The sequence below is a fragment of the Ammospiza nelsoni genome, chromosome 5 (assembly GCF_027579445.1).
Source record: "Ammospiza nelsoni isolate bAmmNel1 chromosome 5, bAmmNel1.pri, whole genome shotgun sequence".
Taxonomy (NCBI): domain Eukaryota; kingdom Metazoa; phylum Chordata; class Aves; order Passeriformes; family Passerellidae; genus Ammospiza; species Ammospiza nelsoni.
Genome location: NC_080637.1, coordinates 61357092 through 61600884, shown reverse-complemented (window position 1 = coordinate 61600884; position 243793 = coordinate 61357092). Strand labels below are relative to the sequence as shown.

General features: G+C 42.1%; 2 protein-coding genes across 2 annotated transcripts; one reads left to right on the top strand and one right to left on the bottom strand.

Annotated features, from left to right (window-relative positions):
* Positions 1-2788: 2788 nt before the first annotated feature.
* TMEM178B (transmembrane protein 178B) lies at positions 2789-209509 on the bottom strand. Its single transcript, XM_059473054.1, has 4 exons — positions 209128-209509; positions 154557-154670; positions 21772-21909; positions 2789-3051 (listed from the first exon to the last, which is right to left on the bottom strand). Exons 1-4 carry the CDS (start codon positions 209507-209509, stop codon positions 2801-2803), a joined length of 885 nt encoding a protein of 294 aa, XP_059329037.1. The 3' UTR covers positions 2789-2800.
* A 17302-nt stretch (positions 209510-226811) lies between these two features.
* Positions 226812-232142, top strand: MRPS33 (mitochondrial ribosomal protein S33). Its single transcript, XM_059472462.1, has 3 exons — positions 226812-226860; positions 229527-229780; positions 231801-232142. The coding sequence occupies exons 2-3, from the start codon at positions 229566-229568 to the stop codon at positions 231904-231906; spliced, it is 321 nt and encodes a 106-aa protein (XP_059328445.1). The 5' UTR covers positions 226812-226860; positions 229527-229565; the 3' UTR covers positions 231907-232142.
* Positions 232143-243793: the final 11651 nt, after the last annotated feature.

Here is a 243793-nt window from a genome sequence, read left to right as displayed (position 1 = left end):
TGACTCTGGCTTACCTGTGTCACTCCAGATATCTGTATTTACACGAAACACCTTTCCTATCACAGTCAGCACTGCAGAGGAGGAAGAAAGTTTGCATTCAAAGCTGTTTTAATTAATCAGCTGTATAATTTCTTACCAATAAGTTGGGTTTTTTTCCAAAATTTTTCATGCTTTGAAGAAATGAACAAATTTTTAATAGTTTTTTTTGGGTTTCCAGTTATTGGTTTTCTGCATTCAGCCTTCATTTAGCTCTTCAAGGCTATTTTTGTTTTAAATTTCCTTCTTCTGTTCAATGGTAATTCATCAACCTCCTTAACAAGTAGGCACTTGCACAGTCTAATGATTTCAAAACTTTTCAAAACCACTCTATTTGAAAACCTTCCCAGAAAAAAAAATAAAGCAATCTGCTTAAAAAGGAAGTTTTTTCAAAAGGCTTGTATTTTCAACTTGAATAAATAAGTAATTTCTCTGGTCACATCTAATGTAAAATGAAATTGTGAAACTTCAGTTGACAGGGATGGCACTTCAGTGGAAACACACTGACTTAGTAGCTGGTATTGGCATGTTTGGGGAATCTGTAGACAACAGAAAACAAAAGCTAGGTAGTTGAGCAAGAATGGAAGAAACCCAAATCTACTCTATTCCAACATGTCCTCCAGAAACTTCGTTTCTTTGAGCACTGTAATACAACTATATGTGCAAGAATTATTTGTTAGCTGGATATTTTTAAACCAAGCAATACTGTTTCTTGCCAGCTGTGTAAATGGCATGACCTGGAAATTAAAGCCTGCATTTCTGTGCAGCAGGCACAGGCTCCTTCTCCTGGTGAGATATTTTAGATGGAGAGGATTACTTTTTATTGACTAATGAGGACTCATATCATGCAGCTATCAGGTAAGAAAGGATTGCTGGTACTATCCCTGAATTAAGAGCATGTTGGGTTGGATTGGTTTTGGGGAGACTTTTTCTTTGCCCTGTCTCCCTTTGCCTGCACATTTGTCAGTGGTGCCCTCACTTTTGCACATGGCAATTCAGTCATCGTTCTTCAGAGTCCCTTTGGCTACACCCTTGGCCCTTCTTCCCTACCTTGCCCTCAGCCACTGGTACCCTGCAATGACCCACTGTCCTCACAGCCAAAATGCTTTTCTTTCTCTAATGGCCTTCACCCACCTCTCCAGACTTAGCTGTTGTTTAGCTCTTCTGGGACCTATGACCTGAACAACGGGAAGAGCAGAGGGAAGGAAAAAGGAGACAATAGGAAGAGTAGTAGCAGGAAAAAGAGAAAGACCAAAAAAAGAGAGTTCCATTTGCAGATTCACAGTTATATCATACAATGCTTAAGCTCATGGGAAATGGATCTCTGTTCTCTGCATCTGACCCTTTCACATCCATCTGTACACAGTCCTCCCAGATGGAGAGAGGAGATGTCCATTGAATTGGGGCAGTTTCCAAAGACAAGATTTGGGAAGGTCTTATTTGGCATACATGAACACAATGAGAGGCATCTCTTACTTCTCTTCTACAGAAATTAGCTCCCTTTTCCTCCTCCACAATGGCTTTTGCTCAGTTGTCTCAAACATCCAAACCGGAAACTTGATGAAATCCCATTCCATCAAATCCCTGGGAAGAACAGCTACCAGGCCTTCCCCCACCTCCCTTCTCCTTGGTCAGTCTTCCCCTGGATCCACCATCCTGAACTCTCAGAAGCTCCATGAAAAAAAATCTGCTGAAATCCACCAGAGAAGACACGCTGTCTCAGACCTGAGCTTTCCTCACACTTCTGCCGCTGGGTGCCTCAGTCTCGGGCCACAAACACAGCATGGATGGTTTGGTGAACAATCACATTGCAATGTTTTAAATTTTTCTTTTTGTTAAAAAAAAATAAATAAAGTAAGAGGGAAGAAAAAGTTATACACACATGTATCACAGCATTTTCAAAAGGCCTTCTGCTGCATTTACATTAGCAGTTCAGCCTCAGTTGTAAGCCTGGATGTAAGGCAGCTGGAAGATTAAAACCGCATTGTTGGAAAGTCCGCTGAAATGTCCTCTTGGAGATTTTTATTGTTTTCTGGTTTTATTTTCTTGGATGTTTATTATTATTAATTATTATCAGTAGTATTTTCACTTGTTCGCTTCTCTCTAAAGTTTGGCAGGCAAAGAGAAAATGCTTTTCTACTTTTCCTCACACATTCTGTCCATTTTGTTTTCTGCGTTTTAAGGAAAAAAAAACCCAACAAACCCCCAAAACCAATGACACAATTTCTGTCATTTTGTTTTAAAAATGAAAAAGAACGTAGGTGGGTTTCTGATAATGGCCTTGAGGAGGTATGTTGTTGAAGTGGCTCAAATGCTTCATTTGCTTGCTGTTTACATTTTCCCTTCTGGCTGCAATGGACCCACTTTTTGTGTCACCCCCCCACGCCTCTGCCCCCACCATGTCCTGTACAGATTCTGCTTCCAGATTGCCCACATGGATCCCCTGTTCCCCCTCCCAAATGGCAGTAGGTAGGTGCAACGGTAGGTTCATTTGACCTCTAAGGTATGATGCTGAAGTTAAGAGTTGGATGGAAGAGCCATGTGAGAGAAAAGCTTTCCCATCACTGTGAGAAAGAATGAAGCAACACAGAGTCCAGTGGAGATGTGAGTGCCATGTTGGACTCAGCTCTACCTTGGCACTGGCATTAATTTGAGATTTTATATATATATAATTATATATACATATATATGCATGTATAGGCATACCTAGGCATATATATATATATATGTCTTTGTGTGTGTGTGTATTTGTTTGCTATTTGTTTTAGCACACTGTCCCGTTCTCAGGTCTAGATTTGGGGCAGTTGGTCCTGGGGACAGGTTGGACAGAAGGGGCCAGAGTGCAGAAGAAGCCAGAGATGAGAGTGAGGCCCAGGCCCCCCCACGCACAGAACATGGACCAGCCGTAGCCGTGGCTGATGTCGTCGGGCAGTCCGTACAGGTAGCGCGGGTAGCGGGACAGCTCAAAGTTGATTCCAGCCACGCACGTGCACAGTGAAATGATGCAGAAGGTTCCTGGAGGAGAGCGGGAAGGGGAGAAGGAGAGAGGAGAAAAACAAAGAGAAGTTAGAAGAGTGATAGACATACCCCTTTCCGAGCTGCATGAGAAGAGCTGGAGCGAGCAGTAAGGAAGTGCCTTAGGGAAGATGTTTGTATAGAGAGTGGCTTAGTCTGGAGGCTCCATGGAGAAAGAATTGAGTGCCACCAGAGCCCTGAATATTGATCTGCTGCTGAACAGAGCTGTATGGAGAAACTTCAACAGGAACATTTTTTCATTATGAGCACTCCCTTGGGAACAAGAATGCTCCATGGAACCATTGATTTTTCTGAAACTTTGCTTTACAGAGTAAATACAGAATGAATAATCTTGTTTTGACATTTTTGGGAGGAAAAATAACCTTGAATTTTTTGTTTCATTCCAATTTCTCAGCGATAGGCTTTATAGGATATTACAATATACTTGTCATATTCTGGCTCCGTTGAAAGGTACATTTGAACTTACGTGGGAGATTTTCTTCATGCTTTTCTTATATCAAAATACAGAATTTTTCATTATACAGTCTCCTTTCAAATATCACTAAAAAAATCTTTAAATCCTTCACAAAACTCAGATTCTGCCCTCTGCATGACTCCAGTTTCAATTCAGATGCCCTCTGCCACATTGCTGAAATCTTCAAAATGTCCTGTTCTTGTTTTCCATCTCTGCAGAAATATTTAATTTCTTATTTCTTCCTGAGAACACAGCGAGGACAAACTTCCTAGCTCGGTCAGTTGGTGTTATGGAAAGACACACATATCAGATGAGGCTGAACTTTATCCCACCCAGATGGGTTTAATTTTGATCTTTGGCCTCCAGCTTCATCGAAGCTAAACTCTGAGCTCCTGAAATGTCACAATTGCCACCCACACACCAAATAATGGATAGATACAGATGCTACACACCTGCCACAAGAGATAACGACTCACATCAGCATGAAGTTGGTACTTTATTTTTCTTCTCTAATTCCTCCCTTTGTGGGCCTCTCTGGATTGCCTGGAGAGCCCTGGGCACAGAAGGGAGCCTCCAGACACACACAGTCAGTCCTGTGTGTCCTCCCTCTGTTCACGCATGCATCCATAGCGTGTGACATGTGCTACCTGTGCAGCTCATCCTGCATCTCTTTACTTACAGCTGCTGGTGAGGAATGTCCTCTTCTTCCTGGTTCCATCCCTAACCCAGCATAGTCTTCCAAAGCAGTCACAATCTGCCTGGTCTCAATGACCAGCTCCTGTCTTCTGCTTAGTAGATGTCCTTGTTTCCTTCTACTCTTTCCTGCGCCTGGCTCTGTTTCTCTTCAGCAACAGTTTTGTTGTGGTTTCTCTGCTGCTTTGCTCTTTTTAGTTGCAGTTGCATTGAATAAATGAATTTGACCCTCTCCACTCTGAGCACAGAGGTAAGATTATTTGGTGAATTCCCATGGAATTCAGTTCAGAAACCGGGAGCATTTGCAGGAACATACCCACATCACCAAAATGTGTGGACTTTCTATTATACCCACTTCCTTTATTTAGCAGGAACATCACATAGGCATTGAATCTACAGGCAAATCTCTATTACAGACCTGCAGTGAGATCACTGTTACAGCTCCCTCTTCTGATCACTGCTATCCCTGTTGGGATGGCCTTTTCTCTAGTGTATTTTGGAATGTCACTTGTAGGTAGTGTCTGCTGTAGAGGTCAAGTGTTTCTGCTAATGCCATGTGCAGCTGCCAGATGGCCCAGGATATTCACAAATACTATGGGAGTGCCATTGGGCACTGGTGAGAACCAGTGAGCTGCTGCAGTAGGTACTCTGCCTATTTCATTCTAAACAGTCTTCTTGCCTCCCACTAGCACCCCAGCAGTCTGCAACCAGTGATCTGTATTCTTGCAAAAGCCTCATGAGATCCCAGGCTCTGAAGTTTTCCTATACTACTTCAAAGCACAGAGTAGGATAAATGGGGAGATCACCATCCCACAATCCATTAGTCAAAAATCAGGTTGTTTGATTAAAAACCACATGTCCTTTCCTATGTTACTTAAGTTATTCAGTAATATGAAGATGTTTGACAAGAATGCAGTTGTTCCCTGTGTTCTATGTCAGAATGACTAGAACATTGTGGGATTGGGGAAAAATGATGCTTCAGAGGCACTGTGCTCTGAACTGAGCTCTGTGGCTCATTTCAAAGGGATGTGGTTAGAAAATGACAGGGAAGGCCTTTCTTTGCTAGTAAGAACATGGTAATTTCTGCTCTCTCAAAAGATAAGATTGTTAAGAGAGGTGGGTGGGAAAATCTGTGTGGCCAGACTAAAGCTGCATTTGCTAAGTACAAAAGGGAAGGAAATAACTTTGGATTTCAAATACTCCCCGTGCTTTCACGCTTTGTCTTGGCTGTTTTGTTCACAAGCTCTTCAGTGCAATGAGTGTTGCTTACTCTTTGCATTTAAGCAGTGCCCAGTGTATTGGCACTCCACCTTGCTGAGGGTATTCTGCCCCTTAACAAAGGAACAGCAAAGAGGAGCAAGTAACGACACTAGAGAACTAAGCAAATCACAAGCATGAGACTTCTCTAGGAAAAGCCTGGCCCCTTTCTGGAGAATGTGCTAGCACATGGTGACAAATAATGACTGCCATGCACAATGTCACAGAGTGCAGAGCACAGTCCTCAGCCTGTCACCCCCCAGTGCTTCTGCAGGATGTCTTGTACAACACAGACTTATCTGTCTCTCTAGCACTGTTCATTGCAGACACAAAAAATGCCATTTAGAAAAATCTTTACGGCCATTTTATGAGTCCTATGTGTTGCTTGTGTTCAGCCAAGAAAGGAAGTTCCTGCTTATAGTTAATCTGTCTCTCACCAGGAAGGCTACTGATGAAAGCCAAGTAAAGGTTCCTATCTCATGACTGTTCAGTAGCTTTTCCTCATGAACTGGCAGTCAGAACACAAAAGATCATCCTTGCAAATTGCACAGTTGTTGGCCATTGTAGTGAAGGAGTCATGGGTAAAAGGGATGCAGAACATGAGCTTACCCATGGAAATGAAGCCTCTGCTAGTCCAGCTAAGACATGGAGCTGAGGTGGCAGGAGGAGGGGGGCTGCTGCTGCTGCCCATGACACTCTGCACTATAGACACAGTGCTTCAGAGGCAGCAGCACTGCAGGAAGTCATGAGCATTCCCAACCCTATGATCCTTTTTCTCCCCAGAAGTCAAACTGAAGCCTTCTGCAGTTTCCTCCCAAGTTTTTGCTGTCAGTGAAGTATCCTCCTACATGTGCATTAATGCCTCAGATCCCCTGGAAATGCATTCATACAAACTTTAATTTCTTTGTGAAAAACACTCCCCATAGCTGTGGTCCAAGCACATGACCAGACCTGAATGTTGGTGGTCCAGCCATGGCCCTGGCACAAAATGTGAATGGCAGGTGTCAATAAGAGCTCATTGGTACATGAGCTGCACAGGGAAATAAAGGTCATGTCCTTCAGCACTGGGGGGAGCAGAACTCACAGAGTTCTTTGTGCTGGGATTTACACTTTATCCTCCAAAGTGAAACCTAATGAATGAGACACGGCAACAGTGGGATTTTTGACAGGTAATTCACGTGTCACTGCAAAATGCTTCAATCAAGTGAGAGATGAAATTTCATGTAAAGCTGTGTCTGTGCCACAGAAACTGCTGTTTGACATGTAGTCAAACCTCCATCCTGACTCCTTGTCAGGTAGCCTCCCTTCATCTTGGCCTGGTTCTGACAGTCCCTGTCCTGCTAATGGGTGGATGATCATCATTGAGAACCTGAGCTATTAAATACCTCTTTGGTTATTTGGTTATCTTGTGCCTGTCTTTCTTATATATTAAATAATGATATTAAAAATTACACTGGATGTCCCTTTAATTTGGAATGGAAGGTTTTTTAGGACAGAGATGAACTTATTTCCCATATATGTACGTAAGACTAGGGTCCTGCCATCCTTGCTGAAGGGGCAGACATGGTCTGAAGAGGGATGGCAGGGAAAGGTAATTGTCAGTGCTGGTCAAAGCCTAATTCCATGTGGATTATGAGTCAGAGCCCTTTGCTGTAGCTGTTTTCAAGCATGATTAAATCAAGCAGTGCCATGGGCCTCTGCTGCAAGGAATTATTGTTTTCTTTTTTGTAAATGTCCCTTTCTTTCCAATCAGCCCAGCTGTGTGAGGGTCTGCAAAGCCTCCACAGTTTTTAAACCTCACCTCCAGGGTAGAGCAAAACTGCTTGTGAGTGAACTGATTTAAACACAAACAGGCTCAAATTGTCCATAGCAAATCTGTTTGAATTTTCCCTGATGCTAGTATCCCCTTGAACCATGTCAGCAGCCACGTCCTTCACCCACAGACCTGGCTCAACTTCCAGAGCCATAGAGCTTGGGGGATTTCCCAAGGTCTGTCATGTCTTGAGACAAGAAGTGGTGCCTTTCTTAGATGCACTGCAGATCAAAGGGAACCTTTGTGGTGCTAGGGCATAAACAGACCCTGCTGGCAGGAGCTACATCTTAACACCCTCATCCTTATTATTAGAGAGGAGGTGTCTGACTGGAACCTGAAGGAGACATCACCAATTTGAAGGTATGGGAAATCCAAAAAGCTGGTAATTAAAATGATCTGGGCACTAAGCCCATCTCTGAGACCCTCCTCCTACAGATCATTTGTCTCATGATTTGGAAATCATTTCCTTCGCATCTGACAGAATGATGTTCATTCCCTCCCTACCCCTCACAACAGATAGAAATGACTCACAAACTGTGCTGTCAGATGTACAAAGTAAACAACCCCAAAAACTGATTCTTCTCACCTTCTGTTATTTTTTAAAGCATATGGAAATGTCAAGTATTACTTATAAATTGGTAGATAAAAAGAGAACTGCAAAGGTATGGATTTTAATGTGTCCTTTGAAACCATGCAGTTTTCAAAAAAATGTAAATCTCTGCCCTTAAAAGTATTTCTAGTAGCTTCTTGTGGCCACTAATGTCTTTGAAAGGAGTGCTGTTTACTTAATTATCATCACTTTCCTTCATTATAGAGCTACGTGAGAAGAAAAATCTCACAAGTGAAACATTATCTTCACTTTCTCTCTGCCCAACTAGCTTTTACTATTTTCAAGGTACATCAAACAAGCAAATAAAATTAGGTCTGATCCTAAAGTGGAGTGTGTAGCATTAACTATTTAAATTATATCCAAATCAAATGAAATAATTGAAGAATACACCGAATTCCCTCCCAATACAGTGATGACAAAAGCCTTTTGGAGGGAGGGAGCAGCTTTGCAGTAAACTCCTTCTGTGCACGGATTAAACGCCTCAGCAGCACGCAGCTCTTGAGAACACTTTATTGCTCTGTGCATACACGCATAGAATATAAATTATTGCTTAATTATGTACTGTTCCAGCAGAAGCAGCTTGCAGCATCACCAATAGGCTGCAGAATAGCAACGGGTTTACTGGAAAATTGCCCTTCTGAAAAAGGCGGAGATGGAAGGATAAATCTGACTGGGTGATGGAGATTTAGTGCGGTGTCCTTGTGAGATTACATCCCCACCTGGGCTGGGACTTAATGCATTTTTATCTTATACCATGAACCAGATAAACTGCAGGGTCTGTCATGATATTGCATTATAGCCACTCTCAGAATGAGGTTTGCATTTGGCCTTTGGCCTTCTGCCTCACGAGGTGCCAGAGGTGCCCAGCAAACGCCAGAACTGTGCTCCTGCTGTGTGTCACCTCCCCTGTGTGCCTGTCTAGGGACTGCTGCTGCACAAGCTGTAATTTCTTATGGCACCAGAGAATTATGTGTCCTCAGCTACAACCCCAAACACTTCATGGGGACCATGCTTAGGCTTGTGTAAATCAGCATCTCATGTATAGGAACAATGCTACAGCAGCTGAGGGCTGAACTCCAGTTTGCTCTGCTGATACAAGTGCCAGTTCCATATTTCACACTGCAGATTTGCACATGGTGACATTTCCATGACTGTATCCCTCGGGGCATGGGACTGCACAGGGAGTGAACACCCATGCTGTGCACAGCCCAAGCCAGTGAGCTGCAGCGATGAGCAAGCACTCTCTGGAGCTGTGAGTTGGCACGTAAGGCAAAAGCAACATTACTTAGCTAAAGGCACAAAGGTTTGCTAGACTAGGCAGAGAAGAAAGCTTTCAGATCAAAGCCTGAGTGAATAAACTTCTGAGTACTTTAGCAATGGTGATTCCTATGACCCAACCAAAATAACCTAGCAATAATAAAGTGGGTTTACTACAGCCGTTAAGCAAGCATAACGAGTCATGGACTTGCAGCCACAAGACAGGACACAGCAAAAATTGTGCCAGTTGTAGCACTGTGATATTATTCTGATTTTACTGGAGCAGAAAGCAAAGAAAGGACTTCAGTGTCAAAATGAAGAAAAATTCTAATCCAAAGTTAGAAGAATTATCCCATCCGTGTGCTGGCAAGCACCATGCTTGGCAACATAGAGAGGCTTCTGGCAGGGTCTTTCATCCTCTGCAGTGTGGAGCTCACAGCATGACCCAGGCAGAGGCCAAAAGATTAAACAGAAAGAGGCACTGGAGGTCTGAACAAACTCAAGTGACTCCATCACACCTCAGATTTGCCTCCAATGACGACACATAAATTTAGTATCAAGCTGTACCTTAGGCAGGTTCTTCCCACCCTAGGCATTTGTCAGAGCTAAAGGGAACTTGTGGAGTCATGGTGGGTTTGCCTTGTCACAGGACATGTTCTGTAGTAGGAGGAATCTGTGCACCATGTTGCATCTGGTCTTTTAGTAATGAGCTCATTACATCTATAAGTATGTAAGACCATTTTCTTCCAGTCAAAAAATTGGACATCTCTCAGAAGGACCCTCAGAGGATTCACGTAATCTTTCTTGTGCAGGAAATCCTAAATTGCTGAAAAGTCTACTGATAGATGTTCTTCAAGACAAGTAAGACTGTAGAACAGGTACAGCACAAGTAAATTCAATGCAGCCTTCTTCCATATTGCCTACTGTGTGCCACTATAAATATTTCTAGGGGGAATACTTTCAGGTCTAAAAGGATAGTTAGATATCTAAAAGATAGATGCCTTTTTAATCCTTCTATTAGCTGAAGGCAGTACTAAAGAAGCCATTGGGAGTGATGGTGGTGGCTACCTGATTTGGATATTTTCCCCTTTAGGTGCTGGAGAAAAGCCTATCCATTCATTTTTGTCAAGTGACCAAAGGGCTCTTTGCTTGTACAACTTTCAGGATCTTTACTACAAAAATCAGTGGGCTCTATTACTGTTTCCCTGAGTTGACCTGTTAGGAAGAGAAAATCCTTTCTATATGTGCTGATACAGTTACTGAGAGAGAATAGTCAGAAATCAAAATGAGATGCAGTTTTGTCCGGTCAGCAAGAACCATTCAGTGCAGGGCACCCCTATGAAGCTTACATCATCCACATAAATGCCTGCAAGCAACAAACTAGACTGACACTGATTTCAGTGCCAATGCTGAAATCTCCTTTCCTGTGGCAGAGGAAATACCTGCTCATCTTCTATAGCCCATACAAGTACATTGGCATGATTTATCTCTGTATGCCCTGGAAGAGCCAGGTTGGGCAGAAATGAGGAAGGCCCTGCTCATTTATAGCTTTTCCCAGTTGTTTTTTAAATGCAGTTTCCAGTGTCCAGTTGGACTCTGTCCAGACAGATTAGACCAAGTGTGTGTGGCAGCGATTTGCCCAAGGGGGAATGTTGCTTTCTGAGCTGACAACCTGAGGAGAAAAGAAAGTGAATTTAAATCTTGCTTCAGCCTCTGCATTTAACAAAAAGATCTGCCACACACAGAAATTTTCCCCCTATTCTCTCTGTAAGGTTTTCTTTCTGTCTAGCAAATCATGCCAGTATTAATCTTCCTTCTGTTGCATGTGCAGTCTTTCCACTTTTATGTCAGGCATGCAAACAGCTCAGCAAAATTTCCTTTTAAAAAGACCAACCCAATAATAAATTCCAGTTTTGTTTTCATTGTCTTCCTTTGGCTTTGGTGCATCTTGCCATTGGAATTCAGAAGCCAGCAACAGATCAAAGACCTCATGACATTATTAAAGGATATGGGACAACCACTGAATTTTAAACCACACAGAACTTGTTTTCCAGGGCTGTGGGTGGGGAAGTCTTTTGTATTTCTACAGAATCTGTCTCCTCTGCTTTATTCCTACTTTATTTAACTTTCTGTCAGCCCCCCAAAGACCTACTGACATCCCTGAGAAGGAACCTGATTGCATGCCCTTCATGGACTGCGCCAAGTTGTCTGCTGCCGTAACTTTGGAAGGTACTGATGCTTCTGCCAGTACCTCCCATCCTGGTGAGGGAGAAATTACAAATCAGTATAGCTGACTTAAAATGAACACACAGAGGAATATGAACAGCTCTTCCTGCTGAAAAGCCAGACAGAGCTGACTCCTTAATTTACTGCACACAAAGTTCAGGGAGACAGATTTGAGCTAGGACAGAAAAACAATGAATTTAGAGGTGTGCATAAACTACTTGTCCTGTCTTTTGCTCCAGACTATAAGATCTCTGCACCTCATTAAAGAAGATTTTTCTCTCCTTCTCCTAAGTGCCAGTGCCCTCTCATGATCAGGTACAAGGCTAATGAAATTGTGTTGGTTTTTCTTTCCCCACAGCCTGCAAGTGCACATCTAGGAGCATCAGAAATGAGCCACAGGAAAAAAAACAACCCACAACACATTTGAAGGTTGACTTTGAAGTCAGCTGATAATGTTTCCATGGAGATCAAACGCTATGGAATTGACAATGAATTCTCTTGTTGAGCCTTTCCTTCCAGGGGAAAAAAAGCCCCACAGAATAATACTTCTAAATGACTACACTCTGCAGTACAGTTGGTTATTGACTTGCAAAAAACACATCTATATCCCAGCCCTGTTTCCTTATGTTACCTCAGGTTTCAACATTTCAATGCTAGGTATTCACCTAGAGAATCAGAGATATTCCTGAGGTACTGGAAAAAAAATAACATCTAGTGAAAATAATATTCTCTGAGACAAAAGATATAACTCTGCATTTGAACTTATGCTGTAAATGAGAGTTATGATTCCCCTTGAGGAGTATTATAACATGAAATTATAAAAGAGTATTTCAGTTGCTGATAGGCAGTGACACACAGATGTCTGTATTGCAAAAGTGAGCGATCTTTCCTATTTCCAGAGTCTCCCATTTCCTTTTCAAAATGAGTGCCAGCATAAATAAATAAATGCAAAATGTGTTATTGGTGCACCAGAGAGGAGAGAGAAGTACTAGCAGTTAAGATGTAACATGGACCCCCAACTCTTTTAAGCCCTGCCATCTGCTGAGCAACTTTTTTTCTAGCTGGGAAATGCTCAACAGGCCATCCTGGCAATATATTAACCTCAAAAGATGGCAAAGGGGATGTATGTCTGCCTGAGTGATTTCCTAAATATTTATTTTTTGAGTGAAAATAGGAAATTAGATAGCATTCAGAAGGCAAGAGGTAACAGTTGCTAAAGGCTCATCACTAATGGTTCACTGGTCTGGATGAAGAAGCAGTTCCAGTTCTACCCCATATCAGGACATGTGTACGTAACAGTGAGCCCATATCCACAAATACATGCCTGGACATATATCTGCCAGTGTCCTGGTTTTGAAAGACATAAGAAAAGAAAAGCCACACCTCAGACTCAAGAAACCTGGCCTAAAATGGGACCAAGGAACATGGCCTTGAACCAGGTCTGTGAGAGACACCACAAACTGTGCAGGGAGAGATGTTTTAAAGGAATCATAGGATTGCTTTGGTTGGAAAAGATCTCTAAGATCATCAAGTCTGACCATTAACCCAGCACTGCCAAATCCACCACTAGACCATGTTCCTAAGTGCCACATCTACACAACTCTTGAATGCCTCCAGGGATGGTGACCCTTCTCTGGGCAGCCTGTTTGAACGCACTTTTGGTGCAGAGGTTTTTGCTATTACCCAATCTAAAGCTTCCCTGATACAATTTGAGGCCATTTCCTCTTGTTCTATGATTTGTTACTTGGAGAAGAGATCAACCCCTTCATAGCTACAATTTCCTGTCAGGTAGCTGTAAAGAGGAATAGTCTCCCCTGAGCATGTCTTCTCCACAGTTAAGAACCCCAATTTCTTCAGCTACTCCCCATAAAGGGGGACAAATCCTTAAAAGCAAAAAAGGACATTTTTAGAAACAGGTTAACTCTTATTTCCTGAATATGAATGCTCTTGGCCTTGTTACATTACTTCCTGATGGGCATAAAGCCTGCGTGAGTGCTCTGAGCTCTTCTTCTCCTCGCAGGTCCAAAAAGACCCTCATCAGCTCCTTCTCTGCTTTCCACAACACCCTTGTCATGTGTTTGAGGGTTTTAAACAATCAAGAGCCTTTGAGTGGTTTAAACATTTAAAACCTATTAATGCTGTACATTAACTCAAGCTTGTTCCAACTCAAAGCCTTAAATCACTTAGAGCATAATGCGAAATTTAGCCAAAAGCACAGGTAGGAGCCAGAGTGTTCACGTGTGTGGTGGGGGAGGCTTGGCAGAGGGGGGAATCATCTTGTTGTGCTGAGCCTGGTCTCAAACACTTTCATAACCCATTTATGGCATCTCTTGATACAAACCAGCCTGTGTCTCCATCTGGAGGTCAATACACATGAATAAGTTCTCACAGTGGTCTGTAGGGAGTTTTGCCAAATTTTTAAGCTCCTCTGCAGTCATCATTAATTTAGAACCTCCCACAGGAATAAAACATGATTGGTATCTCATTTTTTTCCAGTCTTCCAACTTGTTTTGAATTATAAATACTCTTCAAAGTGGCCAAAGGTATTATGCCTTTGTGAAAACTGTATTTATCCCAAGCTTCACAATTCACATTCCAGTAAATTACTGCAGATCTTGGTTTTTCTAAAGATCACAGGCTGCTGTTTAAGATCTGTCTGCATACACTTGTGCACACACATGTGCATTTATATTTGCCTTTACATAGGGAAAAAATAATTGATGTAAACTTTCTAAAACTATTCCTTTTTTTGTGAAGAAGCACAAGAAACTGAACTTTCAAAGAATAATGTTGTATAAATGAAAAAAAATATGTGATCATAGGAAATACCTTCCATATTCAGTGTTGTGGTTGATCATGTCACCACAAGTAAACATTCTGAAGAATGGGTAGAGACCTTGATTATTAATGAAAAATAGAAATCCTAGATGCCCTGTGGGACATATCATATTTCCCAATGAATTCCAGAGAACGGCTCTTACTTTCTCCCTTTGTTTATCTTTCTCTTTGGCAGCTACTATGAAGGTACTTCATAACTGCCTAGGAGACGTCAGTCACAGAGTTTTGCCTTACACCTGCTACATTAAATTGTTCCATTTTTGTTAAATTATTCAGCAGTGGAAGGATTATTTTGAGACGGCAGGACCACAGTTGCATAGAATAAATGCTCTTATTTTCTACCGTTCCGTGCTATTTTCAAAGTACAGTGAGTTAAATTTGAGACTCAAATGACTCAACAGCTGGTAACAGCCCATGGCTGCAAATCCACAGATGCCTCTGTTGTCATCTCCTCACACATGCCCAGCACGGGCGGAGGAAGCCCAGCCAGGGGGTTTGGAAGACAAGGCTCCCTGTGGAGGTGGGAGTGACAGAGGATACGGACGTGTGCGGCACAGCTACACCGACAGCAGCTCCCAAGCCCTGGTTTGAAGCCCCCCTTTCTGATGGGGTTGGCATTCCAGCCTGGCAATCAGCTCCCGTGACAGCTGATGGCACTGGCACAGAGCCCTGGGTGTGTCCCCATCCCCGCTGGCACCTCATGACAGCCCCGCGTGAAGCGTGGCACAGCTGGGGCACGAGAAGGTGACCCAGTCTAAATGGCCTGTCCATCCTCTGGCTCTGAGGATAATCAAGCATTTTGTTGCCTTTCCCCTGGACTGAGGAAAGGAATATTTTGCAAGTATTTCTGAGAAGGCTGGAAATTACTTATTAAAAGCTATTTCTCCTATTTGAGAGTTTTTTGCAGATTGAGTTCTTGCTAGACAATGGCCATATTCTGCCGATGCACAATCCAGCCTGTTTGTACTAATGGACAATAGACATATTCAGAAATGGGGTCGGTATATCCTTGGAAAAGATACAAGAAGAAGAGTCATCAGGACTCAGCAAGTTTGTCAGCAAGTTTGGGAAAGTAAGAAAAAAGTGAGTCATGGGTGGGCCAGACTACCACAGCAAGACATGAGAAAAATTAGATAATCCAATCAGCATTCCATTTTAGATGCGTGAACAGCTAGGATTAACCAATCATGTATTAGCTAGAGACATGTGGACAGCAGAGATTTATTACAAATATAGAATTTTCAGGGATAATAAATTTGGCTTCACTGGATCACATTAATTATGGTGCGATGTCCCTGAACCTCCGCACCCCACATCTCCCTAGTTTAAAATTAAAAAAAAGAACACACTCATAACATACACAAGTGTTTTTTTCTTCATTTCTTTAAAAAATTCTTTCTTGCATATCTGAAATAAAACATTATGCCAACACATCTGCATAACTTAATTTTTTATTCCCTCTCACACATCTTTCCTGCCTGCTTATCTTTACTGCAGCAGCCAGCATTGGAATGAATAGGTGATCACCTCTGCTGTGGGAAAGATTTGAAGCTTTTCTAACACTGACCTAGGTCCTCTGAGTATAGACAGGCTACAGAGATAAATGTCTCAGCAGCACTCTTAGAGGGGGTCAGAAGAAGCCCAAATCAGTGGCAAAAGTGAACTGGCAAATGGTACTTTAAACCCTCAGACTGGCAGATCACCACCGGTAACAAGGGAGGAGAGGATGAAAGAAATTCCTGATTTTTTGAAAGCAAATGCTAGAACAAAAAATCAGGCCAGAAGAACTCCATAGTACTACTATATGTGTACAGTATGACTTCCAGGCCTTTCAGTGCCAGTAGAAAAGGAAGTTTCAGACTCCCAAGCAAAGCTCCAAGCCCAGCACCTCAGGCAAAAATATCACTAGGCAAAGACAAGAAATGAGCTGCTATATGAGACTCCAGATCATTTTATTACAGAACTGCATGGCGAAGCCAAATCACATATGAGGGCATTTAACAGCTGGAATAATTTCCAAATAGACTAATTAGAGACTGAATTATTAATGGTAAAATCTCTAATTGGCTCAAAGCAAGGTTACAGCAAGAAACCCACTTGACTTTGCAAAGAATAATGAATATTTGCAAGGCTAGTAAAATTACATGCTTCTTTAAGGAAATTGTTAGCAAATGAGGAAAAAAACCATAAAGTCATCCTAAAGTGTATGTCACAAGACAAAACTGGCAGAGACCTGATAAGACTGAAGAAAACAGGTAAAAGAGTGAACAAGTGCAGAGATGATTTATTACATTCATTTGCTGTAAATTTGGAATGAAATAAGACAAGGCAGAAGTCTCTCCCTGAAGGGCTGCCTTGTTAGGCATGCAGTAAAACCCCTAACTATTTCACTGAAATGTGTTCTCAGTACAAATTACAGACTTAGAAAAGGAAAATACATGGATGTGCAGCTGATGGACAGAGCTCTGATAAGGATTATAAAACGTCATTCTTTGTCAGTCTTTTAATACATTTACAAAGGCAAGTGAGGTGGCTTTGGCCAGGGATAATTGTGTGCTGAGGCAAGTACCAGAACATGATATTGGAAGTGCCATTTTGTATTTCCAGCTGGGACAACAGACAGCAGTTCAGCAGGGAGGTGCACAAGCTAGAGAGGGGGAGGATGAAATTACTGCCAAAACACTGGATCATGCCACCAGGAGGCAGCCACCCCACTTTCCCCACAGCAGGCACTGATGAGGAGGAAAAGAGCTTTGAAGTATTTAGGTAAGAAGCTTGTCCTGCCCTCAAATTAGAAATAATGCAAGCCATATGATATTTCAAAACAGCTGAGTGAAATCAGCTGGACATCAGGCTATCGGAGATTGTCTTTAAAAGATGATTTTATAAAGCAATACAGTAACAGAGGATGTGATGAGGTTGGGTTTTCATGATTGCAAACCTGAGATGCTGAAACAAGAAAATCCTGTGGATGAATGTGCTGGAGAGCAGGTAGAAAAACCTAGGGTTAGATGGATCAGCTTGCTCACTGATCATGATACACGAAATAGTCACAAATTACTTGATGGAGAGCTGAACGAAGGGATTCCTGGAGACCATGGAATTTGCCTTGGTAGAGTTACCAGTGTGCCAATTCATAGCACCTCAGCTCTTTGGAGCTGGAACTAAAGCTGACATTTGACCTTGACAATATTGGCTAAATTAGATGTCGAGGGAGTGAAGACACCAACCAAAAGAACTGGCAGGTTTGCCATGATAATAAACCCAAACTAGTCAAAGATTTGAATACTTTCAAAAGAACTGCTCAAAGCCAGAAAATGTGATCACCACTTCCAGGGAACTGATGAAGAAGCCATAATCTATACTTGAAAATGCAAAGGCATAGTTTTGGTGCAAATAAATTTGCTTTGGTCAAAACACAATGTATAAAATACCCCACATGCATTTCCTCAGGTAGATGTTTAACTGAATCCCTGTTAGACTAGGTACTTTATGAGCATGAAAGCATCACGTTTGGCACAGGACTCTGACATATGGAAGTAGTGTTACAGATGCTCCTGAAGTTCCAGAAATTATTATAAAATGACAAAATTACTGGTTAGAGCTTTTACTGGTGCACAGATTTGCAGTAATTTGCATGAAGAGAAAACACAAGAACCTGCAAGAGGATGTGCTTGGAGTCGTATAATTTGAGTGTGACCCACTTCTGTAATAGAATTAAACAGTCTCAAGTAAGATGAGTAAAATGAACTAATCACAGTGAAATTTAAGAGCACAATTCCAAATGAAGAAACTATCAAAAAGGGAAACTCTCCAACTCTCCCACCTTGCAGATAAAATGATGCTGACAATACTGGAATGTAACAATAGTGAAATAGGAGGCTGTGCAACAGTACCAGCATGCAAAGTGAGATAAAAAGTGCTAAACATAATTTACAGTATCATCTGGCTCTGTAGAAGATGAGGGACTGAAAAAAAAATCCTACTGTGGTCAGGCAAACACTGTTGTTCAAGAGAAGGAATCCAAGTATAAATTGTACAATAAATACCAAAAATTATGGAAAAGAGCTGTGGAAGCCATAAGGGATCTGTGATTGCTGTTGATACAGATACATTTGGACTAAAAAGAAAAGATGAATTATTAATAATTTTTAGCTTGTTATAAAACATGCAGAATAGCAGTGTAAAACAGACTCTAAATCATAGTTTACTTGTCCTGGATTCCAGATGAGCTAAAAACCGAATAATGGCCTGCATTTCGTAAATGGCTTGTTTTAGCAATTTGCTTGAGAAATCAGATCAAGCAAAGTAAAGCAAGTCCTTATGAGGCACTGCCACATGGGTTAGCAAGAGGACTGTTTGGTAAATATAATAAAGAACCAGAGGTCCAAGCAAACCATATCTGCTCTTATTAGATTATTATAGCACGCTTCTCAGTGCTCTGTTGAGATTTCCTGTTCAAAGAGTTATGGGCAATAAGGGACAAACCCCATAGATATGTTTAGTTGGCAATGTTTAAGCATTGAAAAAGAGCTATTTGCCTAGAAATAAAACCAGAACAAATGCTACAAACGCAGCCAAGACAAGTGGTGTTGAAAAATGGAAGGGAAGGTTAGATTTCAGTCTGATTCTATGGCTACCAATTGAACACAGTCTCCTCTCAGCTGCAGTGAGGTCAGATGGCAGAAACCTTCCAAAGCAGTTTTCCCATTATTGGATCTGAGAAAAAGACAAAACTAAGAGGCACTCTGTCTCCATGCATTTTAAGAAACAGCACAGTAATATGTTGACAGCACTTTAGGCATGGCAGAAGCAAAGGCTATGTATTCAAACCCTGTCCAGCAACAAAAAAATTTAAATTAAAAGACTCATTGGCTGTAAAAGGAATGACCATGTAACACATGACACAGTCTGAAAACATTGATAGCTACTGACTTTTAGATTAGATGGCTCTAGTTGTGTATTTTATTAACTGACTGCTTCAGTTTGTAGATGTTACTTTATGCCCACTTGCTGTTAGAAGAAATCAGTTTAGCAGTTGCTATTGACTTGTGCAAAACAAGAAAGAGGGTAACCTTTGGGTAATACTGATCCACGTGTCTGCACTGAAGCAGAAAATAAGTTTGATCTCCTCCCAGCACATCTTTATTTATAATATTACACATCTTGACAGAAATTGGCAGATAAAATAATCTGGTGCCTCTCATTTAAATTAGTGTTGTGTTCCAACTGCTGGATCTGGTTATTATTTTGTCTATGCAAAGAGCATGCTACTATCAGATGGCTTCCCACTGCATAGGTACTTCCACTCTCTGTTCAAGTCAATTATAAACCTTCCGGTAAACAGTTTCAAGCAATTGGCTTTTTGTGGCATGCTGTCTTTTTCTTGTTTTTCAAACCACATTTTTGTAGCTCTTCTGCAAACTTCTCCCACTCTTTCCACATCCTCCCTTAGCACTGACACCTGATTAGGATGTCCAGAAATAGTTTTGCTTAGCCCAGAGATAACTCCACGTCACGGTCTCATTGCATAGTCCATATAAAATAACACATTTAGCAGCTGCATTGCACTGAAAGCTCCTGTGCAGCTGGATGGTCCCAGCACCCACGATTCCAGAGAGCTTTGCAGAGCCACTGCCCTCTGAGAAGGAGCAGCTTGTTCCATGGGGATGACTGAGGCTGTTCCCAATTCTGTGGCCTTGGCTCCATCTCCACTGAAATGTGTGCTGTTTGAGCACCCCAAATATGGCTTTGTAAGCTGTGAGTGACCCATTCCACTACACACAGTTAAAATTGAACCTCTTTTCACCTGGAAACTTTATCAGTTATCTTTCAAATCACTCACAAATAACCTGGAGCTAACAGGTAAGCTCTGCAGCTGCACTGGAAACCAACCCATATATAATGATAATTTCTGAATAGTAAACAAGACATAGCTAGTTTCTAATAAATCTAAGTTTTCTGTACTTATTTAGTATACTTTTAATGTTTTAATCTGAATGTTGGGCTGTAGTAAGTTAAATACCACACAGATATCTGAGCAGATTAGAACAAAATGGCCCCCGTGCAAACTAGGCTTTTAAATAAATAAGAAACACCAAGCTCATCTGGCAAGCATTGCTTATAATGCTTTGACACCCACAACAAACCATTTACAGACATCCCCATGAAGACCAGTGTGTGCTTGCACAAGGTCCTAGCAGATTTCAAATGTGTCTGTGGGCACAGAGAGAACTGATGTCTAATGTCACCAGCACACCACTAGAACATAAATACTTGTTACTCCAGCACTTAACTTCTCTTCTGGGACTACAGAATCTCTCCTCTATGTCACACACTGATCTGTGTCACACCACAGTACAGATTAACAGATGATAAAATGCACAGAAGTGATGATCTGCCTGGAGGGCAGAAACCCAGCTAAACAAAAATCAGCAGCAGAGAAAAGAGAGAACAGAAGTGGTGGTGTTCACTTAGAGGCATTCAACCAGAGCTGGGTTTGGGACTTGACTTTCACACCCTTCATTTCAAGTAACTGTGCCTTGAAATTTGCTGCTAACAGAAATTTTGATGGCATCTGTAGTAAGGAAGGCTGGTAGGTTACATGGGGAATGCTGGATGACCTTCAGGTCTGTTGTAGTAGGAATGGGAAGAAGTTCAAAAGCACAGAGTGTCAGGGCATGGACCTGGGGATTAATAAACCAAACCTCTGCTGTAAATTGGGAGAGCATCAGTAGGAAAGTACAAAAGTGGAAAAAGGTCTGCATGTCTCACCCAACTGCAGGATGACTGTGGGTCTCCAGTGTAATGCAGCATTAAAAAAAGGAAATACAACCACAAAATACTAGAGGCAAGGAATCACCAGCAGGGGAAGGAAACCATCACAACACTTATACAAGGCATTGATTAGACCTTGTTAGGGAATGGTCCTTCTCATCCATGTTTGAGAAAGGCAAGTACAAACAGGAAAAAGTAGAAGAAAAGGCTGCTAGATTGATAATTGTTCTTACAGAGAGAAGTCTACAAGAAAGTGTATGTAGAGTGGGAAAAGGAACACAGAAAATGCTCTTCATAGGTACAGCAAAGAAAGAGAAATATAAACTAAAGGTTACATTTGACTCATGAGCAACTGATGAGTAATAAATATAGATTATAACTCTCAGCACAGTTTCTAGGTATCAAAGTGTCCCACTGTGGAATTGGATGGTAGTGGGAATAAAATCTGCATAATCCTTGGATTTTTATTACTGAGCTTGCTAAGTGACAGCGTTACATCCAACAGGGGAGTACTGCACTAAAACACTCAGATTACCCTTTGTACTACCATGACTTACAGACACTCCAGACAAGTTTAGTGATGGAAGTTAAATGTAATATGACTGCATGATCCTTGATATGCACCAGAAGGAGCTCAGAATGAAACCAAGTCCAGATCAGGCAAAACAACTCTGAAAACATATTTTCAGTGACTTAGAAAAGGAGGAACATGTGGAAAGAGGGAACATGGAAACAACAAGAAAAATGCATTTCTTCAAGCAGCACCATCCTTACCTCCCATGAGGAAGAGAAGCCCTGCCACATACTGCATAAGGCCTCGGTCCCAACAGCACCCCAGGACGCCGATAATCCACCCAAAGAGGATGATGGCCACGGCCATGCCCATGAAACCAGCGGTCATCCTGCGCAGATCTGCAGTGGGGAAGAAACAAAAACAACATCAGTGGGAACAGTGATAAATCAGAATCATCAGGGTTCATAACAGTCTTAATCCAAAGTGCTACTGATCAGCAAGGACTTCAGTGTGTATTGGTATGGGATGATTTAAGTAAGGGTGATTCAGAGCGAGGACAAACCATAAATTAAGTCACTAGCTTGGGCTAGGAGGAGAGAGGGAGAGAGAGCAGCTGACTGTTTTACCACACAGTGAAGCTCAGTGCAGATGCACTCAAGTAACTTATGACAGCTTGCTCAGGAGCTAGAAGTTGTAAAATGGCCTCAGTGCAATGCATTGTCTAATAACTCCAGTCTCTGGCACTAGCACAACATCTGTTTACATCTTGCCTTCTCATCTCTGTCCATTCTCTCCAGCATCCAAAGGATGTCCCTGCTCCAGCTGATCAGCAAAGCAGTTGCTATGCTTTGTGCTAGCACAGACATGACAGAGTATGCACCTCAGTTGTCACCCCACGTGTCACTGAGTCCCTCTGGGCCACAGCTTCCCACGTGTAAGCTGGGCCATGGCACCCAGGGGTGGTAGGAGTGGAACATGATTCCTCCAGAGCAGCAAGGCACACAGATACTCTGGTGTCAGACGTCACTAAATGCACTCCAGATACACAACTGGGACAGAGGACACATCATTGTCCTCTCCTGTCCCCAGATGGTGACCTTGCCAGATGATTTTTGGTGAGGATGTTTTTGACTGCTCCAGGGAGAACTAAGAGTGAGGGTAGGGCACTGGAGAAAAACATTTTTTGCTCTTCAAGGGGGGACTGAGTACATCTGACCTGCATTTATTTCATAAATAAAGGAAAGGGGCCCCCAAGTCTTAATGAAAGGAATACTTATAGACTTGGCTATGTTGCATATTTGTTTTCTGCAAAAAGGATGGGACTATGGGACTGCTGGGAACCCTCTTCCTGCATGTGCTGGGAAAAAAAATTCTTCACAGTTGGTTTGGATGTGAAATCTGGGCAGTGAGACCACGTGGCAACTGAAAGAGCAAGGACTATGTGAGCTAAAGAGCATCTTCACACCCTCAGATAATGAAACAGATGGGGGCATCTTCACTAACATTTGATTATTCCCTGTCCCCCCTTCATGCACACATAAAAAGTTTAAACACTGATATATCAAGAGTATATGAGCAAAGAAAATTCCAGCCAAGTCAACTCTCTAAACATTTGTTTCCTTCTTGAGACTTTTTTTTTGCACAGCAATGATTTTACTTTTTTTTTTTCCCCTCAAGAAACAGAATGCTTATGACAGAGAAGGAAGATTTGAAAACTGTGAATCATCCACCAGTCTCTATGGCAGCTTTTCTCTTTGGCTGGCCTTTGACTATGTCTCAGTTTCTGTTATTTTTTTATGCTTTTCCCACAGTAGATAAAAAGACCAGCAATACCCACAACACAGATTCAATGAATTCTGTGAAGAGGTAAATTAACGTCACCAGAGATTTATAAAACTTCATATCCAAAATGCTACGTGTCCACAAAGTCTATCAGTGTGCTTGGACAGAGGGACTTGAAGGCAGTTTACTCAGGTCCATGTTCATTATAGCACTTTTATGCAAGATCAAGTTGCAGAACACAACCTCTTCCTTGAAGCTGTAACTCTTTCCTGTAGATTATCACTGATTTTCCAAGGAGTCTCTCTGACAACATAGAAATAACCAGGTCTTCATCTCACCAGTAACCAGGCTCTTTTAACAAGATACACATCTTAAAATTAGTGTATCTTGAAACCTTTTGTGGTTTCAAGGTTTTGTGACTGTCCCACCACATTTGAGTATGTTCAAGGAGCTCTAGTACAAGAAAAAAAAGCATTTCCTGCAGAAATTTGTACTTCCCCCAGGCAGTGTCTCTGTTCCTTGGGAATTTCTCAGAATGCTTTCTAAAACAAGCAGTAAGCGTTAGAAAGCATTTTTGATGGCCAAATGTCTTCCTACTTTTTCAGTCCATGAGGCCCTGGGCTCAATTTGAAAATGAAAACACAAAATCTTTACTGTTTCCTGTATCATCTTCCATAACAGCACAGCACATCTCTCCAAGGTGCTGCACAGCTCTTAGTGTCAGCCCTACAAACCCCTTGCAATTTATCCTGTGAGTGCTGACTCCAAGTAACACCATTTTCCTGTCCAAACGGGAACAACCTGCCTCTAATGAGCTTAAATAGCTTTATTCGGGTGCAAGATGTCCAGAACCCCTCAAATCTACCCCAATGGATAAAACTGGCTGATGGATCCAGTTTTCATGGACCCAGAGTGGATCACAAGTGGATCACATCAACATGTATGCCAGACTCAGAAATGGTGTTTATCTCTATGAATTTTGCCATTAAACAGAAAACTTAAAGGAGCAGGACCGAGATTTGTAGGCCAAATTTGACATTTGTTTCCCTCAACATCTTTTGCTGATCAAGCCTGAAATTCCCTTCCTAACACAACAAAATCCAAATAGAACTTCTTTGTGAACTCTTAGTTCTTACAAGTTCAGTGAGCTTAGTTTAAGATTGCCACTGCTTGGGCCAGTTGCAAATCTGCTCTTCACAAGTCTATCCACTAGAGATTATCTGAAACAAATAAAATATAAACTTTCTTTTCTATTTAAAACTATTTGGCTTTTGTCCTGCCATAACATCTCTTGAGGGGAGCCCTTGGAAATGGCAGTGTTGGGAAAGGGGGTTGTAAATTTGATTTCAATAACAGCCTGCACTTGTCCAACAGGATCCACCTGGCACTCCTCACCTGTCAGTGCCCACATGAAGCTGAGGTCAGTGCTGGGATCAACTCTACTCAAAGTGATTCTTTTGTGGAAAAGTACTTAATGGAAGCAAATGAATCATCACCCTCAGGCTATTCAGAGGAATAGGAGCCTATATTGCCCAGACTCAATCCCTGTTAATGGGGCTGTTTATGATTACTGTTTGTTGGTGTGGTGCTTGACATGGAAAGGACAGAAGAAAAGCAAAGATTTGCATTGTGTACTCAAGGCAATATCTAAATTCGTTCTGCTAATTTAGGATGGAGGGATGACATATAAATAAACAATAGCTCATCAGTACAAATTGATGGGGTTTTGTCTGAGTTTGATTGGCACTGATAAAACCCTTCCTGAATGCATCCTGCAAAGGTAAAAAGGGTCATGCTGACATGTAACACCACTTTATGACGTTTGAGCACATTCTGGGTTTGGTTTATTTTTCTGAAATTGCTTTTATTTATTTTTAGACTATGAAATTAACAGTTCTCTGCATTCTTCCTCTTTTTGAAAACCTCTCTGAGTAATAGGATCTCAGGCTCATGGCATGACAACACCAATCAACTGAAGGAGTGACTATGCCAGCAAAATGCATTGTTGAATCTTATACAGCCAAATGGGAGCTGCAACAGCAAACAAACTTATCTCAGAGCATTCATGAGCACTGCTTAGCTGGTCCTGCAGCTAATCCTCTCCTGGGTTCCCATCCCAAGTCCTCACACTGTAGCAAAGTGCACAGATTGCAGGGACACTGAATTCCCCTTCACCATCTAGCAAACCAAACCTTTAGAAATGTAGCTACACAGTGAAAGTAAGGAATGTATTGCATTGCTTATTCCAAAAGCTAAAATACAGAAGGTAATTTTTAATGCTTGGCCTAAATGACTGCTAGTTTCAATGATTTACTAAAGGGACATAGATACCAACATCACTTGGGGGTGAAAACACCATATTATCTTTCCACACATTTTTTAGAAACACCTTCTTCATCCCTTTTTCTTTTTAATGTTGACTAAAAGCTATGAGTGAATTATCTTCTCTTTGGGAGACTTTTCATATCTAGCACTGCTAGAGGTGCTGCTGCATGTAAAAGGCAGGGAACTCAACCCTGACTCAAAAGCAACATGGATCATCAAGCAAGGAATACAGGTATAATTTTCATGTAGGTTGGGAACAACAAACTCCTTGACTGATAACGTTGGAGAAGGGACAAAGAATGGAGTAATCCAAGTCCCATGATGGAAGCTGAAATGATAAATTTGAAAGTCACAAGGTTTGTGAATCATGATGAAAAGAGACACATTAGCATTTTAGACAATGTCCTTAAAATATAGACAGATTCTCATAAACCAACATGCATTTCTTTAAAGCATTTTTGTTTTCTGCTGGGAATATTATCTCTATAGGTTTCCTGAAGATAAAGAAAGGCAGAAAAGCTGATTAAGAGTCATTTATTTCCAAGCAACATGTGATGGAAGGTTCTCTGTCAGTTTGCAAATGCCCCTGCCCTTCCTTTCACCCTGATATCTGTCCATCTGTATTTGTTATAAGCAATGAGGTAATTCATGCTGGTTATCACATCGTGGAAGAAGTTTCACACCCCAGCAGCTGCAAACATAACACGTTCTGATTCAGCTTTGCTTTTTAAAAATTTCAATATGCCTTTTTGACTTCTGAGGTTCCATTCTCTTCCTTGAAACTGCAAGTCATCTTTCTAAAGCAAGGGCTCAGCCTTCCTGTTGATATCTATCTCCCTTTCCACAGAATTTAATAATATCTCCTAAAAGCTAGAGACTGCTTTCCTCACAACACATACAAGAAGGGCTGGATGAGACTCTTCTGAAAGATGGGGAAACCAAGTCAAGAATACTCAGCATACTCCCAGCTACATGAAAAGTTTGTGGAGAGTGTATAAATAAATCTGTATTAGCAATTTCTGGACAGACCTTGAACCACACAGCACAGCTTTTGCTTTCAGAACTACTTGTTCTCAAGTGTTTGTTAGCAAATCAAACTACAGTGTTTGTTATCAGACCCTCAGAAAGTGCAATATTGCTGCAAATAGTATTTCAGATAGTCCATCCTCCATGTCCTCCTTCCTTCTCCAATTAGAGAAAGCTCTGCAGGGACTAAGCACCCTGAAGTCTATATCAAGAATATCTAGAATTGCTTAGAAGACATTCTGGGTATATCACAGTTCTTTCCTGAGGTCTTCCAAAAAATGGGAAAATCGAAAAGGAACTCAGAAATGCATTTCTGTGCCCATCTAGGAAGAGATGTCAGAATATAGTAACATCACAAGTAGAAATAGACTGGGATAGTGTAATTCTTTAGCATAATCCTTCACTGCAGGCCACTGTGATCTATACCCTCCTGTACTACATTCCCTCTGATTTGTCTTTACCAGGGATCGAGAACATTTGTACTTGAAAAGAGTCAAAATCAATCCTTTTTCTTCCTTTTCCAAACATATGTATTGGAAATTGTTCAAGAACTGCACACAGCCCTAGAGCACAATTTTCCAGATTTTACTGAGCTTTGTTTAAATTACTTCTCTTATAAAGAATCAGCAGCACAAAGGTATCTCTCTCCAACATAATCCCTTCTCTTATCTCACCCTGAAACTTCAGCAGGGGCAAGATAGAATTGGACAGACATGTCTTTTATTGAATGTCAGCCCAGCAGCTCCCAGGTACAATGAACCAGGGAGTGTTAATGCAGGTGATTTTGAGTGGCATTTTCTGGCCCTCACTATTCTCTCTGCAGAACTTAAAACTGTATTTTGGATGAGGTTGGCAAATAGAGGGTGAAGGTTTTAATCTTTTCTTTGCACTTCAGGTATGAAGAGATAAGAAAAGAAATCTGTATTAGCCTACCTGAGACTGTTAAAATCTCTGAGTGCCTTTCACTGAATCGTGGTAACCCAGTCCTCAGTTTAAAGATTACTCTAATACAATCTCAATGAGTACAACCCACTTCAACCAAAGTAACAGCAGATTACATTTACATGTAAGTATCTGCACCAGAGAGACTCAGAAATATGCACATCTCAAACATACACTAAAACACAACTCTCTCAAAGCTGAAAGAACAGCAGAAGACCCTCACAAAAAGGGAAAGCAGCTCTGTCAAGGATGAAGTGAGCCTTCATATCTCAAGAAGTTATAAATGGCCTTTATAACACACATGTATAAATTCTCCTAAACAACAAAATCCCAACACCCTTTGTTTGACTAGAGATTTTTATTTGTGTGATAAGTTGTTTGATTGCCAGCAATGTCTGGACCCACCTACATGGAAAAGCTGATGGGAAGCTTTGCAAGCTGGCTGAGGTCTCTGCTAGTTAACATGTCCCTGAGGATGAGGTGTATGCAGAATGGACATCATGAAATTGATTTATTCTTGTCAGAATGGGCCATCTATATGGATTTCCTGCATCAAAGTTCTTAAGTGTTCTTACAGTTATTTAAAACAGAAACAACCACAAAAGGAAGGTTCCAGCTCTGCACTGCTGGCACTTCAGTCTGTCTTCCTTCATCAGAAATTCCACAGTTTCAGAGCCAGGTGAATAGCTTATCAGGGGAGGGGTGAAGTCATGTCTTCTATAAAGGCTGACACCTTCAGAGGTTTATGCTGGCAAATAGCAAACCCCACATGACTCTGCAATTTCTGATCTCTGGTGAACTGTCATAAAACACCAGAGGAAAGGGGAACTCCCAGACCAGGTCACATACTGGTGTTACTGTCTGAAAGCAATTCCTCCACTATTTGGGGAAAATTACAGGGACCTAAGAAATTCTCCAGTGGCCTAAGGCACTATCTGGAGCTCAAATAACAAGTTCTGGTTTTATTCTTGCCTTTCCCTCATGTGGAGCAGAGAAGAGGCAAAAGAAAACCCCCAGATGGTAAGGGAGGGATTTAAGAGGGAGGGATTTAAGACAGAGGCTTGTTTAAGTACAGCACAGAAAAGGGTGAGAAGAAGTGTCTCATGAGGGTGAATAGATTGATTTGTCTTCAAAAGACTTTATGATATGGATATCAGAGTTCAATGCACAAAGGGGACATTTGTACAGCAGGAATTTAACACATCTGAAGCAGTTCCACTGTAGAAGGTGCAAGACTGATGTTCTAGGAGAAGGATGGCTGTGAATACCATCCCATAGAATGGTTCAGCCTTTTGCTCCAATCCTACTTTCCCTTAGCCTCAAAAAGAAACTTTGACCAGAGAAGAAAAAGGGTATTTTTGGTGTCTGTTGTGTTGCTACTCAGCTCTGAGTGACAGCAGGGTAGGAAGAAAAGCTTTGCCCATACAAGCTGGGATTTCTGGCCCAATCTAGTGGGCCAGAGTAACTGAGCCTATGCCAAAGCATCATTCAACTCAACTTTAGTCTGTCATGGCCCTTCTACCTTTCCTACTCCACACCATTCCCCCTCCTCTGGTTCTGGTGAGATTTTATCAGAATACCTGAAGCCGATCATTTACATTTCATCAGCAATGTTCAAGAGCTGATCTTAGAGAGTCTTTCTCTCTCTCCAGATTTACTATCCTTGATTTCAGCTCTCCAATATGTGATCATCTAGGAATATTTCCAAGCTTTGGTCCCAGCAGAGTACACTTGCAATTTGCCCAGTCAACCCTTTCATCCCACTTTTCCCTCTCTCCACAGAAACAGGGAAGTCTGAGGCACCTCCAATTTTGGCCACTCTTCTTCATATTCATAACTTTAATCCTTCCTGCTGTTGCTAGGTGAGGCCACACAAAGCAAACATTTCTCAGTTGTGACCAAGCTAAGAGGCTTTTCATTACACAGCTTCCATGGATCATGCAGGTGTTGAAAAGTCTGAGGCATTTGAAGTAGGGTTCTGCTCAATTTCAGTGAGGACTTGGTGACTTTACGACATCAAAGCTGTGCCTTTTTCATTTTTCTTCTATCCTGTACTTTTGAAGAACTCAGGTAATACACACTTCTTTATGCTGGGCATCTCTTACTGGAAGTGACTTCTACCTGGAGCCAGCACAGCACAATATGATCTTGATGGGGAGGAAGGACAGCACAGTCCCTCAGCATCAGATTTGCCTGACCAGAGAGATCCTTCCTGGAGAATGTGGGGTGCCATCTCCCTGCTCCCAGCACCTTCACCCCCCTGGGGGTGGTGGGAGAGGCCAGGTAGAAAGCCCATTTCCAAATGGAAGTTTCCCTGTGTTCTTCAATGGTCTGGAAGAAATCTGTGATGGGCTCTGGGTTCAGAGCAAAGGTGACTCCCTGCCCCATAAAGTGCTCTCAGTGCTGGTGAGAAGTGCTGCTCTGACACTGAATTCTCCATGTATGCCTCCACAAGGCACAGTGCACTGGAGGCAGTGCAGAGCAGGGCACCAGGCCAGCTTCACCCCACAGCTCTGCTGCCAGGCTCTCACAGGAAACTAGAGACACCTTGGGGGCAAGGAACTGAGATCAGTGAAGAGCCCTGTGAGCTCTGCTTTCCCTGAAATCAGGGGGAGGGTTGAGTGCTCCAAAACTTTCCTCTGAAAATCAGATTTTCTCCTGTCTCCCAGGAGGGCCCTGGATGACAGTTGATCACTTTTTCTACATAGGCATTCAGATAATAATGACATACAGCAACATTTGTATGAAAATAATCTGGACAAAGAAAGCCCTATTCTATATGTTAGTTACTTTATTATTTAGTTTACAGAACTGCCCTTATCTGTGAGCAGACTCTGCCCTGTTACAGTCTGCTTTTTATATGCTGGTCACCATCAGAGTATTAACATATCCACTAATCACATGGAATTTTATTAAGATTTAATCTTTAGTTATTATCTCTTGAACTACTTCTTGCAAAGGTGGATGAAGCTCATCAGGGCCAGAAAGAAGCAGAATAAAAACCAGAACAACTTCTTTTCTTTCAGTGAGGAAAGAAGAGTGAACAAAAATAGATGGATATTTGAAGAGTGATGAGAAAAATAAAAGGAAACCTTAAAAATGAGAAATGGAGTGTGACAAGAAGCAAAAACCATATTTGTATGTAGAACTCCTGTATCTAAAACACATTAGACAGTGTTAAGTGCTTTTTGTAAAAAGCAGATTTACCCTAAGCTTCTCCCAAAGATAAATGAAGTTGGAGACGTGCAGCGAGGGAGCAGAGGAGGAGCAGGAGGGGTAATACAGAAAGAGAGAGATTTGGCAACAGCACCTTTGTTTTATTTATTTCTCTCTGCATTTCACTTCCCTCCTCTGCTGCCTGTCCCAGCACCAAAGCTTTGCTCACAATCAGGAGCAACTAAAATATTACGCTAAAAGGTTTTCCTTTCTTTTCATCCCCTGCCCCAACCACTGCACAAGCCTGAGCATAATCCCAGCACAAAGCATTCAGAGCAGCACACCTAATAAATGGCCAGCATGAAAGAGGCTGGAGGTGGAGGGATGGTATCTCTGTTTTATCAGTTCTCCAGCCCTCTGCTCAAACACGCTCATTCCACAGATCCCAGCATAAAACATTTTCATTCAGGAGCTCTGAAAGATGTATTCTTGTTTTTAAAAAGACTATTTAATGCAAGTGAGGCTGGGCTGAGGTGTAGGAAGAAAGGAAGGAGGATGGAAGAGAAAGAGGGAAGAAGTAGAGAAAGACAGAGCTGTGAAAAAACACTGTCCCTTATGGAGAAATTTTGAAGTTTACTCTTCTATTAACATTTAAATTGAAAGGCGTTTCTTCCGAGCTCCACATATGAAACCAGAAAATCTGCATTTAAATAGATACCATTTAAATGTGGAGAAAAATATATATCAGCATTGAATGCTTTCTCATTTGTCTGAAAAGAACTTCTCTTATAGATGATTATTAATTTTTTCTTTTTTCTTTGTGTGTGCTAAAAAGAGAAATTGGAAGTACATTAAAATTCTGCTTGGCACAAGGAAGATGTGGGGGATGGTTGCTTGATTGACCAAACCCCTGATTCTGAGCTCAGATTTTCTCCAGGAGAGATGCTGGGGCCTGCAGGAGCAGTCCAGCCTGCTACCAGGGTCAGGGCAAGAGGGGTCTGTCCTGCTTGCTCCTGGAGACATGGCACCCATGAACACAGGGCTCCAACTCCCACCACAATGCCCATCCCACTGGGGTTCCCATTCCCAGCTGCAGAATCAAACTTTCTGCAGGTTTGTTAGAACCTCTCTGGCTTCAGGACACCATCTAGAAACCAGGGACAAACACCTCCTCAAAAACCACACAAAGTCAGGCTTTCTGTGTCTCAGTTCTCAAACCAGAAAAATCTCACCTCAGCAGGTAATTTTGAAGATTAATACATTAAAGATTGCCAGCTAGGTTCTCTGCAGTGGTAGCCCCAGAAGCCTTGAAAAGGCCTTGGACAGATGAAAAGTGCAGTATGGGAATATTTTCAATGGTGACTTGGAACTCGTTCTGATTAAATCCTAAAAAAGCACAAAGATGTAAGCAAACAAAACAGTAGCTCTCACCTAAATACAGACATCTATAAACCTGGGGAGGGCAACTGGAAATGGTGACTCTTATGGGACCAAGCTGGTATCATGGAACAAAGAATCCACAATTACCCACTTTGACACTGGGTTTTCATCAGACCCAATTTTTGCAGTATGATCTTGTCTCTAGTCACTAGATTGGTGAAAATAAACACCTGTTGACTCTCAACACTCAAATGAATTTGTCCAACTTTCCCCCTTTGCCTCTCCATCTCCCTCTCCCAGCTTGCTGGAATCTCACAAAAACCAGCCTTATTCTTCATGGGTCTCCAGCTGATTTTTCTCCTATGCAGATGGCAACCACTTTCTGAAAATATATATGTGACAAGAGGAAATGTTTAGTAGAAAAAGCAGGTGCCTGGAAAACGGGTTCCCATTTGTCCTTCCCTGCCCCTCTCCAAAACCCAATCATTTCTGTGTTAATAAGCTCACTGACTACAATGTGGCACTAACCTTTCACAACTGATGCCAGTGACATTTTGACAGTTCCACATATGGGCCTGCCAAAAGCAGAAGGAAAATAAATTTGCAATTTGGTAAAAAGCTGGGTAAGCAGCCAAAGCAGCTTGGGGGAAGGAGAAGAAAACCACCAAAGAGCCAAACAAAAGCCCACTGCACAGATGTTACACACAGCAAAAAGGAAAAGCACATCCACAGCTGGAGTACCCCAGCAAATATGTGCTTGAAAAAAAAGCCTTAGGCACCTATTAAGCCCAGTCTAGCTTGAGATGCCTCCCAATAAATTCTTCTCATGTGGCAAATTTAGAAGTCTTTTCTAGCAGAAGGGAAATGGGACAAAGCCTTCAATCTGTACAAACTATCTGGTTAACATCAGATATCACAGGACTCAGCAGCTGCTCTAACAAGGAATCTTCAATATTTCCACTGATGTGATCAGCTGTAGGGAAACAACTATTTTCTAACACTGTTTTGTGGGGTGTCTTTGAATTTACTTTTCAAAGTATCACTGCACAAATCACTGACAATTCACAGATTGAGTCAGATACTTGGTGCCTGTACCACAACCCATCTTCTTCAAATGACATATATCAAATCTCATAATATTTGGCTAAAAAAATAAGTTCCAGAAAGAAGTCCAATCATCATGTGAAAGAAAGAAGAATGTTGCACTTAGCAGTTTGTTCAGGTGGTTAATTAACCCCCAGTTAGGAGAGCCAATCTTTCAGCTGAACAGGTCCAGTTTCTGCTGCCAGGCAGTTACTGATAGGAGGTGAGATAAGTGGTGCTGTAATCAGTTCACTTCCATCTGATTCCCATTTCAGCAACACTGAAATAACTTTTCTTCTGAAATTAGAGCTCTATGGCTTTTATGATGGTGCACTGATACCCTTGGTGGAAAATGTGAAGGTGTGTTTGCTGTATTTATGTATGTAAATCATCATGTGTTGTAATGGTATAGCTGACGTACATGGCTAACCAGAGATGCAAAATTACCACTAAAAGATAATAGTTCATTGAATTTTCTTTAGGACAATGTGGGTCTTCTTGGAACACCAGTCAGAGAGGCATCACAAGGGTCTAGACAAGCATACTGCAGCTTGCAACTGAGAGGAAATGGAGCATGTTCTTTCCATATTCAGAAACACAGAGCCAAATGTGGAGCCCAAAGGAGCTCTAGAAAACCTTAAAATACTCCTGAAGCAAGAGCAGTGGGATCCACTGGCCAGCTGGTGGAGGTGGGCTGACACTGAAAGCACAACTTCAGAAAGCTGAGTCTTTGCAGAGGCTGAGGTCAGTAAACCTGATGAAAATGTCAGACAGACTCTTTTCAAAACATTTTCCCTAAAGCATTTTTGTGTTGAAGAAGTAACTGCAGGGGCAGCTGCTGAACCACTGTATTAACCATGCTCATGGGGAATGTGAACTCTAAGACCTTTTCCAAGTAATGTCACTTGATAGGCAGGGGACTGTGGCCAAGGCTGGAGCACACATGGGAGTTTGATGTGGCTGCAGGACACAGGTGACTGCTCCCAGTGTGACATTTGTGTGGGGTTACACCTGATGGAATTGGGAGGATGATGGAGGTCAGAAGTGCAGAGTGGCCAGCAGTTGTGACAGAGAGCATGCTGGATTTCACTATAGTGAGCTTGATTTGAAGCCATTTACCTGTCAGACTTTGGGAAACAGCATGGAGCTGCTTCCAAAGCCAGTATGCACAGCTCTGACTGATTCTGGCAACACGTTCCTTCACCTAAAATAGATGATAGGATCCAGCTTGGCATGTGAGACCATCTGGCCTCTTAAAATAAAAAAAAAAAAAAAAAAAAAAGTGGGAACTTATTTGTCATTATTTGGCCACAGCACTGCAAGCAGGTAGGGTTTCCACACATGGCATGGGACAGAGTGACCCCTTAGCTTGTTCTAGCAAGCTGTAGCTGCTTAGCCAAAGCTTTTTCCTAAAGTCAGCTTGTTTTCTATTTTGCAGAGGGCCTCTCTGTCCCAGCACCCAGTTCTCACTCCCCAGAGAGCCCTCTGGGGGCTCATTTCCTTCCCTAACTTTCCATGCTGCTATTCATGCTTTCTCAGGAAGACCTGTCCTTGCACAGGCTCCCCTGATGGCAGCAGCACTGGAGGCACTGGTGAGCGGCAGATTTTTCTTTGGCTCATATCAGCAGTCCTGCTGCTGATATAATTTCACAAGCCCACACCAAACTGGGGCAAGTGTGGGAGATTTTCTGAGAAATGACCTCATGCTAATGGAAATTGTCCAGCCTAAACAGCCTCCATGCACTGACTGACAGGGTAGGAGACTGAACAATCTTGGAGCAGTGTGTGGTCTCCCAGGACCTGTTACCTTTTCATGGAAAGCACCCCTTGATCTTTGCTAAGGAGAACAGTGAGTGCTGCTAATGCTGCAGAGTCCTGCAGGCAGCACTCTGACTCAGTCTGACAGAGTGGTGTGAGACCATGGGATGTGGATTGAGGTCTCTGAAGGGACTGATATTTGCATGGCAAACAGAATGGAAGGGCCCAGATTCCTGAGGATACCAGTATATATTCTAGCAAATTATCTAAGATCACTTAAGCCCAGCAAACAATTCCCTCACAACACCACCAACAGACCCTGGTGGTGTTCCTTCACACACCATGTATTTTTCAACTATCATCCTGAATGGTGGATTATTGTTGCTGTCATATGCTCAACACTGTCACAGACACATTCTATGAAAAATCCTTTCCTTAGGATTTTTTCTCCTGAGAAGCTGAGAGGCCTCAGGAACAAAATGTAAGCAATAATTATCTGCTGCTGTGGAATGCAACAGGTGCATCTGTGATTGGTCTCATGTGGTTGTTTCTAATTAATGGCCAATCACACTCAGCTGGCTCAGACTCTCTGAGAGTCACGAGCTTTTGTCATCATTCCCTTCCACTTTATTTTCCTTTCAAGCCTTCTGATGAAATCCTTTCTTCTATTCTTTTAGTATAGTTTTAATATAATATATAGTATAAAAAAATAAATCAGCCTTCTAACACATGGAGTCAACATTCTCATCTCTTCCCTCATCCCGGGACCCCTGTGAACCTCCTGTCAACACTCTCAAAACCAGAAGTCCCTGTGCACCTGTGTCTCTGAAGTCTGCAGAATGCACAGCAACGTGAGGACAAACGTGACATCCCCCATCTATCTCATCAATCAGCCAGGAGCAGGGCTGATTATGTGTTTGGAGACAGGCAAGAGGAGAGACAGGGAGAGCGGTGACAGTTATAAATGTTTTGCCACCTGAATGTGACATTAATGTATGTATGCAGTGTGCTCACAACATCGGGTATTTGTGCACAACCCTAATAAATACCATGTTTGACAGCACTTTCACAAAACCACTCAATGAGCTAGAAGAACATGCCATGAGACAGTTCTAGTTTTACTGTGAAAAAAAGAAATATCCCTGTATTAGTCAGATCCTTGACTTAGTGGAAATCTAGAGTGATTCCAATGAGCTTCACATAAAGTTTAATTACTCAAAACCATATTGAAATGACCAGATAGATAAGTGATAAAAACCTGCTCCATAAAACACATTTAGTTTCTATTCTCCAGAGGACAGTCTTAGTAAGCTTCTGAGTTAGAAGGACCAATGTAGGATGCATGGCATTGCAATGTCTCCATCTCAGGGATTCTTTTTTTGGGAGAAGCCACAGTTGTCCTTCTCTTTCACTGGATTATTATCTGGTGTCTGCACTCCAAAGTCAGAAATTCATCATACTATATGACTTGCCTCATAAGTTCACCCTAAAGGCCAAGTCTGTGATTCTGATGTAGATCAGGGAGGTTTTTAACACAAGTTGGAAGCTGACTGGAAAACTACCCTGGCAATTTCCTCACGCTGCCCAGGGGCTGTGGTGGTGCATGTGGACACATGTGGGCCTGACTGGGTGCTTTCCTCTCTGAGGGACAGCCTCACATCTCCTTGTCAGCAGAGAACCCCAAAAGCAGTGACACATGGCTGTGCAGTGACCTGCTTGATTCTGCCTTTCTAATGTTTTTGAGATGTCACAAAAGAGGACAAGTTAAGTATCACTTAAAAATGTTGATATACTCCATATAAAAAATCCAAAAGGTCTGATATGGATATTTTCTTATAATAAAGCTTCTGACTTTTCATTTCAAACAGCCTTTTATAAAATTGCACTTACATTTAAAAGAAAAAAGATTCAAAAGTGTTAAGACAATCAAAGCAGCTCAATTCAGCCAAAATTCTATTGGCTGCTCCAAAATAAACTGTTGTTCATTTTGCTGAAAAACTTTTAAAAGCCACCTGCAGCCTTGCCACCATGCTGTTTTATTCACTTTGCCTTTCCAGCCAGAAAGCTGTTTTATTTCAATAGCCCTGTCCATCAGTGCAGCACCTGAGCAGTGGCAGAGGGCTAATAATATCCCTGGCAGGAACGAGAGAGCTAAACTGGGAAGCCAAGCTCTGACAGTGGTGCTAAAACCAGAATTGACTCTCAAATATTTTGTTTGTGAGATGGCATATGGTTCCATTTTTGTGCCTCCACATGAGCGACTCAACTGATTTGGGATCTGAAATCCTTGTAGCACATTTTCTTACTCTTAAGAAGCATCTTGGTTCATCTGTGTTGGCTGATTTGCTCACCTCTTAATGGGTCTCCCTAGATCCGATACAACATTTGAAGTTTTGGTGGGTACATATGTGAAGGAGGGGGAACAAATGGAGGGAAGGGCCCACTGTGCATTGCCAGCAGTCACACATTTCCAAAAAGCTGTGGTTAGGAGATCCCTAATTCACTTAACGTCTTTGATCTCATCATGCAGTATGCGATGCTGAAAGGGAAAGAAAAGATTGCAGGCAGCTCTGCTGTGTTTGCACATCAAAACACACGCCTCAACCCGGTACAGAGCAGCAGACAGATATCGTAAACACACTTGTGAGAGATGGAAAAAGCAGCTTTTGAATGGGAAAGAAGAGATTTCTTCCTGGTTGTGTAGTGCTCATGTATGTACAATAAAAAAAAAAAAAAAAAATAGTCCAGAAAACTCAAACTGTTTTAGGAAGCTGTGCACACTGGGGCCAGAATTCACTTCAGCTGCACTCCACTGGGCTGCAGGCAGGATTTATCTCCCTTTTTCCCTTGGCAATTAGCAATATAGCACAAGGCAGACAGTTGTGCCTCAGACTACAATGACCTGCACCTTAAAATAACCTATTCTGCCAAATTCTCAGGCACCAAAAGATGAGATGCATTTTATAGTGTCCAAAACCCCATTTCCCTTTTCCTTTAACTGAGACCTGTCTGTCTAGAAAGTCAAGACACAAGTCCAATGCAAGCCAATATCTGTGTTTTAAGAAAATATAACACCCTTTCCTCTATAGCTGGCTACCTGCCCCTCCAGCCATCTCCCCACCTTCCCTTTTATCTGTCCCTCATCCCCATCTCTGGTGCAAATCCCTTTTTTTCTCAACCTGCCCTTCTCTGCTTGTCTTCATTTTGCATTGTCTTTCACTTCTCCTTTCTTAACACACACACACACACACACACACACACACACCTCCCTTTCCTTCCTAACATTCCTCTAAAATTTCCTCCCATCTCCTTTCTCTCTATCACAAGGCTGACACATATTAACACCCTCCCTGTGACTTTCAAGACATGTGAAAAGCTGTAGTGAGGTATTAGATTCCTTATCAGGTCAAAAGAAAATATTAGGGAAGTCGGTGGACAGATGCAATGATTATGGTTCAGTGTGGACAAGAATGACATCAGTCTCTATAGTCCCAGATGGGATTTAAATTGTTGGTAAAATGCATTATCATTGATTTTTCACTTCCTCCCTTTGTGGTATCTCTCCAGGGCTAAGGTAAGACAGTTTGGGTACCTTATCTCTGCATTTCTTATCTCAATGCAGTTGCTTTCTCTTATATATGAAGTCAGCTATGAATATCCGGAATTTGTGCAGTTGGATATTGTCCTCTGCTATTTTTTATTGCTAAGTTACTGATACTCTTAACTGTAACAGCACTTGATGCTTTGCTTAGCAATTTTTTTACTGTGCTTTCTTTTATTTTTTAAAAATCACACCTAGTGAGGCATAAGAAAGCCCAAGAGAATCCTACCTTATTATATTTCTAAGGGCTTGATGTCCTGAAGTACTAAGTTTATATTGCTCCTCCTAATTTAACTTTTTTAGGGCATGTTCACTGTGTTCCTTTAACATCACACACCCAAACCACACTTGTGACTTTGTCTTTTCACCTTTGAGCAGTGTTTTTATCTAGGGCCCTACACATGAGCCTCTCACTCAACAAGGGGGCAGAGGATGCTCAGATGAGTCTCAGTGTCTCAGACAGGCTCCATCCTCCCACAGGCAGTGCTCCAGCCACAGGGAGCCATCCATATCCCTGCCAATGGGATCTCCTCCTTCAGGGAAGGGACATCCCCAGTGCCACAAGTGCCTGCAGACCATTGTCCTGCCGTGCTCAATGAGCCACAAAGGAAACACAGCAACAGCTGGGGCTCCTTTGTCTGCAAATCCAAGTGACCCAAGTCTGGCACAGACCCTGATCACCACAGCATCTAGACATCATTAACAACTTAGCTTAATTACATCCTAATTTCTTTACAAGGAGCCTATGAGCAAGATTTCAATTAATTTTAACTATATATAAACTATAAGTTTAATGTGTCTCTATCGTTCCATTAAGATGATCTGGGACAAGACAAAGATAAACACAGATATTAACATTCTATAAAGTATGAGATTTTTAATTAATTTTAACAAAAATTTAATTATCAAGTTATTTATAAAGCTCATAAAATTCATTTTCTACTCACAGAATGTACTATCTGTACATTTGGGATAGGTTTGTTCTGTCTCAAACAAAACAGAGATTCTCAACCCCTTTTGATCTAATCTGGTTTTACCATGGAGCATAATCAGCAATTCTTATTAAAAAGAGCTTTGGAACCCTCAAATAAAAAAAAAAAAAACATCTAAGTGCAAAGTCCTATTAATGTTTTCAGTGAATGTTTTTATTATCATGTGAAGAGCAAAATAAGGTTTAGCTCAGGAAGAAGCCTTTTTGACTGAACCAGAAACTCATTTTGCTGGGAGTAACAGCGGGAAATGCGCCATGCCTTTAAAATGAGGCTTCTTTAAAGTCAAGCTCTGCTCTGGCCCAAAGAAAGTCACTCCATTCCCAGGACAGGGTTTGAAGCTCTGCAGGCACATCATTAAGCAGGCATTTTCAAGCAAAGAATTCCACATGATAAATCAGAAGATGCATCAGTCTGTGGAAGAGGATGTGTCCTGAGTCTAGACTCTGGATTCATTTATTAAGAGGGCGGCTCAGATTCAGAATTGCCAGGTCAGGGTTTGCTGGCCATTAAAGCTGCCCTGCTTGCTGGCTGTTACTTTTAAACATGACTGCATAAGCAGCCAACAGCCTCCCATGTGCCCCCGTTGAGCCAGCAGCCAGGTTTCCTGGCCACAGAGCTGTCACTTGTAGAGATGCTCAGAGCCTGGGGGTGGCATCTTGAGGTCCCCACCCAGGGACAGCCATTCCCCACATTTAGGGCAGAGTCTGACTGCACCCACCTGCAAATATATTTATGGGGACATTTCTCAAGCTGTGAGCATGTTTTTTAATCCATTTCCTGCCCCTATAGATGATTTTGAAAAAGCCTAAGGGATTTGCTCCAGAGGAGCCAGACTTCTCTCTCTGGCACATGGCAAACACAGTTGTACCACTGGATTTGGTGCACTGAGAAGCCCCAACCCTGAATCTCCTTCAATCCTCCCCAGACAGGCTCTGGGTCAGGGGCTGGGTGCAGCCATGCCAGCTGCCATCCCTACAATCGGGGCCATTAGCAGGTTGCCATGGAAGTTTCCCCTCCCTGGAGAAGGTGTCAGGGCACCGCTCAGGGGAGACAGGAAATTAAAAGAGGAGGAAGGGAAAATGCAGATGACTGGTGGAAAAACACTGTCTGCTGAAGCTCCCCCCCAAGCATTATTTCCTTGGCCAGAGCAGACCACACACCTTGTAGGCAGGACTGTCTATTTTGCCTCCAGAGAAATGCTCGCCTTAGCATGACTAATACAACAAGCAAACCCAGCACTGCAGAAATGTCACCAAAGTCTCTCCCAGACAGGACCTGTGATTACCATAAGTGAGTATTCTTAACCTGCTGCACCTTTAATGGATAGCTAAGGAAAGATGGGAAAGAGGAGAAAATTATGCTGAATTTTAGCATCTTCCTCTCAGTAAAAACATGGCTTCTGTAGAAAAAAAAAATAATGAATTAGCAGCATCAGGCAAGTTCAATTTTCTTTCTACTGCTGATCCCCAGTTTCCAAGTACTGGAAAGAAACAGAGCAAATCCCTCACAAAACCATATTTCCTGACTGGGAAGAGAGTGCAAACAGGACTGAGAGAGAGGTTTAGTTCCCACCCACACCAACTGCTGTGGCAGTGGGGAGAAGCAGCTGGGGAAAAAGACTGGTAACGAAAAGTCTTTAAATGGGTTTTGTTCCTCCAGAGTCACAGGGGGTGAGAATCCATAGTCTAGGTAAATCTGGATGTAAAACGAGCAGGGACCCAGCTGGAATCAGTTTAGTGATATAAAGACACATAGTCTTAATTAAGGGAATTGTGATTTGCCAATGAAATCCCAGCAGGGCGTCTGTCTGCCTGATCAAAGACTCGACTTTCTGATGGAATCTTAAGCGCATGAGCCATGAAATTACTTTTTGAAAAGGGAACATGCAGCACAAAGACGCAGAGCTAGAGGGGAGGAGGTAGAGGGGAGAAGGGAGGGAGTTAGGGAGCAGACTGGAACTCCAAGGGATGCTACTGGGAGCCTCCATTCCCTCCCTCCAAACAAAGCTAGAGAGGGGCAGGCTGGGGAAAAAATGCAATCAAACTGCCAGCAGAGTCAGCACCTAAAATCATTACTGAGCCCACTGAATAAAGACACATTCCTAACTTGCTTTTCTTTCTTTTATGTTTTGAGGTGGTTTTTTTGTTGGTTTTTTTTTTTCCCCAGCAACACATTTCCCTCTGTTTTCTTGAAGAACAATTAATAAATAAGAATATCTGCTCCAAAAGATATCAAGCTTTTCAGCATACATGGGAAGAGTTTTGGATCTAGTTCCAAAGCAGGCAAATCCTGCATGATCTGGAATTACAGTGCTGTGGAGCCCTAAAACACTGAAAGCTCTATAAATCAAGACACAAAGTTGACAGAAGAGACACAATCTACCAGCTTCATTTATCATGTCTGTACCACATAAGCATTCCCACAGCACTCAATAAACTTTCCAAATCCCATCTCCTCACATAGCAGACTCAGTACAAAGCTACATGGAATTAACCCAGAAAAGCCTCACCTCTGTTTATGAAAGTCTACCAAGGCATCCAGGGGATGTGACATTTCCAAACATCTCACACAGGTCTTCTCCGACATTTAAATACGTATTTTTTTAAAATGCTCTCTCATCACCAGACTAAAACCCAACTGAAGAAAACTATTATATCAGAAAAATCTAACTGCCACCTTGTCATGCCATCTTCTTCAAAAATGACTGAAGCAGGAGATTCAAAGAAAGAATAAAGCACCCATATGCACGTGCTGTGAAGGGCAGGGCTCCATTTAATGGAAGAATAGCCTCAAGCAAAAACACTGGGCTGTATTAATGGTCAGGCAAAAGCATGACCTAATAAATCACAGTTGGTATAGTGATGCCATGCCAGGATCTAAAGTAAAAGAGAAAATAAGCAATCAAAACCTATGAATTTCTAGCTGCATTCAAAATACCTGGAAGAAAGCATTTGATTTGGTAAAATAAAAACAATGAAATAAAGATTAAAGCAGTGAGAGAAAACACTCAATTTTCAAGCACCTCCAACCATTTGTGTAGCAAAGAGCCTGTGGGTTTCCAACAAGTGGCTGCACAGCCCAGAGAGCAGCTCTGATCCTAGCCTGGTGGAAGGAACAGGGTGCCTCCACTGCTTCCCACTGCTCACTTGGTCCTTAGTGATGCTGTCAGATGTACAAGGAAAACAAATCTCAGCATCATTCCCTGAGTCAGCTCTAAAGCTCTGCTTCAGGACTGTGAGCCCTCAAGAAAAACTGCAAGTTGAACAAATAAATAAGTGGATCAGAGAACTCAAACATTCAACTTAATTACTGCTTCTTGACCCAAATGGGAACTGCTACAAACCAGAAGTAGACCTCCTGGTCATGAATGCTTTGCTTGCAGTGGTGGAAGAACTTTTGAAATTTGCTTTGGTGAAAGAAGTATTTTCCTTGTTGCTTTTTGCCCCACAACGTCTGCTATCACGAGGCCCTTCTCTGCACAGCTTCACCACTGTGGGATGAAAGAGCCTCCTTCACCACAGCTGTGGCAACCAGCTCTCTTTCACTCAACCAGATTTTCTCACTTTTCAATCTTTTCAGAGTCCAGGGAAATGGATTTTCTCTCTTGCTTCTTTTCCCTTTCCCCTACCACTCTAACTGTGTGCCAGCTGTTCCTGTACTTGAAATTCTTGAAGTGCAAGTTTATAGAAGAAATACAGCTCAAAGTATAAAGGAAGGTGTTTTCCAGGAGCATATAACAAAAAAAAAGTTTTAAGGAGGATTAACAGCTATTTCTTATATGTGCATTCTTCAAAACACTTTATTCTCATTATTAGACCAGGCTTCACAGCAAACCAAGCAATTGACAAGCTTGGGTTTTCCAAGCAGGTTCTGTGCTGTGCTTGAGGGGCTAATTAGAAGCACCAAAATACACTATTAATTTGTGCATCCTTAGTAATAAACTGCTGAAGGTCTAGAGGAAAATATCTCAACATAACTCCACCAAGTTCTCAGTTACTCACGCTTTGTTTTCTGACCAAAGAGCAGCAAGCAGCCACTCAGGATCAGGAGAAAATCTAAACTTCTGGTTGTCTTGACAAACAGAACTTCTTGTATATGTGACTTCACATTTTCTCAAGGTTTCTGACTCAGGAGTGCCCAACATCAGCTATTGAGCCACCACCTACCTCTGTGTATGTATATGGCAACTGCACAGATATGGCTGTTAATCCTAAAATATGCACACTACAAAGTCTTCAAAAGTTTCTTTGAAAGGCTTCCTTTAGGATACTCTTCTGTATTTCCTTGAAAAACCTAAGAGGCCAGAGTCTTGTAATGCCACACCAAGTGCCTTTTACCACTACCTGATTTGATCAGGAGCAGGATGGTTTTCTAGTCATGGCAAAATATGAAGGCCAGTCCTACTTGTGGATTTCAGTCCTCCACCCAGGGAAGTTCACATCCCTCCTTTTTTCCTTCCCTCCATCCCATAGTGTGAGTCTGGCCACCTTTTCAGATGCTACAGCTACATCAGACCAGATGAAAATAACAGGAGTGAGGTGCTCCTCCTGCCCTTCACAGACCATGGTTTTTTCTGCTCTCCTCATGATGTATTTCTGAGCATTCTGCTGTCTCAGAACTCAATGAGTTCAGACAACAATTTCTCCTCTGAAGAATAAGGGTTGCTGGTAGAGAAGATATGATCAATAGTCACTTCCTGAGTGTAGGTTCTAGCTCTCTTGCTGTTCATACTTGTTTTGCTCATTAAGAGATTCTCCCTCCCCTCCTTTCTTATATAATGAAAAAGTCCTAATCCCTCCCTCCCCACAAACACTCTGCTTAAAATCAGTGCTCATTGTAGTTGGTCCTGAGATCTCAAAGGGCATTAATTGCTTTGGGCTTCACCTCAGAGCTGTTGAATACTGATAATAACTGGTTTGACTGGGCTTAGTGCCTAAATAGCTGATAATTACAGCCCAAGAACAGCAAGGAGCATGCTGTCTTTCTGCCACAGCCGTCTGTCTATCTGGTTTGCTAGGCATCTGTCCACCTGTCTCCAGGCCATCGTTCCTATTTCTACTTGACTTTCTTCTCTATTTCTGTCTTTTTTTTTTTTTTTTTTGCTTTTCAGTCTCTCTTTTTTGTGGTTTGTTTTTTTTCCCAAAGTTCTGACATCTTTGATCTCTTGTCAAAAAAGAACACAGCTACATGTTCAGAGATCCAAACATTTAATCACCCCCCAGAAGCAGGGGTGATGTGCTCACTCAGGATGTGTCAGGGGAAACGTCAGAAGCAATTAGAGAAGGAGAGAGACTTTCCAGCCCCCAGGGGAGCCATCCTGTCTGCATTCTGCACTTCCCCTCCTGACTCTGCAGGAATCAGAGCACTGAGCTGCCACAGCACCCATCCAGAGAGACAAGTGGGAAGAGATACAAACACGCAGGGAGGATGTTAAAGGTTTGGGAGGATAAAGGGGTGTGTGTCCTGCAAGGGAGGCCAGTTGGATCCTCATCTACCTTCTTCTTCAGCTGTGAAAAGATGCAGTCATCCCTGTGCATCTGAGAAAACTGTGCCCCCAGCAGAGACAGTTTTCCTATAACCTCACTGTGTTATTGTGACCATCTGCTCCCCCATCCTTGCCAAACTCCCATGGACCAAGAGGATCACCGTACTGACCAGGGAGTCAGGCACTGAAATAGAAGCACAGTGTTACAAGCCAGAAGGGTGATGCAGAAATTTGGGTCGTGCTGTAGCTCAGTGCACTGGAAACACAGAAGGATAAAAAGAGCACAGAAGCCTACTGGCAATGTGGGCCAAAGCCCAGGGTTGACATATTGGTTTGCAGACCACGGTGAGAATCTGTGGAGCCTCTGATGTCTCCAGAGCCTGCTGGGAACAGCAGAGAGAAGAAAGGGTTGCCATGCCTGCCGCTCTGTCACACCATCTGAAGAGTCACAGGCCACCTGGGACTGCTGGGATGTGTTGTTTATACAACCCAGAGCTCCCAGTCCTACTAGGACTGCCACATACTGAAGGCTTTTCTAGCTTACAGAACTTTTCCTCCCCACCTGCTTGCCTGAACAGCATCGATGGGCAGCAGAAGGAGCCCTGGATACTGCTGTACGCATCTTTCACAACTCTAAAAATGTTGTCAATGAATCCTCTGTGAAAGTTTAGGTCCAAACTCCCCTCCTGCCTTTGCCTCCCTCTCTCATGCACAGATTCTAAGCAGGCAACTGTTGGGTCCTGGAAGGAGCAGCCTATCTTTGCCCTGAGAAATTATTTCACTCAGCTCCTCTCTTTCTCCTGTCAATTGTACAAAATGGTTTTCCTGCACTCCCTTCTTCCCTCTCTTTTCCTCCATAAAACTGATCCAGCAAATAGTCCTTTTCTTTCCTGACAAATAGCACCATTGCCTCTTGTGTTGTGCACCCTGCCAGATGGCAGGGGGAAACAGCTATCTGCACAAGGAAGCTTTCTGGCTCTCTGTGCACAGGAAACAGCCAAAAGGAAAAGGAAAAACACTTGCAGATGATGTGCCTCCTGACACAGACTGATAGTTAAGCCTCTTGCTCTTGTCCTTCACTTCATTTTTTCCTGTGCTTTGATCTGTGGGAGTAGATGACTGCCAACCAAGAGAGGCTGGAGGGAAGTAAAGATCCAAGCTCTTACTGACGCTGACCAAGTGTTAGAACTCCATGTCTTGGCTGCTGTTTTCCAGCCCGTGGCTCTTTAAAAAAAAATGGATGGGGAAAGATAAAGCCCTTCTTACTCCAGCTTGATCTTTCTCTAAAAGTCATGCACCCCTGTCCAGAGGTGGTACAGAGGTTGCATTTGCCTGGAAATTGTTGCAGTGTCATGGATAGTAATTCCTTGTTTACTAATTTCATTCAGGATATCTGGGACACGAGAGATGTTTAATCATGTTCTTGTCACAACACTGGGGTTCTTTACTGAGGCTGTGAGGACATGGATCATGTCTTCTAAGTCTTCCAGAGAAAACAGCCCCAGAGCCACCTGTATCTTCATCCAACCTCACCTTAAAGACTTTACCTCAGATTCAGACCTGAATATGCACCTTCAGGGAGCATGGAGTTAACCTGATGCTGACGAGTGCATACACAGCAATATTACTGCTGTGGCCTAAGGCACCTCAATTATTTCCTCCACTGTTGTGGTTTAACCAGCTCTCACTCAGCCTATGGAAAATATTCCATATTTGAAAACCACCTTTAAAAATATGTGTGGTGTGTGTGTTCAGATATGACTTTCCCCTCTTGTTACTGAAAGAAATTCAGTTTGAAAGTCTCCTTCAGTTAACACAGTACCTAGGAGGATAAGAACAGGTTACTTGGGAAGTACAGATCTCTGTGTTCCTAGGCTGTCTGGAGAAGAAAACTGCCTGGCATCTTAAAATTTTGAATGATTCAACCTTTAATAGCAGTGAACGCAAAACAAAACGAGCCTGACGCCATTTTCTCCAGTGATGTGCCATGGCTTATTAGGAAGGGGTTATAAGCTGCTTTCCAGTGAACTTGTTCTCAGACAGATAAGCTGACTAGTGGGAAATCAATCACTATGAATTTTGATAGCAGTGCCTGCTGAAGTAATTACTTCAAACATCAATAATGCTGCTCACCTGCCTGTGCAGTTTTCAGTCATGCTGAAGGTTAGATTAACACCACAGAGCTCCTGGGGACTTTTGTTTGTTTTGTTTATGTTTTCCCAATCTTTTTCCATCTACTTCCTTAAATATTTTTCTTAAACACTGATTTAATTAAAATGTCACTTTGTCCTTTTCTCTTTTTCTCTGTCTTCTCACCCAAGTAATCAAAAGGAGTTTGCTTGTATCAGTGAAATTGTCTCTGCAATTGCATGCATATGGGAGCTGCTGCTGATCCCTCCTGGCAGACTTACTGAGCATTGAAAGCTCACATCACATCTCTCCTTAGCTTCTTGTGCCTGTGTTTAAGTTAATGTGTATTTAGAGAGAAGGTCAAAAACACTTTGGAGCCCAATGCTCTTAGAATCATGGAATAGCTTAGGTTGAAAAAGACCTCTAAGATCATTGAGCCCAACTCTTAGGCTAGCACCATCAAGCCCACTGTTGAATCATGTCCTTAAGTGCCACCTTTACATAGCTCCAGGAATGGTGACTCGACCACTTCTCTAGGCAGCCCATTCCGATGTTTGACAACTATTTTTATAAAGACATATTTCTTATATCCAATCTAAAACCTCCCCTGGAAAAACTTGAGGTCATTTCCTCTTGTTCCTTGGGAGAAGAGCCTGGTCTCTGTGCTCCTTTCGGGCAGTGGTAGAGAGCAATAAGGTCCCCCATGACCCTCCTACCTTTGGCCTCAGCCCATTGATTCAGCCTGTCCACATCTCCCTGCAAAGCCTTCCTACCCTGCAGCAGATCACACACCCATCCATCTCCCTGTCACCTGACTGAGAGAGCACTCATCCAGATAACTGATCATGGATTACACAGGGCTGGCCCCAGCTGAGCCCTGGGGAGCAGCACTAGTGACTGGCCACCAGGTTGATGTAGCATCATTCACCACAACTTTCTAGGCCTGATCATCCAGAGAGTTTTTCCCCCCCAAAAAGTGCACCTAACCAAGCCACGAGCAGCCAGCTTCTCCAGGAGAATGTTGTGAGAAGTGATATCAAAGGCTTCAACTAAAGCCTAGTAGTCAACTTCAACAGGCTTTTCCTCATCCACTAACTGAAGATCCTCACCCTGGCCTGCATACAATGTGATTTTAGTTCCCACACAGCTAAGCTTGTCAGTTTGGGTTTTGCCACGTAGACTGAGTGCACTGATAATTTCATAATGTCTCTGTCTCAAAATGAATTCCCTTTGGAAGCAACAAGAGAATGGATGGAAAAACATGTGTGTATATGCTTATATGTTCATCATATAGTAAATTAAAGAGCATATTAGTCTAAAGAGAAACTAATTATTTCATCCAGTTACTAAACACCATGATAAAATTATAACATTATCCAAAATGTGTATCATTTTCATTTTAAATACAATGAATGATCTGAGTTTTGGACTACTGTGCTTCACAGACTGCAACCTCCTCCATTTGCCACATCTCTGAAGCCCCTGGATATCTCCTGCTGCCTTATGCTAAATATCCTCCAGGTCTCCCACTGTTGCCACTTTTATATCCAAATTTCATGCAGCCCCAGAAGTTCTGCTCTCTCTGCTGGAGCAGCAATATATTTATTACTATATTATTATTGCATTTCAGCTCGTAGCTATAGTAAATTCCATCCTGCTGTAACCCCTACCTCCATCTACCATTAGACAGCCTGGGATTCCCACAGACTTGGCAAATTTGATAGATTTGTTTATCAGCTCATCAGAACTGATGCGAGCATGGACTTACTGCCTGACTGAAACTGAAAGCTGGCAGAGATGTGCCAGGGGGTATTTTTCTCACTTTCCTCTCCTTATCTTTCTCCATCCAGTGTGGAGAGCGAGCAAGAGTGATACTCCAGGAAGCATTAATTTGCATTTGGCTTTCATTCCAATAAACAGCCCACTCCTCTCCAATTAAACATTCTGGAAGCTCCTTTTATTGTCCATTATACTGAGCTAATATAGCTAATATCGAGCTTATATGGATGTCCTTTGTTTATAGCAGTGATTGAATATACATCACACATTTCAGCAGAGAAAGTCCTCTGCAGACCCAATTTCAGATCCAAAAAGTGTCCTGCTGATGATTGCCCACATAAATCCAAGCAAGGCAAGAATGAAAACCAAGCACTTTCCTGTCTGAATGCCAATTTCCACTCCCAGCAGAAGATGACATCCATCATTTTAGCACCACTTAGCCAATCACCACAGACACAGTAAGAAGGGAAGAGCAGGGCAGGGAAGAGTACTCAACCCCATGAATATTCTGGATATTTTCATGTAGGCTTCTTACTTATCACTTAGCTGAAGACAGCCAAAAGCAAAAATAAAAACTGCATCTTTATCTAAATTCTAGTTCCTTATCTTAATACAGCTTTACTGAAGTCAGGCAACTGAGACTAAATGTGGTCTGTATTGTCCATAATGACTAATCAATCTTTGCTGACCTCCTGTGAGAATGTCTGTTCAGTTTATTTACAGGAAGGTGCTCTTTGTTGACCTCTGACAATGTTTTATCCCATTGTTGTCAAAACTCCTCCAAAATTAACTGTTGGGAGGAATGAGGACGTCTCTGCAAAGAGGAACTTAAGTAGAAGAAAGAAGATTTTGGTGGCTGAGAAGGGGATTTCAACACTACCCAGACAGGTAACAGCAGGCCACCAGAATGGTTACTAACTCTGGATTTTAGAAAAGATTTTACACTACTCCAAAATACTTTTGGGATCTTTAAAAAATTCTCCTGTCTTTGAAGTAGGAAAATTGCATGGAAAAAGATCTGAAAATTCTGGTATTTGTTTAGTACTTCACATAAACATGTTTAGAAGGGATCTATGAAAATGAGTGAAGAGGAGGTGATTAAACCTCCAAACAATGCCATTTATTTATTTTGATCAAGAGCAAAGAATTTGATAGAGACTTTCAGCTGAGCCTGGTGAACCTGTGAATGAGCACAAAGACAAGAAATGAAACTCAGTCCTGAAAAATGTAAGGTACCAGAAGAAATTACTTGAACTCATTGCACACATTACTGACTTCTAAATTATCTATGAACTCCATGGACAGTTCAGTGTGTGACAAAGGCAATCTTCAGGACAAATTAAATATCAATCTGTATGAAGAAAAGAGGAAAGAAGAACATTGAAATATGATCGTTTCTTTAAAGTAATCCATGATATCCATGTAGGGAAAGAATTTAGTTTAAAAATTGGAAGAGTATGACTGGAAGGAAAAAAAAATCAGGACAGTCAGTTACAGAAAGAGCAATTGTTACAAGTCTGGAAACACTGAGGGGAAAAAGACTACAATGACTGTTCAGAAGAGCAAACCCCATTCTGTAGGGAAGAATTGCATGAAAACAAGAAATGGTGAAGAAAAGTTAAATTAAGACATTTTATTTCTCTCTTCTTCCTATGAGAAGATAAATTAATCATTGGACTGAAAAATGACAGTTGCCTGGAAACCAAATATCATGACCAGATTACAATCAATAAGGGCAACAAAAGTTCAGCATCCTCAAGCAATACTTACATATCCATACTCACATGCATAAAAAGTACACAGGTACCAATAAAAAGTCTTAAAGCTTTAAGAGAAGGTATTTGAAGAAAATCTGAGTGAAATTGAGAAGGGACCAAAGATTAGAGCAGTAACATGACTGAAAAGTGGAAGTACTTTAAGTAAGAAGAGTTAACTGACTAGTCAAAATGCTGATATCACAGTGAAAAGCTTAAAATATTGGATAAGAAAACAATGCTTGGTTTGATGGCAAATAAAGCAGTAATTAGAAATTAAAGCCACATATGGTAAAATGTAAGGCAGCAGTTACAGGTGGCACTCAATACAAATGAAAATTGAAAGGGTGTAAGTAACTGATGAGGGAAGGTGAAGAACTTAGGTTAAAATGCTTGGCTGACAGAATTAAGAATAATAAAATCATAGAATCATTAAGGTTGGAAAAGGTCATTGACTCCAGCCCTTGACTAAACCCCACCATGCCAGCTTCACCATAGCACTAAGTCCAGTTGTTTCTTGAACACTCCCACAGAGTTGGTAACTCCACCACCTCCCTGGGCAGCCTGTTCCGATTCCTAACCACCCTATCAGTGAAAACTTTTTCCTGATGTCCAATGTAAACACTCCCTGGTGTGATTTGAAGATATGTGCTCTTGTTCTGTCACTAGTTGTAAGGGAGAAGAGGCTAGCCCCAGTATTCCTTGATCCTGCTGGCCATCCAGGCCAGGATGTCACAGGTCTTCTTGGCCACCTGGGTACAAACTAGCTCTAGTACAGCCACTGTCACCAGCACTCCCAGATCCTTCTCCTTTGGGCAGACTTCCAGCCACTTTTCCCCCAGCCTGTAGCACTGCAGGGTGTTTTTGTGACCCAAGGGCAGGACCTGGCCCTTGGCCTTGTTGAATCTCACACAGTGGGCCTTGGCCTATCGATCTAGCCTGCCCTGATCCCTCTGCAGGCCTTCATATTCTCCAGCAGATCAACACTCCCACTCAGCTGGATGTCATCTGCAAAGTCACTGAGGGAGCACTTGATCCCCTCATCAAGGTCATGGATAAAGATATTAAACAGGACTGGCCCCAGCACTGAGGCCAGTGACCAGCCACCAGCAGGATGTCACTCCATTCTCCATCATCTCATTCTCTGGGCCCAGTCATCCAGAGAGTTTTTTACCCCCACAGGGTGCACCTGACCAAGCCATGGGCTGCCTGTTTCTCCAGGAGAATGCTGAGGGTATCCAAAAACACTCTGAGAACTAAAGAAATCTGCAGGTAAGTGGAAGTATGATACTACATGAAAGTGGCAAAACTGTTAACGCTGAGGTAGCAAATTTTGCCATTAATATGGCTGTTTAACACACTGTGTGTATATTTAATATTTACTGAGTTGGTAATAATTAATTCCAAACCTATTGGGAACCAGGGACAAGTTCTACAGGCCAAACAGCCAATAGCCACAATTCTTGAAAAACTGGCTTACAAACATCCCTCAGCACCATGATGTTAATTTTTAATACACTATAGAACGTTGAGGAATTTGACAGGACTGGGGGAATCTTAATGTTGAGTCAACAGACAAAAAGGGCAAGGGAAGAAGGGAGGGTTCTCAGCCTGACAATACTCCCAGGAAAGATCACAGAAATGCTGAGTCAGTGTTAAATACATAAAACAGTATCAATAAAATTCATGCCAAGAAATACAGGATTATGGGGACAAAGTATTTTTAAAGCAATAGTTTCATACTCTAATTAAATTACAAACTCTGTTGACGAAGGTAAGTGAATACCCTACAGAAATTCTGGCTTCTGTAGAGTTTGTGACTTATTATCTCATAGCACTGTGATTTAAATTGCATTATATCTTGACAATAAAGTACCTATTCAACGAATTGAGGACTGTCTGAGGAATCTCAAAAAGGAACAAAGAACAGAATCATCATTCAGTAAGGGGATGTAGTGTGAGGTTCTGCATATATCATGAGTAAACAGAACGTGATTTTACATCTCATCACCAATGTAGAAATAAATGCAAAATACTTGAGGTGAACTTTGCAAAGACTGGTAGAAAAGCAGAAATATTAAATAAAGTGGATCCCTTCTAAATTATACCTATTCAAACTACATTTTAATTCAGCCAAATAGAGAGTAATATGCTAAGGACCAAGAAATGCAGATGATACCTACAAAGCAAGACACTGCAACTGGGAAAGGAGGGACCTTGAGGAAGATTAAGGTTCACTGTGGATAAGCAGAACTATAGAAAAATGGGTGAATGCAAACCAGGAAAGTGAAACACCTTCAAATGAGAAATGAGGCACAACTTACACTGCAAGTGTTTAACTACTGGAACAAACTACGAGGAGAAGCAGTAACTTCTCCATCTCTCAGACTTCTCACATCAAGAGTTGATGCCTTTTTGGAAAATGTGCTTTCACCAAATACAAATGATCAGCCTTCATACAAATGGAAGTCAATGAAATTAAATAGCCTGTGTTCTATAAAAAGGTCTCACCATTACAATGTCTTGTGTCTTCTGGCCTTAAGGTCCTTGGCTTTGCAAAAGGAGGCTTTTCAATGAACCAAAAAGAGAGCAACATAAAAAATGCAAATAGCAGATATTTTCAAACCCAGAACATGGAAACGTTTTTCCCCACACTTTGTGGACTGACTATCCAAAAGCTGCTGCATTCTTGGTCTCAGCAAGAATGCTACCTGCAATTCTCTGCTGGTCTCTTTCTGCTGGTTCTGTGCAAATCCTGACCCTCTGTAACCTGCCATGACTCAGGGCTGAGGTAAACTGAGCTTCCTTGCCCTATCATAACAGAACTTGGGTTTGGTTGTTTTGTTTTGGGCAAGCAAGGAGCACAGTGGGAAGGCACAGGAGAAGGACTGCTACTCCTGTGTCTGAGCCTGTACCCTCACAGCTCTCTGGCCTTTGGAAAGGTGCTCAGACTATGGGTAGTCCCACCTCATGCAGGAAAGTGGCAAACAGGAACCATGGGGCTACTGGGAGAGCACAACTGTCCCACAGAAGAGAGCTCAGCAGGATGCCAGGCATATCTAGAGGAACTAATGGACCCTGGCCAGCTGTGGATGTACATTTCAGAGCAACTTTCCCAAAGAGATCTGCTGTGGTTCAAGGAGTGATTCCTGCAGGGGGTCCTCTAACCAATTTGGCCAACGAGGTTCAGACTAAGTTAAGCAGAAAAAGTAACTCTAACTCATGTTTTCTCTCAGTTTTAGTATGTAAACAGTTTCCTTAGAAAACTGGAGTGGAAAAAATTCAGTATTTATAGTTTTGCTTCATACCTGTACTAAGCCCCCGAAAAATACAGTGGCCCAAGAGGGAGCAGAGAACTGGAAATGCCTAGAAACAAGTTCTGTCAACCTCCAGTAAATACAATCACTCAAAACCAAATTAAGCTATTTATATGCAGTTTTGACACATAGACTTCAAGGTATAAAACACTGAGACATGCAGACCTTTGGCACACATGCTAAAAGGATGTCTTGTTTGCCCTCACACCTGACAACAGAGATAACAGTTATCTATCTGTTGTCAGCTGTGAGGGCAAAGAGGGGGCCGTATGAAGAGGAGTGGGCAAGAGGGAGGGTGGGGCTGCAGTGAGTGTCTGAGGCTGGTATGGTTTATCATGACAACTTGCACTGCCATGTCCTGTTGCACTAGATCCACTGGAATTGCACTCATCAGCATGAGACAGCTGGAAATGAGGAGTCCTATCTCATGGTGCTAGTGGTGAAGCAAACTAAGCCATTCCCATGACTCCATCCTGCCACGTCATGGGCTGTGTCTGGGTGTAAAGAATATTGTGAGAAGACGTTGGAGAAATGTAATCATGTCTTTGAGTCTGAATCCTTGCATCAAAGCAGGCAGTCTATCAACTAGAGTGAGAATAACACCCAAGCTTTGTCTTATGACCAAGTTGACTAGTTCTGTTTAGAATATTGTGTGTACATATACACACACACACATATATATATACACACACAGAGATATGTATATATGTATACACATATTTATATCATCAGTGTGTACATATAAATAAATAGACATTTACATGTAACAGTAGGACACTGGCAATGCAGAACACCAGAGCAAGAACCTCTAACTTCTGGACAAGGAAGATAAATCCACAAAAAAACCACAAACGGGTAAGAAAGAGAAGTGTGAAAGAAAAAGGGAGACACTGGTTATGTGTCAGAGAACCTGGGAAAAGGCAGGAAGGATATGTAAGGAAAAAGGGTTTGGAAAGGGCATTTGGCTGAAGCAGAATATAGGGAAACAGAGGCAAAAGAAAAGTACAGAAGGAGCTGAACATAATGAAATGCCAGAGAAGTAAAATAAACATCAGAAGGGAATTTACAGATTAAAAGATAGGAAGGGAAGAGGACATGTTTCCCTCCCTGCTCACTGGTTATACTTCTCCATCTCATGTCTTTTATTCTCTCTCATGCACTTTCTTCTATTCTTACCAGTCCCTTACAGATGTTTCTCTTAGAAGCATTAATCTGCACAAATTCCCTCACTGCACCTCTGCCCCTACACTTCCCTCCCTCCCCAGCACACAAGAAAGATAAGAGAGAAGACCTCTCACCTCTGCTTCTCCCCAGCGTGAGCTTTTGTCAGCTTATGAGCCACTGCCAGGTACATGATGCAAAGACAAGACAATTTACCATCAAACAGAAAGTCTCATTCTGACACACCCAAAGTTTGTTTCCATCAGAGTATGTTCCCCAGGGGATGGAGTTTAACAAATCAGATGCAGTGTAATATTAATTTTTGCATGCTACTTCAAGATGACATGCTGTCTGTTAGATGACTGTTTTTTCCTAACAGAACTATTCCACTGGGAAGAAAATTAACTCTTAATATGCATTTCTCTTGTACTCTGCCAGGTTCCTGTTCTCACTCTCTTTCAGTCTCCCTCACATACTCCCTCCATCTGCCATCCTCCTCCTTTTCCCTGATTGTTGATCCCATTTTCATCTTTCATCCAACCCTCCTGTATGGTGCTATAATCAGTAGGAAGAGAGCAGGGAGAACAGTTCCAAAGAATGAATTATCCCATAATAAATATTTGTCTTGGTGTGGCTGTCAAGAAAGCCTCGAAATTAGCCTAAATTAATAGCCTAACTTTCAAACAGGTAAAGCTATGTAACATGAAACACCTGAGACAGGGGAGAAAACAGAAAGAGAAGTCAGCATGAGGGTAAAAGAATGGTAGAAAGTAGAGGAAAATCAAGGGAGATGAGAAAGCCACCTTGTTTACTAGTGGACACACTGGAACAAAAAGCCTTTGCTGAATCAGCAGTACCTGGAGGGCCAGAGTTCCAGACAAGCTGAAGAGCTCCCATTGATTTCTCCCACATTTCAACTGCTCAGCATTTCTAGAAGGCAGAACCCTAACACCTCTCCTGAGCTGGGGACCACTCTAAGAGACTTGCCTTTCACAGCTACTGCTCTGGCCATGTTACCCCCAAAACGCTGACTTTGTTACATTTTGCGCAGAGCTGCACTGTGGGGAACAGCGGAGTGAAGGAACAGGGAATTAACGCTAACGCGTCTCGCGGAACAGCGCTCAGCAGCTGAGAAATCTGTCTCAGGCTATTTCCCTCACACCCTGCCCACAGAATAATTTAATCTCCTGACAGCACAGCCTGTCAAGCCCCGGAAGGGAGGGCATGTGGACACACAGGCTGCTGCGTCTGGCTGCTGAGGCAGCGGCAGCTCAGCTCTGTGGAGATGTACACAGCAAACTGCCTCTTGCCAAGACTGGCAAACACATGGGCCTTTTGGAGGGGTAAAATCAGTGCTGCCTTCTGCAGCTAGTGGGAATTGGCCATGTCATGTGTTTATCCACTCTGTATGAAGGCATGGGATTTAAATCATCAAACATGGAGTGCAGTGCTGCTTAGCCAGTGGTACTGTCTGCTCAGGTTCCTGTTCAAAGCTTCTCTGCAAGGCAGGGTACACAAGGAGCACATAGGAGAAAGGGTGAAAGGTAGGAGATGGCAATTTCAATGAAATTAAGAAAGGAGGAGGCAAACATAAACATGCAGCATAGGCTAATAACAATTCTGTGAACAATCAAAGCTTTCTATGTGCAGGACATCACAGACCATTGCAAAATTGGTGGGAAGCTTTCTATGTGCAGGATTTCACAGACCATTGCAATATTGGTGGGTTTTATAGATTGCTTAATGTCACAGACATCTTTTGTGAAAAATCCTTTCTTTAGGATTTTTCTCCCTTCTGAGAAACTGTGGCCTCAGCAACAAAATGTAAACAATGGTTATCTGCTGCTGTGGAATGCAACAGGTGGATCCGTGATTGGTCTCCTGTGGACGTTTGGATTTACTGACCACTCACAGCAGAGCTGTTCTCGCTTTCTGCCTGGACACAGAACTTTATTATTATTCATTCCTTTTCTATTCTTAGCTTAGCTAGCCTTCTGAGAACCTTCTCTCTATTCTTTTAGTATAGTCATAATGTAATATATATCATAAAATAATAAATCAAGCCTTCTAAACATGAGGTCAACATTCTCACCTCTGTCTCACCCTGAAGACCCTTGCAAGCCCTGTAACAGCTTAGTCCCCAACCAGCACCCAGGATTTTCACTTGTTTTTTGGAATTAAGGGACCCAATACACTACAGAGGTAATGTGGTGTCAAAAATCTTGACTCTGACTTAGAAAGAGCATAATGCTGACAGAACCAAGACTTCTGGATATGTACAAAATGTTTGCAGCCTACCACCTCCAAAACTCCAGATCCTGGCTTGAGGATGGCTGGGAGGAGAGTTCAATTGGGAAAACTCCTTCAGCTGTTTTGATCTACAGAGTATTTGTTGCACAGTACCTGGGGTGTTAAGAATCAAACTTCTTGTGAAATAAAAAATGTATCTACAGAAAGAAAAGCAAGCAATTTCCAGAATGCTTTCATAGACAAGAAAGGATATAAAATGGAATCTATAGTATAGAGCATTTTTTTACTTTTCTGGATTTTTAATGGGCTTTGCTTTTTTGTTTGTTTTCAAGTTTTTGTTGTTGATTTTTTTTACTTCACTTGTGTAAAGCAGCTTCAAAATAGCCTGTGAGCTAGTAGATCAATAAACCCTTTGTCCAGGAATGCTTTTGATTTGGTTCTCATGCTTAGTCTGTAACCTATGCTGCCTTTTCACTGGTCTCTGACAAGTGAGAACATTGTGACTTTTTAGCTGAGATTAGGGCATCCCAACAACAGATCCTCAGTCCTAGAGTTCATTTCTTCATTGGCCCTGGTCAACTTGGAATTGAAGAACAAACACCTACATGACTTATTAGGAATTCTGGAAATCTGATTTTACCCTAATGAGAATGTAGCTTCCATTTTCTAATACAAGTTAGTGTGTAGAATGTTTCTACCTTAGAATTCATGATCAAAGCCATATGACTTTTCTAAATTGTATATTAGTCTTATCCTGTGACTATTATCTTCTCACATTTTTTCCTGCCATAAAAGAATTTGTTCTGGAGAGGCTTTAGAAAACAAAAAAAAATTACACTATTTGAGAGTAATGGATGCCTCTGCTCGATGGCCATATACAACCTACTAAGTTAACATGAAACCTTACAAGTTACTGTTAACATTTGGAAGATTCTTCTGCAATTTCTTTCTTTTAATTCAGTGTTAATAAGTTTAAACAGGAAATGTTATTCGTGATTAGGAGGAACCTGGGTTTGAAGGAAATACAGTGTCTGTCCTTCCCAAAGGAAGGAACATAGATGAGACATTAAAGATTTCCCTCAGAAGTAGGGGGCATGCACTAAAGCCAAGAGACACCTAGAATCATAGAATAGTTTGAGTCAGAAAAGACCTCTGAGATCATCAAGTCCAACCATGAACCCAGCACTGACAAGTCCACCACTTGATCATGTCCCTCAGTGCCACATCTACACAGCTTTTAATACCTTGAGAGTTCCACACTTCATTGGACAGTCTGTTCAAGTGCTTGACAACTCTTTGAGTGAAGAAATTTTTCCTAATATCCAATCTAAACCTCCCATGGTGCAACTTGAGGCAATTTTCTCTTGTCCTATCACTTGTTACTTAGGAGAAGAGACCAATCCTCACCTCACTACACCCTCCTTTCAGGCAGTTGGAGAGACCAAATTCCCTGAGCCTCCTTTTCTCCAGGCTAAACAACCTGAGTGCCCTCAGCTGCTCCTAATACAACTTAAATACATTTATTTCAATTTATGTTGTATTTAACCTAATATGTATTTCAGAGGAAGTGGGTAATACAAGCAATAGCAGTGATTTCACTATTTAATATGGATTTCTGAAAAGAAAACCCAAAACCAGGCCCCACCTATGAGCAAGTATGAGTAGGAAGAGGAAAAAAGAGATAGTATTTGGGCTGGATCATTGCTGGATGAAAGGAGACAAATCAATTTTTGTGTGTATCGAATTTAGTGTTTTGTGGCACGTTTCACAGAATCACAGAATAATGAGGTTGGAAGAAACCTCCAAGATCATCGAGTCCAACCCATGCTCCAACACCCCTACTAGGCTATAGCACCAAGTGCCAGGTCCAGTCTTTTTTTAAACACATTCAGAGGTGGTGACTCCACCACCCCTCTGGGAAGAGCATTCCTGTACTTTATTATTCTTTTGGTGAAAAACTTCTTCCCAACATCCAACCTGTACCCTCCCCGACGCAGCTGGAAACTGTGTCCTCTGGTTCTGTCAGTGTCGCCTGGCTCCCCACCATTTTACCTTTTCTCTCTCCATTTTAAGATGAAGGGTGATACTCCTCAAAGCTGTTTATTCTCAGTTATAGAGAATCTCACCCTCTGGAAATGAGGTAATTTGGGGCTTTTCAACAGAATGATTAAGGAAAGGCAAGGACTATTATCTAATATTATTTGTTTTATAGGAAAAACTGAAAAGGCTAAATGGGACAGCTAAATAGAAAAATTAAAAATATATGTGCACAAGCTGTCCTTTGTACAGCTGGATCACAGAGAACACTAGTCCTGGAGCCCACTGCACAATATCATGATTATGGTTAAACTTAAAGAGGAGATATTTAGATTAGATTATCAGCAAGAAATTTTTTGCTGTGAGGGTGGTGAGGCACTGAAATGTGTTGTCCAAAAAACTTAGGGATGCTTCATCCCTAGAAGTGCTCAAGGCCAGGCTGGCTGGGGGCCTCAGCAACTCTAGTGAAAGGTGTCCCTGTCCACAGCAGAGGTGTTGGAACTAGTTGATTTTCAAGATCCCCTCCAGCCCAAACCATTCTATCACTCTGATTATGAGAGACAGACCTCAAAATGCTCTACACACACTTTGCCCACCTAAAAAATACATAGGAACTGCAAAAGGCAAGCAATCAGTGGTGGAGGACAAGTGAAATTCTCCAGAAGGGATACAAGTGAGTGCACATCTATCTGCATGGTTTTTTCTACCATATATACTTAAGCAAATATTTAGGAACAATGGGATAAAAATTAGCATAATAAATAACAGAGTGATTTCCATGGAAGCTGCTCTAATTCTGACTGACCCAGGCAAAAGCTCCCTTGCTTCCACATGAACATTTAAACTTTACCAAAGACTGTATTTGAGGAAACAACATTGAAATATATTGGGAAGGGAAATATACCTGGGGAAGGGACATGCGATGATCACTGCACCTTAGAGAGGAACCTCCAAGCTCTTGCTAGTTCAGCTCTGGTTGGCACCATCTCCCTCTCCTCCTCCTTTCATACACAGGCTCATGAATGATGCTACTAATCAGCATCAAGTCCCCAGAGCACCTCCTGCTCTGGAATGCCACTGATGAGCAGATGGGATTTTTGGCAAGAAATGACCTGGCACGAAAATGAACAGAGAAGGGTATGAGAGGGGAGGGGGAACTGCCTGGAGCTCCTCATTTAAAAGAATGGAGGAAAAGAGATTTATCTTCTCTGCTGATACCACATTCCAATGTACAGTCATCTAAGGAATTATCAGAAGCCACCTGTGCACATCAACACAAGCCAATTTCCTTCTTTAACAGTCTGTTATATCTATATTTGTGTGGGTATATCTAATAGGCAATGCTAGCAGCTACCTTTGTAGTGGTTCAATGCAGGTTAACTACAAAACCTTGACTCAGCCTCTTGGCTGGGCTCTGCAGCTCACACTGATGTCCAGCAGATGCTGTGCTAAGATCCCACCTGGCTATTTTAAACTAGCAGGGCTACAACTGCCTGAACTGCAGCAATGGTCAGCCTAGAAGAAAGGCCTGACCTAAAGTCTTTTGAAGCCTGTTGCTCATTGCTCTTCCACATATCCTTTTGCTCAGCAGATAACAGACAGGCCTCCCCTTGACACCCATGAAATTCACATACAGGAGGTGGGAGCTAATATTCTTCTGTCATTAAATGAGCAAGGCATCTCAGGAAGTTTTTCATATTAAATATTAGAGGAAATAGCCTCACTGTGAGTGAAAAAAAGATTCAGATCTTAAGGTTCAGGAAACACTCAGTTTTAATTCTGTAACTCTCACTGGTGGTAGTGGAAGCTGAGGAGATATATCCCAGGTTGCATTCTGCACCTTTGGAGTACTACAATGCTGAAAATCACATTACACATCTTGGATTCAAATATACATATAACACTTGAAACAGCAAAAAAGACTATTTATTTCTGACATATTTCTCATTTTTTAAAGAAATCTTTGTCTTTTTGCATTTACCGAATAAAACACACAGCAGAACACAGAGTTATTCTGTCAACAAAGCAGTGTATGTGCAGCCTAGAAGACAAGCACCTGCTCAGGGATCATTAGTGAATAGAGAGGGAAATCTTCCCTGTCCCACGCTTTCACTTCACACACACTTTGAAGAGACACGTGGTGCATCGTTTGGTGATGCACATGGCACAGAAATGCTGCTTTCCATAGCTCATGCCATACAAGGCTCAAGAAACACTTTATAAACACTAACAAATGAAACTCTGTCTCTATAACACCAGGGTTATCACCTCTCTTGATTTTACCACAAGTCTCTCAACTTTACTTGTCCTACTCTATTTTATGTGTAGCCCTAACTCTCAGAAGTCAAATGATGTGCAAGATCCATAGCCATATAATTGGGCAGCAGCTGGCAAAAACCAAGTCTTATGATTCAGAAATCTGAAAGTAATTGAAAAAGTTCCCACTTGAGGGGGGAAAAAAGTCTTGCTTCTTATGTAAATTCACTTATTGCATGACTGGCTTCTGATTTCTAATTCTTGGGCTGGTAAACTGGAGCATTTCTCCACTAATGTCAAGTACTCTTATCCCCAGCTGGCAGATCAGAAAATTACAAGGCAGCACTAAACCTGGCTACAGTATAAGTGAGTATTCAATGCAGCTGAATTCCTGTTACATGCTGCAGCATTGAGCTGTGCCTGTAAAAAAGGACAAACGATGCATTTAAGAACAAAACATGGGCAAAGTCTGGAGCAAAATCCAACTGTCTTACTCTTAGCCCAGTGTTTCAACATCCAAGAGTGATCTTGTCTAACCTTGGAACTCAGAAAAAATCCCTCCTGTTTTGAAATAAAAATCTGCAACCCGCTCTGCAGATATATTTGAGGAAAGAAAAACCTAGTAAAAACCACTGGAGCCTCTCATACCTTGTTAGGGACTTGAAGAGAAACAGGAGTCCATTTTTAAAGGACTTTGAAGGTACTGCCTTTAGATTGCAATAAACTAGGGATGATTTCCCAGCCCAGGCAGCAGCAAGAACAACAGCAACATTTCTAGACTCACATGATGCAAACCAGCTCAAAAGACAGCAGACAACAAGAAGATTAGAGACATCCCCAGGAGCTGAGGAGTTAAGCAGATTTCACTCCCATCCATTACACATCCTGAAGAAGTCATTACAGAGCCATCTCTAGCCCAGCTGGGACCCTAAAAGCTTTAGTTTGGCTTGCAGTGTGTGATGAGCTGGAGCCCACATGGTGTTCAGTGCCCACTGAACAGGGTGATAGGAGCTGTCTCATGCACTGAGGAGCTTGCAAATCATTCCCAGTGAGTACAGGGCCACTGACTTTTCACAGACAATACTTTGCTATACAAACAAAACAAGAATAACAAATTCTTCTCTGACTTATCCTGCTGTCCCCCTCTGTTCCACTTTCCCTTGGATGCCACTGAAAGTTGGACACCTGGAGGAATAGAGCAACTGCTTTACACCACCCAAACGTGAAGGAAAAGAAACAGCAAAACAAAAATTAGGCAAATGCAAAAACAAACAAACTATCCCCTAAAAAGCTTCAAAAATAAAAACCCTTTGCAGGCAGTTTAATTTCAACACCTATCTAAAGGAACAAGTGGACTGGATGGTGTTAAGGTCCATAAAGTAGGTTATAAACAGTTCCACAAGGGCAACAGCATATATTGTAACATGCAATTTTATAGAGGCCTTCAAATGAAAATAAAAACACTGAGTACTTGGGGCTCTCTCACATGCCTATGAAAAATCAAGAAAGAAGAGATGATATCAAGAACTGGTAAACTGCAGAGGAGAAAGAAAGCACCAGGAAAAAAGGAGCTAGGAAACATTTTATTTTAAAATCTTGTTTTGTTTCAAAAATAATCTGACAGGTCACTTCAATTTATTTCCATGTTAAACAAACTGAGTAAAGCTTCTCTGAACTCTCTTCAAGGCATAGCTGTTAAGTAATGGAAAAGACTCCCATAAGTAATCAAGCCAGGAAACAGGGAGGGATTTTAGGAACACAATACACAAATTAGTTAGTAGCCATCTCTTAAATATCTTCTGTTCTCTTCTTAACCCTGGGGAAGAGAAGGGGGGAAGGAGATAAAAAAAAATAGAAACAAAATTAGAATAATGCTTTGCCCTTCCTTGCATCTGCCAGGATGAGTGAAAGTTCTTGGAAGGTGAAGGTCAGGGGAGACAGCTACAACACATGGGTGAGCATGAGGAAACCAGAGGTCCTTCAGACTTCCCATGATGGAGGAGCTTGGCCTCATGTACCCTGCATTGATCTCCTAGCACTTCCACACATAAAAATTGATCAGACTGAATCTATCCATGCTCACCCAAGGGATTCTGCCTCTAAGCCACTTCTGTTTGCTACCAGACCAGCAGATAATGTGAGCAAACTTGTCAGAGCAGCAATGTGGGCTCTATGGCACAGCTCCCTGCCATAGTGCCTTTTGAACTGGATGTTGACAGCTCCCACCTCCTCATAAACCAGAGCTGAACCCATGAGAAAAAGCAATGAGCTTATTCCACGTAAGGACAACCTTCCTGATCCGTAAAAAACTTCATGGGTGAGCACAGAGTATCCCTCCCAAACAACCTATAGCTTCCTGGGATGCAACCATTATCACCAACACTACATATATGTCCATGCAAAGCAGGTTAATGAGGGGGCAGAAATCAGCCATGCAAGTAAGGAGTCAAATCTATCCTGCAAATGAACCATTTCACAGACTGAGTCCCTTTCTGAGATGGTAAGTTTACCATTCCCACTTTTCACAATGGGAAACAAGTCTTTCCTCTTTTCTCTCTTTCCATTAGTGGCTATTGTATGTCATGTGGGCCACATTCCTGTCTACTGTGAAATCCTCTGAGTGCAAAACAGAAGGTTGCAGCAGAAATACAACTGGCACTGAGTGCCAATTCCATTTCCTCCTCTATTTCTTTCTCTCCATGAGTCAAGCTCTTGCTCCCTGCTTCCCCACATGCACAGAGCATGGCACAGCACCCTTCTGTATGAAAGCAATCTTTTGTTAAAGCAGCCTAAATTCTAAGTGAATTCCTACTCCAGCTTTTACCCTAACACTATTCTCTTGTCCTAAATCATGTAGCTTTCATGTAGCTTTTCCCTAGGTAATTCCAAAATAACAACACATCCTAACTGTACCATATGGCTAACAAGGGACAGCCAGCCACAGGTCACACTCAGACAAATTCCAGCAAAGGTTTATTCTCTGCTAAGAAACATCGGAGCACCTTTTATTAACACTGCTGTTTGCAGCAAGCTATGGAGTCACAACCTCAAATAACAGGAAACATTTGCCAAGGAGACAAAGGAAAAACCAACAACCTAGTTAAGGTCCTAATCCCCACTGTCTTATTCTGGGTTCTTGTTTTGAAGCCTTCACTCCCCTTTATAAACTAATTAATTTTATATACCTAGGGGCCCTACTTCTAAGATTTGCTTTCTTTACTTCTGACCATGTGGCTCAGAATTCCCAAATGCATTTATATAGGAGGCAACTATGCAATTACATATGCATCCTTTTGTTCATGTTATTTCATCTGTCACAGATCCCAGTTCTCAATATTGTATAGAAGGTAAATCATCATCTCCCAGGAGTCCACATGAACAGAGCCAAAAAGCTTATTCACTTGAGACCTTGTTTATCTCCTGTTCTGATGATTAACACTGTGAGCAAGAAGGGACTGATGCAATCTGGGTTAAAACCAATATTCATTAATGACAGTAATGACCCTCACACCTTCAACAGAAACAGACAGATGCTGTGGGTCAGGCTGTTGCTTTCCTCAAATCTTTTATTTCAAATGAGATAATGCTGCTAAAAAGCAGTGTAATAACAGCCCTAGACACAGAAGTTCACCATGTGCATAGACAGGTAACACAGGAAAGCAGCAGTGGTGATGAAACATTGGAAAAACCTGTTCAAGGGGGTCAGAGTTTGAGGGGAATTCAGGGTGTTTAGTCTCCAGGAAGCTGAAAAGAGATACAGCAGTCTTGAGATGTATGAAAGGAAACTGGAAAGGCAAAAAATAAGCAGCTCTCCTTGCTCACAGGGAACAGGTCAAGAAACAAGTATAAATTGATTGTAGGGAGCAAGACACAGGTGAGACCTCAGGAAACTGTCTCCAGTGGAAGCTCACCATGGGAGCAGAGAGCCCAGGCTGACTGCAGAACTTCAGGGCAGAGCAAGACATGCAAACATCTGGCAGGGCAGGTGTGAGCATGGCTGGTTCTGCCTGCACACAAGGCAGTGCTGCCTGGCCAGCAGAGATGTGATTCAGGCCTTTTTCCAGTGACTCTCAGATGTCAGCATTATAACCTTTGCAATGCCAATGTGTTTGTACTCTCAGCTGGCAATGCCAACACCAAAGTTTATGGGCTCTCTCCCTGCCCAGACCATTCAGTGGATGGTTGTACTGCTCAAAGTGCCAGCAGGAATGCTACACAGTGCAATTTGCACTTCAGTGTTGCCAGCATTAGTATATTTGCAAAGGAACTGAGACCAATTAGTGCAGGGTATTTTAAGTGATCATCAAAAAAAGACTGAAACAAACCAGAAGTAAAAGAAATCACTTCCAGAAATCTAAATAAACAACATCCACACCACAGTGCTCCATGTCCTTCTGCATTTTAAAGACTTGGTCCAGACATGTCCATCAAAGAGGCCAAAAACTAGCTCATGATGTAATAAGGGAGTATTAAAGGACACTCAGGTTTCCAGAGGCATGCACAGCACATGCACAGCTGAGAAACTTGCCATGAACTCCTCCAAATATGTCAAATATGTTTGAAGTAGCCAGGCTTTATCCTAACCCTAACTATTCCAGACAGCTCTGAACTGCACTTGGTGGCTATGGACCATAGTCCTTCCCTTTTGATTACATTCCTTGTGCCTAAAATATGAGGTGGAAGTACCTACAAGCCAGAAACTTATCTCTATCCTAGTAATTTGGTTGCAAAAACTTGCCAGCCCACCCTCTACAGAAGTAGTTGGAGAGATTGGGCAGTGGAAAAACTGGGTACACCTATCCATGCATTGTAGTGTGTGCAATGGAAGAAAATTGGGAGGACACCAAAATAGCCAATTTTTTAGAGCTCCCATTTGATTCCAGACAAGCTACATGAGTCTCAACAAAGTAAAAAATGCCTCTTTTTTCACCAGTGTCACCATAATCTCTGCTGTGATTGCTACTGGGACTCAATGCTCCCAGAAGCAGAGTGGAATAATCTCTGGGATCTCTAGCCCAAATTCCTCTGGCACCCTGACACCATGTTCTGCCTTCCAAACACAATGTGCTAGGAGAAGCAGAAGAAAACCAGAAAGATGATGGTGTCAGTGACAATGGTCTCCTTTGCTACTAGTGATGAAAAATAAAGATGGCATTGACACGTCATGACTATGGTGATGATTATATTGCCTGGAGTTTAACAGGTGAGGGAATAGATCAGTCTTCTCTCACTGACAGCATGACAAAAGGAGTTTGTAAAGGAAGTAAGTAGCACTCAATTTGTTATTTTGACTATTTCTCCTCTTCCAAGTTCCCCCACCTCTGCAGCTGAGAGAGCAAAGAGAAGTGATAACCATTCAAGGATACGCTGACCAAGCTAATTTGCTTTACTTGCTCCCAAATCCCTCATTCATCCACTATATCTTAAAAGGCAGCTACTAAGCCAGTGGTCTAACGAAGACATTATGCTTATTAAAGCAGGATCTTTGGCGTTGTGGTGCAAATTACCATAACAGCATCACACCCTGTGGGGGCATTAAAACAATTGCTTTTATCATTTCAGTTTAGGTCTTCAGAGATTGAAGCCTCTGATTGTGAAATTGCTCTCAAAAGTCTCATTGAAGTCATCCTGCTGTATCTTATTAGGATGAACCCAACTCCAAAGACCACATCTGTGACTTTCTTTAGATAATTCTGAAAAGATCTGGCATGTCCTAGCTCTCATAAAACATTAACACGTTTACAGCTACCTTGGTTTTCCAGTTATGTAAATACATTTTATCACTAAATGATAATCTGGTTAGTTACAGTGACTTGCTCAGGGAAAAACACAGCATATAAGTGGTTGGTCCTGCACTTTGTAAACTGCCTAAAGTGCAAATTGAAATTATTCTTGTACAGAACTGCAAGAGAGTAAGTTATAAATCAGCAATTTTTCAATTGCTGAATAGTCATATATTATGCCCACACATGCCATCATTTATTTTTTGCAAAGAATAGGAATTCCCTCACCTTCATGCATGAATGTGAGGATCCCTGGTACCCAGTGTTCCCTTCTCACAGAAGGAACCAGCATTTTGGAAATGCCCTAACCACTCCATACAATACAACTGAGGCAGGAGTTGCAGCCTTTTAATTACCTGCAGGTGGATTATGTGGTTTGTGAACAAACCAGACAGCAGCGCAGAGATGTGAGTTTGCTCTGTCTAGATCCAGGCAGGAGGGGTAGCCATGACTCAAACACTTCCAGTCCATTTCCAGACCAAGAATCTGAGTGTGTGTTCTCATCATCCATTTGTTACCTACACAGCTCAAAGTTGACACACTGCTACATGCTGCTCTGTCAGTTGTGCAGAGGACCTTCCTTTTCCATGAATCACAAGGTTGGAAGACACCTTCAAGACAATTAAGTCCAACCCATTCCCTAACACCTCAACTAAACCACAGCACCAAGTGCCATATCCAGTCTTTTTTTAAACACATCCAGGGAATGTGACTCCATCACCTCCCCAGGCAGACCATTCCAATACTTTATCACCCTTTGCATGAAAACCTTTTCCTAATATCCACCCTAGATTTCCCTTGACACGTGGAGAACACGTCTGCTGGTGGAGCAGCCAAGAAATGTTTAAGCACAGAAGTTCATCCTGCTGGATGAGAACAGATTTAACTGCTTTCCCAAGACCCACTATGCCCTTTCTAGGCCACTCTTCCAGCCCAGCTGTTCCTGGAAGTCCTGCCCAGGGGTGGGATATCCATCAAGCTCCTTCCTGTTTTGCTGGGTATGTGCAGCTCCAAGTACTGGCTCATCCCTGAGTAACAGGTACTGGGCAGGACAGACCAACAAGTTTGGTCAAAGCACCCAAGCTAGTTCTGTAACAGGTTTGCTTTTGAGAGTGGAAACTAATTTGGTCTGTGGTTTTCCATACCTGGAATTATAGTTAAATGAAGTATCAAGGGGTTTTCAGTATACAGTCAGCATTGATACACCAGTGCAATTAAAAGAGCAAGGTTTTTCAGTACTCATGACTATTTTAGCTACATCCAGCTGGTTCTTTTTCAGGCCAGACCAATACAAAAGAGAATCAAACCCGTCAGAGCAGGGATTTCTCTTGAAGTCTGGCCCTTGGATCTTGCTGAGTTTAAGTGGTTAAGAATAGCAGTCATTGCATTTCTGACTCTGGCCTGGGGACTCCCTTTGCACTGCAGTGCTCCACTTCTCAGTGCTGGAGTGAATATTGCTTCTGTTTCTGGCTTTTCAGTGAGTCTCCCCACTGAATTCCAGCTGAGACACTGGTGGCAAACTCCAGCACACAGATTCTCCAGAGGCATGCCACAATCCATGTGTGTCATGCTGAGCATCAGCTGTTTGTTTGCAAAGAGCTGCCTGATCATAGTTACCCACCTAAAAATGCATTCCCTGCCCTCTTAAAATTACTTTTTTCCTCAGTAGGCAGTTACCACTGCTATCACAGGGAAATAATGTGTTTTTCAACATCTGGGGGCATTTGTGCAAGATGGCAGATTGGAAGGAGAAGTGCACCAGAAACTCTTTTTATATTAAAATATGGTTTGCAGTTGTGAAGAAGACTGAAAAGACCTGTTGTGCAGTAGATGAGAAGGGGTTGACGGTATGAATTACACCTTGTCCAAGATGAATAACAAGTTCTGTGGTAGTCCAGCTGAAGTAGGCCACAACAGGATGCGTATTACAAGAGGCTGAATGCCATTTCCACTCCAATTTGAGTGTCTGGATGAGAATATAACACTGAGTGCTTTCTATGGTGGTAGGTGGGTGATACAAAGTCACTTTCGTGCTGCTTTCTGTGCTCTCCTCTTGCCCTGTGTTTATACAACTGAAATAAAATGTTTTCCTGTTTTGGATGTGCCAAAGAAACCATGACCAGCTCCACTTTGCATGCTCATCTTGCAACCCTAAGAATCAGCTGCCAGAAGAGCCAAGGCAGAGAGGCACTATGTCCTGCCCCTTTCTTCTGCCATCCTGAAGACACCCTGATCCCACCTGAGAAGCCTCCTTAAGGTTCTACACCTCAGAATAGGCACCAGATCTATTACCCAATACTGCTAACATACCTCTGTGACCTAAAATCCACAATCAAACCAGCAAATACTGGCCTGTGGTGTCAGGTCTCCAGCTACTGTGGTGACAGCTCAGAATGAGCTGACACCACACACAGCCTTGATATGAAGGTAGAATAAAATATGAGGCGGGAAGTGAGAATATCAAAAGGAAACATGAGAGGATGCTATGCAAGGCAGGGTTCTTTGAAATATGCTGAAAGACTGAGGGTGAAATAAGAAAAGTTTTCAGCTTCCCACTGTGAGCCTTCTCTGTTTTACCCTGTGATGGGGGCTCAGTAGGACTGACCCAAGCTGGGTAATTTCCATCCTACCACCTGCACAGCTCTCTCCTAGAGCCTGAAAAATGATCTTTATGATAGCCTCACAGACAAACAAGTGCAACTCAGATGAAGCAGTGAAATGCTGAATTGCTGCAAAGTGTTGTGGGCAGCATTAACAGGGAAAAGGACTATTTGGCAAAAAGAAGCCAAATAGAGGAGACCATGGGTAGAGAGCTGTGGTGAGCCATACCACCTGTGGCAGGTGACTCAGGTAGAAGGAGTGAAGGCAGGCATGTGGCATCTAAAAATGAAGAAAAAATAGCTGGGTAGGAGGCAGGAGGAAAAGGGCAAGGCTGAGGCAGCCACACAGACTGATTCATTCCAATGGCAGCCACAGTGGCACAGACCTGAGCTGTAATGGAGCAGTGAGTCAGCCCCTTACAATTAGTCCTAATTGGCAACCTAGTGAAAGCAGGAGGGTGGGAGAAATAGCAGAGCAAATTCTGTCCTACATGCACTGATGCAAATCCATAATGCGTAGTTTAAAAATTCATCTTATTAATGTTTGGTTCAGAAAGAATAAATAAACCCAATACTGTATAGGCAAAGGGCTTTTTGAACCACATGGAGAATCCTAAAAGTTTACCATTTTCCTTTTTCAGTACAGCCATTTTCAGATCTTCAGGATTAATATCATGGGGGTTTCCATATTTCTAGTAGTTTTTCAGGAAACATCACAAGCAGAAAGGAAGTTATTTCTTATGGCACAACACAGCCACTAAAAAATAACCTCTAACTATTTTTCATTCACTACAACCTATTTATTTGACAAGCTAAATGAATGTATCAGTACAAGTTGAAAACTATATTTCTTTGAAGACAGATTTTGTCGTGGAATTTTCATCAACAGCTATTTACAGAAAAGAGATGGCCCTGTGAGTCAGGACATTGGCCTCTGGGAACCTGGATTCACACTTTAACTGAGCACCATGAGTTTGATAGTTTAATTCTCAGCCAAAAAAACCCCAATTAAATCTATTTCACAAACACACATCCTTATCCAATGTGAATGGCGACTTCTCCTCAAGACCCAGGAATGGAGCACAGAAGCAGTTACTGCAAGTAAAATTGTTTGGGAGATTTAATGTATTTGCAATAGGGCCTTTCATCTGTTTATCACATGGCAGCATATCAGTGGTATCACCTCTGTTGCCATGCTAATTTAATGAGAGCTAAATACAGTTGTGATTGCCATGGAAGAAAAACCTTTCCTCCCTAACTGGTGACAAGGGTACCCAATGTCTATGAACCTTTGCAGAAATTGAGCCACAGTGCCTGTTCTACTATTAGAAGTAATGGGAGAGAGGTTGAGTTATGCCAGACAGATTCCATGCCTCCAAGTGTTGGCTGTATGTGGAGCCTCAGTGGGTCTGAAGCTTCTAAAACCAGCTGGATCCACAGCTTTTCCATGCAGAATAATTCTCCTAACACTGCTCTCTCTGCAGGCACAAGAATATCCCAGAGACCCAAGTGGCTGCACCCCTGGTGGAAGTGGTGTGGCCCACACACACAGCATTGTGCCTCACTGAATAACTCTTCTGAGTTCAGGCTGCCCCTACATCCAAACCATGGATAACCAGCAAGGCAGGAAACACCTTCCTACCTGTTCACTCTGCATCATGTGGCAACAAAGGCAAGGCAAGGCTCTCTCAGCAGCTGAACTCACAAGGTAAAATGGGAGCCTTCCAAACAGACCCCAAATGACATTCACTAACTAAAAAGCTAAGTCCAAACTTCTCTTAGAGGTGGAAGACTGGAGCAAATGTGACACTGAAGTAAAGCAGGAATTTATCTTGTGGAAAGGGGGAAAACTCAGCACAGAACAACACGTTTCTTGCTGTGAAGCTCATCAGCACCAGAAAGGTATCTGTTCCATAGTTGCTACCCAAAGGCATTTACCTCACAGTTATGAGTAAAACTCAGTAGACTATCTCTGGATGACAATTTTTTACATAAAAGAAAAAAAGCCTCATTCTAGAGAAAGAAAATGAGCAAGAGAAACATCAAAAAAGGCAAGTGAAGGTGCAAGGATAGGACGGGGACTCTGTTTCACTGCCACATTTCCCATTTGGAAGGACAAAAAAGTGGAGAGAAACTTTATTTTAAAGTCTGTCAATTATTCTTTCTGACTTAGAGCCTTCAAAAATCAAAACTCAAATGGGCTTAATAGTGCAGGACACCTGCTGAGCCAGAGACCATCATGCCAAACTGACCTCCAAATATACAGGTTATTTACAAACTAATGGAGGCAGCAAGCAATTCCACTGCTGCAAGGGCTCTTTCCAGTAAGAGGCAGATCAGGAGACATCACAGGCTGATTTAATAGATCATCGAAGCCAGTGATTGAATTTTCACATCAGACATCAATCTCGCTCCTCGGTCACTCTTTATTACATAGAAACTGTTATAGAAGGACCTCTGTGAAGAAGCCAGAGAAAGACCTGCATTTCAAATAAGTGAGTGAGTCAAGGGGGAAAAATTATATCTGTGATTCACCAGAGAAGAAAACTGCTCATTTCAGTCAGGGGGAATTATTGACTAACCTAGGCAGGAGATTGGGGTGGCAAGGGGACTAGTGTTTAACTCCTCTTTGGATTTTTATTGATGTATCAATAATTTCCTTTTACTTTACTAAAGGCTCATGGGTGTCTTTGGAAGGACTTGTAATGGGGTCTCCTGCTGGAGAAAAGGTAAATTTAATTCCATCTCAAACCAGTCTTCCTTCTTTCTAATTCTCCTCATTAAAACAAGAACAGATGTCAACAACAAATTCATGTCCATCTCTTAAAAATTACTTATTTCCTGCTTGGGCCCCAAGCCTGGGAGATAACAAATGTTCTCCACTGCTACTGGACAGTGAAGCTGAAGAGGAAGGCCTTGGGGAGGATTAGACACCAAATGTCACTAGTCCTGATTATCTCCCCAGCACCAAATGCCACAGAGAGCTTCTGAGAGAAGACTGGGACTGGGATTCCCGGGAATGGGTAGGAAAAGGCAAAATGGGAATGCAAAAATGAAGATCTCTAACAGATCAGGGAAATCTTTCCTCAACCCAAATTTTGTTGGGGCTGGAGCCAGTCCCATCCAAACTGGCGAAAGAAGAAAATTAGAGTCACTTGAAGGAATGGCAAAAAGAGCAAAACTTTGCAGACTTCTTTTTTCGAACTATATTTCACCTTCTTGTACAGCAATTTTCTTCTCTCCTTGGTCTTTTAGAGCTAGGGCCTACAGAATGATTTAAACAACATTAAAGCAACATTCATGCTGTGTGCTACCAATCAGCTATTGAAATACTTGTACGCAGATGTGCAACTGTGGAGAGCAAAACAGGAGAAGCAGGTTTGGGGGAAGCATTTGGCTGAAGCAGTGGCTGAGGAGCCTGACCTGGCTGTCAGCAAAGTGCTGACAAAGCTTCAGGAGGGCTGAAGGCTGAGACTAGAAATCCCTTTCTATGGGATGCTGCGTGCTGAAGAAATGACGGCAGAGTGTGGTATTTGCAGGGATGCTGGTCACAAGTCAGTAACTGGGTCTCTACACCCATCCGTGGCATTGAAGCACCAAGAGCAAACCTGGAAGATTCTGTGGCAAAAGAGTAAACATAGAAAGGTCTAACGGTAGAGAGGCCTAAATGGAAAAATTAAAAATCACCTTTTAACAGAACACTGGAAAGTCACTTTGCCCTTTTTTTGTGTTGTTTTTGCAACTCCTAGTTCCCCCTAACCCTGACAGCACTAAATAGAAGTATACATGAAAAATACATGTGGTTGAAAAAAAGCCCAAAAACCCAAACAACCCAAAACAAACTGAACAATTCCAGAAAATTTCTAGTTAAAAATCCAGAGAAAAGGATGAACCTGTTCCGCCTCCCTCCCTCCTCTTTCCCCAAACACATCTGACAAGAAGACACAGGTAACAGACATTGTCAGTTCCTGATACACACGCTCATTTTTGATGGAGAGAAATTAGAAATTCAGTTCTCACCCACCTCCACCCACCCACTGGAGCTGAAAATGATAGTTCAAAATAAAATGATGATATTTCCCTTTTAGTCTCCAGGGGAGTGGGGAGTGGAGAGTTTTGGGGGTGGGAAGAACAATTTTACATAGTCTTTTCATTATTTTTACTTCTTTTTTCTTTTTCTTTTTTTTGACTAAGTGTGAGACATTAAAAAAAAAAAAAAGTGCTGTATTTGCTTTGTTGAGTTGTGAAAGGCGTGAAAATAACCATTCTGTGAGATAAGAGCTGCTTCCCCCCTTCCATCAAAGCTACTACACCCACAGCCCATGAAGAGCAGAAACCAGCAGGAATTGGGATATGGGAGCATGAAGAGCAGGAATACCATGTTTTTAATTCAGAAGTCGTCTCTGGCAGTCTTTTGCCCCTCTTGTCTCTGCTGTCTCCATGGCAACAGCAGCCCAGCAGAAGCATCGTTCTCCTGCCGGCTCCAACACAGATGAATTCAACCGGGGTCAAAGGCAGCCCGGCTTTCAGGGAAGCAAGAAAATGTGCTGTCTGCTGTCTTCCTTCCTTCCACTGCCAGCCTCTTTTGCGATTGTTTTTTTCTCTTTTGTACACTGGGGTGGGGGCTAACCTGTCACACTTGTTTTTCCTCAGAAGAGAACTGAAAGGAATGTGTTTTCTTTTCAGTCATCTCTCCAGACAGCCTGATCAGCCATATTGCATGTGGGACACAGACATGCCAGCAGAAAGCCAGGCTGGGATAGAGGCCTCCAGCCCAGATGGATGGACACACATCATGAGACATGCTGTGGGAGGGCTGCTCAAGAGGTCCCCACACTGGATGGATGAATAAAAGCAGGGGCTGCACTGCTGAGCTGTTATAAAAATTGCTGCATTGTTGTTTGTTGCTGTGTTCCTTAAATATCCGGTTTGAAAACCCAGGAAGCTCAACTGACATCGTCCAAATTGACAAGAGAAATGTGTTACTCTCTACTCTCCCTCTGCATTTCTTCTACTTAAAATGTTTCAGATACCTGGTTAAAGAGCAAAAGCATCACAGGAAAACCTACTCCATGGACAAGTCAGTTGTGCAGTGGAGAGCAGAGACCTTTATTGAGCAAAAAGTCCCACACTACTTGGACAATAGTCAGAAAGAAAGCTTTAGTCAAAATCAGAGCCAGTCTGCAGACAGAAATGAACCATTTTCACTGAATATTTTATCTGGAGCTAAAATTTCTCCCAATTATTTTTCTGATTTATTTGGGTTTGACAACGAACTTTGTGTAAGACTACAAAGACATAAAGATAAATTACTAAATGGCTCAGTATTTTCTGAACACATCTGTTACCACAGGACACTCATGAATATAAATACAAGGGAACAACATAAGTCCTACATGCAAAACATATCACCCTGTGCTGAGTGGTGTTCAACATCTTGCTTAATCTGAAACAGTCCTGGAATAGAGGAGGGTGGCTAAACTGCACCTTTACTTCTCCACTCCTTCCTTCTCACTTTGTCTTTTATAAAGTCACCAGCCCTCTTGATCCCTACCACAGCCTCTGGCAAATTTTAGACAAGGCTAGCACCAGGAGATGTGTCTAGGTCTGCCTTGGCTCCAAGGCCAAGCTGTTTGCTGTCCCACCCTCAATCCTTGCTTTGTTGCAGGGGTGGGCAGGAGGAGCTGCTGTTGCTGCAGGGAGTCAGGAGCGCTTCAGGCCACAAAGTGTCACTCATCTGCATGATGGGAAACCATCCCTGGGCAGTGGGAGACTAAAAACTGTGAGACAAACATTTCTAACCCTGTCACCACAGGTGTGAGGCGCTGCTGCCAAGAAATGTGGTATCTGACCGTATCCTGGGGATATCCAGGTTCCCTGCTGGAGAGCAAAGCATTTAAATGCATCTGAAATGTCTTCTGTTCTCTCTCCAGGCTTGGAGGTGCCACCAGCTGCCTCTCTCCATCCTCTCATTACCATCAGATGTGCCTCAGAGAGGAAGGACACTGCTCTCCAACGATAGAAAAAGAAGGAAACTGTCTGAAGTACAAATGTGGTCTTTAGGTGGCTATGGGCCCTTCCCACTCTTGCTCCATTCCCACGCATTCCGCCCGCTCCCAAACTCATTTTCACATGTCACAACCACTCCTACTCTACTTCCACAGGTCCCATGTAGTCTTCCTCAGCTTCCACCTGCCTCCCCCTTGCTTCCTTTCCATCTCCACTCACTCGACCTACTCCTGTTCCACTTCTGTGCGTCATTCCACTTCTGGCATGGGGAAGGGTTGACAGCCTTAATGCTGAGCTATTGCAGACTTCCCCCACTCCCTTCCCTTCTCTCTTCCCAAACTTGCACCTATTTATGTTGATGAAAAACTTCCATCTCCCCTTCAGTACTCCCCTGATGGCCTAAAAAACATAACTACTAATTTTGATTACCCATCTGGTCTCTGTTTCACAAGCAACCCTGATGGCAGAGACTGTAAGAATATTTTGAAAAAGCTTTAAAAGAGCCAATATTTCCTCAGCCCAGAGGTCACCACTGCATGAAGCCCTAGGGCTACCTTCACAGCATCAAAGACGGACAACCCCAGAGCTAGCATGGGTTTTCAGGTCTGGGGGAGCACTGTGGTGCTCCCAGAGAAAGTAAAACATAGTTTTGTTTCCTCAAGATAACCAATATCAAACAAAGCCAAGGTGGGATGAAAGGGAGCACAAAAGATAAGAAGGATTGTGATGAGCTGACAGGACCTTATTCCTTCCCAATACAGCTACACTGAGGTACAGATTTTCACATCTGTGGATTTTGATTGACATCCAGTACACCAGTTAATAACCTCCAGAACAGCAAAGCCTTGGATGTTTGGTCAGTAAAGTTTTCACTCCTAGGCATCCTCATGCTTTAATGGAAACAGATGTCAATTTACTGTGGAAGGTTTTATTGTAAGAGACACTTGAGATGTCCTGAGAGGGTGTACTGAAAGACAGGAATGCACACAAACACACACACCATTGTCTCTTGCTTTTAAATAATCACAGTAGTATGTGGAGGTTTTAAATCATCCTGCTGCTGAAGGGATAGGTGCACTGACTGGAATGAGGTTGACCCTGGAGATGAATTTAGAATTAGATGCCAAGAATAATATGTCTGTTCTCCTGATTTTCAAAGCAGAAAACAAGGTGGAGAGCAAAGAGAGACTGGAAGAGAAGTGGAGTACCTAATTGCCTAATTAACAGGATTTTCTCCACTGATTATAATCACTTTCAAATTAAAGAGGGTTTAACTGCATCATAACGAAAAATTTTTTTAATGCTTTTTGCATTAGAGAAGTGCCAGCAGTGTCCAGAAGACCACTGCAAGGTTGGAGCTCCAGAGATAGAGCTCTCATTAGTGACCTGGGGCCAGATTTTCACAGCTGACCTAACCTGGCATGACTCCAATGAAGTCAGCAGATTAAACACAACCTCAAGATTCATTCATATACTGTGCTGTGGAAGAGGGGAAATGCAAATCTTATCTGGGTTGTTTGGCAGCATCCAACAATGTTCAATCAAACCACAGAAAGATTTCAGCAATTATTTTGGAAAAAGATGCTCAGTAAGCCATACACCATTATGCTGTAAGATGGGAGAACAGGACATGCTCTGCAAGGCAACAGCTCAAACGTCGTGAGATGAAAATTTCCTGCTATGCTCCAAACTGCAGAATTTTCATGCATGTTTCTTTGCTGCTGCAGACTGGCACTTGGGCATCCAAACTTTGGATTGATTGCATGTTAAACTACCATTTATTTCTGTAAGTGAAACATGCTACTAATTTGCATTCATTACCTTTCAAGCTTAGTTTGCTGTTGGTTTTTTTTTTCTTTTCAACCACAAACGCAATACTAACCAACTCTTCAAAAGCATTGTCTTTGTGAAACTTCATCTTAGTTATGGCAAAATTAAAAAATATTGCAAAAAGCAGCAGGATGTTGCACCATATCTCAAACATTTCAAGTGAAGAACACCTTTGGACACACATGATAACCACAAAAGGGGCAGTATATAAAACACTTTGCTTGACCTGGTTAGTTTTTTCCTTATGATAGCTGCAGAAAGATCCCGTGATAGCTCTTTTCCAGCTGAGGAGAGGCACTGGACACTTTAAATTAAAATTTTTATGAGTGAAATGGACTTTCATCTCTTAGATGTGGAATGACCTTATACTGAAAAATGAAGAGCCATCTTTTACTAATGAACTGATGGCTCCCTGCAGAGAACATAATGCCATACCCTGCACTACACCGGATCTTTCTCTTCCTTTGAGGAACTATCAGAAACATTATCAACTTCCCAGCAGAAAAGAAAATTGCCTTGGGAAACTACACTTACATTTCTCTATATTTTACAATAAAAAGACATCTGTAGGCATAATTTCTTCAATGAATCCATAATATTCTTATATTTGAAAAACAAGAATACACAAAGACACACAAAGCATAGTGCAGATATGCAAATTCAAATACAAATTTTTCCCTATAACTCAGGCATCTACAAGCAAAGACATAGGCATATCTAACATGCGTCCCCACTTCTGAAACATACACTTTACTTTAACAAACAGTAAATAATGATGGCAAGTGTTCACCATGCTTATTCAGTGGTACATTTTCACTCCTGCCTGTTCCCTCACACACACACACCTGTAGTACACTGTTGTGATCCCATAGCTGTGAGTTAGCATCATGCTCTGTGAGCCACAGCCACGTGCCGATGGAACATTACATTCCTCCAATGCCATGCAAGGGTCCTGCACCCTTTGCTAAAACATGCATGTGCAAATAATCCCCAGGGAATAAAAGGAAGGCATCACAAATAAGAAATCTCTTCAGGTGACCTAACCCAGTCTCTGCTGGTATAGCATAACTCCCTCGAGATCGCTTCCTATTTACATTGTAGATGACAAAGGCACCTCTGACTGTACACAGAGATGCAAAACATTTCTGAAGAGCACTGAGGGCCTGAACACATCAAAAAGCCAAGTGCACATATCAGTCTTCACAGAAGGCAACATACAGAAGTACACCATGTATTGTCTCACATAAAGCATTTCCCCCCAGAATAAAGAGATATGATGAATATCTGACCCTGGTCTCCCTGGGGAGCTGAAATGACATCTCTAGCTGCCTGTTTATCACCTCCAGTCCTTGACAGCGCTGGCAAGGCCATCCATATTGCTGACACTTTCCTCCGCCCTCACCTCGCCGCCACCCTCGCTGCTATGGCTGGGTAGTCCTGCTAATGTTGCCATTTAGAAGAACAGCTGAGACAGTGGTGCTGATAAAGCATTCCTAAATCGCCATTATCGATTCAGCAGGCATGCAGAAACCCGGGGGTGCTCACAGTTTGTCTGTGTACTTGTGAGAAGGAGGGAGAGCTGCAGAGCTGCCTCCCTCGGTGCCAACATGCCTGGCTCCCTGCACCTCTCGAGCACACACCATCCCCAGGCTGGCCCTGGATGCTGAACACGTCTGCCAAACCCATCAGCAACTTGGCCCTTTGCCATAAATCAATAAGTTCTCTTTAGAATTCTACCTTCCAAAAATATTTACTGTACATAATTTAATATAATACTCTCCTGGATAAAGAGCTGACATGTTTAATTACTGGCTCAAGTGTTTTTCTTCTAGAGAATACTGTACACCCAGCCAGGAACATGGACAGACAGCAAATTTTTAATCTGTTTTGAGCTTAGGGAGGGGAAACTTCAGCCTAGAGACTCTCCTCTCTGTGCCCACCCCTCCTAGGGTGAGTTTGGGTTTGGCCCAAGGAGGGAGCAGCATCGTGCCCACACAACTGGAACAGGCTTTGCCTTGCCAGCACCTGAAGCATTTTCAGGAAGGGAAGGGGTGCTGAAAAGCAAGCTCATCTCTTAATCAGCTCAGCAGATCACTGTTGCCATTGATTTGACCACTTATCCTGGAGGAACTTCCTGACCAAATAGCTCTGGCAGAGTTGTGTATCACCCACTACTGCTTTGTAGTTTCAAATATCCAAGACCCCTGTTGATAGGCCAGCCTAACCACACAGAAGAAATCCACCATTTTTTCCTCACAAATTTTAGACTGTAGTTCAGCTTGAAAGCATTTTTATATATTTAAACCCTCGTTTTCCCTTTGTTTTTATCTTCCATCTCAGCATGTACACACTGCCATTTGTCAATCGTGGCATCCTTGTCAAATGCCTCCCCTCCCACACTCAAGATGCAAACCTAGAGACTGCCACCAGCAACCATGGCTTGGGTTTAGCCCCTCTTCAGTCTCCTTTTGAACAAACAACCCGGCTGGGAGCTTTAATTTCAAGGTCAGGTTCTTTGATCACTTATCCCCTGCTGCCTGCTCTAAATTGCATAACTTCAGTGAATCACACTCTGAAGGTGTGGTGGGAACCAGGTATGGACTGCTGGATACAGGTGCAGGAGGAGAAGGTTGCATGTGGAAACACTTGTAGGAGCCTCAACAAATACAGCTCACACATAATTTTGCAGACTTTGACTTCTGAACATCCAAAAGCTCCAAAACTTAGGAAAACTCAGCAGTGCACACAGATATAAATTATCTCACATTCACTTATATGGGAATAAAAATATCCCATTTTGCTTATGCTGCTGAGCAGTTCCTAGTGACCTCTGCCAACTGCTTCCCTTTGATGACCAGGGTCAAAAGGCTCTGCATCAAAAGCCAGAAGCAAAGTCAACTTTGTCTTAGTGTGTTAAGAGAAGATATCCTTTTTTTCCTGCATGATACACGTCAGCAAAGTTTTCTTGGGAAATGTGTATATCCTACTTCTCTCACATTTTCATGAGGAGGTCCAAGTGATCAAGGTGTAGGCAAAGCAGCTTCTCTTTACATATACTTTTGTTATTAATATTGCTGTTGCTACTGTCCATTTCTTATTCCTTATTCTTATTATTGCTGCTGTCTTTCAGTAAATTGCTATCTTATCCCACAGTCTGCCTTTGTCCCTCTCTTGCCCAAGGAGGTGGGGGAACAGGAGTGGCTTATTTGGACTTTAATTTCCAGCTGGTGCTAATCCACCACAATCCCTTATTCAAAACAGAACCCAAATTTCATCTTGTTCTCAGAGGAATCCTTTGAACTAACCCTCAGTGACTTCTGATCTCAGTTAAAGCTTGGTGATCACTTCCAAATGCAAATCAAAACACATTTCCAAAGCAGTAGACGTGTACTTTGAGCAGAAAGGTATAAATTTAGACCCCAAATGTTTTCACAGTAGGAGCTTTGTCAGATTTGCTGACAAATTTGCTCCCTCTCTCAATAATGCAGGTATAGTCTCAACAAAGTTTGATTTTTTTTTTTTTTAATTTTTTTTTGTTTGTTTGTTTGATGATTAAGGGGTTTTGGCACCAAGGCTGGTCTTGTTTGGTCAGATTGGTCATTAGCTTGAACACAGCCTAAACCAAATTGCAAGTAGAAGTGCCCCTGCCTCCCTTGCCTCTGAGGAAAGTGGAGTGGTCTGGCACAGTGCTGAGGTGGTCTGACACCTCGTGTGCAGAGCTGGTGTGATGCTGTGCTGGGGGTAATGCTGTCACGCGTGACATCCCATGGTGATGACAACACGCATGCCCACTGCTCACAGAGCTGTGAACAGGAGTCACCACATAGCTCCTGAAATGCAAGGAATATGAAAGAATTTGGAAGCTCTTCTGCTAAAAGCAGTCTGAGACCTTCAGACTAGCATATCTGTGGAATGGATAGAGAAGCTTATGTTACATGCTCGATCCAGTCATGCCCCATGCAATTTCTCTACATGCAATAACAGATCACTCTTGACAGTGCACCTCAGTCTTCATCTGCTGCACTTTCTGCTATTCTTGTCCCCAGACAGCCTTATGCAGAAGCTGCCTATCATGCCAAATTTGCTGCTAGTGACAAACATCTCACATGTAAAAATAGCCCTGAACCAAATATCTTTTTTTCTGGCCAATTCCACAGGGCTGAAAGAATACAAATTAAGAACAAACATTTGGATTTCGCAGCTGAAGTCAAAAATCCTCCTAATCTGTGCAGTGTATAAATCTGTTACTCTTATAAGCTACATTCAGACCTGTAGTGTCCAGATCACCCCTAATGACCAGTTCTAGAGAGAAGGCACAGATTTGTTTTGCTTGTGACCTAACAACAGTCACTGAAAGCAGAGTAGGGGGGTTTGCTGTATTGAGAGGTCTGAATCAGGCACTACATCAGTTTATGAAACAGATGTAAGGTGCAGTCAGTGTATTTACCACTGTGTATTCATGTATCCTTGTCCCTAGTCCCTCTAGAAGAGAGGAGGGCTTTGCTCTTCCATAACTGCTGCATAGCAGCTCCCTGCTTTTCACACAGGCTAACTCCTACTCTCCCCAGGAATAGCTTATCAGAGTCTCCGGCATTGTTTAGCTGGCTATAAACCAGCAAGCAAGTTCTGTCTCCATGGTGAATGATTCTTTGTCATCTTTTCCTCAAAGCTTTCTAATTAGACATCCTGTAATTTGCAGCTTTTCTATAACATATTTGCAGTGGGGTGGGCGGCTGTGTGCATAGAGAATAAAAATTTAAACATGGCAGTGAATTGTCAGTCTGTAAATAATTGCAATAAATAAACAAATTTTTAATTTTTTTGTTAATGAGACAGGGACTGCATCTTCCTTTCAGGCAAGCAGCTGGTCATTTTATTCCTTCATCCTTAAATCCCCAAACCAATCTGCCATAACAAAGAACAACACCACTATCCACCTGTTCTCAACATTATGGGATGACATGTCCCATTTTGGAGGTCCATCCCACAGTCTGGGGGTGAAGCAAAGAATGGATACAAAGAGAGACCACAATAAAATTATGTGAAATCAATGTGAATTTAAGAAAACATTCACCTCCAATTTGAAGTTTCTTCTCTAGTCAAGAGCTGATCAAAATTTGTTAGCATTTAACAGTCATCTAGCTGGCTTTTCCTTTGTGCTGCTGCTTTCATCTGGTTCACTTTGGACAGGCATTTACCTCACAAAAGCAATCTTTACAGTGGGTATTACTTATCAGGCCATGAAGACATGCCAAAATTAAAAAAAAAAGGAGCTATAAAAAAAACCTGCACTGAAAGGGGTGAAAGCAGGGATAGTGGGAGAGAGGAGAAAAGGGAAAAAACAGATCTAGTGATTAAAATTATTGCTTTTCCCACCAAAGATCCACATAGCCTAAATTCTTATGGCTGTGCCCCTGCCCTTCTCATGACCCCTTGGCCACCCAGATCATGGAGTCCTGGGCAGTGAGTGAAGACTGCACTGTCTGGCAGACCTCCTTGGGAATCTCTAAGCATGGAGCTACTTCAAAACCTAGGCCTTCCCAACAGCACATGCTCAATCCTGACAGAAGGACACTTTCTACTACCAATACTTTCCATTGGAGTATTCACCCCTATTCAATCAATGACTAAGCTCTCTACTACTGCCTTCTGACTTTCTAAATAAAATGTTCATAGAAAAAATAATGTGTTTTTACATGAAACATAGGCTTGCATGTACATCATACAGGCTTTCTCAAGCTTTTTTCATATTGCTAGTAATACTGCAAAGAAAAACTGAAATTTCATCTATGTGTCACTCATTCCCTGGCTGAAGCTGTAAACCACTGCTTCTAATAAAGCAATCAACTCCACAGAGATATATTGCATTGTCACAAAGACAGGCTTACGATTTCAATTTAGGAATAATTAGATGGAACAGATGTGAATGTCAAGAGTATCTGTGTCTGCAAATTCTTCCAATAATGCGTCTGATGACCACAAAATGTTTTATGAGGTTCAAGCCTCATCCACAGCTAATGGTTCACAGTTAATAGAAGCAGTCAAAGGGCAAAGAAAGGAGAGGGGGTGTTCATGAATATTTATGAAGCAAAATAAGCAGCCAAGATATTCCCTTTTAACAGGCCTCATTACATTCACCCTCCTGATGAAGTAACAGTATTAAAATCCAGGCATTTGAGAGTTTTTTTATCTGCCACTCACAATCAGACTCATAAAATCATTTGAACATACATATATTTATATCTACAAATGGAAACAAGAAGAATCAGACACAGTCTATTGTTTTTAAACTATTTTGTTGCTTGAGGACAGGACCAGATTGACAGACAGCTTTCTTCTGTGCCTCATTCTACAAACTGCTGAGTGTCTCCTGAAAACACTTGAGCCCTCTCAGAACCATGAACAGAAGATGAGAGCCAAGCTTTCCTGAGATGTTCAGCAGCTGGCAGGATTCCTTTCTTCATCCTGAAACCAGAGGCAGCCTGGGAAGGTCCCGCCAACATGGCTTGTGTCTGTGCCCTTGGGCAGCATGGCTGACTTCTAACAGCAAGCTAATTCCTCATCAGCCTTTGTTAGCCCATGACAGTTCTGGTGAGAACACTGATGGGAATGGGCCTGGACATCTGTAGGCATGTAAAAACTGAGGGGGATCAAGGCCTACCAACCCTTATTACATTTGCCTATCATTAGCAATGATTTACCACTCCAAGCAGGTTGGGGGTGCCTGGAACCATACCAGCCTGCTTGTCTGAAGCAGTAGGCTAACACCAGCAAACAGCTCTACAGCTGGACTTTCTTAATCTGCTACAGCCCCTGAATGCCACAAATTACAGGAGCTCTCCCTTCACCTAGGCATGGTGCCAGGCAGCCATCAGCATATTGGACAGCAGAAAGCAATGGATGCAGGAGTGGACAGGCCCTCTGTGTGCTGGATTTATTCACAGCACTGTCGTAGTTCACCACAGACTGCTGGCAGAAACTGCAAACACATCAAACCAGGCATGAAACTCTGAGTTCCTGCCCAGGTCCGCAGAACTCACATTGTCAGAGAAGTGTGCATGCAGAAAACACACTCCATGTACCACCATGAGATACAGAAATGTACCTAAATTCAAACCACAGCACACAGAGGTGGGTTGTGATTGTGACTACAGTGTGTTTTGTCCTCTCTGCTGCTCCTCGCTGCACACTCAGTAGAGAAATGGTGCTGCAAAACCAAAATTTTGCAAAACCTCAAAGAGTAATACTCAGACACATTCATCAAGACAACCTAATTGATATAGACAACATTGCCTTGGGCTGAAGTTCAAGACCTTGGGAGATAAAGACTCCAACCTGCCCTTCTCTGCCTCCCAAGCAGTCTTGATCCTGACAACCTATGGAAGGATGAGGGTAACAGGAACTCTGTATGCCCAGCTATGTCCTTGCAAGATGTAAGGATCAAAGAGAGAACATTTAACAGTGTTAAAAGCCTGAGCTTTGAAAATAAGTCTTAGGTCTGATTCCAGACTTTTAAATTTGAGAATGTGCTGAGCTGGGAGGCTCTCAAACCAAGCCCCTTGATAGCAACTATATAAAAACCCCATATCCTGGCCTGACACTGTTGGTTAGTCCTGCCAACTCTGTTCTATGAAAAAAGCAAAAAGGAAGACAGCAAAGGGGACAAAGAACACAGCATCTTCTCTTGCTGTCTTTCAGTGTCTTGGTTACCGTGATGAAGTCCAAGTGGGAATTTTTACGCACGTTTCTGCAGAGACTGCTGCCTGGATTGGCATGTCAGTGATGCAGAAGGTTTGAAATGGCAGCTTGAGAAAACACTGATTTTTTTTCAGAGCTCAGCAGCACATGCACACAATCTACTGACACAGTCTGGGCAGCTCCTCCATAGACCAAGCCTCCAGAAGCTCCCAAAAGCACAGTGCCCACAGACACATAGGTCAAGGCAAAACTCCTCACTGGCTTCCTTAGCCTCCAAGCTCTTCAACCTCTCAGGAGGCTGAAACACTATTTGCTTGGGTTTCTTTCCTACGGACGTTTCTAACTACAAAAAATTTACATTCTTCTCATCAAAAACTTCTACAAGTAATGCAAACTTCTATGAGAAAATAAAAATTTAAAAATTTAGGTTTGGAACAAATGCTTGTCTACATGTTCTAGGATTTGGCTAATGATTTGTAAAGAGAGATATATTCTTGTAAGAAAATGATGAAAACAAGAACAAAAGTTATTTTAGGCCAAAATTAAATTTCAGATTAAAAATATCTCTTGATAGGTAATTTTCCTATCCATCTCTACCCAAAACTGTATCAGATATGCCATTTTGGCACCTCTTCCACATAGGGATAAAATGGTACATCTTTTTAGCACCTTCCTGGGCCAGCTTCTCAAGCACCTTTCAACATCTACAGCCATGTACCCTACTGTTCACACCTTCTGTTTGTAAATCTTTCAGTCTTGATTGCTCCCAAATTATCAATGTCTGTATCTTGTCACAAATGTACCCAGTCCTTTTAACAGCTCTTGACCTCTTATCCTTACGTGTACATGTAAACCACATTAATTCTGGAGATTTTTAGCAAAGGGTAGACAGTTAATTGATATTCTAGAATTAAGTATGGATCAATCCATTTTAGCTTCCTGCTGTTAAATCTGCAATGGCTCAGCAAGATATATACACTGAAAAATCTCATAGAAGCCTGGATGGGAGAACCAGAATTGTCCTTCTTGCAGTAGGAATGTTCCTTCTTTCTTTCAAGAAAGTACTTCCTTTAGTACATCCTATTTGCTAAATGTATATTTTTTGTGTTTGAAACAATGAATTTTATCTTTGGCTTGCATTAACATAATAAGCATGAGACTTATGTGATATCCATGCAGCTATTTTTAATTTATTCCAACAGAAAGGCAACAAGGTTTTCATACTGCACTTATTCTCATACACAAGAGATATTTTTTCCACATATTCATCACTCCTGAAAGCCAGTGCAATCCTACTAATCAGATTAAATCACTTATTTGTCTAACACACAACTTTCTGCCAAGATGAGAGAAATAAGCAACAACCTTTGCTCCAGTATGAATTGGGAGACATTTGGCATTCACGGCTCACATCTGTTACGCTACACTCAATACTGCAAATGTACTTAAGTCATTAATGGATTCTGAAATATATACACAGGGTCTAAACTAGAGTTCATCCATAAAGTATTGTTCCCAATGCCTGGAAATATTTGGGGTCAAGCAAAGTTGAAGGCTGTTAGTCACTTCAAAGCTCTCGATTCCAGTCTGCTCCCTCTGTCTGACATCTAGCTGCAAGCAGTGGTGCCTTCTCAAGAACTAGCAATTTTCTGTATGGATCTCAGGACTGCCCAGAACCTTTTAATGTCTTTAATAAAAGTAAAAGCTTTGCTAAATTTATTCAACTGGATGCTTTGTAAATTTTCAACATACAGAGAAAGACTTAAGTTTGCATTTAGACTTGCAGTGGCACAACTTTTGGGTTTTGTGTACTGACAGTACTGGAGCTTATTAGGAAATGAATTATTTCCCAGATTAATAGAATACTGGATGTCACACTGCTACAATTCCATTTCTGAAGGATTTTTACAATGCTTAAGCCTAACAGAATTGTTTCCATAGGGCTTTTTGTTAGTTTAAAAAAGGAATAGAATAGCAGAGGAATTTTAAGTATAAACTAACAGTCTGCTCTCGTGATTGCATCTCTATGTTGGGGCATAAAAATCTAAAAATGAAACTGTGCAGAAAATTACTATATAGGCAAAACCAAAAACCACTAACACCTCATTAACACAGGAAAGTTGGACAGTCAAAAAATATTAATTCTGACAAATGAAAACTATTGTTTTAATCCTCAGTTTTAATCTACAAAGCTTATTTTAAGTACCAAAGCAAGCACATTTATTTCACTATTATTTTTAAATACTGAGTTAAATTATCTGCTGGAGCAGATCTGTGGTATAATAGCTGCCCCATGATTTTTTCCTGATCAGACTCTTCTAACTTCTCTCTTTATAAGGAAATTCCACCCTTGTTTTTACAGAACCCATTCCTTTCTTTATCCTGAAATTCTATATATTTTTGTGAGGCTATCTCCAGGACATAATTCAAGAAAAACTATTTGGAGATCCAGAAACTGTCTGTGGGAAATCTCAGGTCAAATGTTTCTATTACAGCTTTATAGATGATGTTTCAAAGGTACTCCCCAAACAGACATCTGAATTTCCTTTGAGAACTTCCTAACTTTATCAGAGACTGTTCCCATTAATTCCTTTAGAAGTCTGTGACATGCAGACAAAAGTGCAGGAGAAGCATTTCCCTACGTAGCTTCTTACTGGCAAACCCTTTTATAAACCTGACTGACACCTTTCAGCTCCAAAGCTGGAAAGAGCCATTGCCAGTAGCTCTTGTACTTCATGAAGAGGGTCACAGCACTGCAAGGGCTTCACAGAGCATGCAGAAGAGAGTGGCTCACCACAGCCACCATCTGTGTCTTCTCCTAACTGGACAGGCATGGGGACAGGCATGGGCACAAGCAGAGATTCCTTCCAGCAGAGATAATGAATACACAGTTTAGGAACTGAAGAATCTCACATTAACCATTAGACAGCTGGGTAACACAGAAATCACAGCCCACACTCGTGACCTCTCCAGCCACCAGTTTCCCTTTTCAAAGCAAGTCAACTGAGAATCTGGCATAAGCCCAGACTCGTGGCAGGGTGCTGGATGCTCTTTGGTGCCCTTTGGACCAAGGCACAGCATGAAGACAGAACCTGCTGCTCACTGGGAGGAGGATGGGCACAGTGTATCTCTATTCTTCTGGTTTTCACTGCACTGGAGGTTGCAGAGGTGTGTACAGGGACATCCTTGAAGCAGGGTTTATATAGAGAGATAATATCTTTTATTTAGACTAACTGGTACAGTTGGAAGAAACAGAGAGACCAGCTCCGAGCTTGAAAAACAGCTTTTTGTTTTGCTTTCCAGCTATGCCAGCTGAGCTAATATAAGATATTCTCTCCCTATAAAACTTGGCCTTACTTATGTATTTTAGACAATCATGACTACAGAAATCCTACTACTGTTTACTTTAACCACCCTGTCCCAGAGTCCTTACTTTTTAGTCTGAGAGGTTAATTTTTTTCTTCAACCTCCACAGATTGTGTGGGTCTGTTCCTCCCCTACCCAGGCTGTTGGTGTTAGTGATAAGACCACACAGCATGCAGATGACTCCAGTATGTGCTATCTTTCTTATAACCAAAATTAATAGCATTGTTCCCAGATTTTTGAACACAGGCTTGCAGAAGGAAGGAAACACATCAAAGACCTCCCACTAACACAGCGAGTCTTCTACCAACCTGTGAATCCCACATGATCTCACAACCCACTGCCATAACAGGCATCCTTGCCTTCCCCAGCCATCCATCCCATTCATTGTCCTCACCCTGATGGCAGGAGACTGAGACCCATACCCACAGGCATTTAGTATATCTTAGAGTCACCAAATGCCAAAATAATGAAGTCAGAAAGAATGGTACCCATATCCATTTGGTGCTGTATGGACTACATCCTATTTTATCCGCCATATCTGACTATTGTGGTGCCGTTACCCATGATGTCAAGATTTTCTTGTTCCATGGTTTAACCCCAGCCAGCAGCCAAGCCCCACACAGCCACTCACTCCCTCCACAAGTGGGATTGGGAACAGAATAGGAAGGATAAAAGCTGGAAAACACATGGGTTAAGATAAAAACATTTTAATAGGAAAAGCACAAGCCACACACACAAGCAAAGCAAAACAAGGAACTGGTTCCTTGCTTTGCTTCCCATGGGCAGGCAGGAGTTCAGCCATCTCCAGGAGAGCAGGGCTTCATCACATGAAATGGTGACTTGGGAAGACAAACACCATCACTACAAACATTTCCTTCCCACCCCCTTTCCTCTTTCTTCCTCCCACTTTATATGTTTAGCATGATGTCATACAGCATGAAATATCCCTTTGGTCAGTTTGGGTCACTTGTTCCTCCCACCCTCCAACTTCCTCACCAGTGTGACGCTATAAAAAGCAGAAAAGGCCTTGTCTCTGGGTAAGCACCACTCAGCAACACCCAAAACATCTCTATATTATCAACCCTGCAGCACAAATCCAAAACACAGCCCCATACCAACCACTGGGAAGAAAACTAACTCTATCCCAACCAAAACCTGCACAGGCTGTGACAATTAGTGGTGTTTAGTTATCCAGACATATAATTAGAATAAGCTTCAATGCATGTAAAATGAAGCTGGTTACTTATTAATAGGTATATCAGGTCATTGTTTACATTAGAGACTCCTCATTATGTTTGAGACCATTTCCATTTCTCTGTCCTCTACTAAAGTTTTTTTTTCAGTACTGACAGCAGCTACTCAAGGGATCTCACTGTAATCTCCAAGATAACAGCACCACACCTACACAATTACACCACTGAGTAGCAGCGGGAGGCTCACAGGATGCAACTTCTGCACACCAGAGCCATCACTCACATATTTGTTAGAAGTGCAGGTCTGCCCACATTTAGAGCTGAACACAAACCACGTCCCTGTTACTGCCTGTCTCTCTGTGGAATTGCAAGTCTTGCTTTCACCTGCTCCAATACACCAGATACCTGCACATGTACATGCACAGCCTGTGGAATGGGAAAAATGATTATTAATGTTATTTCACTCTTAATGCCTTAGCAAAAGTTCACACACTTGATGTATGAGGACATATTAAGCATTCATGTGATAGCTTGATCAATAGCTCAACTGATCATCTGTCGCCTTTAATTCTCTCAGGATTATATCTCTTAAGACAAAAGACAGTTCTTTCAAACACCTTACAAAAAAGCAGATGTATCAGCTGTTTCTATATCAGTATTAATAATCACAGGATCCTTGCAAGCTTCTTGTCTTTTGTATCTTTTAATTTCTAGCAGCATTCAGTTGCTGCATAGAAATAGATGCATTTGCATTGTTTTCTACAAACACCAAGGATTTTAATAAAGCCACAGTTAAGTCTCTGAATGATGCCCAACCCATGCTTCATTGCTTTTTATAGTAGGTCCTCTGGTAAACTGAATTCTTTAGCTAGATTATTTGACCAGAAAGAAATCATCAAACACTGGTGCTTCCTAAACTACCTCACATCACTCCAAATATAAATCAGTCTGGCAGTTACAGGAACAGAGTCCAGATTCTCAGGTCCTCCTCTTTTTTTATGCAATTGCTTGCCCTTGAACTTGGAAAAACTATCTAGCCTTGCTCTGTCCCAGTCAGCTTATGGAGTGGATGTGCTGAGCACACTAGGCAGGGCAGGCATTGCTGACCAGCATCAGCAAAGCTGCACGTGAAAGCCCCGTGTCTGGCTCACAGGAGAAACTGAACAAGGGCCTGCAAGTGCTGCAGGCATTGATCCTTCCAGCTTCAGGCAGATCAGAGGTTGTCTGTACTGCCACCTCATCCAAAGGAGGAGGCACAGAAACAGAGTGCAGCCCACACATGCTGCCCATGGCACAGAAAGGTCAAAGCTCCTACAGTTACCTGTACCTATAAACGGTCCTGGCTCTGGAAAACACCAACATAAGGATGACAAAGCAAAAAGGACAATTTGAAGACCCCTTTCCAAAGGCAAGTCATGCTCTCACAAAGCTCACAGAGTCAGGAAACTGGAGGATCTGCAGAGGGCAAGGGGTCAAAGCAGCAGGAGCTGTTATCACAGACAGTGATATATGACCCTTGATTCACAGTGAAAGAAGAATGCTTGGAGCAGAGGCTGGCACTTCTCCAATGCCAGAAGAAAATTGAAACATGAAGAAGTGATGGCAGGTCCATCCATCATATTTGGATTTCTAACCACCACATTCAGAGTGGAGGATCCCTGGTAAAAGAGGCTTAACATGTTTCAAGTGAAAACATTCAATGACAAGGATCCTTACAACATAAACTGCTGATCCTTTAAGTTGGGATCACATGTTGACACTAAGATCAGAAGACAAGACACCACAGGAAAGAGTTAAAGTAATGTGGTTCATTTCTAGGGAAGTTGTCCTATGAACAGAGAACAGAAAGGACAGCAAGGGAATCCTCTCCGATGAAACTCTCCTACTCCTGCCAAAAGAGTGATATACTGTGTTTTTCAGGAATTTATTTAACTTGAATAAACTTAATGCAGAATTGGCCAGATGCTTAGGTCAGCATAAATTGGTGCAGCTCTCCTGATTTTTAGGTGCCAAAACTCAGTACAAGGTACACCCAAAGTGCCAAACATTCATCATTACCAACATAACACATCACTGCTCACAGAAGTAAAGGTTTTAGTGCTGCTTCAAGACCCACCCAGCTACAGTACATTCATCTTCCCTGCTGCTCAGTTGTTCTCTGTCTCCTTGAAATTAATGTGCAGATTTATTAAGCTATTGTTGTAGTAATGTACATTATTTTTACTTACGTCTGGAAAAAGTTACACTTCTTTCATTTATTTCACAACACATAGACACTCAGAGTGTATACAATCAGTTTATAAATATCATGTGACCTAGCTGGCTGAAAGGTGCTCTATGAGTATCATAAATCATTTTTTTATCTGCCTTGGCTCTTTTTATAAATATCACGTCTTGGCTTTGGATGTCTTAAATGCTTTGGACCATTTCTTTTGTTTAGGCAGTAAAAACAGTGTTAAGAATTTGTTTATGAACAGGGAAAGAAAGACAGGTATTAATATTTCTCTGCTGTGGCTGAAAGCACAGTCCCAACAGGGGCTGAATTTCCAATCTTTTGCATAAAAGCCATCAACAACCTTTTTCACTGGGCTACCTGGGATGTTGTTTAAAGCTCAATGCACACTAGAAATTCCATGTAAATTAGTCACCTGAGGGTATCAACATGAACCCAGGACTATAATAGAAGGATATTGACATAAAAAAAGGCTAATTAACTGCTTCCTTTCTGTGAGTTGCACACTGTGTACACGGTGCTCAGCAACTTCTGAGCTGCTGCAGACACACCAGCAAATCCCCTCATTCCACGGGGCTCAGCACAAGAGCTGCTTAAAAGGTCTGCCCAGAAGCACAGAGGAGCAGCAGTATGAGGGGATGAGTGCTCCACAAGCAAAGGGATAGAGAGTTCAAAGTGTATCCCTTTCCTTCATGTGGAGCAAAGCTCCCTTCATGCATGCACCATTGCTGGAAAATCAGACTTGACTTCACATGTTTTTATTCCTCAGTACAAAGTGCTACTGAACTGCAGCAGTTCTATGCAGTATGTTTGGGGCTGATAAGAATAACAGTGTGGGGGGAATTTAGTCCTTCATTTCTCACAGGGAAAGACAGACTTTGTGGCAATTTCTCCCTGAAAGATAACCCCAAAGAAGGCTGTGAACTCACAGCATCTGGAGGTTAAAGTCAGGGAATTCATCCAGGAAGTTGCACATTCTGATTAGAGGATCTTAAGGTGTTAAGTAAAAACCAGTACACTTCCATGAATGCAACTGAAATAAACTATGAATTACTGAAGTAATTCTCAAGCCATATAGGCTTGATTGCCTTGTATGGTGATTTGCACTCACACACTGTGAGTATCAAAGGCAGGTGTAAAATGCCTGCAGTGGAGAAATAGGGGATGCTGATTAAGGGCATTTTATACACACACTGCCCTGAACTTGATCGGTATGAAAGCCTACTACAAAGTAAAGAGGAAAAAATTCAGTACCCAGAACACCAAACACACATCCTTTGTGGCTATCAAGTCCTTTATACTTGCAGTTATCCTGATATTAATGCTTATTCCTTACAATTCCTTTCACTAGAGAAAGTCCATAGCAAAATCTGTTCTAAGTCCCAGAAAGATCTGGACTACCTGAAGTCCATTTGCAGATTTTCCTGTCCATTCCCACTTTTTCAGTTTATAGTCTCTACAATGGTTTTTGACTTGCCTCTTTTCTCTGTTATGCACCACAGAAGATGAGCACCCCTTCAGTGTTTCCCCTCTAACTGTTCTGCAGCATCACCTTCCACCCAGAGAAACTTTATGTAGCCATGAAGGTGACGTGAGAATGAGCAGCTGCATGGGTCAGGTCAGTGGCAATGGGACAGCAAGCCTTTCATTTGGGGTCACCAGTGACAATTCTAATCATCTCAACACAAAATGAAAGTAAAATGACTTCTATGACTTTTTGGTCAACTGTGAAAAAGGAGTTAACAGTTTCACAACAGACTGAAATGTCACAGAAAATAAATAAAACATAAACAGAAAACAGTGCACTCATGCGATGCCAACACTGTCAAACAATAACAAAACCAGGTCTGAAAACCAAACTACTAACTTCTCACCTTTTATCTTCTAGGTAAGGATGCAGGTGCTCTGGTGGGAGGCAGAAACATGCATTTCTGTTGCCTCTGCTGTCCTCATTCAGAAGTAAAGCACAACACTCAGTGTCTGGGAATGTAAAGCTCATACTAAAGCCACCACACAACAGGGAAAGAAATTAAGGAAATGCAGAGTGCCAGCAAGAGAGATTATCTGCTTGTTCCTTCCACAGTTGCAGTCCAAGGAGGAGCAGAAAATGCTTCCCTGTAACATCAGGTTCTGCTGAGTTAGCATTAAGATGGATGGACACAGTTCTCGGGTAAAGCTCTTTATGTGTCAGAGAGCACCAGAACCAAAAAGAGTAATTTGTAAGCAGCCAGCACCCCTACAAAGCTAGCTCATTTCACATTTTTATACTCTCCACACTCATCTTAGAGATAACACTTTCCCCTCTGGCTAGGAATTAAAATATCTTTTTTCTCTTTTATTTCTGGCTCTAAGGAAAAAGCAGCATGAGAGAGATAATGCTGTGGCAAACACACAGCGAAAATGCTAAGAGTTAACAAAAAACCCTGGCTAGGAATGGGAGATAAGGTTAAGGGCAATGACCTTCTTTTTGCTCCTAAAAATGTAGAACAAAGGTTAGCTGTTCTACTAACCCTGCTCACTGTTATTTTTTGACTCCTCGTGGCCCAAAGAAGGCCCTGAAGCAAAAAAATTGCCTCAAATCTCATGGCCTATTTGAGGTGCATTCTTTGAGAACCTCTTTCTTTCATCAGATACAAAGCAGCCAATGAATGAAGACAGCTGTCCCTGAAGAAATGAGAGCACCCAGCCACACACTGGGTTCGAAGTGCTTGGGGCACTCTGGCAGCCATCAGCAAAATCTAGGGAATTTATTTCTCCTGTTACATCCCATCAAATTAACCACTGCATGCTCAGTTGGACTGCTGCAAAGAAGAGGACCAGAGCTTAATTTCATTAGCCATCACTGACTAAAATTCCAATAAAATAGGATAGGAGAATAATGCTGGAAGGCATACTGATCTGTCACAATCCTAACATAACCCACATTGTAGTTGACTGTAAAAAAGCAAAAATATCTCACACAGCAACTCCCCCTAGGCCTCCAGACTAATTCTGACTGCTGTGGCCATTCTGAATGGGGTTTTTTATCTTATTAACAGCAGCAGTGATATCTGCTTCCTCTGTCTCAGAACTCTGCTTGATATTGGAGACTTGCTTTCAAACTCCAAACAGCTTTTGTGCAAGAAGCTTGCTTGCCTCTTTTCTTCTTAGATGTCTGTCTTTAAATGAAATTGTAAGGCTGGCAGGACTGGACTGAAAAAGAAAAGAACCATTAAACCTTGATAATTTTCTGCTAGAAGAAACAATTTAAGCCAAAATGACAGTCAGATCAGGAAAAAACATCCTCTTTGATAAGCTGGTAATTAAACAGAAGTTGATGAGGCAGTTTGATCAGTCAACCATGCTGGCCAAGATGTTACTGTCAAGTAGGACAGCAAGTTTTAAAGGCAAATTTTACTCATCACCCTCTTAGAAGAGGCCACAGATATTCCACTACAGAGGAGAGGTCATGTACAGAAAAACAGGAAGGATCCTTACAAGAGAACCCCAAACACAAGGAGCATGCCATCAGAATGAAATAGCTGAAGCCAAGAAATATTTTTAGTACATTATTTATTTTGTCATATGTCTTGTGATGTGTGAGAGGAAGGATAACTGACTTGGAATCCCTCAGACAGCACATTAAGTATTTCAAATGTTCCAGGGCAATAAGCCATCAGCTGGAGCAATCATAAAGCTGAAGACGGGAAAGGATGGGTTTACTTGGTGTGTTTTGTGGGGACCAGAACTGGCCCTGAAGACCTAGGACTCTTGGAAGTGACTATGTGCCAGAAGAGTCAAAGGAAGGGACAGTACACAAATCTATGTAGAGGAACAGGTTTGAAATCACATCAGCTCAGCCTATGGAAATGAGCAAAGGCAGGTGGGATGGTTCACAAGATTCAGGCCTGTGAGAGAACCAGCTCACATTAATTAAGGTGTCAAGATTTGCACAGCTCTCCCAGCCCACTAGGTTTGCTAATGCTGCCAAAGCTGTTGCTATCAGTCCCTTTGTCTCCTTCCTCAGTGCCAGTCCCCAGCATGAACAAGGCACATGTGGGGAGCCTCGAGTCCAGAGCTGAATGCCCTGCTTGGGAAGGGAGCTCCACTGGCCCCCACACAGGCCCTCCTATCTGCCAGGGACGAGATTGGGCCAAGAGGTGCCACTCACTGGGGTTGTGTTGGCATGTTCAACCATGAAAGAAGGAGCCACAAAGCCCTAGTGGCACAAGGGACAAAGAATGCTAAAATCCAGCCTTGCTCCATTTGTTTCTTCTTTCCCTGCATGTCCAGCCCTTGCATGGTCAAAAGAGATTTGACATGCAAATCACTCATCAGTATGCACACCAGAGATCCTAGTAGGTTTGAGTGAAAAACACGTGTGGCAACTGCAACCTCTGTGACACTACAAGTTCACTATGTAGCTATCCAGATAACTCAGTTATAACCTATCAGACTAATAAAGAATTCAGCTTCTTTTTTAAAGTTAAACAATTTTAAATAGCACAAACTAAAAATATAAAAATTCTATTCCTTGTAACAATATTAAGGCTTACAAAGTCTATGTATGCAACAGAGACCATCATAACTGGTCTATTGTCTATTTAATACAAAACACCAAGGGTATGGGACAGGTTGTTCAAAATGCCCAAACAATGGAAAACCACAAAAAATCCACAGCAATCATTAATAAGATTAACCAGTGATATTTGACATCACTAGAAATTTATATTGCCTCCATTGGATACTGAATTGGACATTTGGAGATCACTGATGGACCACAGGGAGTGAAAAATGGAGGGGGAACAGGGAAAAAATAGCAAATGTGTAAGCTTGTGTAGCTTCAAAGCTACAAGGTTCAGTTCAAGTTTCAGACCCTTCCAAATGGACAGGGATTTGAATCTCTAAAATTAGCTTCAAATTCAAAATCTAAATTTCTCCAAAACCTCCAAGGATTTTTTTTATTTTAAGGTTTGTATTTAGTCATATGAACTTCAAAACTGATAGAAGTATCCTTGTTGCTCTGAATAGTCTGAAACATTAATCACCAAAAATGTTTTCATTATCACAACCACAGTTTCTCTCAGAGCAGGGAGGGTTTCTCACTCTTTGCTCTTAGAAAAGCCAGAGTTTCTTGATTGTTGGCTGCTAAACAATTGATTATTATCCTGTGGGCTTTTCCCCATCCTTTCTTTTATGTAGGCTCACTGTGTGCCTGCACAGATGATAGGATGTATATTTTGCAGCATGCTGTTTTAGCACATGGCTCAGCATGCAGAGCACACACTCTCCAGTCTGACTGTCAGTGTTCCCAGCATCAGGACATAGATAAATAGCTCTCAGGATGGGGCTTATTAGGCTCCACCGAATAGCCAAGAGGAGCAACAGATTCGTGAAGTGAAAGAATTCAGCAGGTGGAAAATGCTCGTCACTGGATTTGAGCAAGGACACATGATGCTCTTAAAATACTTCCTAGTAGCTGTGGAAAAAGGTAGAAAACCACATTTGAATTAGTTCTCTCTGGCTTCATCTTCAGTGAAGGGAAGGTGCATTCTGCAGCACACGTCCAAGTCCTGGGGTGCACCTAAGTGGGGAAACCACTGCAGCCCTGTCATTCCCATCTGCCTGGGTTTACTCTCCAAGGAAACAGCAACAAGTTTGGAAATTACATCTGCTCAAGCCCTACCCTGACAGACAGTTGCAACACCAACAAATTCACTACATACAACAATGAGGAATTCCTAATCCCATTGTTTAGATAAATGGGACCATATCCTATTATTTTTATATTGAGCTCTCTGTCTGCACCTCAAAGGCCTGAAAGTGGCCAAACTGCACATCTTGATTCCTAAGATTCACAACCACTTGAATTCATTGGGAAGTATGAGTGGAAAACAAAGGTGATGACCAGGCATTATGGTACACAGTGGCAGTACAGCTCAGAGCTGCTTCCTGATGGAAAGCTATTTCCATGTCTTTATTTGTATAGAGGAGTTCTCTGCTACTTACACTGAATTTGAGAATCTCTCATGCCCCACTAAGTAAATTTGCATGATGCAGAACTAACTTAGCACAGGCAGAATTGTTCAACAGATTTTGTTGTTCTGTGCTTGTCGTTGTTTTGTTTTAAACCTTCTCAGGATTACTCCAGCTAGATTGAGGGGGAACTTCTGCATAAAACAGTTCTCTGGACAGCCTATATTGCAGGATGAGAGGCTAGAAATTTCATGCTGGAAGCATCTGCAGTGGCAGGGACATGGAGGGACTCATGGAATTTGCCTTTAGAAAGACCTCTACCCAAATGAAGCCAGAGCAGAGAGCTGGCTCCTGACAATGAGGGATAAATTACAGCTTGGAGAGAATTGAAGGAACTAGAGTGTCAGGTCAGAAAGTGAAATCTGTGAGGAGCTGCCATGCCAGAGGCCATGTCATCATCACCTTCTACCACAACCCTGCAGAGGGGACACTGCTGGTGCCCGGGCAGAGATGGCACCCAACATCCCCAGGGACAGAGCGAGAGGGAGCCGTCCCTGCCTGCCCCCCTCACTGCCACAGTCAAGGGGGTGCTGTCAGGGCTGTAACCAGCCCTCTGACACCAGAGCTGAGGGAGGCACTGCATTCCCAGAGGAGCCTTTGCCCTGCTGCTGCCAGTGCAGAGACAAGTACACAACATGTTTACTGAGACAGGGAACCGTGGTTTTCATACTAATGCTGTCCCTACTTGGGGCTTTTTATCTTTTTACTGCTGATGCCTGCCCTTGCTGAGACTAGAAGTCCCATATTTACATGAAAATTGTTTCATTTCAGGAATTATTAAGTGTGTTTAAATATTAAACAGTCAATAAATGCCAAATCAAGACAAATACTCGTTTAAGATGTAAATAGAAAAAAAGGTTTCAAGTCAGCAAAAGCCAGTGAGACATGAGATCCCACTCAGGGGAGGGCACAGGCCTGACAGCACCAGAACAGATGTCCCATCCCAGAAGCATTGTTTCAACTTCTGTTGGCACTTTAGGACTTCTTTATAGGTTTTGTTTTGATTGCAATCCCAATTCCAAATTTACCTTCTTTTAGGAAATCAAATAGTAATAGAATAGTGTAGCCATATTTTCTGAAAAGTCCTTTCCTTAGGATTTTTTCTCCTGAGAAGCTGAGAGGCCTCAGGAACAAAATGTAAACAATGATTATCTGCTGCTGTGGAATGCAACAGGTGCATCTGTGATTGTTCTCATGTGGTTGTTTCTAATGAATGGCCAATCACAGCCCAGCTGGGTCAGACTGTCTCAGTCAGCCACAAGCCTTTGTTATCATTCTTTTTCTATTCTTAGCTAGCCTTCTGATGAAATCCTTTCTTCTATTCTTTTAGTATAGCTTTAATATAATATATATAATGAAATAATAAATCAGCCTTCTGAAACATGGAGTCAGATCCTTGTCTCTTCCCTCATCCTGGGACCCCTGTGAACACCATCACAGAATAGCACACATACAAAATGCATTTCACCACTCCCTCCCCCCACTCAAATCCTAAGGGGATTTAGAAATATTATAGAAGTCATCCCAAGCCAAAATCTCTAAATGTCCAGTGCATCATGGATGCACAGGATGCAGCAGAGGAGCACTGAACTGGACAGGTTTTGCCTCACCCCTACCAGCCCCAGATATGGTGTAGCATGGCAGGAGGGCACCCACATGCTGTGCTCAGCCTCTGCTACCTTGCAATGGATCCAGTCAGTACCAGGCAGCACTGAACACCCCACAGCTGATGTGAAAATGCTGCTGAGCGCAATATTCATTGCTGAAAGAAAAACCAACACTTTCTGTATTGCTTTGCCTGTAGTGGCATGCTCATGGTGCCTGCTTTCCACTGCTGCACTCATCAATATGGCAAAGCTACAAGCCCCTTTAAATTACAACTATGATTATTCGTGCCTTATCTAGAACTTGCCTGCAGCCAGGTTTCCTTGACAATCTATGGGAGGCCTGAAAGGGAAAGATGCTGCATAGAGAAGTGTCATGCCAGAGAAACAACATTCTGTGAAGGCAATCTTCTCAGAAAAGGAGCATGGTTAGCATACAACCTGAACAAATTGCTGTAGATCCACACCAAGCCACAGGTGCAGCTCCAGTTGGAACACAACATCGGGGTGAGGAGCAGGAAAAAGGCACACAAGGTCTGACTGGAACCCCAGATGATTGAATCCAGAGGACTTAGTCTCAGGTTCTTGCTTAACAAATCTTCCCAAGGCTTGATTTCCATACCAGTGAGGTCTGCATGATTTTGCATCGTTATTCTGAAGAGTGTATGAGTCACAATACCTGCAGAAGGTTCCCAGAGGTTCTCTCTTAGGTGTCTGTAAAGCACATGTTTAAACTGCATTTCCTAAGTCATAAACAGATATATAAGGCCTCCTGATTTACATTCAAGGTGGGATTTTTTTAGCATGAAGGTCACCTTGAAAGCTGCAGTGCAAAGAGATAACTCATTTTATCTCTACTATCACAGTCCTGCCTCTGCCTGCCATAGCAAAAGATTCTCATCACATGAAAAACTCATTTTTAACTCTTATTCAAAATGGACCTGCCTCAGATTTTGAATATACAGCCATGATTCAAGAGCACCTGCCTGGCCACATCAAAGAGCTGTATGGGTAGGAAAGTAAAAGATCCCTTGGCGCTTTGCTCACTTTTGAAGTAACTTTTGAGAGGCAATATGGTTTTGGAGATATGATGGTGGCTCTAGCAATCAGAAAACCTGGATTCTATTTCTGGCTCTGTCACTGACCTGATGAATGACTCAAGACAAATGACTTCCACATATCTGCCAAGTTTCAGAGAGCAAGTGTGAGACTCACACTATCCCATTTTCCCCCAAGCTGCCCCTTCACAGCCCCAGCCTCCCACACATTTGCAGCACAGTCATGACCTCTGTTATGCCTTGTGATACTTTATACAAGTTACAGCTTAGCAGCCACCTCCTGACATGCCAGCCTGCTGTGCCTGGGGTGCAGAACCCCAAAGCAGAAGGGAAGGTTCAGTCCTACAAGTCAGTTTTATCAAAAGCACCTACTTCATCTCTCTCTCCATGGATTAAAGCTGGATGCATCCAGGGAGGCTTTATTCCTGGAACACAGCTCAATGGACTGTCATCAGCAGTGCACACTCAGTGTTCACCTGCATACATCTCACAGATATGTGGGAAGTCAAGAGGTCCACTTCCAATTATGTACCTCTATTTTTCCTTCTGCCGCTTCCACTGACATGAACAATCCTCTGGCACAAGGAAAACACTTTTTTTTCCCATGGTCTGCACAGAAAAAAGAGGCTCCATCTCTCCCAAGGACACCAAGTGCTTCCATACCTTCATAACTACAGATACATTTTCCCACCCAGCAGATCCTTCCTGCACCAAACCCTCTCTGTAAACACTGAAGTACATCACTAGTGATCCCATTTCCAAAGGCTGGCACTGATTATTTGCTGAAGGACATTTGCAAAGTATTTTACTGTCACAGGCTAATGTATCTTCTAACACATATATCAGAACATATCAGTAAGAAGGGAGTGCTGTAATCTTTAACTGAAAAAAAATCTATTTGTGAACCACCTATTATCATTACTGTTAAATATTATGATTATTTCATCAGTTACTCCAACAGGAAAATATGTACTATGACTAGTAGTCACTAGGGAATCTCTGCCCAGCCTGATATCTGACTCTTTTCTGAAAACAAAGACAGCCTACAGCATATTGATTTTTGTTTACCTTTCACAACTGAGAGGTAGAACTCTAAGGAATCCATTTCTTGATTTTTTTTTTCACCAAAAAATGCTATGAGGAAACATAACTACCTGTATAATTTAAATTAGACTTTTGTGCATAAATTCATTCATGTTGTTTTTCATTTGATACCACTTGAAATCAGCAGAATTCTAATCTCCATTGCCCTAGTGCAGAAGGGCAATGGAGATTCTCTCTTGTTCTGAGGGGAGGAAGAGCCTACAGCAAGCAGCAGATGACCAGCCCTTTCTAAAAACAATTTTAGTCTCTGTGTGCATAATGTAACACCAAGAGTGATACCTCTGCTTCTTAAAAATACACTTCAGTTTAAGTTACTTTATGCAAAGTGTCCCTACAGCCCCTGGATGGTTACAAAAGAGGAAAACACATAGCACCAAGTCATCAGCACTATAAATGGAAAATACACAGGGGAAGAGCAGGGATAACAGAACACAGAACAGGTGGCAGAGGAAGAAAATCTCAAAGGGAACATCAACTGTCAGTGGAAAAACCCTCACAAAGCTTCTCCCACCAGTGCTTTTGTTCTACATGTAATAACAGAAATGCCAAAGTAGAGGATATCACTGAATGGGCACCATACATAGAGAGTGATGACAGTGAGCCTGAGCAGTCTAAAAACTACATGATGAAGAGACAGAAAAGGGAAACAGAAGGAAAAAGCCATCTGACAGAAGAAACACTGGAGTTAAGAGAGAGCAAGTTGAACATCACAGAGAAAGCCTGTTTCAGAGGCAGGAGTTCCAGATCAAGGCAGTGCCCTCACTTGGACAGCACCCTGACATAAGAGAAGCTGATTGCCTCTCAGTGTCCTTCAGCAGTGAGGAAGTGGGAAACTGGAACAGGCTGAAGAAAAGAGTTCACCTGACTTTGCCCAAAAATGTCTGCATCTAGAAGGCAAAGAGAGTGGGAATTTCTTTCCATTTAAGGAAGGACATAACTTTAAGCAAAACCCAAGGGTAAATACTTTGACAGGAAAGAGCCAAAGCCCTATAATTGGGAGGTTGGATTAACCACTCACACAGGCTTCTCTTAAATCCTTGTTATGTGATTCTTATCTCTGAGAGTATAGTAACTTTTTTCATAGTTTTTAGCAACCTAAATAATCTTTAGTATTTGAAAATTGGGAAAGAGGTAGTTCCTTCACCTTGGCTTTAAAGTAGTGTCCACAAGGATATAGACTAGAGAACATTCATCCCACTAATGTTCATTCACAAGAAGTCAAATAGCAAGAAAAACTCTATCCCAACCTTTATTCTTCAACATTTCTATGGGAGGACGGCTCAGTCCATGCTCCTGCCAGCCCATGGAGCCAGGAGCTCCGCAAGGTTGGAGCTTGAGATCCTCTTCAAGTTTGCTCTGTGCAGAGAGACATTTGTGCCTTGGCCGATGAAGTGAGTACTAGCAAGGATCCCACAGCTCTGTTTTACTGCTTCCTATTTCATGATCTTCTATTTTTGTAATGCTGCCAATCCCAACTCATTGCAGACCCTCAGCGGATTTGCAGATTTATCTGGAGAAGCTTCTGGCTGCTCAGTGCACGAATTCTAAACCCCGAACTTGGCAGTGCAAAAAAAATCCAGCAGCGACTCTGTCAATATTTCAGGTCAATAACACTGCAGAGGTTGTGGTCTTCTGGAGAGCAGTGAGCAAAGGCTCCCACAGCTGTGTTATTTTGGAGGTTCAGGATAAGGTTAACTATTTACAGATAAAGACCTGTAACCAGGTTAGCTGCGCATGCCAATGAGAAGAAGAAAGAGCAGCCTCCAAGATGTGACAGCACTGTAGATCTTCCCCCAGCAAGGCAGCACTCCCCTCCAACAAGCTCAAGGCTTAAGATTCCTTACTTAGAGGCAAGTAAAACAAAAGCATTGAAGAGATAGGCATGACAGAAAGGAGAATGGAGGATTACATGGCTCTAGCAAAGCCACAGGGAACCCATCCGCATGAAAGTGAAATGAACAATTCACCAAAAAATGTGCTGTGGATATAGGGTCCTGTTGTCATCCCCTTCACTGCTAGCTATTGATTTTACAGTATTTGTAAGATTTATTCCCTTTTATTTTCACCAGGGGAAATTAGGCTGTCAAGATCTATTAACCCAAAACAAGCCATTATCCCTCTCATGATTACAGCCTTCCAGGGCTGGCTGCAAAAGGCTCCCAGGCTCTGTGTGACAGGGAAGGGAGCTGCTGGCTTTTGCACACCCCTCACAGCCACCCTGCCTGTCCCACTCAGGGCCAGCTGCATATCCAGCTGACCAGCCTGCAGAGGACAAAGCCAGAAACCTGTGCCTGAAGTGACACATGTCCCCCTTCTCCACTGACACCCAGTGTTCTGAAATGGTGTCCAACAATTCAGACAATCCCATTGAAAAGCATCCCTCTCTTGTGTCCTTGCAGAAAAGCAGGAGACCTCCAGGGCAGGCATGGACCAAAGACATGAGTACATGAATTGGCTCAAGACAACTCTGGCATTCACATTCAATTGCAATATGGGTTTCTCCATTTACTTTTTTACAGTGTCTATATCTGGTCACTTTATGAGAAAGAAGCAGAATATCAAAAGAGATAGTCTTGAAGCCACAGGGACATAAAGCATCCAGAAATAGAAAAACTAGTTGGCTGAACACCAGAATGGTGCTCTCACCAAATTTTGTTTGAGAAGTGTGCAGACTCCTCAGTGGCAGTTTCTAAGGAGAATGGGATCTGACCTCAGTTGAGACACTGTTGTGGAGAACAGCCATCCTCAGGGGCTGTGTTAATTCTCCTACTAAAATCTCTGCTCTACACATTCAGCATGGGATTTTCAAAACCCCTTAAAGTGGTCAAATAAAAATTAGTCACCCTTGGAACAAGACCCTGTGCTGTTCCCCAGTGGCAACTATTTCCATAGCAAACTGCATCTCTCAAACTCCAGCTTGCTCAGCACCACTCAGACACACTAAATAGGAGTTGTGAAGTGCAGACCTGGAAATAGGATTCATGCCCTCTTGACTTCTAGAGCTGAGTGCATTTCCCCAGGCAACAAGGGCATTTTGACTGGTGGAATAGCAGGCACTATGGGACACACTTTTCTTACCTTAAGTTTTTCAAACCCCATGAAAAACAACCTGTGCTTTTAAAGCTCTTTTGAGGCCCACCCAGTTGACTGCAGAGTGAAGTTAATTCACTCACATACAGTGCCTCATTTCTGAGATGCACACTTAAGCCCAGGAAAAACACTCCACAGTACAGGCTCAGAATGTGATTTTCAGTGCTAATAGTGTGGTAAAATCAAACCCAATTTCCTTTGGAAAAAGGCCACACATCATTCTCCAGTGAGGAGCGTTACTGCCTTAAATCACAACTTTCAAACATCTGCCATTACCACTGAAAAGCAGCTTAAGAAAACCATTACCACCTAAAAGACATACCCTCCTCTTTTATTTTGCTCAGGAATAAATAACTAACTTTTTTCTTATTTGAAAGGACAGGATAGGAAAGAAAAAAATGAAAAAAAAGCTTTATTTCAGACCAGAAAGCAAGTATGACAAATCTTTGCCAAATGCAAAATGCCTCCTAGGCTCAGTCTGAAAACAGGATTTCAAAATTTCAAGTACCTTGATAATCTTTAATGCAATACTAACTGCACCAGTCCCAGCTAAAAAATAGTCATTCTCTAGAATTTCTGCCACTTAAAACTCCCAGTGGATATGGGAAGAGTGAATGTGGGAAGTACATCAAGGCAGATGTGTGTTGGCCGTTGCTCTGCTAAAAGAACAGCCAGCTCCCTCCTCACAGCTGCTTAGCAGAGCTGGCACTGCGAGCAAGAGCCCAGCTTGGGACCCAACCACTGCAGCCAGGCCATAACTCCTTGGGAAAGGCTGAGCTGCACCATCTGGAGCTGGCTCATTCCTTGCCATGGGGGCATTTGAATTTCTCTGTGTTCAGCCTTGCTCTGCAGAGACACACATGCAAGAAGCAAAAATAGAGACTGTACATCCTGTGGATGTGGTTTGAGTTTTGCCTCCTGACAGCAAATGGGGATCAGCCCTCCAAGTTCTGGCCTAAGGCAGGTATGTTGCTAGGCAAGCCACCAAGATAGGGTGTTTCCATGCATGTGATACCAAGGGACAGGGAGACAGGATTAAAAATAAACCTTGTAGAGCAAGCTCTGATCATGTATTTGATGCTTTGTGAGCTGTGAGCATTACAGCCATGCTCACGGATTGGAATTTGACTGCTCCTGCAAAGAAAATGGTGTCCTGGAGTCACTTGTAATGAGGCACTCCCAGAGCAGCCCTGATGGCACACAGAGTGTGTAAAACCCCAGCTGGGAGCCTAAGGGCCAGCCAGCACCCCAAAGCCACTTTGTCTTGGGGATGTTTGAGCTAGGCCTAATGTGTTGTGGAGCTTGTAACACCAAAGTGCTCTGGGGAGAAAGGAAAGGAACAGTTTCTGACACACCATTCCTCATTGAATTCCCTCAGGAGTGGGATGATGCCAGAGCTGGCCAGAGTAATTAAGCACACCATCTGGGCCTCTGAATCTCATGTATGAATAGACTAAGCCTACATCTAGTTAACCCTTCTGCAACCAGTGACACACTGAGAGAAGTTACATACTAGGATGGACAAAAATTTGGGGTAGGCACAAGGGGTGCAGCTGCAGAGCCTCACACAGGTGCACTCAGCACCACCTGGCTGAATTAGATAGTCTTCAGTGCAGCCATGGGAAGGAGCAAATGATCCAAGGATGGACAGGGTACCATGTGAAAATGATCAGCCACAACACTAAAAACAATGGTTGTGATCTTTCAGATGTGTCAGTCAACCCTTTCCAAAGAGTGAAATTTAAAAAAACAATGAAAGTCACCCCATCAGCAAGAGCTGGGGACTGGCCAGAACACAGCTGCCTCTACTGAAGGATTTCCCAGGTTCAAATGTTGCAAGTCAGGAGAGGAGCCAGTGTGCAGATGGTGCACTGCAGATAGAAAGCAGCAGAAGTCTTTACAAGAAAAGCCCTGAGTGAAGGCAGCAAATGGGCCTCCTTGGACCATCAGAAGAAAATCACAGAGATCATCATGAGAAAAAAAAAAAACCTTTGAGGCTTCTGAAGACAGTTTTAAAACCCTTGCTGCATTTTGTTTCACTGTAGTCAGAGAAATAAAATTTAGTTTAATTATCTTAGGCAGAAATTAGGTTACTGCATATAATCTCTCTATTTTGTTCTACTGACTCCCAATCCTCAAAAATCCTAAAGGGCCCAGCTTCATGGAGCCACAAAAGGAGCAGCAAATCATCACCCAGCTAATAGACATGGCCATCAGGAAAACCCCAGCTAGAGAGATCAGAGGTCCTGAAAGATTTGTTTACTAAAACAAATTGGTCACATTTGGTCACTGTGAGATATTCCCAATGACTGGATTACAGAAAGTGGAGAAGGCAGTCAGAGAAATTGTACATCTCAGATTATGCAGAGATTCACAACTAAGGATATGATATTAGTCACATAAAGAGACTATGGAAAGACTAAACAGTAGACAGGTAACATTCAGGAATAGGAGAGAAAGATTAAGTTCTGGCATAAAACTCTAGAGAGTCCAATCTGTGATGTGAACTGGCCTTAAACGTGCAGATACTGCAGTTCATTCCAGCAGTCACAGGCCAACTCAGTTAAGGAAAACATCTGTTAAGCCCTGCCTGAACCAGAACAGTTTTAAGGTGTATGGAACAACCCTTAGCTGCACCTTCAAAAATGCTTCATTGAAAAGCACCTTGGCACTGCACAAAAACACAGGCATCCCTGTGGAAAATGAGGCACATGATAAGCACAAAGAACTCAGAACCAGCTGAGAAAGCCCACTGGCCTCTCTCTGCCTGCCTTCAGACATGCAGCAATGCACAGGCAGGGAAAAGCAAACCAACCAGCTCATTAACACACTCATGAAATCTCCAGGCTATGTCATAGGACTTTCTGGCTAAACAAATATTCCTCAGTGATTCTGGAAAAGGTGTTCTAATAAATACAGAATTTATGTTCTGTTACCACACTGTGTATTCAAGCAGCTTTAGAAGCCAGGGAGCAGCTTCCTCCAAGGATCTCAAGGAACACAGCCTACATATGGAAAGGAAGGAGAGCAAGAGCACCATCTTGTTTCCTTCTTTTACTGCCATGGCACACAAAAAATTCATTCCTTTATTTCAATAAAGCCATGAAGCTGCATCTTATTCCTTTACAGTCTTGCTGCATCTTATTCCTTTAAAGTCTTGTTCCTTATAATGTGCTCTGCAGTCTTTGACACGCTTGAGTGCCTTGGAGAAAGCAAAGAAGGAAAACATGGAGCTGTGAGCAAAGAACCAATAAATGATGTGCAGTAGCAGAGCTAAGGTTGCAAGGCAACAGCCTGATAGGTAAAGCAAACAAGGGCAGAAATGTAGCATTCTTCTCCATTTTGCTACTGGCTTCCAGTTATGGTTATGGAGCCTCCCATCTCCTTCACCTGTTAAAGGAGAACAGTAATGCTGACTTACCACAGGGAAGAATAAAGATGAGCAATCTTGTGTCTTTGGAGAGTGCTTTGAGAACTTGAAATGGCAGGTATTATAAAACACCATGTCATTGCTTTCCACAAAGGACCACACAGATGAATTTGAATGGGAAAAAGTATCCATGTGCATTGTCTTTGTGTGGCACATCCATGGCATACCAGGATCTGTATAGATCTATGTTTTATATCAGTAACATGAGAAGGGAGATTTAGTGGTAGCACAAGAGGAAAAAATGAAATTCCAGAGCTTTTCTTCATTGCCAGATCTTCCTCTGAAAGTCCTATTTACTGCATTTTCCCTGCAGCAACAAAACCACAGCAGCAGTAGCTATTACTGTTTCCATATACAAACTATATAAGACAGAATTTACAATATTAGCTGTCAAATAATATCCTTCTCTCTACCACCCACTCCTTAATATACAGCCACTGATGTGAGAAAATGAAAATTTGGGTACTGGGAAGGGGGGCATGTCTTCAGGCAGGAATATTATCTGCAGGGTATGCCAGGAAGAAACTCAGAATTTAAAAGGAAAGATAAAAGGGCAAAATCTGAAGTATTTTCTGTGGAGATGACTGTGCTTGAATTTTCTGAGGTATGTGCTATTAGACTGCTACCAACAGCCTTTATCAAGTGATGTGAAAAGCTGTCATCTTTATCCGTATTCCTGCAAGAGACTGATTGCTCAAACAATGCACAATTAAAAACAATTGTTTTGAAAATTTAAAAAAAATTCGATTTTTCTTTGTTCTCAACAAAGCATAATAATACATTTCACTTTTACATAAGTGCTTTCAGCTTGTGATCTCAAAATAATTTTGACTTCTACTATCACCATTACAATACAGCAAAAAAAGGTGTGGTCTCTTTTCATCAGCCCGAAGATGTTGTGTGAGCAAGGTTGTGGTCACAAAGAACAGTTGCAAGATTAGGAGTGGAATCCAAGATTCACAGAGCCACGAAAAAATAGGACCTCATCCCTCATCTTCTGTGTGTTTAGCTTAAGTCAATCACATCCCCCAGCCCTGTCTGCTGGCACAAATATGCTCAAGAGCAAGCACAGCTCACCTTGGAGACAGCCCTCAAAACGAGCACAGCACATCCACCCTCCCTTGTGCACAAACTCTTGCTGAGATCTTCCCTAGCACAGGAGAACCCAAACAGCTCCACTGTCACCTGCAGCAAAGAGAGGGACAGGATCACCTCTGGCCTCTCAACAAAGGTATTCTGTACCACACATCAAAAGGGAGACTGAGCTGAACTGGTGGCCCCAGCAATCCTGGTGAAGCTCTTTATTGTACAGCACCATACTAAAGCAGTTTATTTAAAAAGAAAACCAGACTGGCACCATGCAGAGCCATGCACTGGGCCCTGCAGAATGCCACCAGATCAAAATGGTGGCACTGTGAGGTCCCTTTTGTAGTGATGTACAGGACCAGACATAGTACAAGGCAGCAAGGGATCAGGATCTATCCCCCAGCCATTTTCCCTGAAGATAGATCTGCTTTCAGATGCTGAAAGTCCTCTCAACTCTAAAGCTACCAAAAAAGAAAGAAGAGTTGTTGTGATAGTGACTTGCAGTGCTGTACATGTCCATCCTTTCACAACTACCAGAGCACATGGATACACTTGGGAAGGAAAAAGCTGATACCTTCAAAATGCAAAGCTTCTGTACATGAACGCACACAGTGAAAGACACCTCTGGCTGTGCTGACAGCTTTGACACTCTCCCAAATTGCTTCTGCAAATGCAATTGTTCATCTTCTGTCAAAACACAAGGAAATAAGTTTGCTCTTTGGTGGCAGTTTCTTAATGGGGAAGAGGAATTAGCATCAGCCTTCAATACAAAATGAAGGTCCACTTCATCATCACAGACAGTTCCACCCAGGACTATGGGATCTAAGCATCCACCTGCTATCAACAGGAGGGAAAGGATGGAAAGGAGAGAAAGGAGGGAAAGGAGGGAACTATGTCAAATAAACATTAATTCAGGGGACCCATGCACTATACTGGGATTATATCACTACTGGTATTTCTACAGCAGACTGGACTATGATTCTGCTGTGGGAATAAAATAGAAAGTTTGGTGAGCTAAAAGAGAATCTAATATTTAGTATCCTAACCACCCATCCAGATAACATCAATGTCAAGATTATTTTAATCTCAGGAATATTAAATTGGAAGGAATTTCAAGCATTAGATTCAGGCTTATGAAGGGTCAACCTGTGACAGTCCCTGTGTTAAAAACTTATAAATGTACACAGAAATCAGTGTTGTTAGAACTAGAGGAAGCTAATTTTTCATTTTAATAACTCTAAACAATGACCCTTAAAATAATTCCAAAAATAGATATAAAGTTTTAAAAGGAAATTTTCATTAAGAAATTAAGTGTTCTTCAATATTTCGGGGGGGGGGGGAGGAAAACAAACCCCCTTACTTTATAAAGCAATGTTTGCAGGAGTTTCCACCAATATATGATGCTATTAAACCTGCTTAATTTGCTTATCTGTTTATGGAGGTGGTTTGGGGGGTTGAGGGGGAGGAGGGTTTGTTTGTCCGGAGTTTTTTTGTATTTCATTTTTTGGAGGTTTTTTCCTAAATAAGCTGCAGGATGCTGTGGTGTGGGCAGAAGCAGCACCTTTAGTTACTGGAAAGTTGCTGCCTGTCCATAAAGCCTTCGCATGAGCCAACCATCAGAGGGAAGTACTTTGCTTAAGGAATGTGCAGAATCTGGCACTTGTCCTTGCTGAACTACATCTGATTGGTGATTGCCCAGTCCCCTAATCTGTCAACATCTCTCTGCAGGGTTTCCCTGTTCTCCAGGTAGAGCAGCTCCTCCCAGTTTTGTATTGCTTGCAAACTTCCTCAGTATCCCTCCCAGTCCTGCGTCAAGTCATTAATGAAGGTGTTGAAGAACAAAGGGCTGAGGACAGAGCCCTGCAGAGCCCCACTGGTGACAGGTCCCCAGCCTGATGTCCCCCCATTCACAGCAACGCCTGGTGCCTGACTCCTGAGCCATTGCCCACCCACTGCAGGGTGTGTTTATCCAGCTGGTGCTCACTCAGAGCGCTCAGCCACCCAACAGGAGGAGGAACATGGCCCAGCCTGGGCCAGCCAGGCAGGTATTCCCCCAGGAAACAAAACAAACCCTTTCCCTCCATGCTGGAGACAATACCAGGGCTTCCTTCACTCCAAGGAGAAGTATCATAGGGGGAAATGGATCCAGTATTAGCAAAACAGGTGGGGCCCCCTGCCAGGGACACATGAACTGGGGCCAGAGGGAATTAAGCCATAGGGTGCAGCCTGGGTATTGCCCCAGCAACATCTGGTGCAGTTACAGCCCTGGGTTGCTCAGTTTTAAGAGGCTATATTTTACACTTTCCTGCAAAGATTTTTTTTTATTACATCTATCCATTTCCCACAGTTATACAGCACTTTACATTGTAAAATGCCAGCATAACAAGTGACATCAACTCCTTCCAGAAAGCGCCCCTGATGTTTTTTACTCCACATACAGGCTCTGAATATCATAGTAATAAGTGCTTTGTAAAGGGCAATAAATAGAATCTACAGATTTTGACACCTGCTAGTGTAACAGGCACTTCTCAAAGATGAGGAACATCAAAATGTTCAGCAAATTGCCAGTGTCTGAAAACCTAATTCCCTAAAACAGAACCTGATGTAAAAAAGGCATATACTTTTGAGAGCTATTATCACTCACAAATCCCTTCTTTTGACCAAGGCAAAGATACTGAGCTAATGGATCTTTTATAAAATACACTTTCACTAAAAGGTTTTCTTGTGACAATTTCAAAGCCATTACAGGTACAAAGTCCCTTACAGAAATTACTAGTCTAGACTGAAAGACTCAATTCTTAAACTGAATCATTATTTAATTTTTAAGCATCACTCTCTCTTTATTTGTGCACCGACAAAAACAAAATTAAATGCTTTATGAAATATTCAAAGGCTTGTAAAATCATACAAGGAAGACATTTTGACTTAAGCAGTGGTTAACATTGCTAAGTGACAACAAAGTATTTATTCATCCATAAAACATGGATAACATCTTGGGACAAACAAGCAGTGATGTTTTCTCAGGCATCAGTCACAAAGCACAACACTAATCTAACTTGGAACTAACTATTGATGTACTAGGTGCAGCAAAGCAAAGCATCACCCACAAATTTTGCAGCTCTTATAACTGCTTTCATCCTTGTTCTGTGAGGCATCAGTTTCAGAAACAGGACCAAAATTAAGGAATATTTAAAGCTGGCCTGTGTGTAGGAAAATTCCTCACCGGGGTGCCAAGTAATTCTGATATGCCAGTTGAAACAAACAACTTGCACTCCTCATTTCAGAGGGGAAAAAAAATTACAAAAAAGCATCTATATGTTCAGCCCTTTAGTGCAGCACCTGCTGACCAGCAGTGTAGAGACCCATGGTGCTACCGATGACATCTCAGTAACCAGCCCTCAGACCTGCACATCACCAAGACACCTCCTGACATGTCCACCAGCTATGGTTGCATAGCTCCCTTCAGACTTAGGTGGAAACTGATGACTCATTTTTATAATTTTCGTTCCAGATAGGAAGAAAAGTGACTTCCTTTGAAAAAAACAAGGGTGTGAAACTGGAGAACAAATAGAATCTGGTTCAATTCAAGCCCCAGGAAATAAATAGCTAAGAAGTTCATAAACTGCATTCTACCCATGGAATAAACACATTCTTATTAAGAAGAAAAGGTACCTTTCATCACAGCTCAGAACCCTGAAGGTGACGTGTAAAGGGATAATGGCCTCAGATTTGAGTTCTGTTTTTTATTGTTTCACAAAATATGATTTTTTAAAATGCATTTACATTTTACAAGGTCTTTTCCTGCTAATTTCTTACATGTGAATTCTGGTTATTTTCTGGAAGATGTTATAATGACTTGAGAAAGTGTGAAAGGTTATGCATCATAAGTCTAAAGCCAGGGAAACTCTTAAGAGTCATTAGTAAATGGGATTGCAATCAGGCTATTAAAAAGTTTGGGGAATTAGGCAGTTGTAGCTAGGATGTGTGAGTTCAGCTGTGTGAAGAAAGCTGATTGCTTCATTTTCTTACTTTCTAATATAAGACTTTGAAGAAGAGTACCCATTTTTAAAGATTCTGCATCTTCAGTTGTATAAATCAGTTATAACCTGCTGCTGGCCCACCAGATCATGAACTTCATCTCAGGATCACAGGCTGAACTCCAGACATGCACCAGCGTCCTTCAAGAAGGTCAGAAGTTTTATTTCTCATTTTTTCAGAACTGCTTTGAACTATCACAGGCAAGCTTGAACATTCTATTGACAGTAGACCATCCTACAAAAAGGTTTGTAGGACAGTCAAAAAGGAGCACTGAAGAGGAAGGACACAGTATTGCCAACATCAAGACATGCCAAAACACTAATACCACCCAAAACAAGAGATACATTTTCTGGTGCAAAACTTGACCAGGTGAGAAAAAAGTAGTATCTATGCTGCAACATAGGATTTAGGCAATCACTACTTCCCAAAATCTTTATAATCGCTTCTTCATGAATGCCTGCACTTTGTCTGCAATGCAGGAAGCAATTTCTCAAGCCTTAAACCAGTTGAAGGAAGCTTTTTGGTTTGGATCTGTCTTGCTTACCTAGCATTACAACCTTGGGCATTTGCAAGCTACAAGTCTAAATAAACTATATCTTTTCTGAACTGCAGTTTGCTAATGGCCTTGCTTTCCCCATCAGAGACTTTACACACAGCTCAGCATTTAGTAGAGGAAGCAAGTCCACGAGTACAAGTCTCTAACAATCACATCTCTGTGATGAACCACAGACAGGCAGCACAGAATAGAAAGAATGATGTTGACATCTACAACAGGACAGAGCTTCTTCAAGGCTTTTTGGCTTTGTAGGCAAAATGTACATTTTGAGCAGCAACCAAGAAAGTTTGGGGTTGGGGAGTGAGAGGTAGTGGATAACAGAGGGGTGAAGAGGGCTGGGAATGAGATGAAAGCTCTTTGGATATGGTGAAACAAAGAGCCAAGAGAGAAGAAAAGAGTTTTAAAAAATCCCTTTATTTGTATACATTCTGCTCTTCCCCTTAGCCCTCTCCCCCTATCCCCATGCCCTGGTACACAGCACTTGTTTTAGTTTAACCTGAGATCCCAAACCTTCTGCTTCCAGCCCACTTCTACCACAACATTTCCTCCTCCAACCTTTCCCCCCAACAAATCTCTTTTCACTCTTTCCTGCTAGAAAGGGTTTGAGAGGAGCAAAGGGCAGGGCTGCCCATGAGAGGAGGAAGGACAGGGCTGGCAATCACTCCTCTCTTTCCTGCAGGGCAGAGAAAGGGCAGGATCAGGAGGGGCTGAGCCTTCAGAGAGCTGGGATTCTGCTCCCCTCATGCCAGGAGTGGAGCAGGAACAGAGGTGAGGGCTGTGATTTTTTGCTATTATGAGACACAAGAGAGCAGTTGTCACCCCAGCTCCCATTGTCCCTTGCCTGGCTTCCCAAACAGCCTGCCTGAACCAGCACAGCTCTGCTTCCATGGTGGCCTCCTAGGGCAAAGGGTCTGCTGGAGCAGGCTGCCAGGAAGGGGACCAGCCTGGTGACAGAGGGCTAGATGGTGTCACTGGAATAAAGTGTGGCAAGGCAGGGGCTGGAAGTGCAGAACCAGGAGGAGCTCCTAAAAGGCATTGCAAAGCACAGACAGGGGAAGGATGGAAGAATTCCTCACCACTTCTCAATAAAATCAGGCCAGCTGCCATCTCAGGCAGCCTGTCCTCTCCCTGGGTCACCTCTGGACAGCCTGGTGCACTATGGATTCACAACACTCTGGCTTTGAGGGAAATGCTGCTTCTGCAAAGCACCCCATGGTGCTGGGTGGGCCTAATGCCAAGCAGAGGTTGTCAGGTAAATTCCAACCACTGGGCTCAAGAAGTAACATATCCTGGAAGGATGCCAAACCAGAGGCATCTCCACAATGGGGACTACACAGCACAGGGGATAAATGGACAGCATACTGAAACAGAATAAATCCAACAAGCTGCAGCTGGACTACAAGGAACCCACTGGAAAAGAAGCTATTTACTGCTCTGATTGAGCCTGGCCAAACGGTGCTGTGAAGCAAACCCTGCCTGAGAAAAATATATGTAAACAGAGCTTGCTGTGAGGAATGAAAAGGCAAGAAAGGGTAGAAAGAAGCTAGGTAACTTTTTCAGCAGCTCTTCCAAGTTTGTGTGTGTAGAGAGAAAATATCAAGTGCTATATTCCAGAACTGGGGGCTAGGGATCAACTGCCATCTTATCACAGAATAGCTGGCTCCAGCCATGCTGGCACATCAGCTTTTAACTGCTCCTTCCAGCTCTGCAAGTGGTTTGTTTTATGAGATTGTGTGAAATGTCTAAACTATATGGGACTCAATTTCCTTAGCTCCAAAATACAGCAGTTGTTTCTCTTCACTGGTACTTTGAATTTCTGTCCCTCTGTAGCCTGCTCCCCCAGCTTTACCCCATGAGCCCATGTGGCAGCCTAAGCCCTGGCTGCTACCCTCTGGTGAAGGTTCAGACTTCTGTTCATGCTGCTATTGCCAAAACAGGAGGAGAGAGTGGAAAAAATGAGAGAAAACAGATGCTCTCAAGGTGATCCAGTCTGGGAGATGCTCCCACTGCTCACAGCTCTTGGGTGACCATCTTCATGAAGGGAGAACATAAGTAGTGGAAGAGAAGGAAAACAAAGATGAAGAGAAGACTTAAAACAGGTATTGAAAGACAAAAGAACCATAAAGAAATGAGAAGATGAAACACAGCATAAGGAAAAAACCAAAAATTTTAAAAAGGAACAGAGAAGGGGGAGTTAGCTCCTGAATTGAAGGTAAGAGTAAGGCCATCCTACTTCATGTCAATGCATTTACCATGAGCCTCTGAGAAGTGTGTGCAGGTCATTTTTAATATGGATGGTATTCCCCTTGAAGCGACACCTCTCTTGAAGGACAGAGCACAAGACTAAAAGGATTCACAGTTTCAGGACTAGTGCTCTGGATACCCCTGAGCTAATCACATAACTTTTGTACCTCAACCTTTGCATCCCTTGCAAGAAATGGAGAGAATCTCTTTATTTTCACAAGGGATTAGTGAGCCCAAATTCAACTTTTTGTTTCCCAGGAACCTGGAGGCCAGTTCTTGGCTTCAAACTTGTTTCAGAACAGCAAAAATGAATTGACCTGTACTAAATATCAAGAGACCTACTTTACCCAGACTTAATACAGCCATACCATTAGATGGCCTGAAAATGAAACAGATTAGCCCTAGGTAGTGTTAACAGATGGCATGGCAGAGCACACACATGGCAGAGCAGCAAGGCACCACTTGGTCATCTCCCTGCTCTGCTGTTAAACCTGTGGTGCTTCAAAGTTGTATTCAGCAGTGGGCACTGGCCCCAGTTTGCTCCACTGGCAAAGTCATCTTTGCCTGGGAATAGGACAAACACTGAAGCCTTGTACTTGTCATGCAAAATAACACATCTCAAAAGCCACCCTGGGACTCCTTGTTATGGTTCCTGCTAAAGGGACTGTAAAGTGAAATCAATTAATACCAGAAGCACCAAAGAAACTCAAAGAGACAAGGAGCAATTAAAAATGCCTGTCAGAAAGGGGCAGAGAAGGAAAAAACAACTTAAGCCATCATTAAAGGGTTGCAAGAACACAAAGAAAGGAGCACAAATCCCCTTCAAAAGGGAACTGCAGACAATTTTCCAAAACATCTCTTGAGAAGACATGATCTGTAAGTTGTGGGGCAGCCCTGGAACCAGCAGTGCTGAAGGAAGGGAGCACCTCCTCTCTAGCCAGGATGGCCTGGAGGCCCTGCAGTACAAGAAACAAATATTCAAAGCAAGTTTTGCCACTTCTCAATTTCCCTCTGCCAACCCTCTCCTCCTCTCTACCTGTACCCCAGCAGCACAACGGAGCACAAGAAGCCCTGCCAGGGGCAGATTCATTCCCAGCTTGCAGGGCAAGCACGATGACAGGTTTTGACTGGGAAGCAGCAGTACTGTGGCTGTGGGGCTCACAGGCAGTCCCTAGGAGTGAAGTGCACCGATTTTCCTTTCAGAAGTGGTTTTGCGCGTTGCCTGCAGCAGAGCAAGTGCACTGCCATCTCGTGGTGCTTTGGAATGACTCACGCCAGGTAAAAAGCCAGGATAACCAACAAATGGGGCTCATCACACTGTACGAGCAGTCACACCCGTGAGCAAAACACAATCCCTGCCTTGCCCATAAGCAGTGGTTCGGGGCTCCAGAAACAATTGGTTTCAAAAAGATCTTTTGTCTCCCCTTCAGACAATTCATCAGACATGCTCCCAAGCAAACACAGCTTCCATTTCACACAGAGATCCCACAGGGACCAGGACAAACGACACAAATTTGAGGTGGAAATACCTGACAACATAGGGCAGGCAGGCTGTGCTTACCCCAGGTAGCAAGTGATGCTCTTCTCACTGCCCACCCACCATAAAACCTTGTGCTGCAGTGTGGCACAGCATTAAAGGCATCTCTGATCAGTTCTGATTAAAGCCCAGCATCACATGCACAATACAAAGCCCTAGGACTGCACACATACTGTGGAGAAGCCTTTTTCCTTTTTTTAAGGCCAGCACTTTCCTCATCTGAGATTGTGAAGATCCAGGGAGCTAATATAAACCAGTAGCAAATAGGGAACAAAGACCTTGTGTATAAATAGCTCATCAGTACATAGAAGGACAGCTATGCAAAAGCAAAAGGAAGCAGACTTGTACATCATCTTAAATTTCATCCAGCAAAAGTAGTTCTAGGATACAGTGGTGGTTCCAAAGATTTTGCAGAACTACTTTTCCTCCTCAAGATCAACAGTGGATGAATGGGTGCACATATTCTTTGATTATGCTCTGTTATTTTAAGCTACAGGAATGGTACTAAATCCCAAATTAACATGGCTTAGAGGCTCCATTTCCCCTCCATACAGAAACCTGAATTCTGACTCACAATTAGCAAATGGAGCTCATTCCTGCCCTTAAGGTGCTGTGAAAACACACCTGCCTGCTCAGCACCAGCCCTTCTAGCCTCTGCCCTCCTGTGGGCCAGCAGATTTCCCTACCAGAGAGCAAAAATAACATTAACTCCAGCTCTGTGGTCAGTGAATATCAAAAGCCAAGTTTCAAAAGCAGGTAAGGTTTCTTTTGTTTGCTGTGACTTGGCTATTAATTCTCCCCAAAACAAAACAAATCAAAAGACTAACTCTGTCCCTACATTTCCTCCTTTTCCTGCATTTGCCTAAATAATCTTTCCTAGGTAGATGCTACTTTCCACCCCTGCCCCATGCTCAGCCCAAACATGGCTCCAAGCAACCTTTAGGGATAGGAAGAGTGAGCCCACTTGACTCTACAAAGGGCTGTGGAGATGCTTTGGTTGTCTCTTCACCCCTTCATACACATTCTTCACTCTTAACTTTCTCATTAATGTATTGATATAGTTGTTGTTTCAATGTCAAATATCCACGTGCCACTAAAACAATCAGTCAGAAAAGCTATGGAACTCAGGTTTGAAAAATCTCAAAAAGACAATAAACATGAGATACCAGGCAGCACAGGTGTATACTTAAAAAGGAAAATCCTAAACTAACATTTTAAAGAAACTTCTAAAGAAGCTGTAAAGTTTTTGTCCCTTTTATAAAAGGGGGAGAAACAAGAGAAAGAGCAAGAATCTGAAAATGAATGGAGGAACACAATTGACCAAATTCCCTCAGTGCATGCAGGAACTCACCTGCACCTCCATACACACTGTGTGAGGGATCCTCTCGTGATCTTGTGCTTACCAGATGGAAAATCCTACACCAGCTCTCACCTACAATAGACTTCTAGGGTAAGGACTCCCTACATTTTGTGGGAATTCTGCTGGGAAGAGATGCAAAGCCTCATGTACCTCAAGGGCAAACAATCAGCAAGAGGGTAGAAAAAAATCCATACAGCCTCTGAGCCTCAACAGGCTTGCAGCCAGAGGAGGGAGAAGAGGGAGCTGTGATGACTTTTATTACAGTTATTCTCCTCCTTACTCAAAGCTATAAAAAGAAAGCCAAAGGGAGGATGAGGATGGTGGCAAAGACTGCCAAAGCTTACAGCTGTTTTAGAAGGTGCTTAAATCAGGCTCAGGGCTCTGGCACCTCTCAACAATAGCTTAAAAATCTATAGAGTTATAAAAGGTACAGAATATAGAGGAAATCCTGTTCTGGATGTGTCCTAGATTGCCAAGCAAGTTGTATTCTACTTGCCATCTGTATGGCAGTTGTTTTCTGTTAAATGGGCAGTTTTCCTTATCTCTTCCACAGCCAGTCCTCCCTTCTGGGAGACACCTGCTGATAACAGGCCATTGAATGTCACTGCATGGCTGATAAGAACTACAGCATCCCATTCTGAGATGCTCTGCCCAGAGGGAGGAGCCAAGAATTCCTAACTGGATATAATCTGGGATCTTGGGACACCAGAACAGCATTTCCACTGGATTTCCCAGAGGAACAACTGCCTCTTCCACTGGATCTTCAGAAGACTCCACCCTTCTACAGGATCCCTGCTCCAACAGAACCATCCCTGACACTCCAGGAGGGCTGCAGCCACAATTCCAATTGCACTGCTACCAACACCCTGACCCACAGGGTGTCAGGTTGTGTTCTGACTCTGTCAGTGTTGTTTTGATTTACTGCATTGTTTATTTTATTTTTTTATTTTCTTCCCTAATAAAGAACTGTTATTCCTGCTCCCGTATTTTTCCCTGAGAGCCCTTAATTTCAAATCTATAACAGTTTGGAGGGAGGGGGTTTACATTTTCCATTTCAGTGGAGGCTCCTGCCTTCCTTAGTAGACACCTGTCTTTCCAAACTGAGACAGGATGCACAATCTGATCTTTTATTACATATTGTCCCTTCACTTATATTTGCATATAGGTGTGCCAAATTAACAAATACATATATATACACAAAGGTTTAATAGACACACATATACATAATGCTGACATTATTTCAAAGCTTTAGTAAGAAACGCTGTAGACAGCAAGAATGTCATGAAGTTAAATCAGATAGAGCTTGTTTCAATATCGCTCACCAGACAACAATATGGCTCCCAACAGAAAACAGGCAGTATGGAATATCTACATATTTTGCCAGGAGTTTATCCTAAGCACAACTCAGATTTATGGACCAAGTCTCCTGGTGACCTACAAGACACAGATTAGCCACTAACAACCTAGATGTGCAAGATCTACAGGGTGGAGTTCCTGTTCTGCAACCTTCAGCAGCCTTTTGCTCGTGGCACGGAGGAAAGACATGATGCTGGAGTGAGGGCAATGCCTTGCCCCAAAAGGCTCTGTGGCTTTGCCCCTTGTGAAGGTTGGAGGATATGGACTGGAAAACACCTCAAGTAAACATGTCCCTTCATATTTAATAGTCAAAAAGGAAAGTGTGGAACAGACATAGCTTCAAGGAGAAGATTAAAAATTTGTCTGCCTGGCAGAGGTTACACAGAAAGCTAAACTGATTCTTTTGGTGTCCTACTGGCTCATAGGCATGAAAGTAAATGTCTTTGTTTAGGGGGAGTAAGTGGCTGTAATCCTTTACTGAAAGTGGTTCCATTATGTGGGCTCAACATTTCATTTAATTTAAAACTGTCACATTCAGGTACAGGTCTTTGTGCCTTTTGCCTTGTTCATCTGATTAGATATCCATGTGAAAAACTGTGTGCAGGGATGGCAAAACAACACCAATTCAGAGACCCACATGTACAAGCAGCCCTGCCTAGCCACAGAAAAGTCACTTCCCCTTCCATTGCACATCACATGGGTGTGGGCCTCTCCAATAACCTGGGCTGGGAAACTGAGTCAGAAAACAATAAGGATTTTTTTTCCCCTCTGTGGGTCCTTCTTAAGGGGAATCTGCTCCCTGATCGAGATGACTGTGCAGGCACCCAAGGTTTGGTCTGGCAGCAGTGAGGAGCTGGCAGAGAGGAAGGAGAAGTGGCAGGAAACAGCACACTACAGATAGAAGGATGCACATCACAGGACTTGAAGTGACAACATCACAAACTCACAGTGCCTCTGCTCCATATGAAGTAGACTTCATAGCCTACTTCCAAAACTTTATACTATCATATATTCTCTATGTGCTCCACGATAAAAAAGGTCTTTTTAGAACAAAACAAAGAGCTTTCAAAAGTGCTGCTAGGACTGTATTACTCATTTTTTTTCAGCACAAGCACCAGCTGCCTTAGTTACAACCACCCCAACCACAGAGGGCTCAGAGGGAGCTGTTAAAACTGGGGGGGAAAGAAAATAAAAAAGGCGACATAAAAATAGCTCTCATGTCTAAAAATATCTTAAGTCTTATCTCAGACCTTCTGAAAGCTGTAGGAGTTTTCCCCACAGGAAAAAGAGGGTGACTTCCCACACACAACTCCCATCTCAAGCTTTGCATGGGCTGCAAGTGACCTTTCACCACATCCTATAATTTTCTCTAAAGGATAAAGCACAAAGTGATGACCATTCTAGGCCATGTTAACAACCTGACACAAAAATAAAATAAGATGGTAGGAAAGAAAGGATTACTCTGCTAAGCTGATTATTTTTTATTTAGTGTCCGTATTTAATTTTTTTAAGATGCTGGAATACCCTCAGAAAAAATAAATTACTGAACAGAAGCCAGCTGACACACGTATTTAATTGGTATCACATGACTTCTCAGTTTAATATCACCTCTACATCTGTGACGGGACATTCATGTGCATCTAATCTACAACTGCTGCCAAGAAACATTGAAAGAGTAATTTTCTCTGTTTATGTAGGTCCTATGTTGTGTTATCTTTTCCAGCTCCAAAACAAGCAGAGGGAGCATCTGCTAACTGAAAAAAAAAATCCAAACCAATTCCCAGGGCAGAGGAGACATTATCCAACATTGTGCAGGTGTTTCAAATGAGGTATTAAAGCCACGTTAATTTTACACCTATTGCAAACAAAGAATTATGGAAAAACATTTTCAATTCCAGTCATATAATGTGTCTCCATCCCACATATACTTCATGGCATAATGGCAAAGGATGGGAATGCTATTTATATCCCTCAAGAAACTTGACAAATATCAGAAAATATTAAAAAAACAAAATGCAAAGTGAGATCTTACTTTTCATGCCAAAAATCTGGCTCCATTTATTAGCTCTTTCACAGTCATTAATACAGGTGTTTCAAAGTTCCCTTTACATCCAAAAGCCAGAATTTCACTAGGGCCACAAAGCTGCTCTTTAGAGCTTTTCTCTCCAGCTGTCCAGCCAAAAACCAAAATTCAGCCTTGAGTGTTGCATTTTTACCACCACTGTGTATTGCATTTATCTAGGTAAGAATTCAGACTGAAGAACATGGTAGCAGTTTGCCACTGGGAATAAAGTAATTCTTATTTTTGTTTTTTAAAGACAGCGTTACTTGTGGGGAAAAATAAATAAACCAGTGCTGCTTTGAACTGTTAATAAACACAGCTCTACTTCCCTGTTCTACCAAAGCCTTAAATGCTAATGTAATTCCTTCCAGTCTGGCTTCTATTATGTCCCTACATGAGTATAACTACCTGTCTGTTTCTCAAACTTTTTGAAGTACCTGTGACAGTAGAAGAGCAATGAGAACTTGGATGGATAAAGGCGGATTTTTGTTAGACCAACTGACAGAAACACCAAGATGCAGTCAGACACACAAGGAAGACATGTGACCTCTTCCTAGAAACATCATCTCTTCTTGCAAGAGTTGATGGAATTCTATCCTGAAACCAGCATGCCTAAAATAACAGTGTCAAGAGTACTTGGGTGCTGTTCATAGATTAGAGTCAGATCACATACAGGACTGCCTATGGTTAAGCACTTGCTTCTGTCTTCGTAGTCACAGCTAGATTTTTTTCCAGCTTCCCTTCAGGGAAGCTTTCAATGAAATGGCAGATCCTGCAGCAAAACATGAAAGGAGCAAAATTTGGATCTCTTCTTGGAGTACCACTGGCAGCTTTCACAGAGGATGCTTCCCACTGCCTCTCCATGATGGACTGTGTTCGTTTCCCACAGGGTCACACCTGGGGGTCATACCTGGGCTCTCTCTGCTGCAATGCACTGAACGACTGCAGCTTTCTGCCAAGGCCTGGCAGGCTTTGAGACCACAGAGCTCCCTCTGCACCCAGGACAAGGCTCATCACACCATCCACCCATTTCATAAGCACAGCTGCAACTTCAACTTGAAGTTAGTGCAGTCCTGGAAACTACAGAGTATTGAAGTTCTTCCATTTTTGAGTCTCTCAGCAGAAAAAAATAGGGCATTATCACCAAATAATGTTTCTATTTAACAATATCAGAACAGACTTTTTAAATTATATTTTTACAAGTCTGCCACTATGAAAAGATATTAAGCAAATTTAGAGCAAATTGTTTAGATACTTAGATATTTCACTATTTAAAGCAAATTTAGCTCTCCAGCTCCAGTTCTGACCAACACCCTAGAAAGCTGTGCTTATGTGCCTGACAGCAGAATTCAGTCCCTACTATTTTGAAGATGGCCTAGATCAAAATACAGGGTTAAGATACAGGGTTTGAACTTAAGGCATGCTCACAGAGACAGATTTTTTTTTGGTACTAACTCAAATGTCAGAAAATTAAACTGAACCAACTTCATAAATATTTAATGTTATTTAGTGCTAGAAATTTATGTTTTATCACCTAGCTCTACTCAGAAAATAACTACAGTTTATGGACTTTCCCATATATATTCACTCAGCAGACTGGAATTCTGCTTCAGGTTGAACTTCTTTTCATTCTACTCATCCTTCCCCAGTTATGTTCATCTACACCTCTGCATTATTTACAGGACCTTCATTTACATAGTATTTAAGTACCTTATAATAACATCAATCAGGGAAGCAGCATTTGTCCTGATTCTCCAGAAAACAGCTGAGGTGCTTCAGTTGCATGGATTGCACACATCCACATCAGCAAGCATCAGTGATGAAATCTGGAACTTGAGGCTAAAATCAAACCTGCACACTGCCTCTCCCTCCAGCTCATTTCTAGGAAGGTAATTCTTTTTTATGATGCCAGTTCCCTGGTATCCTGATTGTCAGCAAGGTATGTTATCAGCATGGTTTAAAACGAGTGGATCTGATAGCAACAATATCTGTCCAGCTTATCAAGTGGTAGTGATTGACACCCATTACCTCAGGGCTGAACATAAGCTTAAGTTCCTCATCCTTGAAAATGAAATACAATTATGGAACCAGCAGCTGGACCCTATAGCCAGCACCATATTTCTACTACACCACTATCTCCATTCAAAGGTCAAAGCCTACCCAACTGAAAAAGAAGGAACAGGGCCCCACTTTCAGAATGCCCAGATTGCTGCATTGGTTTGCTGGTGTGAGGGCAGAGAAATGAAGGAGTCAGACTGATTTCCCAGGGCTAAACCAGTGGGTTGGCAGAGGAATCAACCCTTTCTAATCCCCTTAACAAGGAACAGGCCAGGGGCACAAAGAGTTGCACTAGAAGTGGCTTCTGGGGTGAAAATAACCCCAGAGCAACTTCTAGGACCACTCTAACACCTGCCAGGCTACCAAATCATTTTCCCTGCAATTTCCTGGTTGGAGCTTGTGTGCTGCTCTCTTCCAATTCACCAGTGAGTTTGGTAGGAGTGAAGCTGGTTGCTGGCACTGCACTGCCTACTTTCAGCAGTGGCAAACACAAGGACCACAGATGGTTGTGACAGCTCCAACAGGGATGTGGCAGAGCATGGTACCTCTTGCAGAGTGTTAATGAGCGTGACATGGAATGGGGCTGCAGCACAGCAAAACGAAATTTTGTCCAAAGAAATCCCCTAAGGTCCACAGGTATCAGTGCTGAAGGAAGTAGCTCAGAGGCATGAACCCAATCCCTTATGCTGCCAGATGTTCCCTAAACAGGGATGGAATAATATGCAGCATGTAGGTTTTTGGGGTTTTTTAACGAATAGAAACAATTAACCAAGCAACCCTCTCCTAGGTGCTTTCTATAGGTACTTCCAGAGCTTGCTGTGCTGCCCTTTTTGGCATGGGTAAGGCCCCTTCTAAACACTGCATGATACTAGCAGGTAGGTGATGGGTGTGCTAGCAGCTCAGCTGGGAGAGAGGAGAACCAGCAGAGAAGCAGAGACTGCTCCAGCACACAGCATGGCAGGACAGAGGACTATCTCTTTTCAGAAATCATATTCATTTCCTTACCACTTTTTAAGCAGAGACTTGCATGAAGCAGGGTAATTGCTGTTTTACACCACTTTCAGTACTGTCAGATAAAAAGAGATAATAAACGCATTTTCTTCCACTTTTCTTTATTCCCTGACTCACTCTTCCTTGCTGTCTCCTGCACTTTGACACTCCATCCTTTGCAACCAGTTTTCACTCCCTTCACTGATTATTTTTAGCTTGTGCTACTGAATCTGTCCTTCCTTCTCTTTTTTGCACTGTCCTTTCCCCTCTAGCTCACTCTACATAGTCACTGGCTCCTTTTCTGTCCTTTGCCATCCTTCCCTCCTCTTATCTCTGCTTTACCCCTAACGCTGCACAGAAGTTCAAGTCTTCTCTCACACTTCTACTGGCCCTTCCAGGAGACACTTTTCCAAAAGAAGGATGTATGTACTTATCTGAGCAAATGAAGAAAACAACCTAGGACCCTTTTGGAGGTGCACCTCTTGGGCAGGAGTCACCTCCTCTCAGTCAATAATGTGCTGAACACTGCAGTGACCCAGATGTGGGAGACACTTCAAGGCCAACCACTCTCCTGTATTTCATGTACATCTGTAATACTGTAAGACATCAGCTAATCCACCTGACTAGAAATCAGGGTCTTTACAGAGTTCTGGTAAACCTCTCCTTTGAAGCAAAAAGCAAGAATTCAATTTCTCTTCCAGAATATTTCTTGCTTTGCATTATTAATAACATTTGGCATGCTCTAGCCCTTAGGTAACTAATCCTTACAACCACTTCTTGCCTCCAGCCTGTCAGGTAGGGAAGTGTTATAATTTCAATTTTAGCATTACAGACAGCCAGGAATAGTAACTGAGCTGGTAAAAAACCACTGGAAAAGGAAAGTCAGAGCCAGGGAGGAAGCCAGAAACACCTATTTCCCAAAATCATTATTGCATCCTACTCTCTGGGGAAGAAGGTGGCACTAATAGCATCTTATTAGCATATGTGTAGGAAAGCTCAGTGGGAGGTATGGTTTGCTTTACTCCCCTGGGGAAAGGCAAGAAGGTGACCTAGAAGAGGGATTTAAAGGCTCTGACAGGCCTGATATATGGCAATCTAGAAACAGCCTAATTGGAGAAGAAGGCTTAAGGGTAAATCCATGCCAGGGATAGGGAGAAGCTGAAACTCACCATTAAACTCAGAAATAGAAACACTGGAGCGTCACGCAGAGGGGGTGGAGGCAGCAGGGGCCAGACCTGCTCAGCTCCCGGTTTGGGAGCTCCTCAGTGCTGGCACAGCCCCTCAGGAGGCACTTCACCCCAGGAGCAAGGTGAGGGCTTCTCACTGCACAGTACCTCATGGCATGAATAAGATTTGTGTTGCTCAGGGGATCCTGCACTGTACCCCACCGTACAATAAACACATCATTCTGGATTCAGGAGAGTGCTGTATTATCCTGACCAGCTCAGAACGAAACTCCAGAAAAAAGGTACAAAAATAAATCTGAAACAAAATCTGTGCAGCCCCTGTCATCTCTTCAGAGCACCTGCTTGTTTATACATGCTATTACAGCTTGCTGGAAAGGATGTAAAAAAATTTATGTTTTAGAGTGCGGAGCCTTTTAACTCAAAATGACTCAAATTATAAAAAAATTCTGTTGAAACATCTTTTTAAATAGATAATTAGATTTTTGACAAAAAGATGTGGAAAGCATTCTCTTTCCTTAAGGAAAAAAAAGGTTTTGTTGGAGAAAAAATTGCTGAAGACTTTTCAGTATCTATCTGAAGTTTGGGAGGTTTTGAGAATCTGTAATTATAAAAGAGCAAGACACAAAAGAGTTTTGCCTCAACACTATAAATTATTGCTGGGAGATGCCAACAAGCTCTTTTTTTTTTTTTTTTTTTTGGTCAGGACTTTTTTTGAAAAAACATTCTCCAATCACTCTTATTATTCATAGCTGGAGCAGTCATAACTTGATTCATTTAAACAAGCAGCTCCAGTTCATGCTTTCTCTGGAACATGGTGTTATACTACCCACTTGTTTTATTCATGCAAACAAGTTCTGTTCTACTACACTAACACAAAAATGAATAAACTGAATTCTGCCTTGCACATCAAAGCAACTATGAGCTAATCTATTTCTGATAACTTTCCTTCATATCTTCCTGCAAAAAGCACCCAATTTGTATTTCAGAACAAAGGTTTGATTTGAAGGATTTTGCAAACCAATTTTATTTTAAGTAAATTCAATAGGAGAACCAAAGCAGGTAGAGAACACTGCTGCTCTTTCCACAGATACTTTACAAATTCTCTTTTTACAGCTCTTTCATCCCTTATCTCACTGCTAATAACCTGTGCGGCACTGAGGAACAAAACCCTCGTATCAGATCTTTATGAATAATAAAGGTTTGTTTTAAAAAAGGTAACCTTAGAGGTGCATTTCATACAAAATCAGTTTAAATATGGAATTTAGAAAGCTGGGGCAGGAGAATTTTTCTATTGAAGTGTATTTATTAATAATTGTTTTCTTCTCCTTGCAATGTAGTGCTTCTGGAAATTGCCAGATTGCAAGCTCTAGAGGCACAAGTCCTATTTATTCATGAAATAGGTCAAAAATAGTCATTGAAGCAAACACTTTCCCACACACATATCTCAGCCAAGAATGCACTGGAGTTTGTGCAGATTCAGTGGTGCCAGCTTTCTGTGCTCAGCTGCTAGCAAAGATTTGCTCTGCTTAATTGTGCTATAGACATCTCTCTCCTGTGAGCTATATTTGCATGTCAAATCTTTTAAGAGCCACCACATTGTAATGGCTTTTCATTAATTTTTGACCTCATTTACCTTGGGACTCAACTCCCCCTATGAACATAGAAGTAGCAGCCTTGCACCCTTCACAAATTCCAAAGATGTCAGCAGTTTCTGAGTTGCTAGGGTTTTTTGTACAAAAGAGGTGTACATAGAAAAAAGAAGATGTCCTACTGCTCTTTCTGGTGCACACACTTTTAAAAAGCAGAAGAAATAGTATAGTCATCTAGGAACCCAAGTTTCTCTGTAAGAATTCTTAAGCATTAGTAGCATCCTCTGTTGCAGTTGACGTCAAAGACAGCCTTCATTAGAAGATATTCACTTCCATCAGTCCTCAGACCAAAACTACCACCCTGCTCATCCCGTATTCCACACTTACCTCTCTCTTTTATATTGATATTCAGTAACTATAAACTTAGCTTGGCTGTGAAATCACAGCAAGAAACATTGAAATTTGAATGCAGTTCTGTGTTTAAAAAATCCTATCTGAAGAGAAATATTCACAATAAAGAAATTAATAGGGAATAAATGGGATGGCACACCAGAAACTGGTACCCTCCCTCAAAGAGTATGTGTGTCAAAGCTGGAGGCACCTTCTCTACAAAGATTGTGTCAGTAACAAACACCCTCATCTGTACCATGATGAAAATCCAAGGCTTTCGGCCTTCTGTGAGACAGCTTAGGCCTCAGCAAGCTGTCAGGGAGTGAGGCAGGGGTTACAGAGCAGCACAAGACCACACTGTGCTGCTCTCCTCCCCTCCTTGGTGAGCTGTGAGTTTTTGAAGAGTGGTGAAAAGCCAGAAAGATCTCTCATGTCATAATGGCCCAGAAACAGTTTACAATGAATAGGCTTGAATGAGGCACATAATTTCATGTTTTAAAGTAATTCTGAGAACATGCCTTTTTCAACAGCACTAACCAGAGCACCTACCTAAAACTTTCAGACAGATGAGATGCTTTCTAGTTTCACACAAGTAAAAAGATGGATGGTGCCCTTCATGACATGACACTTTTATTCCTTAAGTAGTTCCTCCAGTACTGCTGACTCATAATTTAAAAGCCTCAAAAAGTGCAGCCATTCCAGGATCCTGCACCCAAGCACTCATGAACCGAATCCAATATGCATGGCATAGGCATGCCCTTGCCTGTTTCCACCAGCCAAATTGTATTTTATGGGATTTTAAAAACAACAGGAAGGGAAAATAAATCTGCTTTTCATTAAACATCCTTAATACACCCCCATATGGTAGGTGCCTCATACCTGCCACTCAGGTGGTGCAGTTTTATTACCAGTTTCCCAGCTTGCTAAAAACCACTACATAAAATCACTACTCCCTCCTGAAATCTGCTGTTGAGAGGGCTAAAGCTGCAACATTATATAAAAATTCAGCTCAAGCATTCTCTTTACATTTCAAGAAAAAGCACAGGAACCCTCTTCAGAATCCCTTGCTGGGGTTTATCTCAAGCAAAATTATCCCAAGCCTGCTCCCTCTCTCTCTACTAAAACTCTTCCCCTTTCACAAGCCAGTAGAATCCAGATAACCTCTCCCAGCAGTGTAAAAACTTGCAAAAAGTACAGGATGATGATGAAAAACATTGCCAAGTAACTGTTGCTGTGTAGTTTAGTGCGGGTGAAAATTTGCTGTACTGAAGTCCCCAGCTGATTTACACAGCAGAAAGAGCTCCTGGGACAGCAGCTTGCAAGAACAGTTAAAATGAACAAGAACTCATCTCAGCTGTGACCAGGAGGGAGCTCACTTGCCAGACTGAGCCCAGCACAGTCTCCTGATTGATTCAGCTCTTGGCCTCTCTTCTCAGACTGCTACAAGGTGCCAACTGCATAGGTAGCTGTGTGAAACAGTTGTGAAGCTCACGGAAAGACCAGGCACAGTGCCCTTCTCTTCACACTGAGGCACTTGCTCTTCCTGTCAGAGCACAGGGTAGAACTCAGATGTGTTCTCACCAACAGCATTTCTATGTCAACCTTAAGACACCCATTAAGGACACTACAGCTTGAGCAGGCATGGAGAAATTGTGCAATGTCTCAACCCATGCAATGAAAGTTACAGTTACCACCCAACTCAGAATATCCACTTCCATTTTCTCAAGTTCATGGTGCAGAAAACAGTGTTTATAGCTAGCATTAATAACAACCAAATGTTTATTTCACCTCTTGCAAACATGGGACTTACAGGCAACATGGCTTTGCCCTCAATCCCATTTATATATACAAGTCTTTGTGCTATGGATATAAGGGAGACAATGCACACGGGTCACTGCAAAGAGACAAGTTCTATCAGGAATGAAAACACAAGGCTGTAGTTCTTGGAGCAGGGGGAGCATTTGTTACTGACACTTCAACTTGGGCCATCACACCACACAGAAGGAAAAAGTTGGTGCCTTTGAGTTCTTGCTTGAAGCAACAGAATAACAGCAATGCAGTCCTGTGATGAGCAGAGCACTGAGGACCAAACATCAAGAACGCTCTTGGTCTGACTCTCATCCCTCACACTAGAGGGATTCAGCACTCATGAGAATCTGCTACAGTAGAAGTGCAAGAGGAGAGGCAGCCTCATTGTGCATGGAATAGTTTAGGTAAACTCAGTGGGAAAACCAATCCCCTCAACTGGAAGATGGGACATGAATTGTGAGGAGAAAAACCCAAGTTAAAATTCTTAGATATCAGCATGGGTCTGCTCTCACTGGCCTGTGATAAAACATATGAAAATACTTGTAGGATGAAAAGGGAGTACTGAAGAATTTTAAAAAAGAGAAGTTCTCCTGCAGAATATTTATGGCATAGGAAAAGGTAGGAAACTGCAACATAAGGAGATCACTGGGTACTGGAGAAGAGTTTATCCAGACATTTTAAGGCTCTTGTCCCTGTGAGAGAGGCAACATCAGTCTGTGCCCAGAACCCCTGAAATTGTAGCTAAAAATTTCTGCCTGAATAGACCAGAAATGCCTCAGCCAGACTGTTTTTTAAGAACACTCAACCCCCACACACACTTCCAAAATTGAACTGATATGTGGGGATAAGGAGCTATGCTGCTAAATTTATCTCCAGCCACTTAACTAATTCCAAATAAAACACCTTTGATATTTTGTGCAAGCAGCCTGTTTAAATCAAGTGTCCTGAAGAAACTCCTGACTACAAGATTAATCCCTTGGGTGCTCCCTGGCTACGAGTTGTTGGTTTTTATGCTTATGCATTCTTCATGGAATGTTAATATAAAACAAGATCTGTCTTCATTTACCAAAGGGTTAACAAAAATCCCAATAATTAAATTAGCAGCAATCAGCTAAGGAGCTCCCCAGTGCCAAGTCTAGTACACATCAATTCCTTTTCTCCTTCAGGATAATGGATCAGCCAAGAAAATTTCCAGTTCCCCCTGCAGGGCTGTGGCAGGCACAAATGTGTTTGTGCACTGCCCCATCTCTCTCCTGCCATCCACAGCTTGACTCCAGCTCCTTGTGCCACATATGACATTACATAAAATGGGCCAACTCCCTTCTGATTTTCCTGCTTACCCCAGGGCTGAATCTGGCCTAATAGGACAACAGCAACAAGTGGTTAGAAAGTGAGACTTTAGGTGTTGTAAAAAATCCAAATGCATACTTGTCCCAAAAAATTGGAAGTTACATATGAGGCCAGGACAGCACCTAAAACGGCTTTCAAAATCCTCCCAAGCTCTCTGACAAACACTTTATTTCCGGAATTCCAAAAAGGTGAAACTGCTGGGACAGGCTCTCTCCAATGATCACTGTTCTTTCTAACCAAGAAGAGCATCCCTCCCCTCTCCATAAGTTAAAATGCCAGTTAAGACCCTTGAGGTGGCAATAACCACAAGGTTAGAGCAGTCACAGAAACTTCTCCTGCACTCTTCAGATGATGGATAATCTGTCTTGTTCTGATTCCTGTTAAAGGCATGTCATAAATTGGGAAGCAGAGCTTCCAAGAGAGTCACATCCATGCTGAAGAGACATCTCTGGCAAGAACAGAGCACAGCATTTAGTGAGTAACATCACCAAGATTCTCTTGGTCAACAGTTAAGGGAATTGTGCTCCATCCTAAGCAATCACACAGCCAGTCAAACACATCAGCTTATTTAGGCCAGAGCAGGATGCAGTCCCAGAGGAGAAGGCAGCTGCTTCTGTCCCCAGAGAAGGAAACACGTGGGGTTTTTTCCAACCAGAGATCCATGGCTCACTGCTGCTGAGGGCTTCCCAAAGACATACTGCATCAGCACATTCACCCATCAGTTTGGTTCTGCTACAGCCCAAAATAGTCTGGTTCATTTGTGAGCAGCCACAGCTGGAACCAGGGGTATTTGCAAAGCTTGTGCCATTATGTCATAATGCTGGCAGTAAAAAGCATCCATAGTGATTATGAAAATAATTTGGGCATGTGATGCACATTTATAAAGCACAGTACATGCTAATTGTTTTGCACTAGGGACTGTATGTTTGTTACTGAAAATATGAAGGTGAAAAATTCTTAGTTGAATTCAGCATTTGCAAAGTAATTTAAATTTTACATCAGATGTTCATACTACAGAGATTTTGAAATTTGCAAGAATGAACATCAATAATCAATACTGGCTGGCAACATCCACCTTGTCATATACTTAAAGCATGTTGAGAAAGTGAAGCCTTAAATTTGTCCCTGAGGGAGTGTGAGGTGACACATGACACAGTAACAGCAAACAAACTCAATCTTTCTCATCAATATTTTTAATGTAAACTGAAAAATACAAGCTTTTTTCAATATTAACTGCATCAAAACAGTAGTGCAAGCACATAATGAGTAAATTATCTGTGCATTACTATTAATAAATAAATTCTATGCACTGTTAATAAATATGCTAATAGCATTCAGCTCATAATGCTGATATTCCTCAGATAGTAGAACTGTGTGACAGCTGCGTCTGAATTTTATTCTGTGATTCAGCTAGAATAATAACTAACTAGTTATTTTCTTCTCTTTTGTAAGAAGAATGTAACAAAAGATATCCCTGTGATAAAACCTGCACAAGGTTAAGGAAATGACATCAAAAGATTACAAAAGTAATTCCATATTGCAGATAGCCCCCTCATTGCTAGGTTTTGCAGCAAGCACATTTCAAAAGCTCTCTACAGTTAACACACCTCTAAAACTGAGGTTCATGAACTCAGACAAGTTTTCCTAACTAAGAAATAACTTGAATGAAATTGAAATTCAAACCCTGGCTTGCTGTGCCACCTGCTCTGTTGTGACACTGCAGTACTGGATTTTCTGCAGCTCTAAAGATAGAGTTGTGCAGTCAGAGTCTGAGAGCTGCCAAAGCAGCTCAGGAAGCACCTGAGCAGCCCCAGGCAGGAGTGAGGCCAGAGCAACTGCTGCCCACAGGATCCTGAGCCTGACAGCAAGGGATGGGGCTGGCATTCCATTGTGTGCAACATTACAAGAGATGTGTTTGAATGAGAGCTAATCAAATTGTTGAAGAACAAACCTGCCACAGGAGCTCAGCTGTTTGTTTAAAAAAACAAAACAAGTCAAATTCTGCTGATTTTGGCTGGGATTGAGTTAATTTTCTCCATAGTAGCTATTATGGTGCTTGGTTTTGGATTTGTGCTGGAAACAGCATTGGATGTTTTAGTGACTGCAGTGCTTAAACAGCTCCTTTTTATTCCTCACTACCCCTCACCAGTGAGTGGGCTGAGGGTGCACAGGAAGCTGGGAGGGCACACAAACAGGACAGCTGACCCCAAGGGACCAGATGGGTCCTGTTCCCTCCCAGAGACATCAGGGGCTCATGATGGGCAAATGCATTGATAATTTCCTGAAAAATACCCCAGCCCACATGCTGCAGGTGCTATCAGCAAGGTGCAGTCTGCCCTTCTGCAGCAGAAATGGACTTGGAGAGAGGACAGGAGGGAAACAGAGCACAGATGAGTGTACAGACATGTTTCATCCATATAATATTAGTTCAAAAGAACTGCCATGTTACTATTTCTAGTAGCAAATTGCTGACCCCTGTCTCCCTTAGGAGAGACTTCTTTCAGTCAAAAAATACCCTTATCTGATGGATAAATATCCAATACTCAACTAACAGTAGGGTGAGGAAGCCAATGAAAGCACAGGAACAGGGCTGTCAGGAAGTAGCATGGGAATTCAATAACCATATAGTTTTTTATAGGAAGCATCCACAATGACTTTTTAAGGGTTTCAGAGTCTGGCTGCTGTGACTTTTGCATGGTAACTTCTAAATCCTACTAAGGAGTTAAAGAGGAATTTGTTTGTTTCTTTAATTGCTATGGATTAGAAGTCAATAACAGAACAAAAACAAACTGAGTACTCTTTCATGCTAGAGCTTGGAGAAAAGACAACCGATGAATATAATTTCTTTGTAAATGTATAAATTTGAAAACTCAGCTCATTGGAAGTATATGCTATTTTGTGTAATTACAATCCTCAATCTTCTTGCAAAAGACAAGCTGTTTTTCCTATGTTTGCTCTACAGGGAGTTCTGAATATAAGCAGTCATCTTTTTCTAAAAATTCTGGATTATCCCAGATTTCTCTAGCATGCTGTCAAAGAAATGAAACTCAAGAATAACATTTTTGCACAGTGCTGTGACTTGATGATGACACTGTCAAACATTTTGCTGGGCACATAAAACATCCATGCAAACTCAAACTAGTAAAGTCTACCATGCCTGAATAAACAAGCCTTTGCCTGCAGTACAATCATGTTCCATTTGTAGCTAAACTGGAGTTTTCTATTACTCAGTTTGAAATAGACCTTTGCTAGTAATTGTGGTGTTCTGAAAGAGGCTGTTTCAGGACTGAAAATGGGGAAAGAGGACAAAATTCTATTGTATGGCCCTCTAGGAAGTGCTAAGAGTCCTGGCTAAGAGCTGACCCCAGGCATGCTGCTATCTGGAGTAGCAGTCACATCCTCCAGCAGCGGCTGCTGCCACCAAGTGTTGCTCCCAGTCTCCCCAGAAGCCCACTATGGGCGACCACAGCACTGCAGATGCTCAGAATCATAGAAAAGTTGGGGCTGGAGGGCTGAAACCGTCTTGAAAGGCCACTGAATCCAATCCCCCTTCTGTCGTATTTGTGGGGTTCCCTGACAAAGGGAGGAAAAACTATTAATCTGACTCCACATTCTTAGAAGGTTAATTTATTATTTTGTTATATTAGAATATATTAAAGAATACTAAATTAAACTATACTAAAGAACAGAGAAAGGATACAGACAGAAGGCTAAAAGATAATAATGAAAACTCTTCACTCCTTCCAGAGTCCCAACACAGCCTGACCATGATTGGTCATTAAGTCAAAAACAATTCACATGAAACCAATGAAACAATCACCTGTTGGTAAACAATGTCCAAACATTCCAAAGCAGCAAAACACAGGAGAAGTAAATCAGATAATTACTGTCTTCATTTTTCTCTGAGGCTTCTCATCTTCCCAGGAGAAAAATCCTGGGCAAAGAGATTTTTCAGAAAACATGACCTTGACACCCTTCCACTATATCAGGTTGCTCAGAGCCCTGTCCAACCCAGCCTTGAAAGTTTCCAGGGATGAGGCATCACCACGTATCTGGCCAAAACTGTGCCAGTGTTTTACCACCCTCCCTGTAAAAATCTTCCTTACATCTGTATCTAGCATAAATTGACACTCTTGTAGTTTAAAACTGTTATCCCTTGTGCCACCACAACAGGACCTGCTAAAAGGTTGTCCCTTTCTTTATAAGCCCCTTTAAGCACTGAAAGGCTGCAATAAGGTCTCTCCAAAGCCTTCTCCTCTCCAGCCTGAACAACCCCAACTATCTCAGCCTGTATTCACAGATAAGGTGTTCCATGTCTTCAATCATCTTTGTGGCCCTCTGGACTCATTCCAATGGGTCCTTCCTGTGCTGAGGAACCTGGAGCTGGATGTGTTATTTCATGCTCTCCCCAGATTCCTCTATGAGACATTGTAGTGGGCAAATACAGAAGAGTCTATGAGCTTCTCGTTGAACGTTGTCTGCCCAGATCCAGCTGGTAGTTTAAATGGTTTGTACCACTAATTATGCTGAGCTCTTTGCCCATTCAGCTCACTGAGAAGTCATCTTTGCCCCCTCTCATCCCCCTCAGATGGAGGAATCTCAATTGTTTCTCTGTTTACAGTCAGCAAAGGCAAGGAAATGAATCCTCAGCCTGACATACTATTGTTTAAATAACTAAAAATTCTCTCATGTAGAGGTACCTGGCATCAGCCTCATTGCTACAAAAAAACCCCAAATCAGTCAAAAAATCAGCTGGGAAATGATCCCATAGGCACACAGAGGAAGAACAGGGATATGCATATCTCAATAATTTAAAGTTAGAAAGAATGAAATATTCAAGCATTTGGGAAGGATTGGGGGGAGAATAAAAGCAGGAAAGGAGAAGAAAAAATTCAAAATATTTTTTGAAAGGTGGAAGGGAAAGGGAATTCTAACTAATGAATGACCCACTCTCCCAGACTGATAGTCAGGCTCATGATCATTATTTCAAATAGCATTCCTGAAGGACTCAAGGTTTTGCAATGCATTTTACAGATGCAGCTGTAATTATGACTACTCATCTCAAGGCAAACTTAGCATTCAGGAGGTGCTTTGACTTCTGCTGCCATTTCCACAAGCCTCCCAAAGCTAGTTCCACCACAGGGATTGCCCAGAAAGTTTGCACCCATCATGCTTTGTGCTGGTTCATCTGCTCTGAGAACAAAATATGGAATTTTCAATATTCACTTGTAGCTTTCAGGGTCATTTAGGATCCCAAGTAGCTCAATTGCTTTTAGAAAACAACACAGTATGGAAATTTATTTCACAATTATAGTTCTCTTGCTTTTGGAACACCAATATTCACTGTATGTGTGGAGGAAGCTTTCCACACATAGCAACAAATACCCAGTATATATCCAGTACTATGGTGCAATTTTGCAGACAGCCTTTTCTCCATGAGTTGGTTTCCAGCCAAAATTCTTTCCTGCACTAAGAAAGCACCATCTTCACTAGAAATCCCTAACTAGCACAGAAATAACAAATATAGCCAAATCTGCCAAAGAGACACCTTTGCTGGTTAACTGTCCATACTGGGAGGTAATGCTGCACACAACCACAGCCAGATTATGACAACCTTACTCAGCCTCCTGTTAATATTGAAAAGTCTCCTGAGGAATGCTGAGCACTTCCCACTGGCCATCAGGCCCTTTCAAGCACACTTAATGTCAGACACCTCAAAATCAGGTACCCCAATTCATTCCCCTCTGAAAAAGCACATGCTTTTTAAAGTAACTATCTCACTGATGCCACAGCTATGCTCAGAACTGCTTTCTATCAAAGCTGAGAGGCACAGCTTTCTCTGCTTGCTTTTCCATGGCTGCCTAAAGGTCATCTTCTCTACAGCTACTAATTCTGCATGTGCAACAGAGGGTATAAAATATGTTTGGGAGGTTTTGGTCTCTTCTTTGTAAATATAGCCTGGAATTCTAGTACATGCACTAGCTCTTGGTGCTGAAGAGCTCAAGGACATGGGGAAAATAGCATCCTGCTCTCTTCTCACTTCAGGGCCCAGGGCTCACCAAAATGTAATGACTTAGAAATGGATGGAAAGTAATGCCACTGCCACAGACAAAAGGATTTACAAAAGAATTAATAAATGACTATCACTTCTCTTGCCTCAGGACTTTTCTGGGTAAATTATTACTCTTTAAAGCAGTGCACTGTGAGTAAGCTGCCTGACTCCCATTAACATTAGTAGCAGTGGCATAGCATAAGCTTTATGTGCCAGTTCTGAGGATTAATCACAAAGTTGTATCTGTAGGGCTCTCACTTTGAACTCAGCAAATCTGCAACAGAACAACTTTCCTCTGTCAGACTCTTTGAAGAAAAATCACAAGGAAGTGGGTGGGCTGCCGGCTAAGCCACTTCTTAACCCACCAGTGGTTCCCCCATAACTCCAACAAAACACTATAGCAACAAGTGAGAGCATTAAATAGCTCTCTTGCTGCATTTCCAGTAATGTTAGCCAAGGTATGGGAGCAAGCAGGGATAATTTTTTTGAGCAGGAAGAAAAAAAAGGATAAAAGAAATCACATAGAATTAATGCAGTAAATGCACCATCAAGATAAGACTGGGGTTTTTTTAATACAGGATGAAAGCTGGAACACTTGAGAATAATTTCCATGTATGGATTTGGCAATCTAAAAATAGCACCTCATTTAACACAGCAAAAAAAGACTGTAACTGACCCTAAAATAGATGGTGATGAATACATTCAACATCAAATTTTGTCTATTTTCTCTTCCCTTCTATGCTTGCTGGCACCTTTCCACAGCCCACCCCTTGTAATTTCCCTAAAGAGGGAGGAAAGGCAATCATGTCTGAGCAGCCTCAGAGCAGCTTTAGCAGAGCAGGACAGCCACGATGGAGAAGGCTTCACAGGAGAGCGGCTCTGTCAGCTTGGGTCTTGTTATTGTTTGCCTGAGGTGCTGGGATTTTGTCTCACTTCATGCAACAGTGACAAACATCCACCTCTTTCAGTTTCCTCGTGATGTTGCTCCAGATTCTTTCAGACCTCCCCTTTCTGCAGCTCTCCTGTTTTCCTCTCAGCAGCAGTACATCTCCCTCACACAGGCTTTCGGTTTGGTGAAACCCTCAAAATGACCCACACAGAGGCACCATCAGGGAAAAGGAGAGTACAGGGATGCAGCCAGCCCTCCAATTTGAGCCTTCTCACCCCAGGGGCTGGAGAAGGGTTCAAGGCCCCTCCACACCACTGTAGCTACACTTTCAGCCCACTGCTTGGGCTTCAGCTCACAGAAAGCCAGCATCACTGACTCTATGCTAACTCCATTTCTCCCTCCTCAAAACTGAACAAGACCTCCTCCACAAAGCTTTTGCTCTCCGGTACAATCTACTGGCACAACAAGTTCTTGGGACCACCTCTGTCAAGCCCAATTACAACACATTTGCATCAGGGGCCAAAGTGCTTCTAGACAGCTCTAAGATAAGAAGCATATAAATCCATCACACAGACTCTCTGCCACCAAACCAGCAGCTGGCCAAAGCTGAGAACTTGAAGAACAGGGCCATGAGTAGAACTCATACCTTACTTACCAATGCTGAACACCTCCAGCAAAGCCTGGCACTGAAGCAAGACTCATTCTGACCTGAGGACAGCCCCAGGAGCCAAACTGCATGGCTGCAGCTGCCATAGTGCTGCATTTTGGGAATGGCAGGGCAATACTGCAGGAGGAGGCTTGAGACAGCAACAAAGCTGTCTAAAGTCAGGTGAGAGCTCTGCACCGAGGGATCAGCTCTTGCTAGAGCAACAGTTTATACACAGTGATTAAGCCCAGTGGCATGGCAGTAACTGGGAAACGTGCCCAGTGATTGCCTGCAGTACACCTGGGCTTAGCTGGTGCTCTCTCAGGTCTCTTGCTATCATGAGCAATACATCATTTCAGCCTTTCCCCAGACACACCTCCAAATAAAGAGAAAACTCACTGCAGGGGGCAATGTTCTATTCCTTCTGCCCATTCATTCACACCAGAGGCCCAAAAGAGCAGCCATGTCCACAAACATCTCAACATCTCACTTACTTTTACTGATGAGGCCAGCATTGTAGGAAGAGAAACAAAACCACAGCGAATTCAGGACAACTGAAATACCTGTTTTCTGCTCCTTCATTTAAAAACCCCACAAGGCTTCAACAGTCCGCCATTGACATTTGCTAGCAGCAATATTTCAGACTATTTACTATCCTGTGCCATTTGTTTCATATCCACCCCTCACACTCACATTCAGGTGGGTATAGAATGGATATATACAGCAGTGTCTACAATAAAGTTTTTGTAATTTGGAGCTCTAAGTAGTCAGAACTACCACCAAAACAATTAATTTCTTCACCATTCCATGTACTGACACTTAAAAATTCTTCACCAAGATCTGTTTTGATACTTGAATGCAACAGTGGGCAAGATTTTCCTTACACAGCACTCAGTCAGGAAACAAGTGCAGTGAATCTCACTCACAGCTGGCCCACACTGCCCCCAAACCATATCTGTAAGACTTGTTGGGGTAAATGCACTGCTGTGACAACATCCCATATGGTTGACTGAATGTTCTAATGACACCTAAATGAACTCATCATCCCACTTCCCAGCCTCCTCTGTAAGTCAGGGAACCAGATGTGATGTATTACTGGACAGCTACATGCGATCTGGTACCAAAGAACCCCATGGATGTTGACTAACACCGAGCTCTGCCCTGGATGCTGTGGCCTCAGACATACACATGCCCAAAGCTCAATGGCATTGCAGTGTCACAGAGCAGTCAATAGCAAAATAACAAACCTAGCCCAAGCCAAACAGTTTGAAGTTTCCACATTTACCTGTTGTGTAATCCTCAGGTCTGTACAAACCCCATACCCTTGGATGGGTAAGTATAAATAAAGTGCAGGCAAGAGCTCACTTCTATGAGCCTTGGTACTTTGGTTTTGGAAGCTGCCTGCTAGCTAGCAGGTGTTTAAAAAAAAGTAAAAACACACTTTTTATACACTTTTAATAGCTGGCTTTGTTTTGTCATTCAGTTGAAATTAAGAGATTGATCTCTATTGATCTGCAGAAAGGCTCCATCTTTCCGTGGCTTATCAGAGTTGCACCAAGAGCTTGACACACACGCACAAACACGAAGAGAAGTAAATTTCAAAAAGTAATGAGTGAGCAATAGCAAACTCATGCCAGTCTCATTCACCGTCAGACTTTGCTGCAAAAGGAAAGTGACAGAGGCAACAGCTTCTGGTTATTGTCTCAGCACTGCCAGCAATGTCAAGAATTTGTTTGATTCTCACATAAATCTAATGCATCCACATCACCGAATAATAAACAGAGAAGAAAAGTTCTCTCTATCCACCGAAGAGCATCTAGGCATCACATTTTTATTTCCCCCAGCAGCTTTTCCATTATGCTCTGTTTTCTCTTTTAGCTTCTCCCCAGGTGCTTACACACATCGCCTTAGCTCCCTTGTTCATATTCTTAAAGGCACCACTAAAAGCTCATCCAACTGCATCCTCAGCTCTTGGAAAAACAAACCAAAAAACACACAGGGCCTCCCAGGCATACAAAGAGCTTCTCTCTGCACTCTCCACTCCCCAAGGCTGTAAGATTCCTGCTCCTACACCAGAAAATGTTTTCTCTACTCATGCCTACAGCATAGGAATAAAAGACTTGGAAAGCAGCAGTATCCCTCCAACTGCCAACCATACCACCAAACAGCCACCACCAGATGTTTTTCCCTTTCTATCAACATCAAAATGAAGGCAGCTGTTGAAGCAGATGGCTTTCTGTCCCAAACTAGCTCCCCTCAATCCCACCAAAATGAGATTGCTGTGTGGACCAGAACACTGTGCAGTTAACTTGGGGCCACATGACCATCCTAGCTAGCCATGTCCTCCCTGACTGATGTTTGCTCTGCCAACTTCATAGACTGGTGTGCAATTCCTGCAGGCCATCACTGCCTGGGGATTGGCTCTCCATGGTCCCTCTCAGATAAAGCATCTTCTGAAGACTGCACCAGCAGGTTTAGGAGCCTCCTAGACCTTCCTACATGGTCTTAGCCCTACAACAATATTTACTGTGCCTTCTCTAAGCACTGCTTTGGTACAGTAACAGAGCAACTCACCTGCTCTATGAGGAAAGGACAGCAAAACACTCATCACAAATCCAACAAGCCAGTGACAAATGGCCTCTCTTCTCTGGCTTGTAAAATACTAAAGCTCCCCCAGTTGTGATAAAAAACCACAAACAGCCTTACCCTGTACTTGTCATCTGACTGCCAAAAAGTGGGAATTCATTTACCTCTGGAACTCTGCTCTTACTTGCATAGAGGATTGGTTCCCATTGAAAGCCAATGCCAGAACTGTTAATCAGGAATTCCTGTGAACTAGCAGCCAAAGAGATACATCAAATGATCTAATCCATCCATGCATCACACAGATTTTCAAAGTGCTCCTGCCTGTGCAATCCTTTGTCTTGTCAAAAAGCTTCACCTAGCAGAGCTGTCAATTCAGCTTTTCAGAGCACCACTGATTCCTCCAGGAAAACTGGGCAGACAGTCTGAAATACTAATCCTATTGCTATACCAAGGGGGGTTTTCTTGCATTTCTCTGCCTGGTTTCTTGTTACAAAAGCCTTTCATTCTCAATTACTTCCACATGAAATATCTGGTCCTCTGTGGAAGGGATGACACCATGGACTTTACTACTTCATCAGCGGAAGTCAGGACAGAGGAATGGTGCCTCAGCAAATGGTTGTCAGAGCCAAGGCTTATCTACAGAATAAAAATCCTGTTTTAGTGTAAAGACCTAAACATCAATGAAAAATCAGCAGAACTAATCAACACATAGGTCCTGGTACACTGGGTTTCATGAAGGATGAAGATGTTCCTGAAACAAGCCTCAGACCAGTTCAGCCTAGGTTTATGTGAAATAAACACGTAACTAATGCACCTTCTGGCAGCAGATGGTTCACAGCCAGTAATCATGGTCAGGACTATCCTTGTCAATTAATCATTTCCTGACCCATGCCATTTTGGGAAGAGGAGCAGAGCTGGCTGTGCCCAATCTGAACTGGCTAAAGAGGATTTGTCACCCCTAACAGGTTCTGCCCAGGCCATATCAGAAAGGCCATTTTTTCATCATATGCCTACAGTTATCCTTTCAGCATGCATTGTTTTCAGATTTTATGACTCTGTAATAGGAATGATAATTATTATTTCTCAAAATGCACTAATTTGATTATTTTCCAAGTTAAATTATGGTTAAGATTACTTGCAGGTAAAACCAAGTACCATTAAGTTATTTGTGCTGTATCAGTTGTCATAAAATCAGCAAGAACACTGGTGTAGAGAGCAACATATACACAACAGAAAACTCCCAGCACCTACACATACTGTAAGGGACAACCTTTGGTCTTTGCTCCTCACCCTCATATCTCCAAGGACCTGGGTTTTAACAGGTTCTGAGGAACCCCCACTTTGTTATATCTAATCTGCTAGCAACTTTTGAAGGTAGTTTTGCTATTTTTCTGGGCAAAAATGTATACATTCATTTGGATTCTGGTTTTGGCCAGTGAGCTTTCATTTGAATTTTTTTTTTTTTTTACTATCTTTAGGAAAAACATTATTGATATTTGGTTTTGCAAGGCTTTTCTAGGAGATAGGCTGCATAATCCCTGGCACTACAGGACACAGCATTGTCTAGCACTTACAGCAGTGGGAGTCCAAAGACCTGAGTTCTGTTTCTGGCTCTCCCACTCACTCTCCACTGGACATTTAGCAAGTCAATTCACTTCTCCTTCTGTGAAATGGGTGTGCTTAGGTTGTATTCCTCCTTTGGCACCCAGTTTAAATCCAAAGGATACTGAGTGAAAACCATTTCCTGAGTGTTTTAAGATGCTAGGATGGAAGGTGCACTATACAGCAGCAGCATTAACAGGAAAGTTCAATTGTGGGATCTGTCCATTTTCATCAAAATGCCAAAAAGGCATTTTCCTTTCCATACTCTTGAGTATTTGGTATTCAGATGCTGATTTCACACAATTTTCATCTAAGAATATCTGTTCTTGTTTCAGTAGAATTATTATTTAGTATGAATATAAGCCAAACCAAACTCTTAGTCCCCAGCCTACAGCTCCCTTCTGATTAGGATCTTTCTTTATATGGATTCACGCCTCTACTGAATTCCTCAGTGGAAGAAGCAGGATTGAAGACTTGCCTTGGCAGTTTAACACTTTTCTTCCCTTGGCAACACCATCAGGCTTGAGAGCAAGTTATAAGGAATGACATTACATCATGCTCAAATACAAGATTATCACATGCTGCAAAAGGGATTCTACAAGGAAGACTGATTTAGTGTGTGTCTGTGATGATGAGTAAAGAGCAGCTGGTACTGAACTAATGCATTGCTGAAGATTGTATCAGATTAAGCCAGTAATTCAGCTACCTCCCTGTCCTCTCCCATAAAATTTTAATAAACCCAATCTTATGGGAGGAAAGGAAAGACAGGGACCCTACTGAATTATTTATAGCCTTAGTTATGTATGGCAAAGAAGCCCCTTTTAGGTGGGCAACTGATATTCTTCCATTGATTTTCTTCTGAGAATATCTAGGTGAGAATTAAGTTTTGGGGGAAAAAAACCCCACAAAACACACAAGGATGCAAAGGGCAAGCCAGAAAAGACAAAGCTGATGAAGGCAGAGATGAGGGAGAGTTTGTATTTATGAAAGAGATATTGATCAATTGCACATACCAGTGGCAGACAGACTCAAATTAGCTGTCATAATTCCAGTGATGCAGAGGGACATGCAGGCTCAAGCTCCATTAAGTATAACCTACATCCAGAGCAGCAAGATGAGATTTGCCAGACTGAACTCTGAATTCCCACAGGAGATACCTGCAGTTGATTTATATTCCTGATTTCTTATTCCCCCACCAACTGTGCAATCAGTTCCTGGAGGTGGGTAGGGAATAATTGAACAGCTAAACTGTGATTCACCCAGCCAATTAAGGAGTCTTGGGATGGGCCCCTAGACAAATCCTTCAGCTTCATCTGGTCTTCATGGACCAGAACTGCATTTGGCTCTGACAACAGGGCCAAAATCACAATGACCCAGTTAACACTAGCAATCTGAGGAAGTAAAGCTGCATTATGGTGTCTGCACATTAATATTGACACATTTTATGTTTTTTCAAAGCAGGAAGATATCCTGACTGTACATGAGATTTGGGTTTATTCTGTAATTCAATGTCCAAAGAGCATTACTGCAAAGCAGTAATTAAAATGGCAACCACTGCCTAGTAGCTATTGACATATAAAACCCACCTTCATGTTTCAGCCTGCAACTTGTGTCAGGTGCCAGGTTGTTTGATTCAAAGTCTCTTGCGCTCTCTCTCATGCTGGCTGCTATGATGTTTCCTTGTGGATGGTGCATGGCTTTGTGAACAAATCACACTAAACTCATTTCCAAAATATTCCACTTATGTCTATCTTCTTGCACTGAAGTAAGGAAGCGCTTAACTCCTCATTAGTAACTCTGTATGTGGCATATAATCACCTTGGAATATTTAACTGCTGGGATTTCATCTCACTAACATTGTGGGGTGGGGCATCAGACTGGGGTATAAACAAACTGGGACATAAATCATCATAAATCAGGCATTAAATTGGTATATAAATCAAAAATTATAGAAGTCAGATGGATGAGACCCATTAGAGCCTCCTATTTGTTCTTTTCTCTTCTCTCACCCTAAGAATGCACAAGACATCATTCTTGATTAGCCAAGAGACAGAAGAACGCCCATCTCTCCCCCTCTGTGTCTCTCAAGAGGGAGAAAAGGGAAACAGAGAGCTCTGTATGCATATTAATAAAGCTATATTTTGACTGGCTGAATGACTAGAAATTATTAGCAATGGTATGTTTTACCTGTCAACATCTCCACACTGCAAGAGGCAAAAAGTGTCTAATACTTCTTTGCAAAAAATCACTGGTGAGACTGGAGGGGGTTTGCTCTCAATTTTCCTGCTATCAGAACAGTTCTGTAAATACCTTAAGACTCTCTTCAACAATAAAGATAAAAATGTCTTTTTTCTTGTATAACAGTGTGAGACAATGCAAAACATCACCTAAGCCTCAGTGCATCCAAGTGCCTCCACTTAAAAATATAAGACACAAAACAAAACCAAAAAACCCAAACCCCATCAACATGAAGGTTACCAAGCCAAGCATGCCAAAGGCAGGAAATGCAGGAATGGGACCCTTTGAAAGGGTCAGTGTGAAAGGTGAGAAGACACGAAACTCTTCAGCAAAGAGCAATCCGGGCAGAGATCAGTCAGGTGGCTACACCTCCTCCTCCCTCTCACACAAGCACTCTGCTCTTCACTTACTCTAAAACTCCTTGGTGCTAAGTCAGTCCAAGAAATTTCTTAAGACATGGTTCCTAGCTGTGTTTTCCTCATTTACACCAACGCAGTGTGGGTTGGGTGGCCATTTGAAGTTTGATTATAGTGTGGAGCTTTTATAGTTGCTCTGAAAATCAATGGGAGCTGTGCTCTGGAAATATGTAAAACTTAAGCTTTCTTTATATCCAACTGGACACTCAAAAAACCTAAACCAGTTATCTTTGATTGTCAGACCTAAAATGAAAATTATAGCCAACCATGAATGGTTATTAGATACTAATATATTTATATTTACACTACCTTCTTCAATTCAATTACTAGAAACTTGACAAAATCCATGAAGTGGTAAACTCCATCATAGGATCAGGAGTTGTGTAATTTGCAATTCAAACGGCCCACAACCATAAATTCAGCAATGAAAAATAAACCAAACAAAAGCATCATTGAATGGAAACAGAATATCCCAAATCCATGGAACAAGGCAAGAGTCTGTGATTACAGCTATTAAAGACTCAATAATGAGTGTGCTTAGAGGAGATAAATTAAGGCCAAGTATGCAGCCCAAACTGGGTCATCTTCTAACTTTACATGCTTGTATTTTCAACCTTAAAAATGCGCATTTGATTTCAAGTGAACTTAGGCAAACAACAAACTGCAAACCCAGAAATTCTAGTGTGGGGTTTCTTACTGATTCAGAAGAGTGGCAAGAGGGTTCTCAGCAGATATCCTGATTCACCTGTGAGCCCCATCATGTGAACTGGGCAAGAACCTGCTGGCTGAGGGAGCAGGATGAGACCTTCCCTCTGCCAGTGTTTCACAGCTGCATTAGCAGCAGATGTGCAGTAAGATCTCTGGCTTGTGCACTCTGAACAGGGCTTCGGAGTGGATCCTATACTTTCCTGTTTGTTCCCCACTTCACTCCAACACAAACAACAGAGTTTGACCATTTTTGCACCTTCTTTCCAAAATTTTTCCAATCCACCACTCCAACATTTTTCCCAATTGCAATGCTTAGTAATCCCTCATATTACCTCTTCCAACTCTCCAGAACAGTTTTGCCCCTTTCCTGGTCCTCATTTTCTCCCTTCCCAAATCTTATCTATATTTGCTACTCAGGACTGAAGGATCTACTGACCTCCTCCCTTAGTCCATCCCTGCTCTTCTGCCACTAAGAAGCAAATAAAAAATAGTATGCAGTTGGGAAAGTTATTCATCAGTGTAGGTATTAAGGTCACAGGCATATTAGCAGATCCTAAGATGAAACCTAGCAGAAGGCAATAAAATCCCTTACAGATTTCAAAATAGGTCTTAGACTTCAATGCCAAAAAAACAAAATTATCTTAGCTGGAAATAGCAGGATATGAAGAAAACCCTACAGCAGAGAGAGAGAGGGAAATGAGAAGGTCTGTCACTCCCACCTGGCCATTAGCTGTGGGAACAATGAATGTAATGAAGATCCAACAACACGAGACCTCCAGGCATGTGAGCACCTGCTGCCTGACTAACCTCTGGGATGGCTGCCCCGTCTGTTGTGATAAGCAATGCACTAAGGAGTGACATCATCCCAAATGGCACTGACCAGCAGGATGGGGCCATACTTCAGGGTGTACTTCCATCTGGGGGCCCAGGTAGCTAATTAAAAATGAAAAAGGATTTCCTTGTAGAGGCATGTATGGGAGAGAATGAAAGAAAGAAGCAAAAGTGGAATGCTGCCTTTTTACTTCAAACACTCTTTTCACTAGTATCCATGAAAAAAAACAAAAGTAAAAATTTTGTTTGGGGTCAGCTCTTATTAAAAATGCAACAATTAAATATTTATTGTTGCTTATAATGGCAGATGGGGCCAAGTCCATAAGCCTGCTGGTGTTACCAAGGCATTGTCAAGCTGTCAACTGAGCTTCTGTGCAAATTTCAACTTCATGTTCCATGGAATGAGAAGGCTTGGGAAGTCTGTAGAAATTAGAAGTCTGGACATTTTCCTGAGTGTTAATTGTTGCTGGATATTTTTCCAGTAGTTTTACTGATTATAAGGAAGTATTTGAGTGCTTTGTAGGCTCTTGCAAAATTCAGAGCATTAACGCCAATAAAATCCACTCAACTTTCAGCATAGATGCTGTATGAATTAAAATATTACCACTCTGTACATCCTGTAGAAATTAATCATTTCCTCCAATACTTGCTCTTCGCAGAATGTGCCAGGCTATTACTTTTGACTTTAGAATTCATTTTTTATGCAAATGGCTTTTAGACCACCACAAACACAGGAGTGCTGCAGTTCCAGAGTGCAGATAAATGATATCATTTCAATACAAAGCATTATGATTGTTGTTCTGACAATGCAGCTTTCCTCACTGATATTTTAGATTCAGAGCCCATGTCTTGTGGTCCTGCAGTAGAAACATGGGGGTAGAAGACAGGTAAAGGAGATCCCACAGTGCCAGGCAAGGAGTGTTTTCAGAAGGCCCAGGAAATTCTGAACACTTAGGAAGCATCAGCTACCTGTTTATGATCTGGTTCACTCTAAAGCAGTCTGGTGACACAGTTTCTAAGCTGTGCTGTAAAAAATCAGTTTCCATAGCAATTCCAGCCACTTCCTGCCCAGATGCAGCACTCTTCACATTCCTGGACACAAAACACAGCTGCTATGGAAGACAGGCTGAAGAGGCAATGGCAAGCTGGAGAAGAGACAGACCAATTCCCTCTTTTGTGGCAGTGTTACATCCAAAGTAGAAAATCAGGTTTGAGACATAGGGAGGAAGGAAAAATAAAAGGCTTCTAGACCCAACTATCTACCTCACACAATAGGCTCTGTGAATCAGCAAAACAAGAGCTTTTGGAGACAATGAAGATTTTTTTTCTCTCTCTTCTGATGTAGAGACTTTCATGCACTATAACACAAGCCACTGGGAGCTCTGCCAAAGGCTCTGAGAGCCATGCAGCAATTGCCCCATTTTCAGCTACCACGGCAGGAAAAAGGGAAGAGGGAGTTATTGCACTTGTTCTCTAAGATAAAAACAAATATCACTCTTCAAGAACACACATCAGCAACTTGCTTATTTGCAGCACTTTAAAGCCACAGTAGTTTCTACATCTGCCTTGGAGAGAAAATGGCTCTTGTACATGAAACAGTTAATTCTCAGAGTGTAGCATAAGATGAATATAGAGCCTGGGTTGCCTATAGCCTACTAAAAAAATAGAACAAAACAAACACACCCACACAAAGCCAAACAGGGATGAAAGCAAAATGACCTTACTACAGTCCTTCTCGTGGTAAAAAAAAAAAAAAAAAAAAAAAAAAAAAAAAAAAAAAACCAACTAAACAAACACACCACACAGCATCAGCCCAACACGTATTTGTTGTTCTCCAAAGAGTAACACAGACTGAACACTCCCTGGGCTTTTAGCGCCTTATCCCTCAGTGGCTTTAAAGAACAGTTTTGTTGGGTCCTAGAAGATGCTAAACTGAATATAGCACATCTCCTTGTTGCGTTGGAGGTACTGTCATTTTCATTACAGACACAGCCTTTCAACTGCTTTGCCGTAATATACCAGAAATGGTTTCCTGAAGATTTGGGGACAAGAAAAAAATTAACATCAACATAGCCTCCCTTTTATTGTCAGCTTCCTCAATGCACATGCATCCAGTTGAAATGCTTATTCTATCACCTCATGTCCTGGATTGCCAAGCAAATTGTATTCTGTTTGCCATCTGTATGGCAGTTGTCTTCTGTTAAGTGGGCAGTTTTTCCTTGTCTCTTCAACAACCACTCCTCCCTTTGGAGAGACACCTGCTGATAACAGGCTATTGAATGTCACTGCCTGACTGATAAGAACTACAGCATCCCATTGTGAGGTGCTCTGCCCAGAGGGAGGAGCCAAGCATTCCTAACTGGATATAATCTGGGGATTCTGGAACACCAGCACGACTTCTCCACTGGATTTCCCAGAGGAGCAGCTGCCTCTTCCACTGGATCTTCAGAGGAAGACTACACCCTTCTACAGGATCCCTGCTCCAACAGAACTATCCCTGACACTCCAGGAGGGCTGCAGCCACAATTCCAATTGGACTGCTACCAACACCCTGACCCACAGGGTGTCAGTTTGTGTTCTGACTCTGTCAGTGTTGTTTTGTTTATTTTATCCTTTTATTTTCTTCCCTAATAAAAAACTGTTATTCCTGCTTTCATATTTTTGCTTGACAGCCCCTTAATTTCAAATTTCTAACAATTTGGAGGGAGGGGCTTTACATTTTTCCATTTCAGGGGAGGCTCCTGCCTTCCTTAGCAGACACCTGTCTTTCCAAATTAAGACACCTGAAAACCCTTCTCACCCTTCCCAATGCCTGCACCACATTCTACAGCTCAATCCCCTGCCATGAGCACATTCCCATGTTTTATGAACACATATGTAGCATAACAAAAGTGAGCCCACAGGAACAGCATGGAACAATGTGTGAATATATATAGACTTGCTTGCATTTTCTTGGCTTTCTATTTCTCCATTTCTGAGAGCATCAATGATGCTGGTCTTGTTTTTCAGAAAACACAACTATGGATCAGGTTTTGCACTCAAGACCAGGGTCAAAGTGTGACAAGGTAAATGCTTACAGTGACTCAGTCATATCACTACATCAGCGTCTTCCATAAAGACAGTTACTCGTGCTCAAAGTTGTCAGACATAGCTTTCCTCTGGTTCTCTCTTGCCCTCTCAGCTCATATAGAGACTTGTTTTGTCTAATTAGATCAACATTTATCTCCTGACAGGTAAGAGCTGACAATACTACAATAATCTTTCCCTCTATCCCTGTTAAACCAGAGATAGTTGAGAGGAAGTGATTGCAGGGAAGACAAGTCCTATTTCCCAAGCTCATACTGCCATAGGCAATCAATTTGGAGCAAAGGTTCCATCTTGAAAATGTCAAACAGAATGAAAAAAAGATAAAATCAAAGCTGGTAAAGTCAGCTCCAACCATTCCTCTAGGACCAGCTGCTCTCAGGTTCTTGCAGCACGGCTAACAGCACAGCTAGAGTAGAGGAGGACTATCTGCTTTGTGTGCTCAATGGTGCCATGGGGTCCTCAGCCTCAAATTAATTGTCCCAGCACCCACTCCTGCAATTCAAGAGAAATTGCTGGAGCATCAGTCCTGCCCACCAAAAAATGCAATTTGCAGTCTATGGTGGAAGCCCTCTCTCCTCTAATCCCCAGCCCACTGAACATGCAAAACAATGGCTTCCTTCCACAGGAACCACAGTTGGCTGTCCATACACAAGGCAGAAGAAAATACACGACTCAAATACAAATACAGCAAATGGTAACAGTGGCTTCAGCCTGGAAGAGGCATTTTTGTTTACTAGGGTGACCAAATCTTCTGCTTTCACTTTGCCAGTTCTTCTGAAGTTCTCCAAGATGCCATTTTGCCCCCATCTTTCTTCAGGAAATACTTTTTTTTTTCCCCCTATCTCATGCTACAGATCTGAAAAATAACCCCTGGCAAGAGAAAGAAGATAGCCAGGCCTGGGCCCTGCTTCTTTTGTTGTTTGTCACAACACTCACTGATATGAACAGGGAAATATTCAGAGGAAAATAATGGCCAGGTTGACTTGGAAATATCAGACTGACCAGTGTTGAGATAAAGTAGCTGTGTCCTGGATGAAGCTAGTCCAGAGGCATAGAGCAGGATCAGCTGCTGAGGCAGGGGCTAAAATCACAGGGACTTGCTGAAGAGACTTATCCTACTTGGTCTACAACAATGCAAAGGGAGAAAAATCCCCTCAACCAAACCACAATTTGAGAGATTGGTATTGGCCTTGTCTTTTACAACAGGTTACTGTTTCTACATGGGAAACAGTCATATAGATTCAGTTCATTCTTAAATGCAGTGACCTCCAGAACCACCAGAGGGATTACCCCTTATATCAAAGCACTCTGTTGCACCAACTGCTCAGGAGAAGAGAGCTTCAGCAAAGTATTTCTCTACTCTTCTGCCTTCAGATATCAGTTCTATCTACATCTCTCTACACTTATCTGACTCCCGAAACTGGCAAGAAAATTTGGGTCAGAAATATGAGGTACACTCAATGTACCCTCTACAGGGAAGAGACAAGCAGCCTCACCCTGAGAGTGCCTCAGACCACACCAGAAACAGAAATATGTGAGTAGTGTCTAGATTGCACCTTTGGAGACTGACAAATGCCCTACCAACACTCAAAGCTTGGGAACTTGCTGATCCTACCAAAGGGTGCACACAGCCTTAGATGACCAGGTGTATAACCCTTTATTTGAGCCATTGCTGAGATAAAGATGAATTTTAGAAAATAATTTTTGAACAGTGCGATTTCCAGCAAATAGTTGCGGATAAGTCATTGTTACTCAACACATTCACAAAGCAAAATGACACATACACAAAGCACAAACCAAAGTCCCTTCCTACTGCCCTATGAGCCCTAACAGAAGATGTCTTGGGTGATAGGTGCTCTTTTTTTGCCATAGATGAGCACTGTTAGGTTTTATATCAACATGAAACTAACACCAGCAGAGAAGACAGGTGGTGTAGAAAACCTGAAGTGAACTGAACCTTCTGATCTTCTGATTTCAGGGACAAATTAGCATAACACAGTATTTTGCAAGACCAGTCTCTTACAACCTGCAGAGAGGCATAAGTTCAATTATTCCTTTTTTGTCATATCACAATAAAAATATGTATTTGTCCACGTGGACACATTTAAAAAAACCAGGCATTTAGCAAGACCCTCTAGAAGGCTCTTATCTCTTTACCAGAGTGTACTAGGAAGGCCTACAAGCATCAATGAATCTCACCCATGCAGGAAAAAAAAACTATAACATTGCACCTTCTCCTCCTCTGAACTTAAAAGGACCCTCCCAAAGCAAGAACCACACAGGGGAGGAGTGAAGCATACTGAAAGCTATAGGAACACCACAGATCTGGCACAGTTCTCAGAGTAGAAGCTCACTATCACCTCCCAACATTCTCAGTGAGAACCAGTATTGCCTCAACCACTGCCACCTTCAAGGAGATTTAACTGCTTCCACCAAAACAGAGCTGCTCAGGATATTCATCAGTCCCCACGACTACGTAGTAACAAGAACAGTAGTTTCCTTCCTTGTGAAATTCTACCTCATGCATTTTCTCAGTGAAAACACTTTTCCATCTCCAAGATGAGAGAGAGACAAGATTTAAGGTCAGCCAATACATCCCAAGGCAATTCCATCCCTGTCAGATCTTGTCACTTCAGCAAGCATTACAAGTTGGTGACCACTGGCTACAATTATCACTGTCCTTGTGCCTTAAAGGGTGCAGCAATTCTCTTTCAAGATCTTCAAAGGAGAGTGATGCCACACTCACACAGGAGCTGCTGGCAGTGGGACATTCTATAATAAAAGCCAGCAATGAATTCTCCTGGAAGCAGGAAACTCAGCAGCAATGGCATGAGAATGTGCTCACGTACAGAGCATTCCACTGAATTAAAAAATAGGGCATTGATTTTGTTATTCATTTTTGTATTTAACTCGGTATTAATCTCTGCATACAAATGCCTTTTCCCCACTGCTGCATTCTCATGCCTCAGCAGAATTTCCAGTCAGCAGCAGAAACAGAGATGTAGGTCCCAAGAACAAATCGATCTGTCTGCTACACGACAAACTGGATGTGAGAGGAGGGCTCTGAGCAGGCTGCCACTCAAAGCCTCTGCTCTCATTCACCAGGGAGCCTGCACATGAGGAGAAGGTGAAGAAAAGCAGCAACACTTACGCAAGGCGTGCCACTCATCCTGGCGGATTGTCTTGGTGATGTTGTACGTAAGGTTCTTGGGGATGGTGGCTGAGGAGTAGTGGTACTTGATGTACGAGCATCGCTCAATTGCTCCTGGGAAAGGCAAAATGCAGAAAATGTGGTTAAATGAATGTAACATGTCCTGCCAGCTACAGGCCAGAGGGGTTTGACAACCAAAAGCAAAGCGATCCCTACCATCCCTGCCCACTGTGACAACCAGCACACTCTCCAGCCCATGACATGTAAGCTCAGATCCAAACTTATGATATGGGAAGTTTATCTTTCACACATTCTGGGGAGCTTCCAGACTGGAGTAGCTGCCAATGCCTGCTTTCACCATGAGATAGCTGTGTGGCAAATTCTTCCCTGAGCTGTGAGCTAGCAACTGCCATGCAGTTAATGTATAGAAACTACAAACTCATGTCTTAGCTTTCTGTGCTATCATGGACATGACTCAATGCCCATGCCTCAGGAAATACACAAAGCAAACACCTTTGATCCTCCCTTAAATAAAAAGCAACACAGAAAAATTATACATATAGGTAGTGAACAATTTCCTAACCCTTTCCACCCTTCAAGCAAGGGGACACATTACACTGTCCCTTGAAGGTACCTAGACACTCTTACAGCAGGTTCAGAGATGGAATTCATTGGCATCTCTGAACAGTGAGGCTCAGATAGCAATATCAGTGGTTGAAATGGGCAAATTTTTTCCCCCTCTATTTTCTGGATTTCACCTATGCTCCATAGAAAAAAAAACACCATTTGCTGCTTCTGATGTCTTCTGGTCACATCATTAGATCTCGTTTTACAAGTACTTTCCTTTCTGTACAATAATTGCCCCTCCAGGATCTGATCTCCTGGCATCTCTCTGCATAGTTAGTATCTTTAGAAGAAAGAGTCTGGTGTAGTCTGATGCTTTCCATGAATTATAGCCTAGCCAAATTTCACATCTGATCAGACACCTGTAACTGTGTAACTGTTCTTGTATTGATGAAACTCAGTCAGGTTTCCTACATTGCTTTTGCCAGCATTCTCTGCTAACACTGGCTTATTAGACCTTCTCACTAAGCTGTCTGAGTCAAAGCTCATCAAAGTCATTTTCCCACTAACATTATGTTATTTTGGCTCAGGCCTTTGATACCTAAATAGGTATCCTTAATGTGGTTGGCCATGCTGTTTGTTACTAGCTACCACTAGTCAGAGAAGCAGCTATGCTGGAAATGCTTTTATGTATTAAAAATACATTAAGACAAGCACTCAATAGAATAAATTAAATGAAGCAATGAATTATATAAATAATAAAGAGCGCTATACACAAGGAGGCAGGTAGAGGACTCTTACTGCCAGCCTGAACTGAAAAGGCAGACCCATTAGCCTTATATTGACAGTTCCACAGGGTAAAAAATGCTTTTAAACCACTGCAAACACAGGTTTCTACTAAGGGTTGTAAGATACTATCTGGCATGAACTTAGATTATAGACCATGAATTCACAGCATGAAGAAAACCCACGAAACAAGTTATTAATTACATCACAGCCTACCAGCATCTTCCAGAGTTAGTGCAGTATAAACATTTGAGGTCCTCATTGTTTGCTTCTTGTGAGTATTCTTCACATTCTGCCTTTGACAGCAATTAGATTAGACAAAGCCAAATATTATAGGGGGAAAAGGCAAAATATTTACATATGTATCCGCCTGCCCTGACAGCGTGATGGGCTTCTGTGTGAGTCTGCACCATCTGGGCACCAAATGTACGCCCAGAATTAAAGTTTCAAACTAAGAATAGTATTTAAATAAAAAGACAGCTAGTGTGCAAAGAGCTTTAAAAAAATCCCCAAATCACAACCTTGCCTTCTTATAGGTTTTCCTATTCCCTTTTGCTAGGTTGCTTTTATAGATTAGAAGTATCAGCAAGAAAATAACAAATGCTTATTTGTCAGAAATTAATCTTTAAGTTATTAGATACCTGCCCAAACAAGAGATTTATATAGAATAGTAGAAAGAGACACAGAGCCAAGATACAAAATAAAAGCTTACAGAAGGAAGGGAGAACAACTCCTGTTCTATTTGCAGCTTTTCTGGAACCAAAAAGGCTAATTTCTAGTAAGGTACATCAGATATCTAATTCTGCAAAGACTTCTGGTGGTAATGCAGCAAGCTGTTCAATATCACTTTCATCACCAAAGCCTAAAGCAAAAAGAGATTATTGGCTGAATTCAGGTCATCACTTGACCATATCCATAATTTGGGGCATATACTTCCTTCCCCATGGCTCTAATGAGACTTCAACATACAAAAATAGCTTTGGGACCACTATCAACCAGGGTGGGCAAACAGGACATGGTAGAGCACTTGGCATGGCAGATCACAGAGGGCACTGAAGTCCTGCCAGCTCCACCAGGGAGCAATGGTGTCCACCCAGCAGAAGAAGGCAGTATCTTACTGAGAAACTCAAGATTTTCATGGTCCAAAATGACAATGCTTGTGATTGCTTGGCATTTAAACATGAACCATTTATTAAACCCAAGTGTAGGACAATGACTCTTCTGAGTCAATGCAACTTCACCAGCATATATCAAACTAGAAGTGACAATCAGCTTTTGAACTTAAGAAAAAGGCCTTCAATTGCCTGGATCTGGAAATAAAAATTAGGAGAAGGGCAAGTTTATAAGCAGTGATGATTTCATACTTCTGATATTTTCCTAGTTGCTCCACACAGAAGAGAACAATGTTTAAGATGCCCAAAGATCCAAGTCCTGGAGGTCCCTATGAGAGCAAAAGCATCAAGAGCAGCAAGAATCAGAATTACTGCTCTGCTGGAAAGCCTTCTCAGAAAAATGCTACAAAATCTTTACCTTCAGAAGAATTACTAGCTATGCTCAATCCAGTCTCTGGAATAGGAAGAAAAGCAAGCTTTCCCCTCCATACCCTCAATAGGGTAACTGCAATTAATTTATGGAGCATTTTCAGCCTCCAGAACAAACTTAGACCAAATGCAACTGCAGCTTTGCTCTGCACTTTGCTCCAATAATTGGGAACAGTATTTATAGAGCAAAGCAGTGAGTGGGTTATTTTTTAGCTAGGAGCCACCATAGCAAGAGTTATAGATGGCCACAAGAAACACAAAAACCACCACAAAGCTGCTCCAGAGACAGAGGCAGTATATCCTTTATTTTTCTGACCAAAGGGAAATACTTGCTGAAAATCCTAAAGAAAAGTAGCTGACATTTTCCAATAGAGTGCTAAGAAAAGGATCAGCAGAAGGATGCAACTAGAACCATGCAGAGCAAACCTCTGCCATGCCATCATCACAAGCACAGATGCTCAGGGGATTCAGCAGCTGTTAACTGTGGCTGGCAGCCCCCTGTTCCTGCCGTGGTCAGATGACAAATTGGAGATAAGGAAACTCGAGATAGCTTCATCCTGAGCAGCTAAGTATTCACAGCATCAAACATGCACCTCCTCTTATTGACTCACTTAGCTGCTCAGCTTCCTTCTCATATCTGCTCATCATTGCTCCCTACTATCACCTTAGCATATAATACTTCCTCTTCTCTCCATTATGAGAAAAACTTTTAACCTAGGCCACTGGAGAAGTACCACCTAAAAACACTGATGTTTTTCTATTCAATTTTCAGAACTTTACCAACTAACATCCTGATGTTAGCTCAGCTACCACTGCATTACTGGAGTTGTAAACACCATCCCAGTAGAGGCCTCAAACTGTTTGGTAATGCAGGGAATGACTGAGCCATTATCCCACTCTAAGCAGAAGAAGATTGAGATCAATTAAGGTCCTAGTCTGATGTCCAGGCTGTATTTGTCTGGTAGGTCAACACAAAATTTTTCAGAACTTCTAGACCAGTATTTCTTCATCACTGTGCCCCCACCACTCCCTTAAATATGATATTTAAACTCTTTCAAACTGCTCCAAGCAACAGTTTTTACCATGGTTAATTTAAAAAATAGAATGGAAATTCAAAATGCCACCAAGGTATTGGTTATTTCTGTTGTAAATGGTGGATCTCAGAAGCACCCAGAGGCATTTGCCCTGGTCAGTTTGATTTCTGCAAAGGTGGTTGCTGAGTTTCATGAATTTACAGTGTCAGTGTGATCATGGTTTAGTATTATGCATAATACAGACCAAGCCATCTGAGAGCTGGTAAAAGAAAGCAGTCCTTGACATGGCCTTTCATCAAACTGGTAACCTGTGAGAGCAGTTGGGTGACAGTATATCACTTCAGATTAAGGCCAAGATGGCACAGATTTATTTGCATGGGTTATCTGAGTATTCCTCTCCTGTCTTGAGAACTAGAATATTTCTCACTTCCCCCCTACCTCAGCTTTCAGGGCTGCAGATTGTGGGACCATCCTTAAAGGTTTAAGTACAGACTAACCCAATGCCAATGTGAATAAGTTACCTTCAGTAGCTAGAGGACTTCCAGACAGAGATAAAAATTTCTCCCACACTAAGATTCTTTGCAGCAGTCCCTGGGTTAGAGCAATCAGGAAACTGAGATGCAGGGAGCCAGCAGCTCGCTCACTCTCTCTGGATGAGCTATGGTATAGCCATTCCAGACTGCACAAATTAGGACTGAGAGTCACCTTGCATTCTGTAACATGCAGAGATCTGAACCAGGGGTACCCATTCTTCTCTTATAGTATGCATAATTGTTTCTAAGAAGGATCCAGCTGTAAAACTAGTATTTGTTTTACTACATTTCCTGTCAAAGCTTTTGATATTATGAGCTTCCCTGAAAAGACTGGTGTGAATATTCTGAGCCTTTGCTACCCCCAGGCAGCTTTTCCTTCTCCTGTGTTGCAGATACCCCTGGATGAACTGTTTTGAAGCAAAAAAAATCCACAAAATGCACCCTTTGTTCTAGTTCTAATTTTCACAAATCTATTTGAGAATTACTACACAAACATTTCCTAGCAAAAGAAATCTTAGCCCCTGGCTTGCAAACTGCACTCACTACATATATTTGCTCTTAACTTTGAGAAACTGCATCCAGTATGAGAGACTGCCTTAATTGCGTGGTTTGGTTACTGGTCCCTCATTGGGTGACTATCTCCATAACAAACAAAGAGATGTAGATTGGCCATTGAGCCTCTAAGTGTTTCACATTATCTTCAGAAAATCTGTAGAGCACAGGAAGTTCACAGTGGGTTGTTTTTCTTAGCATAACATTTCAGTTAGGTTTCCAGAGGCTACAATCATAATTAGGATCAAAATTTGGTAACAAAAAGCAATTCCATGCGGCATATATATCTACCATTTTCTTATAAGTCTTCTCTCACCTGGAAAAGTTCATTATTTATTTGTGTTAGCATTTTTGCATCCTTCAAATTAGCACTGGCAATTCAGGCTGGTGCCATTTCAGAATTATCACCCTGAGATGTATGTGCTGCCCTCAGTTACTTTAATCATGTCTTATGAGTCATCAAAACTCATCTGGAGGTACCTTAATATAGGCAAGACTTGCAGCTTTAGCATGAATTAACTGGTCAAATTAAACCTTGGAGGAGGATAGAAGGAGAAATTAAGTTCTACTTTGACCAGCTGCTATGACATACCGCAATCAGAGTCTGCAATCAGATTGCAATCACGCAATCAGATACGCTGACTAGTTAATGAACTCCAGACGACTTTTTGTAATGAAATCAGATACTTATTAAAAAATATTGCAACACCTTTAACAGGATTATTTTATTACTTCTGGAGTAATACTAACCATGAAAGTACTGGTTACATAGTTTTTCCAGATCTATAAATAGATTCATATCAAATATGTAGGAACACTATTCTTCTACATTAACTGCAAAATTACATGTGTTAAAAGTGCTCTCTAGATGTCAACCAGCCCAACGCCCTGCTCAAAAGAGGGACAACTTCAAAGTTAAAATCAGATCCAAAGATAGTTCATGTTGCTCAGGGCCTTGTCAAATCAAGTTTTGAATACCTCCAAGAATGGAGATGCACATCCTTGAGCACCTATTCCAATGTCTGAATGCCTGTTGAGTTTGTGAGGGGTCCCCAGGATGAGGTGAGAGAAGAGGAATCTGACTCCATGTTCTCAGAAGGCTGATTTATTATTTTATGATATTATATTAAAGAATGCTATACTAAAACTATACTAAAGAAAGATAAAGGATACAGACAGAAGGCTTAACAAGAATGAATAATGAAAAACTCTTGACTGACTCCTCAGAGTCTGACAGCTGATGGTGATTTGTCATTAAACAAAAACAATTCACACTAAACAAATCAAACATTGACCAGTTGGTAAACAATCTCCAGACCACATTCCAAAACAGCAAAACAGAGAGAAGACAGAGAGAAGCAATCAGATAATTGTTTTTATTCTTTTCTGAGGCTTCTCTACTTCCCAGCAGAAGAAATCCTGGCAAAGGGATTTTTCCAGGATAGTGACAAATACCCCTTTTACCTAATCAGAAATTCCCTTGGTGTCACATTAATATTTCGAATAATAGAATACCTCAGAGTAAAGGGCTAAAAATCTAAGAAGAACATGCAAGAATCACCACCTTAATCAACATGTTTGGTGAATATTCATCAACTTATATGCATAAATAGAAGCCAATGTTCTAATTAATGAAGCTCAACATAGATTTTCAGTTGCAGCATGGGCCAAACTATTAGAACAAGAGATGTTTCTTCCTAACAGGCTCTGGCATCATCCTGCACTGAGGTTCAGCTTGATCTGCCAGTAGGACTTGTTGCTACTTGCCCTAGATAAAGTGAAACAACTCCTGGTGCTCATTGCTGCTTGCTGTGAGCTGCCAAGGAACTGGGCAGATGCCTCCCTTCAGTTGATGAGCTGGAGTTTCTGTCTGTTGGTTTCAGACTCAGTTGCTAGCCCCTAGCTGCCTCCCCTGCATGTGGACAGAGGTGCACAGTCAGGTTCTGCCCACCTCCTGGATATCTGAGTAAATCAAAGAGGGATCTGATGCAGTGCCCTGTCCCATTTGCAGACAGACACAAGAGCCACATATTGGGAGAGACAATGAACATGCCTATGGGAACAAGTGACATGGATCAGGAGAGCACTTCTGGAAATGACCACCTCATCATGTCTAGTTACCATGCTATGGTGCAGAACACAATGTGCTGTGAGGTGATGCCCATTAGATTCTTCACAAATAAAGTTAAATCAGAAGATGTGCTAATGGAAATGCAACTAATGGTACAGGAGCTGGGCCAGTTTGAAGTAACATCCTCTCCTTGAAAACACAAGGTGAACATTAAGTCCTAAGCACAAATTGTTTCTTTTAAATTCAACCCTGTCATATCACACAAGGGAAAAAAACCAGCCAAAGCTTCAGGTCACCAGAGAAGTTCCGTACAGCCGCAAAACTGTATTAATCTGTAACTTAATTTGATGCCTTTAAAGAATAACTTTAAAACTGTATTTCAATTGAAAGTCTGAAAAACACTCTGAAAATTTTACAACATTTTTCTAAATTTCATCAATTTTTTTTCAACTGAAACCACCAGCAGCATTAAATTTTCACAAGTGGTTCTGTCCCCTTGCATGCTTTTCACTTCAGAAACAATTATCCACATGAAAATAAAAAAATTTCCTAACTGTACTTAAGTGTAACTATAAATGTACTTACAAGCACATTATACACCTATAGACTCCCTCCTCTGGGGTAAAATGCAGAAAGTCTGCAGCCTGTTAGGCTGCCAGTGACTATTAAGTGGATGTTTCAATATACAATCTTATTTCAGCTTGCTTTTTATATGTAGATGCCTTTACTGACCACCAAAAAATGCAATGAACACAGAACTTCAGGAAAACATACTCAAGGTAGCAGCATCCTCTGTTTTACCTGAAGGAGAAGCTTGCCTGTATCCACTGAGTAGAGAGCAACTGAAAGGATGAGACATAAAATAAATATTTTGTCCACAAAATGGCTCATGCCCAGAAAATGCATTAACAGAATGAACAGCTTAAAGATTTTCACTAGGAAAGAGAGCAAACATTTTTCCAGAGTGAGAAGCAGAACTGCGATGCTCTTTTTTCCTTCCATTTTTCTTCTACAGCTCATCTCCCTTAACTTCCAAATACAGACTCTCTCAGACCCTCCAGCTTAGTCAAACTTGTTAGGCAATGCTCAGCTGGTAAAGCAGTCTTGTAAAAATTTAGCAAGGGGGGATGGTTGAAAGGATCCACCATACTGTACTATCCATACAGAAATGGGGTAATAGATAACATTGTGCCATTCCCATTCTTACCAAGCCATCTGGCAAGCTCTGCCAGCTCCCTTTCAGCACTGACCCACCAGATCTCTAGAGATATAGAAAACATCAGATCCAGTGCCCACATGAAAAGGAAGCCATCCCTGAAGATAATGAATCTCCAGACACACAACAGCTTTGTTGTGCGTGGGCTTTATGTGACCAGATTCCACAGAGCAACTTCCACAGATTTCAGACAGTTACACCTACATTTCAATTTCTGATTCCACACCAAAATGTCTAAATTTTCTTTTCAACCACTGTGTGAGCAAAGACAGAGGTGCAGAAGACATGTGCACACATATTGAGCAGACAGCAACATTTTCAGAGTAGAGAAAAAATAAAGTGCTCGAGCAGCTTTTGCCAGGCCTGTTCCTCACATGGTCTCTGGATAGCCCAGCAAATAGCAGCTTGCTTAAAGCCACCAGCTGGCAGAAGATAAATATTCCACCCATGATAAGAAAAGAATCCAAGTATGAGACCAAAAGCTGAATTTGCATTGGAAAGTGATGAGCTCACACTTTCTCTCCAGGGACCAAGGAAAGGGGGCTGGCAAGGAAGCAGGAGCAAGAAGAGGGTTATGAAACACTTTTTTACTTCAGCTATTAATAACAGTCTCCAAGCCACAGGGCACTTGAGAGGAGGAAGGCATCTCCTTGCTTCTATTAATCTTTTTGTCCACCTATTTGCTTTGGGCTGGCCACAGGGGAGAGGGAGGCAGAGCACAAATGAAAAGTTAAGGAGGTTAAAAGGACTGAAAAATATTTGCTCCCACATGTTTGGAGGCAGAAATTAAATGATCAATAAAAAGTCAGTGAGACAGCAATTACCAGTAAAAACTCACTGATGACCCAATAGCTCATGGAACAAAGCAATATCTCAGCACTGCTGTCAAGCCAAAGAAAAAGCACAGCAAAAGCTATTCCATGGACAGGTTTCTTTATATCAATGTACACCCTATGATTCTCATAATAAGATGCTCCCATGGAGCTCAGTGTTTCATCAACCAACTTCAAAACCTATTTCAAATGGATGTCTAAGAAGCAGGGTTCCAGATGGCCAAGAACAAAATAAGGGTGGATCCACTGATATCACTCATCCTGCTGAGTATCTGTGATCACATGCAGTGAAGTCTGAGGTGCCTATCTCTCTGCCTTGGAAAGCTCTTTTGCATGCTGCCTTGCAATGTAAATGTGGCTTTCTAGACACATTCAGTCCCCTCCTTAAAGTGAGAGGAACAGAAGCTCTTCTCTGTATCCCCTGTTAGTTTACAGCAAGCACCCAAATAGCTGAGCTGGAGAAAGCATTTAGCTTCCTTGTAGCACTTCAACCTCATGTTTAAGCAGCAGAAATCACAACATGACAGAATCATTGAGATGCTTGCATGCAGCATTGAGGAAATAAGGCTGAGACCTAACCCAGACAAATCTCCCAGAAGAACCCACTTACAGGAGGTCTTGTGCTTGCATAGAGCAGTCTCTCTAAAAAAAAACCAAACCTAAAAAAAGTATTTATACGAGCTATGCAACACCTTTATGATATCATTTTCATGTAGGTTTTGTCCTGCAACTAAGTGTGGGGGTGGCAGGCAGAGTTTCACAACCTTAACTGGAACATAATAAGTTGTGATGAAGAGAAATGAGAAAGAAGCAGAAAGTTTGTGACAATAGTCATATGGTAGAGATTTATAGAACTAAACTAAGGAGACAATTTTTTCCCTTTTGGTCAAGAGGTATTTTGTTTATAAGTTGAAATTAAGATGCATTTTTCTAACTACGTTATATATAAAGGTGATTTGGCTTGCTTTAAATTTGGGAAAGGTGCCCCTCTTAGCACAGATCCCATTTTGCACATTTTAAATTAAAGGTAACTAGGAGAAACCACAGCATTTGAAATTATCTCAGTTACAAAAGCAGAAATACCAGCAGAAAACTAGCCTATCAAAGAAATAGGTGAGAAAGAATTCCAACAACAGCTTTGCAACTAGGCTGGGCTTTTTCCTCTATGAGTAGACTACAGCATGGATATACCAGAAAGACACACTGCTATTCCCATAAACTGTTCTTTCTACATCCTGTGCTGATGAAACAGACTACCTCCATCCATCAAGGACTCTGCTGAGACTTTAAAACTGTGCAAACAGAAGACTTTCAACCTATTCTCTCTTTGGTAGAAAGATACTATTTTAAATACATCCTTATACTCTAGATTCTCTAAGATTAATTTTTTTTTATGCTGTCCTTATTCTAGTTATTTCAAGACAAAAAATAGGGTACTGTGATTGGTATAAAGATATTTTCAAGACACCAGTTCATACATAAAGTATTTCTGAGACAAAGATCCCCTGCAGGTATTAAATGTAAGTGCAAAGCAAAGCTAACAGATGAGATCATTCCTAAGTGAGCAGAGTTTCTCCCGGCAAGTCCATAATGTCTCTTGCCTCAAACTCTACCAACTGAATAACTACTTGGATCATAGAGTCTGATGACAAAAGCCACAAAAAACTACCTTGAAATAAACATTGAGGATTTTTTCCTGGTGAGTAGAGACCATTAAATTATACAGGCATTTATATAATGTCTCTCTGAAGTGAGGAACAGCTTCAGGTTTGGCCATGCTCTTTCCCTGTGCAGTCATTCCCTGGACTGTCCTTGCTCAAATTATTAACTTGTGAGCTGCCATGACTAAATTGCAAAGATACTTCATCTTCCTTTGTAAAGAAGTACACATTCAGAGGGACAAAAGACTGCACAGCTCACTGCCTTTCCCTCACAAGGCTGTTTGCTGCACTACTGTAACTGGACTTCCTATTGTACATGAGGGCTTCAATCAAATAAAGGCCTTGAGAAATTCAACATTATGTAGATATTTTAAAAGGTGTCCTTGAATAGTCAAACAAACTGAAAGACCACTAGAAGGAAAAGAAAAGGAAGATAAAGATGGTGATAAGAAGATCAGACAACTGTACTGTGAAATCCAATATGAGCAAAAGCACAATTTGGTCATTCTAAAGCCTACAAATGACAGATATTGTTAATCTCTCCACAGCTGTTTTAAGTCATAAGTGGTTTCTCCTGCCAGAAGGAAATTATTCTTGAAGAAGCATTTGAAATAGAAAACGTTGGTGGATGTGATCAAAAAATATTTTTCCAGTTGACTGGACTGTGCCCTTACTTATCCAGTAATGAGTTTTGCAATACCATCATACGCCCTTGTGTACAGAAGGCTTGGGCATTGAGCACCTCTCCACAAACACTACAGTAATTCATTTCTGGTGCATCAAGGTCTTGCTGCACTCAAAAGTACTTCAGTCAACAACTTTGGGCTAGAATCTCAGCGTTGCTGCAGATGCTCTGTACCAAACAGCAACACGTTTCACAGCAGATAAAAACACTGGAAGGATAAATGCCCTTGAAAGAGGATAGAGGGAACCAGAAACTGAGAAGGGACCAACTTCTCTTCAGTCCCAACCTTCCCTTTGTTTATTCCCAGTACACATCTGGAAGGATCAGAGTATGCCAATAGCTCCAGCTATGGGAAAGTTAACAGTGAGATGACCTGTTGCCAGCATGATCTTGAACAAGGAATTAAGTTATTCTAGTCAAGTCTCAAAGGTATTTAGTATCCAAGCACTTTAGCTCAGATTCATTGTATTTCTCTTAAGACATGCATATGATGTACTTTAATGCAGAAATTAAAAATGGCAGAAGCCAGCCCAACTTATGGAACAGGGCAGCAGAACAGAGTAGGGAAAACCCCTATAGATCTAAAAGCATCTATTATTTTTTCCCCACACCAAATAAAGTTAGATTGTTATAAAATCATGTGACCCTAGCTTAGACCCAGAGCTGGTGTATATTTAAATGTATTAAAATGTGGGATGAGAATTTCTCATCCCATCTTACTGCTGGGTCAGCACATATTGGAATTTCCTTTGGGAGGGTATTGTGACATGATGTTCCCTTGCCTATAACATCCTCTTGTCTTCCAATAAATGTCATCTACCACTTCTTGCACCTTCCCATCTGAAATGTCAAATCAAATCAGAGGCTTACAGTGTGAAGGTCTCCTACTCACTGCAATGTAAGATGTTCTGACCAGGACAAGCTGGACTAAATATTTCTGCTGCCTGTCAAGAAAGTTGTATAGAAGGAAAGACATGATTCAAAGTTCACTGAGCAGCATTATATAATAGAACTCCGTGGATGGCAGCAATAAGCATTGTCTGAAAGGTGAGCACTGCAAATCTGAACATCTTTGTCACCACCCAGTGCATCCCACCATCCCCGTGCCTAAAAGGGCAGCAGAACCCCACTGGGGTTTATAGCCTGAGGTGTAATTCAGCCCTTTACAACTCAAGAACCTGCTTTATGATCCTCATCCTGGCAGAGGAACAGGCAACCATATCCCAGAAGATCCCTCAGCATACATGGGACCAAAGAAGAGCTCTCTTCCAAGCACCTTGGAAGGCCTTTAACACCACACTGGTGAAATTCAGATGCAGAGAGAAGGGATTATGGAAACAGGCATTTATTCAGACACTGCCAGCTCAGGATTTACTTTTTTACTCTATACTCCTCATCTGAATTTTAATAAAGGCTTGTGTCTCAGTAGCCTCTGATAACATCCAATGGGACACATTGAGTGTACACTGAATTCACTGTACAATTGCAGTGAACAGAATCTGTGCCCTGAAAGACTTTTTGCTGATCCTGTTTAGCACTTCCACTGCTCATATAGATGATTTTGTATATATGTAAAGATAAGACTCGAATTGCAAGGCTTGATTATAAAAATTAAAAACTCCATGATTCAGCATCCTATGTGCTTCTGGATACATTTTATCTGTACAATTAATTCTAAATCCAGGTGTTAGTATATGTGTTATATTCCATGAATGCTTCACTTCCCATTTTAGTTACTACTCTAAAACTACCTTGCACAGTCTGTTTCTCTACAATATCTGGAACTATTTAATAAAATACAGTATTGCTACCCAGCATTAATTTATGTACTAGTCTTCCCAAAAGAGTGCAAGGCTTCAGTTCATTGAGTATAGGATGAGGTGAAGGAGATGCAGGATGATTCTAAACATGCCTCCACTGGATCATCAGCCACACTGATGAAAAGGATGGAGGCGACATGCCAACCTAACAGAAAACATATTAATTGGAAAACATCCAAACCTTTAAGAAAATATGCCATTATCTTATTATTCTTACCTCCTAGGGTTCTGCTATATCAGGTTTAATTACAGCAATTGTGACAAAAATCATAATAAAGACATATAGCTGCAAGCTGATCTTGCCCAGAGATTCCACCCACCAGGGTAAGAGGCAAATGTAGCACCTGGAAGACACTGCAGTACAAGCTCAGTGAGTTGTACATGCAAATCAGTTCCATCAAAAATATTTCTAAGTAGAGCCTAACTTAAAGACAACAAGATATTAAGGTGGCATGCACAAGGCTGAGATTCAGAAGGCACCCCCAGGACCAGGAGACGTAGGAAGGAGAAGCGAAATGCCCATCTCATACTGCAGTAGAAATACAGTAAGGGTGTCCAAGAGCCAGAATCACTGGCAGCACAGTCAATAGCCCAAACACAACACCCAAGTCTGGCACTGGACATGACTGGAATCAGCTGAAGATGACACTTGTGTCCTCCTCAGGCAACTGACCAGCCTGATCATGCCTAGAGAAAAGAATATCCAATTTTAGATGATTAACAGTAGGGGTTACAGAGTTTATGCTTGTAGCTACACAAGTGGGCAACAGGCATAAAGCAAAGGGAAAAGGAGCTAGCAGCACAGAGCTCTAAAAGGAGTGAGAAATAAAATATCCCCAAAAAATAGTCCAATTTCTGAAATTGATACCATTATCATAAATGTTTGTATAACACATTTGCAAATGCAGTGGATTTTACACTTTAAGGATTAAACAGCTTTTCTGAATGTAGCCACAGCAGATGCAGGATATGTGGAGAACCATTCTTAGTACATGGACACAGTTCAAGTAAAATACTCCAATCCTGGAATATCAGTAAGTGAACAGCTTTCAAATGTGCAGGAATGCAACGTCATCCACACAAAAGAAGCCTTTGCCAGGAGCACACACAAAGACAAAATTGGATCTTGACACTTCATAATGGACTAAAGAAAAGCTACTTGGGAAATACAGAATCACAGAATAGGTTGGGTTGGAAAGGACCCTAAAGGACGCTCAATTCTAATCCCCTTGCCACAGGCAGGGACACCTTTCACTTGGATCAGGTTGCTCAAAGCCACATCCAATCTGTCTTCAAACTCATCTAGTTCCAGAGCTTTAATATTTCCCTGAGATTTAAGAAGCATCTTTCCAAAATGAAAGCAAGTGGTCTAGAATTGCAGAGAATGGCAGAAAACAGAAATTTCCAGCTATTATTTCCCCATTCCAGCAAAAAATCTTTCCTACTGGAAAATAACCAAGTTGTTCTAAGAAATGAAAAATACCAATATTCATCTGTTACTCTATAGACTTTCAACTATGGAATAAAAGATTTTACTATGAAATTTCATGACAATAACTTACTTTAAAGACAAATATTAAGTATTCTTGACATATAGACCATGATATTTAAGAACACTTAGGTTGTCTTTAAAAGGAGGGAGCAAAAGAAAATACCTTGTTTCTCTGTTTATATTTCCTACAGACTTGGTGGCATTTATTGCAATCCAGCAGTGTTGGGACAATGACTAGGAACTTCATTCTTGGACTGGGTTCCCATAAGTCCAGGCACTGTGTGATTGTGAAACCAATAGTGTTCCAGACCAAATTTATTCACCCTTTGATGAAAAATTCTAGTGCTTCTGCAATATCACACCCAATATCACAGTACAATATCACAGTACAAGCTGATTTTGTACTAGGGTAGAAAGATGTACTTGAAAAATAAAAAAATCATAGCTAGATATACTACTAATATTCAAAATCCAAGAAAAGAAATAAAGTGGAATGATCTAATGATGCTCAAACTGTACACCTCACCCACAAGAGTTGTTACTTAAGACCAAGCCTGCAATTTTATTATTCATATTATACCAGAGCAAAAAAAAAACAGACTCTGAAATAGTCCTGGTCGTTTAAAAGACTCAGAATCTTGTACTCCAAAAGGAAGTAAAAAACATGTATACTCTTGAGGTCCCACAAGGAAGTAGGACATAGTAATGTAAGCTGCACGCTGCCTCTGTGGCAACCTTTAAGCCTCAACTCATGCTCCTCTGATTTTGCCTAATTAGGATAATTTAAGCCTGAGGCTTTGATCATTCTGGAGCCTGATGCCATGCCATGAAGTACAAAAGCAGTAAAGAGGTTTACTTCAAACAGTTGCACATGACCCGTGGCAATAATACAGCGCTTGAATCGCTTCAGCACTGGACAGCTCTGCAGCTTCTCCAAATATGCTGACCTGGACATGAAGCTGAGCATGATTTCCCCTCAGCTATTCTTCCTAATCCTATAAAGTGAATCTGAGAAATACAATGTGCACAGTAGTTGAAGGATGCCAGTCTCACTTCTAACAGGAGAAAAGCAGACTCATATCACCACAGATACTCCTACCAGGATAATATTTATGAGGAGATTTTAAAATAATTTTTAAGCTATGCTAGATATAGCCAGTTACTTATCTCTGCCTGGAAGGTGCTGGTGCCTGCTGGATCCTCAGCCCAGAGTTAGAAAGGACAGGGATAATCACTCAAATGCCTTGTTGGAAATGGGTACCATCATACCTGCAGCACAGTGCATGCCTGCAGCTGTGCTGCATCAGGGATGCAGTCAGGTATTATGAACTGTATTGCTCTGCCATATCACTAAAAAGCATGATGGAAGGTTCTGACAGTACCTCTCATTAGGCTTAGGGCTATGCTGCTTCCATCAGACAGAAGAAAAGTGGAAGCACTGTCCTGCCAGAGTCCATAACGTGTCTCGGCAAGCAGGCCCAGACTCCTGTGTCATGAATTACCTGGTTGGAAGAACTGCAGCTTGTTTCAATATTAAAAAAATATGCCTTTCATTGGTTTAACCTTTGGTCCCTTAACCCTGAATTTCACCTCTCTGAGCTACAAACAAGAATCACAACTCATGAATATTTGGGGAGGGACAGTAGCTTCACCCTATTCCAGAAAAGGAAGAGTGAACTGCACTATTTAGCATGAACCCACACAAGATGATAATGAAATGAATTAGCAATAAAAATTTATTTAATGTACAAAAAGCTTTTAAAAGAGAAATAAGCCAAGCTCTGAATTACCATTAAAATTAACTTCCATTGATGCTCTGCCAGTGCTGCTGAACTAATGTTCTTTGCAGAAGCCAAGTGGATTGGTGATTGAGTGGTATCAATTAACATGAACTGTCGTGCTAGTTTCTTCATCTGGAGATCAAAGCATTTTGTTTAGGAGAAAAGAAAAATGCAACAATGCTAAGGTTTTCCCCTTCTGCATTACTCTCCATTTTCAATACCTAGTCTCTGGCACAACTAGCATTCCTTCCCAAGCATAACTCTCTGTATTTAAGTAACCATCAACCATACAGTCAAAATAAAAATCCTATCTTCTGGGAATTAAAGCTCTAAATAGAATGGTTCACAGACCACAGGCAACTGAAATGTTGTATTACAAATCTAGCACACAACTGAGTATGGCTGAGTGCTGTTCAGGTGACTGGACGCAGCTTGGGCTGGTTTCTCTCCCTGTGGCTCCCTGGCAAGATGAAAAATCTCTCTTCAAGGTGGCTGCCTGTCTTTTCATACAGGCAGCACTACTGAGTCTCTCAGCCCTCTTCCTTGTCAAATATCAATTTGAGAGTCTGATGCCTATATTTTTGTCAGCTTATAAACCACCCAATTTTGTCGATCCATGCCAGTGAGCTGCAGCTGGAGGCATCTAAGCAGTAAGAAAGTTGTGACAACAGAGAAAGAGCATCAAAAAGGGGGGAAATTACATAGTGAAAGAATTCTGACCGCCCCAGAAACTCACACACATTTTGTCAGGTCACTCAAAACACTCCCAATCAGCAGTCTAGACTGGAGCAAATGTCTGGGGAACAAAATATTTTGGCTTTTGTGATTTGTGCCCAGTCATCATCTGAGTGTTTTGCCTTTGACCCAGGCAAGGTAGGAGAGGTACACGGGCTCTGTCTCAAGGCTTGGCCTCACCAGAGTTTCTCTGTACCTACTGCAAGTCCCACTGTGATAACCAAATTCAACTAAGTAGTCTACCTGGATCTCAAAGCAGGCAAATTCACTACAACACACTCCAAATGTGGAATGCTAGCAAACACACCTGTGAAAGCCACAGGAAACAGAGTCATGAGATTTGTTAATATTAACATCTATATTAGCAACAAGAGTTGTGCCTGAAAAGAATGGACAATTTAAGACCTAAAGTACATCCACTGCTTCTCTTTGCTCTTTAGGGGCAAGGATCTACTCCAGCAGCTGTAGCCAAACATGACTTCACTTGGCTCTAGCACGCTGTCCCTGCTAAATCCCAAAATACCCTGTGGAGGGAAATAAACAACAGCAGGTATGGAAAGCAGTTAAGGAACTGACAAAGGCCACATTCCTTCTCAGTTTTGAGATGAGGTGGAAAGTCAGTGAAAAAAACCTCATGTTGATGGCAAGACCTGCAACAAAGAATCACGTCAATAGAGGAAGGCTATCAGCTGTGAGAAGGCAGAGATCGAGACTGAAGCCAAACCCAGAAAGAACCAAAGAACCTCAAATGTGCAGTCCCACATTTTGGAGTCACCCAAAAAAAGGGGCCTAAATTTTACTTCTTCATAGGTATCTTAAGGTGTTTGGGGCTGGAATTATACCTAGCAGTTGCTTGCAGTAGCAGAAGACTACACTGATTCAGCAGCTCTTCCTCATCTCCTGCACAGAGGTGTCAGGAGAAGGCAGTAAAAATTATCTGTATTTCATGAATGTGTACAGGGAAAAAACACAAGAGCAATTAAATATTCTCCTCTCTAAGTTCTGCCACTATGACCTCACTACATTACTTGAAGTACTCTCTACTCAGCTAACATTTTTATTAAGAATAAACCACCTCTAGCCTCCATTCCACTTTAACCACCATTACCCAGCCATAAGACTCGCTCAGCACAGCCACTGAAAGTGCTCAGAACAGCATCAGAGCTATGCTGCCTTGTGCAGCAGACCAGCAGGGAATACTTTAATTAGTGTTTTCTTCTGAAGCGTAAAAAGATATTCTGAAATTACTTTGCCTGGTAACAAACTGCATCTTTCACACTATTGGAGAACTGAAACTGATTCCTGCTTCATGTACTTTCCTTAGTTTAATTTTTTTCTTGTTTTGTTTTACAGATTTCCTTCTATCATGATGACAGCTACAAAAAATATTGCAAAAGCAATGAAGAAGGGAATGTTGATATTAAAGGAAATTAAGTTTTCACTTGCCTTGCTGAAATAAGTTATTCAAGATGGGTGGGAACAACCCCAGCAGAAAAAGAAAACATACAAACTACTTTATTTCTCCAAATTTCATTTGCCTCCTTCACAGGGTGACTTGGTTCATTGGCTCTGAACTCAGAGTGAAGCAGGGGTCACTTCTACCTCTTAAAGCAGACATGGCTCCCACACAGCAGCACCAGAAGCCTTCACATGGGTCAGGTTCTGGAGCCACTGCCCTGCCAGGCTGGCATCCAGTCACCGGCAATTACAGAGACAATTAAATACACATTTTCCTGCTATGCAATGAAGTGCATTTCAATAACATTCTTGTGTACTTATTAAAATGTTTTCCACTGGAAGATCTCCAGAATGATAAATATTCATTAATCACCACAAAACTACACGAAAACTACATCAAATAGGTGATCACAGCCAGAGTTAAAGGCCATTCTATATTAAGTCAACTTCATGCTGCTCTATTGACATACAGCCAACTCGCTGTGAGCCATTCCAGCCCCAGAATTACCTTTCTTGCAAGAAAACATTTTGGCCAAGAGCCCCCCTGCATTTGTCAATCATCCCAAAAGCTTTGGCTGAGAGAAGCAAGGGCTGATCCAGGCATCCATGAACTGATAATCCTCAACTACCTCAGCAGCCGAGCCAGACACAGATTGTCAGGACAAGTGACCTTCAGCACCTCTAAGGAAAGCTCATGGGCCAGGGGAAGAAGGAAGGGCACAGCCAGATCCCACATTTTCCCACAGGCCATGGGATCACAGATTTACAGCTCAGCTAGTTGAGTCACTCACACCTCAGGAATGGATGACAGGAACCTTTGCCATGGCAGCAGGTGGCTCTCACTGCCCACACCTGACACAAAAGGTTCTCAGTGGGCAGCCCAGAGCACAAGACTTGGCTGGAGTTAACAGAACCCCAGAACACACACTCAAGGGGTAGTCCATAAAGAAATAAGGTTTTTGACATGATTTTTGCAATAAAGGTAAAATTTTTCCTGAAAAATCATCCTAGCAGAGAATCCAGTACACTGTGTTACAAGCAAACCACTTGATACTAATATAGCTTATTTTTGTTCCAAACAGGAACAAGCAATTCTATTGGGAAAGCTGGAGTTGAAATAAGAAAATTCAGACAGCAACATTTTTTACAATTAGAGAAATTTCTAACACATCACTAGGCTGTTTGAATTTTATTACCCATGTAGAAGAAAAGACTTGAAACACAGTTTACAGAGAATTTGTACTGCAGAGTACTGCTGTGTCTGATGCTCAATAAGAACACAGAAGTTTGGATACTTTCATTTGTATACATGAGTATTTGTACATATGCATGCTTTAATTAAGCCTTATTAATGTACTTAGTCTATTTTTCTCTCTATAATTATACAGTTATGCAGAAAAACATTCAAAAGCCTAGATGACTCAGGAGTTTGACAGCAAGATATGAACTGCCAAATTTAGTCGACAGTACAAATTCAGCAACCCAGCTTAAGTCACTAATCTGGAGCAGACAGTCATTTAAATACAACTCTGACAAGTTTTATCCTTTTTTCTTTGTTAATTGTCTGCTAAAAGGCTGCAAATAAAATCTGAAATTTATTCATTATTCAGAATGATTCATAAATGTCTACCCTGACAAACCCTCAGCCTACAAATATCTTAAGCTATGGCTGTCACAACTAAGTAAACAATTTGCAATTCATGGTGTAACTTATGTAATGAATTTCTTCACCTTATGTAACCAGCTTGAACAGTTTAAAGAGCTGACAAACACAACATACATTTTTAATTGCACACTCCCAGTTAGCAGTTGGGTTGTTAGAGGAATCACCCTCCCAGGAAACATACAGTGCCACGTGATTTAGGTTGCAAATATCAAATCTTTTGCTTGAGAACATGCTTTGAAACTCACTTTGTCTGCCCACACCAAAAGAAGTAGGCAAGTTCAAGCTATAAATGCTTTTCCACTTATGCTGTTGTAGTAGTAGCACAATAAAAGCTTCCAATTTAAGCATGATTTTTTTAAAATTTCAGAAAATGACAATTTATTCCATATTCTCCAGTACTACAAGATTTGGAAAATGGACATTTACCAGGAAGTTACTGCATTCTTCCTGAAATCATCAAGTGTGCCCACAAGCTCTGCATCAAGGGTTGGGGTCACACTAACACAGGCCTTCTGCTCTCTTCCCAATGCTGCACTTCATCCAGGAGTTAAAATCTAAATATATGAAACTACACTGCAGAGGATTGCTTAAAGCAGTTCCTCAAACAAATTAAAAGCTTCAGGCAGCCTGAGTTTACCATTTGTCTCAGAATCCAATTCCACAATTTATCACCATGCTCAAGTGTCTTGTACTGAACTAAAATTTTACATTTCAGTTCATTATTAACCATTTTTTTCTGTGTGTTTCTTCAAACTTTGCTTTTACTAGAGCCACAGAGAGTGTGATGATCAGATCTTTTCCCCCTGTTTTTTGTGCCAAGGTACAAGCCATATTTCAATACTATTAATAGGGCTCTTAGAACTCTTTAAATTGTGTGTAAAATCAGGAGAAGGAAGGTGACTTTAATGGAGCTACTACTGAACATGAATAAAGCTCTGAAGTCTGGCCCTACTGATTTAGCTTTGAAAAAAAAAAATTAACTCCTAAGTCAATCATCCCAGTGTCCCAGTTTTCAGCGTTCTTTGATTTCCCCCAGTATTACTCAGATAGAAAAGTGAAATATTTCTGTGCTGCCAGGCAATAGCTATCAACAGTTCTGGAGTACTCTGATGCTTTGCCCCACTTATAACAGACTTTAAAATCATGCCAGTTTAATATCAGTTCTCACACAGATTACAACTCCTATTTTTCACTAAAAGGAACTATTCCTGGACATGGCTCTGCCCAACAGTAACAAGAGTTTTACAAGACCCCAGGCACGAAACAGCAAGGCCCCTCCATGAGGGCATTGGCACCACATCTGTGAAATACTTCTTGACAATGAGGACAAGGCAGTGGTGAACTGGATCCCAGGAGAGTGGCCTTAAATTAAAAAAATTGCATTTCATAACCAAAAAATCAAAGTCCTCCATGTTGTTTGGGTTTTTTTTACAGCCATATTACAAAAAAATTATTATTTTATTATAGTACTAAAACTTATTATTATTACTAAAAATAATAATAAAAATTCAATATAACAATTAGGAAATAATTTCATTGTAACCATGTTAAAGATTTCAAAGATGTCACTGAAATTTAAGGGAAGAAAGACCAAAAAAATGAGTCTATCTTGAACTACCAAAAAAACCCTGTCTAAAAAGTCTGGTACTACCTTTCCACAACTATGTTCTCATTTTTCAGACAGCTCTCACCCCTGGGACTCCGTCTGTCCTCAAGATTTTCCTTTACCAGTGGTAACATGTTCCTGATGACTTGCCCTGGAGGTAGAAACAGCCCTGTGTACTCCCCCATCAACACACACACACTTGTATTTCCTTCCTTCCTGCTCATGTTCCACTGCTATTTCAGTCTATTCTTCTGTCTAGACAAATTTTACAACTATTCTTGCATTACTGGGCTTTCCTAATAAAAATACCCCTGTGCAATCTGCCATCACTGTGCCTGTACCACTTAAGATGAATGTAAACACAGAAAATAAAGCTGAAAAGGCACATGGGCCTCGTATCTGTTGGATATACAGGAGTCACACAGATATGAAATCCAAAAGCAGTTATTGCAGTTCTTCAGAGGATTTATTAGACTCTTTTTCTGAAGAAAACCCCCACAGTATAGACGGTGTTCCCACCAACCCCAATTTTAACACTATATCCCAGGCAAATTATCTTTATAGACAAGACTACAGCCCTTACAGAGAGTGGCATCAAATTCTGCATTATAAGCCAAGTGCACAGCAGTAACCTTTGGTATTTTACCTACATTTCCCAAAGTATTTTGTCTGTTAAGACTCAGCTGCAATAATATAGCAATTAAACTCATGGAAGACAGCTGAAAACCTACCCTGAATACCTGGGCATTGATCAATAACCAGAATAAAATTAAAATTAGGCCAATATTTGTCAATCACATATGCTTTATAAATCTTCGGGTTTTTTAGGGCTAGATTGATTTTTTTGCAATGGATGTTGTCAAACAACACACAGAATAAAATCCAAATATCAATGAGAGTATTAAAATTTAGACCTTAGACATAAATCCTGCATGAAAGAGACAGCCTTTATAATACTTTTGCCACTTATAATATTCCCCTCAGCAACATCTGGCATAAAGCAGCAGTTTTCCCCTAAAACCTCACACAATGTGATACATATCACAATAAAATTCATTTAATATGAACACTTATAATACATAAAATGTCAATTCAATTAGACTACCACCATTATACCTTCCTGGTAATAGTTTGCTCTACAGAAGTGTGACCTAGTACTCCTCCTATTTGTTACTCTAGGGGGGAAAAAGTGGTGATACTGCACTATGTAAGGTACCATCAGAAGGTAAGAAAGCTGTCAGAGCCACTGGTTTCAGCCTATTGAAACTTATAGACCTATAAAGCATCTCAAATGGAGGTATGGATCCCTGAATAATGAATTTAAGCCTAATGACAATAGCCTCACTTTTCTCATTATCTTTCACAAACCCATAGAAATAGTTCCTGGACCATTGGTCGAAGACCATTACTTCAGGGCAGAGAAGAATTACATGCTGACACTCACAGTACTGCTGACTGAGTCATAAGGTGAATAATTACACACTCTGCAGCAAAGCACAAACTCCTGGGGCTGGCCAGTGCAAGGCTCTGTGAGGAGCCTGTGTGAGGAGCTGCTCCAGTAAGCAGAGGCAGTGCAAGACAGGAAACGACACACAGGTGTCCAACTGCACACAGCACTGTTCACTGGGTTGTGACTGAAGGCTGCAGCTTGAGAGCTTTTAGCTGCCATCCCCTCTTGCAGGTCACCAAACACACACACTCAAAACCCCAAACTGAAAACACAACTCTAAATAACAGGAAGAGTCCTATTAACCCAATTGAATCCATTTTTCCTGGTCCCTTTGGCCCCTGAACATTTTGTGGGAAAGTGTTGATAAATTCTCTGTTGTTTAAATCTATTTTTCACTTACTCTTAAGTAAACACAGACCAAACATACATAAAGCTTTTTTCCCTTACTGCTCATTCGCCAACTCCACAGTCACACCAAGTCCTGATCCCCTTCAGATCAGCATGGAGCCATTGTGTCCTGCCAGGGCTGCAGGAGCTTCAGGGGAAGCTCTCAGGCCCATGCAGACCCCAAGCTCCAGCCTCCCTGGATTGAAAACAAAGGAGCTGGACATCCAGCCTGCACAGAGACAACCTCACAGGCCACTGGTTTTGCTAGGAGGATCACATACAGCTGCTCTACAAGCCAAGCCTGCATCACTCAGCCTTAGCACTGGCACTCCCCAGGTGGATGTCACTGCCTTGGGTGGCTCAGGGAAGAAACCCCCACAGCTCCTCCTAAGAGGTGATGATTCCCCAAACCAGCAGGCAAGTCTCCCCAGGCCGAGGGAAGGGCCAGGAAAGAAAAAGATGTCATGTCATCCCACAATTAATGTGGTATTTGTTTCCTCATGCTGTACAAGCCATGAGGACATGGGGGAGGTACCTGCAGCACCAGCAGCAGGTCCCCTGTCACCTCCCAGACCAGGGAGGGTCCCCAGCTGAGGGAGATGCCACTTTGGTACCAGAGAACTACACTTCAGGGCACACGAGGGGCCTCAGCCAGCTGCTACTCCTGCTCACACAATCTGCCTGCAAGAAGAGCTGTACCCAGTCCAGGGGATCACCAAAGCCTGCCCTGCTGGTTTGGGCCACAGAGGCCACAGCACCTTGGTCCCCAGCCCAGAGGGACACCCCAGCACCAGCTCCGAGCAGCCTCAGGAGAGTCCAGGTGTACAAAACCAGGCCCCACCTGTACCCAGCCATGCACATACCTGCCTCAAATGGCGGGAAAAGCCTCATGAGGGGCACAAACCCACAAGATGGAGCACAGGGGCTGGTAATGGGGTCCCTCATCACAATGATGGTTCATCCATCCGGCAATGAGTAAGCCAGGACCATGGCACCCCTTTAGGTGTAAGCCATCACCTCACAGCAGAGCTCGGGGAAGAGCCAGCACCCTCAGGCCGAGCTGAAATGGCCCCGGGATGGGTGTGGGGGGCCCAGGTGGAGCCAACTGGGGCCGTGAGGAGCCCTGATTGCCTCCAGCTGGCACCACCTCTGCTGAGGAGCAGCTGCCACCAGAGCCATGTGGCACACAGGGCTTGTTTTCCCCACAGAGATATGGAGGAGCCCTGCCCAGAGTGCAGCCCCCCCCCCCCCCCATCAGTGCCTCGGTGATGTGAGGGTCACCAGGCTGAGGGATCGCAGCAAATGGCATCCAGCCAGAATCAGGCCCTGCCATGGCCTGGCTGGAGTCAACTGTGGTGGTGTTTCCTTCTCCCTCAAGAAAACATCTAGCTGATAAAAGGCAAACAAATTCCATCATAAATTTTCCTAGGATTATTTACAATGTTCTTTTGGAAGAAGAGATTAACAGCTAGGGGCCTTATGTGTCTCCCCTTCCAGCAGTAAACAGCCACTGAAATAAATGAGTTGTCAAGAAAAGAACATGAGAAAAGTCCACAAAATTTTCACCCCTGCACAAGTGCTTGGATGACACTTGTGCTTCTGTCTTTTACTTGCCTCACTCCTCCAGAAACCCCTGGCATGAGCATCCTTCTGCTCATGGCCTTGGATTTCTTTCTGCACCCCACCCACAGTCCTGAGGGAATGCCCAGGCAGGTGTCATGCCTGCCAAAAATGACCCCTGGAAACATTTAGCAAGCAAGGACCAAAGGTCTGATGCAGAGACTCCATCTTTGGATGTAAACAATCCACTGTGCTGCAGATGAACAAAATTAAAGCAGTCTAAAGTTTACTTGGGGAGGAAAGCAACATTAACAGTAACACAGATCTCATCCCTGAGCTTGGGGGGGCTCCTGCTATGGGCTACACTCAGAAGCTAAGCTGTGTCTCTGGCAATGAAGAAATTTGTGAATCAGCACAATGGAAGAACAAAAAAACCAGCCTTTGTTCTTCTTACCTGTGTGGCAAGGTATCTGATGGATAAACACACCAGATTTTCATGGGTTTAGACTAGATATTAAGATAACATATTTGAAAGATTGGGCCAAATTAACAAGATTCCTGAAACTTGTACACTCACTGGGAACATAACAAGAAGTCATAGCAATATATATATGTTACATATATAGACATAAATTAATACACAGATTTGATTGTTCAATTAGAAGAGGTCATTTGAATAACTGGTGTGTTCACAAAGATTGTTTTGGAAGAGACAACACACGTGGTAGAAGAAAGCTGTCTCAGGCAGGTGAACTGGTAATCTCCAGTTCACCTCTCTTCTAGAGCAGGCTGACTCCATGCAGCACAGCCTCCCAGTTTTTGCCTTCAGGGCCTGTTACCTACCTCTGTAGATACTTCACTGACAACACAGTACTATATGTTTTGACAGCAGAAGGTTCTTTGTAGTTTTCAGACTATTTTGTCACTTCCTTCTGTGTCATTTCTTATGACACAAATTAATTCTTCTCCTCTTAGCATTAACACCCACCAAATATTTGTAGTCTTTTAGTGTGTGCCCACCTTCATCATCTCTTGCCCACGTTAAGCACACCTAATCTTTCAACCTAAATCAATCCTGAAGCCATCCTGATAATTTTTGATGCTTTTCTTTGAACTCCTCTCAGTTTGTTGAGACACCGCTATCAAAGTTTTGTTTAAGGCTTGATGTGATAGTTTTAGATGTATATGCATCAGAAGGGTATAGAATCAATCTATTACCACCTTGAACTGGAAAATAATGCTCCTACTTTGCAGATTAATATGGAATGTCCTATCCTGAGTTTCTGAGCTCATCTCCAGGCTTTTGATTCTTTTTGAGAGTAATGAGTTCCAGATTATTTTTGTATCTTGTTTTTTCCATTAGAAGAGACATGGGTTCTGAAAAATCTCAATAGAAGAAGCATCATAATACAGTATAATAATCAGAAAAGAAAGCTTCAATGTATTTTTCAAAGTCTCCATGACATTTTGCCCTAAAGAAAATATTGGTTTGGCTCAATTCTTGTTTAGTGTCTGTGTGTACAGTGATTACTGCTGGGACAGCAAAGGACCACCAAATCCCACAATCCTGACTCCTCTGCAGAGCACCATCCATCACTATATAAAACTCATATAGCCTTGGATTATGTGCAGCTGCATTCACATGGTGAAGGAAGCTCAGTGACAGGATCATAAGAAGACATGTGGTACAGTCCTGCTGACAGATGGACAGGAGATTCAGAAGACAGTGAGGAAACAGTACTGGAGAAAGGAACTCAAAGTCACCCAAGTCATACGTGGGACAAATGAACAAGTACACAGAGGAGGATCCCCAGACTCTTAAAGAGGCCCAACCTAACATCATCGATAAGGTCTAAGTCTCCTCTCTTGCCTGGACTGATTGCTGCCCACTCACTGTGTTGAGGGTTCCTAAAAAAACCAGTTACCTTTGTGCTCCTGCTGTGAGAGGCCACAATTACTGCATGCTAGCCACCTCTGGCTCTTCCAAGATAGGGAACATTATGAGTTACATAATCTGCATGGGAAGACACTGGGTCTATGCAAAAGAGGCAGGAGATGAAGATGAGAACTAACAGGGCAACTTGAAAGGACAAGACTAATAATAAAACATGGGACTAAGGAAAGGGACAGAGAGAAAGGGAGCAGAGAAGAGCAGGGATCAAAGGAGGAGAAGGAACAGTAGTCTGGAGACTGAAAGGAAAAAAGTTGTGACAGCCCCAGACTGTCACAACCCAGGGTAGTAGACTGCATCAGGCCATTAAGAGCACAATTCACGTCACACACAAATACAATCCAATAGAAGTCCTGGCAGCTTCTAAAGGGACAACTTCTGCATTTCAAACATACAACAGAGCCCCAGACTAAGCCATTAATAGGTGAGGTGGTGTTTGAAGGCAATAGCCAACAGCCATTTCTGATGATACAAAACCTGGCCACACATCTGTTCAAGAAGCCAACAAAGATCTCATCTTGTTGTCATCTTATTGTCGGGGTTGCATACTGTTGTCTCCTTACCACAAGAGTTTCATAGCCTCTTCGTGTTTCTCCTGGGCAGCTCCTCAGAGCACTGACTCCTTCTTCTTCACAAACCAGCCAACTGACCCCAATTCCCTTCTCAGCCAGCCACCCCACTCTTTTATAGCACTCTTCTTCTCATTGCTTACAGCTGTGGCCTGTTAAAGTCAGGCCTGTCCCTAATCTTTGATAATTGGCCCAACTGCAACTCCTTAGGGGTAAGATTACTTTCTACACTATCTTTATTTTCTTATATTATATCCCCCTACACATCTTTGTCCAGACAGAAACTGAGTAACTCTATTAGCATTGTGATAGTAATAGTAGTAATAGTAATATTCCTTTCTCTAATAGCACACTCTTTACTAACATACTCCAAATGTCTTATAAAGGAGGGATCTCCATTGCAACTAACAGGTAAGATAGCTGAGGTGCAGGGGGTGAAGTTGCTTCCTCAGCTTGTGGCATTCACATTCTCTGAACAGACAGACATAATTCTCTCTCTCGGGGTTTTTACCTGGAGAAGCACAGAGAGAAGAAGAGAAAAACAATTCTTATCTCTACTAGCTGCTCCTGTTGTTTTGCACATGTAAAATGTGTTAAGAAAATTGTTTACCTGAAGTGATTTGTCAAATAAATTCTGCTGAAGATTATTTTGTGTTCTTGGCCAATCACTTGAAGCTGTGTCCTGACTGTCCAGAGACAGACACAAGTTTTCTTTAGTACTTTTTAGTATATAATTTAGTATAGTGTAGTAGAGTATCTTTTCAATATAGTATAGTATTAATGTAATATAGTATAGTTTTAATAAAATAATTGTTCAACATTCTATATTAATAAAATCAAATACCAATCATTCCTCATGTCAGAGGTTCCCTGCATTACAATACTAAGCTTGTCTAGCACAGATCAGGAAATGGAGACTCTCCTCTGCTCCACTGTGCTTCTTGCAAAGCATTGCCTCCTATAAGCATGATCTCTTTCTCTCTCTGCTTAAAGGGTACCACTTCTTCAAACTGATTGTGCTTCCTCTGGTTTCTTACAGGCACCCTGGTGGTAGGAAAAAAGCCAGGTGACATCCAGTCTTCCCTATAACATTCATCATCAGACATGAGGTAGGTGTGCCTAAGGGGAAGGACCAGAGCTCTCCCAAGAAGAGAGATACCTCACTTACCCTGCACCCAGTCAGCTCCCTCCTCCTTGCCTGACTACTCAGCATGCTAAGTACATAACAAGTGGATTAAAATAACATTTAAGACAAGACCTAACGCTCATTAAAAAGAGGGGAGATCTCAAAGGAAGCTCAAACTGCATCATCACCTCAACCTACAGAGATGGGAGAAGATAGCTTGCTGCACAGAGACTGTTGGTGGTTTCTGTCACAGTGGGTGTCAGGCTGCCACACATGTACATTAAATACACAAATGCACATGTCAGCAACTCAAGAGGGTGTTCAATATTTGCCATACTCCATGAGGTATCATGCTCAACAAGGAGAGCTGTGGGGCTGGAAATCCCAAATCTGACTTCATCTTCCATTGACCAGCTGATCCCTTTGCAGAGCAGAGACCCAGATATTCCTATGTTGTCCCATCCCCACTCTTTCCCCTTTTTAATCCTATACACACACTTTGGAAGATGGGCACAAATATGAGGGGAAGGAAGGCAAAAGGGATTTCTCCCAGGCCTTCTATCACAGGGGCTCACCAGTGGATTTGTCCGGGGAATACTTTGTTAAATGAAATGCATTTGTGGTGGAGAAAAGCACTGCATAAAAGCAGCTCCATATTATGACATCTGCTCTTTGGATCATCCTGTTCTGGCTTGCTTTACAGATAGCACACATTAACCAGCTAATGATGAAGAGTCAGCCTAGCTATGGATGAATGGCTTGGATTAATCTCTTTTGTCTTGTGTATGATAAACACCAACTCGTCAGCTAAATCCTGTCTATAGAAACTTTATTAAGGATGATTATGCATGAGTCAGAAAGGACACAGCTTGACTTTCAGATCCCAATTTGAGTTTAAGGGCTGGCTGGTTAGAAACATCACCTTGAAAACCAAGTAAATTTGATCTGGATGCCACTGAAGAGAATAAATACAGAGTCTGATGAAATCATTATTTCTCCAAAGTCACTTTTCTGTCTGCAGCAGAATTTTACCTTTATTTGAACAAAGACCTTTCTTTTGACTTTTCTTGTCTCTGTGCTTTATAAACTATGTAAGAAGAAAAAGAAAGCAAAAGGCCAGAAAATGGAAAACATAATTGTCAGTTTGGGGCAATGACATTCTTATCTGTGACACTACATATAGCTGCAGAGGAAAGAAACCAATAAAAGTTATTTATAGGGATTTTGAGTTAAGTAGATAAAGGTCAAGATGTTTACCTGGCCCATTACTAGAGTCAATGGGCTGGAGGATGTTTTAAAGGAACCAAAGAGGGATGAAATACTTACATATCCATACTAAAGTTACACATTATGAAAATTTAATGCATACAATTTTAAACTTATTTTTGCCTTTTTTCACATTCAAGTGTGCAAGATCAAGCTAACAAAAGTTAAGATGCTGTTTTAGTAAAGAAAGGTCCATCAGAAACAGAGGGGAAAATGAGCAAAATCAGGAAAAAATTAAATTTGACTCAAGCAGAATAAAATTTTTAAAGCTTTTCAGTGAAATGTTAAGATTAAAAAAAATAATTTTAGGTCAACCCAGAATGTTTTGGCAAAACAATAAAGAAATGCTTTGATTTTTGGATCAATTTTCCCTTGAGAAATATTCCGTAAAAAAAATGGAAGTCTATTTTTAGAATATTAGAAATTGTTATAATTTCCACAATGACATCTGTTGTGCTGAAAAAAAATTACTTTTCCACTGCCTTGTTTCCCTCAATCCTTCCTTGCCTTCTGACACTATAGTGATTATTTTGTCACTGTGCTTGACAAAAATTCACAAAACCCTTTGATTCTCCACATTGATAAGTTTACCATTTATGAAAAAAATTGGACCAGCTCTGCAATGCCAGTAATTCAACCATGTCATAGAGACATCATCGTTCTCTTTTCGGTATGTCTGATTACATTGACCTGAGGCTTTATTCAGAATCATAATACTGGAGACAAGAGTCTCCATTTCTCTTCATTCCCTTGGCAGACCATTACTACAGCTGTTCAGGAAGAAAGGCTGCTTTTACAGCTAAAGCACAAGACTAGGGGTCAAGAGTTTTGGACACACTTCCAGCTCTAGCTCAGATTTTTGTGAGATTGCAGACAAGGCACCTGAGCTTCTTGGCAAAAAAAGGAAAACAGAATATCTCAATAATTCTTTCACTGTTTCAATTTTATGCTTTGAGGCAGTCCTTTTCCTCAGGACAGTAGTCAGCTCAGATACCCGGTCCTTAATCAAAGACCAGGCCTTCTGCTGGGCCCCTTGGTAGAAATCCCATCCTGGAGCTCAGTTTTAATGTTTTGAGGTGAATTTTAATGTACCATGACTGCAGGACTACACAGAGCTGCAGAAGGAACCCGAGTGCAGGCACAAAGTAAAGCTTTCTCCCACTGCAGGGAAAGCCAGAAAGACATGATTAGGTCACAGCAAAGAGTGGCCTGCAAGAAGGCTCCTCCCAGAGCTGGTTCCCTGTAGCTGTGCAGAGAGACATTGCACTGTTCCACTGTTCCACTGCCACGGCTTGGGGAGAGGAGAGTGCTGGAAGAGAGGAAGCTTTGGGGTTTAGCAGCAGGCAGCAGTCAACACGTGTTTACCAAGATAATGAATAAATAAAGCAAAATCAAAATTAAATATCTGTTACTAAATCAGGGGCTTTCAGCTGATTCAAACTAAATGTCTACTTTGGTGTTCCAGTTCTGAGAAAAATCTGCTATTTTGAATTTCCGGATCAGTTCTTGCAAGCCTTTCCCAGATTGAAAATCTGCTGCCTATAGCTTAAAGCAAAATGGACCAACTGTTCTCTCTCCTCCTGGGCCATGGCCCTGGCTCTGCATCTCACCCCATCTGTACCCCAACAAAGCTGAGTACCTCTGGGTAGTCACAGCAAGTCTGATGGTTCTCTGTGGCTCAAAAAGGCCTGGCAGACAGCATCCCATTTGTCCACAGTGTGATATTCTGTGAAGAGAAAGGCTAAGCTTGTATTGGCACACTGGGTAAAAACTGATGTGCTGGGCACAGCACATTAGTCTGGGCTGCTGGTCTCTGCTCTGCCTCAGCAGAGGTGGGGGCAAAGGCTGCCAGAAAAGCTTTCTGCCACCTTGGTGTCTTCTGAAGATGGGGGCTGTCTGGGGAGTATGACTGTCCCATGTGTAAGTCAGAGCAGCCCCAGAGACTGCTCTAAATTATGCAGACCTGAAATACCTTCTACAGCTATTTTACCGCTTGTGTTATTTTCATTCTATTGAAAGTGAATAAGCACAAAACTTAAAGTCTGTTCTCCTTGTGCTTTTGCTGAGGTTTCAGTCCAGCTGTACTGACCCTGCCTATGCTTAGGACTTCCCAAAAAAAGCACCATTTGGGATGGTGGTTTAGTCATGCAGACAACTGTCTGCTTATAATTGACTGAGACCAATACATTTCACATAAGCCACTTATGGTAATGACTTTTGGCCACTAGTGATGTGAGCAAGGTCAAGTTAAAACCCATGGGTGAGAGACTGCATAGTCCTTTTTGAGTCCCTGAGGACATCCGCTCTCCAGTGATGATAACTGAAGTAGCAGGGTGGATTGCTGGGAAAACTTAATTTATAAGCAAGAAAATATCTTGGAGCTTGTGCAGGGCTGTCAGCAAAGTTACTCTGCTGGGCTGGAAATATTCTGAGCGAATATGATAAGGTGAAACTGGCCAGCAGCAAGGCCTCAGTGCCATGTCACTCCCACAGCTCCATTTTAAGGATTTAAGAGAGATTTAAGTTGTGTAGAAAAGTTAATTTCTCCCCACAGACAGAAACTGTCTTTCCCAAAAGCAAAACAAGCACCAAATACTTTTAATTTCTTTTTTCCCTTTTACCTGCATGCCCTCCTTTTACCTATTCACATAATTTGCTTACTCTTCCAAAATGAAACAAGGTCTGTACTGCATGTTGCACAATGCCAGTACAGTAGGAAACAAAACTGACCATCTATGACCTGATTCATAACTAAATTACTCCAGTCATAAAGCAGAAAGTTCAGCTCATCAATGTTTAAGGGATTCTCCCCTCCCTTTCATTTCTTGCAAAGCAGAAACATGCATCTTCTCCAGAGGCCATCAGATCCTCAAGCTGCAGCACAGAACCTGCTCCTGCAAAGAAGGTGCCAAGGGCAGGAGATGCAAGAGCTCAGGAACTAAATATGGGGCCCAAAAGTGCCTGTTCTCTTATATGGCTGCTTGAAAGGGGCTGGGCAGTCAACATTTCTGAAGTTTTGGCCAGTAAGTGCAGATTCCCTACAAATTGTAGCCCATGACTACCTGCAGGCTATGGAAAAAAACATAAATTAAGTTCTTGCTTTTGAATTGGAATACATCAAATCTCTGTTTTTAAACAGTCTGTTTTCCCATGTGGTATAACATCTATGCAGCACTTTTTAAGTGACATGATGCAGCATGCTTGTGTTTAAAACAATAATAACAATCTTATCTCAAGCCCTCAGGATGCTGAGGGGTTCAGCATTGGGTCAAATGCCACCCTTGCAGAGGATAGACTGAGGAATTTGTGTGCAGCAGTAGCTTGTGATCTGAGCACAGGGGTTTAGAAAAGGGCTGCATTTCATGACCTACAAAAGAGAAAAAAATGAGATTTACATTCCAAATGTGCTGAGCAGCCCTTTCCCTTTAGTTATTAGAGGCACTCGGCATAATTCATAATCGCCTGATGCCAGGGGGAGGGGGAAGGTGCCCGCTGCCATTCAACATCAAAATCCCTCCAGCAAGAGCAGTAACGGAGTCCTGCTCTTATTTATATCGTGACAAAAAATGGCTGGCAGGAAGATACCAGCAAATATCAGAATAAATAATTCAGTAAGTGTAACAGAAGGTCACAAAGACTAACAAACATTTCTGTTTCTTCTCCTTTTCTCTCTCCCCATCTTTTAAGTACATACTCTCAAATTTCCCTGGTTTTGTGCAATACTTCTCTCCCTTCTTTTCCTTATGTACACAAAATTACAGCTTAAAATGCAGCTTCCACATTTCTCTGTTTTCTAGCCTCTCTTGTGCTGCTGATGGTTTTACTGCATCTCTCCTTCCTCTCTAACTTTCCCTTGTATTCTTTCCCTCTTTTACTGCCTGTTCCTGACATCACCCTCCACATCCTCTCTTGTGGGACAGCTGGCCATGTTAACTTGCAAGGGTAAACTCAGTTCTGAGTTATGTCACAGTAAAATGCTGATGATGTTGATAAAATCCTCTCAGCTTGATCTTGGAGCAGCAGCAGAACGTGGCCCTGCATTAAGAGCATTCCTAGGCTGCATTGCTGTAGAGTCAGATCCACCCAGTTACACAAACCTTTGAAGTGGGTGCATTTATGTCTTTGCGTACTTACACACATAAAATACTCCAAGTCTTGCTCTACATTCAGGAAAGCCAGAGAACCCTTTGACTGACAGGAAAAATCTGAACTCTTGGTGTCAGGCACTCATTTTCCAGAGCCACAACTTCCATGTAATGTTCAGTTATAAATTATGAGTGCACAAGGCAGCTCTGTGATCACTCACTCAGATGCCCAGTTAGAGGCCATGAGACTGTCCAGAATGCATTTCAGTTTGAAAAATACAATCTAAGTTTTCAAAAATACAATCTAAGTTTTCAAGGTGTTTGCAATGGAAAATTTGCCACCTCCAAGAGGAAGCTGTTCCTTGGGTTAATACCTTCCCCACTAACTGGCCTTCCATCTCATCTGAATTCAGCTGCTTTAACCTCAGCCCTTCACCTGTGATGGATCTGCCTGCTAGATACAGAGTCCTCTCTGAGCACATTCTCTTTCCATATGCAGCTTTACAGCCTATGGTGAAGCCATCCCTCAGTCCTCTCTTTGTTAAGCTTGGCTGGTTGAGCTCCATAAGCCCTGCATTACCAAGTGTGCTCTCCTCAACCATTTCCACAGAGCTACCTGGTTTGCACTATTATTTAGCACTCCCCAAACTATTATAAGTATACTTTATGGATTACTTTGTCATGTTTTTCCCTAGTCCTTTAATAAAAATGATAGCTAGCCTAATGTAAAAAACCGTTACCTGTAACATCCTGTGAAATCTGTTTTATGTCTATAGAAAATTTCATTTTAAACTCCATAATTTACCCAGCTTTTTAATCCATTTAATGTGTATCATGTTGATTTCTCTGGTTTATTAATAAAAATGTCATCTGGTACCCTGTCAAGTGCCTAAAAAAAGAGAAGGAATAGTCAATCAACACTAGCGCCTTTATCAACAAAAATTCTTTAATGAGATCTATTGTTATAAATCCATTTTGATTAGCATTAGTTAGCATATCTGTATTTAACTCTTGAATAATTTATTCATTAATTACATTAGCTGCTGCATTACTTTTCCTTGCATTTTTATATTTACACTTTTCAAGAATTTGAATAATATCAGCTTTCTTCCAGGTCTTTGCTATTTCACCAGTATCCAGGCAAATTCTAGAAATCTCTATTTATATGAATTAAATCTGGACATTTCCTTAGCTAGGTCTTTTAAAATGCTTGGAATCAAATTATTCAGATCAATTAAATTAAAATGACTGAACTTATTAACTGTTCTATCAGTCTAAATTACTGCTGGAGAAGAAAGTATTTTGTTGTCATCACATGGTGAGAATATCTTATCTAGGATTTTCCCAAATGAGAAATAAAAATTAATATTAATTAAACATTATTAAAAATATCCTTAACTTCCACAGGTTTTCTTAATCATTTCCATTTAGCAAAAGGCAAATACTATTGTTAGTATTTCTATCATTAATATGCTTTGCTATTACAGAGCATATAATAATAATTTACTTGAAGTGTCTGGGTTTTAATAGCTTTTGGAACTTTGCTTCCTGTATCAACACAGCTACCTATTGCCTTCCTTCTTCTTTTTCTTCTCCTACCTAGCTGTTATCATTGCAAGGTTTTAATTTCCAGATATTTCAGTATGTTGCCCTTTTTTCTTCCTGTGTGTGAGAAAAGGCCCATTCACAATTTTTATTTCCTGCTATTTTTACTTCCCCTCATAGCAAAGCCATTGTAATTTTAAACAATACCGTCTTCTTTCTCAGATATAGCACTACAGTTTTTTGCGGACATGCAGTAGAATGTTGTCGATAAGTTTCCAATTACCTGTCAAGATTGTTTAGATTTTATCTCCAAATTAATTTGGTCCTCTATTATTTTCAGCTTTGTAAAATTTTACACAGTTCTTTCTCCTTTTGCTTTCAGCCTTCAGGGCATTATTTTGTTTAGTATGCTTGTGCAGTTCAGTGGGATCCATTTCTCAACAGGCAAATATCTACAACTCTTGGATATTTACCTGTCTCTGCATACACAGCTGCAGACATGCAGAGCAGGAAAATGCTCATGCAGAAGGGATAGAAAATGTGCAGGACCCACCCTTCCAATGCCAGACCAGCACAGAAAGACTTCACAGACCCAAATTTGCCATCATGTCACCAAACAGCCTGGCACCCCCTGTGCTATTAACAATGTGCTCACCCCGACTGCCTTTCACTCAAATCCCCTGTACACAGCTACAGAGCCATCAAATCGTCCCAAAAGCTCTGAATCTGCTGAAAGGAATAACTTAAGTGAGTTAGGCAGAATGATTTAAGTCACCCCTAGCTATGCAGCGCTCTGCCACCCATGGGTAAAGCAGGCAAGTTTCCTAAGCAAATCCTTTCCCAGCACACGGGCTTAGTCATCAGTGAAAGCTGCTGGCTCGCTCCCATCCCAACTGTGGTTCAGCTGCTGCTCGGAGGTCAGCTCTGCAGGCACTTGATAAAGCTTCAATTAAGTGCTCTTCTTGCAGCCCTGGCTGATTTACACTTCTTGTGCCCGCATCGGCCATTTTGCTGAATCAGCCCGCGTGACGGCAGGGACCGCACAAGTGCCCAACTTCCCCTGCTACAGCACAATTAAGCTCCTCAAGCTTGGGCATCACCAGGCAGCTTAAAATAAATAACAATATTCAAATAAGTGCTCAAAAGGATTGGGGGGGAATAGAACTGCAGAGCCCATAGTACAAATATTACTACAGATGCTTCAGCTGGGTAATTAATAATACATGGCATATCTACTCCAGACAGTTTCTGAGCTGTATTTCCTCACAGAGTTGTGCATGTCAGTATTTAGATGCTACTGTGATGGGATGGTATAAAAATCTCAGTGACATGGACATCATGGTATGCTTCTCCAGCCTGTGTAATAGCCTGAAAGATCAGCATCCCCCCTAAAAGGTTATGATGGAAAGGCCTGACCTTACCTGCTCGTAAATGGGGGTCACTCTTATCTGCAGTGAGCAGCTTTTATCGAAGCCTCGCACTTGTGTGCAATTGTTTGGGCTACAAGTCAAAATGGAAAGTGACTCGTAATGATTGCAAATCCCTCTGGGAAAAACGAAAAAGTAACAAGCCTAAGACGATGGAAATTGTTTGGTCGACACCATGTGCATCAAGGAAGATCTGAGTTATTTATTTTTGAGTGAGACTGGTTGAAAGGGAGCATTTACATTTGCAGCTTTCACAGAAGAAATTACTTCTACAAAAGACCACAATGTCAGAGGTGTACTGGACTATTCAACTAAAGACCTAACATTTTTATTAGTAAGGGTAGGTATATGAATTGATATGAAGCCTTGGCTTATTTTTCCTTGAACTTTTTTTGGGCAGTGGTTCAGAGTAACAACCTCAAAAAATTCACTCAAATATTTATCAGCCCTGGCACAAATTTTTCTTTGCCAGGAGCAGTGTAGTAAAGAAACAAATGAACATAATTTTACTGTCTCCTCAGGAAAAAAACTACATATCCCAGTCAAACAGGCAAATAGAGTTTGGCAACACTGAATTGTTGACATGCTTTTATTATACCAACAAATAAAACGTTAACTGCAAGTGCTACATGGCACTTGCCTTGTATATAGGTCATTTTCTCTAGGCAAACCTCCTGCTAGACTCAAGGTAATATTTCAGGGGACTCACATGGCACCGAACCTATGCAAGAAGGAGTGATTAGTAAATCCCTATGAGGTTTGGTTTACAAGGCCTTTCTCCATTTTTTCTTGAAGACTTTTCACAAGAAAAAATTAATGCTGGGCAAAATCTATGTCCCACTGAAGTCAAAGGCACATTTGCTTCCAACTTCAGCAAGGCTGACTTAGCTCCCCTGGACTTAAAAGCAGTTTTGCTTGAGCAAGAACAGAGTAAAAGCTATGTGTGATCTTCAGCACGTTGCCCTGGGCTAACTCCAGGGAACACAGTCTTCTCAAAGCCCAGCTGCAGACATGCGAACTTATTTAAGACTACTTTAAAATGCAAATTACACTGGTGTGCTCATCATATGCCTATGGATCCACTAACATGAAAGTACGCACAATCCAGAAATATCCATGATCTAACTTAACTCTCAGCACCAGGATGCTGTGAGTTAAGAGTGAAAATCCCACATAAAGGTCCATCCTGAACTTACACAACAAAGTATAGTCTATCAGCATGGATTTGCTCTGATTTTTCATGCTTTTCTGGGTTTAAGTCTGAACCCCTAACCTCATTTTAGTACGGATTTTCTGCAGACTCACTGACAGAACAAATGGCAGGCACTCATGAATTGCAAGGATATAAAAACTGTCCAAAGACCAAAGCTCTGTGGCCAGAGCTGATACAGTGCATGATTGCTATCACCAATTACTTCTTGGCACTGCATTTTGCTAAAGCAATCTGATCACTGATTTTTTGAGGTAGCAAGGAGAAAAAATAAAGTGACACCACAATTACTCTCACTTAATCATTCTGACAACCTGAGTTTGCTTTGCCATATTGGTGCTACCCACAGTGCCAGACCCATGTCCCAAGGCTAACAGGCAGGACAGAGTTATCCAGGTCCCATGGAAATGGCCAACATCAGAGTTCCCCGTGGGCAGCAGGAGCCCACACAGGTGCAGCATCGCAGGGGTTCACAGTCTGCACAAGGAGGGGCTGTATGCCACCTGGCACAGGAGGTAATGGGCCACACAAAGGGGAGCTGTCAAACCAGACAGCCTCCCCAAATCACCCCACAGTGATGGCTGTGCAAGACCTGCATTGCCAAACATGAGCCTGCAAGGACGAGGCCAGCAAGGGGGCTTTGCCAGGGTTGGTGCTGCCTGGAGGCTGTGACCCATCTGTGATCTGGAACCCTGTCTCCTTTTCCCCCTCCCATGCCTCTTGCTGCAAGGTAAAGCTGCAGAGACCACAAAGCTCCTGGAGATTTTCTCCCCAGCCTGCACTTGTTTAAAGGGTTAATTCCAAAAGGCTCCTGCATCCTCTCACATACTCCTCTGTACACATGCTTCACATTAGTCACTTCTTCCTAGCAAAGCTGTGTGCTCTGATTCAGGCCAGACTCTGCCTGTGACTGAAAAAGGGACATGTTCGGTCATCTGTCCTAGTCCTGATGGAAACAAGCTGATGCCTGCTGTATTTCACGAGAGCTATGTCCCATCTAATTTTAAATGTCACTTGTAATAGCTGGTTTTTCTTCCCCAAATAACTTTTGCAGCCCTGCAGTTGTAGTCATCTGAAACCACAGGATTGGAGTTTGAATGGTCCCTGATATTATCAGTGAGCCGAGCCGTTGCTCTGCACCTCAGCCACCATTTTCCCCTTCCATCCTTTACTGAGATGGACGTGCAAATCCAAAGGAACCATTCCATCAAATCTGGTGAAGCTATCAAACACACAGCTTCTCTTCCACAGCAGAAGAAGCCTGTCTAAAGCCAAGGGAATATCTAGGTAACTGCAGCCAGTAGAGGGATTTAGGACTTTCACAAGGCATGACAAAACTGTCATTAAAGCAATAGAGCAGACCTGGGATCTTGAAAAAATGCAAAGACAATATTGTAAACAATGAGGGGGACTTGTTTGATAATGAGTTATTTCCAGCATACCACAAGATGCTCTTGAGCCTCCTGAATTCACTGCCATCTTCAATGCTTGTGTCCCCTTGGAGGAATTGCTGCACTACCCAAAAGCTCAATTACACAAACTTATTCAGAATCCCTTAAGATGTTTGGGTTATAAGGCTCATGCTGTGTATTGATTTGTCTTCTCCTCCTCCCTGCTCACCTCAGGGCCTCATTTCCCATTTTGTGTACATTGGTTTCCTGGATTGCAGAGGGAATTGTCTCAAGGTCATACCAAGATGCTTTAGTATGGCTCAGTTATGAAAAATGCATGTAGCCAAAAATATTGTTTAAAAGCAATAGACTGAGTATATAATGTCTGTGGCCCAAAGGAGCCCTGATGTATTTAAGATACAGGGATATAGAGGCAGACTTTTAAAAACTGCCCGTACTTTACCAGTTAAAAGGATGAGAACAAATGAGGCTGTGATCTGTCAAGTGATCCTTCATCACTCCCAGCACAGGCCCATAATCCTTTGGTTGTGATTATGCAAAAGAATATTACATTGATCCTGTAAAATATCTCTGATTGGATCAATGTTATTTTCTCTCGCATTGACAAGGTCTTACATGAGAATGACTATAATTCCACTGCTAACACTGTCTTAGTGAAATCCCCCAATAAATCCTGCAAGCAGCACTGTTAGTAATACCTTTATTAGACTAACTAAACAAGATATTTATATGCAGGGCTTTCCAAAGGACTCTGGCTCCTGCTTCAGTTTCTGGAGGAAAACTTGATCAGAAGTGCTCTGCTGGAAGAATTGCCCCCAAGGAGGCTCTGCAAGGACAGAAATGGCAGGTGAAATAACCCTTTCAAGATGAAAAAGGCTGGTCACAGGCTTGCCCTTGTCCTGCCCCTACTACAGTAAGGACACAAACACATCTTTGACAGAAAAATTTCACCATGAGTCTGGTTCACAGGCAGCATTAGAGTTCAGGCTCTTCCCGCACATTCCACACACATGTCAATAGTTTGCTAACAGCCAAAGGGGAAACATGGTGTTTATATACCTTTTGTCACTTCAATTTTTGTTCAAGGACAGATTCTGGCCTTAACACTCAAAAAAAGGTCTGCTCCCCTTGCAGCCACTGCTGTCTCTCCTTACCAGTGCTTCTCGCAATCTTTCCCTTCTCTCTTTGCAGATGTTTTCCCTAACTTTGCCACCATTTTCTTTTGTCCACAACTCCAAACTTTCAGTCCCAGTAATTTCATTCTTACTCTGACCTCCCCTTCATCAGTGAGTTTGAATTTTCACCTTCTGGCTTGAAACATGATGCTCCAGTGAAATGACTGTGATCACCTTGCTAAGTCATTTTTCCAGGCTGCCTGAGGGCTCAGGCACCCACTGCATCTCTGGTTCACTTCAAGAAAGTTACTTTAATCCATGAGAGCTACAAATTTATTTCAGACTTATCTTCCTAAACCTTTAAATAGAACCATAAGAATCACAAAAAAACAAAGTAGTACTTCTAATATAAAGCTGGAGAACAGCTGAAAGATCAGTATATACAGCCATACATCAATTAGCAGATGAAAAAGCTACAAAGACAATACATCAACAGAAAAATATCAAACAAAAAAACAGCATGGTAGACAATAGGCCTTGTTAAATCCTTTGAAAGCAGATTGGCATCTGTGATGGGTAAACTTTGGCTCTTACATGTTTCATGTGAAAACTTTACCCATATTTTTTACAGCAATATACCAAAATGTCAGAGGAGTCACTTCTCAGCTCCCAGACCTTAGAAACAATGAAAAAATAATTGATATGTTATCTTTGGAAAGGAACAGCCTGGTGGTAAAAGAAACTGTTAAAGACCATAGAGAGAACTCCTGACCTATTTCTTCCACTCATATCCAGTTTTCTACATAGTTGCCTCTATCTTTTGGTTCAGGTATGTGTGCACAAATGCCTAAACCATGATATCAGCTTAAAAGATTGTTGCCATAGCTCTGATGGAGAGTGAGACTTACTCAAATTAAAACTTAAACTCAGGAGCTCTGACCTGCATTTTAACACAGACCAAAACCTGGAAAGAAAGCATTGAAATGAATGGAGAAATGTTCGTATTTGAGTATTAGAACCAAGTCCTACCCTGGTGTAAATTGCCACCAGGATAGATATAACTGGGGCAATTTGTGCCTTCTGAGAGCTAAACAGTTGGATCTCATTTCAAAACACAGATCCTAAAGACATTCAATGAAACATTATCCCAAGCAACCTGAAGAGCCTCAGTCCTCAGAGGAGGTATTTCAGTTCCTAACTCACGTGCCCAAGAGGAATATTCAAACAACCTAATTTCCTAGGTGTCAGGTAAAATGTACCATCCAACCAGAGCAATCAAGTGCAGGTCACCTCAAACTTCAGGTACAGGAACTCCCAAAATGCCATGAATTGCATTCAAAGGACAGAAAATCTTTAAAGAAGCTGTGCCATTCCAGCCATCCTAATGCCACCAGCCAAAAGCTACACCCTGGTAACAAAACCAAATGGACACCAAGACCCCTCAGATGGAAGCAAGGCTGGCAGCAGGTGAAGCAGAGCTTGACTTTGAACCTTTGCCCATGTCTCGGCATTGTGGGCAGCTTCCCACTAAAGTCCTGCTCCTTTCTCCTTTCTCTCCCTTTGTACTTGTACTTGTAGAGTCACACATGGGCAAAGAGGACTTTGGTGCTGAAGAGTTCATCTGCTCCTGCTCCTACTGCTTCTTCATTTGAAGGCATTGGCAATGCAATTAGTTGCTGTGTCACAGGCTGGAGGCTGATAATAACTGACGAACAAAAGGGGGCAGATGTGCCACAAGTTCTGCTGTGGCACAGAGTGCAGGGGACACCAGAAAGAACAGCATAGGGGACAGGAAGGAAAGACTGGGGGAGAAGCAGAGGCCGTCCCTGTAGTGCCATCACTGTCAGTGTGAAGGAAAATTTACACAGACATACATCTTTCCTGCTTCCAACCAATCAAGGAGCCTGTCCCTCCTTCTCTGGAAGACACTTAAATTGCCACACTCTTCCCAATGACACCTTCTGTTTAAAAAAATGTTTAAAACAAGAACCCATGCTTTCTACAAATGGAATTTTCCAGGTCCAGAGGCCAGGACACTGTATAGGCCCATTCTGCAGCCTCTTCACCACTGATAAACATGGACCTTATGGAGTGGACAGTGAGATTTGGTCCTGCTCCCATCCCCACAAAGCTGATGCCCTGGGAGTTTCTGACTACCTTTCCCACCAGGATCAATGAGTTAGAAAGAATAGCTTTTTAAAATGGAAGGATTCTCCCTCAAGACACCGAGTAGAAAGGATTCCTCTTTCCTCGTGTGTTGGGGAAGATGAAACAGGAAAGCCTTATAAATATGATTGCCTGGCAAAAGATTTTGAGAATATGGAAACTATAAGTGAGATTGAAATGAAAGCAAGCTTTGAGATACCAAGTCTTAGTTACTGAATGACTGGAAAACAATGGTATGGCCAGGTGAAGACAATCTCCTTTTGATTAAACAATACCCTCTGCTTGCAGACAGGCCCAAGGGGCAGAGCAAACCCAACTAGCTTGGGTTAGAAAAGGCCTTTAAGATCATCAAATCATTCTAGTTGTGCTTTGGCCCTTCTAATTTCCTTTTTGCATATCCTTATTACATCCTTGTAGTCCTCCTGTGCTGCCTGCCTCTTTCTCCAAAGGCCACAGTCTCTCGTTCCAACACACCACTCACTCTCAAGTCTTGGCTGCCACATGAATCCTCTACCTCCACTGCAACAGCAAACCAAAGGGCCTTGCTAGCACACTGTCCCTAAAACACAAGTGTGCCACCCTCAGGCTTATCTCTAAGAAGCCTGGCTTTATCTCTTTCCCCCTTCAAATCTAGCTCAATGAGCCCTGCCAACTTCTGTGCAAAGATGCTACTGGTCCCCTACTCCAGGAATTCTACTGTTGACTTCATCTTGACACTTCCCCTCTCAGAACTTTTTGCCTTCCCTCAGTCAGTTCCTTAAACCCTCTGTAAATTTTGTACTAATTACCTTAACATCACAACAAACCATTTCCTTAGGGGCAGAATATAAAATGCTCTACCAAAATCCTGATAATTTAGGTCTGAAGCATTTCCTTATCTTAAACCCCCAGTTATCTTCCTAGCAAAATATATCAGGGTAGTTGGGCACAGTTCAAATAGGAAAACACACGTTGCCTGTTTACTTCATTTTCCCCTGTGCATTTAACTAATCTCTCCTTTAGAACTTACTTTAAACACTGCTTGGTGTTATTATGATCAAACTAAAAGGTCCACTGTGGCCCAGACAACTTCTGCTCCTTTCTTTAAATATAGATTTGCTACTTTTCATGCCTAATGTACCACTCTAATTAGACAGATTTATTGAAAATCCTTTTTACTGGACTTGCAATGTCACATCTTTCAAAAGACTGAGATGGAAATTGTCCAACTTCCCAATTTGAGCCCATTAAGTTATTTGAGTTTTTCCATTTCCCCTGCTCCTGTTGGCTGTCTCCTTTCTCTCTCTGATCACCATAATATCCCTCCCTTTCTCTTTAACCATTACAGAATATCACATGAACAAAACTGGACAGTCTTGGGAACTGGTAAATAGAAAGGGGATGAAATTTAACATAAAATATGTAATTAGGGATCAACAATTACAAATTTCTTTCCAATGCAAATGGCTGCCCTGCAGAGCTTTTGCATTGTTGAGCAACTGTCCTCTGTGTAAAAGAGGGACCATTCTACTCTTCAAATTCCTTTATGTTTAGGCATTTGGATACTCTCTTAATCTAAGACAAATCTATATAATTGGATCATCAGCTACCATAAACCATCACCTCTTCGAAATAGCTCTAGTGACCCTAATCTACACCTGCAACATCTGAAAAAGTTTCTTTTGTTTGTGTTTGTTTCTGTTATAATATTTATATCTTTAAATGACCATTAGGCAGAAAGTAAAGTATCTACACTATAAAGGCTCTTTTGCATATTCAAAGATAGGCACTGATTAATAGGGACACAGACAGAGACAAAGAATTATACTTTCATATTCAGGCAGAAAGATCTTTTTAAACAGCTTTTGTTACCCAATAAAATTAGCATGACAGTTTCATCCTATTAGAAAGTCTAGAAATACATTTAGGAAGCTTTTTTCAAATGTCTGCTGTTAAAACTCATAACCAACAGAAGTTCTCAGAATTAAGTGAGGGCTACCATGAGACACCCCATGTCTTTCACTCCATCTGGTGAGATATCTTAACAGGATCCACACTGCTGTGTACACAGGACATGCTGAAACTCCTTAAAAGCCCCCAGCTATGCAAATACCATTCTCCATACACACACACAACTCCCACTTTCTGGAAAATATCCTGAATTAATATTATCCTGATATTTATTTATCTTCTTTGAGGTTCAAGCTGAGACTGGAACATGGCTGTTGCAAGCACTGGACAAACTTGCTGAACTCTGTTGGGGAGAGTCATGCTTACACCTCTGTAAGGGTACACAGGATAAACTCACAGCAGGAAGGCAGAGCAAGTTGTACAAGAGCCAGTGGTAGTGACTTCTCTGCTCTTTAAGCTGTATATTTTAGTGCATCTTCTGTTCTGTTCAGTGTACAACTCTGCTTGCTCCAGTCAGTCCCAAAAAGGCAGGGCTTCATCCTGAACCCTGTGGATTTCCCCCCATTCTTCTCCTCCACCACCTGGACAATCCCCTGGACTCTTTCAACAAGCACCAGCCACCTCTTCACTTCAAGCTTCCTTGGCCTTTCTGTCACCTCAGATCATCAGCATCAAGGACTTCTTGCCTGCCCTCATTCTTTTATCACTCTATCTTTCCTTGCCTTTCTCCACGTGTAGATGTTATCCATGCTGCATTCTTTCATTCACAGACCTTTTGCCTTGCATTCCCCTAGCTACTCCTGCCCTGTACCCCAAATCCCAGCTGGACTTTGCTATGTCTCACACAGCAGGGCATCCCTAATGGGAACCCTCCTGCCTGCCTAACTTTCTCCTCTATAAATGCATGGTTTCCCCATTTAAGTTCTGCTCATTTCCCAGCTTACTACTCTGGCTCAGCACAGTTAAATCTCAGACTCACAGTCACAATCACCTCTTAGCCACATTTGGCTCCTTCTCAGACCCTCCTGCCTCCTCCAGCCCCCACTTCAGCTGTCACGCAGGATTTCACCTGGTTCTTCCATGAGAAAATGACAAACCATGCTCTTCCTCTTCCAGAAGCTTTGCCTTCTGTTTCCTCTTGCCTTCCTACAACTCCTTCCCCATTCTTCTCTCCTACAGATGAAAACCTCCTATGTGGCTCTATTCCTTTCTTTTATTTGCCACTGAGCCAGTCTTACCCAGCCTCCTGCCTTTCCTTACAGCTGCTCTTGCCCTCTCTTTGCCTTGACCTCTCACACCCCTCTGCCTCTTTACTCTCATAACACAAATACCATTCAATCTCTTTCCTCTCAAAATAGTCTCATCTTAAAACACTGTTTTATCTTAAAACATTTATTTTCCCCTATAAATACCATGTCTTTTCCTCTCCTCCCTTCCTCACCAACCTCTCTGACTATGCCAGCTACAAAAGTTGCCTGGAGTTCACTGTGACTTCCTCTCCTTTGCAACCACTACTAAAATTTTACTTTATGTACTGGGCAATCTTCAGCACAGTCTGAATACTCTGTTCTCAGCTGCTGCAGCACACTGGCTACCTGCAGTATTCTCTTGTGCTGTTTAAACTTGAAGCAGTGTCTCTCTTCAGCTACTGTGGTGTTACTGACTTCTACTGCATCACCTTTGAATCTGCTCCTTTTGCATGCCCTCCAGAAGACACTTTTGTTCTCCTAGATCTGCTGGGGTTCATGGGGCTTTTCTCTTTTTCTCTTTCTGTATTTCACTCCTTGATAATTTCAAGTGCAAACATAGATTCCACTCTGATCTCCATGGAGAAATTTCCAAGCTCACTCCTCTAACATAGACTTGTCTTCCTAGGTCCATACCCACAGTATCTCTAATATTTCTTCATGGACACACATATAACAAACTCAGCTTATTGTAATTATAACAGAGTCCCTAATGGCCTTCTTCCTTCTTTACTACATACTCTCTTCAGTAATTCCCCTCTAGATCATCACAGACAATGCTATTACTTTTTTCATCGTTCTGGTCCAGAACTGGAGCAACATTATCATCTCATCTCTCTCACCATGGATATAGATCCAGGGGATGTCTAAGGTTTGCATATCCTCTCACCATCCAGGCTCTCACCACCTCCTGCCTTTATTACCACAATATTTCTTTTTCTGACCTTTACAAATGTGAACTTGCCCTCCATGTATGCATTTAGGATGCTGCTAGAGATATAATTTTCCCAACACATCACTCTGACCATGTCATTTCTCTTAGCAGCTGTAGACTGCTGTCCCTGTATCTATCTCATTAGTGTAATCTACTTGTCTTCATTAAGGAAATGTCAACTTCTTCCTACAGGCATCCAAAGAGGTCAATCCCCATCACCTGCTTATTAATATTTCAAGCAGACATGACCCATGATTTCTCTGGTGCCATCCCTCAATCTTTGGAAGACCATCCTGTAAGCATCCACACTTCTTATTCATTATCCTTCTTTACAACTGCATATGTGTAGGAATGCCATATTTTGTGGTGCTCACAGGAATGTGGTTTGCCTCCTGGTGTTCTAAAGCCACACCATTCATGCTGAACATAATTACTTTGTAGTCTCTCTGTACTCGCTCATAAGGCTGCATTCACTGCCAATATTTAAAGTGCAGCCACATGTCAAAAGGCCAGGGACATTTTTCTGATCCGTGATTTCTGATCCATGATTAAGGCTCATAAATCTGAGGGCAGAATGCGAACTGGCATTAATAATAGTGAACGAAATCCCTATTATACTGCTACTGAGCTGAGGTGAGAGATTTAGTCCCTTGCCTCAGGTCATGAAGAAAGACTATGGCAGAGCTTGGACTGAATTCCAGCTTTGTAAGCCCCTGCCCTAACTGCAGTACTACCTTTCTTTTATCTATTTTGGTACTTATCTACAAAGGATTATGATTTCAGCAGGCTCAGCTGGGCAGTTCTGAATACTTATTAATAAAAGAATAAGGCCTAATGAGAAAGAAAATGGATCAATTTCCATTTTTTTTACTCTGATTTCTCTCCTGCAGGGAAAACGTGTTAGTTTATATTCTTTTAAGTGGATTCTAGTCTGAATGATCTGTTAAGGGAACATGGATCCCAGAATCCACATTATTTATTTATTCTTTCCTTAAAGACTAAGAAACACCATCTCAATTCTTTCTTTTGGTCCTAAAGAGGTAAATGCGTAGTAAAGAGTTCCAGCAGCAGTTTGTGAGCAATGAGCCATTAAGTAACTCACATTATAAGTTACTGTCATTATTTCTGCTAAACCTACAAACAGAAAGGCTTATCTACAAAGGTTCTGCAATAGTTAATGAACTCATTCCCCTCTTGAACCTTTTCTAAATGCACAGAAATACTTTTTCAATGCAAAAAAGCAATATTAATATGGATTTTTATTGCAGGAGATGACAAAATAGTTCAGACCATTTCATCTCTATTAAAATAAAATTATCTTTCAAATTTTTATTTTTAGAGTGAATAGAACACAACTACACCCATATTAAATCTTTCCTCCACAGCTTTAGCAAATTTTTAGCAGTAGGTAGAAATTATAAAACTGCTGAGATATCTCAAAAGGATTTGGATGTTCAATTAAATGAACAGGAATTAAGCATGCAGTCCTGCAGGCAGCTCTGCAAACAGTTTCTCTTGAGAAGGGCATGATCCTGTCATTTTTACTCAGGCAAAATTTCCATTTGTCTTCACTGGCAAATTTGTTTGAAAGCCAAGAGCTGGATTGAAATTTGCCCTTTAAAATTCATGATCAAAACCAGGTGCTGTTCTTTCAAATTACATATATGTTCTTATTATTTTTAGCAGATATATATTATCAAACTAATTATCCCAGATGTGTCAGAGGAATGTGTCAGGTTCTTCTTACTTGTGGCAAATAAACTTGTTCGTGAATTGCTAATTAAAATATTAAACTGCTTATTCAAGATATGATGGGCCAAATCCTGCTGGAACTTATACACATGAACCAGTGATTTCATCCACTAAAGGATTTTAGAAAATCCCTCAACAAGAGGATGGCTTTGCTGTATCTCAGTTGTTTGACTTCCAGTCTTAAATCAACTGACCAAGAATAATTTCAGCATCAAAAACTGCAAAACTGAGTACCTGGATAGCCTAAGATTCAACTCCAGTGCTGTCTATTGCCTGAATTTCAGTGGATGCCTCCAGCAGAACTCCAGCTGTGACAGGAGGGAGCACAGACCTTGCACTGGCCTTTCTAGCCAGGGACAATTTTAACCTCAAAGGAAACACTAAAGGCCTGAACTTGCTGCATCACCATATTCAATAAAACATTTACTATTGACTTCTGTAGGATCAGAATCCAGACTTCAATAAAGTCCCTTTTTTAACGAGTCCATTTGAAAAACATTTGGGATTTCAAGCACATATTTTAAACAATGCATTTGAGTCTTGAATGTATTAAGGATAGATGAAAAAAATGGCTGTCCTAATTTACCTGTCAAAACCATTGCACTTTAAAAGTCAAATCTTGAGCATTGTAGGGTATGGCAAGAATCTTAACAAAAAAAAAATCTTTTTGCTCTTTGCAGCTAGATACAGCTGCAAGTAGCCTCTCTCAGTAGCCTCTTTCCATTTGTGTATAAATAATCCCTAGTGACGGCTGGAGTAGTCCTGTTAAGCCTTTCTTCCTCAGTTATGCCCTGCCTCTGACAAACCAAACCAGAGAATGCTTTCACCTCAGAAATCTTGCCTATTATTTCATGTGGAGGTAGGCTGCACAGGAATTATTTAGGGTTTGGGGTTTTTTTCAGTGGTGGCATGGGCTAAGTATACTTACAATAAAATGTTTTTAAAATAGGATTTACTATGACTTGCAAAGAAGAAAAGAAAGAAGGTAAAAGGAGGGTTGGAAAAACAAGGTCATTGTAAATTCTGGGGGTTTTTAAATAAAAATTGGATTCCAATGGCAAGCATCAGAGCCCCATCCAGTCACATTTAACTGGCAGCCTTCCAAAGGCAAGATGAAAGGTCCTCTGAGTAGTAATTGTCTAAATGGAACAGACTCTGGTTATTGTGCAACTTCTTCATCTACTTTATTGTACCTTTATAATTAAATGATGAAATTCGCTTTTTTCCCTTCTCGTTTTCCTCTCAACTACTGCAGGAAAGCATCTGAGCAGCATTGCCATAGGATGCAGGCAGACTCTGTGGCTCCCCATTTTTTTCTGGCTCACTACAAGTCGTGCACAAGGAGTTGTGAGCTGCTGGTTGCCAAAGCAGGACAAACTCTGCCTTCTCCAGACACTCACCTGCATTCCAGCTCTCTGCTTGCTTAGCCCTGCAGTTGGTTGGCTCACTCAGAGTTGTTGCTTGGGTGAGGGATTGCTGCTTTTGCTAGAAACTCCCTGCTAAACAGGAAAACAGTAGATATGATGGGACAGGGTGAGCTCTATGATCAAAGGAGCCTCCAGCAGCAAAGGCTACTCAGTTTGTGAGGGAGAAACACCTGAGAATTGGAAGGGGTTTAGAATATTATGCTGAACAACCCCAGAGACAGCATTTCCTGACTCTGCAAGGCTTTAGGGATCAGGAGTGAAACTCTCATCCCAAGACTCTAAAAGGCTCAATCAGATGTGAAAGAGTCAGAGGAACAGCTCTATTAGCTTTCTTTTTCACTGGTCCCTCTGTATCAGAGTGCTTTCCCTCAGTCCAAGCAGTCCATTCCCAGAAATACAGATTATTCAGCAGAGGAAAAGTTAGCAAGACTGAGACCTCAGTTTGCATGTTCAACTCCAATAACTTCTTTACTGATTGTAATTTCTGTTGTTTCTGATTTTTTTTTCATCATGTCAAAGAGAAGAAATGAACTGCCTAATTTTGTTGGAACTTTAGAATACTCCTTTGGTCTCATGCTAGTCTGCCTCTCCTTGAGTATTCTTACTTGTGACAATCTCTTTTAATTCACTGCCTATTTACCTAATTGTATTAGTTTAAAACATGCACATGGGTTCTATGAAAATACAAAAAAGAGAATAGGAGAAATAAAAATAGGACCAACTATTTTGTATACGTACTGCTATCAATTATACCTATATATAAGAAACCTGAAGCAACAGATCTCCAGCTTTTCTGACTAAATCCAACACAAAGGTCTTGATTTATTTCCCGGAAAGTAAAAATTAATAAATACAGAATAGAATTACAGAAGTGGCCCAACCTATTCAGGAACAGAATTGGTTTTTAAAATCACTGATATCAGAATATTGCCAAGTACCACAGTTCCTGATCCTGCCACAAGCCATTGCCTATAGCTTGTATTAATTTCAGCAGAGTTCACAAGCAGAATAATTGCAGGGTATTTGCAAAGCTAGTTAGGCTCTTAATGACCATTTTTTGTTATACTTTGATAGACAAATCTCAATAGACCGTTCTCAATACTGAAAGTCTTGCCTAGGGAAAAATGTAGGATCTGTTTTAAACTAAATGGATCACAGATTCTGTCCAGCTTTAAAAGCAAACAAACAAAAAACCAAAACACTTAAAATTTACATTCAATTATATATAACATTATACACCATATTTGAGGCCAGAGCCTGCATTAGTTTATCCACTTCTACAAGAGGTATATTACATTAAATTAACAGAGGAATAAGAGTTAAAGCTGTATGTCCATCCTCTTTTATAAGTTATCTGCCCTGGATCTCATAGAGAGTGATTTCATCTGTGTAAGGGTATGTGCCCCAGCCAGGTTATTTGAACACTACACAGGGAATATCTGCAGCCCCTCACACCTGCACATGACATATTCTGTCCACACACCCATCCCTGCAGCTCCTAAACCCCAAAAAAGGATCTGTCATGGAAGTGAAAACTACTTTTAGCTTTTACCTTCATGATATATCCTGTTGGTATGTACCTGGAATACCTGCCTTGTTTTGAGCTCACAGCTCTTCTCAGCACTGGACAGCAGCAACACTTACTTCACTTTCACCACATAAGTGAGGGTCAAAAAGGAAACATCTCTATTTTTATTTCTGAGCAAGTCAAACACTATTTTATTGAATTGCCATTATACTTGCCTTTTCTGTGTTTCAGTCTAGAGGTGCCAAAGCACATATATATTTATTTATATATGTGCTATACCTCTATATGGGTGACTCTTCCTCATGGCTGAGAGCTACAGCATAGACAGATCCTCACCCCAGAAAGGCCAGCAAATGAACTGAAATGCTGCTGTTTAATGTTACAAGTCTCCCTCCTCGAGCACTTCTCTCATCCCACAACGAAGTTTGCTAGAAGTGTATCAGAAAACACTTAGAGCAGGCAAGGAATGACACACCCAGATATTTGCACACAGCTCCTTTACGTGCACACGCTGCACATCTGACCTGGGGCAGTGGGTTTGCCTGGCCATCTGCAGCCACAGCCACACAGGGTGTGTGTGCGGGGACACTCACTGCACTGGGCCCAGGGAACCCCTGCTGGGTGTTTGGAGTTAGCTTACTCCACACACATGAACACGAGACTACGGCAAGATCTTTCAAAGACCACCTTCTCCTGCATGCAACCACCTCATCTTGCTTTGTCACATTCTCCCTGTGGGTAACACTGCCATTACACATAACCCTGAGACGCAGAAATTCAGCTGTTTCTGGCAGGAGAAATGGACATTCCTGCTCCCAGGACAAGCCAAGTGGAGAAAGAGGAAAGACTCTCACTTATTTCAGGCTGAAAATCCTCTCTAATAACCACAGCTCCATTTGCAAAGGTGAGCTCTGTTGACATGTTTGCCCGCTGTCAAGGTTGAATTTGTTTATGCCCCGAGCACAGCGAGCACACGTGGCAGAGCAATCCAGCTCACCATGGCCAGCCCAGCACACACCATCCTCGCCTAGATGGAGAGCAGGAATCATTCCCTTGGCACTGAAACCAGCAGCAGGGTGTCTGGGTGCTGACAGCCTTCTGACACATCCACCTGTCATTTAAAAATGGGGCTGAAGACCCCAATCTATTTCCTAGGAGTTGTTAAATAGCAGCTGGATATGAAGGGTCCCTAGAAAGACAGGCAGGATCCCAAGCAGTGATCCAGGTACACCACCTGCTTGGACTGGTTTGGTACAAGTTTCTACCATGCTACTCACAGCCAGTGCTCACTCATAAAACATGTGGAACAAAACATGTACATGGGCACACGTGTGAGAACCCCCCTCCTGAATAATTAGCTTTAGGCAATAATTCCACTTGTAATGTCTGAGGAGGGAATTAATGAAGGCTATCAAGCAAGTTTGGGATAGAGAACACTCTTGGAAGACAAGTATTTTGGAAGATGGCACTGTGCAAGGAGCAATGATTTCACTACAATGGAAATAAACCAATGGGGAATCTTCTGATTGCAACAGAAGAACCATGGGAGGGAAATGTTATTTTGTAGTACAGAGTAACCATGCTGTGGGTAGCAAAGATGCCTTCATCCTTTACTAAAACCCTCATCATCCTGCAAAAACATGCATCTTCTGTTTAGCTAGGGGTTTATGCATGTATCCCCTTTCCTAGACTTCAGATCAAAGAAACATTTGGGGCAAAATGACCATCACCTTCAGTCACTACCCTGAGGGAGCAATTAAGACAAAGGACCAAAAGACAGGGAAAAAAAAAAGCACAAAAATGCTACAGGCAAACAGATGCATCACCACCCCAAGAGAAAATTATTCGTTTCCAATAAATTCATGTAATGTTTTGTAGATATTGAAAATATTCCAAAGCATAGCTCAGTGTAAACAGCAAGCTGGGTCTCCTCCTGCTCTTTAGCATTTCTCTTTGTTTACTCTCCATTTGAGGATAGAAAAAGCCTACATGTGAGCACTGCAAATGGTGTATTTCAGGATGGATGGGATATTCAGAAAAGCAGCGATGAAACACAGACACATGTAGCCTCCAATAAAATATTATGTACTTTGCCCAAGCTACCAGGGTCAAACAAACTGAAAAAAAAAAAGGCAACAGTGTCTCCTTTATGCACGCTTCTTATTTGTGTGTGGAAATAATCTGATACCATGGTGATGGAAAGACTACATCCAGATTAGAGAGAGAGGCATGAAAAAGATATTCTGGGGCATGTGTCTTCTCACCCTCATTGCCTTCTTGCTCCCAAACCCCAGGAGTAGAGATCCTGTGGGGAATTGCCCTGGCAGTGCTTCTGGAAGCAGTGCCCAGCCAGGCCAGTTCACCCATTGCAAGGAGAAGCACTTGGCTAGAGACGCCAGCTCCCATCTGTGAGCCCAAATGGCTCTGCGCAGCCCCTGCTCATCTCAGGAGCGCTTGGCACGTTCATCTGGTCACAAAAACAGCCCTTACCTTTGGCAATCAGCTCCTCCAGCTCCTGGTCGAACCCTTGTCGGTGGCATTTCCTCCAGAGCCCCATGTTGGTGGAATTGTACTGTCTGTTGCACTCGTCAACAGCGCTCATAGCAAAGATCTGCCTCCTGTTCCTTGCCAAGAGGAGTTTCCCTTCCCAGCGGTCCAACCTAGACCTGCTGGCCCTGAGAGGCAGGTTGTTGTTGGAGTTATAAATGAAGCCAGGATCATTCCTCTTAGTGGTGATGCTCTTGCACCTCTCTCTGTGCTTCCTGGCATCAGTTTCGTACCAATGGTCAGAGCAGATCGCCACAGCCAGCATGCCAAGGGCACACAGAGCTAAAGAGAGGCCAGCATAGAGCAGTAACCTTCCAGCAGCCATGCCTCAGCTTCACAGAAACACCATGGACATCTTCACAACAGGCAAAGCCACTGGGGGTGAGAGCGGAGCAGCTGCTGGGTGTCACTTGGCACAGACCGCCTCAGACATCCCCAACTCCCGTGGCTCACATCCACGCTGCAGAGGGATGCTGAGAGCACTACAAAGTTCTGCCCTGGAGGCAGTCTTGGAGTCTCATCTGCCTCTTCTCCTCTGCAGAGGAGACCTGGTGAGGAGAAACACAGCCCTTCACCACGAGCACCCCAGTGGCAGGGGCTGAAGGGATGAATGCCCCTGAAGAGACCCGATGGCTGATCAGTCCATTAGTCTCGTTCAATCTGACCCACTCAGAAATCCAGAAGAGATGGCTTCAGATCACTACAGCATCATCACAGGACAGAAAAGTTCAACAGCCTGACATCTCCCACTCGCAAGCAGCCAGTTGTCCCGGTGTCAGGAATGGGTGACTCGCTTTTCCTTTGTCAGTGGCTCAGCAAGAGCATCATCGTCTGGACGGTCGGTCACTTGCTTGGGTTTAAAGCAGGGTCGAAAGGGAGGGAGCGGGAGGGGGGGAGCAATCTGTTGTTGTTGTCGCTGCCGCCGCTGCTGCTGTTTGAGATCGTGGTTAAAGCATCCCCTGCCCGGCTGCCTCAGGGGACGCGGGCACGCTCGGCTCTCTCCCTCAGCAGCCTTCGCCGACAGCCGCTGGCATCCTGGCTTCGGAGACACCTCGGCTTCTCTCTGCCAGCCCTGCCATTCACTCTCCCGCTTCAGTCGGCGGCGCTGTCATCCGGGCAGCCGATCGCGGCTCTGCCTTCCCTTCGCGGGCAGCCCCGGCTCCGGGCCGGGCAGGAGCCGCCGCCGGCCCGCTAGGCAGCGCGGGGGGCTGCCCTGGGCCCCGGCATCCTTCCTTCCTTCCTCCCTCCACACACACACACAGACACGCTGCTGCCCCCCCTTCCGCCGGCAGCTGCAAGGCTTCCTCCGTGCCCGGCGCTGGGATGTGTTGTGCACAGTTTTCCTAACACGGCGGCACGCTAGCCATCTGCAAGATGAAGGCAGGCAGGGCTACGGCTGGCGGAGAGGATGCTGAGGAACGGGGAGGAGAAGGAGGGAGGGAGGGAGGTCGGGGAAAACCGAACCAAAACAAACCGGGGCGGAGGGGCGGAGGTGGGGGGTAGCCACACACCTCACACGGGGAGAGGAGAGCAGCCCCTAACTGTTGTCAACAGCTTTAGGGCTGCACCATTTCTCTGCCATATGGCCCGATCTCCTCGTCGGAGCTGAGGTTCTTTAGCTCAGCAGCTTCGTACGGATCGTATCCCCGGCATCGGTAGTTATATATTCAGACATATTTTTTTTTCTCCTTAAATTTTCACTCCCTTTCTCTTTAATGGGAATAACTCACCCATCTTGTAGAGATCAAGTGCAACAGAAGGCGAGCTGGAGTCCCCAAGCTTTAGAAATCTCATTTCACCGTTTTTAACCCAAATAATAGCAAATCCAATCTTCTGTACACCTGGGAATGTTTCCTTGTTCAAACACCGAGCCCTGCAGCCTTGGCCGAAGCCTACAGACCGAGCATACAGAGCGCTGAGCCAAAAGCCAGTGATGTCACCCATGCAACGTGAGACTCATTTCTTATTTCTCTATCCTCCTTAAAGATAAACTGCACCACTTCCCAGGCAGGAAATGTCGAAGCCTTACTCTCTTAAGAGGGGAAAATGTAAAACCTGGATTTAGCTGGATCCTGATCATTCTTGATCACAAGCCCTTACATTATGTCAACCAAATCCAAAACAAGCAGAGCCATTTCTCACTGCACCAAAAAATAAATCCCAACCTGCTACATAGTAGAGAGAACAAGCTTGAAAGAAATCCTGGATTCTAGACCTTCTGTGTGACCCACAGAGCTGAGGCCTCCAGACTCTGAAATGCAGTGCTTAAAAAAGAAATACACATGGTCATTTCCCTTGCACCAAAAAGGGCTGGGAGCTGGCCATCCTGACCTGTGAGTACCACAGCATCCTGCAGCTGACAGAGGAACCAAGTCAGCTCCAACCAATATTTGGCTCCCACTGACTCCACAGCATGAAAGGCAAAGAATGCAGCTGCTCCTACTGCACCAAGAAGTCCACAGCCCAATGCCTCCCCACAGATGCATGCTGCAAAAATCTACATCCATGCTGGATCCCACCAGCTTTTGGCCCCTGAACCCCAAGCTGTGTCATCGGAATTTAAAATAAACACAGCCTTTCTGGGGCTGGTGACAGCTCTTGGCCCCAGGAGGAGAGCCCTGGGATTTTGCTAACTTTTAACCCTAGCCACACAAATTATACTTGCTCCAGTGGGGAGAGCAGATGTGGCAACTCTTTGTGTATCAGAAATACATACCTGGATTGTCAGGTGGAATACAGCTGCATCAGTAAAAAATTAACCCATATGGCTGGATCATAATTTTTGGCACTAAACCAAATTGTATTATAGAAAAAATCAAAGTATCTCCCATTTTACCTGGCAAAACCAGGGTCCATATCAACTGGGATTTGCAGCTATGGAAGAACATATGTGTCATTAAACCATTTTTTGTGTGAAATGTACTGTATTCTCTAACCACCTCACAGGATTATGAAACTGGCAAAGTCAAGTCAGTCATCCAAACCATAAAGGTTATAATCACCTGCATCTACTAAACCAGATGTATTGCAAAATTTCAGTGTTGTGTTATGAACATTCACTGTATCTGCAAAGGTCTAGGCAAATTTAAGACTTTTCCTGAAAAAAGGGACTAGTTTAATTTTTTTTGCAGTAACTTCCCTTTGTTGTTAATAATAACAGCCAATATTTAAGGATCTCAGGTTTTTTTAAAAATAGTTCAGCACAGATGGATCCACTTCTATAACTGGATTTTCCAAGTAACTACATGTCAGTAGATAAAAAGAATTAGATGTTACAGGGGGCCTGGAGCAGCCATACTTGTTGTCTCTTCAAAGATTAAATTTAGAGTTTTGTGGCCAAAAAGCTGTTGGCTCCTATAAGATGACGAATATCGAGGTTGCTTGTATCACACCCACACAGAGATGAAAATGCACCTGAATTTCTTTGTCAATTTTTAGCATCAAGTCCCAAGCTGAAGGATGAGAACAGGGAACAGGCCTAATTTTACCAACCATATTTTTCAGCTGATTGTTGGTTTTTCTGTTCAAGCACAAAACCCTGCCTGCTATGTTTATTCTCTATTTATATTGAACTGGAAAACAAAATTGGTTTTTGTCTAAACATTCAGTTTAAACAGAACTGGAAGACTAGGACTAAGAGCAGAGTGGAAGAACCAGCTACTAGAACTGGTTTTTCTCATGGTGCTGGCCAAAGATATGTGAGAGGATGGGAAAATCATATAATGGAATCACACACAAGACATTTCCCTCTTGTTAAACAAGGATTACAGTCCAAAGAGTCAAGATTTGATTGGACCCAGGGAGGTCCAGGTGCCAGGTTTTCCAAGACAGCAAGACAGTTTGGGGCAGGAGGACTTTCGTACCTGAAGAAGCCAGATTTGTTCCCTCTTCTCATTCTTAAGCCTGGGTTTGAAAGCCAAAAATTGACATTCAGTTCCAGGTTTTATCTTTTTCTCTGAAAAGGCATTTTACTAGCAGTTTCTATGCTTTTTTTTTTTGCTTGCATTTGTAGCTTTATCAGATGCAGTCTACAAGTCACCTTAAACATATAACTATAAAAGAAATTGTTGGATTTTAGCTCCTCTTTAACTGTTAGAATTAAAGATTTTCTTCCCTTCATCATTATCCCTAATCTTTTTTCAGGAGGGAGAATATTGCTTGCTGCAGGCATCAGGAGCCTTCCCCATGTCTCTAACCAGGATCGTTACAGACAGCCCCTTCTCAGCACAAACAGATCATCATTAAATTTCCTTCCTCCCACCCCACCCCTGCTTCACCACGGGGAAAAAAACCAATCCTTGTCGATGAATGTAAGCTGGGAGAAAGACATTTAAAAATAAATAAATAAACCCCACAACCCCTCCACGCACACTTGGGCACACCACATGGAAACCGCTCCCTACAGGGAATTAAGGACATCTCCACACAGGGAGCTAATTCACGGCTCTTAAATGAATCAGGGGATGAAAACGCAGTTTCGGCGACGGAGTGAGAGCCGAGGCTTTGCTTTCTGCGGGTTCCGATTCCAGTGATGCGCGGGGAAAGGCAGAGAGCCCAGAGAAACGTGTGAAGGAGCGGGACGGCGAGCGCAGCCCGGTGAGTGCCCCCGGGGCGATCCCTGTGCCCAGCCCTGTGTGCGGGAGCTCCCTGCGGACAGAGCCCTGCAGCCAGGGCCGCCCGGCTCCCTCCATCCGCCCCGAGAGCTCCAGACGCAAAAGCAAAGCCAGCGCCTCTATAAGGCGCACAGAGGTGGGAGCTGGGAAGGGGAAGGGCAGAGTAAATGGACTGAGTAAATACACAACCGATTGTAATTTGCTTTTCTTCGTCCGTTTTGTTTTGGTTTGGTTTTTTGGGGGTCTTTTCTACATCAAAATGACCTCCACCATATTTTTTTTCCTTCGTCTTTTTTTTTTTTTTTTTTCCGTTTAAAGAAAAAGAATTCAGTGCCATCTAGTGGGGGAGGGGATCGAGCAAGCCAAGGTGCTGCCCATTCCCGAGGATCTATACTTCTAATTCAGTTATTCAACAGGGAGAGATGACCCTCAATATTTCCTTGCTCTCCCTGTGATCTTCAGCTGCCCAGAGGTGATGTTTAATTTTCATGGGCTCCAGCCTTCACTCTTTGTAAAGAATCACCTACTGAAGCCAAAAGAACTCGCCCTAGTGTTGTATTACCTGAAGCAGTACTGGCTCTAGAGGCAGGCTGCTGCCCTAATTACAGGATTTCAAACACAAGACAGCAATCAAACCAAACACAGATATAACAAATTATGTCTACTAATATTTTTTATCATTCCAGTGCACCTTGAAGACTGGTCTCTGGGAATCCTCAGCATGTCAGCCCTTCTAATAACACAGCCATAAAAGATGCTACCATAAAAACATCTGATGAGAACTCCCACAATCACTTGACCCATCATTCAAACAGATCTGGGGTGTTTAGGTGACTCAGAACCAAACAGAGGCTCTGTAAAGGAAGATCTGAACCACAAAACACCATATAAAATTTGTAATCCAAACCCCAGACATTAACCAGTTGTCAATGTCTCTTCTATTTTTATTTTAATAGAAAAAGAGTTTTTCAAAGGGCAGCATCAGCCAGCTGCATAAACAGAGGCTACACACACACACAGAGAACAGGCACACAGCTGTCTACACACTCATGTAGCTGTGCACACACTGATATCTTGCTGCACACAACAGCACCTTGCTGGATGTCCTCTGTCCTCCTCACTGGCAACTCCCCGAAGACATTAGTTTTGCTCTCCCCCCCCCCAAAAAAAAAAATTAAAAAAATAGCATTTCGATAGCAAAGTTAAGCAAGTTAATGAAAGCCAGATTTAAAATCACCCAATCACCCATAGAGCATTAATTTGCCCAGCATACAAACACACTATGATACAATCTTTAATAACACAATTTTTGTTTCCATGGGCCTCCCATTTTTTACAGTGCAAAGGAGAAATGTTGCTCACTTAATGAACACTATTCAAATTTTCTCCTATCCTTATCATCCAATGTGTGGTGCATGTACTATTTATTGCAGAGCATCCAGATCTTGCATTGCATACAGAATGATTAATTTCCTCATGGGCTTTTCTATAGTCGTGCTCTAATTGTAGTGTTGGAGGGCTGGGGGGGTTTTTTACAAACATCAAGGAACTTATCTTCACAGCTCCCTGCTGAGGGACAGAGATAAAAGGCAGTATTTTCAAAAATGTCAGTGTATTTTGGGTACTCTATTAAAGGAGCTTCGAACCTAAATTTCCAGAGTACTTAGCACCTTCCTTCCTCAGAGAACAGCTCACAGCCCCTTTTGCTCCAGGCACAGTGGACAGTATTTCCACAAATCAGTCATGGGTGACTGAAAGTGGACACAAAGAAAATGGGGACCACATGGACACAAGTGGGGAAGAAAGTAATTTTTTTGAGTCACCAAGTTTCATAACAGCACATTTCACAAAGGGTGAAATAAAATCCAATTTTCAACATCAATTCAAATGCCCGTAACCATGATTTTTCCTGCCTGTCCTCATCTGCTAGGCTCACCACTCAGCCTCCAAACTGTCATGGACATGTTTTATGAAAAATCCTTTCCTTAGGATTTTTTCTCCTGAGAATCTAGAGGCCTCAGGAACAAAATGTAAACATTGATTATCTGCTGCTGTGGAATGCAGCAGGTGCATCTGTGATTGGTCTCATGTGGCTGTAATTAATGGCCAATCACAGTCAGCTGGCTCAGACTCTGTCCGAGCCACAAGCCTTCATTATCACTCTTTCTTTTTCTATTCTTAGCTAGCCTTCTGATGAAGTCTTTCTTCTCTTCTTTTAGTATAGTTTTAATATAATACATATCACAAAATAATAAATCAAGCCTTCTGAAACATGGAGTCAGACCCTCATCTCTTCCCTCATCCTAAGACCCTTGTGAACACAGTCACAGTCCACCAAACAGCCACCATCTCAGGACTGCAGAGTCCTAGTTCATCTGACACCTACCACGAATGAAAACAGAATCTGGGCAGAAAGCAGGATGGGATCAAGGATTTTACCTCGTGACCACAAGTCACAAGTGAACAGCAGCCCACAGGCAATATTTATTCTGGTTTTTCCTTAGAGTCTTCATTTACTGACCTGAGGCTGTGATGAACAGGGGAAGCACACAGGAGCTAAGGCAGAATTGATCAGAGGTCAGGAGCTGAATGAAATGCACCATCAAAAGAACATATTTGGTCTTGGAGGAAGCAAAATGAATTGGTGGGCAGAAGACAAGAGGACAGGCAGGTGAGAAGTCCTATATCATATTTTTCAATAAAGCAGAGGGAATGGCCAACACTAAATGGTCTCACACAGAGACCAGTAAAAAATAGTGCACAGATAGAAAGAACCACAGTATAATGTTGCTTTGCCAAAGACAAAACAAAAGGCTGTTGGCTTTCCACTAGAATTGCTTTCTCCTGTTAAAACTTACTCTTCACTATTTAGCTGTCATCTGTCAAACCCACATCACTGTTAACAACCTAAGGCTGCACTGTGGACATGGCTATGTATGATAATCACTGCTCCTCACGAGAACAGCTCCAGGAATGTTTTTAAGCTCAGGCAAAACAAGGATGAACTATTTTAAACAAAACTTTTCCTTGGACTGCCCAGTGAGGACATCATGCTTGGGAAATGTCAGCCCAAGCAGCTGGAGTTTAGCAGAGCTATGAGGCACTGAAAACAAGGCCAGCTAGGCAAACTCAGCCTGCTGAAAACATTATCCCTGAACCTCTGCACTGCCTCCACACAGTGGTGTATCCACAGGCACTGTGCTAAACTGCAGAAGGACTTGGGACATACTACTTCACCTCTGAAGGCATTGCCAGCAGCTTTAGCATTTTCAGCCAGTGTTGTCATCTTATTGCAAAAGTCCCATACCTTCTCAGTGATTTCTCACAGGTAGCTACTCACAGCACTGACTCCTTCTTCTTCACAGCACAGCCAACAAGCTCCAACTCCTTTCTTGTCTAGCTAACCCACTCTTTTATAGCACTCACCCTCATTGGACACAGCTGTGCCTTGTTAAGGGCAGGCCTGTCCCTAATCTTTGGTAATTAGTACAGCTGCAACTCCTCAGGGGTGAGATTACCTTCTGCACTATCTTTATTTTTTTACATTCTATTCCCCCACAAGCCACGTGGTAGGACCTCAGTTCTCAGGGTTTCTGTGGTCAAGGTGACCCCAAGGTGTTAGAAAGTCTCTTTTTCCCAGCCCTGACATCAAAGAAGGAGTCAGGATTCCTCATCTGTGGTTTTCAAGGTTGTTTATCCCCTGTTATCTATAACATTCTTTTCCTGACCTGCTGAGATCTGTCTAGCAATCAGTCTGAGGCACTCTGACCACCCCAGAGGTGGTGTGATCTTTTTATACTAAAAACTACGTGTACTTTATTTACAATAATTTTCAAATACCTATCACCTATATTAGACAGTGTGTTTCTACTCTAAACCAATCCAAAAGTCCCACCATCACACAGAAGATGAAGGCTAAGAAGAAGAAATAAGAAGGACAAGGCATGCCCAAATCCCTCCATGTTAGTCTTCTGAACCCCCATTCTAAAAACCCCAAAATTCTACTTTTCTACCTTGTGACAAACTAACCATCATTCTACTTAAACTCTCATGGCTTGTAAATCTTCACATAGAGTTAGTAATTTTCTCCATGGGTTAAAATCAAAGGCACAGATGTATTTGGCTTTGTGCCAAGGTCTCTGAGCTCCTTGCCAGGGGCTCGAGCCCTCCAGGGCAGTCATAGGGATGTCCTGGGTTCTGACACTAAATGTAGCTCATGCCATGTTTGACATGTTGAGTTCTAAAGTCAAATACTCAGGAAAGCCATTCAGGTCTCTTGAGTCCTGGGTAAACACTCAAGTGCTTCCAATAACAGAGGAGAAACGAGAAAGGTTTAAAGAAAAGGAAAAGGCCTAAGCTGCAAAGTTTAAGCCTCTGTAGAAAGAGAAAGCTCTGCTGGGAGACAACTCAGCTAAAGCATAAGGGCAATATTTAGCATTCAAGGCTCTTTCAAATTCATCTCTCTACAAGAGAAAACAGAACTTAGCCCCCCCAGGTTTCACAAGCAGAGATTCAGCTTCAGTTTGCTGCAGTCTGTGACCACAGCAGCCACGCTGTGTCCTGCTTACTGCCTTGCCAGCTTGGCAGCCAACATCTCCATATTCTACAGCTCCTTCTCCTCTGAGCTGGACAGGCTTCCTCACCAACAGACCTGTTTCCCCAAAAGCCTTGCTATGAGGACTGCTGCTTCCTTCAAGCCCATCTCTGCTTCCCCCTGTTTCCCTTTTGGATACATCAAGCTCAGGCTCCCACCCAAAATCCTGCTGCAGGAAAATCCCCTTGCCTGCTGCAGTGAGCAGGTGACACTGCTCTGAAAGCAGGAGCTGTACAGCAAGGTCACTTGCTGCCCAAAGCCAGCTATGAAAGCAAGATGGTTCTCAACATCACCACCATTGGGCTCAGCTGAAAACAGGAGATATCACTTCATTAAAATTCATAGACCTTGTGACTCTCATAGAAATAGCAAGAAGAATCCAGGATGGCAGAGATGAATATTAGGGCCAAAGAGTACTGACTGAGAGCAAAAGCTCAGACCTCTCTCTGCCAAAAATAAGCATATTTGGGAAGAAGTGCTTTTATTCTTAAAGTTACATCTAACACATTGATCTTCAATATATTAAAGTCTGACTAATTCTGTTTTTTCTGTACTGCATCAATTTGTAGTTCATCTAGGTAGCCTAATGTAAAGGTGCATCTGCAGTACTGTTAGTTTGCTTGACCTGGCAAGCCACACTGTGCAACCTTCCCTAAACTTCTGACAGATTTCAGAATACGTTGTTCATTCCCAGAGAGATTTTTGGACGTGGTTTCTACCAGCAGTGTTTTGTGAGCTAATGCAGTGAAAGACAGTGCCACAGCCTTTGTAGATGGACAATGTGGTGTTTCATAGTGAGTGTATCATACCTGTGATTTGCTCTCAGATATCAATTAAATTCTTTGCTTCTTTTAGTCACAAAAGAAGAACAATGATTAATTAAAAATCAGAATTCATAGATCATAAGAAGACATCACAGAAGCAACTGGAGAAAAAAACAGTAAGCAAAACAAAAACCAGCACCTGCCTGGAAAAGTTATATTCTCTAAAAGCACTCCTTCATTTTGGAACAAAACTCAGAAGCAAGACTTCAGTCTTCATCTCTTCTATTAGACTTTGAAGTCTCAGCAGAGTAGTTTCATTTAAATAATTTTTAAAGGTATATAAAAGTACGTTGTGTGTTGCTGCAAAAGCAGCTGACATCTAGGATGATAAACTCTCTATTTAGACACAAGCATGCTGCCATCTTCAACAGTTTTGCATTTACCTCTCTTCATTTATTATCACCGAGTATATTTGCATCAAAATAAAGCAGTCGGTTCTTCAGAGTTCGTCTATTTGTGCAGTTCATTTCCCTACCTCATGCCTCAGAACTGTGATATCACAATTACACCTCGTCCTCTGAAGTTGTCCCAGTGAGAACTGCTGGGCCATGAAAGGCAGGCATTTATTCCCCTTTGCTGCATTGGCCTCCAGTAAGTACCCACCAAACAAGAAACCATGGGCAGTACCAAGCTTCAGTGCCCATACTCTTATTGTCCATGATAAAGAAACTGGTCTGTAAGAATTTACTTGTTACCAGAGAAATAATGCTTCCAGGACTAAGAAACAAAATTTCCCAAGGACAATAAAAAAAAAAACAAACAAGCAAGCAAACAAACAAACAAACAAACAAAAAACCCTGAAATTTGAGACTCATGGAAATAAAATCTGAGGAAGGAAGTTTTGTCAGGAAAAAGGGAACAAATGTCCAGAAAGCTTGTGTAGGAGCACAACTTACTCCGCCTGGGTACTAGCAAGATCAGAGAGAAAGAACTGAACCCAAAAAAGCCTCTGTAGAATGTTTCTTACAGGCTGAAGCAACTGAGGCTGAGAAGTGCCTGCAGGATTGATTATGATTCTCTAGACAGGCAAATTCTAGAGAGCAGCTCTGGTTATAAAACTAACAGCACCCTCATGTCACCCACCAGGACTGCAGTAAAGAACTCCAAACTAAAACCAAAACTATTATCTGTTTCCACAAGTCTGCCTTCAAAGACTCAGTTTGAATAATGATGTTTAGGTCTACAAAGAGCACTGCTGGGTACCTGGGAGCCCAGCCAGATCTTGGAAAAATCTGCTGACTCAGAAATCAAGGCAGCCAGAGGGGCTATCCAGAGTGCTCCCAAAGACCTCACCAGGAATCCTGGGATCAGCACTGGTCAAGATATCCTAAGGCAAGGAGGGACCTAAACCAGGAAAACATGGAGAGAAATCTGCATTGAAATGCACCATAGAGGTCAACTATAAACAAAATACATAGTTATACAAAGTATATACAGAAATATACAAAACCAAAATCTGCTGAAACTCTGGGCAACCACCAGCTCACAAACCCAAGGGGTCTAGATCCAGGACAGTATCTTGAGAACAGTTCAGCTTGAAGAAACAGAAATGTGAACTTAAACAGACCCAACTAATCTTCTTGAATTTTATGTTTAAGAGATTGATTTGTTCCTGAAAATTCTATTGCTGGAACATTTTTATTCACTCTGTTTTCACACTTGGTCAAACAGAATTAGAGATGAACAGCTTTTTGACCCCATTTGAAAGCTTTGGTGGATGTCCTTTCAGATGAGTGTTGCAAGGAATGATGGAAGAGAAACTACAAGAGCTTTTATCAGCAGTGAGCCAGATGTCTTCATTATTTCTTCTCTTTTGCTGATTCTGTCCTTTTAATATTTTTCCTTTTTTTTCCTCCCCTCTGCAATCCTCTGTTCTAGCCAAAAAAGATGTGTCTTTGTTACTGTTGCCTTTAAAAGTTTTATGTGCATGTTGTTAGTAAGGTAACAACAACACTTCTGTAGTGTTTTCCACAAGGGGAAGCTGAAGCATTTCTAAGAATCAATTAATCTTCACAACCCATTTCTGAAGCAGACATTATTTTCCCCAGTTTACAGAGGGCTTAAATGGCAGATAGGTTAATTAACTCGCTCAAGGTCACTCGGTGAGTTAGCAATCGAGCTGCAAAAAAAAAACCCCAAGATTCAACAATTCCCATTCCCAAACCCTTCACCTAACCACTGAGAAACATCCCCTCTCTTAAGTCTCAAGTACTTCATTGAAACCTGTCCCTGACCATTTATAACATATGGTTGAACTCCAAATTAGTCAGTCTGAATGACAAACAGGGAAGTGTGTGGAGATGCACAGCATCCCTTGCCTGCTCAGCCTTGTGCAGTGCCTGCCATGCTGGACAGCTCCCCTCCCATTACAGATGGCTGTGTTGCAGCTCTCCTGCAGAACTGCCAATATCATCCCAGGCATCGCTCCGAGGGCACTGCACAAGAGACAAAGGCACTGGCTCTCTTTCCCCAGGGGGAGGGAAGGCTGCCTCGACAGCCTGGCTGTTGGGGAAAGCAATAAACCCAAAATGCCAACTGGCTTTGGGAAATAATTTCTGTTTTCCTCTTCTGCTGCATCTCCCTTCCAAGCGTTCCCAGCATTGGATAGGTGGAGCAGCAGTACTTAATAGTGACATCTTTGTGGATTGCATTCCAGCATTAGTTTGATGAGTTACTTTAAAGTCAAAATATCCTTCAAGTGCCCACCCAAAGTCTGTCAGTCTCTTAACACTACACATCCTCTCTGGAGAGATTTGAAATTCAGATGTCTCTGTGGCTCAGCACGAATCGCTGTGCAACAAAATACAGTTGAAGTTTGACAATTAATCATGAACACATAAGGAATAACAAATAATCTCTAAGCATGCATGTAGCCAGTGCAGTTCCACCAAATGCTCAGAGGGTCCTTCTACTTACTCAGATGATTTTGTTCCCTTATGTCAGTATTTATAGCAAGAAAATGTTAGAGATCATGTTGCAGCACTATAGTTCTAAGCATAAGACTTAGGAGTGAAGTTGATCACTTTGTCATACAGGTACTGCTCAAATGCCTCATTTCCAAGATCAAATGCTACAAGTTCAGACTCTGCTTTCCTCTAAATGTCAATAAACAAGCACCAATGAGCAAATTGTCACCAGGATCTTTCTTTTCTTTCAAGGGTACACCTTTGACTTCTCAGAACAGACAATGGATCAAGTGTTGCATTTTGTCAAAATTTTGCCTTAAAGCTGTCATTCAGTTATAAATAAAATACATACACAAGATGAATTAACTAGATAAACAGATCACTATTGATCCAAAAATATAACTCCAGACAAAATTACTCCCAACTATTTGCAAAAAGGTCTTTATTGTACTTTATCATGAGGTCTCTTCCTCTTTTTTTGGCTGCTTTGCATGTGTTCCATGAATGCTTCTCCACTCCCTTCATTTCTTTCCTCCACAACAGGCCCTGTACAGAGAATGCCCATGTTGTCTTCTACCCCATGTCACTCTCCTTTAACTCCTTTCTAGGGTTTTCAGCTTTTTCACTCACCCATCTCCCACTGATTTGCTTGTTAATAATTGCTAACAAGTCCAAACACTTTGCTCTGCTTGCAGCAAAAAGCTCAGGAGGATCCAGCAGCATTTCCATCAAATTCAGCTCATCACAAACCCACCCACTCCTGTCTGATGGAAGGATCAGTCTCTGCTGCAACCTTCCATTCCCTCAGCATGCCAAGTCTCATTTGGACTGGGAAGACCTTGGGGTGGGGATGTTGAGTTTACACTCCCTGGCAGAATACAGGGAGACATAGAGTCCCAGATAAGGTGAGCAAGACTTTTTGGGTCCATGGATTGCAAACCAGATCATTCTCTGTCTCTGCAAATTTGCAGATGTGTTGAGCTGTGGTTTTGTTGACTGCTGTGACCCTGATTTTCTACCCTGAGTGTCTGTGTGCTGCCTCACTGGCACGCTAACCCTGGCTGGGTGCTCTGCAAGCAATTCTCCTCATAACCACAGCAACAACAGTGCCACAGTGACATAAATAGGCTCCTCTAAGTGCACACTCTTACTTTGATTTAATAATAATAACAGGAATGGCTGACAGGAGAAACAACTGAGCAAAAAGGCAGAAATATTTAACTAATGCAGACCTTTTCATGTTTGTGCTTCCACCACACCAAACAGGCCATGCTGGAGCCTGAAAGTATAGGCAGCACCAATTTTGAGGGAAAGTTTCCCTATTTTGAGGGAAAGAGGAAGATGTTTTCCAGTGGTCTATATGCCAGTTTTCAGAGTGTGGGTAACATGTAAGTAAAATATTTTCATTGATGAGGAGGAATGAGATTGAGCTGATGTAACTACTGAATCAGGCAGGATGATTTACCAAAATGCAATATTAAAATACTTTGCCCCAATTCTTTAACATAAATAAATAAATTTGAAGACTGAGAAGGTAAGAGTGCATATAAAACCACCACCATTATTTTAGAGATGCAGAGACAGTAACTTGTTCCAACTAACCCTGTTGAGGAGATGTGGAATGGAGTGGGGCTGGCTGCAGAGAATCAGGCTGCTGATGCCTCCAGTGAACCAGAAGTGTGCTCAGTTTGGAGCTGTGTGAGGAAAAAGCCTCATTACACCTTGCAAAAACTTCTTTTCTGTGACAGGCATTAATCCAGTCTGCATGGAAGGAGTATTTTTTAACTCAGTGTTTAAACAACTTAATCACAGAACAAAAAGGGGGTGTTTGTTTAGGGGCCAGCAATCATAATTTGATTATAGCAAGGACAGTTGTTATAAAAAGGACAAAGGACACTCCCAGTGGGGGAAATTGTCTCTCTTTGTCCCCTCACCACCCTCTCTCTCACACACACACACATATGGATGCTTCAGAGAGACCTTCTCCATCAAGATGGGAGGAATGACGAGAAAATTGCGATTCAAAAATAGAGATAGATATGGAAATGAGAATATTTATGATCTTACTCCATAAAGTCATGATTGCTTAATTAACAAAATGGCCAATTTTGGCTGAAGGACAACCTTGTCTCAGCAGCAGGGTGAAGGAAACACTCAGAAGTTAAAAGCATGGTATAGAGCAATGTAGAAAGGCAAAAATATAGGAAAAAATGTTCTGTTCATACAAAATATGAAGACTACAAAAAAAGCATAAATGGTGTGACTACAGATAGTAAAATGAGGGGTGCAATAATGCTGATGTGTATGTCTAGAGATGGTAAAATAACACACAAGTGGCAGAAATGCTAAAAACCTTTATTTCCTCCTTAGAAATATTAAGGAAGAGACACTTTTCTTATCTTGCAGAAAAAAAAAAAAAGAAGCACTTTTCCATCCGTTAGTCAGTAATGAAATTGGTTGGCAAGATCTACTAGAGCAAACATTTTAAAATTAGAATATCTACAGAACTTTTATATGACAGTGTTTGAATAAGTGGCTAAAGAAATTCCATGAATGTTAATTCTTAATAATCACAGAATCATACAAAGGCTTGGGTCAGAAGGGACCTTAAATATCATCTAGTTCCAACCCCTCCCTGCCATGGGCAGGGACACCTTCCACTAGATCAGGAATATTAATGAAATTAGAGGGTCATGCCAATATCCAAAAAGGACCAGAAATGGACTGGGTTGCCCAGGCCATGAGGCTGCTCTGCCTGTGACAAGCATGGAAATGGTGACAGAAAATTAATTGAGGAAGAATGACAGAATAACAATTTACTCAATGCTCGACAGAATCTGCTCTTCTAGAAAACAGGGTGAGCCAGACAAACCCAATTTGCTCCTTCGATGGCATTACACGCTTGGCATATAAATGCAATCACATAATTGTCATTTACTCAGATGTTTGCACAGAGTCTGATTTAGCACCTCCTGGCACTGATTAAAAATCAGCATAAATCAAGCCCTGGGAAAGCTCATCTCCAGTGGGATTGGCAGTGGCCACAGAGGTGCCAGGGGAAGCGTGGCAGGGTCAGGTGCCCATCCCCACACCTCAGGGGCTCCCCATGGCACACACCCCATCCCAGGTTTGGGGCACAAAGGTGAGTGACCACCTCACCACCCTCACCAGCAGCAAGAGACCAAGAGGACACTGGTGCTGAAAGACTGAGATTGCACAGGTGAACTTGCCAAGGGAGATATATTTATGCAGCTGAATAACCATCTTCGAAAACAAGCAGAAGGATGGAAGCAAAAGTAATGAGAGTAAGGACTGGCAAGGAGCACATGAGCCCTGAATTTGGAGTAGAGAAACAATCCCTCAAAGTGGTTTGGAAACACAGTGAATGACAAATATTTGTGGCTCCCAAACTCTCCCTTTCATCTCTTTTCAGAAAAACTAGATTTTGACATTTGCCCCAGTTTGCAGCCTGGTCAAGAGTGAAGACACCCAGCTTCCAGCTCTTCGTGTAAACTCATGCCTTCTCCCAAGAGCAAAGCCAGCTTGGTTTTATTAACCTGAGCTCAAGTACTCATGGAGCGAGGCTGCTGACTGGATATATCAGTGTGGACATCTCACAACACCCTTCCCTGGCAAAACCAAAGAATAAGGCTCTGTGTAGACTTGTCATCCTTTTAATGGGGATGTGAAAAATGCCAAACACTTGTTTTTAAAATTTTAAAAGTTTAATAGTAATAAAATTATTATAAAAATAGTAATACAATTAGAGTAATAATAATTAGGACAATTTCAATTAGGACAATATGAGACAATACAGACAAAGAGTTAGGGACGTCCGGGTACCTTTTTCTGGGCAGCATAAGCCCGAAAAAGGACACCCATTGACAGAGGATTAACCCTTAAAAACAATAACCTGTTGCATATTCATACACCTCATACATGATGCATAAATTGCATTCAAACACGGGATTCTGTCTGGTCATCGTCAACTTCCTCTGAATCCTAACGGCGCCTTTGATGTGGGAAGAAGTTCATTTCTTCTGATAAGAGAGCAATAAATTCTTTTTCTCTGAAAGATTTATGTGTCCTGTGGCTGCTATCTGAGTGCAAGTCCTTTCTTTAAAAAAGTATCCTACATAGCATAGTTTCTATTTTAACATTTTTTAAAACCCAAAACTACATTTAACACGCTACTTAGGAGAATTAATACAGCACTACTTTCTAACACAACACATATAATATTAATTTCAGTATGTGCGAAAAGCCAATCGTAAAATACGTATTTTTCACGAGGATAACCACTTTTCTCATTTCCTTATTAGATTTACGTATATAACTGCAAAGCTGCTTACAACAGGGAGGGAAACAAATGAAAGAAAGGGAGTCACAACTCCCTTGTGGAAAGGGAGTCACAAAAAGGTTTTGTTCTTGGCTCAAGAGGGTGTGACCCCCTCATGGTGTGATCCTTGAGGGTCAGGTGTGGGCCTCTCGTGGTGTGATCCTTGAGGGTCACTTCCAGCTCAGGATACTCTGTGATTCCGTGGCTCCATGACCGCGGGGACAGTAGCCGGACAGCTCCAAGGAGGGCGGGGAACGAGGACGAACAGCAGAGGGAGAGGAGGAAGAGGAGGAGGAGGAAGGTCCCTCCCTGAGCCGCCCGTCCCGCCCCTCGCGTCACCCGTGCGCGCCGCCTCCGCTCCGGCAGCGCCGCCGCTCCTCCGGCCGCGGCCCAGCGCGGGGTGAGCGGGGCCGAACGGGGGTGCCGAGCTCCGGCCTCCGGGGTCTGGGCTCCGGGGTGCCGGGCTCCGCGGTGCCGGGCTCCGGGGTGCCGGGCGGGCCGTGTCCCCGGGAGCCGCAGCCCTTAGCCACGTCCCGGCGCTGCCGTCCCACGGGAAAGCGGGGCCGGCCCGGCCTGAGGGCCCGCCGCGGGTTGAGCTCTGAGGCGGCCTGGTCTTCCCCCCGTGCTCCTGGGGGAATGAGCGCTGTCCTGGCGTGTTCCGAGTGAGAAGGGAGCGCTCCGAATCAAGCGGGTGGATCGGGAATACAGAATGAGCCAGCCCAGGGCGGGAGCGGGGAGCCGGGAGCTGTGGAGCGGCAGCACGGAGCGCTGGGTTCGGTTTAGGTGTGCCGGCGCCGAGTGGAGATGGTGGAGATGTCATTGCTGGAAGTGACAATAACGAAAGTGCTCTTTGGTCTCACGGATGTGACATCTCACAGAATCACCCTAGAACAGGCTGTGGATAGCTTTGGGAATGTGCAGCCTTTGCTTCACTTCTCTCCCAAGCGTTTTTAGTCGGGCAAGGGTTAATGGAGGTCTCCAGCCTCAGCTTGGGGTGTTACAATTCTTTAGAGAGTCAGAAGTGAAAATCAGGTTATTCAGACCACAAATTTGCGTTATTCAGGAGCTAAAGGTGTTTTTATTTTAAGGCTGGAGTAAGTAGAGATTAAGCAAGTTGTGTGTTTATGATAAAGACACACTTTTGGAGTCCTGTGTTGAAGAGCTTGGGGGACAACTTGTTGCTTTGTCTCTGAATGCAGGAATTAGGACGGGGTGTTCTGAAAGAAATGATTTAGCAAAATTTCGTGATTATTTCCCCCTGTATAGATGCTCACGTGTAAGTGCTGCCCTGCAATCATTTAAGAGCTTCTGTGTTCTCCCACTAGGCCTACTGCGTTAGCTCGGGGTCTCTGATGCTTTGCCTTCCCTTTTGTTACTTTCACCATTATTCTCTCTTCTCAAATTACTTGAATTATTTTCATGCTTGATTTTTTTTCCTGCTTCATTTAGAGTTCTTTGCCAACAGGAGTAAATCAAAGCAGGTCCTCCAATGAGCAGATATATCTATGTGAGGTTATGAATGCTCCAAATTTGTGTTATTAAACAACAGGCTCTGTGTAATCACACTGAAGTGGACTAAGCACTGTCCTGATGATTGCTCTTATCCATGATCTTTAATTTGTTATGCTCATATTCTGGAATCACCTGTGCAATATTTTTTAAAACAAGGTTTTTAAACTTTAACCTCAGTGTTGTGCTCTTGAAGGAACCTGCTTAATTTGTCTGAAGACTTATCAGTCATTCAAAAAGGCAAAGTACAGACAAGATACTACTTTAAATACAGGCTTGTGGGATTCCTTTTCTTGTCTACTACAACCAATTCTGCAAAGAAAGAGTAAAGAAGACTTAAAATGGGGAGGGTTAGAAAAGCTGAGAGAAAACCCTTCTCATGCTGCTTTAGCAGAGTGGATGTTGTCTGGTGGCCTAATACCAATGGTTTTGTCTTCAGGGCATTTTTGTGGCAGAGGTTTATAGGTGAGAGATGACTAAAAGAGAATGGGAAGCTGCTGATTGATTTTCTTGGAAAAAAAGAATCTGGCATGGAAAAACTACTGTTTTCCTCTTAAAAAGAATAGGTATCATGAGAGACTGAAAAGAGAATGGAGAAAAAGCTGATGGAGATGATCAAGGGGAGGGAATTGAGATGGGAAAGATCTGTGTGATTCATGCAGAGAAACATGATTTGTTTATGGTCCATTGTTACATGGATTGTAACAATGTTTCAAATAGGGTGAGAAATTTTCATGAGGAAAAACTTCCCCAGGTCATTTTCTCTGTATGTTCAAGTGGTGCCTTACCCTGTGCTTGTGCAGCAGTCGGTGGTATCACACGGGTGCCGTTTTTGGCAGAGCTCACACTAGAATTGTTCCTGTGGATGGAGTTTAAGGGTTGTCTTGAGCAAGCTGAGTGAGTTCTGCTAATAAACCATGCTAGCCATGGTAAATTGTGGTGCAGTGCATGTTTATAGTTGGTAGTGCTGTCTGTAGGCTGGGAATTGTCCCTGAATTTGTGGTGCAGTTTGCAGGGGTCTTAGGGAAGAGATGAGAATGTTGACTCCATGTTTCAGAAGGCTTGATTTATTATTTCATGATATATGTCATATTAAAACTATACTAGAAGAATAGAAGAAAGGATTTCATTAGAAGGCTAGCTAAGAATAGAAAAAGAATGATAACAAAGGTTTGTGACTGACCGAGACAGTCCGGACAGCTGGACTGTGATTGGCCATTCATTAGAAACAACCACATGAGAACAATCACAGATGCACCTGTTGCATTCCACAGCAGCAGATAATCATTGTTTGCATTTTGTTCCTGAGGCCTCTTAGCTTCTCAGGAGGAAAAATCCTAAGGAAAGGATTTTTCATAAAACATGTCTGTGACATGGAGTCATGTAGATGTTCTTTATCAGCAGGATTACATGCTAAACTATCAGACTGATTTTATGCAAGGAATGTGTGATGTCAAATGAATGCTCAGTGTATGACACATTCCTTTGTTTGCCCTAATTCTGGGGTAGCTGGTTCTGCTCTGAGCTGGGTGAAGAGCTGTGTCTCTGCTTTTTCAGGAAGGTCCATCTGTGTGTGTGCCCACTGCTCCTGGGGAGATGTCCAACGTTTCCAGCTACGCCCTGCGCATGGCGCGCCTCAGCGCCCAGATATTCGGCGACGTGGTCAGGCCCACGGACTCCAAATCCATGAAGGTGGTGAAGCTGTTCAGCGAGCAGCCCCTGGCCAAGAGGGATGAGGTGCACAACTGGTACCCCCCTCACAACACCTACTACGCCCTCATGAAGAAACTCCGCTACTTCGGCCTCTACAGGTGCTCAGGGGGTGGGAGCAGCTTGGAGATGGGAAAGGGGTGGCTGGAGTCTCGTTCCAGTTGTTTCCAGGGGGGTGGAAACAAGGGAGGGATTCACAGAACAACCAGTGGGGAGAACTTGGGGTGTGGAAACCAGGGAGATAGACATGGGGGCAATGAATTGAGGAAAATTTTGAGGGAGAGCTCCAACCTCCAACCAATCACTCGATGCCCCTGCTGGAAGGTTCTAAAAAGAGGGGATGGGAGGCCAAGTGATTGACAGGGGTCCAGGGAGGAAACTGGGGAATGAATCAGCAGAAATTAGAGGATTGACATGGGGGAGGAGGGAAGCAGCTTGGGACAAACAGGTTGGGGAGAATGGGGGTACATAGATGAAATCATTACAGAAATGGAACAAAGGTAATAAAACCACCTTGGGGCTGGGCGGTCACAAAGAGGACACAGTGATAGTTTTCCTCAAGGGAAGTGTTTCCTTCTGAATATGGTGCATATGGAAGTAGGCACTTGATTGTTGGCACTGAGGGCAAGGAGAGCAAAAGTGACTGCTGGCTGACTTTTATCATAATTGGAAGCTTTTGTGAGAAAGACTGGAGGTTTAGTTATGCAAGCATTTACCTAAGAAATGGTTCCTGCTTTTGCTTTGTGGGGAAGAGAAGAAACCTTTCTGATAGACAGGAGATGGGTCTGTAGTTCTGAATATTGCAAATGAATGTGCTACAAAGAGGTGATGTTAACACAGACTTGCCATATATTTCTGTCATTCAACAGCTAATAAGTGAAATTTAGAAGAGACAGAAAGTCTCTGTTAGGCTGGAGGGCCTTTTTATTCTTCAAAATAAATTAAATTAAATTCAAATGTGATTTAAATAGTCTTGTTAATTCCCGCTTCATCCAAACCAGTTGTCTAATTTCTAAATTAATTCCCACAGTCTGTATCAGGGAGAATTGTACTGCTGAAGAACATCAGCAGGAGTCAAATGCAGTTTTTTCACTTCAATCAGGTAGCTCTAAAAAAATCTTTAAAAGTGAGGCTGCAAACCCTGTATAGTCAAAAGAGGTTGCTAGTATGACAATACTAACCATCGAGGATTGCATTCAGGATGCTCTTGCTTTAGGTAGGTGTGCCAACACTTCCTAGACTGGCTGTTTGTTTACACTGAAAGCCTCAATGTGAGGCTAATGTTCTTCACTCTTCTCCTTCCCCTATTAAGTTCCTTCTCTAGCTGTATACAGAGAGTTGGAAGAAGAAAAAAAAAATGTAATGAAGAATCATAGACTAATGGGGCTGGTAATAAATCACAAGCTTTTTGTTTCTATTTAGAGAAGTTGTATTTAAAAATAGCAGTGCAGCAATCTTAGGCCACATTGGATGCAGTTGTGACTTTTGAAAATCACTTTGCACTAAAAAATACGGGGACAGATTAATAGAATTTATTAGAAAGTGATTGAGGATTAATTATCCCTGTCAACCCCTTCATTCTCCTTCCTATTTTAGTCTCTTATTATGATTCTCCCAGTACTGATGCCATCTCCATAGCTCATTCCTGAAGTCACCTGAGAGCAGTGCCGTGTGCTGTAATTACTGCTCAGCATGGCCCTGTTTCCCCAGGAGCTAATGGCCTGAACACAGGAACACAATGTGCTCTGCCTGCACTGCTGGGCTGGATAACAAGGGGGAAAATCTTACTCTCGTCTCTTGCTGGTTTTTGCATTTTACTGCTCATTTAAGCAAAGGGGATCAAAAAATGCAATTGAAATAATACACATGTGCACACACCTTTTATTGCTGAAAAGGGGAACCCTGCTAATTCTGAAAGTATCAGAGGAAATCTTGCATGTTATTATTCAGTGATACTGCCAGCAGTAACATTGCAGCAAGCTTCAGTATGGACTTCATGGTTTAAAAAGTTTTGATTTTAGTTGTTGTTTTTTTTTTTTCATTAGCATGTAGTTCAAAGAACTATTCATATCTCTGGATCCCAAGAAAAAGAATAAACTTTATTCCTTCTCCCCCACCTAGGGATGAGCATCAGGACTTCAGGGAGGAGATGAGGCGATTGAAAAAGCTCCGTGGGAAGGAAAAACCAAAGAAGGGGGAAGGAAAGAGAGCTCTCAAGAAGAAGTAGTGATGCTTGAACAGTGTAACTGACTGCTCTGGAAGTGCTGGGGAATGGCTGGAGAAGGCTTGGCATGTGGGCTGTGTGTGGGGCACAGGAAACACGCTGTGAAATTGTGGACTCCACCTTGGGAATGCACTTGGGTCTTTGAAGTTTTACTGGTTTTGAATTTCTATACTTCAAATATACTGTATATTGCAGCACAGTAATAAAAGAAAAAGTGCTCAGTGTTTTTCTTGAAACCACCTGCAGCTGTTTCAGTTTTTCTTGATCTGGAAATTGTTTGCTTTTCATTGTCTGTTTTACTTTCTTGTATTAATATCAACACTGTTTTATGTGTGGCCACAGAAAACCAAGGATTCCTGCTGCTGCAGCTGCTTGTCAGTTTACCTGTTATAATTAGTTTCATTTCAGGTAGCTCTAGTGCTTTTTTTTCAAGTTTTTTTTAAGGTTTTTAAGTTGCTGTTGCAGCCTATTGTTCTGTGCTTTTCACTGGACAATACTTCCCAAACCACTGCCTGCCCACAGCACGCTCATTGTACCCTAAACTTTTAGATACTACAACAGAAGAGGCTGAAATATTAACTAAATCCATATAATAATGGAACTATTACATGCAATAATGAAATTTTAAATATTTTTTACAGTAAACTTATTCCAATTGCTCGGAATATGAAACACTACCTAAGATCATGAATATTTTTATTAGCATTCAGTAGCGGTTTCATCACTAGGCTCTTTTGGTTGCTAATATTAATCACTGGTGGATCTACATAAATTTGTAACAGCTCAACAGCTCTGCCTCACCAAGGTTATTAATTGAAGAGGTGCTGATTGTGTTAAAAGGTGTTTCTGGTGAACTGCATAGTTCTTGTTCAGTATCCTTTTTTCATGTTACCTGTTTTTCTAACAGCTCTAAGAGAAGCTGATTTTAGGAAGTCTGCAGTGTTGTGGGAGAAGTACGTGAGTTCTCACCACAGTCAAACAAATGCTGTAGAAGTTAATATTTTATGTTCACTGCTCTGTACTGCAGTGGTAAATTTCTCTCTTATTCTAATATAAAATCCTATTAGTAACTTACAACTTTTGCTCAACTGTAGCGTTCTTAAGCCATTTTTGTGTTCCATGTGTTGTCTGTGGGTTGTGACCTGTCTGCTGCTGAAGTACCTGCAGCCTGTGGTGGGCCTGCTGGGAAGTTTGTGGTTCCTGGCACATGAGCATGCAGCTGAGAGGAAGGGTCTGCCTCCCTTGAACACACCTTTGGGAAGAAGTGCACCATGGACTCACATTCTGGGCAGGAAAGAGAATTATCCAAGTAGAAAAATTGCTGCTGCCTGACACTTTCTGGTTTGGAGTGTGAGGAGTGAAAAGAAGGACCCATTCTGAACCTCTTCATCAGAGCTACTGCAGCAGCTCTGCACAGCTCTTTGTGCCTTCTAAAACTAAATCCAAGATAAATAAAAATGTTTTCCCTGCTGTTTGAGATGAAAAATCAAGACCATCTCTTCTGGTGCTCCAAAACTCTTAAAGCTTTCACAATATAAACACGCAAAGGACCAAAAAGTGTGCATGCATCAAAAAGGGAATTGTGGCTCTGTAAAGGAAGTGTGAATGGCCTTAAACTTGGTTATGAGTAACTTCTAGCAATATATAAAATACTTGTGCAACATGATGAAACTGATAGAAGTGCCTGTGAAGTAGACGTGAAACAAATGGACCGAATCATTGATTTTCACCTTTTTTGTGCAGCATTTACAAAAGTAAATGGATGGAGGAAAAAAAACCCAACCTCTTTCTGAAAAAGTACAAGTACAGGAGAGGTTGCCTTGCCTAATTCTTCATGGTTTTTCTTCTGTAATACTCATTTGCTAGAACTTGGTCTTTTCAAAAATGGTTGTTTTCCCTTCCCCTAAGTCTTCAGCCTAAAATAATGATGACTCAGCCAGTACTGGAGCATATCCATAATCCATTGCTTGCTGGGAGCATTAGCATAACTATTTTGTTCCAGAAAATACAGCCTTCTCCTTTCCATAGCTGGGATAGAAATAAGCACTTTCCTACCTCCCTTCTAACCTGTGCTCTGTCATTTAGGAATAGGCATGGCCTGAAGACTGCATTTCATCAATCACAGGGACTAGACAGATTGGGAGTCAATCCTGAAGCATCACAGGAGGTATAATGCAGTAGCAGCATTTAAGGGAGGAAGGAGAGCTCTGGCCATGTTCTGAAGGGTAAGGATAGGAACATTTATGCTTTATACAACTATTGGTATAATGGTGTTTTATGTACATCCATTTTATTTACAAATTACCAAGTTCAACTAGATCTTTATTTTCAGTTTTCCTCTTAAAATGATTTTTTTTCACCATTGAAATTGGTGTGTCTTGTTACAAAAGTCACTCTTTTCCTGAGGAAATGAACTGAGTGCCCTCAGAAGATGTATGTTTTAATTCTTGTTTGGAATAAACCTGGTTAGCTGACCTCCAAGGGGCTAACTGAGAGCAAAAACTAACCTCTTCCCAATCCTGAGCAGCTTCATTAAGGGCCACTGTTTCTTTATTTTGCAGTGCTTTAGCTATGCCTGTCTTTAATTAGACTCTGCTATGATGTATTCATAGCTGCTGAGCACTGCTGTGATAATCACAAGCTATTTTGTAAACAGGCTGACCCAGTTGCTGTATATATCCTATAGGGAGTGCAGCTATTGCCAGAACCTCTCACTATTGCAAGCCCTGCAGACAGGCAGAAGCTCACTTGCATTTGACTGTACTTTGTAATGGTGGAAAGAAAATAAAAACCCTCAGTGTTGCTTTCTAGCAGAGCTACCAGTTTGTTAAAATCTGTGCTCTGCTCAGAAAAGTAATAACTTGAACAAAGTTTCTCCTAATGTGGAAAGAGTCTGTTCTACTCGTTAAAACAGCATGCTGGGTTTGCACAGCTCAGAGTGAAATGCACCTGAATTTCTCTAAGGTTTTAGATAAATGCTTTGTCTTGCTTGCCTTTGCTTCCCCAAGAGTAAAATTAGAATAATGATCACTTGGTGAACAGCATCATGAGGTTAAGCTGCTTCCAGGCTGGGAGTTCACCCCAGGAGAACCCTGCCATGGGCAGCTTAGTCTGGCTCCTGGGGTGGCACTTGGAGCTCTGCTGGTTCAGAGACATGGGTGTATGCAACAGCTGAGGACATTTTTAACACATAAGAGTGGTATAGTTCCTTTGTTTGCTGTTCTACTTTAGATGTTTAAAATGTCAAATGCTGAAAAAATCGTGGTTTGGTCAGAAAGTAAAAATTTTTTTTAAAAATCACAGTTATTTCTTAAACTATAAATATTTTTGAAAATTTGAAGTATCTGTGTACCTCTTCCTCTACCACTTTGAGTTTGAAGGCTATTTTAGGATAATTTAAAAAAAAATCAACAAAGACTGAAAAGATACACAAATTTAATGCTTTATGATTTTATGTTTTTGAAAAGATTCACAAATTTGAAAGGCTGCTTTGATGAGGGAATGACTGTGTTTTGTGTTCTTTCTTTTAAAGCAGAAAGGATAATATGCAAGGAAAAGAAATGCTATGGGGATCTCAGATCAATTTCCTTAAACTCAGTCCTCCTCTGTAACTGGTTGTGGAACTTGTACAGTCCCTTGGCAGTAGATTCTGAAAAGGAAATCCTTCAAGGGGACATTCTCTGTTCATCATCTTGATACTGAGTTGTGTGAGAGCAGACAGTCTTCCTGGTTAACCTCCTGTAGGTACAGCATCATTTCTCTAAACTGTCCAAACAACAAAGGAAAATTCAAAGATTCTAGTAAAAATTTAAGAGGAAAAAAGAATGTATGAGGCAAGTAAGAGAAAGCAGAAATGAGAACAATACCCCTGTCATAAATCCTAGAGGTAAAACTTGAATTATGTGTGTAGGTCAGCTATTTCAAATGGATCTTTCTGTGCCTGCACAGCTGGGGTAGCATGAAAAAAGGTCGTTTTGTCTTTTCACTTCCTTCTTTTCCATGTCCTTTTCCTCAAGTACAATAATAAAAACAAAAATTAATAATAATTATAATAATAATTATGATGATTATGATTATGATGTCTTCAATACAAAGAGGAAGGAACAGACAGGAAAACATCTGAAAGAATTTCTTGTGAAGGCTCAGTCACAGCAGAGCACAGCAATAATGTGTTCAAATGGGGAGGAGCATGACTAGACAGATGTTAGAGGGACATCACCACCACACTGGCTGGGAAGTTATTTAGGGTTGTCTAAGGGAATAAATATGAAGTGAACAGCATGATGATCATGACATCAAAGTGTCTTTATGCATACTGTGTTGAATTGCTCTGGGTGGAATACTGGGGAAAATTCCACAAAGTGAAGTACTTAGAAAAACTGAGAAGATTCCCAAGAAGAAGGTTTGGTTTATGTTGTCTGAGTCAGGCACAGCTGGGCTGAGCCAAGTGTTATAAAATATAGCACTGAGACCACTTCTCTCCTGGAGCAGGAGGAGGCAGACTGGATGAGCTAATGCATTTTCTCATATCATAGCTAGGTCTTTGAAAACAAATCTCACCAAGAGCTAAAAAAGGATTTTTATATCCATTAGGTTTTCTGTCTCTGCTTGAAAGTACTCCACTTCATCCCAGGGCTCCTGAAGCTGTTTGTAAATATTTCATAGAGTTCAGAGGGTCTCTCTCACTTCAGTTGTTGTTTCTGTGTTTCTGATGTTTGCCTCATGGGCTGCTTCAGTAAATAGGCTTTTAATGGTTTTAGGAACAAAAAGCACCTGAGGTCCAGCAAGTCTAAAAGCCATCCTACTGCCACACACAGTGCTGTGTTGCTGCAAATACGTCATTGTGAGTGCAGCACATCCCTCTGTTTCCACTACAGTCTTGCCTGGATAAAAGTGAGTGGGGTCACTTGCCTCCCACCTTTCAAAACTAGATTTCTAAAATGTGATTCCAGCTTAAAACATCTCCAGAAGTGGCCTCACTTTAGAAGCTGCATAAATACTGAGGATCTCCAACTGGTATCAGTGGGATTTACCTTGTGTACAGATAAATCCAATGCCAGCCTTGGGCTGATAGTGGCCTCTTAAAGACAAATCCTCATCTCTCCAAGACACTGTGCATGCCAAAGGTGCTTCCCCAGTGACATTCCCCAGCTGGACCTGATGATCCCTGTGGGTTCCTTCCAGCTCAGCATCTGTGATTCCGTGTGGATCAGAGCTGTGTAACACCCTCTGGGTTCCATGCATTGGTTTCTGCAGAGAAGAGAGTTTCAGTGGCTCTAGGAGAGCCTCATCCATGAGAGGCTGTGCTGGCACCTGGTGATGGTGAATTATTTACAACCAGCCACCACTACAGACAAGGTGAGACAGTTGTAATTTCTATACTTGTATGCAAAGGAGCCTGTGCAACAGGCAGCATCAAGCTCAGAGTGTTTCTGAGGAGCAACAAGCAATGAGGGTATTGCATTCAGTATTGACCTGGCTGGGTAACAGGAAGTTCATTGCATTTTTTTTAATTATGTGTAGGTAAGAGTTGTTCATGAGCTCTAAACCTCACAAATGCTTTCTGAGTCAACAGCATAAACTGAAAAGTGAGAATTAGGCTACAGTATGTCAGGGTTGTTACTGGCAACTGGAAAATAACCCTGTGGCCTCCTTATTTTTCTTCTTGTGCAGTTATTTCTGCTTATATGCTATGATGCTTGCCAAAATACTGCTCTGTTGCCTGACACCAATAAAGCCAATGGCATGGTCTGTCTCTGTATTTTCAAGCTCAAGTTGTTTGATAGCATCTTCAAGTTAATTAATAAATATTATTGCCCTCTGAGGACAGATAGTAAGGTATTGACTAGGCATGCAAACCACTTAAAAATCAGATGAAATTAAGCCCTAAGCTGGAGTCATTGTTGTGGTTTGACCCGAGCTGGCAGCCAAGCCCTACATAGCCACGCACTCACACCCACTCCAGAGGGATGAGGAGAGAACTGGAAGGATAAAGGGTGGAAAATTCATGGGCTGGGATAAAGACAGTTTAATAGAGAAAGCAAAAAGCTGCACACACAAGAAAAGAAAAACAAGGAACTAATTCACTGTTTCCCATGGGCAGGCAGGAGTTCAGCCATCTCCAGAAGAGCAGGGCCCCATCCCATGTAACAGTGACGGGAAGAGAAATGCCATCATTCCAAATGTGATCCTTTCTTTTTCTCCTTCTCCTTCCTCCTTTCCTCCTCTTCCTTCTTTCCTCCACCTTTATATATTGAGCATGGTGTCATATGGTCTGGAACATCTCTTTGTTCAGTTGGGGTCACCTGTCCTGGCTGTGTTTCCTCCCAAGCTCCCAGTCACCCCCACCAGCCTCACAAAAAGCAGAAAAGGCCTTGGCTCTGTGTAAGCCCTGCTCAGCAATAACAAAACCATCTCTGTATTATCAACCCTGTGTTCAGCAGAAATCCAAATCCCAGCCCCATACCAGCCACTGTGAAGAAAATTAATCCTCTCCTAGCCAAATCCAGCACAGTCATTTAGAATACCCCAGAGGAGGGTAACAGAACTTGTGTTCATTTACCAAAACAAATGTGTCTTCCAGAGAAAGAGGTCTCCTTATATCCAAAAGGAATAACCACATCCAAGAGCCTTCAGCAGAACTGCAAGCTTCAAGCAATCCACAGCCTCAAAAGCAGTGAGAGGCCATTGGCCACTGCACCAGAAATTTTGCCTGTGGCCAAGGGCATACTCACAGGAATGAGGATACAGCAACATGGTTAGGAGACTGTCCTAATTCCCACTTGCTTGGTGAGCAGCTTTCTTTTACAGGAGAGACTAAATGTCTGTGAGGCTTGTGTTGTCTTGGTGGCAGTGAGGATTAAAAGACAAGGACAGATTACGAATGGTGATACTGACTCTGTCAGCAAAAGACTGATGTTTGAACATGTAAGACATGCATGTGTGTATTACAATAAAAGCATTCATTTATAGAAGTTATCCATCCTATCTGACCTATCCCTGAAGAACAATAACTCTTAAAACTCCAGCAATGTGGAATATTGCCCTGAGAAACCTGATATGTCACCATGTTCTCGCTCTCCCACATCAAAGCTGCAGTTTCTGTATTTGATTCCTGTTATTGATTTAGATTTTTAAACTCTTGAAATATCCTTTCTTCAGGCCAATACCAACCCTAATGGACTTCTTCTGCTCTGAGAAGAGACTGGAAACTGAAAGGTGCAAGTTAGTATCTAAACTTTTATTATATCAGAGATGTAGATAGTCAACATGTCTGTGAAATGCTAGAGATTCAAATAACAGCAAGTAGTCAGGCCAGGGGAAGCTCAGCCACTCTGGGTATTATGAAGGAAAATCCTAAGACTGGAATATAATTGGAACAGTCATTTTCTGAACAGTAAAATGATTTGATTGAGGTGGCATCCTTTCCTGCCCTTTCTTGGAACACATTCAATCATATTAGTGGGGGGGTTTATGCCTAAATGGGATGGGTTTGAGTTGTAAAATGTGATTATTCACACTGCAATAATAATGTGAGGCATATAACACTGTTTAGTCCTTAAAGCTGATCAGCTTATCACTGTCCAACACAAAGGACTCAGAAATCAGATATCTGAACAAGCTGAATGTGTTAAAGCAGTGATGCTTTAAGTAAGGGATGCTATGGGAACAGGAGGGTCTTGACCAGTCTTTGCAAACATTAGATGTAGTCATGGTTTTAGTAAAGTACATCAGGCAGGAAAACCAGTGTTCCTTGCTCCTTTGTTTCCCTGTTTTCATCTGCTTCTCCTTTCCTAGGAGAGCTGCATCTTCTGCTCCAGTGTCTATTGGACTGCATTCTCCCTCCATCTCATCTTCTACCCCATCCCTCCCCTTCCTTTTCCCCTGGCTGCCACTTCTGTTCCCTTCCCATAGTGGTTTCAGGGCTCCTGCTGTGATTTGAGGGCCCCTCAAATGCCACATAGGTGGGTATTTACACTGCTTTTGAAAAAATGTTGGTTTTTTTCAGTTTCCCCCACAGGGACAAGAGTGAAGGCAGGAAGCAGCAGGGAGAGCAGCAGAGCACTCACATGGTGGACCCCAAAGTCTCAATCTAGAATAGGCTATTATTTTTATATAAAATAAAGCTTGTTAGGTCAACATTGCTTTTAATGATAGAATGAAAACTAAGTTAAGAATCTGGTGGATTCACATATTTTTCCTTGTTTTCCCTACTCCTGTTCTACTGGCAGTCTCCACCCATCCTCATTGCTTCTACTCATGTATTTAACTCAGTGGCAAAGATCAATGAAATCTCCATCAGCTGAAAAAATCACAGATAGGAGTGTTCAGCAGCAAAGTTCCAATCACCATCTGAATATTAACTAATGTCACACTGAAGGTATGAATATTTCAGGTTTAGCACATTATAAGTGTCCTGAACTAGTTTTCAGGAAGTTCCAAAGGAAACAATACATATGCTCTGTACTAGAAAAGTTTAAAGTAAAGAACAAGGGGAAAAAAAAAAAAAAAAACCAAAAGGAAAAAGCAGCCTTGTTTTTTCTATTGCCTCAAAGTGGATCAATCAGACAGCAATCCCTAGAAAAATGAAAACATGTATAGTATAGCTTAGAGTGGGAGAGATAATAAACTGCTATGGGCGCTAAAGAGCTGCAAAAGAAAAAAAAATATCTGGGTTATATCCTTAAAAATATCTCCTACATTCTTTTCCTGGAGAGCAAAGTAATTTTCTTAGGTGTGTATGATTCTGACTACTAATCAGAAAATGACTGAACTCTGGACAACAGCCTAATTTTTGTTCTGCTTCATTTTGTTCTCCTTTCCTGTCCAAGGTAACAGAGAACACAACTGGTGTCATTAGAATCTGTGTTTTTACAAATTATGTAAAAATATAATTTGTAAAATTATGTTTTTGTAAAATTAATGTATTTCTGCTGTTATGAGTGAGAATTTAAACCAGCACTTTCAAATGTGCATGGGCCAAGCACAAATGCTACAATTTACAGGACAAATACTGTCTTTTCAGTGCATGAAAAGGGTAAGCAGTTTTTGAAATTTGGATACATTTTAAGTGCACTTCAGACATCCTAAGCTGAAGGTGTATCAAATTTTCCCACCACTTAAAAAAAATCATATAAATTATCACACCAATATGCAAATCTTGTAGTTTTGATTAAGACAATGGAAGGCTGGAGTTTTTTGAGATATTGTCTTCTCTTGAAAGTATATAATAAAGGAGACCAAGATTCAGTTTCATCTGATTTTTTTTTTGCATATTCACATTTTGGAGCATTTCATGAAGATCTTATAAAGTTTTGGTGATCTGTCGTGGATTTTTTGGGTTATTTGTTTGTTTGGGATTTTTGGGTTTTTTGTTGTTTGTTCTTTGGTGTTTTCTCGATTGGTTGGTTTGGTTTTTGGTTGTTTGTTTTGGGTTTTGGTTTTTTGAGAAGAGATGAAGTGTCCAAATGCTCACAATTAGACGGCTGCACTCATTTAATCATATATACATACATATATACATACACATTTTCTTACTGACTGCTCAAAACATTGTTCTCTGAAAGTGCAGGTGTTGATTAGATCAGACAAATGTTCTGGTGGTGGGCAACCTAGGTGGAGAGTCTTGGTCTTTTAGCAGCTGGATTTGTTTTCTCATCCAAAATCAAATTAATTTTAAAAATTCTGATGAGGATCAAACCCCAGTGTATAACCAGGAGTTTGGTGGGAGGTGGCAGGTTTACATTTACAAGTTTGCATTGCCTGCTGCCATACCAGATAAACTGGCTGTGCTGCATTGCAGGAGTTAACCAGCCAGTGCCCCACAGATTTGATAGCAGAAACCTGCCTTTCACATCTAGGTTGTAATTTGATTTTGACCTATATTGATTATAAAAGCTAGTCTCTGTAGAAGGTGTTGATGATATCAATTATCAGTAGATAGGATTTCATATCACCAAGAAATAGCTACAGTTATTAACGATTTATCTTTCACCATGATGCATCAAGCAGAGAGGCCAAGTAGCCACCATGTGAAGGAGTAGAAAATTCCATTTGTCACTAGATGTAGATTCCCCCATTCAAAAGGAAAACATAGTATGAGTAGTAGATTTTTGTCTCCTTTCTACACAACAATCTATTAAAGTAGTTCTTAGGTGGTTTTTTTTGTTTTTTTTTTTTTATCTCATGTATTTCTGGAGGCAGTTCTGCTGTGTTTCCAGCATTGGACAAGACTTCTCAGTATCAGAACTGCAGCTCCTCAGTGAAACATCAAATGTGATAAGAAAGTCTAGAAGAATTCAAAGTGAATGCAAATCTACTGGAAATAATCAGAACCTCAGAAGAGAGACCCAACATCACTAAAAGCAATGGGAAAGGTTTTACAAGTTACAGAGTGATAGTAGCCTACTAATTCCACTGCTGGGATTATGCCCTGGACATAAATTGCTTGGGGAATAAAAAAAGGCTTTGACTACATTCTGTAGGGGGATAGAATATAAGAAAATAAAGATAGTGTAGAAAGTAATCTTACCCCTAAAGAGTTGCAGCTGGGGCAATTATCAAAGATTAGGAACAGGCCACAGCTGTAAGCAATGAGAAGAAGAGTGCTATAAAAGAGTGGGGTGGCTGGTTGAGATGGGAATGGGAGTCAGTGGCTGCTTTGTGAATAAGAAAGAGGCAGAGTCCTGAGGAGGTGTCCATGAGAAACACTGAGAAGGTATGGAACTTTTACTATAAGGAGACAACAGTATGGAGCCCCTGCAGTAAGATGACAATATTCTGTATATTGAGATTAATTATTCCTTGGTAAAAGCTTCATGGAAATGAATGGCCTTACTCTGTTAGTTAACCTCTATTGCTCTGTTGGCATTTCTATAACAGGCTATGTGCTGGGAGAGCCATCTCCCATTACCTTTGCTGCCTTTTCCTTCAGAGATCAGAGAGACGTGGCCCAGTGCTCAGTCCATCGGTGTTATTTTCCAGAGTTTGTGATGATTTTTTCACTACCATTACACATTCCCACTGCGTAGCAGGAATTGCTGATAATTATCCTCTTCATTAATGTGGCTATTAGAGAGAAACTTCTAAACTTGGCCAACTGCTTAATCTGTACATTTCATTCTTATGTACTTGTGTAGTCTTTCTGTTGACTGCACTGCAGGGCTTCAGCCATAGCACACCCCAGGCTCCTCTCTTAGCAAGCATAGCCTGTAAAAAAATCAGTTTAAATCCCTTGAAATGTTAAATTTGAGTTGCACTTATTTACCAGTTGCAACACTGCCAGTATTGAACTGTATTTGAAATGCTTTTCCACAGCAATGGCCTGCAGAGTGAAAGGTGAAATAGAAACCTCAGTTCTCTCACCAGCAAAATACGCTCAGAGCTTGTGTGGTTACATGTTCACAACTGAAGTGAAACAAAGATAAGGATCCTGCACTTGCAGCTTTCAACCTGGTGTATTTGAGCTGGCTACCATTAAATACATCGAGCTGTGTTAGAACAGCCTTTCTCTCAAGTCCTGCTGCTGTTCTGGTCCATCAGCTTATCTTTGCAATGCGCTCAAATACAGCTGCCCTTTTAAAATTTATAATTCAGACCTTTTCAGCAGGAAAGCAGCTTAAACCACCTGATTTAGCAGGTGTTTTATGCGTGTGAGCAGCATTTCCATGGGTGTGGCAGACAGGGATTAGGCACAGCTCGAGGCTTCAGATGGGAGCACTCGGCCCGTGTGGGGAGCGATGGCACGGGGCAGGAGGGGGGAGCCCTCTGGGGACAGCAGCGGTGTCCCTGAGAAGGGGTTCCCGTGTCAGAGCCAGGCATCGGAGCAGGTCCGGAGCCAGAGCCGACCCTTCCCTGGCGCGGAGCGGCTGTGTGAGCACAGCACAGCGGG

What these genes read in the sequence shown, in the direction of transcription:
- TMEM178B (XM_059473054.1), bottom strand. Translation starts at nt 209,509, where the DNA reads ATGGCTGCTGGAAGGTTACTGCTCTATGCTGGCCTCTCTTTAGCTCTG. An exon ending in GGAGGAGCTGATTGCCAAAG is followed by an intron (nt 154,671 to 209,127) that starts GTAAGGGCTGTT and finishes TGCCTTTCCCAG; the next exon opens with GAGCAATTGAGCGATGCTCG. An exon ending in GCTTCTCTTCCTCATGGGAG is followed by an intron (nt 3,052 to 21,771) that starts GTAAGGATGGTG and finishes GCTCTCCTCCAG; the next exon opens with GAACCTTCTGCATCATTTCA.
- MRPS33 (XM_059472462.1), top strand. Translation starts at nt 229,566, where the DNA reads ATGTCCAACGTTTCCAGCTACGCCCTGCGCATGGCGCGCCTCAGCGCC. An exon ending in CGCTACTTCGGCCTCTACAG is followed by an intron (nt 229,781 to 231,800) that starts GTGCTCAGGGGG and finishes TCCCCCACCTAG; the next exon opens with GGATGAGCATCAGGACTTCA.